At 42.4% G+C, this 288,358-nt stretch overlaps 3 protein-coding genes and 1 non-coding gene across 11 annotated transcripts; 1 reads left to right on the forward strand and 3 right to left on the reverse strand.

Moving 5' to 3' along the window:
* Positions 1-206: 206 nt before the first annotated feature.
* On the reverse strand, positions 207-3,904 carry LOC125391523 (protein SPMIP1). The gene is made up of 2 exons (XM_048420840.3): positions 3,019-3,904; positions 207-898 (listed from the first exon to the last, which is right to left on the reverse strand). The coding sequence occupies exons 1-2, from the start codon at positions 3,485-3,487 to the stop codon at positions 780-782; spliced, it is 588 nt and encodes a 195-aa protein (XP_048276797.2). The 5' UTR covers positions 3,488-3,904; the 3' UTR covers positions 207-779.
* Positions 3,905-8,614: 4,710 nt separating this feature from the next.
* On the reverse strand, positions 8,615-148,671 carry Flnb (filamin B). 4 transcript variants are annotated; one of them, XM_048421315.3, is made up of 46 exons: positions 148,210-148,671; positions 100,470-100,718; positions 98,820-98,917; positions 96,343-96,490; positions 83,492-83,610; positions 82,753-82,830; positions 81,108-81,270; positions 80,331-80,528; positions 76,667-76,804; positions 75,080-75,206; positions 73,319-73,455; positions 71,873-72,066; positions 71,124-71,237; positions 70,281-70,424; positions 69,902-70,025; positions 69,445-69,605; positions 68,444-68,534; positions 68,069-68,238; positions 60,737-60,854; positions 57,754-58,016; positions 56,291-56,888; positions 55,403-55,576; positions 53,599-53,761; positions 52,700-52,860; positions 48,870-49,037; positions 46,764-46,887; positions 46,184-46,340; positions 45,101-45,290; positions 43,092-43,339; positions 39,458-39,496; positions 38,590-38,692; positions 37,811-37,951; positions 34,485-34,613; positions 33,535-33,708; positions 30,889-31,047; positions 29,733-29,936; positions 28,720-28,872; positions 28,495-28,617; positions 25,828-26,094; positions 25,116-25,253; positions 23,854-23,969; positions 21,058-21,190; positions 17,595-17,771; positions 13,379-13,597; positions 11,089-11,292; positions 8,615-9,837 (listed from the first exon to the last, which is right to left on the reverse strand). In XM_048421315.3, exons 1-46 carry the CDS (start codon positions 148,499-148,501, stop codon positions 9,650-9,652), a joined length of 7,776 nt encoding a protein of 2,591 aa, XP_048277272.3. In that variant the 5' UTR covers positions 148,502-148,671; the 3' UTR covers positions 8,615-9,649. The 4 variants fall into 4 exon arrangements, with proteins under 4 accessions (XP_048277272.3, XP_048277271.3, XP_048277273.3 ...); XM_048421314.3 differs by having other exon boundaries at positions 39,425-39,496; XM_048421316.3 differs by lacking the exon at positions 39,458-39,496.
* A 21,418-nt stretch (positions 148,672-170,089) lies between these two features.
* On the reverse strand, positions 170,090-170,196 carry LOC125391977 (U6 spliceosomal RNA). The gene has a single exon (XR_007229339.2). It is a non-coding gene; the product is annotated as a U6 spliceosomal RNA (small nuclear RNA).
* Positions 170,197-185,301: 15,105 nt separating this feature from the next.
* Positions 185,302-272,081, forward strand: LOC125391845 (ankyrin repeat domain-containing protein 26-like). 5 transcript variants are annotated; one of them, XM_087906314.1, is made up of 18 exons: positions 185,302-185,959; positions 187,458-187,572; positions 188,900-189,028; positions 191,589-191,694; positions 203,025-203,086; positions 210,934-211,206; positions 214,802-215,154; positions 229,499-229,558; positions 234,908-235,130; positions 240,705-240,778; positions 241,049-241,142; positions 247,056-247,168; positions 251,235-251,346; positions 254,741-254,932; positions 255,740-255,954; positions 263,015-263,243; positions 270,331-270,376; positions 271,870-272,081. In XM_087906314.1, exons 1-18 carry the CDS (start codon positions 185,715-185,717, stop codon positions 271,956-271,958), a joined length of 2,730 nt encoding a protein of 909 aa, XP_087762440.1. In that variant the 5' UTR covers positions 185,302-185,714; the 3' UTR covers positions 271,959-272,081. The 5 variants fall into 5 exon arrangements, with proteins under 5 accessions (XP_087762440.1, XP_087762438.1, XP_087762439.1 ...); XM_087906312.1 differs by having other exon boundaries at positions 185,303-185,959; positions 188,855-189,028; XM_087906313.1 differs by having other exon boundaries at positions 185,303-185,959; positions 188,855-189,028; positions 203,028-203,086.
* Positions 272,082-288,358: the final 16,277 nt, after the last annotated feature.

A 288,358-nucleotide genomic window follows, 5' to 3' on the forward strand; every position in this document is an offset into this window, starting at 1 on the left:
TCTTTCTTCCCTTTCCCCTGGACACAGAGCACTCGAAAATGATTCTGATGTGTTTCATTGCCAGAGCCACCAGATGAGGGCAGTGTCTCCTCTAGATGAGTACCTAGGAAACTGTTCACTTAACATTTGTCCCAACTGGACTTTGGTGGGACAAATACATCTTCAATGAGTCTTTGAAAAAGCTCATTGAAGTATTTTCAATGAAGGAAAAAGAAACGTATCTTTATTTGTTTAAATAGTTGGCACATAGGGGCTGCTTGTTGCAGCATGCAGGGCAGAGAGGCAGGGCATCTCTGACTGAGGCAGGGGCGAGGGAAGTCGCCAGAGAAGATGGCAAGTTCTTTCCTGAACTGTAGAATACACTGGGACAGAGCGACTCAGCTATAGATCCCATCAGTTCAATTTAGAGAAATAAACACTAGGAGATCGTTGCTTTCCTCAGCACCTTGTGGGCTAAGCAAATTTCTCCACTGTCCAGGCCTGCTGGTGCAACTTGGCATCTCATTGTCTTCCCCAGGAAAAGGAGCAGCATTGCTGGTGATGGCAGGATGGGGGCAGCTTTGTGAGGAGTGGAGTTCTCTGTGTGTAGATGGGAGCCACAACATAGGCCAACGGTACACGCCAGAGGTGTACGTCTGTGGTCACTTCTTCACGTCACTCTCAGCCAAGGAAGCAAGGCTCAGCAGAACACGGAGTGAGGTAGGGCTGGCCTGCAGCATCACCCACCTGGCTGGTCCAGATAGGAAAAAGAAGCCACTGAGGCCCTTTCCAGGCCAAGTTCACATGAGGTCATCTGTTCGCCGCGAAATAGGGAAAATGCTACTTTTGATGTAAAATGACTTTGCGATGGGTTGAGTTTTGCCGTGAGTTGGAGTGCTATAATCCTTCATGACATCCCCTGGAACACAGCAGAGGCCTGGATGAAAAGGGGTCATCACCATCCTCCTGCTAGACTTCCCCACCTTCAGGAGGTCACTCTTCTGTCACTCAGGAGTAGCCACTGCCTCTCCACTGGCCCCTGCCTCTCCACTGGCCAGTAGTCCCTGGCCCCTTCCTGAGGATGCTCGGAACTTGTGACCCAACAGCTAAAGGCTAGTGCGTGCACAACGTGGAACGTCAAGACCTTACACTTAAGTCATTCCGGCCGTTAACCAGCTGGGCCCCTCACCCAACTCCAAGCTCACCTGCCATGTTTTACCTTCCTGCTACTCTCAGATTGTCCCACTATCCCACTGAACAGCAAGCTCTCTAGGGGCTGCCTAAGGCCAAACTAGCTCCTCAGATGCCCACCACTGCAAATCCTGCCTGTTGAACCAGTAGTAACAGTCATAATTTAATAATAATAATAACACTAATAAACATAATGCTTGTTACTGCTTTATTGTGCACTTAGTATGTGTGAGGTATTAGTCAGTTGTTTTATATATACATAAGGAAATTTCTGACCGACCCAGCTGGGACCCAGATAATGTTCCGACTCTCTTTCCTGTGCCTTCTTTGTACCCTCTTGGATGAGCTGCATCTCTGTTTATAATTAGGGTAGGGGACAGTATGAGTCAGCAGAGGGTCGTTTATCTGTTCCCCAAGTGACTCCTAAATTGGGTTTGTGTTCAGGGTGTGAGGTCAGAGGTTTATGAAATGTTCTAGAGAGTCTGGGAGGAGCTTTGGGCTTAAGCAGACAATGGTCTGCCTTCTGGCTACAATCCAACATGACCGTCACAGTCAGCGAACATTCAGAATCAGGCTTCCAGCAAGGCTACTGACATTTTCGAGTCTGGGTTGCTAGATAAAGCCTAGACTACCCAGTCACATTTGGATTGCAGATAGCTACAAATAATCTTTAGAGTATGGTCAGACCATATTTACTGTACGCTCATGCAAAAAGTTATTTGTTACCTAGAATTCAAATGAGCCTTTGTATCCTGTATGCGTATTTGCAAAATCTACCAACACAGCGGGTTTGCAGGCAGCGAGCGTGGGCCTGTGAGGCGGAGCAGGAGAGGAGGTGCTGGCCACTTTGAGATGCTCTCAGTGAGTTCAGGCCATCAGGTCCTTTTTGGAAGAGCACTATGCAAAGTCACTACCCAGGACAAGACTTAGTAGGGGACCTTCCTGTTTTCTGTCTGCCAGAGTCGTCTCCCAGTCCTGCTCTCCATATCCTGAGTTATCGCTTACTCTCCCAGCTCTGAGGGTCAGTGTGGTTCACAGACAGGCAGCATCGGCAGCATCTGGGAGTTAGTTAGATGTGCAGAAACAGGCCGAGGTTCAGTGTGGAGCACTTGCCTAGGATGCGGACAATGGCCTGTATCCCATCCCCAACTTTCGACAACTGACTCCTATGCCCCGTAAGGACCAAACAAAACCAAACCAATACCTCACAACAAGGCCTACAGTCTATATCTACTTCTCATCTGCCTTCCATGGAGTCAGAGACCATGTCTGTTTTGCTCTCTGGTTCATGCCTAGGGACTGCTGCCTTAGCAGCTTCTGTAGACTCACCAAGCTGCAGAAGCACCAAGTGGGTTCAGTGAGTCTGCCTAGAAGGCCCTGGGAAGGCTTCCTAGCAGAGATACTATGTAGTGAGGCCTGGGAAAGGAAGGGGAGGCCGTGGCGCATGCCTTTAATTCCAGTATTTGGGAGGCCTCTGTGAGTTCGAGGCCAGCCTGGTCTACAAGAGCTAGTTCCAGGACAGGCTCCAAAGCCACAGAGAAACCCTGTCTTGAAAAACAAAACAAAAGAAGAGGAAGAAGAAGAAGAAGAAGAAGAAGAAGAAGAAGAAGAAGAAGAAGAAGAAGAAGAAGAAGAAGAAGAAGAAGAAGAAGAAAGAAGGGGAGGCAGGGTGTGTTCCAGGGAACAAGCCAGAAACCATGTGCAGATAGGAGGTCTCCTGGTCCACTTGTAGGGTGGTGATCTCGTTTGGTTCTTTGTGTCAGGAGCGAGATGAAGAGAGTGAGGTTGGGGAGGAAGCTCAGTCCTGCCTGCCCAAAGCCTAGAGTGGCAAGAGTACAATGGTCTTACCCACATGCCAGCCATACTCCCAGGAAGACACCATCGGGTACTTGTACTTCTTCTCTGGTATCAGGCGATTCCGCTCCTTGAGGTACTGGGTCCGGCCCTGGCCATCACGGGAGATGCCTTGGAAGAGCAGCTTCAGGGTGGCTGGGGTGGGGGGCCTCATTTCTAAGTCCTCTGGCCTGCCTTGGGCTGCTGAGTACCGAGGGGATCTCCTGGCCTGCCTCACTCTGTCTCCCTGGACCCCCTCGGTCTCTGGCCATCCCGCCTTTACCTCTTTTCTCACAGGGGAACCAGTGGCAGGCACTGGGCCGGCTTTCACGACTGACCCACAGGGTGCCTGCCGGAACTGCTTCCTGGTCCTGGACCCCTCTGTCAGGTACTTGTGACCATAGCGGAGATTCCAGGTGGCCCGAGCAACCATCTCCTTCTTTATCCGCTCCCCCCAAAAGGCTTCGCTTTGGGGGTTAAACATTTCCCTAGTGCTAGGGAGCCTAGAGGTGGGAAGGAAGAGTCTTCTTCCTGAAGCTCAAGTCTGTGTTTGGATGGATGGTGTCTGTCTCCAAGGAAACGTGTAGCCAATGAGAGTTAAGCTGCCAGGGCTGCTAGACAGCCCTGCTAGACAGGACAGGGTAGGATCCTGAGGGGACTGGTGTCACCTATTGCCAAGCCAGGCCAGGTCAAGTTGAAACAGAAAGCAGAACCACGGTGCAGTATGATGGCTCCGTGGGTAAGGGTTCTGTCGTGTAAGCCCAATCAATGGCCTGGGTTCCATCCTGGAACTCAGAGTAGAGGAAGAGAACTAGCCCCCAAAAGCTGTCCTCTGATTTCTTCTGGCGTCTCCTCACACACATCACAGGACACATGCACACACAAACACATGCACACACGCACAAACACGCAGGCGTACACACACACGCATACACACACACTCATACACACACACACACACACACACACACTTAGTTTTTAATAATAAATTAAAAAAAGAGAGCAGAGCCTGGACCCATGACTCTCCCAGGGTGACAAGTGACAGGTGGGGGTGTCTCATTCTTTACCAGGGAATCATATGCCAAGTATTCCCAGAGGACACACAGGCGTCATGCCTTCTTCCACACAGTGGACCCTGAAGTGGCTTGCTATATACCAGGCACCCAGATGAACTAACAGCAGCTTGGGTCTGAGGCTAAGGGGTTTGTCGTGACAGTTCTGTAGTCTCACTCATCAGAGGCTCAGCCTTGCCACCTGCTAGCCAGTAGCCTGCCTGTCTGTGCACAAGATGATGGTGGGAGTAGACTTTAGTATGAGAAGAGTGTCTCGCGGTGTATAAAGCACTCAGGCAGATTCTGGTTTGCAGGGCAATCTCCATTAATGCCAGCTGGGATGTACTATGTCCCTGCCTGACTGGGCACTATGCTGTGCTCTGAGGCCTTAAGCCATCTCCTTGTTAATGACCAGACCACTGCTGTTTCACAAAGGCCCCAGACTGGGCCCTTTGCTTCTTTAGCATACTCTTTACAGGTGTTCAACCAGAGTTCCTTCAGATGGGGAAAATGGGGGGGGGGTCCAGTGACATTAAATGCTTGCGCTGGGACAGGATCCTGTATCTGTCAGACTTTCAGGGCTGTGATCAGAATATATAAGAAAATCTTAAAAAAGAAAAGAAAAGAAAAAAACTTAGAAGGCAAAAACCAATTTGTTGTGCCTCAGCTTGGCCTGGTCTACAGGAATTTAGCCCATGTGCTTGGGCAGATACTCTACCTCTTTCTGAGGGCTTTGGGTGACTTCTTGGCTCTTAGGTCAGGCTGCAAATTCTGGTTGTTCTACTAGCCACCCGGGATTGCATCTGAAGTCCCATGCCTTCCTGGCTGTGCCTGACAGAGAACTGATGTCCATCTCCAAGGTATTTTCCCATTTTACAGATGTGGGCACTGAGGTTCCGAGGCCATTCCCTGGGGTGTCTTGGCTGGTTGGCTGCAGGGCTGGGACTGTTTAACTTGAACCCTTTGCCGAGGACTTCACAAGTTCTCACTGATGATGTCCAGATCCAGCCCTCAGCAGGCTCTGGTTCCACGGCCCCATGGCTTCTCCTAAGCCCCACAAGAGCCAAGTGTTATGTTAGGGCGAGTGGCTTGCGGAAAATCAGGACAGAGCAGGATGTGAATCTCCTAGCCTGGGCTTAGAACCATCACATTACTATCTTTTCCCACAGACCAGCTTTCTCTCAAAGGGACACCCATTCCTCTCCACTTTGGGGAGCCAAGTTACCTCAGCATCCTTCCAGGCGCCCTGGAAGCCCTGGCAGCCCTGGCTTTCCCAGGTCTGCTGGAGGGGGATGGTAAATGGGCCGAGAGGAGAGGTGTCTGTTTTAGCTTAGAATATAAGGTCCCACTCTCTCCCCATTTTACAGATGAGAACACAGAGGCCATTGCCCGAGATGACTCAGCTGGCCAGCCACAGGGCTGGGACTGAAATCCAGACTTGAAATTGTTACATGGGACACACTGCTTGCAAATCCTCACACACCGGGTCATTCTGTTGCCCGGAGCCTCTGTCACGCTGTTCTCTCTGAGCACACCCTGCCCGGGTTTAGCTGGACCCAAAGAATGTGCCCCGCCTCAGTAGTGACAGGGCGAGGCAAGGCATCCTGGTGCTGTAGAAGGGCGGGTGGTCAGACAGGGGAAACGCGGGCAATAAAGGACCAGAAGATTCTTTGTCCTGGGGAGATAAACAAGTCCAAAGCTCAGAGCACCCTGGGATACGTGCCACAAGTCAGACTTGTAAATTCCAGGCTCCTGGCTGCCTTTGAGAATGCTGAGGAAGAGAAAAAGGGTGTGAGGGGTGGGTCCCCTAAATTCCATGTACATGAGCTGGTCCCCATGGGCTTGGGGGCCCAGACAAAGCAGAGAAGGAGCTTTTGTTTGTCCTTAGGATCCCTCCCACCATGCATTTGGCCAGAGATTTAGAGAAAGGCCAAAGAGAAAAACTGAATCCAGCTTGCTTAGAGCCTTCCCTGCCTCTACTTTTAACATTTGTAAGATAAAAATTATTCCATTTTATTAGGCGATGCCCACCTTGTTTTTTGAGGTGGTTTGGAACTAGCCAAATTAGGTTAGGCCAGCAGGCCAGGGAGCCTGGGGACCCAGCTGTCACACCTTCCGGAACAGCATGGGGGACTCTGGTGGATGCCATCAATCCCAGCCTCCTCATGTGGGTGCTGTGATGGAACTCACGTGTTCTACCACTGAGCTGTGGTATATTCCCAACTCTCTGATTCTCCCACTTAAATACAGATTTCAGGGACTGAGCTGGGGGCATGGCTCAGAGGTAGCGCACTTGTATTAGATCTGCTCACAAATTAACAACATCAACAAAAATAACCTAAAACAAAACCCAGAAAAATCCACCTCCCCAGTGCTGGCTTTGCAAGGTGTAATAAAACAACCCGAGGCACAGGGCTAGAACACCCATGGTTTGGATCCTGTTGATTCTTAAGGCTGAGCAGTTTTCAAAGGAAATCAAATCCCCATGTACTGAACTGAATAACAAATAAATCAAAATGTGGCTCTCAAGGCCTCTTCTGAAGTCCAAAAAAACAAGGGGCCAAGGACTAATATGTGTAAGTGCACTATTAATGAACATTTACTCCCTGAAGTCACCTAGGTAAGCACTTCCCTGAGCTGCAGAGGACAATCTGGGCTCCCAGGACGGGTAGGGCAGGGCGGGTACTGGCTGCAGTTTCATTGGCCACTGGAGTAACTTCCTAGACTCATCAGCTTCAGCTGGGGAACAGGCAAACATCAAGTCAGGAAGGACCTGGCACCAGGCCCACCAAGTTTCAAAGTTTTCAGGGTATTGACACAAACAATAGCCTGTTTCCATAGCAACCACGCCCAGGTGCAGATAAGAGCTGCCCTCTGGTTCTAGGCACTGAGCAACAGGTCTCCACCCTGTCACAGGCAGCAATGGCAGGGCTGTACCCCTAAGGTAAAACTATCATCACCCACCAGGTGCCTACAACCAGCAAACTCTCACACACCCGTGTATGAGGCATACCACTGCCAGCAGGGGTTGTCCACACAAAGTAACAAGCAAAAGAGTGTTCCCACAGATCCCGGTGGAATCCACAGACCATGGGAACCAGTCAAAGGAGGTGTGCTCAAATGGCCAGTTACAAGGCAGTGTTTAGATTCTGGGACACCTTACACCAACGTCAAAGCTGTTATTGTACAAATTCTGCTTCTCCCAGCAAACCTAGTCAGGCCAGAGGGGAGTAAATGAATGGTGGCATCCTTGTGCTTCTCTGGCAAAGCCAGCATCACACTAGACAGGTATCTGCGTGGATTCTTCATGGCCCACAGCCTTACAGAGGCTAGGAGTCTAGGATAGACTTTCAAGGCACAGAGGAGAAAGCATACCTCTGCCTCCCCTCCCCTCCCATCTCAGAGGAAAACATCATTCCACTATGTAGCCAGGTGTAAGCAGGAAAAACAACCACCCACAACAAAAATACAACACAGAAAGCAGAGTAGGGGATGTAGTTTAGTTGGCAGAGTGCTCGTCCGGCACATACAAAGTTCAGTGTTTGCTCCCGACACAGCATACATACAGAAAAAAAAAAAAAAAAAGGAAAGGTTTGAATTCTTTGTTGGGTTACATAGGGAGTTCCAGGCTAGCCTGGAACACACAAGACCCTGTCATGTACATATACGTACCACCAGTAAAAAGGATCCAGATGCCCTGCCTGAACCTCCAATCCCCTTATTCCCAGACTGACGGCTTTGGGGTCACCATGGGTACTGCCAAGGGCTTTTGTAGGGCTCCTGCAACTCTTTCTCTTTGAGATGCTTCCCGGCAGTGCCTTGAGGGTAGCGCTCCCATTCTGGAGTCAAAAGGAATAGGCCCAAATCTGTTTCCATATGAGTTCTGGGTTTGTAACTGTGAGGTGTAAATTGAACCCTTGTTAGTTTTGTCATCTGTAAAATGTCAGCTGACCACTGTGACGAGCAGTAGACGGAAGGCTAAGCACATGGTGAGTCATCAGCAATCATTTTCCCTGGCACCGACAGGGGCGAGGGAGGGGCAGATGGTTGCACTCAGTACTGTGTCTAAGGCAGTGGAAGTGTGATGGGTTGAAAACCATTTCTGAGATCGCAGATTCATGGGTATTAGGCAAGAAGATTTCTTAAAAATCCATAGTTTCTACTTGGCTTTTTTTCTTTTTCTTTTTTTTTGGCTTTTCGAGACAGGGTTTCTCTAGCTTCGGAGCCCGTCCTAGAACTAGCTCTTGTAGACCAGGTTGGCTTTACACTCAGAGAGATCAGCCTGCCTCTGCCTCCTGAGTACTGGGATTAACGGTGTGCGCCACCACTACCTGGCTCTACCTGGGTTTTATATCTAGGACTCCAAAGAAGTCATGTTGGTAACATGGCCCATGTACCCTCTTGAGTCCCCTTGATTCTCACACCGGCCCTGGCTTCTTAGGAAAAGACAGCCCTTTGCCTGCAAGAAAAGTCATGCCCATTGTCAAATCACATTGCCCGCACGGACAGGAGATGGGAGAGGCTGACTGTAAAGAGTCTAAGAACGACAGGCAGCTATATACGGAGCAAACATTTTATTTAATAAGTTATAAGATACAGTTTCCAGTTGGCATTTGATTCCAGTTTGGTCTCCCTGTCTATTATGCCTGTGTCCTTTCACATCCGGCTCCAGCTGCTCCAGTTCCTGACAGGTGGCTCTTACCACCCACACCTCTCCAGCTGCTGTGTCTTGGTGCAGGATACTCACTTCACCCCGGCCACGTCCATGACAACATCCACAACACCCCGTTTTTGTTAACATTGGCTCCCGCTATTTGACAGCCTGGTGATCCTTCCCACAGCCTTTAACGAGACCTCAGGTGAGGCCACATGTTAGTGTCTTGGTCCTTACGGCCTCTCATGGGTCCTAACAGTGGTACCCACCCCTTCCAGCTTTTGCAGAGGGGCCTGGCAGTAGCTTATCAGTGGCCTCTGCCATTTAGCAGAAGCCATGAACTGAGGGTAGCTGGCAGTGGCTCTGCCTTTGGCTACGACTACGTGTCATCAAGGCTGTTTATAAAGCAGTAGGCAGGGGCAGAATTCCAAAAATGGGGTACAGGGTTGTTCTGCATGCCTCTTGCACCTGAGTTGGCATTGGGATGAAGTCAAAGTGACCAGGGCCCGTGAGGGAGCGCAGAGATGCAATGTGACCTGGGTTGGATGGTCTTATTGTCATCTAGTCTTGAGGGAACTGGGTTGTAAGGGTCTTTGGCAAGGGTCCTCTTCTGCAATGACATTCTTGTTTGGCAAATGCTTGAGTAGACCAGGAGCTTAGGGGAGCCAGTCAGTCTTGCCCTGTTCTTAGACCTTTGAACTCAAGAGTCTTGATCTGGAGTACTCTGCACTTTCTTGTACCCAGTTTGGTTTCTTATGATGTCCCACATGTCCTCAAGAGTCAAGTCTAGGGCACTGAAGGCACTTGGAATGAATGGGAAGGTTTGGGGATGGGGTGTCAGGCCCACCAGCAGGCTGAGGACATTGTAAAAAAAAAATGAATTGCAAACTAGCGACAAAAGCAACTGGAAGGATTCCTCCAGGATTGGATGCAAGCTGTTTTAGGGTACAGTGACGTGAAAGGGGCTACCAGGGATGTGTTCTTCCCCCCACTTCACAGCCAGGACGTAGTCTCCTCTCTCCTTGACAACGTATGTGACATTGTATTGTTGGTTGCCCACATGTTTCATAGAGACCTCTTCACAGGGGGTGGTGGGCCCATGGACCCCGATCAACAGCATGTTGGACCCTAGGGGAAGAGAAAGTTGTTACTGACCAATGAGTCAGGCAAATCAGAGAGAGTACAGGAGGGCTGTGACTAACAAAGGTAGGGAGGCTAGGATTACTGACTGAGCCGGGGTGATGACACCGTAGTCCTCTGACAGGTGGCAAAGCATCACCATTGCCAGTAGACACAGTCTGATTTGGATTCCAACACCAGCTCTGACACCCTCTACCCTGCCCCTGGTTTTGGTGACCTTAGACATGAAACATCTCTCTACCTAAGCTACAAATCAGGAAGGCCACTAACTGCCTCTTTGTGTGTGTGTGTGTGTGTGTGTGTGTGTAGGGGGGTTGAGACAGGATTTCTCTCTGTTGCCCTGACTGTCCTGGAATTCACTCTGTAGACCAGGCTGGCCTCAAAGTCAGAGGTCCACCTGTGTGTGTCACCATGCCCAGCTTCACTAGCCGCCTCTTAAAGCTTCTGGACGTCACAGAAGTGACTGAGTCGAACCCTTAGCACATAGGGCTACAGCGCTGCCAGCTGTTGGGTTCTTTTGCTTTTGAAAGACCCTTAAAGAAAGAATTATGATTCTCACTTGAGAAAAGAAACTGACTTCTAGGGGATTCCGTTAGCCTACCCAAGAAAAGTCGCTACAGAGCTTTATGAATGAACGAAGAGACAGCTGGACTTCCAGCCCAGGTATGCTGGGTGCCAGAGTCAGGCCTACCAAAACCTAAGGAAATGCTCAGTTTTAAAGATTCACTAATATTATGTGCATTGGTATTTTGCCTGCCTGTATGTCTGTGTGAGGGCATGAGATCCCCTGGAACTGGAGCTACAGTCATGAGCTGCCATGTGGATGCCGGGAATTGAACCTCAAATTCAATTTGGGTCCTCTGGAAGAGCAGCCAGTGCTCTTAACCACTGAGTCATCTCTCCAGTCCAAATCAATTTTAAGCCATGATTAAAGCAACTGGTGTCAGAGAAAGGGGCTAGGTGGCCAGTTTAGTTTGCTCATCTGAAAAGGGGACACTACCATCTTCCATCTGTCTGAAATGGGGACACTACTGTCTTCTATTATGTCTTGGTGAAAGAATCAAGAAGTGAAAACAAGGAAAATCAGCTAAGAATATTAAGTACAGAAGGGCAGAGGAAGAAACATGGTTATTTGTAAGTACGGGAGAGATCACGGAAGATGCTGGTGGAAACCCTGAAGTAGGTGAGGAGTCTATACTCCCCCAGGGGAGCCCTTCCCAGCAGCCCCGCAATGCCTACCAGCTTTGCTGCAGTCCACCAGGAAAGAACTCTTCTGGCCCACGAAGGCCTTTGAGAGCCCCGCCCCTTTGGAGGTCACCTTGCTGGCATCTGAGGATGACTTAGGGGTGGCACTATAGCAGGTTTCCGTCGAGGACCTGGTCACTGATTCCACCAAGATGGATGAGGTCTCGTTGGCGGAGCCTGGGCCGACAAGACGCTGGCCTAGAGCATGGGAAAGAGGAAGGCATGAATGGTCAGATCAATGTGTGTCTGTGTGGGGTGTGGTCCTGTCAGCCAGCCGCCAAGTATCTCTCTTGCAAAAGCCCTAAAAAGCTCCCGTACCTCGATACAAAACGACTCCATCAGCATCTCAAATCCGTACATCTTATGGTGCAAGGGTTCAAATCTTAAGCAATCTATCACCATCCATACCCCTAATAATTTTTGGATTTTTTTTTCTTTTTGACAGACTCTCACTTAGCCAAGGCTATTCTTGAATGCCTGATCTTCCAGTGGTCTGAGATTCCAGGAGTATACTACTATGCCTGGCTCCCAGCCCTTGCATCATCACTTTTTAAAAGACAGGGTCTTACTAGGTAGCACAGGCTAGCCTCAAACTTACAATCTGCCTGCCTCAGCTTTCCGTGGTGGATCACAGGTATATATCACCAAGCTATGTCCTCTAGATCCTTGGGGTCTTACCCAGACAACTAGAATCTGGTTTGCTGGGCAAATGGGCCAGGTTCAACAAAGGCTGACATGGTTGAGTAATTTCTCCAAAGGCTAAAGACCCAGTAGCACTCACATCTTGTTGTTTCTGTGGAATACTTATATAATGCAGCATAAATGGCGGGGAGAACAGAAGTTGATTCCGAGCATGAGAGAGGATGGCTTTCCTTTCTGAGTTTTTTAATTCTTCTACAATGAGCTCACGCCACTTGTATAACAGGGAATCATGCTGCACATGGTGGGCACCCTGAGTTTTACTGTTTGGTATTTATTTTAGTGTTTTTGAAGAAGGTAGGCGTTATAGAATTCTTTTATTGTTATTATGTGGAAGGTGAAGATTAGAAATAAGGCTCCAATTAAGCAAGTGCATGTCATTCAAATGTGTAAATATGCCTTCTTTTCTGCCAGAGACAGAAAACCACCTAGCACTGTTTCTTTACTTCTTCTCTCCCGCACTCAAAGGGCATTTTCCCAAGTTGGAACATACCGGATTCAGACATAATATTTTTTTTAGTTTTAAAAAAGGTTTATTGATTTAATGCGTATGAGACTGCGTGAGCTTATGTGCACCCACGCGTGTGCAAGTCCCTCTGCAGGTCAGAGGACAGCGTTGAATTTTCTGAACTAGAGACACAAGTGTTGTCAGCTGCTGTGGATGATGGGATTCCAGCCTAGGCCCTCGACAGGGGCAATTTATGCTTGTAAACAGTGAGTCACCTCTCTAGCCCCACACGCCATTTCTTTTTTTCTTTTTTTTTTCTTGAGTTTTAAAACAAGCTCACTGAAGAGCGTTCTTAGGAAGGCTCTCGCTTTCGATTTATCACAGAAAAAATAAACCATTTTTCCATGCTACGTACTAAGGAACAGAGTCCTTGTTGTTCTCTGCAGAACCCCCGGGTAATAGAGCACAGGACTGTCACTTCTGCACGGTGAGAACAAACTTTAAAAAATTCTCCAAAAAGCAACAAAAAATAACAGAAGATGACATGCTCCCCTACCGCGGCCCTACCTGCTGCACAGTGCTGGGGCCGGTATTCTCGCGCTCTCTTATTTTACCATGACAAGCTACTAGTTTCAATTTATCTGCTTTATAAGTTCTGTCCCCTCTCTAAATTCAACAGTATCCAATACAATAGTCCACACATTATCACAGAATTCATATGTATTTAGAGAGCCCTCGAAACCAGCTCTGTTCCTGACGCTCTGAGACAATGCTGAATTTATAGCTCGATCAAATGGAAGAAGGACTTGAAGGGCAGAGTCTGCTGAGATTCTGAGACCCTCGCAGCTCTCGTGACTACTGCCCCCCAAAGTCGTAGTTCTCTATAACTTACCATGTCATGGCTTCAGAGGAAGCAATTCCTTTTTCTTCAAGGATCATACTGATACCTGGAAGCAAGGTGCTTCTGCCCCAGGGCTCACAGAGCTGGGCAGTGTATCCACTGCCCATATACCATTTCTTTACATTCAGGATTAGATGTCGACTCAACGTAAACCACCTGCAGTTGTTACTACTGGTAATTTCACAAGACCTGCTCCGCAGGACAGAAGAACAAAACCCAAAGTGGCTCATCATTACCTGTCACCTTGGCCTTGAATGGACTGCGCAGGATGTGATTGGGCCCACCATATTTGACACTAATCAGGTAGTTTCCAGGGGCCATGGGAGTGTACATGACTTTGTACCCTTCTGGGGTTTCCTGGCAATCCATTTTGACCTTGGATGGTCCTTCGATGGTGACGGAGAGTGTCCCTGGGCCTGCCTGAGTGGTGTTGATGAAGAATTCTGATTGGATACCTGGGAGAGAGGAAGTGGGACATCGGACGGTTTGTAGGGATAAGGGATATTTCTTGGGGGGAATGACACAATGGTGACACACACATGCCCACATTAATTGTTTGCTGTGGCAGCATGGGAAACAGGTAGCCCCGGAGCTCTGAGTTCCTGGCACAAAGAAGCACAGGCTGTGGAGGTGCAGCCCCCTCGCCCAGGCTAGCTCAAAAGTGTGGCTGACATTTTGCCCACTAGCACCGATTGCTTGGACAACACTATTGTGTCTGGGAATGTGGCTGAGAGTGAAACCCGAGTTGTCACTGTGAGGCTGAAGTGCTGTCCCAGGCAACAGAGCCTAGCTTTGCTTCTAGGGGAAACCATTTTCCTCGATGGGGCCGAGGAAGCCCAGTCTCTCCTCCCTTTCTGTTCATCCTAGACACTGTGCCGAGTCCTGGGGCTGGTGCCTAGAGCTGTCAGCTCACTTACTTTGCCATGAATACCAGCAGGAAGAGAAGGAACTAAACATAAACAGCAACTCTACTGACTGAGCACCACACCAAACCCTAGGCCAAATGTCACTCTGCAAGCATAACATTCCATCACAGTGTTTCTTATTCCACATGGTGTTCAAGGCCATGTGTAACACAAGGTGCGTCACCAGCAAGTGATGTGCTGTATCCAAGCCACCTGTGTGGAGCTATGTGTCTAGGTCCAAGAAGTCACTATACGGTTGGGGGGGAGAGGCAGATGGGAGGATGGACGGGAGACTGACACACAGAACAACTGCCACATCTACCCTATTTGCAGCCTTGAGACACCTGACCTCTCAGATATCCTGCGACAAAAGAGAAGGTCAACTAATGACCCAGCCTGGGTCCCCGCCTTATCCCCTGTACCTGTAGCCTCCTTCCAGTCCAGAGGAGGAACTAGGGGGTCAGTGGAAGCAGCAGGGGTGCCAGACACCAGTCCCTGTGCACTAGAAGCCCTTTAGGGGGCGCTCTAGTGCAACATCCTCTGGCAGCATTTGTACCTCTGCCAGGGACTCAGACGCCAACCCAGCTGGGAAATATTTTGGTTTAACTACAGTTCCTGGGCCAGAGAAAGAATTATTGTTCTGGCTATCAATAAGACAAAGGAGCTGCTATGGTGTGACCCCCAAACATGAGCCAGCTGTTTCTGGAACTTTCCTGAAGCTGCTGTCCCCAAAGTCTCCTACTGTCCCACCTTGACTCTGCCTCGGGGTTAATAAGTGCATTGGAGAAGCCCCTCCCCCAGTCTCCAGCAAATGCTGTGGAGGCTGGGGGTGGTGTGGAGAAGCGGGCCATGAGCCACAAAGGGGCATGTGTCCAGGAAGTGGCTGTAAGATGGTGAGAACAAAGCATTGAAGTTGAAAAGACTCGACTGTCCTGGAGAGAAGCACTGCCCTTTTAGTCAGTCAAGAGCCCAAAAAGGCAGTGATGAAGTGGAGAAGGGGGAAATTAGGAGTTAAAAGTCAAGAACTAAGCTGGGCAGTCGTGGTGCACTTAGGAGGCAGAGGCAGGCGGGCCAGCCTGGTCTGCAGAGCAATTTCCAGGACAGGCTCCAAAGTTATACAGAGAAACCTGGTCTGGAAAAACCAAAAAGAAAAAGTCAAGAACTACCTGGTGTTTACTTCCTCCAACAACAGACGGGACAAGCCTATGAGGCAGGTTTGTGACCCACCTGCCACCATTTTGCTCATCCACTGCTGGGGCTTTGCAGAACGACTTAGATATGCTATCTAACCATTTTATTGCTAAGGGACCGGGCCAAGAGAAGACACGAGTGAAAATCTCACATGCAGACATATGTCAACATCAACTCCAGCTATGACCAATATTGATGTGATACCCAAACCATCTGTACATGGTGGTGGGTCTACCCATCCCCATGCTGACCTTCAGTGGCTGCTCCAAAGAGCCCCAATCGCTGTGGACCAACTCCAGGCCTCTGTCTGAAGCCTGGCCACAAACATAGGACTTCTTGCTTTTCTCCAGTCTGGACATGAGGCCCTTTGCTGACCATACAGATCCTACTTTTTTTCTTTTTTTTTTTTTTTGGATAAGGTTTCTCTCTGTAGCCCAGGCTGGGCTCAAACTCAGATAGCAACCTGCCTCTCCTTCCTAAGTGTTGGGATTAAACGCATGCACCACCACTGCCTGGCCTTGTAGATCCTTTTTTAAAAGTTCTCTTCATGCTGCATCATCTCTGGATGAATATTTGGGGAAAGCCTGGGGGCAGGCAGGCCAGGAAAACAATTGCCCACTCTGCGAACAGAGCCAATATTGACGAAGGGTGGAAGCAGATAACCTCTGGGCCTTTACTCTGGCTGGGAGCTTCTCTGTAAGACCAGCTCTTTGGCAGTCACACTGCTACAGCACAGCCTGACATCTGAGCTCCAGAAGGGTGAGAAATACCAAGAGGAAGTAGTGGAACGTTGTGGCAGCAGCAGCCAACAAGGGATTGGATGGCCCTCGGCTGGAATGGCAGGCTCCGAGGCTGCTGTGGGCAAGGCCAAGGCTTCCTGTCTGCTCTACTGCCAGGAGGGGCCCACAGGTAGTTTTTGCCTGGAAACCATTCCGAGCATCTATCTAGAGGGTAGGAGTTCTGGTTTAGGACACCCCACAAAGTTGACTGGAGCACAGTATGTGCCTCTACAGTCAGGAGTTCAGGGCTCAGACTTTAAGATCACAGACTTGGGGCTGACCCCCTGGTGCTATGAGCTTCCCAGCTGAGTGGCTCCGGAGAGTGCTGGATCACTTCCCCTCTTCCTCCCAATCTGCAATGTAGATCTCACCCAAGGGCAAGGTACTGCTCAGAGTGAAGTTGGGAGTCAGGCTGGGAGTGCCAAGGGCATCTGGCAGGAGTTGCGCCACTGAGGGGGTGGCTTTATGGAGGACACTGCTTTGGCCAGACTTCCTGGCAGCACACCAGTCTATCGGCCACTCCTAACCTGGGCAGGGCTCCTCTACCGCTTACGAAGGCACTCACTCCAGCACTGGGTTTGCTGTAACTATAGCAAACCATCCCAGTGCAAGGGGAAGACACTCTGTTCTGTCCCAACTCACAGCATGGCAGGGGGTGGGTAGACCAACGGGGCATTGGAAAACCAGGATCTTCCCAAGAAGCCCCAAGTAACAGCAAAAAGAAGTGGTGTGCTACTGAATCCACACGGTGAACCTCCTTCTCAGATGCTTACAAGGACAGAGTCCTTATTATCCCTCACGCTGATGTGATGGACAGAGCTGAGGTCTATTTCAAGCTGACCACGTAAGTGGCTTTTGGGTCCAGCTATGAAAGCCAATTGGCACGTAGAAAAGATCACACAGAAAGATCTTTCAGAGGCTTAGTGAAGAAGTGAGCTATCCTTTCAGTGAGGTACCTTAATTAAAGCTGAAGTGGGAATGAGTCTGTCAAGGAATCAACCAATCTGCTCGAACTGGCCACTCAGCCCCATGCTAGTTCAGGGACAGGCAGCAAGTGAGAGAGCCTCTGTGACCTGGTGACTAGCGAGCAATGTTCACACCTGCAGGAGGAGGGAGGACAGGTCCAGGGAGTGGCGGCGAGAGGTCCATAAAGCGAGGACTGCTGCGTCCTGTCAGCCCTTTTGCCTCATCTGCAGTGAGCAGATACAAGGACATAGGCTACGGGAGAGCTTAGGCTGCTTCAGTGTATTTCTGTCTGTAGGCCCAGGAGCTGCACCAAGAACTCTGGACAAAAAATCTTTCACATTAATGATACTGGGCTGTCACCATCCTGCCCCTAAGGCCGAGGAACTTGTGGAAGAAAGACATCTGGTCTACAACAAACAGCAATGAAGTGTGATGATACAGGTTTTGCTCTGGGTTTATCCTGGCTCAAACAATGGTCTCCAAAGTCCACCAAAACGTGTGCACCGGCATTTTCTCAAGGACTGAACCCAGAAGTGATCCAGGGGCTGAAGATGTGTACCCCAGCTTTGCCCTAGGGCTTCTCAAGTAACAAGGAAAGCAGGGTTTCTTACCTGTGGTGCCCCCCTCGAGTCCAGCACCATAGGCTGACACCAGAGCAGGATTCCCTGCTTGGCCAGGCTCTCCAACACGCACTTTGAAAGGGCTCCCAACCACGTGGCTCCCATTGAACTTGACATCGATTGTGTGGATGCCATTCTCATGGGGGATGAAGCGAACGGCATACTTATCTAGGAGGAGACGAGACACGAGGTAAATGTGGGCGGTAAGCAGCCTGGAGTTAAGCGAGGACACAGCGCTGCAAGTCAACCTGAGCCGGCCAGTGTTGAATCATTTAAAGACACTGTTCTTCTGGCAGCTAACTCACAGGTTAAGGTCAGCTAGACTTATTTGTGTCTCCCTAGTCAGTCCTTTGGGAAATGTTCTGAATCTCCAATTCAACTTTCACCAGAACACTCAGGCCCCTGCTTCACAATTTGCTCTTTATGAAAAGAATCTGCTCACTTCTCAATACAGTTCCAATTGGTAGTAAGGCTCTCTAATAAGTTCAAGGTAAGCAACTGTCAGCAATAGAAACAGCCAGGCTTTTCTGTTTTGGGTCACATGTGTCAAGGTCATCTGCCAACAGTGAGCACCTAGGCTGGCCTTGCATGGTAGACCCTGTGGCTTCTCTGCTCATTAGTCCCTGCTTCCTTGAATACTTTATCTCCTTTAGGACCTGTGGCCATTAAAGCCCTATCCAAACCCTCTTTTGTTTCTCTAGCACTCTCCACAAAGGAATGTTCTAGACTGAGCAACCCACCCCTATCTCTCAGTATTGCACTTCCCCAAGCATTTCCCAGTTGGGTGCCCACGTCCTCCCCTAAAGCCAAAGTGTTTCAGGGGAAGTGAACCCCACCCCGATGTCCAGATGTGGTCTTTAACAGGATGGGGAAAAATCCTTTCCCCAAAGTAAATCAATTCATTTCTTGACCCATAGGAAGTGACTCAGGAATGGGCGTGTGTCCCAGCTCACTGAGAGAGCAGGAGAGGCCTGCTAGAGACTTATAGATTTCTTGCATCTTGAGACTTCTGAAAATGAGTCCTGAGATGTCTCTTGGCTGATATGGTGTAAAATGAAACAGCACACAAAAGGCAAAAAGCCTTGAAGTCAAGGAAGAGTAAGGGCACACTGGACCTGATGTCACACAATAAGATACACTGGCGAGCCCGAGGCAGGAAAGTATTGGGGACAAAGTTCCTCTGGGATATTTGAGCTCCAGGCCAGTCTTGGGTACACAGAGAGGCTGACTCAAAAAATAAAGCAAAGCAAAGCAACAAAAAGTCTTTGAGGCCTTGGAGAGAGCACCCATTAATGATTGTTAAAACCTACCACAGACTCCAAACTTGGCAGTTATAGGAATAACTGGGCTTCATTATTACATGTGTTCACTTGAGCTGGGTATTCTTTAATTGTAATTGGTAACACCTCAACTGTGTTATGCCCAAAATGCCCTTAGACACCACTGGATCTCAGAGGCTGCCTGGGCCAAGGACAAACTTCACTCGCTGCTGAGCTCACTCCAAGTAAGAAAGAGACCCCGATTAACCCTTGCGCACCCTCTAGCCAGGTATCCTCAGTTCTACTAACTACACGGGCACCTTTGTACCCACGCATCCAGAACACGTCATCTGTGCGTGGGCCCTGGAGGCTACAGGTTGACACTGGGTGTCTTCTTCAGTGACTCTCCGCCTCATGTTTTTGAGATAGGTTCTCTTACTGAACCTGGAGCTCACTAATGTAGAACGCCTGGCTAGCAAGCCTCCTGTACCAAACCCCCATCACAGCTGTGTGCCTGGCTGGATCAGCCTCCTCCACACCCCATCACAGCTGTATGTTTTGGCTGGATCAAATTCTGGTCCTTATGCTTGTACTTTACTGACTAAACCATCTCCCTAGTCCTTATAGGTTGCCTTTCAGAGTTCACTCTCAAAGCCAAGCAGTCTTCTGCTGCTTCACTCTGCTTTCTCAAGGGCAGCAGCTCACTACCTTGCCAGTTACACATCCTAACAGATTCTCTATGATGTAGCCGACCGTTAGCCACGATATGGGCAAGGCATCCCTCTCTCCATATTTGATTCAGGAGAGAAACAAAGCTGTTGAAGGGCCCTAGCAAGCCTGGCAAACATGGCGCTGGTAGGCCTTCCCCTTCCCCCTTCTCTTTCCTTGTAAACCACAGATGACATCCCTAAAACTAGCCACCAAGGTCTATTACCTTATTTGGAAATATGTCTATTACCTATTTGGTAATCATTTCTTACGTCAGACTCATTTCCTGAGGATAAGTGTCAAAGTCCAGCAATCAAAAGCCTGCTTTGGTTCACCTATTTAACATGCCCAATCAAAATATACCACCACATCTTAGTCCATTCTAACACGGTTCTTCCCTTTTTTTCTTTTCTTAAAAATTACACCAGCAAGGTCATTTGCTGCTGTTTTTCTGCCTGAGTCAGAAAGCAGCCACTTTATCTTTTCTTCCCTGCTTAATAAAGGATCTCTCTGCGGAAAAAAGGTATTTGGGTGTGGCTTGTGCACAATCCGAGGTCCAGGAGGAAGCCCCTGCTGTGCAGGGCTGGGGGTGAGGGGCGGCTCCTTCAGCTGGTCACTCAGGCTCTGAATTTCCACCCTCATTGGATGCAGGTGAGCACACAGCAAATGCCCAACAGCAGAGTGTGCCATCAAAGACCATGTTGAATGGAGCCCTCCTGACCCTGCCAAAGCAAAGTGTCCCATTCGTGCTCAGCCCTACCATCTGCTTCTGGGTTCTTCTATGGTATCACTTAGGGATGTCTCCAATCTGCAGGTTTTTGCATCATTCTGACTAATTCTGGCCAGAACTAGTTGCTTTTTGACTGTTATATTTTAGTTTTATTATTAAGTTTTATTTATTTTGAGATGGAGCTTTACTGTGTAGGCCAGGCTGGCCTTGAACTCAAAATCCTCCTGCTTCCGTTTCTCAGTTATTATGATTATAGGTACGTATTAACATGAGCAGCGTTTTGAGAACAGAGTGTGTATTTGCTAGCTCTACCTTTCTGCCAAATCTCTAACGTATGATAAACGCTCATTGACAAAATGGCCTCTTTAAAGTTGACTGACGTCAGAGAGACCTATAAATCTGAGGTATCAGGCTCTGGAGACCTAGATTCTCTTGAAGTAAGGTAAAATATCCTTACCCATGTTATAAAGTCAACAATATAATAAAACGGTATGGGTTTGTTAAACTACAATCGAAAAAACTGTGATTGTCATGGAAAAGGAAACTGGTAAAGGTAACAAAATAAAGGAGACTTTGTTTAATGTCACATGAAAAGTCTCTGTGCTCCTGGCAATGTGTCTACCCCATGTTATATAGGATGTCTAGTGGCAGCAGAAAGAACTTGAAGACTCTCCAGCAGTATGGTAGCTGGAGGGTCCTGCCCCAGGAGGCCCAGAAACACTGCTGCGGAGACCCCCGTGCCAGCCCTGATACTTACCGGGCTCCAGTTCAGACACGTGGCATTCCTCCACCGCTCCTGAGGGGCTATGCACCTTTGCATCGATCTTTCCTTTTGCACCATTCAACCTTATAGCAAAGGATGCTGGCTGGTTAACTTTTAATCCTGATTCCTGAGAATTTAATAAATTGGACAGGTTATGGTAGCTGGTGCTCCCGCTCAGAAGCACACACTGACCCACGATAGGGTTCCAGGTGGGAATACTCTTCTGTGCAACCCTTGGCAAGGAAACTGGGCTGCTTATCCGTCCACATTTATAATAGTAAACAGAAACACACACTGCACTCTCACACAAAAACATTCGGGGTGGGGAGAGGTTCTGAGATTGGAGACTTGAGAGATTCCAGTCCAAACCCACCAAGTCTGTCCAGCTAAATCATCATCACCAGATGTTTCCCTTTTAGGAATAGGTTTCATGACATGAGCCAGATTCTATGTCTGCCTTTTTTTGTTATTATTTTTGTGTCAAGCGCAGGAATGGGCAGCACTTTTGAAAAAATTATAAAGGGCTGCGCATGTAAAGTAGGCTGCACTTTGCTTAACTGCTTTTTCCTAGTAATAAAACAAAGTTGTTAACTCTGAGTCTCAATTTCCTTGCTTGTAAAACGGACAAACTAACTGGCTCTATTTCAGGGAACTGTTATGAGGAGCACATGAAATTATGATAAAGACTCAGCCAAAGGCCTGGCCCATACATGAGAAGGCTCCAAAAACGTCAACACAAAAAAAGCAATTCCAAAACATGTGGTATGGTCTTTGTTCTTTTCTGGGTCAGCTTCACTTTCTTCCTGTCTTAGAAAGGTATACATTCTTAGAGGAGTGGCTTAGGTACTAGGTACTTAAAATAAAGCAACCTTCTTTATTATGATTGCCCATGCTTTCCAGGAAAGGGTTGTATGTTCCAGTTTTGACTTGGACTTGCTGGGACAGTCATTCCTCAGATGCAGCAGGACTCACACTTAGTATGCAAAAGAGCATCCAGGAACACAAAGTGCAGATTCTAGATGTACCATGGGAAGGCTGAGTAATGGTCCAAAGACAATTATACAGTAGGTCCTAACAACACGGTGCCCCCTGGGTTAGTCCCTAGCTTCAGGCTGAAACATTATCACTTAAAGTACTTCAAATTGTATGACAAAAATGCAGTTTCTCTAGCTGCATCTTAATTGGGTACCCACGTGTGGCTAGTGACTATTAAACTATACTGTGGAGGTGTAGAATGTTCTATGCACTCTGACGCCTGGAGGTTCCAGCCTGGAGGGTGGGCATAATACAACGCAAGGATTCTTTAGTTTTCAGATCACCCCCACTCTCTCTCCTCCCCCACAAAGTGCCAGCCAATTCCACTCTTCTATGAAGTCAAAAAAAGCCAGATAAAACAAAACATGCTTCTCACATATAACCAGCACCAGATGTTGTTCAGGCCTCCGCTACGGCCCTGATAAATAATTTACATATCCCTCGGCATGGAGCGACTACATACTTACTGAAATACTTATGAGTAAGCTGTGGTAGGAGGCGGGCTCAGCAGAAGTCTGCTGGAGAGGATGGCTCAGAACCAGCTTTTGAGAACAGGCTGTTACCTGAGTCTGTGGCTGCTACTTAATCCTCAAGAGGGAGATAAATGTCTCTGAAGATCTGAAAAGAGATCTTCGAGATGCAGGAAGGCAGCTCTCTGCCCTCAACAAATGCTGTGTTTATCTCCCTCTATAGGTTTTAGGTAAGTCGGCCACAAAAGAAACTCCTGTTAAGAAGCCTTTAAATGAAACACAAGAAAAACATCTACACCACAGCGACCAGTTAGGACCTCTGGGACTCTCCAGTTGAGACCTCGTCAATCTGTAGACTGGGATTCTAGGGTGACTCTAACTAGCCCCAGTCCCAGTTTCTCAGCATAAGACTAGAATCTCGAATGTTAATGAAAAGTACAACTAAGTTGCTCTATCACCCATTCCAAATGTCAGATTGGATTTTAACCAGTTCAGAAAATACTTGTTTTTAAGAACTGGGACAACTAAAGGCTATTTAGAAACCCCATTAACCAGAAATGAATTAACTAGAAACTAAATTTGGGTATTCTGATATTTCTCTACAATCTACTTGCTTCTCTTAATTCAAGTAAGTTCAGTGTCTTGGGTTTCAGTGACTCTCAATTTGGCTCTGGTTCTAATACAACTCTGTGTGTGTATGTGCGTATGTGCGTGTGTGTGTGTGTGTGTTGCCTCATACAAGGTGGCTCTTCACCAGAACCACTCTGTACCATCTTTAAAATTAGGTCAAGAGAAGCTGCCTATCAGGGTGTTGCAAGGCTTTACAGAGGTAACACCAAGAAAGTTCTCGGCATAGTTCCTCACACAATCCCATAAAGAAATCACCCTAATGTAAAAGAAGTGCAGCTAACTCTGGGGAACGGAAGCCAACAATCATTACAGCTTACAGACTAAGCTCCGTCTGTCTGTTCTGAAAGCCCCCCGCCCCCGCTCCCTTAACCAACAGTTAACAGGCTTCCTTCGCTTCTCTTGAATAGATATTTATAAGCAAACTTGTCCCTCAATGGTAAGGTGTATCGTTTACCAAGTCTGCCTGTGCTTGCTCAAAGTGTCTTTTGTCCTGAGGCTACACAGGAGGGGACCCTGTCACAGGATGGCTACCCCATGACTGGCAACATCTGTCCAGAAGGGCTTAGTACTTGAGAGAGTCAAAGTGGCCTCTGGAGTCCAGGAGCCTCACTGGTCAGCCTGTGGCCCAGGAGATGGATGCTTCCTTGCGTCTCACCTGAAGGCTCATAACAGTGAGGCAGCGAGCATCGTCTGACGGCGCGATGACCGGCACCAGGTAGGGGCTGTCGGGGATGTGCTCATCGTTGAACTTGATAGACACCTCGTAGTTACCTGTTGGGATAGGAAAGCCCCACCATGTCAGAAATCTCAGAAAGGTATATCCGTAGTGGTCGCTGGCGTAAGCTGGGCTCAGATGTCTTCAGAGACTAGCACTCCTTAAGGCCACAGTTGATTAGCTGATAGAGGGTCACCTGGCTAACACTGGCGCAGCAGGATTTTATTAACTGGGTAAGGTCAGAGATTCTTGACCTGGATCTATAGGGTCGTCTATGTACAGGATCCTAGAGACCCAGGGGCTTGAGTAAGAAAAGCAGTTGTGTCCATATACGTTTACTAATCTCCAACTGCAAGAATTTGTCATTAGAAAACACAGTACATGAGAAGTACCGGTGCCTTTTATTGCCAATATTTACATTCTATATCAAGGTATTTTCATCCTAGTTGAAGAATTACGGCGATCTTGACATCACTTATACCCATCACTACTCTGGCATTAAGATCAATGGACCTTCACTACATTTTATTATAGTTTAATATATTAAGTCATGTATCTTTCACTACTATGTATTTGATAAATAAATAAAACTATCTGAAAGTATAGTTGAGACAAGGTTCACTCTGCAGCCCAGGCCAGCCTGGAGCTCACTGTATAAAATAATGGCTGGCTTCGCAATCATGGCAATCGCTTTGCCTCAGCCTCCCAGGTGGCACTGGCCACCACATCTGGCTCTCACACAGTTACTTTAATAGAACTTATTTATGGTTTGATGTACTCTATGTTGGGTACAGCAAAAAACTATCCTGAGGACAGATTTTTATCAGATGTCCAAAAGGGCTCAGGCGTATAAAAGGTGACAAAATCCTGTTCTAGGTTCTCAGAGGTTGAGGTCGCTCTCTTAAAGCAGCCAAACCGGCTACACATCACGTGTAGGCAGAACATCTGGCTGATTGGTGGACAGAATGAAGCATTTGAAAGCAAGCAAGTAGAGACCACCAGTAAAAGACAAGAGATGATGAGAACAAGGTTCCTTATCTCTTGGAGGCCTGTTTTCTGCATCTGAGATTCTAGAAGGCTCTCCCATGTATGCCCACATGCAAATGCCTGTTTGTTTGGCCTAACTTGGTAAGTTTCTGATCCTGGCAACTAAACCATCTCCGAACAAGGAAAGCATTCTAAGTCAACCCTTGAGTACATACCAGGCTCTTGGGCAATATAAGACACACCACATGACCCATTTTTATGGTCATCAAATGTAATCTCGGCCTTGCTAGGGCCCTCAACAGCAATGGAGAGGCCTCCAGCACCTGCTTCCCGGGTCCAAATGCTGAACTCAGCTGAGAGCAAAGAAACACCTGGTTAGTAAGAGAGCCCGAGAGCCCCTGCCCCTCTTTTAGCTCAAGCCAGCAGTATAAGTCCAGATTCTTGCCAGCCCTTTCCTTTTGCCCTAGCTCCAAGCAGGTCCCAGGCAAAGGCTATCACTGCAGTTTCTGAAGCACCCACAATGCTCATGAAGTTCATGTAGAATACACCCAAACCAAACCAGAAGAGGATGAGAGTGTTCAGATTCCCCCACACCTCTTCCCACAGCAGCCATGGCAAGAAGGGACCCCCTCCAATCAGCTTTGCCACCACGTTCTACTGTGTTGCACAGAACACCAGTTCTTAAGAATGTACTGAAATAGTTTCTGTTTTCCTCTTAAGAGACTTAATACACACTGATGTTAGACTTCAGCAAAATCTGTCTAAGCCTGCTTATCTTTGTGAAGGTGAGTAATTTCCAATCTCAGCTTTAAAAGCTTCGAATAAGGAATGTCCCTTGTAGCCATCCACTGGAAACTGTTCCTTTTGAGCAATGGGTACAGTGTAAACTTACTTGTCTCTAAGTTAAGACTTGCCCCAAATTCTTACCTGGGATGCCTGCTTCTCCCCTCTCCAGGCCAGGGCCTCCTGCCCGGACCTTGTGGGCACCACCTTCACCAAGGGGCCCCACGGTGAACTGGAAGGGGCTTCCTGTTACATGCTGTCCATGGTACTTTACACTGACTGTGTGAACGCCCATCTCCTGGGGCACAAATCGGACACAGTGAGAGTTCTTTCCAACAGGCACAATCTCTGCCTCGGTGACATGGCCAGAGGGGCTGGTGACATGGGCAGACAGGTCACTGCTGTTGATTTCTGAGAGTAGAAAGGTTGGGAGAAGAAAGTTAGGGCAACAGCCTAGGGCCAGGCAGGACACAGAGGGCAAGCAGAGAAGGGTGAGGCAGGTACAGCCCAGAGGTGTGAGGTGCTTGGGCTCTCCTTCTGGCTAGAGGCCTGCCCTCCTGTGGCCAGCGTGAAGGGGGCAGGCCCTGCCAGCACTGATGGCCTTCTAGGGGCACTAAAGCTTCCTGTCCCATTTAGATATGTCTACACCTTTCCTGGCTGGAGCCCAGTTAGCTCTACATGGCAGTTTCAAACTAGGACCTGAGCTGGAAGCCACGGCAGGTAATAAAACCCACGTGTTTCTATGAAAAAGTGATGTGACCATCTGCCATACATAGTTAAGTTCTTCTCTATAGAAAGCAGAAAACACAACAGCCTTTCTGTATCTCTCCCTTACATTTTAATTAATGTATGTACTGTGTGTATACATGCATATATGAGCACATGTGCCACAATATGTTTCTAGAGGTCAGAGGACAACCTACAGTTGTTTCTCTCCTTCCAATATGTGGGCCCGGAGAATCAAACTTAGGTCATCAGACTTAGCAGCAGGAATCCTTGGCCATTGAGCCATCTCACTGGCCCACAGAGCCTTCACCTCTTATTGTCAAGCTTTGGTGCTTCTTTCAGGCAATAAGGTCAAATGCACTCAGAGACCAAAGTGAATGCATGCCAGTCTCAACAGCAAAGGAGAAACCATGCATGAGCAAAGCTGTCAGCAAAGAGGTCAAGGGGCCCCACTCTCAGAAAGGCAATGCCTTGGATTACAAGCGCTAGGAAGCAAATCATGTCTGTTACAAGCTGCTCACATCACACACACACAATTGTGCCTGTACTGGCATGGAGGAGACAAGCGGGTGGCACTGGATGTTGCCATCACCTAGAGCCCAAATAAAACTGCACCGTGCAGCAGTTCATGATTCTGTATCCTACGAACAGAGAAAGGAAGAGAGGTTGAGGAGTGGCCATACCATGGTATAGACCCAATGTCTGTGCCTCTGCCACATTCCTCTGGCAAACACTACCCCCCAGAATAATAGCTCTAGGGAAGTGCAGGGGAGAAAACCCAGATTCAGTGGGCTAAGTGGAGTCCTCATGATGACTTAGTGCCATCAGAAGGGGTCCCCAGCAACCTCTTCTCTCTCCTTTCATCACATGAGCATATGAGTTGGGTATCTGCAACCCAGAAGAAGGGATCGACTAATGCTAGTCCGATCTGATGCACACCCTCTAGAGCTGGGAGAAGTGAATGTCTATTTGTTGTCAAGATATGCTACTTTGTGACTAAGCCAATGTGGCCTGGGTCCCCAGGAGCTACTGGGCTCCCCCCACTCTACCAGAGGAGAGGGGGCCGAGTGGATAATGAGGGACAGAGAGTGTCTCCTATAGACTCCTCTGCTATCAAGTAACTGAAAACAATGACTAAGGGCCAGAAGAGGCTTAAGACAGATGTTGACACTGCACAGACCCCATATTCAAGTGAGAGTCCACAAAAGGAGGAAACCAGGTAATTTGCAAAATGAAAGTGGAAATCAAAGCAAAGTTCACGTCCCAAGTAATCTTAGAAACAAGACTAAAATGGAGATACCACAGTTTCCCAGCAAAATGAAGGACAGGGAGAAACAGGATCTGATACAGTCCTGGAGGACAGTTTACCAAAGCATGGCCATGTCCAAATGCACTGGCCAGCAACCCCTGTCCTGGTCACCCATCTTCCACCACCTTGAAACATATGAACTGTGTGCCACCATGTTCAGTTGGCAGTTTTAAAAAAGTGGTCTTGCCTATAGTAATAAGATGCTAATCACATTCACACTTGACTGTGAAGCTGTACATGTGTAAGAAACCACTAACTACAGCTAAGAAGGGCGGGTAAAGGAATGTGAAGTCTTGGGAAAGAGTCTCCTTCCTCCTAAGGTCAGATATGTGTATTTTTTGCATGAGCATGTATGTCTTCAGCTGCATATGAATGTATGCACACATTTATGTTTGAGTATGTATATGATGTGTGCGTGTATGCTGAGGCAGGAGAATCATACAGAGACAGGGTTTCTCTGTAGCTTTGGAGCCTGTCCTGGAACTTGCTCTGTAGACCAGGCTGGCCTTGAACTCATAGTGATCCACCTGTCTCTGCCTCCAGAGTGCTGGGAGATAAAGGCATGTGCCACCACCACCTAGCTGAGATCCTATATAAAAAAAACCAAAACCAAAACCAGACAAACAAAATAACAACAAAAAACCTAAGAAAATTGTGAAATGACAATGTCTCCAGTGTGTCTCCAGTGCCAAGGAGGACAGTGTGCTCTAGGTCACGCCTGCATTTGGTCCCAAGGTGCTGGCTGCTGCTCTGTCCCCCTAGTTCCCCATACTCACCTGGGATCTTCAGGTTCAGGTCGCAGATACTGCCAACTGTGGCCACAGATGGAGCCCGGCTGGTCCGGGTGATGCTCTCTTTGACTCTTCCCTCACCACTGATCTTCACAGTGAATGGACTGCCTGCAAGACCGAGACGGCCCCTGTGAGCAGCCCTGACAGACGCATGGGTGTCATTTACTAAAAACTTAAGCATCACAGAGGGAAGGCAGAGGGGCCTCATACCAGGCACATGTTCATCAGCAAATTTGGTGGAGACGATATAGACCCCAGGCACTGTGGGGAAGTAGGACACCTTGCAGGTACCATCCTCCAGGTCCTCTGTCTGGATGTCCACTTTGCTGGGTCCTTCTACCGCCAAGGATATGCCGCCATATCCTGCAACACAGCAGCCTGTTCTAGCACAAGTCCTGAGAGAAGACTGTGATGAATGGGGAAGGGAAACCCAGCCACTGATATCGAAATAATTTCCACAGAGCAGAAAGTATCCAGCTTGGGGAGCCTATGGCAAAGGAACACGCTAAAGGCTTTAGCAGGTTAACCCTGCTGACCATGGCTTTAAGACAACTCCTTCCTTGAAGGTTTATCTATCAATGTCCCATCTGAACACGTGTCTTGAGCAACCATATGTCCCTCAATAAATGCCTGGACTGTCTTAAGGGGCTATCAGAATTTTCAAAGAGCAAACAGTTCCACTGACCATATCAACAGATCCAAAAGTTCAACGGCACAAAATCTCAACAGTGAACACTGAGTGGCGCAGAATTTTTTTTCAATCTTTGTTTTGGGATTCTAATTTTGTCCAGAGCTCACTAATGTGGTTGCCACTGCTACCGTCACTCAAGAAGACAGAAGAGGAAGGCACTGGGATGTGGAAGGGCTTGAGAGGCAAATCTAACTCAAAGTGTCTCAAAGAGAGATGAGGGAGTGGTATGTCTTATTTTGTCCAAAACACTGCTCAACTAACCCAATATGCTCTGCTTAGGTGGTGACCAGGAGGCCCTGGGAGCAGAGCACAATGATGTAGTACATATAATATAACAGGGATCTGTGACCTTCTGAACCTTAGAAACAGATGGGGTTATAATAGTCCCTCTGTATCTTCAGTTTTTTCTCTATAAACCAAATTTCTACTCTTGTGATTCATGTAGAATCTCCCATCTCAGAGGCTGAAGGTTGAGAGACAAAAAACTGGCAGTCTCAAACTCCAGCCATTCCCACAAAACCACCCCACAGACCTGCATCTCTCGTGTCCACGATGAAGTCAGACATCTCAAACGTTCGGCCTTCTGACAGGCCTCGGCCATAGACTTTGGCACGGCGCGCATCGCCAATCTCAGACTGGACCACCATGATGGATACGGGGCTGTTGGCCACATGGTTGCCATTCTTCTTGATGCTGACTAGATGTTCACCCACCTCTCGAGGGATGAAAGAAATGCCTGGACCGGAACACAGGTGGGGAAAGGATAAAGGAGAAGTCAGGGAGGAGAATGGCTACGATACAACAGAATGTGTTCATAGTTAACTCGTCCGGATCTAAAATAATCTAGGAGAAAGACCCTATGTGTGTCTGTTGAGGACATTTATAGATTAGGTTAACTGGGGTGGGAAGAGCCAACCTCAGTGTTGGCAGCAGCACTCTGTGGGGTGGGGCTCTGGACTGTGCAAAGGTAAGTTAAGATGAGCACCAGCTTCTGACTGTAGATGCCAAGTGTGGTGCTTTGAAAGAAAAGGGAGAGGCACCATTCAGAGGTGTGGTCTTGTTGGAGGAAGTGTGTCACTGTGGAGGTGGGCTTTGAGGTCTCCTATGTGCTCAAGCCACACCCTAGCCCTCACCTTAACCACTTCTTAATGGCAGCGAATCAAGATGTAAGAACTCTCAGCTCCTTCTCCAGCACCATGTCTGCCTGCATGCCATCTTGCTTTCTGCCATAATGATCATGGACTAAACCTCTGACTGTAGGCGAGCTACCACAATTAAATGTTTTCTTTTTATAAGAGTTGTGGTCATGGTGTCTCTTCACAGTTATAGAAACCCTAACAGACATCATGTGACAAGCTGTTTTGCTCTGTCACCTTTTATAACCCACCACAGTGGACTGTACTACAAAATGGAGTCAAAACAAACCTCTCCTTTCTTAAGCTGCCTTTGCTGGGTATTTTGCCAGAGCAGAGAGAAAACTAGCTAATAAGATGGTTCCTCTCAAAATTAGAAACAGGACCCCCTTATGCTGCAACAGTCCAGTATCCAGGGATGCTAACACAAAGGCAGAAGCATACATGCGTGACACAGGTTTAATGTAGCAGACTGCAATGCCCCACCCACTTCCTAAGGGAGGAGGGAGGAGTCCCTGGCCTCACCCCACCATGCAATCCAAATGCAAAGCTCACCAATGTGGTTGTTGGGCAGCCTCTTCAGTAGACAGGGCTCATCACGTCCAGATGGGGCCTTGATATTGGCTGTCAGTGTGCTGAGGTCAGTCTCACTGATGTCCAGAAGGAAGTCGGCAGCTGATCCCAGCTTCACTTGTGAGCAGCGTCTGCTATCGTCTGGGAAAAAGACAAGAGAGTTTCACATGAGCTAGCCTAGTTCGAGCTGTCCAGGGCACACAGTCTGCGTGATACTTAGAGATGAGCAGTCAAGGATCTATTATCCACAGGTATATGATAAGCATTTCTGACAATGTGTATTAATATTTAATAATCAATGTTGGAGGATGATGGGTGGTTATGACTGGTTCAAAGGAAGACAAGAAGCTGGAAGGAACCTGAGCTGCAAATATTCATGAACTGACTTTTAAAGGAATCTCTAACATGCAGAAGAACGAAACTAAGTATCTATCTCTCTGTTCAATCTCTCCTTCTGCTCAAAACTCAATTCAAAATGGATCAAAGTCCTCAAGGTGAGACTAGAAACTTGGAAACTGCAGTGTTTAAAAACTTTAAAAGTGTTTAACACTTTTTAAAAAGGGTTCCATAGTAATAGGAAATAATCTCCAAATTGACCAATGGGATTATATGAAGTTAAACAGCTTCTTCACAGCAAACAAAATGAAGAGAATCTATAGAATTGGGAATAAAAACTACTTTGTCTAAATACGTATCAGGTAGGAAATTAATATGCATAATATAAACATCAATTTATATATATTTTATATAAATATATAATATAAGAAATTAAACAGTAAAAATCAAAAATAAAATATATTGGTTAATAACAATTCTCAAAAGAAATCTAAGTGGTTATTAAATATTTTTAAAAGGTGCTCAATATCTTTAGACAGTAGGAGAATGCAAATTAAACCTGTTTTGAGGTTTTGAGATCGACCCCCACTGCTTATTCTGTTTTTCTTTTCTCTCTCTCTCTCTTTCTCTCTCTCTCTCACTCATTCTTCTTCTTCTTCTTCTTCTTCTTCTTCTTCTTCTTCTCCTCCTTCTCCTTCCTCTTCCTCCTCTTCTTTTTTTTTTTTTTTTTGAGACAGAGTTTTTCTGTATTGCCCTGCCTATCCTGGAACTTACTTTGTAAAGACCAGGCTGGCCTCAAACTCAGCGATCCACCTGCCTCTGCCTCCTGAGCGCTGGGATTAAAGGTGCTCGCCATCACCACCTGGTCTGTTTTGAGATTCTACCCTACACCAGCCAGAAGGGCGATCAGTAACTCAAGGGACAGGTGACGCTGGCAGGTGGAACTCACATTCACTGCTGGTGAGACTGTAAACTGACACAGACATCTATAGAAATCAGTGTGGGAGGTTCTCGAGGACTGAAGCAGATTCACGAACTGACCCATTCACAGCACTCCTGCGAGACTCTAAGCTAACCCACCACAGAGATAACCTGTACATCCAAGCTCACTGCTGTGCTATTCACAATAGTTAGGAAACAGAACCAGCCTAGATGCCCATCCACAGATGAAAGGATAAAGAAAACGTGCTGCATAGACTGAATGAACAATATTAAAAAAAAATGAGACCAGGATATCTGCAGAAAAACAGATGACTATAAGTCATCTTGATAAATAAAGTCAGGCCGACTCAGAAAGATCACGCCACATATGCGTACACATGCTGTGTGTGCATGTGTGTGTGCGTGTATGTGCGTGTGTGTGTGTGTGTGTGTGTATGTATATATGAGAGAGAGAGGGAGGGGGGAGAGAGAGAGGGAGGAGGAGAGAGGGAGGGGGAGAGAGAGAGAGAGGGAGAAGGAGAGAGGGAGGGGGAGAGAGGGAGGGGGAGAGAGAGAGAGAGAGAGAGAGATAGATCAGGGACCATGAGACTGAAGGAAGCTATCTTCAGAGAGGGTAGGTAGGGGGCATGGAAGCAATAGAACACAGCAAAACAAAACCAGAGTGGCAGCTGAGAGACAGGCAGTGGGAGAGAACAATGGGGGAAGAGGAGGAATTAGAACAAAGCGTAATGACATAAGCATGAAAATTCCACAATAAAAGTCATTGCTTTGTGTTGTGAATTAAAAGAAAAAATTAAAGGAATCTTTGTCAAGAGAAAGTTCCCACCTGCTGCCGTGCCCTTGGGAATTTCCCAGTACGCATGAACCCTACTCCCCACAGTGTTGCTATTCACTTCAAACAGGTCTAAGGACCTTGATTCGTACCTCTCCCGAGAAATCACTCTATGTTCCCAAACCAGCAGGCTGGACAGAGGGCATGGAAGGGGATACTTGCCTCTGAATACCAGTGAGCTTGGCTAACTGGCTACACCTCCAAACTTCAGCTTTCTGGTCAGCAGAAAGCAGGAGCTATCTTATGTAGTACAACGCTAACCGGCCTCAGCACTTAGTTCCTGCACTCGGCTGTCAATATTATCTTGACGCCTGTGGCTAAGGGCTTGTTTTTCAGATGGGAACTCGTGTTTTCGCTTCATTATGAGAAAAGGAGGAATTGAGGCAGCCTGAGCCCTGGACTTGGTTTCTCCTGAAACCAAGGGACTACCTTGCCATCCCAGGCGGATGAGATGGGGATAGGTCAGGCACAGCTCGACCTTCCATGAGAAGTTTTAGCAACTAGACAATCGCCCCTACCTGTGATCTTGGCAGTGAAGGGGCTGCCAGGGATGTGCTTGTCATTGTACTTGACCAGAATGCTGTAGTCGCCTGGCAGGGTGGGCAGGTAGGTCACTGTACATGTCCCGTCTTTGTTGTCAATGCAGCTGATCTCTGCTTTTGAGGGGCCTTCGATAGCCAAATCCAGACCGCCTGTGAGCATGATCATGGAAGGAGAGCAGTTAGGGAGAGTCTCTTTGTTCCCATAGGGACAATTCATCTATGGGGACCCTGACACCAGGGACAGAAGACTGACACATTGCACATGAGCATCAGAGCAGAACAATCTACAGGAGAAAGCCTGCTGGGAAAACATGGCACTGTGAACGGGACCTGCAACCCTGCTTAGAGAATTCCAGCTCTCCAGGACCCGAGAAAGATGAGACGGAGAGCTACACACCAAACTTGCGCAGACTGTCCCAGTGGTCAGGGTGGGTGCCACCATCAGGACCACAGGCTTAGGAATCTGTGACTATTGTGGTTGGCGAGAGCACTTTAGCAAGAATGTACAGCTAAAGAACTTGTGGGAGGTCCAGAGGACTAATGAGTAAAATGAACAAAAATAAAACCATTTTCAACCAAAAGCCCACTTGAATTCTCAGCAAGTCACATGAAATAGTTCATAATACAAGACTGATTTCACTCAGATCATAAGAATTTAAACATTTCTATTTTGGATAGACGATGGATTTTCATATGAGAGAAAATGAGACAAGTACTACTATATCATAGTGAATTTCTTCTTTTGAGATGAGGTCTCACTATGTATGGTTCATGCCAATTTTGTGCTCCTTGGTTTGAGCTCCCACGTCAGCCTACTGAGTATCTGGGACTCCATGTGTGCCACCATGCCCAGCACGTGTCAGTCATGGCCATTACCTCTCCAAACAGAAGGCTCCAAATGCACAAACATGTAAACCACACAGTACCTTCTCCCGCATCCTCCGTGACGATGGTGAACGTGGCAGTTTTGTTGGCTACTCCATACACAAGACCAGGACCGTATGCAGAAACACTCCCACTGTTGGGGTAGTTCACATAGAACTGCAGCGGGCTCTCTGCATTTGCCAAAGACAAAAACAAAGCAGGAAACATTAATGGTAAATGGACACCTCAGATAATAGGCAGTACCTCAATGTTCACCTCTTAGCAGGCAGGTTTGTCACCCTTTGAGGCTGTTCCAGACCAGAGGGGTATGTGGGAGCTGACATAGGAGATTTTACCTCAGCTTGGCAAATAAAGAGGCAGCTGTATCATGTGAAGGTAGGAGCTGCTTACCTGAGCAAAGGCTATTTGCCATGCCATTCAAGACGTAAGACCCCCTGATCTAGGAAGATCATCTTCAAAAATGACCCTACAGCAATCCTCTCTGCCCACTGCACTCTCATCCCTATTAAAGCTCTTTCATTCCTAGGATTCATGTGCAAATCAGGAAGGACCTTTGCATCTAACAACGGGGAGTTGACCCACCCACAGAACGTTACAGAATCCATGTGTATTTATTTGAGAGATTAACCATGGTGTGTCACATTACAAAGAGACAAGGCAAACAATGTCTTTATATACCACACTGCTATTAATCCAGAGGGGCTGCTGCTGTGAGGGCTCAGCAGGTTCATGCAAACCTAGTGACCTGCACATGATCCCTAGAACTAAAGTAAAGGTATGGAGAATCAACTACAGTTTTCCTGACTTCCATATGCAAACTTTGGCACAGATGCCCATACATATACACACCGTGCACACACGCAGTAACAGAAAAGAATCATTAAGCCACTCTTTTAACAGAACAAATGTAAATATGCTAGTAGGCACACAGGAAGTCTCTGAAAAGGTCGTCACAGTGGCAATGGAGGAAAGGTGAGAGCCAAGAAAAGTGTGCAGCTGTTTTATATAGTCTTATTGCTTAGCCCATGGGCCTCAGCCTCCTGAGTGAGTTTACAGACACCTAACGCCTGCCTGAAGCTTGAGAGATGACTGTCTCTAAGCTCTGTATCTATGCCATTAGTATATTTAAACAGAAAAACATTTCTGCTTTAACCAAGTATTGTGCAGACTTATGAACATAAAGCGAATGGCAAACTCAAGAGAAGTATTTTTAACTCCTACCTCAAAAGCATAACTTCTCCATTGGGAAAACAAAGAATACGAAGATTCAGTTGACAGAGAACTGAAGACACTCCACTTGGAGCTTATTGTCTTCTTGGCAAAACTGGCCTTTGGGCAAGGAACTGCCCATGCCTCGACCACTGGCAAAATGTACGGTGTCCAGATGGACAAGTAGGATACAAAAAAAAAAAAAAAAAAAAAAAAGACTGCCAAATCTTGCCAAGACAGGGTAAGATGGTTTTGAAAATCTTCCTGCCTCTGAAAATGGTCTATCAGTTACTCTAGGCCTTAGCCAAAGTTGGTTGCTACAACACTGCAAATGAGACTTTGGGTGATTGCCCAAGTAGCTAGTTGTCTCCGTCATCTACTTTTTGGAAGCTGCTTGATTGTACTTCCTGCCTGTTCAAGTAATATTATCTCCCTTCTCAGGCCTTCGATGGGGTTGAAGATTAGACAGTCATAGTTATTTTCTTCTTATGATTTATCCAAGCCATTTGTAATACAAGACTTAGACTCTTTAGGATAAAATAATTATTAAAACATTTAGCATATGTTTCTTGTTTAATATTGTTTATGCTGGTTGTAATTCTAATTGTTATACTTGATATCTGTTCTTATTGTATATAGTTTTTTTTATTGGGTTTGGAACTTTTGTTATTTAGACAAAAAGGGGAGTGATGGGGAACCTCCTCCTCCAGTCAATGGCCTTTGAGAGGCTGGACCAGGTGGGGCGTGGCCTTTGAGTACCAAAAAGCCCATGGGGGTGCCCACTCGGCCTCGCCCCACTCACCACACCTGAATGTTGGACCCCGTTCCTGTTTCCTCGTTGTGATCTGTGAGTTTCACTTTTAACAAAGAAAAACTTTAGTATACCCTATTCGGAGCTAGTGTGAGATTATTTGATTCTTGTTCCACCGATCTGAGGTGTTCCACTTCATCCACTTAATATCTGGGAAGTTGTACCAATGTCATTCACAGAAAAAAGGTACCAAGATACCATGCACTTTGAAATCATCAGACTGGCAAAGAAATAACTGCACAGTAGACTCCTATTGGGCAAACTTGTGGAGTGACAAGCGCTTTGCTTAACTACTGGGGTTCCAATGTAACAGCTCCAGGAAAGAAAATAGGGTGCAATCTATGTAAATTACAAAGGCCTGTGTCTGGCCCCACAGCACTTCTGCTCAGGGGGCTAAATCCCACAGGTACACCAAGTGCGTCAACAAGAGTGGTGACAAGGCTGAAATGCTCCCCAGTGGGGACCTGGAGGCACACACAGTGACTCATCCTGGTGAGGGAAAACCATAAGGTGTGAAGATATACCACTCCACAGACCTGCACATGCTAGACACGCTGTCAGAGGTAAAAGGCAAGGACAGCTGACGGGAAGATAACTACCTTTCAGTAAAAGAGGGTTGGATTTTAAAACCTGTATTCTTTTTTTCAAGATAGGGCTCATCTGTGTACCGCTGGCTTTCCTGGAACTCAAACTGTAAAGCAGAGTGGCCTCGACCTCAAGAGATTCATCTGCCCCTGCCTTCCGAGGGCTGGGATTAAAGGCATGCACCACCACCACCTGGCTAGAATCTGTATTCTTACTTGGATGTGGTCTTAAAATTTTTCTAAACTTGATCATAAAATTTACCAACAATCAGTTGTAAGGAGAAGGCAGATGGAGGTTACAGGTCCAATCATGTTACTTACTCAAAATAGTAAATTAGAAGATATTTAAGCAATTACAAAGAGCCAGTGAAAATGACAACAGTGTGCTGGGTGACGGCCAGAAAACACAAGCTAGGAGTTCCTGGGGGCTATCTGTCTTCTTCGAACTCCTGAGTTTTAGGGTGTGACCCTGTCCTAAGTCCCACACCCCACAGGGTTTGCAGGCCAGGTCAGAAAGCCTCACTTCCTCTGCCTGCCTTGTATTTGATCTTTGGCCACACTTAACACAGTTACGAGGACAAACAATCAGAGCCGCACGGCCCTGCCCTCTGACCCAGGATGATGAGATGTATTCTCTCTTCAGGAAGCAGACTCTCAGGCTGTTTGCACAGGGAAGCCAACATGACATTCCCGGGCCCGCCCTGGAGAGCACCTTAGCTTCCCAGATGTCCAGGAGGCTAGCGAGCTGCTGTACCTCACTTACCAGGGATGTGGCTCCCCATGTATTTAATGTGCATTTCATGGAGCCCGACTTCAGTGGGGGCGTATCTGACAGTGACCGTGCCATCTTTGTTGTCCACGATCTCAGGTGTAGCTTTCTTCCCAGAAGGCATATGCACCTCTCCTGGAGAACACAGGGACACAGGGCATTGGGGTCACTTGTGACCTCTCCCCACAAAGCAGATGTAACATAGAAATGTCTCCGCTACACAGGTTCTCAGACCCCCAGAACACTCACACTGCTGAAACATCCAAGTACCACAGTGGGAAAACTGAGACGTGCTTTCTATGGCTTCCCTTTGGTTTCCACGAGAAGCAATAGGCAACTATTGTGTAAAGAAATGAAGGGTATCTCCAACAGGCAAATTCAAAGTGCAAAGAGGATCTGAGAAGATCACAAACTAGTAAGGGGAGCAGGAATGAAAGAGGCTGGGCTTCCAGAAAGGGACTTAGATAAGATAGACCTCAGTGTTTCAGGCTGTATTTGGAAAAGTGAGTGGATAAGAGAAAGCAGGGAAAAGGGGGAAGAGAAACCTGGCAGTGATGTGATCTAAACAAGGTTCCTACCCTGAGGAGAAACACAAGTCTCAAGAATGTAATGCAAGTTATAAACGAACCACCTCTTCAGAGAAACGGGTTGTCCAGTCTCAGGGGCACTGGGGAAGGAGCCAGGACGGAAGTATGGCAGAGCCACCTCCCCAGCACTGTTCTGAGCTGCAGGTACGGCAGACAAAGGGGAAGGCAACTCTTGCAAGGGTTTACCTGTGATTTCTCCTTTCCTGACAGCAAATGGAATCACCAGGTCAAAGGGCTTAAAACCTAGGCCGTTCATGTCACTCACTGGGACATAGGCCTCTTCAGTCACCTAAAAACAGGAGAGACTGGTCACTTCGTAAAACAGACAGCAGTGTGGACTCGTGGAGCTACAGAGGGCAGAACCATGGGAATTCTACAAGGCAATAAGGCCTAAATTTGGGGGTGTGGCCATGGACTTATGAGCTCTGTCTGACTAGGTCAGGGTCAAGTTGGAAAGATCGGAAAAGTTCTACTGATTGATGACTTGCTAGAAATGGCTTGCTCTAAGAGTGTGCTTGTAGAATTCCCAGTATTGGCCAAAAGGAAAATGGAAAAAGGAGAGAGCAATGTCTGCTTCCCAAGAGGCTCCACCTGGAAAGGTTTAGTTGCTTGTGGCCTGGAAAAGAAGGTGTGTTTTAAGTGGCATAAAGTGGCAGCAGGTGACTTTGCCCCTAGACAGAAACCAGATGCACAGGTGGTAGCTTGGAGTCAGTAGGAGCTCTGCCAACAGCCATCCATCTTGTTATTTAAACATGGGGGGAAAAAAACGGCACCCAGCGTGATCACAGACAGGATGGCTGGTAGACAGGACGGTTGGTGATTCGCGAGGAGCAGGTGGTGACATGGAGGTAGATCGTAGAGAGAGCGGGATTGTGGCGATGGGATGGATGATCAGTGAGGACACCAACGGCCAGGACACCAGGGGACTTAAGCGATTCCCACAAGCAGGCAGCAGCTTTTCTAAAACGAAGGTTGAGTGAACCCAGAAATGCAAAAAGGGAAGACGAAAACCAAAGTGTACCCAGGGCCTGAATCCAGGGGGACATGCATTTACCGGTGCCTTCTCCATGGCTGTGACTTCCCCATCGGTGGCCTAGTCAGTGGCAAATGAAGATTAATTGGGAATCACACCAGAGGGATATTGTTACCCAAGATCCTTACAGTTTGTACGCTACCCCCCCCAATTCCCAGCAAGTGTCTGTTATTATGGAGTGAGGTTTTTTTTTTTTTTGGCCTCCACCTCCCACGTGCTGGGTTATAGGCATGTGCCATCATACTCAGGATGAATGATAAATTCTCTCTGCCCTTTTAGAGGGAAAGCTGTCCTCTTTGTGACTGCCACAGGCACTTCTCCTTTGGACCCACAATTCATGAGTAAGTGATGTGGACAGAAGCCACAGTGGTGTCACAAGAGACTGAAGTAAACCCTGCAGCTATTGGTCAGAACAGCAAGTGGATTGGTGAGTGAAGTCTGACAAAATTCTATGGAAGGGAATCCATGTCAGCTTGAGGGAAGCAAGCAAGCATCAAAGCTATACATCATGATCCCTTGCAGGAAACTCAAGCGTCCATTGTGCAAGGAGAGAAAGCTGACAGCCACCATCCTGGCATGAAGTCAGGAAAGAAGTGGACTTTGTTTTTCTTTTACTTGACATCTGGTTTTGCTTTACTTTGTGTATGTGTGGTATATGTATGTGCTCGTGTGAACACATAAGTGCAAGGTGTCTCTTATTGCTTTCCACCTTGTTTGCTAGTTTAAGATTTATTTAATGTGCATGAATGTTTTGTCTGCATCTATCTATGTATTCCATATGTATGCCTGGTGCCAGCAGAGGTGAGGAGGTTATAGTTGGTTCCAGGAATTCAGAACCTCCACAAGAGCAGCCATTCCTCTAGTCCCTAGTTTTTGTGATTGGGCACTGGGTTTGAACAAAAATTCAAGATCACTGATTGACTAGACTAGCTGTTTATCAAGCACCCAGGATTTTCCTGTTTCTGCCTTCTGGTTACAGGCATGTGCTGTCATGCCCAGATGTAACATGAGGGGGCCGGCTTGTTGGGGTTTCCGTCCCGCCCAGTACCCCACAGCCGGAAAATCCCAAAGAGAAATCACACACAGGACTCCATAAGGTTACAAACTGATTGGCCCATTAGGTCAGGCTTCTTGTTAACTCTTATAACTTATGTTACCCCATTATCCTTATCTACATTAGCCACATGGCTCCGTACCTTTCTCAGCTGGGCAAGTTACATGCTGCCTCTTCGGTGGTCTGCGCAGGAGTGGAGAGAGAGCTTACTGTGTCCCAGAATACTCCCAGTCTCTTTACTCCACCCCTACTTCCTGTCTGGCTTTCCCGCCTATACTGCCTGCCTGGTCAATCAGCGTTTTATTAAAATATGATTGACAGAATACAGACAATTCTCCCACACCACCCAGATTTTTATGAGTGCTGGGAATCTGATATCAGGCTATGCTTGCACAACACCTGCTTTACCCAGTGTCATTTCCTTAACCCGAGAAATGTCTTTAGTCATTAATACGTGGGTTTTCTTCTTCTTTTTTTTTCTTTTGACGTGGAGGGTTTAACTTGTTGGGTAGATTTTTTTTTTTAAATGATTCATGTATTTTCTGTGCATTGGTGTTTCGTTTGCATGTTTCTCTGTGCGAGGGTGTCAAATCTCCCAGGGCTGGAGTTACAGAAAATTGTGAGCTGCCATGTGGATGCTGAGAATTGAAACTAGGTCCTTCAGAAGAGCAGTCAGTGCTCTTAACCACTGAGCCATCTCTCCAGTCCCAATAATTAATGTTTTAGATTTTAGTGTATATTCATTTTTAGAAATGGTCAGTGCCCCTGATCCAACTGACCCAACAGGGAAGGGTCCCTCACCACCATCCTCCTAGGAACAAAGGATGACAAGGAACAAAGTGCCACCTGCAGAAAGGTCGTTACTGACACCCAGCTTTAGGGCCAGTTTAGGGCCAGTTCTGATGGCGGCCACCTCAAAACCATGTCACCAACAGAAAGGCCTTTCAAGGCTATAGATGTAGCCTTGCGATTTAAAACTTCTCAGTGGGGACAAACACGCTGCTCATCCATGAACTTAGCTGACCACGCCTGTGGTCACACTAGGACATTTGCTCTTAATGTGGTGTCAGGTGTCCATGTTCTTCTGGTCCTGAGCCTATAAAGGGAGGAAGAGAATCTACCCAGGGAAGGGGGTGCAGCAAGTGACCACTGGACATCCTCAAGCTGTGAGCACTTAGGGCTTAAGGCTGTTCAGTTCTAATTCTTCTGGAATGTTCCACCTGTTAATGTGGTCTCTGAATTTTGACCTTGATTTTTCTCAGTTAGACCCCAGCATCTGGGGACTCTCATCCCTAGATCATTGCTGCAGCATCATGACGTCTGCCCAGCGATTTCTGCTTGTCTACCTCATTCAGTTCTAACTAACAAGATCATATCTACCATGGGATAAACACAATGTCTTAAAACTACAACTGGGACACTTTTCAAAATAACGCCAACATTCTCGCTGCAATGTTTTCTCCCCTAGAGAAGAAAAACACTCCCAAATGGACAGTGTCCAAAGTTGACAAGTGTTTACATATTTGAGATATGAAAGAGCTTTCAGACCTCTGGCAGGATGTTTATAGCTAAACAAACATGGAGGGAAAAGAGAAAAGCTATAACAGATTATGGATGGGAACGGAGTCCCTGGGCTTCTGTTTGAAACACTCTTTGAACCATTCTCCATTGCTGTACAATGTGAAGGAATTAGAAAGCACTTCATAGGCAATGGTTGGAGTCATGTCACCGGCTGGCAGCATAGGACCTGTGGTTGGGTGGCTGTTCTTTTGCATCAAAGGATACAACGAGGGAGCCCACATGGTACCTGGTATCTGTTCAGACTGGGCAATCCTTATTTTAACAGGGCAAACAGAGCTTGCTTCTGAGGCTTATGTGGAAATTCTGCCATAGTTCTACCAGGCTCTTGTGGAAGAACCTTAATAATCAGAGAAGATCTAAAAGGCACCCAGAGCTGAAAGCCTTTAGTTTTTTAGTTTTCTGTTAACCTGAATATTTGGACAATGGTGCCCTTCTATTCCCAATCTTCCTTGCTTTAAAAGGGAAGACACACTGGGCAATGGTGGCGCACGCCTTTAATCCCAGCACCCAGGAGGCAGAGGCTGGCGGATCTCTGTGAGTTCGAGGCCAACCTACAAGTCTAGCTCCGTGACACCAAAGCTACAGAGAAACCTTGTCTCAAAAAACCAAAAAAGAGGGGGAAGACTTCCCTTTTCGAACCTAGCAACTGGAGGTTACTATGCACTCTGAGATATCAGAGGCAAGTGTGTAGACAAGAGAAAATGAGAACCCTTCTCCTCCACTGTGGAGATGGGAGAGGAGGCACATGCACTTTCTTCTTTGTTTTTTCCTATAAAGCTAAGCTAGCTCTCCCTCTGAGATAGTTTAGACAAAGTCTTTGCCTAACTCCCTTGGCATGACAGATGCCTCCATGACTGAAGATATCACCCTCCCTCAATTAGTGTTTCTAGAGATTACACCTAGAGTCAAAGCCATGAGGAAAGACTCAACTTTCTCTAATTGTAATTGTAATTGTAATAACTGATGGCTATTACAGTATCTGTTAGCAACCGTGGGCTCGGGAGAAGGAACCTTGCTTACCATGACTGTGAAGGGACTATTGGGAATATCAACGCCACCGAAGCGCACATAGATCACATAGGTGCCTGGCTTGGCAGCAGTGTAGAAAATGTCATAGGTCCCATCTTCATTTTCTATGACATCAGCCTCAGCCTCGGTGCCATCTGGGGTCAGAATCGTGCAGGTCACTTTCCCCTTCCCAGCAGTCTTGGCATCCACTACAAAGCCCACTTCCTCGCCAGTTTTCACCATGGGGGCAATCCCAGGACCTATAGGAAAGGTCAGAAGAAAATCAAATCATAGGCTGTGGATACTTGCATCAGATACTTGCATAAGTATAGGCTGTGGATACTTGCATAAGACCTCAGAACAGGTAAAACTATGCTGTGCTATCTATGTCGTGAAGGTCAAACCTTTACCTGCTGCCAGGCAGAGGGGCATTCCATAGATCAGTGAGAAGAGTACTGCTCAAAGGAATCTCTGATTGTGCCTGTCCTTAGCTTTGCAACCTCTCCCCAAACAACAGACAGCTGGTCACCCGTCTTTCCGTCTCCAATTTGCAAAAAAAAAAAAAAAAAACCAAAGTATGAACAAAAACCACACTGGTCAAAATGTGCAAAATGATGGAGGGCGATGGGGCGTGCTAATAAAATTGTTTACACAGTAGGACGTAGGAGTTGAGATGGTGACGCAAGACTCGGCAGAACAAGAGGTGAGACCAACAGGTACCACCAGGCCAAGAAAAAGATCCTTGGCTGAGCTGGGGGAAACAGGTCTGCAAAGCCAGGAGCTCCCCATCTCTCACTAAACACGCCCTCACCAGTTGTTGCCATAGACCAGAGTGGTATATGTTTTTCAGTCTTTTTGCCATGGGTGGGACAAAAAGGGCCAAAGTGAGCCATCTGAGATCAGAGAACAGACCACATCTAGGGTACACCTTCATTCAGTTTCTTTTCATTACGAGGAGTAAATGATTTCATTCAGTCAGTGATTCATAGAGTTTTGATTTTTCTCTACCAATCAACCAATTGATAGTGTGCATGTGTGTTTGCATATGCAAGCACATGGGCAGGTGTGTACTTGTGTGTGCATGTGCATGGAGACAATTTCTGAGACAATTCTTTCCTCTCGCTATCTGGGTTTTGGGAACTGAACTTAGGTTGTCAGGTTTCTTGGAAAGCACCCTTACTCACTGAGCCATCTCACCAGCCCAGGCTTCATGTTCTAAAATCTGCTAAAGCAGCAGCATCAAGCTGTAGGAGTTGCTTTTAGAAACAGAAAGGTACAAAACCAGGCTTGCTGACATATGCATAGAAGCCCAGCTCTTCGGAGGCAGAAGTGGGAGGATTAGCATTTGGCAGCATCCTCAGCTACACAGCAAGTCTGAGTGAGGCTAGCCAGGAAACACGAGACCTTTTTGTTTTGTTAAATGGACAATACCCTATTGGACTGGTATGATGGTTCAGCGGGTAAGAGTGCCCGCAGCTCCTTGATGAAAGCCTGGCCACCTGAGTTCAAGGCTTAGAGTCCCCCCTCCATATGGTCAAGCAGGCATGTCTAAGAAGCTGAAGCAAGGGACGGTAAAATGTTCATGAATTCTCAAGAGAAAAATCCCAAATCCTTTCATATTTTTTTCCCTATTGCCGATCTAAGTAAAATGCTCTTGAATGAATTCTGAACAAGTGAGCCCACCACTCACACAGGCGGAAATAGGCTGCTTCTCATGACAGTCCCCATAAGAGATATCAGCTAGTCCCCTCACTTCAAAAGCATGTAAGAGCTCCCCTGCCCCGATATCACGCTCAGCATCTTTCCCACCCACCCTTATCTCATCTTTGTAATAACTGTGATGTCATCTTGGACACCTGGAAACGCTTCTGGAGTCTTAATGTTCTCACCTCAAAAGATCTTCACTCAATGAGCGTATGGCGGGTGCTCCAGAGAGCCTAAGCAACTTTCCTAATCACACATCTATCAAGTGGCACAAGGCCAGAACACGCACACCTAACCTGATGCTCTCCTGCACTCACCTGTGGCCAGACACTTGCTGGCATCGCCTGTTTGCGTGGCCCGGATGCGGTAAGGAGAAAGTGGAATGTTGTCTCCACCGTAGGTGACCCCAATCATATAGCGTCCAGTCTTATCAGGGATATAGGTTACGGCGTATGTGCCATCTTTACTGTCGTGGACAGTGGCTCTTTGAGGCTTTCCCTCTTGGTCCTGTGAATCACAGAGCAATGCTATCTGGGATGCTGCTACCAACATGTAGAAACCAATCGTAGCAAACCATGCTCTTTAATCAGCACCTCTACAGGTGGGAGCAGACAGAAGCTTAATGTGATCTTGTTCTGTTGTATTTGGGTAGGGAAAGGAAAGGGTCGCAGATCACAGCATGATGGCCTGTCAATTAGTATTTGAGCATCACATAAACTATAGAGATAATACGGCAAAAGCTTGGCTCATAGTCTGCCTTTCCTTTCCCTTCCTTTTCTGTTAAAAACGGGACATTCCTTAGTTAGGTGCACCACTGAATATAAGTCTCCACGTTTTCAGCTTTGCCACCCTACACCCATGTGACTATGAGCCAGGGTAGGGGAGGTCTTCTCACCTACAAGAGCCATTTTCCTTGTTTCCGTCTACCTTCTGGTTCACCTTCTAACCCTGACATCCAGAGCACTGGTAGGCTCATGGTCCATTGAGTAAACATTAGGGACAGACCCACATTAGGTTACAGATGCAGCTTCCTTGGTGAGCCATGGAACACCTAGGTAGCCTACCTCTGGCATTGTTCCCAAGAAAGAACAATTCTTTGTTAGAGGCTCTGTGGTATGTAGAATTATAGCCCCCACCACACCAAGGGGCAATTAAAAGCAATTAAAATCAGCATAAGGAGCAATGTAGTAACAAAGAAGACAGTGTCTGGTGCGACCCCGCCATCACCTCAGATGCTCACCCAGGTGAGATACTGGCTGTAAAATTCCCAAAACATGTGGCCTGGGGCAGAAATTAGTCATTAAACTCCCGTTTTTAGTCCATTTCCAGGATATTAAGTTTTACTAATAAGGTTTGGCTCTCCTCTCCTCCATCATGAACAGCCAAACAACCATAGTTACCGTGATCTGGACTGCAAGGAGGCCTTCACCAGCGTCTCTGGCATCAATTGCAAACTCCACAGGTAGGCTGGCAGGCACTCCATAGGAACTGAGTCCAGGCCCAGAGGCAGTCACTTTGCTGGCATCATACGTGGGAAGGACCTTGACCTTAAAGGGACTTGGTAAACACAGAAGGCCTGGTCAGTAAGGATACAGGTCAGTCCTGCCCTACCTGATCTCTCTTCTACAAAGAGTTGGGACTGAGAGGAGGATTTCTGCAAGACATACAAGAGCAGGCTTAATCAAAGGACCAGAAGGTCATTGAAAATATAGAGCTATGAGGTACAAGCCACCATACAACAGCCCATCTTGGCTTCCCTTTGAGCTGAAGACAGACGGATGGACAGACCCCGGAACAGGAACTAGTGTCTACTGGACGGTGCCACACTACATGAACTTATACAGGTTCTATAACATGTGCTAAAGGAGAAGTGAGTGAACGGCTGGGGGACAGGGTGGCACCAGAGCAGGGGTTACCAATCCTGCGGGTGGACAGTTCTGAGGGTGGATTGTACCCAAGCCTGAAGACTGAGATAGTCACCTTCGAGGGATCTCTTCATCAGCATATTTGACAGAAACAATGTAGGGCCCCTCCTGAGATGGGGTGTAGGTCACTGTGTGCGTGCCATCCCCATTATCCACCACATTCACTGGCTCCACGAGGCCTGAGGACAGAAATGAGAGGGCTGATAACAACCTGGCCTCCTTCACTGCACCCCAGCTGCATTTAGGACAGGATCACAGTCATCCCCCAAAACTTTTGGTTTCCACTGAAGGGTAACATAAAAAGGCAAGCAGGACATAATTACAGGATCTATAAGTCAAAGTAGCAGAGTTAACATCAAGAGACACCTCTAGCTTTTTGTGGGTTAAAGTATACTCAGCCTGCTATACTGCCCTAGAGTACAATTTAGGAGACCATCCATGCTTGTTGTTGGAGATATGCATTGCAGACATGCTACACATTCTTTCAAGCTGGTTAGGCATGCTTGGGTGTGGTAATTTTAATTCTATAGCCGAGAAAGTACCAAAATGTCAAAAACCTCAACAGCAAAAAGTAACCAATGAGCTGGCCAATCAAGACACCTTGCCTCCTTTCAGCAAAGAACACAATGGCACCAACAAGCTAGGGTACAAAGTTACAGAGTAGGTAGGGGTGCCAATCTCAAAGAACCAGAGGGACATCAAAAGGATGCTACAGGTGATAGAGTATATTAATGCCTGATTAAAACATGCACTACGTTGATAAGATTCTAGACCCCCAGCCTTGAACACATGGCCAAGGAGGTGTCAGTAGAAGGGGAGGTTAAAGCAGGGTGTGCTCATTAAGAAAAGTCAGGTGAAGTAAGGACAAGTCAGTTTTAGAGGTGGGGCCAGCTAGAGGCTCCCAGGTTACATAATTGGAAGCAGCTGCTGATGGGAAAACACAAACCTCAAACCCGTCTCTATAAAGGCAACCTTTGGGTCAGCTTTAAAGAGCGCTGAAATGGCTTCCAAGGGGCTGTACCTTGACTGGGAATCCACTGCAGCAGCTAAAATTACAAGGCTGTGACCTGAGAAATCCTCCGTATTCGAGGCTACTCTGGAAATATAGCCCCCCCCCCCCTTGGTTCAGCAGCTTCACTAAAGGAGAATCCACCCCATGACCTCATTTTCCCAGACCACTTCTGCTCTGAGCTTCAAAGGGCAGAACCTCCCGATGAACTCCACGAAGGAGGTTTCCCTTCAAAGGAAGAAACCTCAGCTCACTACTTCTGGAAGCCACAAACACATCACAGAAGAGAAAGCTACGTTAATTAAGAAACCAGGCATACTAATTCATATGGAAAACAAGGCATGTGTTAAATATCAGATGAAATACAGCAACAGACTTCAGTAGTTCAGGGTTGGCCCCAGAAACCTTAATGACAGATTTTCAGCAGTGCGGGCCAACTACCAACAAACCCCATTCCCCAAGACACCCCCTCTCCAGGAAGTTGAGAAAATGACAAAGTTATATCCCGCACCAAGATTCTGGTATATTCCACAGCAACAATGAGCACCTCACAGGGATGGATCATCTCCAAACCCTACCTCCTGTCCACACCCAGACGAACCCCTGAACACCCCATACATGCTGAGCATACATACTTTTCACATGGTGCAGCCATGTGAAAAGTACATGTTAAAGTCCACACAGCTCTTCCTTCGATAAGCTACCTGGGAAAGTGAAGTTATGCACATGCCCCAGGTTCCAGTACTCAGCAGGCAGAGGTAGGACGATAGCAAAGGTCAAAGCCTGTCTGGGTTACTTAGTTAGACCACAATGTTGGAAAACCAAAGCCTAGGATGTAGCTCATTGATAGGACACTTGTGTGGCATGGGTAAGGAAGGCCCAGGGTTTTGCTTTCAGCATCGGAAATGAAGAAGTTAAATTATAAAAAGAAACATAGGACTACATTATTAACAGGAGAAATGGACTTAGGACAATACACCAACTTTTAAGCAGACTCGTCTGCAGGCTAGCTAGAATGTAGAATGATGAATTAACTGAGAGACTTTAACTATAAAATTCATGAGCAATCTCCTAAGAAAGCACCTCCTCTGGGTCATGGTTGTCTCTACCCATGGTGGGTGAATGTGGGTGGCAGACAGGATGCAGACTCACCTCTTGGGCCCAGGACCCTCACTTCCAGTGGAGCTAGACCAGCCTTGCTGCTGTCCACCGTGAAGGACTGCTGGATGCGAGCTCGTACACCAGAGCCCAGACCTGGGCCGACAACTTTGACCTTGCTGGGATCCACAACATCTTTGGCAGGAACTTTGAAGGGGCTGCCTGTAAGAGTCACAGGATTCTGAGCATGAAGCAATCAAAATAGCATCCTGTTGTTGCTCTACCTGGACAGCGACTGTAAGTACCTCACTCAGTTCAGCCTGCCTTACAGTGGGTGCAGCTATGCGACCACAGCTATTCCCATATCTGCCATGCAGCACTAAGCCACATGGAGACACGGGATGGGGGGAGTGAACTATTCAGGAAGCCAAAGTAGGGCGTCAAGAGCACATTCTTCTAATATCCTGCGTGGCATCAGTTGGGAGGCATATAAGGCAGAACATGTAGGAGACAATGAATTTGATCTGCAGGAGATACAAAAAGCTTTCCAGTAAAATCAGTGCTATATGATATAAGAGGGAGCAGCTACCACACAGGGGAAGCTGCCCTTGGTGGAATTCCCAGGAAAGCAAACATGATGCTCCCAGCTCCTGGATGTTTCAACTCTCAAGAGTTACTTTGACTAAGCAGCCTGACACTAAGTACTGCTGGCTGGGGGCAGTTCTGGGGTTCAGGGGAGATTGAAAATCAGCTCTGGGAGGAGGCAGAAGCCGAAACACAGGAGTAAGGCAGAGGCATAGAGGAGGAGAAGCAAGGCTCTTGGAGGATGGAGGCAAGCAGCTTAGCGACAGGAGTATATGCAGAAAAGCATATATGTTGGCCTCACAACCCACACCCAACCTCTTTCCCTCCTATATAAGCCAGTGCCTTCTGAGCATGCATCGTTGCTCGGTTCCACGCTCCCTTGGTAAAGCCTATTTCTTTAAGGTTAATCTATGGTATGCTGCAGGAATGACTCTTGGGAAAACCTGAGGATCTTCCACTTTTTAATAACGTCCGTTGTAAAGACTGGTAAAACACGCTGAATCCAGGGAAATAAAGATTTGTAAGTGAAGCATATACAAGAAACAAGTTCAGAAGAGCCAGTATTGCCAACAGGACTTCTCATATAGCAGGAGTGCCACTGTCCCCAGCAACTTCAGGTTGTCAAGGCCATGGTTAAAGAGCTCCAAGTATCATTTGCCACATGCAAAACATGTGCCCTTCACATTTCAAAAGGTAGGTCAACTGCCAGATGCCTGCCACGGAAATAAATGTTTCTGCTATGGACCTCAGAAAGCTTCCACTCTGCAAAATTAGGGTTTGTAAATACACTTACATGAAGAACTGAGACCCTAGCAAAGGCGAGCAATGCCTTCCATGCTGGGGTTAGGCAACAAGAGTGTTGTACTGGGAGTGATAACTGGGAACTCTAGTGTTAACAAGCAACAAGAGACTATCTCTGAGGCCAATCAGTAAGTCAGAACCTCAGCTGGAAATTGTGTGAACTCAGCTTGAGAGTAGCTTTGTAGCAGTACGCAATGGTCTAACATGTTCAGATTTACTATCTTTGCCAACATCCTACTCTCTGTTCCAGGTGAACATCACCAATTGACCACAACCCTTCAAGAATCCCAATTAATCAAGTGGTCTGGGCAGCTTCCACCAGAAGACCATAGTTGGCTCATCACAAGAAACCAGTAAGTTATTATAGGTAAGATGGAATAGTCTATTTAAAACAGTATCACCACCAACATGTAAGAGGCAGAAAGATTCCAAGTCTGAGGTTCTGTCTCAAAACAAAAAAATAAAAATCCGCCAGAGGTTTGTATGAGTCCAGAAAAAACAACCCGTATTTAATCATCCAAATACCCAGGAAAGCAAACAAGAAGTTGGTAGGTCATTGGATATTTCAGGTCTCAGGAGTTATCTTGGCGACACTAAGACAAGCAATGTCTTACACTAAGTGCCTCTGTCTGGGACAGTTTTAGAGTTCAGGGGAAACTGATTTGCCTCTGGGAAGAGACAGAACCTGAAGCACAAGGAGCCACCATTTCCCCTGATGGGAGAGGCCCAGGTGCATCTTTTTTGTGGTTATTATCATTTGCTTAGGGCTCACAGATGGACTCAAACTCTTACTCCTTATGCAGGGGAATTTCAAAGCTCATGCCATCCAGTACTTTCCCAAAGTCAAGGCAGCACCACTGCCTCTATAGCAGAAGCAAACAGAAGTCAGCAGAATCAGCTGCCTGGTGAAAGACACTGTCACTTCCCCTGGAGACCACCTTCTGTTCATTCTCAGGCTCTCTTTCACAAGCACTGCCCTGAGTGCTTACAGCCCTACTCTGTCCCTTCTCCCCATTCACCTTCCTATTAGCACAGAATTTAGCTGCATAAATGCTAGATAGTAGTTGCCCTAGGAGTGGGAGCTTTGTCTGTCTTGTTTCTAGCTGAAATTCTCTAGATGAAGTACTAAAATTAAAATAAACAAGCAAAAAACCCTATAAAATGCAATCTTTATTTTTGTTTTCTTAAGACAGGGTTTCTCTGTGTAAACAGTCCTGGCTGTCCCAGAACTTGCTCTGTAGACCAGGCTGGCCTTGAACTCAGAGTTCTACCTGCCTTTGCCTCCTAAGTGCTGGGATTATGTGTGCATAGATGGCAAGGGGAAAGAAAAGAGGAGACAGAATCAGAAAAGCACAGTCCAGCAGACAGCCAAGACCCCTGAAAGTCAGCAGTTTTAGGACCCCTCAATCCCTTTGACACAATAGCATCCCACTGGGGAGGAAACCCATATGAGCCAGAAAGGCTCTCGCAGTTTCTGGGTTCCCGGGCTAGGGCTCGGGCCTCTTTCCATCCCCCTGGAGAGAAGACACATCCTGGCTCAGGAACAGCCCTGGAGTTCTCAGACTTGCGTCCCAACACAGTCTACATTCTCCAACATTCTTAGGCATGGCTGTGCACATGCAATGGGATTTTTAATCATTCTGTTATGCAACCAGAACTAGAACTTGCTGCAGATGCCACTCCATAAAAATAAAATGGAGGCCCTTCATCCTTAATCACATCGTTATGGTTTCGATTTTTACTACAGGAGCTCTCATCAGGGTGATTTTGTCTACAAAGACAAAGAACAATTTCCAGACATTTTTGGTTGTCACAGATGAAGGCTGCTTGCTGCAGGTATGCATCGCGTAGGCAGAGGCCAGAGATGCTGACATTACAATGCCCAGAAAGCTCTTCTTAACCAATTTCTACACAGAATGCCAGCACAGTCGGAGATGAGAAACCCTGTTTTACACTAAAAGCATTGATCATTAAACAGCAAACAAATTAATAAATAAGAGTTTGTATTCACATGTCTTTATCAGCTGCCAGGATTGACAATGCAAAGGAAAATTAAGACACATAAACAAGTTGAGTAAAAGCCAAGCTCCAGAGGTCTCGGGGCTGAAGAAATGGCTCAGTGACGAAGAGCATTTATTGCTCTTACAGAGAACCTGGGCTCAATTCCTGCACCCACATCGGGTGGCTCACACCTGTTTCCTGAGGACTGAAAATCCTCTGCCTTCTTTGGGCAGCTGTACACATGTGGCAAAGATAAGCTCCTAAAAGCACATGCATACAGTAACAATAACTTTAAAAAATAAAGACTTTTCAAATTTTGTAAAGAATGAACTTTCTTCTTGGTTCAGTGGTTCAATGTCTTGGTGCTGTGGTCATTGGAAAGATTCCCTCTGAAAAGTCTTCCCAAAAGCTTTCTACCTAAGAGAGATGAGCAAAACCAAATCTGTTTTCATCCGACATCATTTATTCTTTGAACCATTGCTCAAGGAATGGCTTACCGGGGATGTGGACTCCTCCATATGTGATATTAACGTCATAGTCCCCCGGAGCGAAGGGAACGTACTCAGCGCTGCAGCTGCCGTCCTTGTTGTCCTTGCAGTTTATCTTCGACTCTGATGGCCCCTCGACAGTTATGCCTAGCCCACCAATTCCCGCCCCCCTGGAAAGAGAAGAGGCGGACAGTGAAGTGTGATCAGTCCATGCCAGAATTCACTCCAAAAAACCTTTATCAATGATTCTATTTCGTTAACCTGATGCAAGCAATGTGGCAATACCTCTCAGGCAGGGGGAATTTCTCGGAAGTTTCATACAGAGTCTATACATAGTCTTGATTCCTGCTTTCCATGCTTAGCCTTCAGTAGTATTTACAGTTTATTTCATAGGGTACAAGAACCAGTACAACACAGGGATGCACTTTAGAGTACTGAGCCTGTGTTTTATCACTGATCCACAATCATATCCCTTTGGAGTTAATATAATGGAATGTCTTGAATATTTCATTTACATATAGGGTTAGCTATATACTTCTGTATTAAGCTAAGGGACTACTGTCTAGTCTTAGTGTGCTTGGCATCTTGATGATTATTATCACTTCTGGTATACTTTTAGGTATACTTGGTCATTCTCTGTAACATCAATCTTGACACAAGAAAACGTTTAATACGTCTTTAAAAATGCATCTTACCAGAAGTTGAAAGACCATGACACATAAGTAGGGCAAAGTCTCAACTTTTTTCTCCCCTGAGACAGACAGGGTCTCTCTCATTCTGTAGCTCAGACTGGTCTCAAACTTAGAGCAATTCTCTTGTCTCAGACTTACGAACCTCTTTTTTGTTGTTGTTTCCTTTCTGGGCTAACTACAAAGGGATCAACACTCTGATCCCAGATCACTGCCTACCTGGTTACCACTGTGAAGACATTAGATTTGTTGGTAAAGGCTTCTTTCAATCCAGGACCTTGGGCGTGGACCCGGGATGGCTGGCAGCCTTCGGTTACAGCCACTTTGAAGGGACTGTTGGGGATCGGCACATCATCATATGTCACCTCCACTACATGGGAACCTGTCCACACAAACAAACAGCAAATGGTACATGTATACAATGTCACTACTTTGCGCTCTTATCTAATATTTTATAGATAGCACACCAACTACTATTTGAAAAGAGTAGATTTAGAACACAGCAACATAGGGCCAGAGACCAGTGGCTCAGTGGTTAAGAGCACATATTGCACCGGGCAGTGGTGGTGCATGCCTTTAACCCCAGCACTTGGTAGGCAGAGGATATCAGGGAATTCGAGGCGAGCCTGGCCTACAGAGAGAGTTCCAAGATAGCCAGGACTGTGACACAGAGAAACTCTGTCCCAAAAACCCAAACCAAACCAACCAAACAAAAAAAGCATGTATTATTGCTCCTGCTGTGGACCTGAGTTTCCCAGCTCCTACATTAGTTGGCTCACAATCAGCAATCAGTTCTAATCCCAGCTCAAGGGATTCTAATGCCCTCCACGGGCATGTGCATACACGTACTCGCACGCGTGCATGCACTCACACACACACTCTCTCTCTCTCTCTCTCTCTCTCTCTCTCTCTCTCTCTCTCTCTCTCTCTCACACACACACACACACACACACACACACACACACACTTAAAAAAGAAAATGGTAATATTAGTATAATTTCTCTCTCCCCCCCCCTTTTTTTAGACAGGGTTTCTCTGTGTAACAGCCCTGGCTGTCCTGGAACTCACTCTGTAGACCAGCCTGGCCTTAAACGCACAGAACTCCATCTGCCTCTATCTTCCCACAGATTAAAGGCGTGCACCACCAAACTACCTATGCATACCTTGAAAAGAGTACTACTAAATTTGTATTTAAGACAGTTAACCTGGACAGATTATCCTGATTTGAGAAAACACTACCCAGACATTAAAAGACCACAGGAAATTCAGAAACTAGAAAAGCCAGGCATCTACAAATATCTGAAGAAAGCTGTACGGAATATTTATGGGATCATATATCCAAGAAAGGGGAGAGAAGTGCTTTCCTTTTCTCTTTATGATTTCCTGATTCAAAAAAAATTGCAAAAAAATGTACACGAATCATATCCATTGTTAAATGACAACAATCTGCTCAGGGGAAGCTGAGGCTTAGCAACATATAACATAAGGCTAGGGTTTAATTAGGGCTTCTATTGCTGCAAAGAGACACCATGACCACAACTCTTATAAAGAAAAACACTTAATTGTGGTAGCTCACATACAGTTCATGGTTTAGTCCATTATCTTTCGTCACAGCAGGAAGCAAGGCAGCAGGTAGAGAAGGAGCTAAGAGTTCTTATGTCTTGACTCACAGGCAACAGGAAGTGGTTTGAGACACTGGGTATGGCTTGAGCATATATGAGACCTCAAAGCCTGTCTCCACAGTGACACACTTCCTCTAACAAGGACACACCTCCTAATAGTGCCACTCCCTTTGGGGGCCATTTTTTTTCAAACCACCATAGCCAATAAAGCAGGCATTGACTGACCACTGGCCCCTCTGGGGAGGGTACCTTTTCCATTTCTGAGTAATGTGCATTGTTCTCTGCTGAGGCAGGTTGAATAAAATGGGTCAGGTACATGAGTATGTGGTAGACTTGGCCAAACAAATGGCCAACATAGCTCTGACCGAACAACAGTCCCTGCCACAGAGAGGAGGTCTCACCTTTCTCAAACGGTGTGTATTCTACCTGGTAGGTCCCATCAGCATTGTCCTTGACAAAGCACTCAGTGGAAGCCCCTGAGGGGTTGGCAATGCGAGCTTTGATGTGGTCACCTCCAACCTGGGTCAAGGACCTTGAGTCAATCATGAAGTCGGTTGTGGCCTCCCGAAACACATCTGTTGAACAATCACATAGTAAGAACGTTGCTGGGCAGTGGTGGCACATGCAAGGCAGAGGCAGAAGGATCTCTGAGTTGGGGGCCAGCCTGGCCTACAGAGCTAGTTTCAAGACAACAAGAGCTACACAGAGAAACCCTGTCTTGAAAAACAGAAACAAAAGTGTAACCTTGGGCCCAAACAGGACTCCCCTACCCCCACCCCATGAGGATTCACACTCTGGAGTGCATTAGGTATAATTTTGGTGTCCTAAGAGTGTCCTTTCCGCTGACTGTGAAAGTCAAGGTAGACTTGGCCAAGCGAAACAAAACTGCTCACACAAAGGTCAGGATTAGGCCAGGTGCAGTGGTGCATGCCTGGAATTTTAGCCACTCAAAAAAATGAAACAAGGGAGTTGTGAGTTCAAGACCAGCCTAGGCTACATAATGAGACCCTGTCTCAAAACAAAAACAAAGGTAGCGACTCCCAATGATACGACAAAAATATTAACAAAGATTTTTGGCTCTTCCACAAAAACTGGCAATCAGCTGAGAATGCTAGCCCCAGGGAGAAACAAAAAAATGGGGACTTGGTGAAGTGCACCCTCTAGAAACAATGTGAGCCCCATTTTCCTTTACTGCTCCCTCCCCCCTCCATTGGTCAACCACATGAGACAGAGGCTATAGGTGAGAACCTGGTCCCTGGCAGGTACTTGAGTTTGTTCTGGAGACTTACCTTTTCCTTCTATTCCTGGTCCAAAGGCTTTGATTCCACTGGTGTCTATGGCAGGCTCCACCTTGACCCGGGTGGGAAAATGTGGTACGAGCTCACCACCATACTTCATGGTCAGAGTGTACATGCCAGCTGACAGGGGTACATAGGTCACTGCGTAGGTACCATCTTTGTTGTTCTGGATAGAAACTTCAGCTTTCGCCCCTGAGTCTGAGACAGCTTCAAGGCCCAGAGTCCCGGGCCCTGCTTCTGAACAGTCAACAGTAAGGAGTCCGGCTTCACCTGCCTTCCCATGTTCTAGACCTGGTCCTGATGCCACAACCTTAGAGGGGTCAAATGGCATTTCAATGTCAGCTTTGAAGGGAGAGCCAGGAATGTGGACTTCCTCAAAGAGAATGTTGACAAAATATTCTCCAGGTTTTGTGGGAAGGTAAGAGACGGAGCAGGTACCATCACCATTGTCAGAGCATTCGATTTTGGCCTCACATGGACCTTCCACAGTTAGACCCAAACCTCCAGTTCCGGCTCCTTTGGTGTCAATGGTGAACTCAGCAGGCTTGCCTACAAGACCTCCTTCCAGGCCAGGACCATGGGCCTTTACCTGTTTGAACAAAGAATAAAAGTCAAATCCTATCTATAGCTGCTATCGCTACCTAGTCAGCCATGCTTCTAACACTTGTGACTACAAATCGCACACCAGTTAAATATCCCATAGCCCTGGGGCTGGTGGTCAGGCACATGCACACGTTAATACATGCATCAGTCAGGGTCCAAGAATGCAATCCAGCTGCTCAAAAGAACAGGTAGGACAGAAATAGCCCTTAGCACAGGACTAGTGGTAAGGTGGTAGGTCTGCCCTAATGCTTCATTCTATGCCCTGCCTCTTCTGAACCAGACACACACACACACACACACACACACACACACACACACACACACAAAATACACACACGTTTGCTTGGTTGGGGTTTCAAGAAGGTACAGCAGTTTGGGTTGTTACAAATTCATCAATAAGTCTTACATAGTAAAACTGTGTTTAGGATGAGATAACTATAGAATTCATGCCATTTGGACCACTGGAAATATCCCCAAATCATTTGAATGGAGGTGACTAGGACTAAGGATAATATACTTTTATGTCTGCTAGGATAGGTTCTGTAGAATGAACTCCATCTGTGTAACAGACACTGGGCTGAGGCCATTACATTCTTGCCTATTCCTATGGGCCGACTGTTCTGGTTATGTACATTGTTACGCTAACCATACATAAAGGACTCTCTCACCAGAGTTTTGCAAACAGAGGAAACATGAGAAGATGGTTCAGCTGTTAAAGGAACCAGGCACACCGAATTGCAGAACATCTGTCAGTCACTGAGAGTTCACATACATCAGAGAGACCTTCCCATATCTTTCCCAGGTAGTACTCCAAATCATATCTGGCAACAATAGGGCAACCCCGAACTGACCTTAGTAGGATCTGGTGGTAGTGAGGCCTCCACAGTATAGGGGCTTCCAGGCACTGGGTGTCCATCATAGGTGACGTCTACAGCAAACAGCCCCTCTTCCCGAGGGATGAATTTGGCTGTACTGCTCTCCTTGCCGGCCACTGGTGCTACCAGGCATGGCACAACCTTCCGAGAAGGGCTCAGGATTGTCACATCCAGCTTGCCCTGGCCTCCTGCCCCCTTAGTGTCAATGGCAAATTCCTGATCCTTCCCAACCTCAACTCCTGTGAAAAGGGAGACAAGGTAAAGTGATGAGCTGCTCCCTGTCAGCAGCAAAGGAAGAGAGAGCAAGGTAAAGGTAACATACTAGACATGGGCTTCTACCTCAGTTGCTACAGTACATAATGGCTGATGTAAGGACAAGAAGCAAGAGTAATACAACAACATTTAAGCCTCAACAACTGGCATTCACACAACACAGTGAGTCATTAACACTGACAATAACAGGCATTTATTAAACACAATTTCTATGCCAGTCACAAATATTGTACATGGTCTCCTTCAATTTACATACTAGTTCTATGGGCTGTTTATTAAGAACAAGTGACCTTTACAGATGGGGAAACTGAGGCGCTGAGGTTAATTAACTTTTCAAGGATAACATATCTAGCAGATCACAACACTAGGAATCAAACAAATTTATCTAACCCCATGGTCTGCTTTGATGATAGATTATAATTACAGTACAATCCAGCACTGTCCGCTTCTTCACTTCCTTACGGTAATAATCTTACATGGAAACTCACCCTTAATAAGTCAATGTTTTATTATACTAACTCCTGACAGAAAATTCAACCCTATTACCATCCCCACCCACAAGAAGGCAGAAGTCACAAAGCTGGTAAATTCTGAGAACTGACTTTGAGGCTTTTTAAAAGGTCTTTGGGTCACATAACAAAATCTTGCATATTAAGGAGGGTAACCTCAATGGTTAGGAGAACAGATTGCTCTTGCAGAAACTGGCGTTTAGTTCCCAGCCCCCCATAAGGCAGTCCACCGCCGCCTGTCATTACAGCTGCAGGAGATGGACAACGTCTTCCAGACTCCACGGGCACCTGCACTCAAGTGCACATAACGCCCCCATACACATAATTAAATTTTAAAATAATAAAAATAAATCTTGAAACAGTCTTTGCAAGGCAAGGCTGTAGGAACCCCAGGTGTTGTTTTGACAGAAACAAGGAAAGGGTTTCAACCAAAACCAAAGCACTGGCAAAATAGGGCCCTGCCACAATCAGGCCAATTGTGGCCTTAACTCTGGGGACATGGAGGCGCCTGCCAAGGCCAGCACAGCAGCCCACGAGTTCTATGTCCCAACAGGGCAGAGACTTTCCATGTTTTTCCTTTTCTGCAGTCAAAACTTGATGTCCCAGGAAAAGAAGAACCAAGGGAACACATGAAGTATCTGAGTAGTGGCTGTCACATGCTCACAACCTTTTGTCCCCAGCCACAAAAGCCAGCAGAGACTCACTTAACAGCTTCCAGAATGTGAGCTAGCCTAGTACAAAAGTGTGTACAGGATACAACCAATGAAGGTTCTCACTGAAGGCCAGTTGAGACTTTACGGGACTCTCGGAAGAGGTTAGTCTGGGGTACACACCCCAGGTATGCAGACTTGTCCCACTGACTAGGTGTCCTGAAATCGATGAGCATACGACACTGAGGGGCATCCAGTTTGGGACTCTCCAAGCAGTTAATACTAATGAAGAAGACTGAATTGCATCATGACTTCCAAAATGTATCACTGACCTCAACGGGTAGCACAGGACAAAGACTACAAGCAGGACAGGCTAACTTCAATGCAAAAGAGATACTACTAAGTGTTTTCTCTGGATACATCTATATGGATAGATGCAGGAGGGTGTGAAAGTAATATGCAAGACCTTATTTAAAACCCAAAGACGTTTTTTTAAATGCATCAGTTAACTCTCAGAACTTTGATTAACTGTAGCAAGTAGGATCAGGCATATCCAGTCATCAACTTGCAGGTTATATGCAGCCACATTCTGCCTAGGACAGACACCAAAATCATTACCTCACTTAAAAAACATTAAGAGACTAAAAATAATAACAACAACAACAAAACCTCAACTGTATGGGTCATGAAAGTGAATTTTGTAAATGGTAACATCATTTTGCAATGTCAAATGATTGGACACTTATATATGTAAGAGCTGTCTGATAAAAAATGGGCTTATATATTCCTCGAATTATAATTACTTTTAAGAGTGTGTGTGGAAGCTAAGTGAGCATAAGTAAGCATGTTGGTACTCACACTGTACTATTCTCTTTATGTTTGAAGTTTTCCATAATACTAACAACAATAATGATAAAAAACATTAAAGGGCTGGAAATCCAGCTCAATGACAGGGTGCTTGCCTAGCGTGTACAAGGCTCTGCCTGGGCTCTCTATAGCTTCAGTTCCACAAAAACAAACAAAAACCAACTTTTAAATTTTAACAAAAATAAAATGTTATAATGTTTTTATAACAATATAAAATGAGGTAGGATACATACTAAGCTAAAGGGGGAAAACAGAAGGGGAAGGTTATGGTTTCTAAGTGCCAAGAAGTTGATTTCTATGTGTGACCATTGACCTTACTGTAATTCAGATGCCCAAGATGGTTGGCACAGTGTGACTCTCATCCAAAAATAACATTCTTTATGAAAACTTCCTGTGGTAACATCAGCAGTTACAGAGAGCTGACTACATTTTCTGCATTATTACCTCACTTAATTTTTTTTTTTTTACAATACTTCCATGAGTCTAAGCCTGGCACACATAAGTGGCATACATGTCACAGAACTAGTTCACAGCACAGCTCTCATTCAAACCTAAGTTTGTCCACTGCAACATCTCTTTAAGACAGAATTAATTTTTCTGAAAATTCCATATAACAGCAGTCACAGTTGCTGGTTGTCAGTGGTCTTATTAGACACGTACTGTTTTCTAATCCATTGATTTTTATCTTGCTCAGATCCAGGGGAGCAGCAACACCCACGGTGAAAGGACTTTTAGGAATGGGATCACCACCGTACGTCACCAAAACCTGCATGTTACCCTGGGATGAAAGAAAGAAAAGGATTACACTTCAGTTCACTTCGCACTAAACTGCCCTTCAGAACCTTCATTCCTCCCAGGGCCATAGTGAGCTTGAATTCATTAACCAAGTTTAATTAATTTTTCTTGTTTCTCATATATGCCAGGCTGGCTCTGAACTTGCTATATAGCAGAGGATCCTCTAACTTTTGATCCTCCAAGATTGTAAGTGTATGCTACGACACCTAGCTAATGCAATGTTGGGGAATCAAACCTATGACTTCATGTATGCCAGGCAAGTATTCTACCAACTGAGCTATAGTTACAGTTTGACTCTTAGTGACTTCAGAAAACATCTTGAATACTTCTCTAAGCTTTGGAACACATAGCAAGAACAATAAAAAAATAAATAAAAGCAGCTAGTAACAGAGACCATAAGCTGGGACTTAAAGCCAGGCCTGTACTAAGAACTTTCACGTTTTTCCTCAATTCAAAAAAAAAATCACAAAACAGAGTCAGGTGGTGGTGGCGGCACACGTCTTTAACTCCTGCTTGAACTCCTGGATTCGGGAGGAAAGGCAGGTGGATCTCTGTGAGTTTGAGGCCAGCCTGGTCTATGAAGAGAGTTCCAGGATAGCCAAAACTGTTACATGGAGAAACCCTGTCTCAAAAAAAAAAAACAAAAGCAAAGAAGGAAAGAAGGGAGGGAGGGAGGAAGGAAGGAAGGAACAAAGAAATCACAAAACAGTCCTAAGGAGTAGCTCTTACTACCGTCTTCTTTTCAAGACCTTCGTTGTTCAGAGAGGTGATGGAACATGCTCCCATCACACACACTTGGTAAAGTGCATGCTGGATTCCATGGAACCCAAACCTTTACTTCTTGGCTTTGCCATAGCACCTCGCACCATGACACAAGCCAACCTCAGCCAGGTACAGCATTGGACCTGGAGCCTCTAAACCAAGAGAACCAGTTCCTTCAATACTTGGCAATCAGTTTTGGGACACTGGGCCACACATAGGAGCACTCGTAGACCAGCACATAGACACTAATGACTAATTCACTAGAATTAGAGTGGAGGAAAGAAAAGCTGCGTGAAGGCATACTGTACTGGAAGATTGGCAGGTTCCCTTGCTGAAAGCCCTGGTGGCTGCAGAGGCACACATAGCACAATCATGCAGCTTTTGTTCTCGGTTCACAGGTCCTGAGCCAACTCACTGCTGGCTTCCTCTCACCACATTCGCCTTGACATCCAGGAATAACCAAGTATGTAGGAGAGTGAGAAGAGTCCCCAGACAATCCAGGCTCTCTGGCACACAGGCCCTACTAAAGCTGTCACCAGTCAAGTGTTAAAAAGGGTGTAGCTTTTGGCTTGATGTATATTTTCTCACATTCTTTCTGTAACTAAAGAAGGGAAAGAGAGCCAAGGGGAGCAGGGATGGCTGCATCAATGAAGGGGGAAGAACTGATTTTCCAGGAGTCTTAATTCGGTGCACAGAACCAACTGGCCTACCTTAAGGGTCTAACATTTCATGCTAAAATGTGCATAGGTCAAATTCAACAGAGCTGGGAGCCAGCCAAGGGAGAAGAAAGATCTCCTCTAACGCTTAAAGAAACACGGATTTGTTATTGCAGTCACTGCAATATTCCCAACAATGTCAGTTCTCCTGAGCCTCCATTTCCCATTAGCCTCGAACTCCTTTGGGGGTGAGGCCTCAAGGCTAACTACGGACCTTAGTAATAGAGCTCTTGACAGCCCAGTATGTTTTCTGGCCACATCCTTGAAGTGCTAGAGTAAGAGAAAAGTCCCCTTCCTGTTAAGCCCGCCCGGCTCATAAAAGAAAGTATGCTTCATTTCCACTTGCAAAAGCAAAGCACAATTCAGATAGGAAATGAACTTTGCCTTAAACAATCTTAAGGGGTGGGTGTGGGTAGTCTTAGAGACTTACACTTCCAACTCCTAAGCATTTTTCACAGTTTCTTCGGAGGCCAAGCTAAGAACAAACAGTACCTTCCCGGCCCCCCAGGACTGTCTAAGGCAGTGACCACCTGTGTGCTATACCAGGGTATAGCTGCCTGCAAAACAGTTTTATGTTCCTCCCTACATGCTTCTGAGACCTGACGTTTATTCTACAAAAACAAACAAAATATCCCACAGTAGTAAGACACAGACGTGACAGCTTACAAGAAAGAGCAGCAGAGCCTTCTATAGGCTCCTCCACTTCAGAGTCTCCTGCAAGAAACCATCACCACTGCTTAAACCTAACACAACACAGCAGGAGGTCTGGCGTGAGAAGTCTAAGCCACTTGAGAATATGAGACTACAGACAAACAATGCCACTGGGCAAGACTGGGGCTCTTTGTGAAATGCAGCCTTTTTCCGACCTCTGGGAGAATCCTGAAGTCCCACCTATCATGCCCACTCCTTGAAGACAAAAACTGCTTTGACCACTGTATCATAATGGGCATATCCAAGCATTCGTGTTAATTGTCCACTGCAGGCAAGTCCCTGCACACTGTCATTCAGAGACTAACACGCAACAGAAGATAGCAGTCAAGGCATACAGGACTTTAGCTCCTCAGAAGTATGACCTGCATTCTGAGGAGGAATTACAAAATCTAGTCCTGGATGTACCCATCAACATACATCAACAGCTGCCTGGGAGCTCCAAAAATTCATCGTAAGAAGGCATGCCTGGGGACTGGAGAGATGGCTCAGTGGTTAAGAGCACTGGCTGCTCTTCCACAGGTCCTGAGTTCAATCCCCAGGAAACACACGGTGGCTCACAACCATCTGTAATGAGATCTGGTGCCCTCCTCTGGTGTGCGGGCATACATGGAGGCAGAATGTTGTATACATAATAGATAAATAAATCTAAAAAAAAAAAAAAAAAAAAAGAAGGCATGCCTGAGGCCATTAGCTCCCAAAGCATGCCCCTTTCTCCACACAGGGAATAGCACTCTGAATGGCCTGGGAATTGTAACTTTAGCCCACAGCGAAGCCTACAGGTATGCCTTCCTTCACCCACTCTGGGGTGCTTTGGGTTCCTCCCAGAAATGAGCATCTCAACTCCTCTGCTAGATTATAATATTCCTAGGCCAGTTATGCTTGTGAATACAGGCACACTATCATTTGCCCCTTCATTTAGCTCCTAGTCAACAAATGGTGTCCAACGTGTAGACAATTGCATCCACAGAAAACCTGAGAGAGCCTGGGAAGTAATTCTAGACACAAAATAAGAGTGTTAAGCATGGCTTCTTGGTAGCAGCAATTTCTCAGGTTTGCTCTCATTGCAAAAGGCAAGTGCATCTCATTTAAGAGAGACTTCCTGACTCAGCTTTAGTTGCAAAAATTTGCAGCTTTTTAAAAGAGGCCCTGCCACCAAACACTTAAATGGTGTTTATGAATTGTCAACAGCATGCTTCTTGGTGGTGTCAGGGACATTGAAACTCCACAGAGTTGTGGCAATAAACATGACTCTAGCTAGTACCTCCGCCATGAGGCTAGACTCTCAGAAAGCTAAAGAATGGGATGTATTTAGCCATCAAAGCACTGCTTTAATCCTAGCCATATCGCTTAGCAAATTAAAGACTCATGTGGTCAGAAAAAGAGAGATGTACAATAAAAACTCAGATAAAGAAAACCTCTAAACGGTTTACAGTGTGTTTAAAAATATATGTAGGCTTGGGAGAGAAAAGAAAAAGGATTAAGTCCTTAAAATAAAAAAAGAAAGAGTAGCTGGGTGTGGTGGCACACACCTTTAATCCCAACACTTAGGAGGCAGAGACAGGCAGATCTCTGTGAAATCAAGGACAACCTGGTCTACAGAGTGAGTTCCAGGACAGCAAAGATACACAGAGAAATTCCTGTCTCAAAAAGCAAAAATTAAAAATAAAAACAAAAAAAAATAGAGTTTAAAATAAAGCCACTTAAAGATGAAAAATACACAGAGGGTCTGGATACTGTATGTTATGTTGTCTTTAAATTCTTTGATGGCTGAGGAAGGAGCAAAAGCTGCTAAAAGATATTTGATTATAAATGCTGCTGGATTAATCCAACATATGTATATTTTAAAAACGCTTTAACTTCAAAATTTAAGTCAACAGGTATGTTACTTTGGAGAAGAGGTTTTTGTCTTTGTTTCCAAAGGAAATAAGGCTGTGGATTCATTCTGGGCTAAGAAAAATCAGGTTTGATCAAGGAAGACCCCCTGAAGAATCTCCACTAGGAGCAGAGTGCAGATGTTCCAACATTTCAGAGGGCCTCTGTTGGAATTTCCTCTGAGTTCTGCATCCAGAACAGTTTCAAAACTGCTGGTTGAGATGATCAGGCCTCACAGAATATTCCATTCAGGACTTGACCATAATTCAAGGTTTTCTTTAGGTCCCCATAAGATTATCAGCACCCCCAATCAGCAGGAAGTATCCTGGAAAACTATGCCCACACTCCCAAAAAATGGATTAAGGATGTTTTTCTTTGTTTAGAGGGTTGGTTACAAGTTGTATGGATAATGGTCAGGAAGAAAGCTAAATATGCGAGATTCAATTCAGAGTTCTTATTTTGAAAAAAAAAAGGGGGGGTGCTTTTGGACAGTGGTTTTACCCTGTAAAGATTTGTTTCTTGTATTTGTTTAATAAAATGCTGACTGGCCAGTAGCCAGGCAGGAAGTAGAGGCAGGGCAACAAGAACAGAAGAATTCTGAGAAGAGGAAAGATTCAGTCTGCAGTCATCACCCAGACACAGAGGAAGCCAGACATGATCAAGCAAGATGTGACTGTCTTGCTGAAAAAGATACCAAGCCACATGGCTAACACAGATAAGTACTATGGGTTAATATAAGTTATAAGAGTTAATAAGAAGCACTAGGTATAGTCCTTGGGCCTGGGGATGGGAAGATGTATGCAGGACATGCTATCCTACCTTGGTGTGGAGGTATGCATGAGAATAGTTTTCATGGGTTCATGTATTGAAATGCTTGATCCCTAGTTGGTGGATTATTTAGGAAGAATTAGGAGATATGACCTTGTTGGAGGAGGTATGTGGGCCTGGAAGTTCCAAAAGTCCATGCCAGGCCAGTCTCACCCTCTCTATGCCTGTTGCCTGTGAATCAGAATGTAAGCTCTCAGCTACGACTCCAATGCCATGTTTGCCTGCCTGCCTGCCTGAGCCATGTTCCCAACCATGACATCATGGATTGACACTCTGAAACTGTAAGCAAGCCTCCAATTAAAAGACTTCTTCTGTGGGTTGCATGGGTGGTAGTTTCTTTCCACAACAAAAGAACAATAAGGCACTTGGGTAGCTCACAGTTCTGGAGGAGACATACTACATGTTTTCTTTGCCATAGGAGAAATAATGAACTATGAGGATTGCTCTACACAGCCTACGAGAAGGACTCCACAAAATGTCTACAACAGTAATATTAAAACTTAGACTCCACTAGGTTCCTTGGACATAGCACAGCCCTGAGAGGCCTCTTAGCATACTAACAGCTCTCAAAGCTGCTGCTGCTACCAGAGAACTATATGAACTTGACCTCAGAAGCATGCTGAAGTAAAGTGCTTCCTACTCTAGCATCACTTCAAATTTGATAAGACTTGACTTGGGCTCTTGACATGTATCTTGATTGGCAGCTGGGTACACATAGGGAAAGGGATCTACTTTGTTTTTAGTAGATTCAAGTCAAACCCTGACTTTCATCCTGGTATCTGCAATTTAAAAGACTCATCCAAAAGACAAAGACTATGATAGATAAATGGAAAATGAAGCTAAGTCATAAAGTGTTCAGAAAAGAATCTATGATCACCTTAGGATCATGACCATGCTTTGTGGTACTTTCTCCCAAGGAACACAGAGAACTTGCAGCAAAGATCTTGCCAAGCTCCCAGCCTAAGGTCCCACCAGTTCTCAGAACCATCAGTGAGAATAAACAGAGGGCTAATAATTACCGAGTCTTCCAACAAGGGAAAAGAACACATTATCTATAAATGTGTTCGATTTACTATTAATAAAAAGGAACCTTTCAGTGGGACTTCTTCAAAGTACTTAGGAAGAAGAAAATCTGGAGGTAAGAGGCCACATTCCTATAATGTTGTACTCAGATCTTACCCCAGAGAATTTTCCCCATTGTCAGGCAAGTTCCAAAGAAAAGATATTATCTCTAAGGATGTGTAACCCCAAAGCAAGAAGGCTAGCCACACACATCCCATTCTTACTGTACCCCTACATTTCCCCACTTGACCCTTGGCAGCCCCATGCTGAGAGGGCCCTGGCAGAGAAAGTCTTGAGCAGTGTTTCTGAAGACTGTACAGTCTTGTCCTGCAAATGGCTTATTAACAAAGGGGGCTCCCTCCTCCTCAGATTGATGGCATCTCAGAGCCTAGAATGACTATATTAACACTAAGCATGAGTATTAAAATTAAGACTTTCCTGCCAAAATATCTGCTATCCAGACTCTGGAGGTGTGAATGTGACGCAAAAGCTTAATTCTAAGCAAAAGCAAGGGATTCAGAATTCCAGTTTTGCAAGAAAGGAGCGTGGGGAAGATGGATGGGGGTGAAGCCTGCACAGCACCATAAATGCGACATATGCTTCTCAAGTGTAGCAGGCAATTTTGTTATGAAAAGAATGAATTTAAAAAATAACAGACGTAAACTTGTATGGAAGGGTAGCTTTTAGACCCTTATGTATAAAATAACAAATCTGCCTAGACAGCAAGATTCCTCAGAACTCCTGTACTTTGAAATAGGGAGCAATTTGTTGCCCGAAATAGTGGGTTTTGGGCCTTAGGGGTTAAAAGCTGAATGGGCTCATTGAGAAAAGATCCCTCTAAAACACCTCATTAAAAAACTAAACTATGTGAAACAGCCCACAAGGGAAACTGCAGGTGACGGACCATTTTTTATAATTAATCAGACCGGGAAGCAGTGGAATAGGGTGGGGGTGGGGTTGAGCATAAGAAGGTAGACTGGGTAGGTTCTTTATGTAAGAACTCAGTGCTTCTCTGATCAAACCCCACACTGAGGTAGAGATGTGGGGCTGCCTTCCTACTTCTCTGGGAAACCCATAGCAGCCTCGGGGTTTCTTTCCTCCCGAGAGCACACACTGTGTGGCATCACCGCATGCACTGATCATTCCCATGCTGTGCACAGCACAGCACAGCACAGCACAGCACAGCACAGCACCCCGTGAGGGAAAAGGCCTGGCCAGAAAAGCATGGGGCAAGAAGGAAGCTTACCTGCTGGGTTGGGGTGTATTTAACAGTGTGTGAATAGTCGTAGTTATCGATGATGTCCAAGTCCTTCACGGCATCACCAGGAAGGAGGCTGCTGAACTGCACATTGAGTGGTGCTTTCCCGGCCCCCTTGGTATACACAGTGAAGTGGGTTGGCTTCCCATTTTCCACACCTGGAAGGACACAGGGAAAGGGGAGAGTCAGAGGCCGGAGAGGTTTCACTTTTAGAACCAGTCTGACAGGCTCAACAGCACCGCTCCACAGCAGCTGCCAGGGACACATTGTTCCTGCCACATCAGAGCCCTTCACTGAAGAGAAGTCCCTCGAGGTCTAGACAGCGCAGAAAGATCAAGGCAGCCTTACCCATCACCGTCTTACCTGCTTTACTCAGCCCCGGACCTTCTGCCTTCACTTTGCTGGCGTCGTGGGAAGGGTCAACTTTGACTCTGAAAGGGCTGGCAGGGATTTCCTGAAGCAAAGACATGTCTGAGAAGGGAGGCCCCTAGGGAATCTTCAGAGCTTAACCTTCTGCCCAAACACAATGGACAAAGGCTGCCTTAATGGCCACTTTAACAAGTGATGAGAAACTTCCATTATTGTAGGTGAAGTCTGCACACACAGGTGCACATCTGGAACCCTAATAGCAAAAACACCCTTGGGTCTTTAACACCAGATGTTGGGGGCTAAGGATAAAAAAGAATACTACTCAGAATAAAGTAAAAGCCAACATAATACAGGGTTAGGAGGCAGAAAATGTCCTCCAGGGAGAGCTGTGGGTGGGGGTGTGAGGGCTTCAAGGAAGTAATCAGAAATGGAGTGAGTACAAGTCTTCAAAAAGAATTTGCAGGCTGTCAGAATGAAAGAATAAATTAATTAGACCATGTCAACTTAAGATCATTAACTTGAGGCACAGGCTATTCGCCCGAGCTTCCTAATTTCTATACAGTTAAGCTTGATCAGTAGAGTTTCAAAATGCCTAGTTTCAGAGTGTTCCTTACAGGACTACCATTATCATTTCAAAAAGCTTTTGCTATAAAAGCTTAAGGGCAGAGACCAGAGTTATTACTGCAAAAGGGTCAAAGGGAGGCACATCTAGAAGTTGCCTAACTCTTCAATTAAAAGGTTAGTGAATGTTTTTAACAAGTCAGTTTCTGCGTAGAGTCCTACTTTTAACCACTGAGAGAGAAAAAAGTGACAATTTAGCTTAGCCTCCTCCCACCCCCTTTCTGGTTTTAAGAGAATAGAGAAACTGAACATAGCTCTCAACGCATCTCTCTCAGCTGGTACGCAAAACAAAGGCCAAAAAGGAGATACGTACACAGGTGGCCTAAAAGCACAGGGTTCACCCTTCTCTGTGCCTCTTAGGCCCTAACCCATACCTGAGATGCAAAGAGAACCTTGATGGTGTATCGTCCAGCAGCAGGAGGCACATATTTGACGGTAAATGTGTCATTGACGTTGTGAATAATGTCGAAATCCACATCTTCCTCATCCTCACTTAGCACGCGGGCATCACACTTAATGCCAACACTGACATCACCTAAGACCGACACGCTCAGTGAGTACCAGCTTACAGGCAGCAGCATGTCTTAGACAATCACTTTCAGCCTGGGTTAATACCCCACAAGAGCCAACTCAAGAAAGGGAAGGTGGTAAATCAGCGTTTTGGAAAAGAATGCGCTAAAATATTACCAAGGAACGAACAAAGCTCATGGGTAAACAACCGTATACTAAAATGGGCTACTTCCTAGTTCAAGGTTCACTGCCCTCCAAATGTTGTAAGGATGTTCTTCTCAAGGAGTGATAATGACGGGGGTGGACGAAGTCTAATCTCACCTTCTCCAGCCTCTGTACAATCCACGGTGAAGTGAGTAGGCTCATTCGCCTTCAGACCACTTCTCTCCACACCTGGTCCAAACACTTTGACCTTCTGGGGATGGCTCCCTTGCCCAATATTGACCTGGAAAAGATGTGAACCTAGGAAATAAATCTATACAAAAAGTATTGCTTCCCTTAGGTTCAAGCATAAGACTAGAAATGGCCATTTTGTCAATCTAGAGTATTTTGCCCCATCAGCCCAAGTCTCTTTTCAAGGCCTATCCAGAATGGGCTCTTTCTATACATCTGCCTTAGCCATCTACTACACAAGGCCCAGACTCAATATATAGCCAGATTTTTTTTTCCCCATACAATTAGAATAAACTTCGCAACCTACCCTGTAGGGGCTGTGTGGTATGTTCACACCTCCCCAGATCACAGCTATGGTGTGCTTGATGGGTTTAACTGGGGTATATGAGCAGGCAAATGTGCCGTCCATCTGACTCTTCATCTGGATGTCAATGGGCTGGCCTTCCCCGTCCTGCAAAAGAGCCAGTCAAAACCTGAACAAAGGGGGTCCCCACAATGCCTCCACCAAAAAGTGACCACTGTGGCTTCTAGGGATGGCCAAAAAATCCTCAACTTATTATCATACAGCAGCCACAACATGCTATACACTCCCTATACACAGGCTATAGGTAACAACAAACAAAACCAAATAGTCCCACAAATAAAACAGGTCTCACTAGCTTACTCAGGATGATTTTAATGTACTACCATGGACCTCCTAATTACTAGGAGTCACGTACATGTTGCTGTGCCTAACTCTATTTATTTACTTGTAATTACTAAGAGTAAATGCTATAATCTCCCCTGCCTAAAGCCAGTACCATTTAGGATATAATTTCAATTCTTGAGTTTAAGTCCTTTGGCTAATTTTAAATAAATCAGACAAGCATAATCTGAATTTTGTTCACAGCCCCATTAGAAATTAAGTAGACTAAGACAAACTGAAAGACATAACAGAGAAATCTTAAACAAACAATCCTTCTTTCTATAGAGCGTGAATCACAAGTATTAAAAATGCCCTGCATTATGTCAGTCCTACGAAGCCCTCACATCGCCCTGTAGGACACTATTATTACTCTCAGTGGGTGGATAAGAAAGCCTAGGACCAGACGCACTGAGCACTTGACATTACACCTTCCACCTGACAGTGCAAGTGGCCCCAGAAACTTACCTGAGCCATTATCTTTAAGGGAGCTTTTCCAGCATCCTTGGGATCCACGATGAACTCAGCTGGGTTGTTGACAATGCAACCAGATTTCTCTAAACCAGGCCCATATGCTTGGACCTGAGGCAAAAAACCAAATAATGTTTCTTCCCTCGTGTCAAAGAATGGGATGGAGAGGGGAGTACACAAAATGTCTGGTGCTTAATTGAGCACTGCTATAGGAAGTCAAATGCCAAAGAAAGCTGTAACTTAAAAATAAATGCCACTAGTAGATGTTCATGAAGGAGAAAATACTCTAAAACAAAATCTGAACTAACCCAGACTCTCTGCCTTTACCCTGAAATGAGAGGAAGAACTTTTGTATCTGGGGCAGATCTTTAGCTGTGGCTGGCTTCAAGTTTCCCACTTTGAGGAAACACTGAAGGTTGCAGTCACCACAGAGCAAAGAACTAACCATGGGCTCAAGAGTGCCACAAATTAGCTCATTGACGATACTCTATGCATAGCTGGCCAATCGCCTAAGACGTGGCAAGAGGAGCCTCTTCCACTTGACAGGCATATCCTTGAATTTCCCCAGAAGCTCTGGGAGTAGACACTACCATTCCTAGTTTATGAAGAACAATGGCAAAAGGCAGAGAGGTCCATTACATTCCCAACATCCTGGAAGTTCTAAGAGGACCACTTCTGCCCCAAGATCCAACCCATTCCTCTCTGCCATAGGGGAGAAGGGGTAAAAGAAGGGTGAGGGTGTTTACTAGATCCGGGTTGTAGTCTCCGGTAGCAGGGTGGATGAAAGCCATGTATGGGCTGTCTTTGATGTCTTCATCATCACACATGATGTGAACAGCATATTCACCAGGCTCCTTGGGCCAGTATTTGACATCACACGATCCATCATTCTGATCATCATATTCTATCTTTGCCTGGGAGGGGCCTTCAATTGCAAACCCTGAGGGATGGAATAAAAGGGCTTTCCTGGTTACACACGGTGAGAATTATCTACTCTATGTGCTACTACCATCTCCTTCTCTCTGCCTCCCGGAAACCAAGCAATGAGCAGAAAATGGAAATCAAGTATGTCTCTTTTCCACAAAACCAAGGTCACTGGGTCTTGACTAGGGGTGGAAGGGTTAGACTGGATATTTCTGGTTTTCAGGTAACATGAGGAAGGGTAGGAAGGAGACACACCTAGGGCAAGGGTACATACCAGAAAAACCCTTTTTAGAACATAGAGCAACATGTGCCAAAAGTCTTAAACCAATACTTGCTTGTCTAAACCCATTACTGAGTTTTCACATGAATGAATTAAGTGAGGTTATGCATTCAACATTGTTTTGATATAATAGTATCTTGGAAGTAACTTGAGAGCCCAAGATGAGACTGAAATACAACAAAATTGCATAGAAGCCATGAGACATGAAGGAATTACATCCACTCATGTGGGGCATAAGGATGTAAAGATACAACTGTGTGTTCAGGAAAAAAGTACAAGAAGAGATTAAAAGTTTAACTACTACCTTAGACTAGAAGTATATACCAAAATGATTATTCTTTCTACTAGTGGAAATTATATGTAATTTCTTATTTTTCCCTCTTTTGCTTATTGTTATAGTGAAAACAGGGGCCAGTAAACTACAGCTCACTGGTCAATATTTCTATAGAAAGAGTTTTACAGGAGTACAGGCATACTTACTCACGTATGTATTTTCTTGATGACTGCTTTACAACCACAATGGCAAAGTCACATAATTGTGATAGAGATCATATAGCATATAAGGTAAAAATACTGGGCATGTGGCCCTTTCTAGAAAAAGTTTGTTGGCTTCTAATCCATAATGATCCTGTGTTTTGTCAGACAAGCACTTAAAATATATTCAGTTATGCTCCAAACAATATATTTACTTTTTGAAATTTCAGCAAAATTTGTCAAGTCATTTATTTAAGGGTCAATCACCAATTCTTACCTACGATGTTTTATGTACTGTTTAGCATACCACCCACCCCTACTTAGGGACCTGATCAGTAAGGCAATCACTATTGTCACAGGCATTGGGCAACTGAAAGCAAAGAGGAAAATAAGAACTAGAATTTTACAGCATTCAGAAGGCTTTGTGTAGTCAGGAGATCACATGAAGCTCCAACACTAGGTACTGTGTGATCCTTAGCCTTACAGAAGCGGTTGGGCAATTGCCTCCACTTACCCAGAGTCCCGACCTCAGAGCCAATGGACTCCACCACGAAGTCTGCTGATCGGCCAACAATGCCACCATGAAGACCAGGGCCCCAGGCACGGACTTTCTGCATGCCTGCTTCAGGGCCAACTTGGACTTCAAAGGGGCTAGAAGGGAGGAGCAGAAGAAGCATTGAGAAAGAGCATAAAAGGGGATTACTTAATGCAGTTCTTTTCACTTGCCTTATCTTTTGCACGGAGGCTGAAACTCTAGGCAAAGTCCTCCCTCCACACTGGTTGCCCCACAGCCATTGTTATGTCAACAATATAATGTAATGTGGGTGCTTCAGGAGCTGGGGGGCACTGGGCTGCCACTCAAGCAACACATTTCTTCTAGTTTGCTCATCAGCGCATGACCTTAGGTATGCAGGGCCCTCTAGAGTGTAAGCCTGAAAGACTATTCACATTTCTCTTTTCCCACCTATGCTATAACAGAAACAAAACAAAAACAAAAACAACAACAACAAAAAACCCCAAACTAGTATGAATAGGCTTTAACTCATTCATACATGACCAAATCTGCTTTAATTTTGGCAAGGGAAGTTTGCAGGGAAGTTTTTGCAATAAGGGTGTCCAGACACTGAAAACCCTATATAAGAGTTCCCCTTATCCTTAGTTTTATTTTCTTAAGTTTCAAATGTGGTTTGCAATATGTATCATTTTGAGATTAACAGTGTGCCATGATGCCTACATTATTTTTTTTAACTTTGTCTCATCATATAGGCATTATGTCATCTAACAACACAAGAAGGGTAAGTCCAGTACAATATGGCAGTTTTTATTTTTATTTATTTATTTATTTGACAACAGGGTTTCTTTATGTAGTTCTGGCTGTCCTGGAACTTGCTCTGTAGACCACAGTGGCCTCGAACTCACAGAGCTCCACTTGCCTCTGTCTCCTGATTGCTAGGATTAAAGGCGTGCACCTCCACTGCTTGGCAATGGCATACTTACGCTGACAATATTCATGTGCCTTTCCTTTTGCTGCTTCATCATCACTATTATCAGTCTCGCATTATGTCTATTTTATAAATTAAACCTTTTCGTGGGTGTGCATGCGTAAAGGCAAAACAAACAAAACAAAACAAAAACCACCAGCACATGACCCTGTCTGGGGTGGGTTTCAGGCATATATTCATGGTTTTAGAAGGCAACCTTTGTAGATAACAGAGAACCACTATAATGTTCAAGTATTTCTCAAGACAAAATGTATTCAGAGTTTAAATTGCCCTCAGGAGAGCAGCAAAGCCCAAGGGCCCAGAAAGGAAACTGCTATAGCCCCAGGCAAAACTGTGGCCAGGGTCCCTTGCCTCTGATGGCATTCATGTAGATGGTTTTAATGTAAACCATAGCAGACTGTGCCCCTGCGGCATTCGTGAACAGAGGCATTCATTGAAAAGGAGAGCCTGGGTTTATACAAGGCTGTATAGACACACAGGCCATTTGCTCTCTATCACAGCCCTTTCTGGTTTCCCTGCCTCCCACCAGGCGCAAACCACCAGCATTTGATTTAAAGCAGGCAGCTGAAACCACAGTGACTTTGTGCTGCTTTTGAGAATAAGCCAAGTGTCTGTGCTGCTCCGAAAAGGGGGGGGGGGCGGGCTGGGGGTGGAAAGCTTTGAACAAAGCAGATCTCTCTTCCCTCTGGCAGCCTGGGAAGCGGCGGGCTCCTGTGAGCCTGTCACAGGCCGATTATACCTCTAAACAAGGCACATCTCCAACCTAGACTCACCTCTTCGGAATGTGGTGTCCCCCCCAAGTAATTGCAATGCTGTATTTCCCTGGTGTGCTAGGGTAGTACTCGAATGAGTAGACCCCATCCAGGAAGCCCTTCTGCTTCACGAGCTCCTCCAGACCCTCTGCAGAAAGAAAGCACACAGCCTTTGCAGTATAACCTCTAGGCTTCAAGGAAACCATCCACAAAGCATAGGTGACCTACAAAAATTCAACTCTGAATGTGAGGTTCCCCCTCCCCCACCAAGCCTGGGAGAGGGTTCCAAAACTAAAAGCAGACTCATCTCAGCTTCCAAGGAGGGAGAAATGGGATGACTTCCCAGCTAACTTGCTTCAAAAGCTCTCAGCAGAGGCTGAGGTTTTAAACCAGCTGCAATGTTTGCTGGGTCTCGGCATTTCTCAACAGTTCTAGCTGCTTTCCGGCCACCATTCCACCCCTCCAACACTGGAAACGGAGGTCATTTTTATCATGACTTGCCGCCTTGGACTAAGCACCTGTGTATTGTTTCCTGGACAACAAAGGAAGAGAGTCCTTACAAGGGATCTATGAGAAGATGGGTTTTAGGTTCTATACATCATTTCAGATCCAGCCATCAGGTAGAAACTTGTTTTATGTTGAGGTTTGGCCGGAAAAGCCAAGGAGTCAAGAAAGTCTCCAAGGTCAGAAAAAAGACACCTCACCTCTTTGGTTCCTGTTGCAACAAGCTGAGTGGGTGTGGGGGGCTGGGAATGGGAGGATGGACAGCCCCAGAGCTACTTGGCTCTAGGTCAAGGCAATCAAGAACCCTGGCTGCCCTTGGGGCGTATCTTTCCCCAAAGCTTTGAGCTGAGACCACATACAAACTTTTTGGACTCAGGATGAAAACAGAGGACAAGAGGAACCGGGATGCAGGGCTTGCAGGACTCTACAAGCCTTAGAAGGAAAACCATGAAGTGCCGCTTCACCTGTTACGAGGACTTCTGAGCTGTCCCTCTGTCCTAGAGAATACATGAAACCCCATGTCTATTCTCTCTGCCACTAAAGGAGAAAGAATAGGGCACCAGGGAAACATGCCCTCTGCCAAAGGCTTTTAACTTACAAAGAAAACCATCCTAGGGTGTTTTATTCTTCTATAAACACCGATCATTCTAACATAGTAACTGATATAGTTTCATAGTCTATAAAACATAACCTGGGCTGGAGAAATCAATGGCTTTGAACACTGTGATTGGATTCCAGAATGTCACTCTGTGCAAGGACTTTACACCTAGATCTCCCGGGGGGGGGGGGGGGTAGGGAGGGAAGGAGCGCTAGACTGTCCCCAAAGCAACATTTCTCCAATTCCCTTACAGCATTACTTTCTATCCCAGAGGTTTTTTAGAATGTAAGGCTGTCAAACCACCTACTGGTTGCATCTACCCATATCCAGGACAGATGTTACTAATCAATCACTGCTCCCTTCTCCAAAGAGTACAGACAGGACTCATTTCTTTGTCATAGCTCTCTAGGAGATCAATCAGGACCTCCGTGGGATGTAATTCATACACCGTGGCTGAAAAATTAGCTAAGATTTTATCTGACATGGGGAAAGAAAGGAGTACTTACTGGGGCCCTTCACAGTTACACCCAGCTCCCCGCTTCCAGCAGCTTTGGTGTCCACCTTAAAGTCTGCAGTCTCCCGGATCCGGACACCTTTGGGCTGCAGGCCTCGGCCACTGGCCCGGCAAGCATTTGGATTGCAGGCTGCAAGTAGAGTTTTAACATCAGTTCAACCTTTTAATATTTGGTAAAAGACAAGAAAAGTAAGGTTACTTGGGGCCACCTGCCAAGAAAATGTTTGCTTTGTACAAAGAGCATCCGGTAGTTGCCCAAGATCAGGGGTCCCACGCAGGAAGTGCACCCGCTAGCAAAGAAGGACACAGCATGACTTTGTACAGTCTCACCAAACAAGGGCTGGGCAAAAGTTATTTTGGCAACATTCAACAGGAAAGTACCGTGCTCCTGGTACTGGCTTTTGGCCTTTTATGAGCAGGAAGGTATTAAGACTGAGTGCTGAGCATTGTCCAAACCCCACTGCCACACTCAAGGGCTCACTAAATGCAATGTTTGAAATATGTCTGGGTTCTAAAGCCTGGGTCAGCCATCTCTGAAGATCTGGACATGACTGTTGTCTTGCATGTGAACAGTCAGGCATAAAGCTGAAATCGTGCTCCCAAAGACGGCTGTGACAAAACTCTGGGTATCTGCAAAGGGCAAGCCTCAGCAGAAATGCCATTTTTGACTTGATTTCTGATCTCCTTTAAAAACCACACACTTGAGAACTAAACTTAAGAACTATAGTAATGACTAACATTCTTCACTTGGGAGAGCCATGAAATTACTCTTCTGTGTGGGGTTATCAGGGAGGATGTTTATAAAGACACATATACTTCCTAAGGATCCTCTGCCCAGCATACGCAACTTCTTCCTTCAGTGGAAATGGAAAATTGATGGGCACAATGTCCTGTTGTCCATGAATTGGCTTTTCCTCCCCAAATCTCACACTGCACATCTGACAGCCCATTATACATAGGCACCAAGAGTGGAAGGAAGGTAGTTCTTTATTGGACACATCCTTCCTCTTGGTTATATGGCAAACCATTGCTTGCCAGAGTGGCACACAGACATTCTTGCAGTTAGAGATCATGTTAGATTGTTATGGATGAACATAGTTTATGGTGGTGGTACTTAATGGCCAGTAACATTGGTTTTTCCACTGTTAAAGACATGTAAAGTGTGTATGTGTGCACTGAAGGGCCCCGCACATGCTCTACCACTGAGTCCTCTTTTACTTTTTATTTCAAGACAGGGTCTCACTAAGTTGTTTTCCTATGACCAAGTTGGCTTTGAACTTGTGCTTCTTCTGTCTCAGCCTCCCAACTGACTAAGATTATAGGCCTATACCACCAGGCCTGGCTAAAGCATCTTTTAATACCAAATCATTACAGCGGAAGGCAGTAAATGAGAAGAGAAAAACAATAACAAAAAACTTACTGTCCCAGAAATGAATGATGCAGCCCATGAATGAGAGATTAGGAAACACCAGAATGAGGAAACCTGTCTTAAACCATCGCTTTCCTGATATCAAAGGAATTTTGATTATAAATATCTAGGGAAAGGGTTGCTTTTTTTTTGTCAAACAGACAAAAGTTGGTCACATGAGGAATCAGTCACAAGATGTCAGGAATTCTGGGGTGGGGGGATTAAATGTGTTTTCTCTCTCTCTCTCTCTCTCTCTCTCTCTCTCTCTCTTGGAAATATTAAACATATACAGCATGGTCAACACCAAAATGCTAACAGCTCAGCTCCCATAAACACTCAGCTGAAGGATTTGAGGGAACACGCCAGATCTGCTGCTACCCTCAGCACCTCGCTCAGGCTGGGATCTGGTTAGACGAGCTATCATCACCAACACCTGTACAGGAATTTCCTGAAGTCACACACAGCACAGGCTCCCCTGACCCGTGCAATCCAGCACGAAGGACTGGTAAAGATGCCCCACTCAACCGGCCCTTACCAAAGCAAGAGCCTCTGGCCCAGAGCTTGCAAATAGGAAGCCAGCAGTTTCAGGGTCCAGGCTGGCCCAGAGGCAGGAGTCAGAAGAAGCAGCCAGGTCTGCAGGTGCAGAGGTGGAGGACAGAACAGGGAGAGGCAAGTACTGGTTAGAAAAGGCAGCATAGTTGGGAAACAACAACAACAACAACAAAAAGTCAAAGAAACAGAGAGAGAAACGCTAACATCAGGGGATGAGAAACGCTGCTGGCTGCAGAGGAATTTAGCGGAGTGGTTACAGGCCTGGTCAATGAACACTATGGTCCTACATATGCTTTAAGATCCGCACTGTCAAAGCCTTAGTCACCCCACCTACAATCTGGAGGTGGTAATCACACCTGAAATGCATAGACATACATGTGGGCTAATGCAGTTGAGCTGAGTGCCCAACAGCCAGAGAAATGCTTGGACTCTAGGGACCAGCTGTTGTCAAGCTTGGTCTTAGATACCAGATCCAACAGACTTAGGTCTCTGCACACAGATTTGGTATCCCTCACCAAAAATGACTGGAACAAAAAGATTTTGCTATAGTGAGATTTTAAAGGTGTTTTTGATGTTTATGTGTGTCTAGGTAAGCGCCTGCCACACATGTGCAGGTGCCCATGGAGGCGAGAAGGGTGAACCAGAACCTCTAGAGCTGGGGTTACAGGTAGGTAAGAGTCGACTGGGATAGGTGCTGGGAAGTGAACAAACCCTCTGAAAGTCCAGGAAGAGCTCTTCACCCCTGAGCCTTACATCCAGTACCCATTTCAGACACACTTGTAAAAAATATTTGCATGGGTCAGGCGGTGGTGGTGCACGCCTTTGATCCCAGAACTTGGGAGACAGAGGCAAGTGGATCTACTTACAGAGGGAGTTCCAGGATTGTCCATGCTATGCAGAGGAACCCCATTTTGAAAAAAACAAAACAACAAATTACACAGATTTTGTTGACTGAGCTTCCCTTACCTGAAAACCTAAAATCTAAAATTATTTGAGAATCATGTCAGTGTACACACACACACACCCCATGGATCTTGAAGCAATCCAGTTTTCAGATAGGGCTACTCAATCTGCAGTACAGAGTAGACTTAACATGTTCCTTAGTGGTGTAAGCGTTGAGTAGGTGGGACCTAGCGGGGAAAAAAGGCGGGTCACTGGAAATTTACTCTGTAAAGCAATGGTTCTCAACCTGTGGGTCGCGATCCCTTGGGGTTTGCATATTAGATATTTACATTACGATTTATGAACAGTAGCAAAACTAAAGTTTTAAAGTAGCAATGACATAATTTCATGGTTGGGTGTCCCACATGAGTAAGGGTCGCAGCGTTAAGAAGTTCGAGAACCACTGCTGTAAAGGATCGGTGAGGGTCTAGCCCCTTCCTTTCTCTTTCTTGGCTTCCTGGCTACCATGCGGTAACAGCTCCTTTGCCACATGTGTCTATCATAGACATACAGCAAAATCATAGGCCTAAGAGAAACTGGGCCAAGAGATCGTGGCCATAAACCAAATAGCTTTATCATCTATTAATGTGATCATCTTAGATATTTTGGCACAGGGAGGAAAGTTGAGGAACACAACTCATATCAGCACCAACCCTGAACTACCACTTCCTGTTGAAGGGATTCTGGCAGAAAGAGGAGTGAGTAAGTCCCAGTTTATTAGTTTCTATGCCAGGTATATTTGGCCAGTACTTACCTTCCCCAACCTGCACACCAAAGGGACTCTTGGGAATGGCATCTCCAGCAAAGGAGACCTTGATCACATGGGGGCCGGGTTGCACTGGCTTGTACACACATCTATACACCTGATTTCCTCTGTCTTCCACCAGCAGCTCCACAGTGTTCTTGCCCTGAGGATCCTCCACCTCAACATCAATGTCGCCCACGCCAGCTCCTGGGGAAGAACCGCCATTCCATGAGCACATCTTCCCCCTTCAAAAGCTTGCTGCCAACCAGGGCAAACTGCAAGGCTGTACCAACTATCTTCTTTTTCACATTGTCTATTTCCTTTTCTTAATTGAGAGAAAGCTGCCAGGTGATAGTGACACAAACCTTTAATCCCAGCACTCAGGAGGCAGAGGCAGGGGGATCTCTGTGAGTTCTAGGCCAGCCTGGTCTGCAGAGCGAGTTACAGGATAGCCAGGGCTACACAAGAGAAACCCTGTCTAGAAAAACTAAAAGAAAATAAAGCTAACAAATCAATAACCATTTTACTCATTTGTGCTGCCCATTCCCCTAGTCTTTCATAAAACTTGTTCTAGCGCATGTCTGGTAAAATCTAGTGCAGACAGAAATTTGAACAGAAATTGAGAAGTAATCAATCAGGGTCAGTAGTGAAGAGACGGATAAATATAACTAACTCAAGAGAAAAAGTTGTTTGCTCAATTTGAAAGACCAAAGTTTGGGTGCCCCAAGCCTTCCTGAGGATTCTGTTTGAGATCATAGAGAAGATGCAAAGGTCAAAGCACGTTACCAGCTGTGTAGATGTCAAAGTAGGTGGGCTTATTGGCAATGTTCCCTGTAGTTTCCAGCCCTGGGCCTTTTGCAATGACTTTGCTGGCGTCTCCTTGGGCTTTGTCAACGTTGACTTCAAATGGGCTCTTAGAGATGTGCTGTCCTGCAAAGAGGACTGTGACCTACAAGTAACAAGAGAGACAGACGTGACAGCTGCTCCCTGGCCATCAAGAGCACCACCCAACCTCGTGTTTCCATCCAATCTTCTTTCAGCTTTCTCAGGAATGGACACCCAAAGATGGCTGGAAGCAGGAATCCTAAAATCAGGGATTTTTACCTCCTGGACCTATCAGGCATATGGCTATGCCCATGCTATCAGATACACTTGGTCTTTTATTTTATTTTTTTCTGATTGTGTTTGGTAATCTCCTGGATCTCTGTGCTGTCCAGCCTCTGGTTCCTGGCTATCTGGGCAGAGTCAGCATGGGTTTCCTCTAGTGGTGTGGGCCTCAAGTTAGAGCAGTCGTTGGTTGGTTGTTCCCACAAGTTATGCTCCATCATGACCTTGGCACATCTTACAGGGCACTCAGCCTTTTTAACAGGAAATGCACAACCATTTATACTTAAATATCTAGGCATGGGGTTCCTTTAGTAGTGCAGACAGAGCTACTACATTCTGAGAATGAAGTATACCATCCCAAGATTTCAGATATAGAGTCACATTTTTCACAGACTAAGATCATTCTCAGATAAATGTGTTGGAGGCAAAGTGAAATGACTTCTGTCTAAAACCTTAGCAAAAAATGTCACATCCTGGGATATTTCAAGGGAACTAGACTGAGTTTCCTATGAACCTATACTTGGTTGGAATAAACCAATTAGATCATAAATGTTTCCTTTTACGATTTAATTTTCCTAGATTCACGATGTTCTGGAGTAAGAAGAGTCCTGGTGAATTCACAAAAGCTCAAGGCAGAAAGCAGAACCTGTCTTGAAGTCTGGGCATGATATAGGAGGATTGGATTTGTGTACAGAAGGCTTTCTTTCAGTGGAAGACACATTCCTAGGTTACCCACTTGTTGTAGCCCAGACTCTCTTAGCTCTTGCCCTATGGGATCATTCCCAGAATTGGTCTCAACATCCGGGAGCTGGATCTCAGGTATTCGCAGCTGCTGAGTGAATTCTTTGCTGCTGCTAGTGAGCTGAGCTGTGTGTCGTCAGGAATTAAGACCAGGATATTCTCTAGCCAATCTCAAAGTGGGGCGAGTAAGGAAGCACTCAGAACAGAAGCCCCAGGTAATCACTAAAGTATCTATAGTCCAGACATACAGCTTCAATTTTTAGGTACCCATGTGGAATTAGGGAGAGAAAAGTCAGGATATTACAAATAACTTCTGGGGAATTTAAATAGAGATGTACTTGTTAATACCAAGTCTGATTCATAGAGACTCTACCGCTTTTCCCAAATGAGTATGAACAATCTAGTAACTAGTAGTTAATCTAAGTCACTCTTACAGCGTTTGCCTAGAATGTGAGAGATCCTGCATTTCACACCCAGAATTGTTAAAAGCAGCTGCCAACAAGACCATTCCTCTTCCTACGATCTCTGTCTTTAACATATAAGCCCAATGACCAGACCATGCTATGGCCATGCCTTATCTTACTTTGTGCAGCCCAGTGACCTTGGGTAGATACTCCACAGAGTATGTCTTGTTCTTGTCACTGTCAGGGGTCACACGTGCCTAGAAGAGAAGATGATTATCAGTTAGAGAAGAAGCGAGGTATGAGTAAGTCATGTCTTGTGAGGCCATTTCTGTCCCCCAAGAGGTATCAGCAAAGAGGTAACAACAAAAGGGGGTGGGTGGGAGGAAACTATCTAGAAAAAGCTAGGACTCTCTCTAGGGACTGGCCATCAAGGGCCGAGAAAACACAAAATAGATTTCCTTGATCACCTATTAGTTTGGTGATTATTATTAGCTTAGGAGATACAAGAACCAGTTTTATGAGCCGAAAATAAAACAGTAAGTTGGGCAGAGACCCTGCCCCACAGGGGAAGCCAGACAATATGTTGGCATATTTATAAGTTCAGATTGTGTTGTGACAGGAGTGAGAACTAGACCTAAGAAAATATACACTCAAGCCCTGGCTAACAACTTAAAGATGGTTAGTAGAGGAAAATCAGGACACCTCAATTAACAAGCCTTGTGACTCATCCAAAGTATCTTTTACTTTATTAAACACTGTGTTCTTGTAAGTCAACGTATATTGCAAGAGTTGTCGGGCAAGTTACTTTATCTATGGCAAGCCTCAGGATCTGTCTGGTAACATTTTGGCTGAGAGCTATGAGGACATGAAGATATAGTCTCTGGTCTTGATAAGGTCCAGTATCCTTCAGCATCATACCTCTTCTTTGTTTCCTTCTGGGTCCTCAACAAACACCATCACATCTCCCTGTCCAGCACTGATGGTATCGACAGTGAACTTGGCTGGCTGCTTCACCATGTTTCCAGTGGGTTCGATTCCTGCCATGAGTTTAGACAGTAGTTACTGAGTTGACCCATTCTCTCACACAAATCATCACCCATTATGTCTCTTGTCTTTTCTTCGTGTTACCTAACCAATATCCAATTCTAAAATATTCAGGAGTTTCAGGTAGCGGCACATGCAACAGTGTAAACATACATAGGTGGTAGCTGGCAGCAGGGCCTGCCTTTGAGAGGTCATACAGGTGAAGGAAAGGTGCACATTTTTTTTTTATTAAACAACACTGTATATGCTTTTTAAAAATTGATTCTGGTTATTATTTGTAATTAGACTTTTAAATTTAAAGAAAGTTAAGCAAAATTAGCTTGATTCAAAGACAAATATCACATATCTTCTGTCATATGCGGATTTCAGGCATAGATATAAATGGTATGAAAGTAGACATAAGACCTTGTGGGAGAAAAAGTCTTCAGAAGGAAAGAAAAGGGTAATGCGGGGTAAAGAAAGGCAAATACTGTATATTTTCTTTAATATGCAGAACCTAGTTATTAAAAAGTTACTTGAGGGGCTGGAGAGATGGCTTAGCTGTTATGAGTACTTGCTACTGTTGCAAAGGACTTGGGTTCCATTCCCAGCACCCGCACAGTGGTTAACAACCACTTATAACTCCAGTTCCAAGGGATCTGAAGATCACTTCTGACTCTCTTGGGCACCAGGATCTGGGGGAAGAGGATCAGTGGGGAGAGGAGAAAAAGGGAAGGGCAATGCAGGGGAGAATATGAGCAAAGAATGATGATTTACATGTATGCAAACGACACAATGAGAGGCTGGAGCTGAAGCTTGGTTGGTACACTGCTTGTACAAAGTCCTGGGCTCCATTCCCAGTACCACCAGGCAACACAGCGAGTCTAACCCCCAGCCTGGGCTACAAGAGACACTATCGCAAGGAAGAAAACAGGAAGGAAAGAAGGAAAAAAAGCTAATACTCTGTAACTTGCTGAAGAAATTAATTTAAAAAAAACAGATAATTGAGCAATAAAGAGAGCACAAATTGAGGAAATTCAGGAAATGGAAAATCTGGGTAAGCGAATAGGAACTACAGATGCAAATATCACCAACAGAGTTCAAAAGGTGGAAGAGAGAATCCCAGGCATTGAAGATACAATAGAAGAAAGTCAAAGAAAATGTCAGAGCTAAAAAAATAACACAAAACATCCAGAAAATCTGGGACACCATGAAAAGACCAGACTTAAGAATAATAGGAAGAAGAATCCAAGCTCAAAACCGAGAAAATATGTTAACAAAATCATAGAAGAAAATTTCCCTAACCTAAAGAAGGACATGCCTATAAAAGTACAAGACGCTTACAGAATACCAAATAGACTGGATCAGAAAAGAAAGCCCCCATATCATATAAGAATCAAAACACTAAATAAATAGAACAAAAAAGGATTATTAAAAGCTGCAAGGGGAAAAAGGTCAAGTAACATATAAAGGCAGACTTATAAGAAGTACACTTGATTTCTCAATGGAGACTCTAAAAGCCAGAAGGGTCTGGAGAGACGTCTTGCAGACTCTAAGAGACCAGCCCAGACAAATATACCCAGCAAAACTTTTAATCACCATGGAGAAAATAATGTACTTCATAACAAAGTCAAATTTAAACAATATCCACCCACAAACCCAGCCCTACAGAAGAAACTAGAGTGAAAATCCCAACCCAAGGAAGTTAACTACACCCATGTAGGGGCTGGAGAGAGAGCCCAGTGGTTAAGAACACTGGTTGTTCTTCTAGAGGACCTGGGTTAAGTTCCCAGCACTCACATGGCAGCTCACAACTGTCTGTAACTCAAGTTCCGGGGGATCCAACACACTCGCACAGACATACATGTAAGCAAAAACACCAACCAATGTACATCGAATAAAAATAAATAGACCATTAAAAAAAACTACACCCATATAAACATAGGCAATAGATAATTTCACGCCTGCAAAATCCAAAGAAGGGAAACACACACACACACACACACACCACTACCACCACCACCATAACAGGAATAGACAGACAATCAGTGGTCATTAACATCTCCTAATATCAATGAGCTCAATTTGCCAATAAAAAGACACGGGTTAACAGAATGGATCCGAAACAGGATTCATTCTTCTGTTGCATACAAGAAACATACCTCAACACAAAAGATTGTCATTACCTCAGAGCAAAGTGTTCAAAAAAGATTTTCTTTTCTTTTTTCTTTTGGTTTTTGAGACAGGGTTTCTCTGTAGCTTCGGAGCCTGTCCTGGAACTAGTTCTTATAGACCAGGTTGGCCTTGAATCGAAAAAGATTTTCTAAGCAAATGGACTTAACAAGCAAGTGGGTGTAGCTATCCTAAAGAGACTTCAAACCAAAATTAATCAAACAAGATGGAGAAGGACATTTCATACTCGCTAAAGGAAAAATCCACCATGATGACATCTCAATTCTGTACATCTATGCCATAAGTGGAAGGGCACCCACATTTGTAAAAGAAACATTACTAAAGCGTAAGTCACACATCGAACTCCACACATTAATAGTGGGAGACTTTAACATCCCACTCTCACCAATGGACAGGTCATCCAGACAGAAACTAAACCCAGAAATAGAACTAACAGACATTATGACACAAATGGACCTATCAGACATCTATAGAACATTTCACCCAAACACAAAAGAATATACCTTCTTTTCAGCATCTCATGGAACCTTCTCCAAAACTGACCACATACTCAATAACAAGTCTTAAAAGATATAAGACAATTGAAATAACCCCCTGTATTCTATCAAACTGCCATGGATTAGCATGGAGTTTTAGTGCAGAACTCTACCAGATCATCAAAGAAGAGCTAATACTAATACTCCTCAGAATAGTCTACAAAATATAAATAGAAGAAACACTGACAAATTCATTTTATGAGTCCACAGTCACCCTGATACTCAAACTACATAAAGACTCAACAACAACAACAAAAAGACAGAGAGGATTGCGCACCAATCTCCCTCATGAACATTGATGCAAAAATACTCAATAAAATACTCAGAAACTGAATCCAAGAACACATCAAAAAGATCATCCGCCATGATCAAGACGACTTCATCCCAGATGCAGGGATGGTTCTACGAAAAAAATCTGTCAATGTAATCCACCATATAAACAAATTGAAAGACAAAACCACATGATGCTGAAAAAACCTTTGACAAAATCCAACACCCATTCATGGTAAAAGTTTTGGAGAGATCATGAATACAAGGGACATACCTAAACAAAAGCAATATACAGCAAGTCTCTATATATAGCCAACATCAAATTAAATGGGGGAGAAATTCCACTAAAATCAGTAACAAGACAAGCTGTGCACTCTCTCCATATCCATTCCATATAGTACTTGAAAATCTAGCTAATGCAATAAGAAAACTAATGGAAAACAAGGGGATACAAATCAGAAAGGAAGAAGTCAAAGTATCATTGTTTGCAGATGATATAATAGTATACAGAAGTGATCCCAAAAATTCTACCAAGGAATTCCTACAGCTGATAAACACCTTTAGTGAAGTGGCTGGATACAAGGTTAACTTTTAAAAAAAGGAAAAAAATAAAAAGAAAGAAAAATCAGTAGCCCTCCTATATACAAACAAAAAGTGGGCTGAGAAAGAAATCAGGGAAACAACACCCTTCACAATAGTCACAAATAACACAAAAATATCTTAGTGTAACTCTAACCATGCAAGTGAAAGACCTATTTGATAAGAATTTCAGATCTTTGAAGAAAGAAATTAAAGATATCAGAAGATGGAAACATTGCCCATGCTCATGGATCAATAGGAATTAACATAGCAAATATGGCCATCCTACCAAAATACTCTACAGATTCAATGCAAGCTCCATTAAATTCCCAATGCAATTCTCTACATATCCTGAAAGAACAATACTCAACTTTGTATGGAAAAACAAACAAACAAACAAAAATCCAGGATAGCTAAAACAATCCCATACAATAAAAGAACTTCCAGAGGTATCACCATCCCAGATTTCAAGTTCTATTACAGGGCATTAATAATAAAAAACTACATAAAAACAGACAGGTGGACCAATGGAATTGAACTGAAGACCCAGATGCAAATCCACACACTTATGGACACCTGATTTTTGACATAGAAGCCCAAAATTATACAATGGAAAAAAGAAAGCATCTTCAACAAATAGTGCTGGTCTAACTGGAGGCTGGCATCTAGAAGAAAGCAAATAGACCCACACCTATCACTCTGCGCAAAACTGAAGTCCAAGTAGATCAAAGACCTCAACATAACTCCAGATAAACTGAACCTGACAGAAGAGAAAGTGGGCCCTCAGTGGTAACACTGGTGCAAGGTGATCATACAATATCACAACCAGAGTACTGAAAATGATATGAACAAGAAAGATACAGAGCATTCTATAACCAGAAGGATCCCTCGTGCTGCCCTTTGAGGAGTCCCACCCAATTCCCTTCCACTCCACCCTCTTCTTATCCTCGACAACCACTAATCTGTTCTCCGTCTCTGTAATTTTACCATTTCAAAAATGTTGCATAAATGGAATCATATATTACGCAACCTTATGGTCCTTCTCGCTGGAAATCCTCTGTCGATTCACCCAGGCTGCTGCTGCTACTTTTTCACTGATGAGTAACGTTCTGTGCTATGTGACTATTTACTCATCCTCCCACTGAAGGAGATCTGGGTTATCTCCAGTTGTCTGTCATTTTCAAAGCGGCTATAAACATCCAGATAAAAGTTTTGTAAGAGTGTAAGAGTAAAGCAAGTATAAGGTTTTATATCTGGACCTGTCTCCTTCCTCTAAACCTGGTTCCTCGCACAGAGCCCACAAACTCCCTGTAATGTCCAAGTGACCCTGAAATGGGAATAACCAGTTCCTGACACAGGACTCCTAAGCTCCCTGGAATTTCCTGGGTTCATAGCTTTTGGTGGGAATCTCAGTTAGGACTGGTCACCAGAAGAAAGCCAGGCTTGAGAATCTAGAAGCATCTGGGTTGGGAAAAACATTCACTTGCCAGGAGTGTGGCCCATCCCAACTCTGAGATCCTGTGAACTTCCTGATACAGACCTCTTTTCATTCTAGGATATACCAGGATACACAGGTATTCCCTGAGCTCTGTTTGACCGGTCACACAGGTCACAGGAACCTTTGATTTGGAGTCAAGTAAGATAGAAATTGTAAATAACTCCAGGATGCACTACTTGTAACCAGAGTCTAAGACTGGTTAGAGATTGAGGCTTCAACCTGAAGCTCCTCTGCCAATATCAGGCAGAAGGTTCTAAGAAGACAGCTGCTTGTGAGCCATTCAGTTGCTATTCACAGAGAACTAGAAAAGCAGTCAGCAGGAAAATCCACTCAGGTTGCTGGGCAGAAACTAAGGACAGGAAGTGGAGGCAGAAAACCACTTTGTGACTGGGACAGACAAGTGCCAATGGGTGCAACTGCTGGCTTGTACAGGCTTCGCCTGTCTAGTGCTAGGTTTTCTTCTTGTGGTTTTCAGTTGAGAACATAGGCTTCTTGCCTACAAAAAGAGAAAATTTCGTTGTGTGTGTGTGTGTGTTTTGTTTTATGGTACTAGGAATTGACCATACAGGTGCTAGGCAAGTTGCCATTGCTGAATTCATTGCTAAAATTTCAATTGCAATTGTGTCAATATGACCATTTCGGAAGAACCCACATCTCCGTTTCAGTCTCTGCATACTCGGGTCTCTTCACTATGGTTTCTAGGTCATAAATCCCGTGTTTTATTGCACACACACCTATTTTCTTTTCTACGTGACTGTAAAGCGATGTGCTATTTCCAACTCCAGGATCCACATGTGTATTGTACAATGCAAAATTTGCACACAACCTGGCATGTCACTTTGCGCCCTGCCATCTTGCTGAACTTAACTTAATTCTGTTTTGGGGACTTTTGAGAGGGTTTGGTCTTGAAAGCACAGAAATCTGTCTGCCTTTGCCTGGGATTAAAGGAGTACGTCATTCACACCCGGCTTTTCTCTTTCATTTCTTGAGATGGTTGGTACAGACCAGCACATCGTTTGCAACTGGGCATTTTGTTTCTGACTTTGCTATTGTCCACAATTTAAAGCCTACTTCCTACCTAACCTTACCATTCAAAGCCCACCCCCAGCCCCATAGTATGTTGCAAAGAAATGGTAAGAGCAGCCGCCCTCTCCGGTGTTCCAGATCTTAAAACACTCAGCGTTTCACCCCCAATTAGATGTCGGCCCAGAGCTTCTGTGGCAGTGACTCTACATGAAATCGAGGAAGTTTGTCTGTCTTATTATGGATGATTGATGAATTTTGCCAGTTGCTTTTTTAACATCAATATGACCATGCATTTTTCCCCCACCAACTCGTTGCTTTAATCTGGCTGATTGTGTTGACAAGCTTTCTCACAGTGACCAGCCTTATATTGCTACCCAGTCACCATGTGTGACCCATTTTATATTATTACCCAAAGGTATATGATAGCATTTTGTGAAGGGCTTTTTACATCCATATTCCATTGGTCTCTGTGTTTTTGTTTTGTTTTGGTATTGGCTTCAGTTTTCCTATTAGTCTCATAAAGTGGGTCAAATCTGTTGCCTAGTTTTGTGAACTGACATGAGGTAGAGTCACCTGGGAAGAGAGAACCTCAATTGAAGAATTGCCTCCTTCAGACTGGCCTCTCTCTGGCCTGTCTGTGGGAAATGTTGATTAATGATTTATGTGGGAAGACCCAGCCTACCATGGTGGTGCTAACGCTGGGCACGTGATCCTGGGTTGTATTAAGAAAGCAGGCTGAACAAGCCATGGAAAGCAAGCCAGTAAGCAGCACCCTGCCGTGGTCTACTTCAGCTCCTGCCTTCAGGTTCCAGCTTGAGCTTCAGGCTTTCCTCAAAGACTGCAAGGTCTAAGCTGAAATAAATCCGTTCTTCCCCCACATTGCTTCTGGGTCAGTATTTTATCACAGCAGCAGGGACCAAACTGGAACATAAGTGTTCTCATCCCTTATTTATTTTTAAGACCATAAAATCTGTTTTAATTCTTCCCTAAATGTTTGGTAGAATTCTCTAGTGGAATCATCCATAGCATTTGGGGGTTTTCAGGAGACTTTCAATTTTATAAATTAAATTTTCTGAATGTTTCTAGACTCATCCAGGCTATCTGGTTGGATTGTGGTGGTCCGTTATAGTTAACACAGAATTTTGCTTCCATATTTTTTCTTCCTGTTATTTCAAGATTTCTTCTTTCACATGGTCCCTTGAAAAGGCCATCCTTTCAGGACAGACTTTCGGTGACAAATTCTTTTGCTTTTCCTTTGTCTGAAATAAAGGGATTTCCCTTGGATAAAAAGGATTCTAGTTGATGTCTTTTTTAAAAAATAAACAAAACACTTGCAAAATGCAGTGCTACTTCCTTCTGACCTCCACAGTTTTGATGAAAAATCTGCCATTCTGGTATTTCCTTTGGGCAAGCTTTCAAGGTCTCACACCAAGCATAAACTTCCGTGGTCCCAGGCAGGTGTAGTGGCAGAGGCTGTAATTCCAGCATTTGGAGGCGAAAGCAAAAGGTTCAAGACAGTTGTGGACTTTCACAAGTCCCTGGCACAAATCAAAACACCTATCATGGTCGTTAGTTTTCTGAAGTGTTTCCAGATAGCCCTTTGCCCCAGGAGTGCTAGTACGCATATTCCTTCTGGTGGGTGTCTTTTTTTTTTTTTTAAATCATGTTTTAGTTTCTATAGCCAAATATTTCTCTAAGTTTTTAGCCCTGTCTTCTTTTCACCCCTCCCATGTCTCCTCTCATGCAATCATTCACACTTTTGTTTTAGTTCCCACTGGTCTCGGGGGCTCTGTTCATTTTCCCCTTTTCCTGTCTTTCATTTAGACTACTGGGTCATTTCTCCTGTTCCATGTTCAGTTCACGGATTCTCTGTCTTTCCTCTCTGCTACTGAACACATCCAAGAAATCATTTCAGTTATTATCCTTTCTTTCTTTCTTTTCTTTTCCTTTCTTTTCTTTTCTTCCTTTTCTTCCTTTCCTTCTTTCTTTCCTTCTTTCTTTTTTCCCCCCCTAATTCTAAGATCTTCAGTTTGGCTTGAGGTCTTCTGGGCGTTTTAGTTTCTATCTGGGCATTCTATTTATTTCCTAAGACTTCTTCCCCCCCCCCCCATTTATTTTAAGAGTATTTTTAATTGTAGTTGAAGTCTTAGTCTTTTTAAAAAATGGCCACTGTGTTAGTTATTTTTCTCATTACTGGGACCAAATACCTGACAAGAAGGAAGCATGAACTGGTTTTTAGTTCAAGAGTTCACTGCGGAAGGAACTTAAGGTGGCAGGAGCTGAAGCGGCCTGGACAGTGGGTGATATCATATCCACAGTTAAGAAACATAGTGGTACAGGTTTCGTCTCAGTTTCTTTTTATTTAATTCACCAGCGATCCCAGATAATGGAATAGTTTAGGATAGTTTTCATACCTCGACTAACCTAATCTAGAAAATCCTACACAGACTTGCTCAAAAGTTGATCTGCTAGGTGATTCTAAATCCTGTCAAGTAAAAAATATTAACACCATAGACACTTTAAAATTCTTGGCAGGTAATTCTTACATCTCTGTCACCCCACTCTTGACGTCTATGATCCTTTTCATTTGATTTGAGATCTTGGTTCATGGTGCAACAAGTGATTTTTCAGGGTGAAACTTGGACAGTCAGGTTCTATGTTACGGGACTCTGGGTCTTAGGTCAACTCTCTGCTGGCTTGTTTTTATTACACCACTCCGGCAGGGGAGGAAGCCCAGGATGCCCATTCAACTTCCACTGCACTTGATGTTTTAATTGAGTGGGGCTCCCCATTTCCAATGAGTTAGGGTTGAGTTTTAGCTCCCCCTCTACCAGTCAGAAGAGAAATACTTTACACAGCCTCTGCTGACATCATCACTACCTTAAAACTAGACTCTAGTCAGAGTCTTGGCTCCACCTTAACTTCGCTTATAAATGAACAGGGCAGGTATTTTTTTCCCTAAGGTGTTTGGCTGAACATAGAGCACGTACTGTGCTGAAAGAGAATTCTGCCTTTGGGCGGCAGGGATATGGCTCAATGATAGAATATTTGTTTTAGTTTTCATAAGGATATCTCGGTATGACATCCCCCCATGACCCACACCCCATTTAAAATAAATGCCTCAGACTTGAAAGGAAAGAAAGGGATTAGAAATTGGAAAGTGGACTTTTGGATTTTATTTTCTATTTTCCTTTTGCTTATAAAATGACCAGATCACTAACAATAAGATTTGAACACACACCCACGACATTTATAAGCACTTACTCTATCTGACTCTAGCACTCTGAGAAATAACTTATTCTGCATCTTATCTTGTCATTGACTCAGTTTAATTAGTGTAATGTCCCCTAGCTAACCAGGTTTGATTGGGAAACTGAACCACATCCCCATACTCCATAAAATTCCAGCAGAGTCATGCTCACTATGTGGAATCCTCTAGTTATTCAGACAGAGGGTATACAAGTATTCCATACAGAATAAGAGTTGGAAAAGGGTTTGCTCAGCTAAGGAACAGATGTGTTCAATAATGCTAACCCTGCAAGGGAGCCTTACAAAAGATCCTAAGCCCCAGAGTTCAACAGATGAATTTGCAATTGTTAACTGGAGTCAATGCGAATCTACTCAATATTCACAGTAGAAAACAAACCTCTGAACCCTCTTAGAAACTAAACTCCATGGAGTAGTCTCTATTCCTAGTCTGACTAGCAAACTAGGTAACACATAAAACATAGTAACGAAGCAAAAGAGGCCTGACTTGCATCTCACCAAGGAAGAAGGACGGGTCTCACAGACCTTTTGTGTGGTGCCCCCCACGAAAAGCTCCTGGTACCAATGTTCTTGGTAGCATTGTTCACAATGGCTAGAAAGGCGGAGCAACACAAACGCCTCTAAGTAAAGGAATGAATAAACCAAATACAGGACACACAACAGAGTATCGTCACCCATAAAAAAGGAAAAACATTGTGATATACACAATAATGTAAAAAAAAAGTCCTGAAAAAAGTGAGGTAAGCTGGAGACAAGAGTCACAAACAGTATTGCTCCATTTCTAGACACCTATACAAAAGCACCAACAGAAAACAGAATGGAGGGTGCCAAGAGAAGGGGGCGGGTGAGAATGGAGAACTTGTTTAATGAGCAGTGTTTTGTTCTGGAAAGTTAAAATTGCTCTGCAGATGAACAGTAATGGTGATAGCCCTCATGACGGGTGGGGGTGTTTAATGTCCCAGAACATTATATTTCAAGCAATAAATTTATCATGATGAAAAGAAAATGTAAAAACAGACCTACATACAGATAAACATGAGATGAAAACAGCTCGTTTCTTTCCTAGCATTCACAACACCTACAAAGAAGGAAATGGGCAATGACCAGCCACATTCCTGAACGAGTGAGCAGTCATTTTCTGGAAGACAGCACCATGAAAGGAAACCGGCTTACACTCACAACGAGGAAACTGGACAGCCAGTGATAAGGTTATTACAAACAAGCATTTTATGCCTTGATTAAAGTAAGCCCCTTTGGTCAGTATGTTGACAGGAGAGTCATCTCTAGCTTTTTTGCATTAAGGAAACATTATCTGTTACGATTCCTCATAGCACTTATCACCTTGGTTATGGCTCAGAGCTGCTTGAAGATGATGGGCAGCGGGAAGAGGCCTCCAAAGTTGTCCAGTCCTTATTAACCAACAAGAGGGTAAGCACCAAATTGTGCAAATAAGCACCTAAGTGTTGGAGTCCAAGAATAAGAATATAGACATGTAGGTTCTAGAAACAGGAATGTGCAAATAAAGAGATATAAAGCGGTAAACCTAGGAGAATGGGAGCAGACTGTCAGCAGCTTAGATTAACTGTTAACAGTGGCTAACTTTGCTTCACAACCCATAGCTCTGTCTGCAAGGCTGAAGCATGAACTGCAAACTGAGAGTCCTTCTGCAAACTGAGGGTCAGCTTTTAGGTAACCCCCTAGCCACTCATGACCAACAACTGATGTGAGCTGAGGTAACTTTTAACCTGACATTTTGTTTGTGCATTTTCCCATATCCTTCCCTGCTATGCAAAACTGGCAATATCAGTGGAGTATGGAGCTTTGGTAAACACCGTCAGGAAGTGCCAGAGAGAAACAATGGGCTAAACACAAACACTAGTTCAACAACAACAACAACAACAAAACCCTGTTAATGGAAATTGTAAAAGAAAAGGCAATTTGTATCTAAGTTGCATCTTGAGATTGTAAAAATTCTTTTGTTCATGCCTAATGCTTGCTTCTTGCTATAAAAAGTGGAGTTCGGAAACAGCCTGTCTCTGGTTAAGGTCACAGCTACTGTTGATAAGCTTTTCATGCCCCTGTGGAGATTTTTTTCTTTTTCCTGGAATAAAGTTTGCTCCTGGTTTAAGAGACTTTGGTGGTCTGTCCCCATCTTTGCACGACCCCGGTGAAACCAAGAGTATTAGTTAATTTTAGTTACAAAAATTAAGAAATAAAATGTACTTCTTTATAAGGAAGGGGAATTGCTGCACCAATCTTACCAGAAATCAAACTCATAGCCATGTAGTTGTCGTTTTATTATTTCTTGTTTGTTCATTTAGTTTTTGTGGGTTTTTCTTTTTCTTTCTTTCTTTCTTTCTTTCTTTTTTTTTTTTTTTTGAGACAGGGTTTCTCTGTGTGTAGCCCTGGCTGTCCTCAAACTCACAGAGATCCTCCTGCCTCTGTTCCTGAGTACTGGGACTAAAGGTGTGCCCCACCACAACAGGCTTGTTCCTTTGTTTTAAAACAGGGTCATACTGTTATTCTGGTCAACCTTAAACTTGACATTCCCCAGCTTCAGCCTTCCAAAGCACTGAGATGTAAAGGCAACACATACCACCATATCCAACTGTTAATTAACCTACTTTAAAAACTAGTATGCTTCAAATCAGCTGCTGACCACAACTGACCAGATGCCTGAAATTGCTCTGACCAGCCACAAGAAGCTGGGCATCTTACAGTGAGAGTCATAAACAGGATGTCTCAGCAAGGAAGTACCCACCAGGGATTAACAAGAGTTCCCACCTCATTTGGAAACCTGAAGCGGATTCTGCCTGACAAGAGAAATCAATCAGCATCCAGAAGACAGAGGCTCTTACCCCACCCCCATATCCCTGACCTGGGGCAAGACCTATCCCAGCCACTGTGGACCAGGCTCTGGATCTTAAATGAGAGCATCAGCCTGCCCAGGGCTACTGCATGAAGCACACAAAGCAGCAAATTCAGTATACACTACTTCCGGAAACACGGATTTTCAAGAAAGAATAAGGTAATCATAAACAAACAGAATTTTAGGTCTAAACACATTCTCTCTCTCAACAAAGGCTCAGGGTATCTTTAGAGATTAAACCCTTACATCCTTGTGTTTTGAGACACACTGAAACTGGAGCTAGATTGGCTAGATTGGAAGTTCAGAAAGACCTAGACATCCTATCTTTGCCTCCCTAGTCCTGGAAATACGGAAGTGTGCCGCCATCCCTGGTTTTTAGGTGAGTGTTGGGATCCACACTCAGGTCCCCGTGCTTGCACGAGAAGCCCTTACTGACTATACCATCATCTCCTTAGCGTCCTGCTATTGCCGGAGAAGAGGCCTCAGATCCAACAAGACCAGCACTTACCTCTCCCATAGGCCCTGGCTTTCTTTGGGTTGAGTTTGGGTTTAAGAGGAGCTCCTGGCTTGAGCTTGGCCTTGGGGAACTGAGATAGGTAGGTCATCACGGAGTGCTCATCTACATTCGGGTGAATAATCTCCTCAGGAGTGATAACCTAGAATGACAACATGACGAGTGAGTGCTCCGCCAATGCCACTTTGTAGCCACTGAAATCTCCCTTAAACCACACGCGACAAATAAGAAACTCAATTTCTCATTCTAGTGAACTCACATTAAATCCATACCAAGATCAGTGTTTGAATACGCACGTGTGGCTGGTTCCTTTGTAAGGTAGGAGATATTCTCCCAAAATTCTACACGTAATTTCCAGAGATTCTTGACATGCCCCTCCCCCACATCTCCTTCAAAAGACTTCCTATTCACTCCCCTGGTCCAATATTGTAGAAAGCGGATAAGGTACAGGAGGGAAAGGAACATACCCATAAAGCAATGGCAATGTTTTTAAAGCACATCAGCAGGCCTTTCCTTCTGCTCATCTACTGTGTACATATCCCTGCACTAATAAGAATAAAGAAAACCAGTGAGAAAGTCAGCACATACCTATAACCTCGGCACTCGGGAGGCTGAGCAGGAAGATGGCAAGTTTGAGGTTAGCCTGTGATTTATAGTGAAGTTTTGGCTCAAAACACAAACAAGTAGCATGGCGGTAGTGGCGCATGCCTTTAATCCCAGCATTCAGGAGGCAAAGGCAGGCAGATCTCTAGGCTAGCCTGGTCTACAGCAGGAGTTCCAGGACAGCTAGAGCTATACAGAGAAACTCTGGCTCCCAAAACAACAACAACAACAAAATCTAAGCAGGACAGTAGGGGACAACATAGGAGCCATGTGGTCTTAATATATTAGGAGCCTTTAAAAATGAGGAGGGAACTAGAGAGACGGCTCGATTTCTAAGAAGTGGATAGCACTCTTACAGAGGACCTAATTTCAGTTCCCAGCAGCTTGCAACGGTCTGTAATTCCAGCTCTAGGAATCCAAGCCTCTGGCCTCTGAAAGATCCCCTTTACACACACACAATAAAAAATAAAATAAAATAAAATATTGGGGGGCGGGGAAGGTTCTCTGGACATTCAGTTTAGGGCCAATAGTAGATCCAGGTTGGACAGGGAACCTTTCTAAAGTTATCAGCATTCCTGATTCACTACCTGGCCCAGCCCTAACTTGCAAGATCCTCCCTGTCCCCAGTGAGGATGCACAGTGGTGAGCCACGCCTCCTAAGAGCAGCAGAAGGCTCTACACCTCATGAGCCATATCAACCAAATACAATTAGAAATGAGAAAACGCACTGTGGACAGGAGCTACGAACAAAATAGCTCGAGGTTTTAAATAGTCATCTACAAAACAATCCATTAAAAGCAAAATACGCATTGATTTGGTATTTCTCTCCAAAAACTCCTATAGTAATCTTATAGTATCCAGCATCACAGAGCACCACAAAGAGGTGGTGTCAGATTAAAAGAGACATGAGAAATGCAATACAGCACTTCCTGGGGGTGACAGATCTGAGAACCATCATGTATCAGATACATGACTCCAAAACCAAAGCTAAGAAACAGGCCAGCTTTCCTACCTCCCGGGGAAACCATGGAATATACTAAACTCAACTCTGAACACCAACTCAGACTTCAGCAGAGTCTACAATGAAGGATCTTCTGTCCCATAGGACTGGTTTTTCTACATCTTCTCTTTGATCATGGCTTTGATGCTGGGAGCCATGGTTCTTCCAGGGGGAATTTTACAAGGAAAAGATTGGTTTCAAGTAAGATATGCAGCAATTTAGACATTACCTTTGACTTACCAAGAGCTTGAGTTCCCTTGTGATAAATTATGGGCAATACAAATTCTGCTGCAATTTCCACTAATGGGTATTATCTTGATTTACAATAAAAGAAAGTTCTAAATACAAATTAAAATCACATCTCTTTCATACAGGTTTAAAAAATAGTCAAATACTGGTAGCTCCTTATGATTCTTTCTAATAGTTAAGGACCATGCTTGCTGGCTGGTTTTAAAGATAACCTTCAAAATATCTGGAACCAAGAGAACAGAAAATTTGCAGTGACACACACCTGAAATCCCAGCACTCCAGAGGCTGAGACAAGATCAGGAGTTCAAAGTCAGCCTGGATTATATAGTAAGACATCAGGCAGGAGGTGAGAGGAAGAGTAGTAAAGAGGGAAGTAGGGGGAGGAATTACCAGCTTGTGACGTGAAGATTTCTGAATGATCTCTAAGCTACTAAATCCACACGAACCTATCATTACGAATGTACTGAGATGGTGGGAGAGTGCTGGAGGCGAGGTTCTTTAAAGGCTGAACGCCAAGAAGGTCAGACTGTGGTCTGACCCAGAAAGGCATCCAGACTACCAGCAACAACTTAGTGGGTGGGAGTTGTCTCCTGGGACACGGCAGCATGCATGTAGGTACCTGTGGGACGCCCAGCCAGTCGTCAGCCTGCTGCATGGCTTCTCGCGCATTATCCACTGGCCTCTGTGGGTCCCAGGATTCCCAGTCTGGGCACAGACCTGTTTGTGACACGGGAAGGGTGCTTTTAGCATTAGTTGACAAAAAGATTAAAAGAAGTCATGTGCTGATAACAAAACCATGTAGTCTTTTTACTCAGCAATTTCCACCAACAACTTAACTGTACATCTGAGGTGCAAAAGGTGCGACAGTTAAGAGCATGCCAGTATGGAAACTATTCAGCATGAGCAAAGACATGCTTCCAGGACACTGTTCTGGCAGTGAAGAATGGGGTTACCCGTTGCTTCAAGATCACTAAAACAAAGAAGGTCTATAAAATTGCTTGGGCTTGGTGCCTTTTTACAGGAAAGGTATTCTTTTAATACTATGCCTAGATAGATCTAACAAAGATTAAACCAGCATCCTATGTGATTCAAAACTTCAGTTGCCCAAATGCACAATCCTAGAGCCATCTAAAAGACCCTAATAAGTACAAGAAGTGTAGAATTGAAGTAAAGCTCTGATTTAAACTCAGAAGAGCTAGCATAAATTGTGTCTTTGGGTAGAAGTAAGGAAGGGGGCACTAGGAAATGAGCCAATACTATACTTTTACAAAAATGGCATTTATTTATTTATTATGTACATGTGAGTGTATAGACACATGCACATACCATGGTGCCCAGAAATAAGCTTTCTTTTGCCACCACGTGGGTATCAGGGATTGAACATGGGTCATTGAGACTTGATGGCAAGGGCATTTACCCATTGAGCCAGCTTGACTTTGAACTAGTCCTGGAAGACTGAAGCTTGTAGGCGGTCAAGGAGGAATGAGGCTTTGATGCAGCCTTTTCTCCCTGACACCAGTGAGCTCTGCTTTGAGCGCACTGAGATTTGTCGCTTTGCTCAGTATTAATGTGCCCAGCTCACGTAGAACACTCAGTAAATGGAAGATATAATTATTAAAGTATGGTTTTTTAATAAAAAATAATTTGGGGGTGGCATATAAACACTGGTTCTAGTTTTTCTACTGTGTGCGAGCCAGTAAACTCTACCCATCAATCTAAGTCTCTAGTGAGGATAATTACATCTTGGTGTCCACTCAACCACTCAGGAAAGAGCCTATCCAGGTTGGAAAAGGCTCTAACTGGATCCACACCAAGTAGTATTCTGCAGCAATACAGAGAGAAAGGGGCAAAGAAAGCCATATATAGTCAAACTAGTAGTTAATAAAAACAGTCACTTTCCACTCAGCAGAAGACCTTAGATTCCCATGCCAAGCCACTGAAGTGAGCCACATGTTTTCTTTAAGCCAACAGGAAACGAGGCACCAATGTGGGAAGACACAGGACTGGAATCTGGATTATAACCCCAAAGCCTGTTCAAAATTCAGGCTCTTGGGCTTCTTTGGTGATTTGAATAGCTGACTGGCAAATGTGTGTGGACAGACCTTTGAAAGAGCACACAGAACATTTGTGGCTCATCCTCTGTCTTACAATGGACCAAGACCAGGAGACCCACACCAGCTACCACAAACAACCTTCCTCATAGAAATCCAGGTTTGGGACCTACACGCTCCACCCTAGAGAGATGGTTTAGGCAATTATGGGCACTTACCTGGAGCACAGCTGTCTACCAGGGCTCCCAGAGCTTTGCCATCTTGCCAGTTCTGGTTAAAGTTGGTGATGGGCAAGTATGGGATCTTGTTCTGAATCCATCCCAGCAGCCTCTGCTTTGGGGTCTGCTTCTTGGCATCATCATCCCCTTCATCTTCCCACACAGGCATGGAGATGGAGTAATGAAGGATCAGAGTCCATACCAGGCCCAAGATGAGCTTCAGGTTCCCATCGACAATGGCTTTGCTATCTGGGAAGACAAGACAACAGCTTGGTCACTCTGAGTTACACAGAAGTGTGTCCAGCTCTTTGGACAAAGTTAATGGAACCGTCGTCCACAGGGAACCGCACTGAGATCCTTCAGTGTGAAAGGACGCAGTGCTAGGATCTGCTTCAAAACATCACCACATGGCATGACTCCAACAATGGTCCAGCGTGTTTGTTAACCACTGCCCTGGGTCATTATAGTATTGTCTCTACTTTTCTGCAGGCTTAAAATTCTCCATAGAATGAAATATTAAATTTTAAAGACGTCAATGTTTGAAGTGCGGTGGATGAGATAGATCAACAAGCTACCAGCGCCACAGGTGAGCCCCTGACTCAGCATCCATAAACTGATGTCAAGATGGCAAATGATAAAAGCTTTGAGGCAGACGACATACTTGGGACTGGCATTTAAATATGATGGGAGACGTAGAAGAAGCTTTTGACCACTAGAGAAATTGATGAAGAGACATAAATGAACAAAATGGAATTCCCCAGTGCTCTTCGTCCAGGAGTTGGTGATCTGGTTGCCTCGCCACTGAAAGACGGCTGAAACGAAGGACTGATCCTGTGCAAGAGACTCAAGACTGTGATACAATTCCCTCCTCAAATGTAGAAGACATCCAAAGAGAGGGCTGCACACATGTGGACACCAAGAAATGACCCGAGGGCTTAATGGGTAAAGGTGCTCGCTGCCAAGCCTAGGATTTCAGTGATGAAAATGATTTTCCTCTCTTCTCTAGGCACATAAACACACACACACACACACACACACACACACACACACACACACATTCTCTGTCTCTCATACAAAAATAAATGTTATAATAAAAAAAGAAGAAATGACCTGGGGAGTCTTCCACATTGAAGCAAATTAATTCACAAGTAACCTAACACTTCCAAGCCTGCAGTAAATGTAATTACTATGGTGCCGTTTCTCACCAGTTGGCCTACCCCACTGTTTTGTACCTAAGTTTCTGGCTGTTTTTCTTTCAATTAAAGTTGATGTTTCCAAGGCTGCGGAAATGTTCAGCAGTTAAGAGCACACACTGCTTTTCCAACAACCTGACTTTGGCTCCTAGCATCCATGTGTGGCTCACGACAACCCACAGCTCCAGCTTTAAGACCTGATGCCTCAGCTAAAAGCGTGTCTTCACTCATATGCACACACAGGTACATAATTTTAAAGCAATAAAAACGAATCCCAAATTGATGTTTCCTTTATAGCTTAAAATTTAAATAAATCACTTCAGAAATACAGACAATAAAAGGTGTGTGTGTGTGTGTGTCCTAGAAATAATAATGGTGTACAGTCTGTACTACTGCCCCTTGTTTGCTGTTCTGATTTTATATTTTTCTGCAAATTTTTAAATGTTTCCTTTTACTAGCAATTATATCAGAGTCCTCTTTTCCCTATAAAAACTTGTTTTTGTTTATATTCCTATATATAGATTTAAGAGGCTGGCTTCCCCTTTAATCTTACCAATGTTGACTTATCAATCACATTCATCTCTGCTGCTCAGACACGTCACTCATTCAGAAGATAGTTCAGCTAATGCAACCAGAAAAGTCTCTGTAGACAAGCCTAAATTGGGCTCTTTTCTCATCTCATCTTTCTCAGAGGGTCTGTCAATACCCTGGCCAGTTGTGTCCTCATTTTTATTTGTTTTTTGAGGCAGACTCTTGTACTGTAGTCTAAGCTGGCTTCAAATTTGTGGCTATCCTGTTGCTTCCCAGGTGCTGGATTATGGGTATATAAATACCATGCCTGGCTCTCTGTTCACCCACCTTCCACCTGCACCCATGAAAATTTAAACACTATCTTTAGAATTGATCTTCTTCCCTCCTTCCACATCATCAAGAATCACCCCTTATCTTACTGAGATCCAAGCTGAAAACATCGTAACTGTTTTGGGATCCCCTTCAAGCCTCTGGTACAGTTTCTACAGCGTGTCATCTCTCTTGGCAAATATTTGAACATCCCGATAGATGTGAAGCTTCTCCCTCTCCTGGTATCCCTGAGAGTCGTGAAGGTGAACTGCTATTTAAACAGTCTCTACATCTAGTTGGGTACCTCTGTTTGTCTCAACTAACTGATGGTGCCAGCTGTCCAATCAAACTCCTTAAGCACATAGAACCTAAAAAGGTACCAGTCAGTTGGCCTGAGGCTTGTCACATTCACCCAACCACACATGACATACTCAGGTTCAAAGTTGGCCTCTTCCAAGATGACAGCTGACTTGCATTATAGGATTGCTTTACATTCTTGATTTCTTTGCCTCCAAGAACGTTAACCCTGTCTTCCTGTGGAATACACTCTCACATAGGCCAAGGCTGGTGGTGCAACATGCACAACCGCATGTGTGCCAGGATCCTTTCCTTCAACACCAGGACTGAACATTAAAGATAAACCAAACCGCACATAATGTGGAAGCAGCTCAGCACATTGGAGACACCAATAACCTCTTGCACTGTGAGGGTTAAGAAGCCTCATTCTGCCACAGGCATAAGTTTGTAAAACTCAAACTTCCCTGAGGTATGTGTAAAACGAATGCTTTTCAGGAGACTTGCATGCCTGCCTCGTAAGTGCAAGGCTCTCCTGGTTCAATCTTTAGCACAAGAAAAAGGACAGATCTCATCTGGGTGTGGGAGTACACATTTGTAATCTCAGCACTAGTGAGGCCAAGGCAGGAGGATCCTCAGGAATTCAAAGTCAGTGAGTTCATGCTCAGCCTGGGCTACATAGCAAGCAAGACACTGTCTCAAAACACATGTATGCCTAACTGCACGGGCACACTCATAACTTGAAGTCAGATAGCTCTATTTCTATACAGGTTGCATACATTGCTTTAAAGGAGAAAGCAAAGTCTTTTTCAAGCAGATTTTGGGGAAGCACGACCCAGTCAAAGGCTGAGCCAAACTTATAAAATATACAATGCCCAGGACTTCTGTTTCCAATGAGTTCAAGGTGGGTGTCCTAACAGGAAAGCCCCCTTTATGGCCTTCCTGGGATACATGATATCTTCATTTTGCTAGTCTAAGAAGCTGGAGGGAGGACAGGCTTCATTCCAAAAGTGAGTTTTGACAGGTAAAGGCTCAAATGTTTAGCCCAGCTCTTAGAACAATAAAAAGATGGAGATTTGCCCAAAAGACCTCCCCAGTTCCCATCCACAGGAAACAGGAGACTTCCGAGGCCTTGAAAAGGAAATGTTACAGGACATCCCAGTGTGGGTGTCTGGCTATTGCTATGGACCTGGTGTGCTGTGTAGTGCTCATTCTGACACACAAGAGGAGGAAAAGACCAGAGTGGACCAAAGCATCCCCAGAGTAAGAGGCTGGAGGGCCACTAGCTTTCACCAACGAAACAAGCCAACACCCAGCATGCCTGCTCAATCTCCCAGACTCTGCTTGGACTGGAAGCTGGCCATAGATTTCTCCTCCCCAAATCTGACCAATCATAGTTCCCACATAACTACCCTGGCAACTGACAACACTGCCCCCAAGCCACACACATTTTCTCAAACTACCTACAATTATCTAGTTACTTTTAAATGACAGCATTGGCTCTTATTTTTTTCAATAGCTAGAAAGTCGATTTAAACTACTATAAATTCGAAGATGAATTATTTTTATATCAGTTCTCTGGTCCTCGTTAAGAAGCATTTGTATGTGGAATGGGGTCAATTATGAGGTGAGTACCAGATATTCTAAGCATTCTGCAGAAGCAACTTTGAAAACCTCCTTGAAGGGCTAGTTCTCCAAACGTCAATGATGTGGTAGCTTTCTTTCACCTCTCTCAAGTCTCATCAGCGAGGCCCAGACCCGTACAACTATGTTTCGCATTTTGTACATCTAGTGCTGTCCTGGCACATTATGGGAGTTCCTGGCTGCTAATGATTAACCAAGGTAGCAGGAGTAGTTAGTGAGCCTGGAGAACAGACGTGGGTGGAGAACATGCCACTCTCCTGAATGAGAACAATAGGCCATCCTTTGGCCACAAAAATGGCTGGCTACAGGGTCATAAACAGGCAACAAGTGACACCAGAGATTAAGAAGGGAAGAGTGTCACCAGGGTCACAGGAACAGAAAGTTCCACATTCTCTGCTCTCTGTCCACTGAGCAACTGTTACCTGCTAAGAGCCAGTGCGGCTTAGAGCCTGAAGTACAAACAGTTAATACATGACAGTCTGCTCTCCGTGCTTAGCCACCAGGAAAATGCAAGACAGAAAGAACAGAGCTGAAATTCGCTGCTTCTGTCAGAATGGCTAACATTAAAAACAAAATGAAACAAAAACCAAACAAGGGTCTGAGAGACGGCTCAACGGTTAAGGTGGTTAAGGCACTTGTTGCTCTTGCAGAGGACAGGGGCTTGGATATCAGCATCCACATGGCTGTCTCCAGCTGGGATCTGGTGCCCTCTTCTAACCTCCAAGGGTATTGTATGCACAAGGTACACTTGCATACAAGCAGGCAAACACACCCACATAAGAACAACAAACGCTGGCAAGGTGGGAGAGGGGAGGAAGGCACCTTACAAAATGTTGGTGGGAAAATACACTACAGCGGTCACTATAGAAGGTGCCTTCCTTGTGCCAGGCTGCTGGCGGTGGCACGTGACTTTAATCCTAACACTTGGGAGGCAGAGGCAGGTGGATCTCTGTGAGTTTGAGGCCAGTCTGGTCTATAGAGCTAGTTCCAGGACAGGGAAGGCTGTTACATAATGAAACCCTGTCCCCAAAAACTAAAACCTTAGAGTCAACTTACCATATGATTAAGCTGTACCATTCATTCCTGGATTCACAGCCATACCAGAGATACCTGCCAATCCACGTGTGCTGCTGTATGGCGAAGTTACAAAACCATCTTAAATCTCCACTGATGGAAAAAAAGAGTGGTGTGTGCATGCTTGTGTGTGTGTGTGAGAGAGTGTGTGTGTGCATGCTTGTGTGTGTGTGTGTATGTGCACGCACATATGTATATAAATGTAGAATATATATGCAGCTCTAAAGAATAAAAAACAAATTGTGCCATTTGTAGAAAAATAGATAAAACTCAACAAATATATTAAGTAAAAAGAAAAATATTGCATTTTCTTTCCTATATGGAAACTAGGGAGTATGTCCAACCACGCATGTACACACACACACACACACACACACACAGCAGAGGAGGAGAACTCGCAGAGAAGAGGGTAAGAAAAGGTAACCAGGAGTGAATACGGTCAGAGCACCTGATACATGTGAACAAAAATGCCAAAATCTACTGCTTACTACAACAAATATATATGGGCTAAAAAGTGAACGGCAGTGAAATCAGCTGTGGAACCATCAGTTCAACTAGATTTTTCTCTTTGGATCAGGCAGCACTTCTCTGAGCTTTGTTTTCCTCATCTGACAAACAGGAATCGTTATATTCTACAACTCCATAGGGTATGGAGTGAGATGTAAGACCACAGAATGCCAAGAGCTGAGTGTGCTGCCTGGAACACAGCAGGTACTTAGTAAGTTTACCTCCTTCCCCTCCTGCATTCATTTACCTACATGTTCCCTACCATGGCAAACATTCTTTCTCAGAGACAGAAGCATATTTCAATTGTCACTTCTAAGCAGAGCAAAAAAGAAAAGGGCTTCGCGGATTTAAATGCAGTTAAAATGTCCAACTATCACCTCTCTGAGCCAAGCCATTCATTAGGAGGGCCAGAACCTCCAAGGCTTCTCCTCCTGACCACCACATTACTGTCAATCTGGGGAAAACAGAGTTGAGATCTCCATTAAGCAAGACATCAGTGGGCTGAGCAGTGAAAGACCCACATGGCCTGAGGACCTCCTTTCCCAACAGAGGTCCTAGAGACTAGCACGGAACTGAATCTTGCAAAAGGAACTTGGTACTCGGGGCAGACCATCTGGGCTAGGTGTTCACCCCTTTTTGGCTGTCCTGATTTCAAGGTGCCTTGTCGGTGGCAATCTGAACTGTATGTGGGAGAAGAGGTGGGGCTTTACTGGAATAGAATCAAGTAAAACATTTTCAAATGTTCTAGATTTCTACTGACATAGTGACACATGCATTTAATCCTAGCACTTGGAGGGCAGAGGCAGGTGGATTTCTGAGTTCAGTGCTAGCTTGGTCTACATACTGAGTTCTAGCCGGCAAAGGTTGCATAGTGACACCATCTCTCAGAACTACCACACACACACACACACACACACACACACACACGCACGCACACACACACGCACGCACACACACACGCACGCACGCGCGTACACATACACGCACGCACACACACGCGCGCGCGTGCACAGAGAGAGAAGAGATTGCTACTAAAAGCCATGACACATTCCTCATATTTTTCTACTTGGCAAACTATTCTTTCTGTTCCTTGCTCACTCGCTGAGCTTTGGCCTCAAATAAATATACATGGAGAAAATGATTACAGAAATACCTGGCTTTTATTTTGGTATTGTGCTATAAGTTACATTTGCAATACTTGGTAACCTTTCCCCCTCCCTAACAATACTTTTGAAAGCTTTTTAGAAATGTACTTCAGAATTAGTTTATATCCAACAATGAGGCTGATATTAGATCAACTGATTAAATATTAAACAGCATAGAAGAGTGTATAAGTTATGGGGTCTAACCCTGGTTCATATTAGCATACAGAGCACATGTTGGTCTCCATCAGTGCCTGTGGCTCTCAGTTCTTTTCCCCCTCCACCTCACTTTTCCAGTTCATGGTATCTCTTCTTCCAGCTTACTTTTCCCATAGAACCTGGTCATTTCAGCCATGCACCCTTTTGGTCTCCTCTCTTTTGTCCCTCTCTCTTCGCCCCCTCTTTTGTCCTCTCCTTTCTTCTGCTCTTCTTCCCACTCCTCTCTTGGTCATGCCCACTCTGCTGGTCAAGCTCAATGTACTAATTCCTCTCCCTGCTCTGAACTCTGCCGGATGCCTCTGGCTGTACTCCCTCTTATCCGTAATAAAACCACCTCCTTAACCACACCTTGAAGCGGGCATTCACTCACTTTATACATTTTCTATTACTGGGAAATCTTTAAGTTAGACTTAAGGACCAAGTTTAGCAACCGAGGAGGTTGAAGCAGAAGGATCTAGAATTACAAACCAGTCTGGGACACACATTCAGATCCATGCTAGGGGGCTATGTAATAAAGCCACGTCTCAAAAATAAACAAACAAACAAAAAACTATGATATGTTAGGATGAAGATTATAACCTTGTTAGGAAGGTTAAAGAAAAAAGGGAACAAAGACCAAAATGATCTACATGATACTTTTCTCTGAACTCCAAACTATTTGTCCCTGCGTAAGCTCACACTGTTGACACCACACTCTTTCAGGTAAAGAGTCTCCCGAGCATGCTCTGAGTCACAGAGCAGAATACAACCACTGGAAGCTTCAGGTTAAATCCCAGCGTGAGCACATGAGGCATCCGTAGCCATCAGTTCCGGGCTCCCTGCCTCCAGCTACCACCACTCTAAGGATGCATCCAGCTGAAATAACAAATGCTGGTTGTGAATGGAGGTCCCTGAGACCCTCTGACTCCATCTCAGCTTGTCAGGCAGAGAGGCCACCTCCCCTGAAATGCAGCTCACCAGTTGGGAGCTGGATCCAACCTGAGTTGAAGGTTGCCTAAATGTGCAGCCCATAGAGAAGCCCTGAGAAAAAGGAGGGCATGAGAAACAGGTCTGAGAAGACCCATAGGCACCCTCATGGTCAACAACCACATGACAGCAGTTCCTTTCCATCCAAAATCTTCCCAGGGCCAAGCCCTGTCCAACTTGAAGCCTTCCCTTGTAACAAAGAACCTAGGAGGGTAGCTTTGATGGTGAAGTCCCATTTTACAGATGAGATAATAGATATAAAGCCATTACTCCATTTTTTCTGAATCTGTATTATACCATACCAGGCAGGTAAGTCATTACTTTCATTCTGCAGATGGGGAGACAGAGGGTCCTATGGCTGGTAAGTCTATGTGCGTAGGAACCAGGCTGCTGACCTACAAGCAGAGCAAATCAACTTCCGCTTGTTCCATTTCTTTTCACTGTCCAGATCTGCAAGGCTCTAAGAGAAAACACAGTGCACAGACTGCATGCAGAGAGGCAACAGAAGGCACAGGAGGTGCAATAATGAGTCAGAACTGTTTGTTGGACCCCTTTGCTCAGCCAGGACCTTCTGGGGGTGGGGATTCTAACTAATTAGGGACCTGTCTCTCTCTGTCTCTGTCTCTCTCTCTCTCTCTCTAGGAAGTTCCTGCATATTGCTTCTTTGATTGGCAGGGAAACCATCTATAGACAACCCCTTGGAGGGTGTGATTCTACTCAGAGCAATCCAAACCTGTTACCCTGCCTTTTTCTCCGGAAAATATAAATTAGGCTTGCCCATATTCTTGAAAACCCTGTTTGCTCTTTCTCTTCTGTTTTCATGTCCAACAAAAATTTCCTAACTGCCTTCTCAACATTAGGCCTTGGGTTGGGTACAAATTCAATTTTAAACAAGAAAGTAGATTAAGCTTGCCCTAAAATAGTCCATGAAGAGAATGGTGTATACTGGATAATACAGTGAAGAACTAGTCAAGGTAGAAAAATGATAATTTTTGGCTTTTGAGTCCCCATACTATACTATGATTAATACACATACATGCATATCACATACACACACATGTGCACATAAATCAGAATAGAAACTAGAAAAAATAATGGTGAACAGGACAGGTATTCAATTACAAACTTGTAAACGTTGAACCTAGTTACAAAATCAGATCAAGGTGGCTTCCTTGGTTTGCATTTCCTTCAAATACCCCAGCTCATGTTACGAGTCATAGAAGCCTATTAGAGATGGCAGGCTGCCCAAAGATTATGAAATAATAAATGGAACAAAACTTCCAATTTAAAGTGGAGAATAGGAATAAAGCTGAGGGAAATGCAAAAGAATTTCTACCAGCTGGCTCCCAACATCCCCATCAGAGCGAGGATGAAGTCGGAGGAAAGAAACTCACAGGAGAGATGACAACATGTTTTTCCTGTTTCCCAACATGGACACATTTGGGATGGCACTGGATACCAAGTCATGATACAGCTTCATTGACAGCTGGTACTTGTAGTTTAAGACTTTGTGATCCCTGGTGATACAAGAAGGTCTCTGAACACATCCCACAAAGAGATTGGCTGCCTCATTGCAGGTAGAAAGCCTTGTTTCCAACATTTTTTGGGAAAAAAGCATGGTGGTAGTGGTGGTGGTGGTGGTGGTGGTGTGTGTGTGTGTGTGTGTGTGTGTGTGTGTCTGTCAGTCTGTCCGTGTCTACTCAAAGAAAGAAGAATGGATCATTTAATGAAATCAGTAACCTAGCGATGAAAAAGGATTGGTTAGAGACTGGACAGCTGGAAGCTGACAAGCCCTGCCTTGGGGGTCAGGAAAGCCCGAGTCATCCCTAAGTGCAGAAACCTGCTAGCTGTGGGGCTAAGAGTGGGCCACTTCCTCACACTTGGACTCACCCTATCAAGTTGGTGTGACACCCAATAAAGCAGGCAGCAAACTCTCAATGACAGTTTCATCACATCCACAGACTACAGTGAATACTATCATTACCAGTGTAAAAATGTCAACACACACAAGTGTAGGAACTGATAGTGTGCCACTAGCACCGTGAGAAAGGCTTAGTGTGTAAAGACTGCTCACCACTGACGGCTCCAGAACTTCGCCTTCCACACAGAAAAGCATTCCATCTGCTAACAACCACAGGAGTGGGACCCATCAGGACCTTGGATTAAAGCTGATAGAATCAAGATGTTCTTTGCTCGGTGAGCTGCTGAATGAACTGCTGGTTTGTTAAATTCTGCAGGCCATCCTGACCCTACCAGCAGACTTCAGAATGGTCCCATGGATGAGAGAAAATTAAATTCAGGTTCCCTACATTCAATTTGAAGCACAAAGTGTTGAAGAAAGTTCCTGAGCAAGATTTTTGATTTGGTTTGGTTTCTGGTCTATTTTGAGGGGGATGAGGAGGTATTAAAAAGATCATTAATCATTAAATCAGCCTAATATATCGGTACAACTTAAACCCCACAGTCAACAAGCAGTTAAAGAAATTGTACAAACAGGAGAGTAGCAGGCAGCTGTAAAAAGAATACAGAAGATTTGCTTGTTCCTCCTACAGGGCAAGCACTGCTCGTGTATTAAGAGAAGGAAACAAGAACCTGCACTCAACTGTCCTCTCTGACTCTAGCAAGAAGACTAAAAAGACGACGGCAAAGAAGGACTTTTATGTGTTATTGCTGATACATGCTTTCATATTGTTGGGACTCAGGCATTATGATGGTCCCTGTCATCTGGCAGAATGCACTCAGGCAGTAGCCTGGCCAGCCCAGGGTCCTATGACTGCTATGTCACTACAAGTCTGTAGGCTGGTGCAAAAGCAAAAGATCCCTTTAAGAGACAAGCTCCGCCCATTCCCGCTCCCCCTCCTTCTTCTGAAGAGGCAAGCAGGTCTCTTTTCTCTGTCTCTGTCTCTCTCTCCCTTTCTCTTTCCTCCCCCATTTCCTTGGTCTCAAAAAATCTCATTCAAGCTCCGCCTGCATGGCGTATTTGGCTCCCTCCCACCAAGGTCCCTCTCCCGCAGAATCATAACACACATACACATTGCTTGTATTTTTAATTTTTATTTTCATTTATTTATTTGTTTGTTTTGTTTCGGGACAGGGTTTCTTTGTATAACTCTGGCTGTCCTGGAACTCACTCTGTAAACCAGGTTGCTCTTGAATTTAGAGATCTACCAGCCTCTGCTGGGATTAAAGGTGTGTGAGCTGCCGTCATCACCTGGCTAGTTTTTCTTTTTAATTTTAAAATTATAGTCATTCCTTTTAGAGTAAATTTTTACACATATCACCAAAACAAAGAAATGCAATAATGTATATATTAAGAAACTTTTTACCAGGTGGTGGTGGCACACACTCTCTACTTAGGAGGTAGAGAGAAGCAGGCGGATCTATGTGAGTTCCAGGCAAGACTGATCTAAAAAGCGAGTTCCAGGACAGACAGAGCTGTTACAGAGAAACCCTGTCTTGAAAAATGAAAGGAAACTTTTCAATAAAATTTCTAGCAGGTTCTGTAGGATTCCCGGAATGCGGGGAAATTAACAGGCAACAGGCTTTATCCAGTGATAAAAGCAGTGGGTTTGGTAGGCTTGTACGCTAGTGAAAAGGAGATCTGGGGTGAGCAACAGCTGAGGTCATTTGCTTGCAGGCTCAGTCCTGAAGAGACAGAGCTGCTTATGAACTGAGTAGTCTGGGTGGAGAGGCAGAGAGAGAGGCCCTGTGCCATAGGTTTCTCCTAGAATTTTCACTACCTGAGTGCTGTTCAGCACGGAAGATCAAAAAGAAAACTTTGCAGGTTTGCTTAATAGTTTTTCTGAGATGTTCCCTCCCTCACCTTTCTCACAGTGAAAAGGCAGATGTCTCATGCCTTAGCAGACACTCATCACCCCTCCTGGACCCGCAGGCACCCAAGCCTCTGAGGTAGCCTCTGTCCTTTCCAAACAGCTTGAGGGTGTAGGGACTCTGACTGAGATTACACAGCAGGAAGAGAGTCATCTGGCTGCCTCTGGGTGTATTTTTCAAGACAACAGCAACAAAATTTAATTTCGTGACTCTTTCCCTGATACCACAAGCAATCTTCCAAGATTCAGAAACCAACCTGACTTAGTGCAATTACCTCCTTGAATCCTCACAACTGCTGCGAGAGAGATACCACTGTAAGCGCCATTTAAAGATTAATAGGAGTAAATTCAGTCCAAAGTATAGCTCCCAGAGGTGAAGCAGGGGTTTGAATTTAGGTCACTGACTCCAAAGTCTGCTGTTGACCATCCTTCCCTGGAGAATCGAACACAGGAAGAGACTAATGTATGACAAAGTTGTCACAAATGCCTCAAAGACTAAAAAAGGATTTAAAAAAATATTAAGGGTTACATCACCCTCTTAAAAGAGATTTATTATTGTGCCCTTGAATTCCGTCTCCTGACAAACGATCTTGGCAACTAGATAAACAGACCAAACACAGCAGATCAGACTCACTGCTAAATGGGGGAACTCCATCTAACATTCCTTAGGCACGGTGTCCAAAGTTCAGAGCAAGCGAGTGACACACAATTAATCTCCACAGCGTTAGCCCAGCCACCAGCTGCTGCTGGACTGCAGGAAGAGCCGGTCTGAGCCAAATCTTTTCATTGCCAGTTCTTCATCTATGGCCGGTGTGGATCAGAAGCTGCCCCTAGCCCGGCAAGCAGGGTTGGAACTGTCCAGCCTACACTTGGCTCCAGGAGCACTGCCCAGTGTTTCCAGATCACAGTCAAACCTGGTCCCATCCTTCCACCACCTGGACCACTGATCAGCATTTTCTTTAATTCAGGCCATCTCTGCTTCACATTCCTTAAGTGATAATGCCCGTGAAATTAGATTGAAAATGCTAGTTACATTTTTAAAACACTCATGAAAATACTAGCTCTAGCTGTCAAAAGTTAGTCGTTTAGCCGTACCATCTTGAGTACCATGTCTTAGAAGAGATCACATCAGGCATCCATCCACCAGTTTGTCGAGACCAAAAGAAGGGTCTGGGTGGGGGTGGTGGGGAGATGGAGTATTTTTGGCTAAAGTAGCACTGGTAACACACTAAACAACTTTCTTTGTTTTCCGATAGACTCCCCTATGTTAGTGGTTTTTCAACCTTCCTAATGCTGGATCCTTTAATAGAATTTATGTTGTAGTGTCCCTCAACCAAAAATTATTTTTGTTGCTACTTCATAACTGTAATTTTGCTACTGTTATAAACTGTAATATAAGCATCTGACATGTGACCCCCATGGGGACTGTGAACCAGGGGTTGATAACCATCACCCTCTGTAGTTCAAGCGAGTCTTAAGACTCATGACCGCTTGCCTTAGGTCCCCTGGTGCTGGAATTACAAGCATGCATAACCATATTTGGTTAATTGTTTTGTTTTTTTTGAGTCTTGTTACATTGCATGCTTCTAAACTCAAACAAACCCTGAGGCAGGTACTAAAATATCCAGCTCCAAATAATTCCTTTGCTACTGGGCTCCTCGGAACCTCAACACACAAATTTATACTGACAATCTCCAAGAGATGGCTAGGATGTCATACTCAATTCCTAGATGTTATTGGACTAGGGCGTATTTAGGGTGTGTGTGCTTGTGTGTGTGCATACGTGTGTGTGTGTGTGTGTGTGTGTGCACGTGCACGTATGTGTATATTAGGTCCTAAACCCCAAAAGACAGTGCCACTGACTATGTCTCAAGATGACAGTCTGGGTTCAGTCCAGACCAGACTATATAGAAGGACTCTGATAATTCACGCTAACTTTGAAGCCAGTGGTACAATCGTCTATCCTGTCCCTTTAAGAGGCAAGCCCTGCCCACTCCCACCCCTGTCCACTGAGACAAGCAGATCTTCCTTCAGCTTCTGGCCTGAGCTCCTTCCTTCTTCCTCTCTCCCTGCTCCCCACTTCTCCCTTTCCTCCCTTCTCTCCCTCCCCCTACTCTCTTTCTCTCTCTCTCTATTCTTCTCCCTTCTTCCCTTTCCCTCTCCCCTCCATAACCCACTAAATAAATATCCAATCTTACTCTGCTTGGCATGCCTCTTAGGCCTCTGTCTCTCACCAGCTCCTCATAGGACTGGCTGACCTGCTGAGGTCTCTCACCTACGGCGGGGCTCCCTGACTGGGATCCGCTGCTCCTCATGGCCTGTGGGCCACTTGGGGCACCGTTTTATTTTTACCATGACAAATGGGGCACCTAACCGTTTGTGTGTGTGTCACACGTATATGTGGAGGGCACCTAACCAATTGTGTGTGTGTTGCATGTATATATGGAGGGCACTTAACAGTTTGTGTGTGTGTGTATTGCACGTATTGTGGAGGGCACCTAACCATTTGTATGTGTGTCGCATGTATATAGGGAGGGCACAAGACATTGGGTGTGTCTCCCTCATTTGTTCTCCATCTATAATCTTAGGCTTTGAGATGGAGTTTATCACTGAACCTGGCATTCATTGATTTAACTAAACCAACTGCACCACAAAGTCACCTGTCTCTGTCTACCCCAGACCCCCACTGCCCTGGTTTTGGAGTTACAGAGGCACTTAGCTCTTTAAATGTGGGTGCTGGGCTTTGAGCTCAGAGCTGCACGATTATTCACCAAGCATTTTACCAACTGGGAACTTTATAACAGTTTGTCTTGAGGGGACTAATGCTCGGCATTTGGGGGAATTCTACTTTAAACTCTCTTCCTGTCCTTCAAGCACGTCTTCCAGACACCCTCAGATTCTGGGAAGTGGACATTTTATACACAGTTGGGGCGGGGGCAGAAAAAACATTAAAGGGGGAACTGGGCAACAAGGAACAGCACCTTTCTCAAATCTATGATAACAATTATCTGTGATAATAATTAAGACATCATAACCCTGCCACTTGGAATCGAGACGTCTTAGAGGGAAACACATCCTTCGCACACCCTCACCAGTGTGTATAGGTTCTGGTGTTACCAACTCCTGAAGCAACTTACTGTTCAATGCACACTGTTGTGTGCCCCCCACCCCCAGCCCCAGGTTCTCACTATGCCACTCTTGGCTGTTCTGGTTGCTATGCTTATTGCCTTCATCTCCTGAGAGCTGTGATTAAAGGTACGTACCATAATGCTGAGCATACTGTCATTCTTAAGAAACAAGCAATGATTGAAATTCAGGCCCAAACCAGCCTCCTCCTTCCTGGACTTGCTTTAGAGCTTCTGATGTCAAAATAAGTAAGTAACATATTGGCATGAAGGAGGAAGCAGGGAGGGTCCCCATGGATCCAGGCCAAGAAGGTGGAAGCAGGGAGGGTCCCCGTGGATCTGCCAAGGAGAAGGAGGAAGCAGGGAAGGTCCCCGTGGATCCAGGCCATGAAGGTGGAAGCAGGGAGGGTCCCCGTGGATCTGCCAAGGAGAAGGTGGAAGCAGGGAGGGTCCCCGTGGATCCAGGCCATGAAGGAGGAAGAAGGGAGGGTCCCCGTGGATCCAGGCCATGAAGGTGGAAGCAGGGAGGGGCCACATGGATCTAGGCCACTGCTGAAATCAGTACAAAGAGGAATCCCTCAGATGGGGACTAGATTATCAAATCATGTGGAAAGGGAAAAGTTCAAACCCTCCACCTGGAACCACCCAGGCAGGAACGAAGGCATTCTACAGGGTTATTTGTGCTCCTCCCTTTGGCCATCAGTCTTTGGAAAGAAAGGTTCCCAAGGAGTTGGAATTTCCCCAGGAGTCTCACGCTGGGAGAAGGAAAAGGCTAAAGCCTGGTGTCAACCAGAAAAGGAACTTGTCTGACCACCTGAGAGCAGAGACTGGGGTTGAAACCATGATAGGGCAATGCTAGTAGTGGGGGTTGGGGAGAGAACGCCAGACCCTGGCCAGGACCTCTGCCTATGGGGGTGGGGTGGAGGCTTTCTGGGTTTCTCTTCCTGGAGTTACCACATTAAATAACTGCCCAGTGGGGGAGTTTGAATGAGAAGGTTCCCTACAGGCTCAGACACTCGCACCCTCGGTTCCCCTGTGACAGAGGTTGTACAACCTTTGGGAGGAGGAGCTTGTGAATGAGAATTCCTGAAAGAAGCCAGATCCTCAAAGACTGGCTGGCTGATCGCGCTGCAGCGATGTGGAGAGGCTGGGATACCGTAGGTATAGTCCCCCACCCGCCCTGCCCATCTTGCCGTGACCACCTTTCTGATGTATTTACCAACAAATTTTAAACTTGCCTTGATTTATGACTGTCTTCGTTCTGGTACTATAAAACTCCATCAAGAAGGTGCTTCCATGTAGGGGAATTAATTAAGCAAAAATTCCCTCACTGGTATGTTCTCCATGTCCGAATTTCAGCTAATTCCAGGTGTAGTCAAGTTGACCACCAGGAGTAGCCAACACATTTTGTAATATTTTAGGAGAATTTTCAAATAAAATTAATTGGCTGTGGTCATCGCAGGCAGCATTTGATATCCGTAAGATTCCCTTTCTTGACAGTTCACTCCTGAACGGCAAATCCTCTAAGAAGCAGGGAAGGGGGCCAACAGGATGACTCGGTAGGTAAACATACTTGTTGCAGAAGTCTGGTGACTTGAGTTCAAGCCCTGGGACCCATGTAAAAGCAGGAGAGAACTGAGTCTACAAATCATCCTTTGATCTGTGGCTATGACACACATGTGTCTCCACATATATGTGAATGTATGTGTGAGTGCATGTGGGTGCCTGCATTCAGGCACAGGAAAACAAAACCAACCAACCAGACAGACAAAACCCCAAACAGAGGAAGAGATAGGGTACATCTGCAATCTTAGCACTCCAGAGGAGGATCGCTGCAAGTTAAAGACTAACCTGGTACACACACTGAGTTACTCACCAGCCAGAGTTACAAAGCACACACCTTTAATCCTAGCATTTGAGAGGCAGGGGCAAGTGCATCTGAGTTTGAGAGCAGCTTGGTCTAAATAGCAAATCCTAAGACAGCCAGGGCTACACAGAGACCCTGTCTCAAAACAAGAACAAACAAAGGAAAAGAGTGTAATTTCCCACGTGACTTGTTTTCCAAAGTACTGAGATCAAAACTTGCTTCCCTGGGAGAGCAAGGCTTGTGAATAGAAATGAAGTCTGCTTTAAAAGGTAAATAGAGCTGAGTTAGAGGGGAGAAGGTGGGACGGGGTGGGTGATTTAAACACTGTTCTAGTTTATCTACCTCCCAAGGTAAAGAGCGTGCTGTAAGCATCTAAATTCAGAGGACTCACCCCTGCCCCCCACTACGAGCTGAATGAAATGGCAAGGACCCAGGCATTCCACACATCTACCTTAAAACAGCCTTTCTGCCTTCCCAGCTTAAGGGCCCCACTCAGAGCTGCAGAAACAGTCCTGACACTATTTGTAGCTCCTGGAGCGCTCACACAATGAGCCAATGTTTCCAGGGATTCAGGCCAATGGTGTAAAAGCTTCTGGTTGTTCATCAGAATCGAGAAATCTGTCTGAGGCTGCATGCAAGCAGAAGGCTCTGTCAGGCTTCATATCCTAATAAATTCCTCCACATCCCACCTGTGAAACTCCATGCCCATTTATTACCAAAACCGGTGTCCTAGCTTCAGGGCTTCTCCTGAGGCCTGAAGCTGGCTCCTTCAGCTAATGACATCACTGACAAACTCCTGACAATGGCTCCCTAGTGCTTAAACCTTTGCTAATACCTAGCAAGAGCACATTCCTCCAGAGTGAGGTCATGCTAGCTAATTGTTAATCTGGCCTCCACCCCAGAGCCTAACACCACTGCTAGAAGATGCCTATACAGTTAGCCCCTGCCCCAGGGACCCTCCGAAGCTGCAAATAGCAACCCCTAAGCAGACAAAAGGAACATCTGAGCCTGCCATGGGGCCCAGGGTTGCCAGCGTTTGAAACAACAACAACAACAACTCTCTCTCTCTCTCTCTCTCTCTCTCTCTCTCTCTCTCTCTCACACACACACACACACACACACACACACACACACACACACACAACCTGTAAAGTTAAACATGAATTTAAGAAAAAAACTTACTCTTTAGTATGTCCAATGCAACAGCTTCTAACACACAAGAACTGCCTGCCACATTAGAAAGATCTGTCCTGTTTATCTGAAATGCAAATGTGAGTTTTTATTCCTTCATTTGGCTTACATGATTTCCTAAAGTGCCAGTTATACATTACAACAGACACTCTGGGGTGGGAGGAGAGAGGATGCCAGACAGCTGGGGCTGGCGCTCAGCTGGTGGTGTGCCTGAGATGAATCCCCAGCACTATGTAATCAGGTAGAAGAAGCACTATCTGTAATCCTTGCCTGTGGGATGTAGAGGTAGGAACCACAAAAGAAAAGGAAAGAGGAAGATCAAGGAAGAAGGGGAGAAGGGGCTGAGGGACAGCAGAAGCTGGAAAGGTAAGAATACCTGCTTAGTGTGCATGAGGTCTTGAGTCTGATTTCCAATACCTCTCTCTTCCTCTCACACGCACGCACGGGTGCACGCACGCACTCACACACACTAAATCTCCTTTAGAAAGCAAATTGGGGGCCAAGCATGGTGGCTACACCTGCAGTTTCATTACTTGGGAGGCAGAGGCCTGATTGTGGCCAGGTGCAGACCAGCCAGAGCCTCATACAGAGACCTTGTTTAGAGGCAGGGAGTATGGCACAAAAACCCAGGATTCTGCACTCTCCTCACTCTTCCACAAGTGCCCTTACTCCACTCTGACTTGTGAAACAAAAAGGTTTTATGTTGCCAGGAAATCAATATGATTTATTCAAAGAAAACCACCCAACCTCTAGCCAATGCACTGGTGGTTAGAGAAAACATCTTGACCCCACATGGAAATGACCAGGAATATAAATCCTGCACAGCAAGGATATCCACTCCAGACTGGAATGGCTAGGGTACAGAATAGAAACTGAGTTGATACTCGGGGAATGAATCTTGGCAATTAAGTTTATATCCAGAATAATACTGTTGCTGAAGTGGTTAATGTTGATTTTTAAAATTTACTACTCCTTGACTAAAGGATACCAAGGACATAATCATTTGCATGCAAAGGATTTGAAATTGAATTCTTAATTTAGCTCAACAAACCAAAGTTTATTATGCAGAATCAATGATGATATGGGCAAGCATTTACTTGGTGAATAAACCAGGACAGATTAAGTCAGCGGCATGGGTGGGTCAAGAACACTGGCAAATGATATACTTTATAATGATAATGATAAGTTTTCAAGTCCGAATAGGTTCAAAATCCATCTGAAAACTAGAAATGGGAGTTGAATATAGTGGGACACACCCGTAACCCAGCCCTAGAGGCAAAACAGGAAGATCAGGATTTGAAAGCCAGACATGGCTACAGAGGGAGTTTCAGGCCACACACGCACGTGCACACACACACACATACACACACACACACACACACACACACACACACGTTCCAGCCACCCCCACAATAAGTGCTATAATAATAATAACTAATAACAATAACAATTACTGTGTTACAGCTAACCTACTGGGTATGGAGGGACACTGTGAAATCTCCTTGAATGCCCACTGAAAGAGTAATGGATGCTTGGTACTTTCACGTAGCTCAGAGAAGTATGTAGGAGTGCAGGAATGGAACACATGCTAGGCTTTTGGGTATGATTCCTAATACCACCACACCAAAAAGTGGGGGAACATGAGACAAACAAGCAAGCATGGTGGTACATTAATGACTAAAGGTCACAGACAGGCTTTTCCTTGAAAAATAAATAAATAAATAAAACCCACAACAACAAAAAACCCTTTCAAAATAAGCCAAGAATGTGGAAAATAAATACAAGGGAAAAATGATCATAATTGACTGTTGATTACTGTGTTAACTAACGTGTATTAATTTTCTTTGCAAAAATTACAAGGAAGAACCAATTTTTTCTTCTCCCAGGTGTCAAAACACTTAAGCAACAACTCCTTAGGTACAAAGAAGCTATACCCATTTCATCTCCACACAGAGGCACTTGGCATTCAAAGAAAATATTCACCAGGAAGAAGAACAATAAATCCAAAAACTCTATAGACTTGCTTTTGCAGTGTGAAGGAGTAAACCAGGTAAATATGCGGTTTATGTCACCGCGGAGTGACAGCCCCTGCACTGTAGTTTTATTTCAAATTCAAATCCTACGCATTCCATCACTTGGTCATCAAAAAGGAACGAAATACAGATATAACACGGGTGAGTCTTGAAAACCTTCTGCTGCGGGAAAGAAAGACACCAGCTACACGGGAATACGTGTTGTGTGGCTCGACCTGAAGGAATGCCAGAACAGGCAAATTCGCAGAAACAGAAGTACATTAGGGCTGCCAGGGCGTGAGTCCAGGGAGGACTGGAGAGTGGATGCTGATGGCTGGGTGGAGGTGAGCTAAAAGTGTTTAAAAAAATTATACAGTGGTGGAAGTTACACAGTTCTGCAAATACACTATAAGTCACATATTTAAAGGGTATACAATCTATGAACTGGATTTCAATAAAGCGCTTGGTTTGAAAAGCCTATGTATTCCTCTGCCTTATTTTTCCTAGTAGGAGGCTGTACTATATTATAAGTAGAACCCGGCTGAAAGCTGAATTCCTGTGACTAAGAGGATCTGGAGTCTAGATCCTCATAACGCACACAGAGCTGTCCTGCTGAGCAAATCTGTAAAGTTGAGGCAGCATCAGAGGGCATCTTAAGGTTCTCAAAGACATTCTATTAAAACTAAGTCTAATGCGTTTACTTCTATTTTTAAACAGCACAGTTTCCAAACTTCCGTGAACCTGAAGGAATAACAAAGCTTCATTAGGTTTACTGAAGCCTAGGCTTTTCCCTTTGGTCTTGGGACTTGGTAGTAGAGTCTCCACTTCCACTCAGCCTTGCTGTCCAGTTCAAAGGATGCCACGGACGGCCACTTTCAACACTAACTGTGGTAATTTTTAGGGACACTTTCCCGACCACATTTGATGCTCTGACGATTCCACCCCCACACGCGAACACTGGAACTGGAAATCAGGCCAGCCACTGACCTGTGAGTTTGTTAACCAGAGGCTGTCGGCCCAGCAGAGGCCAGGACGGTCAAGGGACACAACCCTTCTCCTGGGCTCCACACAAACTTTTTCCTCTCTTCTGCAGCAGATGAAGCCAGACACTGCAGCCACATTGGACAAAACCAGAAGCCAAAGGCAACACACTGGAAGTAATCAACGCTGATTAGCATTTGGGGAGATCCTTGGCTTTAAACACATGCATTGATTCAGTTTTTCCAAAAGAAGCCACCCTGTCTCTCAGACGATGCTGCAGACAGTGAAGGAAGGAAGAGTCCCCACACTGGAGCAGAGGCCAGCTCCACGAGTTCCCCAGGTGCTAATTTGGGCCTTGCTTTGAGGCAGGAAGAAGCAAGTCACATGGGCAAGTTGGAACTGTGGGTAACATGTTCCTAGCTTGGAGACTGGCTCGGGACATGGGGTTTTCCTCCTCTTCTTCTCCTCCCCCCCCCCCCCCGCCAAGATAGAGTTTCTTTGTGTAACTGCCTAGATGTCCTGCTACTCACTCTGTAGACAAGACTGGTCTTGAACTCAGAGATCCGCCTGCCTCTGTCTCCAAGTGTTGGGATTAAAGCTGTGTCCCCCCCCCACCAGCTGGCAGGTATTGTTTTTCTTAAAATTGTCAAACAGTGCATTAAAAAAGTCCATGAAATTCTTCAACTGCTTCCCAGTCTATCAGAAGAACTGAAATCTAGAAAGGCGAATGGCTACTGCTGACCCAGTCCTAGGCCTCGCAGCGACCTGTTAAGTGTCAGGTTTCCAAGAATAAAAATCATTAACAGGGAGGGGCCAGGCCTGTCGGTGCAGGCCTGAATTCCAAGCGGTTTGGGAGGCTGAGGCAACAGGGTTACATACTGTAGGCTTGGTATGGAGCAATAAATTAGCTCAAGATCAGCCTGGACAACTTTGAGACCTCATCAAAATACAAAAACGAAGCTGGGCATGGTGATGCATGCCCAGCACTTGGGAGGCAGAGGCAGGTGGACCTCTGTGAGTTTGAAGCCAGTCTGGTCTACTGATAGCCAAGAATACCCAGGATGATACAGAAACTGTCCGAGAAGGAGGAGCAGGAGGAGGAGCAGGAGGAGGAGGAGAAAAAGTAAGCTGAGAGTTGGGATGTAGTTCAGTGGCAGAGTGCTTGCAGAGCATGCACGAGGCCCCTCAATCCTCAATTACATGCACACACAAACAAAGACAGTGTATGAACTTACAAACACTAAGCCCCCTAAAAGTAAATAAGTAACAATATCCACCAGTAAGAACTGTAATCAGCCAGAGCTGACGCTGATCTGAAGTCTGAAGGCCAAACCCACTGAAGTGTTTCCAAGGTAGTTTGGGAACCCAGGCTGGGATGGACTAGATGGGTTTAGGTTTCTAGAAAACTTTTCCAGCCTTTAGCACAGGAAATAAATTCACACACACCAAGCACAGACAGTGTAGCCGAGTGAGACAGAAAAAGTGTCAGCCATCCAAGGCAGTCCTGTGAGGAGCATGGGGCAGAGTAAGGTCACCAGAAAAACTGAAGAAATGAAATGGTTTAACAAACCATCCACAGAAAGAAAATTTCAGAATGCTAAAATCTCTCTACCCAGAACTCTTTAAAAAAAAAAAAAAAAAAACAAAGATGGAAACATTTAAGTAAGTCAGCTGGCTGGCAACCTTCACGGGCTATTTGACATGATGTGCGGGGCCACCCAGATGGTGACAGTGAGGACGGGAGGAGGGAAGTCCACGAAGGAAAACCGGGAAGGATCTCAGGGAAGAAACCTGAAGCATAACCAGGATGACCCTGAGCCATCTGTGTAATTGTTTTAGCCTGTTTACTACAGATCCCAGGACAATTTGGTTCAAGATAAGTATGTGAACTGCCCCGCCCTGGTAAGTGCCCAGGATACCAATGCAAGAGGAGCAGATACGTTACCTATTATTTGGAAACTGATTTTTGAATGAAAAACTGGGTTTGGACCTCATGGCTGGTGGTGGCTGTGAAGTCAGATCTTTCAGGAAAATCAAGGCCTTCAAGAGATCAAGAGCCACCCGGGTCCGGCTACCACCCCAGAAGGCCAGCAGGTGTCAGACAGCTGAATGCCCCTGTCTTAACAGCCTTTGGATACAGACTAATAGCCACCTGGGACCAGCTACCTCCCCAGAAGACCAGCAGGTATCAGACAGCCCAAGGGCCCTGCCTCAATAACCTTTAGATACAGACTAATCTGTTACTAGATGCTTGATGGGCGCCAACAGATGCTTTTACCTGGTGACTGACTGCAGCAAATCCCAGTTCACATGTTTTCTCTTACACATGAAAACATGGAGCTGATTATAATCACATAAAATGATACTGAAAGCATAAAAAAAAATTGAAGTCTTCTTCTGTCCATCAAGACAGTGAAGCTCTGGGTTCAGGCCTTTGGCATTTTCCTACTTCCGCTGCTGTAGCAGGCTTAGCCACACGCTTACCAGCCATGTAAACTGAGGACCCTCATTTGTAAAGTTAGCATTAATGCCATTCCTCAGATTGGTTTTGCCTCAGCCTCCTAAGGGGTGGGGTTATAGCCGTGCCCCATCCACAAAGGTACTATTCGATAAAGAACTCACTAGTTCCTACCAATCAGGTACCTACAAGGTACTGGCTCCTATTAGAACTTACAGGCATTGTCAAGATGACTCCCACTTAATAAGAAGGGCCAGAGTTTCTACAAGAGTAAAACGTAAATATCTACCCTTTGCCAGACAGCGGCAGGCTCCATGGGAGTGAAAGACAACAGTTTATGCAAACTCCCCCTGCGGTACCAGTTTCTGTCTGCTTGCCTTTACTCCTTGAACCAGTGTGCACTAATGTTCCACAAAATGCTAACCTTACAAAGGAGCCTAAAAGCAACAGGGGTGCTGGACAGGGGCACAACTGCCACCGCAGCACTGAAAGGATGGACTTGCTTCTGTGCACCTCTTCGGGGTTCGAGAACACAGCTCCTTACTGGAAGCAGCTACTAGTCTTTAACAGTTGAGACTAAAATCTGCAACTGCCCACCCACCGATAAATCATGGTACCACCCTTGGCAAATACAAAGGAGAGTAGGCAACAAAGCAACAAGTATCCTTCCCAGGGCACCTCTAGATTCACCAGGAAGAGAAGAACCAGCAGACACTGCATTTGTAGTTCCCCCAGAAGGCTACATTCTTTTCTGTCTAGTCACTGTTCCTGTTGAAAATAAGTTGAAATTTCAGTAAGTTGAAATAAAGTAGAGTGAAATCTGGTAGGCAGTGCACTAGCTGAGAACCAGGTGAAGAGGGAGTGAGAGCCTCGGTTCACCCCAGAATACATAAGGCCCCAGACTTAATCTCCAGCACTGGAGGGCAAAACCAATAACTCTGCCAAGAAAGTCAACCTTAATTGGGTGCTAAAAAGCTAGCGGCAGACAAGTGAAATGCTCAGTGGGAGAGGCAGGTGGCGCCAAGGCTGATGATGAGTTTCATCCGCCAGGATCCACATATTAGAAATAACGCACCAACTCCCCCCATGTTGTCCTCTGACCTCCACATATATGTCCTGACTGGCTCCTACATGTCCCTTCCCCAATAAAAGGCATTAAAATAAAAATGCAAAGATTAGGGTTAAAATACATTAAAATAAGAATTGAAAGACTAGTAGCTCACACGCTCATCTCTCTTAGTAACAGTAAGAACAAGCTTCAGGCTCAGGGTCTTCAACAAGCTCTTTCATTGGAGGAGGAAGTGTGGAGACAAAGTAGCTCTCAGGGAGGTGGCCCTGTGTAGAGCAGACTGGCAACGAACTCAGTCACACTTTAGCCTCTGGAGCGCTAAGAATTGCAGTTTTCTCTCACTAACATTCAGGTGGCTCACGACTGCCTAGAACCCCAATTCCAGGGGGATCTGATGATTCTAACTTCCTCAGGTACCTGTGTACAGCCCCCCCCACATATCACACCCACCCACTCACATTTGCAGACCCACCCACACTCCCACACACATCACAACACATACACCCACACCCTTAAAAATAATAAAAGGAAATCTAAAAAAAAAAAATCAAAAAGCAATACAAGTATTTCTGAGACTACAGTATCAGTATAAAAAAAAGTCAGGATTGAGCCAAATTTATGATTATAATTGGAATTTACAATATTGTGGGAACATGAGGAAGAGAGGATTAGCTCTACCTGGGGGCTGGGAGAAGGATTCACAAGAAGGGGAGACACCTGCATTGTTTCTTGAACTACAAGGAAATGTAAGTGCTTAAAGAGAGGCAAAAGCAACTTGTATGGATATGGAGGGGAGCTACCCCACTCACCAAAACTAAGGGGTGCACCTATTACTGATATATAGACCACTGCAAGGGACAGCAGCCATGGAACACAACTTGCCTTGCAGGTACTTCATGAGGGACAATTCAAGTACCCAGAGGTTAGAGCTGGGGACACAGTTCAGTGGCAGAACACTTGCCCTGGGTTTGAGCTCAGTACAGCAAAAGCAAACACATCAGCAGTTACCAAAAAACGAACGTGCATGAGCCTCAGCTTCCATTAGGATGGTAGAGGGTTTATTTCATCACTAGCATCAAACCACTTCAAAAAGCAGCCAACTGAAAAGAACTCTTGAGGGGCTAGGGACGTGGCTCAGTTGGTGGAATGCTTTCCTCGAATACATGGAGTCCTGGTTCAATCCCCACCTCTGCATAAACTAGGCAAGGTGGTGTACATGGCTATGTGGTGGAAAGGACTTTAATGCCAAGCCTGGGCTTAGTAAGAACACCATGCTTGGTCAGCAATGCCTGTCCGTTGCGGGCTAAGTACTGTGTGGGTGCTAGGGGCTAGCTGGCCAGATTCTGGTCTAGTTCTCCCGGTTTACAAAAGAGAAAACAGAAGTTATAATCATCAGTGAGCCAAGGACCAGAGATTCTGGCTCCCCTGTCCATATTCTGTGCTCTGGCAATTTCTTTCATCCGAGTCAGAAGCATTTAAGAGCGTGGATTTATTTAGAAAGAAAAGCAAATCTATCCTATTAATTAAGAAGTTTTGACATGCATGGTCTGAAACAATTAAGCTTTGTGGATTTTGGCCCTGGTGAGCTCACCAGTGAGCGCGGGATGATTTCATGTGAAGCTGCCTCCCTGCAGAAACCTGGTCCTAATAAAAGTCATGCCCAACTGCAACCCCAGATGAGTATGCCTTATCAACAAGGGGCATCCTTTAGCTCAGGGGTGTATGTGTGTCATGAAGAGCCATAATAACGGCTCAAAGCTCCCACACCATCCTAATACTCTTCCACCCTGGAATCACATTCAAAATGATAGGCTGCTGGTCTGAGCTATGTCTTTTGCTTCCTTTAACAAATTCTGGACATCAACCAAACCCCCTATTCTTCACACATTCATTTGTTCTTTGAACTCTTCCTTCTCAATAAATGGGGGGTGGGTGTCTGATACTTCTCACCAACCCCAAACTTGGTACTCTCTTCCGGTGGAATAAAATTCTGTGTGTCGGCAGGTCTATGAAGTTACTTGGTATTTCAGAAGGCCTAGACAATATGACACCTTGAGTTAAGTTGGATTTTATTTCCTATTCATAGCTAAGTATCATATTCTAAGAAACATAATTTGGCTGTGCAGTTGATGGCAAAGCCTTTAATCCTAGCACCTGGGAGGCAGAGGCAGGCAGATCTCTGAGTTAGAGGCCAGCCTGGTCTACAGAAATAACATCAGCTGGAGACCAGAATGATGGTTCAGGGGTTAGGAGCACTGGCTGCTCTTGTAGAGGACCTGGGTTCAATTCCTAACACCGACATGGTGGCTCACAACCACCTGAAACTTCAGTTTGAGGATCTAATACCTCTCTTCTGAACTCCTTGATACTAGAAACATACATGGTATACAGACCTACATGAAAAAAAATGCTCATAACATGAAATTTTTAAAAATTACTTTATTTTGTTTTATATGTATCGGTGTTTTGGCTGCATGTATGTCTGTGCACCATATGTATACCTGGTACCCACAGAGGCTGTAAAAGGCTCCCCTGGAACTGGAGTTACAGATGGTTGTGAGCCACTATGTGGGTGCTGAGAATTGAACCCAGGACCTCTAGAAGAGTAGCCAGTGCTCTTCACTGCTGAACCATCACTCCAGCCCCCATATATATAAAATTTTAAAAAACAAAATCTTTAGAAAAAAGAAATGTAAATAGTATGTGTGCTTGGGTGCTTGGGTGTGTATTCCTTTTTCATATGTCTGTGACATGAACAGGCAATCTCACCTCACAGGCGGGGACAAGATGCTGACCCCAGGTCATCAGGTAAGAAACACATAGTGATACCGTGTTTTCATAAAATGAAGAGGATTCTAAAGAAAAACTGGCAAACTCGTGCCACGGTGCCCTAACGGGAAAAGTCAGGCATTTTATCATGTCTTCAATATTCCTAATTTCTAACTGGGGGAATATAACATGTGACCTAAATTCACTTAACAGTGATGTGGCCAATGAGTGCTTGAGCAGGGCAGGTAATACAGGCTGGTTAAATCACACTGAATCCTGAGGCTTCTTTCGCACTGGAATATGAAGTATGGCTGTAGAGTCTAACGCTGTTAGAGCAACAAAAATAACGCAAGTACCATGGAGACATCGTCCAGGGCTCTCTGGTGAACCTGCAACTTCTGGTCGAACTGTCTGCCATACTTCATGTTTCAGGGGCTATAATCAATGAGCTACCTACCTTTTTGGGTGATCAAGGATTGTTTGAATTCCTTATAGCTTGGAACCATATGCACCCTACCAGATTACATTCAAAGTCTGCCTCTATTGCTTCTTGACTATGTGGCCGGCCACTAAAGCCACTTGGTGTCTCAGTTTCCCTACCTGTAAAATGGAAGTGAGTAAGGATATGTGGCTGGTAGTAACTTGGCACACAGTGGGTGGAGCTTACTGGCTAGTCCTTAAGTGATGGCTGGAATAGCCACCACGCCACCAATCAGCCCACGTGGTGAGACTATGGGAACTTTAGTCTATACTTAGTTTCGAGAATCTATTTACAATAAAAATTTAAAACTTTTGTGATGGAGGACAGATAAAAGTTAACTAAAGTGACAATCACTTTCACCAAACATTTTTAAAAAATACTATCTATCTTTAAAAACAAAACAAGAACCAAACTGGGCGTGATGGCACCCCCCGTAATCCCAGCACTCAAAAGCCTGTGATGGGGAGATGTCAAGATCCAGGTCAGAGTTCAAAGAAACTTTGAAGGCGCAGGTACAGAAGTACATTCTGTCTTCATAATGATAACGATACCCTTCTATGTGAAGGTGTGTGTATCTGAGGGTGGGAGGGTATATGCCTACAAAAGTACCCTTAATATATCTGAATTATACTCAATAACACTGGGCTTTTTTGTTCGTTTTAACTTTTTAACTTAGAAAGACCAGTACGCAGTCCCATAGTTGGGGACTAACAAAATGAGTTTGGCCAGTACAAAGGTTTCCCCCAGTGCAACTCTCCGTAACATTCATTCCACCAACAAATCATCCCCTACTCTGGACTTTTTCCTACTTTTAGACACAGTGCAAATATTTCAGCAACTCTTTGGAATTACCTTGAGAAACATCTTCTCTCAGACAAAAGAGCTATTGACTGGAAGCTCCTGGAGGCAAACTTCTAGAGTTCTGTGTCTTTGGGAATCTCAAGCTTCTGTTGTTCACAAGCAATAGGAGGGCCTTATACTCTACATTAATTAGCTCAGGTCTTTCAACACATCTGTGAGGAAGGATCCTACTAAGCATGAATGTCTTTTGTCTTAACATCATATCTGAACATCTTGAGGATGATCTATTTTCCTTATTACAAGCTGGGCTCAACCTTGTATGCAAGACAACCAAACAGAATAATAAACACAAGGTATTTTTCTCCTTTCCATGGTTAAATAGAGAAATGCACTATAGCAATCCTTTTGAAGAGTCTTGTTATGTTGCCTAGTCTGGATCAAACTTCGGGGGCTCAAGTGATTTCCCCAAACCTCAGAGCTGGAACTGCTGCTTTGTGCCACTATTCCCAGCCAGTTATGCTTTTACCTTTTTTAGCGTTGGAGCTCAAATCTAGGACTTCAAACACGCTAGGCTACTACTCTACCACTGAGCTACACTCCCACCCAGTCTTTTTAAAAGAAATAGTCCAGACAAACACACGGACATAAGGAACAGGAAAGGAACAACGCAATTACCACTCAACTGAAGAATATATGAGAATCCGAAATCTCTGCACATTCCTTTTTGGTTTGTTTTTGAGACAGGATCTGACTATGTGGCCTTGGCTAGTCTAGACTAGCTATGTAGACCAGGCTGCCCTCAAACTCTCAGAGATCCACCGGCTTCTGTCTCTCCAGTACTGGGATTTAACACATGCACTACCACATCCAGGCATAAACCCAGGACTATGTGCCCCAGTTAAAGCACACATACACCCCTGGCAACCACAAGTTTTGGTGGTGGTCATTCCCATGAACATATATGTATTGTATTACACACGAGTGGTAGTATGAATGTAACTGGCCCTCATAATCCCATAGGAGTGGCACTATTAGGAGGTGTGGCTTTTTTGGAGTGGGTGTGGCCTTGTTGGAGGAAGTGCGTCACTGTGGGGGGTAGGCTTTGAGGTTTCCTATGCTCAGGATACCACCCAGTGTCTCAGTTGACTTCCTGTTGTCTTCAAGATGTAGGACTCTCAGCTATTCCTCCGGCACCATGTCTGCTTATATGTCGCCATGTCTCACCATGACAATAATGGACTGAACCTCTGAAATTGTGAGCCACCTCAATTAAATGTTTTCCTTTATAAGAGTTGCCATGATCCATGCCATATAAGAGTTGGGCGGTGGTGGCACACACCTTTAATCCCGGTGCTTGGGAGGCAGAGGCAGATGGATCTCTGTGAGTTCAAGGCCAGCCTGGTCTACAGAGCTAATTCCAAGACAGCAAAAGCTGCTGCACAGAGAAATCTTGTGTTGAAAAACCAGAAGAAAGAAGAAGAAGGAGAAGGAGAAGGAGAAGGAGAAGGAGAAGGAGAAGAAGAGGAGGAGGAGGAGGAGGAGGAAGAGAAGGAGAAAGAGAAGGAGAAAGAGAAGGAGAAGAAGGAGAAGAAGAAGAAAGAAAGAGAGTTGCCATGGTCATCTTCATAACAATAAAAACCCAAACTAAGACAACATGTAAGTAAAAGTTAATAAACTATCACAGTAAAAATATCCCTCAATTTGCTTTCTTGGGTCCACATTACATTTGTAAAACTGACTTAGGGTAAACACATGGGACGTAGACCCTCCGGACAGCTGAAGGAGGTCTGTGGAGGGAGGAAAGAGTGGGGTGGTGTGAGAATCTACCACTGTACTCAGAACAGGGTATAATTTAAAACTTACTCATTGTTTATTTCTGTGGGTCACAAATCACAGAAAGGCAAACCACAGATAAGGAGGGAACCACTGGACATTACTAATCAGAGCCCGTGACTACCAGTCACTATGCATCACAGAGATGTGGTTCTCTCCCCAGCTCCTGCCCTCCATCAGCTGGTCGGGAGAAAGGCTTAGCCTGAGTGTGGTGCTGGTTACTTTCCACCCTGCTCATCTCCTGCTCATTTCCCCTCATGCTGAGCACGGGCGAGCTGCCTGCCGGCAGGGACTTTATAGCCCTGTTTTGGATTTATTTATGGTTACCTTCCGTTTACTTAGTGATGCTGCTTTTCCATTATGATAGTGACACAAAGTCTCCTTTTCAATTACATCTGTTGTAAAAGTGAGTCAACTGATGGGGGCGGGGGGGGGGAGAAATAAAATTGAGTGAAAAATGAAATAGAGACAGCCATCGGATGTAAAACCAGGAGATGCAGGCCTCATTTGGTTCTTCCATTTTTACAGATGGAGAAGCTGAGTTTAGGGAAGGAGGTCCTAATGGCCAGAGAGACGGACCAGGAAATAAGAGCTAGAGCTAGACTAAGTCTGGACTAGACACCTGCAGATCATACTGATAACACTGAACTGCCGGAGCTGGAGAAACAAGAGCCATTGTGTTGAATTTTTGCCCCATCCCATGGAAAAAGCACCTGGGTTGACTCATGCTTTCCTGTGGTTAAAACTGGAGTTCTGCCTTCACCAGCTCTACCTTTGGGAGAGGGGCCGGATGTTCCCTGGCCACGGGAAAGAAAATGGCAGTTATTAATGCTGTCCTATCAGACAGAAGTCTAACCTGATCATGAGATCAGCAAACAAATGGAGGAAGCAGGTAGGCCATGCAGGATCCACACATAGCCCTTTAGCCTGGGAGTGCGGAGGCTGGTGCAGCTGCTGAGAACGGAGAACTCTGCTATCATTTCCCAGATCCACTCTTGCATTAGAAAGCACAGAATTCACAGTGGCAGCTTCCTAAAACCCATCCTGCCTCAGCAACTTTGATGTCCAGTGTGGCTCCCAAGAAACTACTGTAAAAATACTATCACAAGCCTCATTACACAGGGTTGGATCATGCTGGGATTAAGGCCATACCCAGGACAGTGAAAGGATTGCAGGTGTTGCAGCCCCACAGTGCTCCAGATGTCAAGGGCCTGGATTAGAGGGGAGAGAAAGAGATACCCAGGGCCAAGGCAGGGACAGCTAGTTCAGGGGATGGGTGGAAGCAGCCGGCACGCTTTGCTCTTTTGCTCCAGATTTCTGAAGGCATGCAGGGTAGTCAGTGTCAGCAAGGATAAACCCTGAAAACGCCTTGCCTTCCCAGTTTCCTACACGTCATCATTTGTTGGGAGCCACCTGGAGGCACAGGTGGTCCTGCAGTTTGGAGGTAGCCACGTGGGGCTGAGCACCCCTGCCTGCACCCTTGCCTGCACATGCTCAGACCAGCAGAATGGCATTAACCAATCGGGACAGCGTTCAGGCTGCTCCGCCGTTTAAAAGCAGATGCCTCGGGACCCTACTTCCTCTCTCTAAGCTTTCTCTCGTCCCTGCTCTATCGTCCCTTCCCCCAATTTTCCTCAAGGAAATGCTCCAAATAAAGATGTGACCAGAGAAGGAATTCTCGTTTTTGGTGGCGTTCATTCCTGCGGGACAGGATGGCCCCCCGCAACTGGTGCTCGAAACCCCGGACGCTGAGGGACCCTGACAACTACGCCGGGGGACCCTGAGAAAGCCCGGGAGAAAAAGCCAAGATCAGACACCAGCACAGAGAGCCTTGAATTTCAGAACTCTGAGAACATGGAGCGGTAAGTGACGTCGGTTGAAATCCCCAGAAAGGGGAGGAAAAGAAATGTAAAAAGGAATTTCAAAGGATAGGCCTAAATAGAAAAGAAAATACAAAAAAAAAAAAAATCAAAGTTAAGGTATCTGAAAGAAGGTACAGAAAGCAACGGGGAAGAAAAATCCCTTAAGTTCAGTGCAGGAGGAATGTAAACAGCAGCAAAAAAGGCGAGGTAACTAAGGCGGGACTTTGAGGACGATGGGGTACGGGAGACCGCGGCTTCCGCTCCCCCTCCGTCCACCTGCGTACTCGCTGTTAGAGACTGGAGGCAACAGTCTCGTAGGGAGGCGAGTTTGATCGTGTTCTAAGACTGCCTTCCCTGTTCTTAAAGAGCCACAGAGCTTTTGGAGGTGATTTTCGCCTAATTTTGATAAGAGAGCTCAGTCTCTGGCTCTCACGTACAAAAAACTTTAATTTTTGACTGAGAAAGACAAGCTGCTTGATCGTGCTGAGAGTGCTGGCGGCAGCCGGCCCGCCTTTGAGCGGTAATGCCTGATTAGAAACACGGAAGTGGGCCAGGCACGGTGGTGCACACCTGTGATCCCAGCTACTCAGGAGGGAGACGCAACCAGTTGCTGGCGGGGAGTTTGCTGGAGGCCTGCGAATAGCCAGGTCGCGGGCGGGCTAAAGTCCGTGTGACATCAGAGGCCTTCTGGCGGGGCTATGGTTTTTGGAGGACTTTTTCAGCACCTGAGCGGACTCGCCTGACTGAGGCGGAAGCTGCGTGGTGAGCAGCGGCGCCATAGAAGGCAAAGAGGAGCTGAATCGGCTCTGCAGAAAAACTGTGTTTCCATAGCAACATGGGCGAGCGGGGAGGTGAGTTCCCAGAGAACGGGGCTCTGCGCGCAGGCGGACCGGGCAGGAGAAGCCCCCCCACGGGTGGGCGGATGCCCCCCCTCGCCGGAGCTTGGCGGTGCGAATTCAATGCCTGAGGTGAGGCTGAGGTACAGTTCGCAGTTACGGGATAACCGGCGAGCCCGCCCACGGCCCGGGGCGGAGCCATGCCTTCGGGCCATGCGGAGCGCGCCATTATGGGCTTCAGAGGCGGAGCTGTGGCAGCCGCCGCTGTCCGCTGCTGCCGCCGCCCTCAGTCAAGGTCGCCAAGAATTTAGTCAGATAAAAACATTTGTCGCCAAAAATTCAGTCAGATAAAAACATTTATCCCCTAAACAACGTCCCTTCGTCAGCAGGAAGTAGCCAGATCGATGCTACGCCCATTCTCCCTTAAAAAACTGGTCGTGATTATCATAATAAAGGCATGTTTACCTGGTTACCGTATCCTAGGTAACAAAGAAAGGCGGACCTTTTGCCTGAGGCACCTGGTGAGATAAACAATGCTACCTAGAGGTTTTTTCCATCTGAATAGGGGAGCTGGAGAGATGGCTCAGAGGTTAAGAGCACTGACTTTGCTCTTCCAAAGGTCCTGAGTTCAATTCCCAATGACAACTGCTTTGGTTTTTAAAAAACAATAGAGGGGGACTACACTACCAGTGACAGCTTCCCCCAGAGAAAGGATTTCTCTTGCATTCTATACACTTAATTTTTAATTCAAAATTTTGCTGGTACAGGCAAACAAGATTTGCTTTGTGATACAGAGACCTGCAGATCTCTAAGTTCAAAACCAGCCTACTTCCAGTACTGATTGTGCTGAATTTTTACACTGAGAGTTTTTAGTACTCTTAAATGTTAATTTGGGAGGAGAGTTTTGTTTATGTTTTTCTAGGAATGCTGACATACATCTGGATGCCAGCGAGACCGACCAGAGAGATAAAGAAGATGACCCAGTGGATGCTGAGTGTCCTGCTGTGGAAGATTCGTGCGGAGACAGCAGAGATGACCTTCTGGGCGGTGTCAAGAGCAGCTGTTTCACAACATCGACTTGAGCAACACCCTGTGCAACCTCTTATCTCTTACTCTATTCTGCCTTTCTCCCTCCTTGGAGATGGGTGGGGGCAGAGATATCCTTGGCATGCTGCGTCTAGGTGGGGACCAGATTGGAAAATAGTTTTGCCTTATTGCTCTTAAAGACAATAATTAGGGGGAGATGTTGGGAGCCACCTGGAGGCACAGGTGGTCCTGCAGTTTGGAGGTAGCCACGTGGGGCTGAGCACCCCTGCCTGCACCCTTGCCTGCACATGCTCAGACCAGCAGAATGGCATTAACCAATCGGGACAGCGTTCAGGCTGCTCCGCCGTTTAAAAGCAGATGCCTCGGGACCCTACTTCCTCTCTCTAAGCTTTCTCTCGTCCCTGCTCTATCGTCCCTTCCCCCAATTTTCCTCAAGGAAATGCTCCAAATAAAGATGTGACCAGAGAAGGAATTCTCGTTTTTGGTGGCGTTCATTCCTGCGGGACAGGATGGCCCCCCGCAATCATTCCCACTAAATACTGAAAAGATAAGCAGAAGCTGTACCTGTGACATTAGCAGAAAGACTTATTTTTCCGGGGTTGAGTGGGGCCAGGGCTGAGGACTCAACGGCACCAGCTGTCATTTCCTGAGCATGTGCTAGGAGCCAGACACAGCAAGAAGACTGTGAGGGAGAATATTTGTAGGTTTTGTTCTTCCCTTGGTAGCTCAAGCGGGCTGTGAATTCACCTACTTCAGACTCTCAAATGCAACCCCTGCCCCTTTTTGGGTAGAGTCTCTCTATTTTGCCCAGGCTGGTTTCAAACTCCTGTGTTCCAACAACCCTGAGCCTCAGCAGCATCTGGGATTACAAATCACCATGCCTGTCTGGAGAGCAGAGAGAAACCGCTTCCTGTGGCCAGAGTAAACAAAAAGTGTCAGGCTAGCACAATTCTTTCACAGGTCATCTCCTATACAGAGAAGGCAAAGCCAAAAATGAAAGAAATGAGCTGGGGAAATGGCTCAGTAAACTGCTTGCCACTCAGGTATGAAGATCAGAGTTCAATCCCCAGCACCCATGAGAAAAACTGCCCTACCCACCCCAACATGACAAGCTAGCACACCCACACACGAACATGAACACATACACACAGAATAAAGGTGAATAAAGTGAGAGAGAGAGAGAGAGAAAGAGAGAGAGGGAGGGAGGGAGGGAGGGAAGGAGGGAGAGAGGGAGAGAGAGAGAGAGAGAGAGAGAGAGAGAGAGAGAGAGAATCAGGTGTGGTGGCTCAGGCCTTTAATCCCAGCACTTGTGAGACAGAGGCAGGCAGATTTCCTGAGTTGGAGGCCAGGCTGGTCTACAGAGCAAGTTCCAGGACAGCCAAAGCTACACAGAGAAATCCTGTCTAGAAAAACCAAAAAGCATCCTCATGCTTGCTGTCTTTCTAACAAGGTGGTCTAGAAGGCCAGAAAATACCATTAGCCTAAATGGTACCCACCCAATGGCAGATCAAAAACTTAGTGACCTCTTCTCTTGCAAGAAGTCCCAGTCTTAGATTTGACCAATTCCTGGCCAAGGTTCTAACCACCTCTACCCATTCTTGATAAAGAGATCACTTCTTCCTCTAGCCTGAGGTGACTCTCACCAGCGGGGGAGGGGGGGGGAGGGGTCCAAGAAGACATGACTCCAGGACAGAGTACTGGGACAGGTCAAAGTACCTCCTCCTGTCAGAACACTCCAGAAACAACTCCCAAGGAATGAACAGAGTCTTTCTGACCCACAGCTCTAAGCACGTGGAAAGTGACTGTATTAGAAGTGGCTTTCATTCCATCTCCTTTGCCTCGCAGGAAATGGAAACGGGATATTCTGTTGGTCTGGTGTCCTTGTGAAGTATCGGGAAGACAGTTCCTCCCTAAGAGCACGAAGTGATTTTTCAAACCTCTACAAGACCCTAGAAAGGCAAGAAGAAACCAGGCTGTCCAACTCCCCTCTCAGGGGACTTCTGAAACACATTTTAAACTGTGGATGTAGCTGAGCAACTAAAAACTAAACTGAGTTTCTCTACTAGGCAGCCAAACATGAGCCAAAAAATCGCAACAGTTACCAAACATAATAACTGTTATTAGCAGGCCTTGGCATTCTCCATACAAGTTGGTCCTAAAGCTTTTAAGCCACAGGAAGTAGCTGGAACACCCCTGACCAAAACATATTTCTGAACCAATGAAGACTTCCAAACCATAATAAGAGGCAAATAAGACTTTCAATTTTAATGCTGCTCCAAGCACAGTTAAAACTCAAAGGTGAATCTTGGTACAAACACCAGTGTGACCAAATGACTGCATGAGAAGTTCCAGTCTACAGTCTTTCTTTTCTGAAAAAAAAAAAATGCATCTCTCTTTCCCCTATTACAACCAAAAGGAAACAGTAAGTCAAATTCCCTGAAAGGAAATAAAAAAATTCACTGAAGTTCTTCTTTAAAGATGAGATCCATGCTTTTCAATGTCCTTGTTTTTTTTATTTTTTTTGGCAAAGTAAATAATTACAAATATAAATTTTAAAATGACATTTATTTATATATCTATTGGTTTGTGTGTGTGTGTGTGTGTGTGTGTGTGTGTGTGTGTGTGCGCGCGCACATGCACCATATATGTGAAAGAAGTTAGAGGGCAATTTTCAGGGACTCCCTGTTCTTACAACACGTGGGTCCCAGGAACTGAATTCAGGTATTTATACACGGTGGCAAACACTTTAACCTAAGCCATCTCACCAGCCTACAAATAAATTTTTAATAAGTGGAAAAAAATGCATTAAAAGTAGATTTCAAAAACATAGTTTACAAGGTTAAAACCTTGAGGTTGGATCCGTGGCTCAGTGGTCAATAGCACTGACTACTCTTCCAGAGTACCCGGGTTTAATTCCCAGCATCCATATAGCAGTTAGCAATTGTACAACGGCTCTGACACCCTCACACAGACACAGATGCAGGCAAAACACCAATGCACATAAAATGAAAATAAATAATTAAAAAAAAGATTAAAAACCTTAAACAGCCACACCCTCACTAGACAAGCTGGGTTTGCCTCAGATCCCTTTTCTGCATTATAACAATAACTACCTCTTAAAGTTGCAATTTAGTTTCTTTAGCTATGGTTGAGAAGCCTTTATAACAAGTTTTGGTACTTAACACTCAATATGCATTCTTTTACTTCTCATGGATCTGATCCTTGGTGGCTTACTATTAAATTTATTGTCTGAGCTTTACAGAGCAACTCGGGAAACCTTGCTTTCTAGTAGCTGATGAGCAACTGTCAGTGTTGAAAGGCTGAGTACGAAGAGCTGAATTGAGTTCTGCATTGCAGATCCAAAAATGAGTTGTTTTGCAGGGACGCCCATCATTCCCACTTTAACAAGATGCAAAAAACAAATATCCTGAAATCTGCCCAAAACAAGCACATTGCAAACAATGCACTGGGCTCATTATTCAATCCACTGTGCTAGAGACTATTTATTCAGTAAGTTACCTCTTAAATCCCTACTAAGTGCCGAGCTCAGGGACACAGAGGTAAACAAGACACAGCCCCTGCTTTTAGAACAATTATGATCCACAGCAGAGGAGACCAAGTCAAATGTGAGGGTGGGATATGGGTCCTAAGGCCAGGGCAAGGACCTCCAGATAAGCGACTGCCCTTGGATATCAATAAAAGAGAACACACCAAAGAGACACAGAAAGGACTGTGCTGAGAGAGGCAACTGCAGGAAACGGAAGGCTAACACCTAGATCCTTCCAGAACAGTCCTCTGTCCCAGGGGTCAGCTAGTCATCTTCAGCTGCTGAGGAATATGAGGAGCCACCTACAATTGCTTCTAAACCAGGATCCACCTCGCCCCTCTATTCAGGACACTTTCTGGGTTCTGCCTCTAGATAACCTGAACAGCACAGATCTTTCACTATGTTTCACCTCTTTCTAAAGGAGTTGTGTGAACAGAACCCAGAGACAGCTCTGCTCAGTTAAGGGGCCTGCTAAGTCTAGGAATTCAGTTCAGTTGGTAGAGTGCTTAGCAAGCAAGAAGTCTTGTGTTCGATCCCTGGCATGGAATAAAACAGGTGTGATGGCACATCAGAAGTTCAAGGTCAGCCTTGGTAACATAGCAACTTTAAGGCCAGCCTGGGATAAGTGTAACCCTGTCTCAAAATAGATAGATAGATAGATAGATAGATAGATAGATAGATAGATAGATAGATAGATAGACAGACAGACAGGTAAGTAAGGTTTTAGAGTTTTGGTCCCTAAGGTACCCAGAGGAACAACATCTGTCCCCATTTCTAGCCACCTTATAACCAATGAGTCTGTCACTTAAGACTCCAGAGAGTGCTTGACAGACTGTGGAATGCTGAATCACTCTTGTTTTCTTTGAATCTGCGAAGTCCCTTCAGGAACATGCAAGGAAGTGAGAATGAGTCACAGAAGAATTATGGTACCAACATGATAAAAGGCAAACTGTTTCCTCGAGGGACGGCTTCGAGAGGGCAGAAAGGAACCTGATTTTAGCCACTAGAAACCTTTCCTACCCCTGCTTGCAAGAGAGGCCTGCCGGTCCTTCAGTCACATTCAGCACAAGGTGGATACAAGTACCAGTTCTTTGGGGGAAGGAAAGCCAACCACTTTTTTTTTTCATCTTAAAATCTCAATTTACATGTCACAGCAAATTTACGTTGTCCCTGCCACAAATCCCCTCCCGTTTCCCCTATATTGTGAGGTTGCCAACATTCCAAGTTAAGTTCCAAATAATCGCAGCCTCATGGGTTGTCTTTCTATGGGAGAGGAAATTCCAGAAAAGTTGTCTGGCATGGCGAAATCCTTATGAAAATACCCAGTAAGGTGACCGAGCCAGTTAGTCAAAAGAGCTTCAAATCTTCATGAGGAAAGGAATTCATGTCAGCATAAAGGGCCTTAGATACAGAGAACAGGAGTGCTGTGTTAAACACCCAGGGCTTTCAACAAGCCAGGCCTGAAGTGCTCAGGAGGCTGAGCCCTGAATGGGCCCTCAGACCAGCCTCTCTGAGGAGCGAAGGCCGTGGGCAACACAAGCTCAGCTTCAAGCACACAGTTTCCTTCCTGCTGGTGGCCAGCCCGAGGCCAGCTGAAAAATGAACAGAAAGTTACTTGGTGGAACTGCAGGCAAGATATGCCAGAGCCAAACAAACGATCACTGCCAGACCTGAGCAGAAAGGAACCCTGCACTCCTCAGAGAACAGCCTGGTTAATGTTTAAAGGTAGCAGAAGGGATGTAGGTGAGGTCGCTTCTGACAGAGCACAGCTGGGCCAATGTCCACTGTCACCAATGCTCTCAATGATAGGCCAGCTCTCACAGCCCAACCCCACGCCCCACCCCACCCCACACACACCCCAGTCCACACCTGCTTTATGGTGGATGGAAGCCACGAGGAATTCCTAGGATATTTCCTTCCCCTCTGGCTTCCAGGCCTCACAGCGCAAGGCCCCAAGCAGACCCCGCAAAGCAAATAAGCTTTTGTTGTTCCCCACTGGGAACTGAAGGCAAAGAAATCACGAAAAAGTCTAAAGATACTGCAGAAAGCCCCCTCCACACACAATCGATGCTCCTGGTGTTGAAACAGGTAAGGTAAATGGGCCTAACACTTCTGCAGCGCGTTAGGAAATTTATTTCTCTCTCCCCCTCCTTCCAATAGTAGGACTGAACCCAGGCCTCACACACTCTAGATAAACATTCTATCACTGAGCTATACCCCCATGGACACCACCCCTCCTTTGATTTTTACCATTTTCACTTTGAGACAGAAACCCACTAAGTCGCCAAAGCTGGCCTTACATTTGTGAACCTCTTTTGTCAGCTCCCGAACAGGTGAGGGTTGTGTCATCAGACCCAGCTTGTAGTAAGAAATTTTAATGTTACAAATGAGTAAAATCTGAAGCAGAACAAAACAAGAAATAAACCAAACACTGCCGCCACCCAATCAAGAAGAAAAGTCTCTTCCGCAACCTCTTTCTACAATAGACCTATTTTACTTGACCAAATGCATGGCCTGGTTGACAAGAGAACACTTCACTCTCACAGGTCAGTCCAACCTTCTGAGATAAGAACAGGACACGGTCATCTACGTACTCCAGAACCATAGAACTGAGTTACATACATACTCCAGAACCATAGAACTGAGTTACATACATACTCCAGAACCATAGAACTGAGTTACATACGTACTCCAGAGCCATAGAATTGAATTATATATATATATATTCCAGAACCATAGAATTGAATTATATATATATTTCAGAACCATAGAATTGAATTATATATATATTCCAGAACCATAGAACTGAGTTACATACGTACTCCAGAACCATAGAACTGAGTTACATACATACTTCAGAACCATAGAATTGAATTATATATATATATTCCAGAACCATAGAACTGAGTTACATACATACTCCAGAACCATAGAACTGAGTTACATACATACTCCAGAACCATAGAACTGAGTTACATACATACTCCAGAACCATAGAACTGAGTTACATACATACTCCAGAACCATAGAACTGAGTTACATACATACTCCAGAACCATAAAATTGAATTACATATATATTCCAGAACCAAAGGATTGAGTTACAAAAGAAAAGGAAAATCTGCACCTAATACTTTAAGTTTTGCATTGGGCCACATTCATAGCTATGCTGAGGAACAAGTGGCCCTCCGGAATCCAGTCAGACTTAAATGACAGGCAGGCACAGCCTGTATCATACCTGACTAATAAAGGGCTGTGGATCTCAGCCTTAGTTTTTATACCTATAAAATACAAAGATAAAACCTCAGAAGGTGGAGGCAAGATGATCACAGATTTGAGGATGGTCTGCACTATAAAGTGAGACCCTCTCTCCAAAATAAAGCATTTCAGAGCTTGCGATGGTAATTAGAATAAGAACTGGACAGACCAATGCATAGCAGACAGAAGGCATGAAAACACGTGATGTTAGAGTGGGACACACCTCAACATTGAGCACACAGACAGCAACATCGGGAGGCAGAGCTGGTACCAAGAACAGACAAGGAAACAGTACGCTATTGATGTCCCGCCAACCTGAGCTACTCAGAAAACCCAGGTTCTGATGGGAGGGGAGCAGCAGTCAGCAGCTCTCAGCACAGTTCTGTGTCACCACCAGTACTGATGAGGTCAAGAGCCGATCTATGTGTTTGCTTACAGAACAAATGCATTCGGCCATGGAAAGTCTACAGTACGGGGACTGGCTGAAAGAGGATGAATGGTGGCAACTGTTCTGGGGTAAATTTTGCCACAAGACAATAGGTGAAGTAAAAATCCCATCCAATTACTTCACGACAAGTTTGCAAAAGAGAGGATATAGTAACTATCATTGATCAAAGAAACACACCGAAGGCAAATGAAAGAAGGCTCCTAGGACAAGGCTTCTGATGGCTGTGCGTCTGTAATTCCAGCACTTTGGAAGGCTGAGGCCAACCTGGGCCATCTATCTCAAACAAAAACAATCAAACAAAACATATTGAATAGGTGGGAGGGGCTTTTTTTTACCCCCCCCCCCCAGTTTCAGTTGTTACACCAAGGAATATAATTAAAACAGTCAGCAGGCCCCTTCTTTATCACCTCCAGTATAGTAATGCTCACCGTTTGGGCATTATAGCCTACGGAGAACAACCTGGTTTTCTAATCATCTTTCCCAGGAAAAGCTCTCCCTAGGACGTGGGCTGAGTTTCCCATGAAAAGCAAGGCAGCCACCTCAAAGCCTCTGAAGAAATGTTATTGTTCATTGCATGATAAACCTGAGTGTACTCAGGGCTCGTTGCCGCGTTCATTAAGTAACCAGCCGCAGCAACAATGTAAAGGCTGGCACGGCTGACAGCTGCAATCAGCATTAATGCAGGACCTGTAACCATTTAGGCTGAAATGGCTCATTCCATCTGGCTTAATCGGTTAAACTTATGGTAGGTGGGGTTTAACACAGACCCAATTCCTTAGAACTAAGAGTAAAGTTAAACATAGACTAATAAAACAGGGACTTGGGTAGATGAAGAAAAAGAAAAAAAAACCCTAAGGCTAGAGCTTGATGGTAGAGCACTTGTCTATAGCATGCAAAAGGCCTTGTACGGATTCCAATACTGGAAAGGAGAGGCAAGACTATGTGGAATTCTGAGACCACATTAAGACTCTGCTTTAAACAAACAAAAAAATATTAATAATGAACATGTCAACATCATTGTGCTACAACTTATGTGTATGTGTGGCAGGGCCTTATGTAGCCCAGAGTAAACTCAAATTTGCTACACAGCTGAAGATGACCTCAAATGTCTGATCTTCTTGCCTTTACTTCCCACAGATGTGTGCCAACATTACAGGTTCATTCAGTTCTAGGGTCCAAACTCGGGGCATGGCACATCCTAGGCAAGAATTCTGTCAATTGAGTTCCAGCCCCAGCCTAATCAAAAATATTGTTCTCTGCCACCCTATCTTTATTTTGCAGATGGAGAAGCCAAGGCTTAGAAAAATTAAAGCAACACACATCAGGGTATTGTGGGGCAGAGTGAGCATCATAATCCAAGTTTTAGGTTCATGCCCGGATTAGCAGGCCTAGGACATGCCGATCCTATGTAGCCAGAAAGCAAGATGAAAAGTCAGGCATGGTGGTGCATGCTTTAATCCCAGCACTCAGGAGGCAGAAGTAGGTGGATCTCTGAATTTAAAGCTGCCCTGGTTTACAAGAGAGAGTTCCAGGAGAGATGAGGCTACACAGAGAAAGCAACCCTGAGATAGTTTGAAATAAACAAACAAACAGGATGTCTAAAATCCCTGACCATTGCCTAAAAGTTTGGGGGTTCTGAACATCTACTGTCCCAAATGCAAGGTAATCACCCTCAACCAAAGAGCAGCCTATTTGGTGATGCCTACTTACAGGGCAGAACCTGGACTTGTGGGTGGGAATGCCGAAAGACATACTTGGCTCCAAATAAAAGCCCTCCTTTCCACAGACTCTCCAAGAACCAAGAATGAAGGCTGGCTGGCATGCTGGCTCCACTATTGCTAGCGCTCAGCAGAGACCCAGCCACCATCTGGAAGTGATTTGGCCCAGAGATTCCTGAACTGGGTGGGAGGTTGGAATGACAGGCGCCGGGAGCTCCTGTCCAGCTCAGAAACAAAGCAAGTGTGAATGGACTCCAGGGGCAGCCAGAACACACCAGGGTCATCCCCTTCCAAGGAGCAGACACCCTCTAGGCAGCTCCTCACTATTTTAGCAAGTAGGATCAACTCTGGCCAATCGAGCTGGCCTCCCAGAGTGGTGCTGACTTTGAGTTTCTTTTCAGTGTGCAAACCTTCCAGCCTGACTTGAGATCATCCAACGGTACCTTGTTTAGTTAACAGGCACTAACAGCACTTACTATGCACCCTGAACTGCTCCAGCCACCTAAGATGTTTTATCTGTTTTATGTGTATGAGTATTTTGTCTGCATGAATGTGCACGCCTGGTGCCTACGGTGTTCAGTTCAGGAGAGGGCATAATCTCCCCTGGAACTGGATTTACAGAAGGTTATGCACCACCATGTGGGTGCTGGGAATTGAACTCAGGTCTTTTGCAAAAGCATTAAGTGCTCTGATTACTGAGCCAACTCTGCAGCCCCTGTTTCAGGTACTTTTAAAAATATTAACTTGTTTAACCTTTGTAACAACATTTTAGGTGGTATTTATTATTTCTATTTCAGCAATTAGACAAAAGAGGCATAGAAATTCTTAATAGCTACTTTGTGGCAAGTAAGAATTAAACCAAGACTTCTTGGGCTTAACTCTGTCTCACAGTAATGTGTGGCTGTCTTGTTCCAAATGGCCCCGAATGTCAATCCTAAAAAAACATTAAATTTTAATACATATGTATTCTCTGGGTTCTTACACTGCATGGTCCAAAAGAACGCACTGGCTTTTGCTAGGTAGTTCAGGAAGAACTACAAAATGGGAACTATCTGTAGAACATCAGATTAATGATGGCAGAACAAAGGGGAAGAAGGAAAAGATGCTGGGTGGCAAGGTGACCAACCATCCAGGGACTCAAAGTCTCGGGAACTCACTAATAATACTTGGGCTGATCCTGTGCAGGTAAGTTAAATAATCATCAGGGTCAGCTGCATCTTGTAAAAAGGCAAGGAAGAATTCCTTTTCTAAAGAATCAAGCCACAGTATATTACCCAAATTTCTAGCAGCCTCAATTGTCATTCTTGGGCTTTGAGACTTCTTTTCTTTCCAAAGTTAGCTGGGCCGTCCAAAAGTCCGAAAGATTTATGGAGAAAACACGTAAATAAAACCGCCAACTCCTTACAAAAACTATAACCAAGCATGCTGTGCTTTGCTGTGCACTGCTCAGACGTAAGAAAGAAACTAAACAAAACCTTCAGTTTTGGGATAGAGCCTAGGGTGGGACCAACTTCTGATGAACCACAAATGCGAGTAAATGGATAGACGGGGTTGTCTTTCAGAAGTCGTTGGCAGGTATGCCTCTGTCCTCTGGCAGTTGCTGAGCATTTTAAGTCTCCAGCTGGGCTGACAGGCATGATTCTAAAGGTTCCCACAATGTAAATAAACTGTTGGGAATTAGCCAAGGCATACAGTGATGCCCTGAATTCATCCAATAATCTTTCCTGGTTATGGAGTAAAACATGAGCCCCTGGAGCACAGGAAAATGCAATAAAAGCCACCAGTGGAGAAAGCAGATATTCGTCAACAGATTCAACCGCTAAGACAAAACACAAGTTGACTCCACTCACCTCCTGACAGTCACAACATTTAATTCCTGAGCCCTCATCATAGCCCAGAGGATTAATCCTGTCACTTATAAAGGGCCCCATGATCCCTATTGCATCTGAGGCTACGGTTCAAATTTTGGGTATTCAGTTGTCGCTACCACACTCTGAACCTGAAAAGTGCAGGCTACAACAGCCCTTAGTCCAGGTAGGGGAGGCTGTGTTGTCTTTTTATTTTGTTTTATTTAAAAAAAAATACGTATGTATGTATGTATATGAGTGCTCTACTTGCAAGTATGCCTGCATGACAGAAGAGGGCATCACATATCATTATAGATGGTTGTGAGCCACCATGTGGTTGCTGGGAATTGAACTCAGGACCTCTGGAAGAGCAACCAGTACTCTTAATTGCTGAGCTATCTCTCCAGCCCTAAGCTTACTGTTTTCATCTCTGACACTAGAAAGAAATTCACTCAAAGTTCAAATTCAACAGCTTGGCAAAGCTGCACTCTGGGCCCAGCGCACTGTTTCTGATCTTTAATTAGGGACACTAACAACAACGAAAATAACAACAGCAACCATGTAGCATCCTAGGACTGACCCTCCTGGGACTCCTTGGGAAGATCACTATCAGAAGGAATTAATTACTCTCAATTGGTTACCCTGGATATTCAATGGCAGTGGTCATCAGAACATAATACCTAGTGGGTGGCCCTATTAAAAAGTGCTCTGGTGAGCATAAGACTACATCAAGGGAACAGTGAATAAGAAAACGGAAGTTCAAGCTAGATGATTTTTTTTATGGTCGATTCATTACCTACAACATCCCTGGGGCGGCCAAAACATGCCTGCAACTCCATCTCATCCCTCAGCCATCTAGGCCTCTAGCAAGGTGGGAAGGCCTTCAGAGAAAACCTGTTTGCTAAGAGATCTTTCTGGAAAGCAACTAGAGAGGAGTGTATGTGGTCACACCCTCTAACTGAGGAATACCACTTTAGGGAATATGATCTAAGAAATATTTTAGCAGGACCAAAAAAAAAAAAAAAAAAAAAAAGAGCACAACTTTTGATGGTCTACCGAAACAAGCTGGCCATGGGTAACAGACCTATATCAGATGAATCAGATGAATGGGAGATAACTGTGGGATGTTGTGGGGGGGGGGGAGCTCAAGCCTCAACAGGCTCATGACTGGAAATCATGAGGACCAACTAGAAAACTGTAAGGGACCACCAACCAAGTTCAGAATGAGACCCACAATCTCGGAGCACAGCTGAGAAGCCATTCTGGAAGCAGCTGCCCAAGAGTAAACAGCTGGTGAATTAGGCCGTCCTTGATTGTTTTCTGGTGCTACGGTTTCTCCGTAAGCGATTCTATGTCATGTTTAACTCCTGGTTTAAGTTAAGTTTCTTTGTTGAGTTAATTAAATAAGCACGAACTTTAAAACAGAATGGCTGCAAGTTGAGCTCAGGCAGGCAGGCCGGCCTGGAGAGTTATTCCTTACAGGAATGAGAACTTCCTGGGCAATTCTGAGGTCCTCCCTCCTCAGTATGGGAGGTGGGCCCCCAGAAGACAAGTACCCCAAGGCAGCTCCCTCCACGGGGGAGCCACGCCTGGGAGGCAGATCCTGCTAGGTGTTGTAGCTTCTTGGACCCAGGAAGTAGGAGGCTGAGCTACCTGCCAGCACAGGTGTGGGGAAAGTCGAACATGAGGCTGGGCGGAGGCTCAATCTAGAGGGAACCCCTTTCCCCTGGAGAAAGTCCCACATGCCACACCCACCTCCCTTTCTGTCACTGGAGCCACTCTAATGGCCGTGTTTCCTGAGGAAACAAGCCCAGCCTAAGTAATCCCCTCCATGGACGCAGTGTGAAGTGCACACATCCTCTGCACACGTAATGCTCTTCACACCCACTGTGTACACAAAAATCTTACACACACACACACACACACACACACACACACGAATGCTCTAGCCGGCAAGGAACAAGTCCTCACGTACACAACCCCTTTGTTCCCACAGTCACAAACCTCTTTAGAAACCTCCAACTAGTACAGACCTTAATTCTCACCCTGAGACAGTAGGAAAGAAGCCAGACTCAAAGGCCTTCTCAGGAAGACCCAGGGAACAGGGTGGGACAGGGGAGAGAAAACCTTAGCTCTCACCTGTTTTAGTTTTTAGTTGGACCATACTTGCGGGGGACCTTGGGGAACCCAACTAGCCCTCTAAACTTCTCCTCTTCTGTAAAATGGGCCTAATGACACCTCAGTCCACAGGACATTAAGTACTGAGATAACTTAGAAGGCTGTGGCCACACAGTCAGCTTTAGTTAAACCTCTACAGTCACTAATTACTATTACCACTAAATGATCTCAACCTGAGGCGACCCACCACGCTGACACAGAGCTGAGAAGTGAGGACATTCCCTCATGATTCCCCCTTCCACCCTCGGAGCCCACACCCATTCCGGGGTTGGACGGGGAGGGTCCCAGGTTCGGTCTCCACCTAGGAGAAGCGATCCCAAGCCAGAAAACTGTTGCGTCCTAGGTTTCCCAGACTCCAAGCCAACGCCCTTTCGACCGCGGCGGATCACACTGGGCGCACCTGGCTAGCGTGAAGTTGGGGTTTGGTATTTGACTCTAGGGCTCAGCCATCAGGGTGATTTCCCCAGCAATCCCAAGGTGTCCCACAATCAAATCTGCAGCTGTGACGGGAAGTTCTTAGCTATCACCCCAGGTCCCAGCCCACAGATGGCACTGTGGAAAAGGCCTAGGTTCCTAGATTCTCATCCCAGGGCCACCTCCCCCTCGTCTCAGCGCCCACACCTGGCCCAGTGAAGCGATGCGCGGTGGGGCGCTCTGCCGATATCCGGATTTCTGCAAACGCAGGGCCGGGCCGCAACACTCACCGATGGACACGAGTTTGATGCTTTCGTGGTCCAGAAACTCCAGCGCCACCGACACGTTCTCCAGCTTCATCTGTCGGAAGGTGGGCCGCTGGTGGTACTTGTGGTGCATGCGCTTCTGGCTGAGCACCTCCAGCAGCGCGATAAGCCGTAACCCGTCGCTAAGGTCGGTCTGCAGGTTCCCGATGCGTTTATTCACGCACTTGAGGTGCTCGTTGCACCAGCGCGTGAACGTGTTCTGCTGAATCTTCTTCCATGGCGCGTCCTCCGCCAGGTCCTTCTCAGTCACCGGCATCCTGGAAGCGGAGAGAGTGCACAGAGGCAACGAACTGCAGGAGCTGATCTAAAAATCCCCAAGGACCGGGAGAGGGGGAACCGAGGTAAGTGGGAAGGCGGCTCGAACTCGCTGCTACCCAAGCCGCAACAAGAGCTGCTCTGCCCTCGTCCGCCCCCGAGAGCCCAAGTAGCCTGGCCTGGCGCCTGCGCGCTAGGCAGCCCAGCCCCCGAGGCTCCGCCCTGTTCAGACCCTAAAGAAGCGAACTCCTTAGCTGCGCTCGCTCTCTACTGCCCAAAGCCTGCACTACACCGGGTTCAGGTTGCCGCCTCAGTTTCACGAACCTGATGTGACGGCCAGCTAGAAGAAAGAAACTTGAGAAACGCCCAGAATAAGGGCACTTGCAGAATCAGGGGACTCGATGAAATGGTCACGTGGAAAGGGAATGTGCCACCCATCTGTAGGTTTAGTGAGAGGCCCGTGCTTTTCTCCGAGTCTGCAAGGCAACGGTAAATTAGACACATTGATTTCCTTATGTCAAGGAACTTTAAGTCTAATGCCACACATACACCATAATAGCAGTGGTGAAAATGAACACTGTTTTCTATGGATATTAGTTGTCTTTTACTAAGACAACTGTTTTTTTAAACAATTGTTAACAAATTAACAACAATTTGTTACTGGTGTAACAAATTACCAAAACCTGACCTCAAGAATTCCACAATTTCTTATTTTGCCTCTCTGTAAGTTAGATGTCCCGTCTGAGTTTTAGTGGGCCAAAACTGAGGTCACTATCCCAATCAATGTATTTCTTGCTGAAATTTCTGGAAAAAAAATGTTCGTTTGTTTTTCCAGGTTATAGAAGTTGTGTGCACACGTCGGCTTATGATACCTTCCTTATTCTCAAAACCTGTAAACTGAGGCACAAAATCTTTCTCGTCCTCTCGTCTCCTTAGTTCCCCATAGTCACATCTTCCTAGAACTCTCTTAAGATCACTTTGATTGTATTGGGCCAGCTGATTAGTCCAGAATGTTCTTGTTACGTTTCATTTTACACCTGTGATGACCAAAAGGCTCCAGGAAAACACAGCCTGGGGAAAGGGCTTGATTAATGGGTGTGGGCCCCTACTGACCTGTGTCCCTTTTCTCTTCCCTTTGCCTAAGACTTCCTTTCCCTCCACACCCCACAAACAGCACCAGGTCCATCTCAGTCACTGCTGTATTTGTGTATTGAGTGTAGAGTTGTCATATGAAAAATCCAGGAACAAATAGGCGGGTGGGTAGATGGCTGGTTGCGTTAATGGAAGGATGAATGGATGAGCAGTTGCAGGCTGGGGTGGGCAGCTTTCATCCTGTAGGCTTTATCACTAGGGTACGGGGCACCCTCTCTGTGTGACCTAAGGTCTGACATTTCAGCCTTGAAGAATCTACATCCGGTCCCTACCCTGGGTGGGGTATTTACTCATTTCCACAAAGCAATTAACTGCAAACATGTCAATCCAAGGAGATTGATACTAGAAGGCTAAACAGCCCTTCCCCGCCTTACACGGAAAAGCGTAACGCGCTCTTGTTATTCATATGTTCTGGCTCCTAGGGGATGCTCATAGTTCCAGCTTTTATTTTCCGTTGTATGGAAGAAATAATGATACTATCAGGAGAAAACCTTCCACTTTATCTTACTGACTTTGTTTCCTGTAAGTTCTTCAACACCCTGGAGGTCAAACTGTACCCTTAATTTCACTTTCACTTCTCAGCTGACTTTTCCAAAACACCAGATCTAATTATTTCTCAATATTGAATTCCTGATAGTGGGTGTGGCTAGGCCATGGCTATACAAAACTTAACTCACGCAACCCATTCCTCCTTGTGGGAAAATTTGACTGTCTACAGGGTGTCACCATACCAAGCAATCATACAGTTGGGTGCAGAACAGTATGGCAAGGCTGCTGGTCCTTTAAAAAGAAAGGCTATATATGTGTATATCTTACCTGTCAGTGTGTAAAATACGTCTTGGATGATTCATAAGCAAATAGAAATGTTGGAGACTGAGTGGGAGAGGCATTTCCTTTCTGTGTTTTAAGCTATAGTGAACTCACTCATGTGTGTTCCTCTTTTGTCTCCAACAGGGTCTCATGTAGTTCAAGTTAGCCTGAAACTCTTCATGTAAGTGAAGGAACACTGATCCTCCTGCCTTCACCTCCTAAGTGCTGAGATTACAAACATGTACCTCCACACTGGCCTTAGGAGTTTTAAAGGGCAATTAAATGAATATTTGTAAAATTCAGATTTCAGGTTGGAGGTTGAACTCAGTAACAAACACAGTGTTGCTTATCAGTGGAAAAAGCTGACAAGCATCCCCCTGACTCTGTGGTCAAAGTAAGCCTCACCTGTGATGAGGAGGCTGTGCTACAGACCTCCCTTTCCACAGGACATGATGAGAGGGACACTTCATCTCTGGGTTGTTTTTTAAAAACACATAGCTCTTACTGTAGGCCTCTGCCTATAATTTCAGAGGAGGCAGAGGCAAGGGATTGAGAGGTTGAGGTCATCCCTTGGCCACATAGTGAACTCCAGGCTAGCCTTAGCTACACAAGAAGACTGTGTCTCAAAAACAGTAACAACCAACACACCTCTCTCTCTCTCTCTCTCTCTCTCTCTCTCTCTCTCACACACACACACACACACACACACACACGTTGAGTGAGAAGAAATTCAAAGAAATAGCTTGCTATAATTTGGGGGAAGTGTTGTATCTTTTAAATTTGTGTGTGGGTCTATATATGAATAATGTTTACATGTGTATAAATGTATATACATATGATCAAATACATGAATACAACTTGTTGAGTCTGTTTAATGTTGATTGATTATATGTATATGTTTTTAGAGTTGATCATTTAGTATTGCATAGCTAATTAGGAGTCTCATTTTTCTAGAAGATGAATTCTCCCTCTCTCAACAGTCATTAATTGCCTATAGCACTTCAGAATAGGAACTTAAAACAGGGAGGAACCCAAAGGCAGGACCTGATAGAGAGACTGCTTACCGGCTTATTCTTCATGGCTTGCTCAACTTGCTTTCTTATAGAACCCAGGACTTAGCAGGACATCATGGAAAATAACTTTAATCTCAGCCCTCAGGAGGCAGAGGCAGGCAGATCTCTGTGAGTTCGAGGCCAGTCTGATCTACATAGAGAGTTCCAGGACAGATAGAACTATGTAGAAAAACCCTGTCTCAAAAAACAAATAAACAAGCAAACAAAAAACAAAACAAAACCAAAAGAAACAGGACCTCCAGCCCAAGCATGGCTACACCCACAATGGACTGGACCCTCCCCCATTAGTCACTAATTAAGAAGATGCCCTATAGCCAGATCTCATGGGGGCATGTGGAGGGTTTCCTTCCTTCCTTCCTTCCTTCCTTCCTTCCTTCCTTCCTTCCTTCCTTCCTTCCTACCTACCTTCCTTCCTTTTTTCCTTTCTTCCTTTCTTTTTGTTTATCTTTATGCTTGTTTTTCAAGACAAGGTTTCACTATGTGACATCTCTGGTTGTCTGAAACTCTGTAGACCAGGCTGGCCTCTAACTCAGACATCTGTCTGCCTCCGCCTCCCAAGTGCTGGAATTAAAGGTGGGTACCACCACTAGCCAGTCATTGGTTTTGGTTTTTGGTTTTCATTGCCTTTCTACTCTCCTCCCTCCAGCTCCTCCAGTGTTTCCCCCACTCCTTCTCAAATTCATGTTTTCTAATTGGCCCAGCCAGTCTTTGTACCAATCCTTGTACTGGATGTATTGTGAGGTAAAGATAGCTGCGAAAATACTTGTACTAAGTGGAAGGTGTAAGAGGAAAAGCAAGAAGAAACCTGCTCTCTTGGAACCTACCCCGTGTCCATTCTATTTTTTTCACAGACAGGCTTTGCTGGGACATCCTATTGAAAGACATTTACAACCAGCGAGAACTCACTTTGTGTCCTAACTTAGGGCCTGATTTTTAATAGTGCTGAGGCATTATTGGCACCAGGAGCTAGATAGTTCTAGTCCTGAGGGAACTGTTTCATTCATTGTATGTTTGGCAACATCCTTGATCAGTAATAGGGAGAAACATCTTATCTGTTTCATGGTGACAATGTCTCTGGAGACAAAACTACCCCTATTTGGTGTGGTTTAGGCTGTCCCAGAAACAGATTTTGAGGTGGAGATTGCAGAAGGCATGAGTAATGGAAGAGGAAGGTAAAAGGTAGCCAGTGTTGTTAGGTGGCTCCTCAGACACTAGCAGGCTGGGGGTGTGGTTACTTGGGATACACTCCCCCTCCTTTATAATCAGCTTTGGACCTTGTATAAAAATGCCCCTCCTTAAGATTTAAATAAACAAAGCTTGGTAGTGGTGATGCGTACCTTTAATCCCAGTATTTGGAAGACAGAGGTAGGCAGATCTTCAAATTTAAGGCCAGCCTCGTCTTCAGAGTGAGTTCCAGAACAGCTAGGACTACACAGAGAAACCCTGTCCAAAACATCAGCAACAAAATTTAAAAGAATATATGAGGAGCTGCAGCTTAGTTTGTAGAGCACTTGTCTAGCATGCATGAGCCATGGTTTTGATATCCAGCACTACACAAACTGAGTATGCCTGCAATCTATGCCCTCTGGGGATAAAGGCTGGGAGATCAGAAGTTCGAAGTCATGTTGGAGGGTGCTGCTCAGTCGTCAAAAGTACCAGCCTAGCATATCAAAAGACCTGGATTGACCTCCCCAGCACCTCCTAAAATCAGGACAAAGAGGTTCAAGATCTTCAGAGGATTGAACTCAGGCTTCATATATACTAAGCAAGAACTCCACCAACCGGTCTACATCCCCAGCCCTTGCTTTTGAATATTCTTTATGAAGGAGACCTTATCCTATTTTACAGGTGGGAAAATTGAGATTTAGAAACTCCGCACCTGAACTGGCTGGCCAGACCACAGTAGCGCCCAAACTCTGGTCTCCAGACCTCCTGACCTGCCTAAAGAAAGAATCCTGCAGACAACTCTAGTGATGGGACTCTGAGCGTCAGAAAGGTTATCCTGGGGTCTGATGAGTCAGAGAAGGACTCATCAGATACGGATATTTCCACAGCAATTCTGCTGACACAGGTCTGATGTTAGCCTGGCCTTCATCTGGGTTTGGGTGGAGCTGTTTCAACATGAGAAATAAAATATGAGTTGGCCCTGTCAGTTTAGCAGGAGGCAAATAGAGAAAGAAAATAATATTGGGTGGCGGGGGGGGGGGGGGTTAGAAAGAAGATTGGGCTGTGTGGTGAATCAAAACACATCTCGGTCTGGAAGGATTTAGTAGGAGGCCAGAAGAAATCAAGGAGGACAGAATTTTGTCAACCACCACACATATTGGTGGGACATGTGGGCAGATTGCAAGCTTATCAAGGGCCTATAAAAAGAAGTCTGTTAAATTTCTTGGTTTTCTTGAATGAGGTCACATTGTTATGAAATAAAATATTCACCCACAAATCAAGCACGTGCCTTAGTAACTGGGATGTTAGTAATCTTGCTGATAGTAATAGATCAATCCCTCTGTACCAGCACAAAGACGGATACAGAGGTTAAGAGAGGTCCCTTGCAAGTGACACGCACTGCCACTACAGCCATGGGCCAGTGGAGAGAAAGGGAGCCAGAGTTTCTGTTCAAGAAGGTTCCAGCTGGGTGGCATGGTGGCACATGCATATAATCGCAAGACTTGAGAGGGCAGAGGTAGGAGAACCAGGAATCCACGCTAATACCAGCAAGGTCTACATAAGACCCTGCTTCAAAGAAACTGAAAGAGAGCTGGAGGATTTAGTTTACATGAAGTCCTGGGTTCAGATCCCAGCACTGCATGGTACATGATGGTATATGACTATAGTCCTAGCACTCGGGAGGTAGGGGCAGGGAGATCAGACGTTCAGCTTTAGCTCTATCGATAGTTCAGCCTGGAATACATAGGACCTTCTCTCAAAATGAAAATAAAAAAGGGGCTATGGGTAGCTCAGCAGTCTAAGGCACTTGCCACAAAGCTTGACAATCTGAGTTTGATGGTCAGAACTCAGATGATGGAAGAAAATTAACTCCTACAACATGTACTCTAATGTCTACACGCCCATTGTGGCACCTGCACGCACACACACACACTAATGATTAAAAAGAGACTAAGAATTTGAGGGAGGACAACATGGAGGTTGTAGGGAAGAGACGTAGGGGATTATGTAAATACGGTTACACATATATGAAATTAATTTTTTTTCTTTAACTTTTAAAAAATGGTGTAAAGAAGGAAGCCCCTTTTCTGTAATCCATGGTGGTTGGTTTGGGGTTGGAATGTGATTCAAGGTGATCAGAATGTTTTCTGTTTTTTTTTTGTTTTTTTTTTGTTTTTTTGTTTTTTTTTTTTTTTTTTCAGAGAATTCTCAGCCAGACTCCCTTTATTCTAGGGCCTGGGGCATCCAAATGGACAGTTTGACTGCCATATAGGGAACAGGGCAGAGTCCTGGTGACAGTACTCAGTGGGATGAGTCAGAACCTTCCCTTTTTTGGAAATATTTCTCAGTCTTGACTAATAGGGCCTGGTCTCTCCCACAGGACTGAGAATTTCCTGGTCTTTTATCTCATCTTTAAGCACCACGCCCTCTTCCCCTTCCAGATCCTGGGTGGGAGCTGGCAGGCAGATGTAACTGCCCAGTTATGGACTCCTGTTACTCCTGGGTACCTGGCTGGTAGAGAACACCTTGTCCAGTCTCCTCACTCATCACTCAGATGAAAACCTGAAGCTCGGAGGAACGCTTGGGACTGGACCGTAGTTTTTCTCTTGATGGCTCCAGAGCAGTTTACAGGATTCCAGAAGCCCAGCTCACCCTGCCCTGGTCCTAGACTAGTTTGGATACTCCAGGGAGCTGCCTATGCATTTTCAATTGTGCTTGAGGTCCTGAATCTGAGCCATTTCCTTCTTCTAAGCCTCAGGTTCCTCATGAGTTATCTCTGAACAATAGTGACACCAGACCCCCCCAAGGGAGGTTGTCACTGAGGTCACTAAAGGAAATAGCAAGGATGAAGAACTTGGCAAACAGCCAATACAGTTAGGAAATAGCACTATACTAAAAATATTTCCGGTTTAATTTTTAAAATTATACTGTGTGTGTGTGTGTGTGTGTGTGTGTGTGTGAGAGAGAGAGAGAGAGAGAGAGAGAGAGAGAGAGAGAGAGAGAGAGAGAGAGAGAACTCATCAGGCTTGGCAGCAAGTGCTTATACTCACTGAATCATTTTATAACCCCTGAAAACATTAGTTTGAAATGCAAAGAACTCTTCAGGCCTTCCTTTTGCTTGCATTTAAACTAGGAGGTAGCATTCTGTGACCAACAGGCCTTGGGTGTTGAAGTCGGACACAGTCCCAGGGGCTGTTGGAGTTGGACGATCACTCCCCACCCCCCCCCACCCCCCAAACGCGCGGTGGCGCCCCAGCCCCTCGTTCCTGTGAGTCAGCTCTATTCTTTAAAGTCAAGTAAAACAAAGCCCGCAGTTCACTTCCTGGCATCTCCAAAGAAAGGCCTAGAATCTCCAGATCAGAACCGGCTCTCCCTCGCTGCCCAGACCTGATAACAAGAGTGGTTAGGGTCTGAGTCAGCCGGGAGTAGCTGCTTAAGGATTCTCCCCTGCGCACGGGCTGGGGCCTAGACTCAACCCTTCCGCAGCTATCCTGGAGTCAAGCGGCCTGATTCTCACCGCTCAGTCCTTCAGCGCCACCTAATGAAGAAATCAGTTCAAACTCCTTGGGAGTTGCCCAGGCCAGAGTTAGGGACAAAGGGTTAACTGACTCTGACCTCCAGTTTCTCTCCGGATCCCTCAGTCCCTACCCGTTTTAGGGTGTGGCTGGCGTACTCCACCCCCTGCCCTAAACTCCAGTCCAAGGGCTGGGCTGCTCTTCCCCGAGCTGTCCTTCCCTATATAATCCAACCATTGTGGTTATTCCTCCCCCCGCCCCTTTTTTGATCTTCCCTTTACTCTCTTGACCAGTCTCCTGATCTGGCTCTCCCTTCTCCCCTCCTCCTTCTCCTTATGTGGGCCTGCTCAGGGTTATGTTCACTCAGGACTCTCAGATATCTGTCTCTAACTATGCGCTCTCTTGTATCTATAATAAACTTTCTCCTCCACCATCTCTAAGAGCAGGCCCCTCCTTTTTTCTTTCTTTCTTTTCTTTCTCTCTCTCTCTCTCTTTCTTTCTTTCTTTCTTTCTTTTTAATTCAGCCAGGAAGTGAAATGGCCTCTCCCAAGACTTTATCAGCCAAGCTGGCCTAGGGAGTGGAGCAACCCTGAGTACTGTGAGGAGACAGGCAGGGGAAAGGTGAAAGGTAGTTGGCACCCCACCTCCTGCTGGAGAACTGCTCTGGGAGAAACTTGACCTACACCCTCCTCAAGGTCCACCAGTCTACCAGCACAGTCTAACCTGCCCCAACTCTCCTGTCCACATGCCACCTAGCAACTGGAGCCACCCTTTTCCCTCCCTCCCTCCCCCTCCCTGTTTTAAAGGTACCATCTTACTACTGTGTAGATCAGATGGCTTCAAAGTCAGAGATCTTTCTGTCCCTGTTTCCAGAGTGCTGAGATTAAGGTAGGTACCACCATACCAGATTTTTTTATTTCTGGGCTGGTACAAGGGTGGGCAGGTGCCAGAGGGGGTGTGTTCAGGTCAGAGGAAAACAGTCTTTCAGAGTTGGTTCTCCTTTTCACCATGTAAGTCCCTGGGATCGAAAGGCAGTGAGGTTTGTTGGTTGACGCCTTCACTCACTGAACCATCTTGCTGGGTTTTTTTTAATCTTTTATTTTCTTCCTTTCTCTCCTTTCCTCCTTTCTCTCCTTTCCTCCTTTCCTCCTTTCTTTCTTTCTTTCTTTCTTTCTTTCTTTCTTTCTTTCTTTCTTACCTTTCTTCTGCTACAGTGTCTCCATGAACTCTGTGTTATAGGTAATGATTGTGAAGCCTTGATCTTCCCGCCTTTACCGTCCCATGTGCTGTGATTACAGCCATGTCCTATCATGCCTAGTTTTGTAGTACTGGGAACTGAATCCAGACTGTCACACATGCCAGGCAAGACTCTACCAACTGAGCCACATCCCCAGCCTTATATGCTTACTTTAAAAAAGAAGAAGGGGAAGGAGACACAGCTAGGTCTTTGGGGTCCGCTGTGATGGTACACACCCATGTGCTCGGCATTGGAGAGACAGAGGCAGGAGGGTAGAGAGTTCTGGCTACCCTGGGACACAGAGAGAGACCGTGTCTTAAAGAAACAAAATCAACGACACAGGCAGAAACCTCACTCAGGTGACCACGGCCTGATCACTTCCAGAGTGCTCTCTGTCCTGTCATCTTGGGGATGAGGGTTTCCACTCATGCATCTGACGGGGACAGGAAGATTCAGACTTGTAGCACAAGTGTTTCTTCTGACTCCCAAGTCCTAAGTCCTTTCTCCTGAACTCCAAATGCTGCCACCGTAGCTCCTGGAAAGGACCAGAGCTTCTTATGCCCCAGGGACTCTTTCTCTGGGCTTCCTTGTTTTATTTGAGTCAGGGTCTTATGTAAACCAGGCTGTTTTCAAACGTACCATGTAGTCAAGACCTTGAGCTATAATCTCTTTTCTTTACCTCCCAAGAGCTAGGAGGACTGATGCAGATCACTGGGCTTTGGAGACTTCCTAGAGCAGGGAGCATTTCAGTTGTCTGTGTGTTCTGACAAGTTCCCAGCAAAGCAAGGAGCCAGGTATTTCCTGTTAAGTCACCTAGGAGGCTTGCCAGGTGCTGGCTGTGCTGCCGTGGACAGGTTCCCTTTCTCTTTGTGTGTGTATCTCTACTTCGCCCTCTATAAAATGGGCTGAGTGTGCCTGTCAGTCTGCAGGGGAGAGCAGGTAGTTCATTGGTATACAAATGCCTTGAGGTACAGGATCCACCTCTTCTCCAGTGGGGATTATCTCCAGCCAGCCTCCTAGTTAGCCACTTCCCTGGTGTGGATTAAAGGAAGGGGCCGGGGCTGGGAAAGAACGAAGCCAACCTGGCCCAGATTCTCTAGATTATCCCTGGCTGTGTAAAATTCTTGGAGTGGGCAGGAGGGTGAAAATTCCTTGCACTAAGCTGAAAAAGAAGAACTTCCATGGTGCTGCGGTCCCACCAGAACCTGGGTTCAGATCCTGAAACAGGGCAGGGGCATTGACGAAGAAATGAATTGTCTGACCACCTGAGGAGCTTTACACAAATGGCTGACCCTGAATAGCTCCAGCTGTCTTATTTAAACATTGAAAACAAGAATGTCTTTCCATACTAATGAACAAGTTTTTCCTATTCTCAGATGTTAACCTCCAGCAAAAACAAATATGCCCAATATGTTTTTCTCAACTTTTACATCAAGATATCTTTAAACCAAAGACAACACTTATCATTTTGTTAGCTTGGCCAGATATCAAGCCAGGTACATCCTCTTTTTCAAAACTAAAGGGTGGCACACATTTTGAGAAAAAATAAAACAATCTTATTTAAAACATATTTACAGAAATAGGGGTGATCTGCTTCTGATCCTGTCAGCACTGAATCTGAACAGCTCCCTGGTCTGAAGTGACAGCTGGCATCCCCACTCAAGAATTCTGAGAAGTGTCAACTTCCAAAGAATACAAATTCAGGCTTAAGCTGGTACAGGAGCAACTAGATGCTTACCACACTGAAGGATGAACCAGCCCTTGGAATTCTCCTGTATTTGTTGTAAAAAAGAAATCTGGTAAATGGAGAATGGTGGCAGATCTAAGAGCTGTCAACAGGGTAATTCAACCTATGGGCCCTCTACAATCTGGAGTTTCTCTGCCTTCTTTATTACCAAAAGGATGACCTCTTATAGTTATTGTTTTAAAAGATTGTTTCTTCACTATACCTTTACAAGAAAAGGACAAAGAAAAATTTGCCTTCACAGTGCCTACTTCTAACAATTCTCAACCTACTAGGAGATACCAGTGAACCGTCCTTCCGTAGGGAATGCTCAATAGCCTCACCCATGCCAATACTTTTTCAGTCAGCCATTGGAAATAATACATAAATTTCTTAAATCTATAATTTACCATTACATGGATAACATTTTGCTATCTGATTCAAACATAGATACTTTAGAAAGAACGTTTGAAGAAGTAAAGAAAGTTTTGCCAAAATGGGGATTGTAAATTGTTCCTGAAAAAATACAGAGAGGAGATTCTGTCAATCACCTAGGTTATAGAATAGGTTTACAGAAAATTAAAAGACAAACGGCACAAATTAGGAGAGGTGGTTGCAGACTCTTAATGCCTTTCAAAGATTGTTAGACTTTTCCAGTCTACGACCGACTGTTGGGATAGCACCTGATCTAATAATTCATTTAAACAAAACCTTAGATGGTGATAAAGACTTGAATAGTCCCAGAGAATTAACATTCTCTGTAGAAAGGAATTGACCATTGTTGAGGAGAAATTACAGGAGGCACATGTGAATAGGGTGAAACCAAATCTTAATTGTATTCTAGTCTTATTGCCTTCCAGAATTTCTCTTACAGGAATTTTAATGCAGAGGGAGAATATTATCTTAGAATGGATCTTTTTACCACATAAACCAAGTTAAAAAAAAAACTTATGTGGAAAAAGTCTCTGAATTAATTATAAAAGGTAAATTGAGACTTTGTCAATTAGCAGGTATAGACCCAGTAGAGATTATAGTGTCTTTTACTACTGATGAAATAAAAAAGTTATGGGAAGATGATGAATCATGGCAAAGAGGTTGTGCTAATTTTTTTTGAGAAATTAATAGCAATTATCCCAAAAGCAATAGACTAAACCTTATAAAGAGAACTTCTTGGATTCTTCCCTGAATTGTATGTGATGCTCTAAAAAACTGGAGCCCATACATTTTATACTGATGCAAATAAATCAGAGACGTCTGGTTACAAATCAGAAGAATTAAATAAGGTGGAACAAAGTCCTTATAATTCTGTTCAAAAGGCAGAATTATATGCTATTCTCATTGTGTTAAGGGATTTTAAAGAACCTCTTAATATAATTACTGATTCACAATATGTAGAAAGAGTTGTTTTGCATATTTAAACAGCTGAATTTATACCAGATGATGCAGAATTGACTTCATTATTCATACAGGTTCAAGATATAATCAGGAATAGGTTTTGTCCCATATACATAACACACATCCAATCTGCCAGATCCGCTAGCACAAGGTAATGCAGAAATTGATTAATTACTGATTGAAAGTTGTTGAAGGCCTCAGAATTCCATAAGAAACATCATGTAAATAGCAATGGTTTAAAGAAAAAGTTTTCTGTTACATGGCAGCAAGCTAAGGAGATTTTAAAGAGATACCCGACTTACTTTCTTTAATCAAACACCGTTGCCTGTAGGGAGTAACTCAAAGGGTACTCAAAGGAATGGAATCTGGCAGATGGATGTGTTCCACTTTACAGAATTTGGAAAATTAAAATATGACCCCACACCATAGAAACTTATTCACGTTTTCAGTGGGCAACTGCTTTAAGCTCAGAAAAGGCTGACTAAGTAATCACACATTTATTAGAAGTTATTTTCATCATGGGTATACCTGCACAAATAAAGACAGGTAATGGTCCAGCATATGTCTCTAAAAAAATTAAAGCATATTACAGGTATACCACACAATCCTACAGGTCAGGCAGTTTTAGACAAATCAAATTGAACTATACGAACAGAAAGGGCTGGAAAATACCCCCAGAAATAGATCACATAATGCTTTATTAACCTTGAATTTTCTTAATGCTAATGAGAAAGGGACAACAGCAGCAGAGAGACATTGGATAATAGAAAAGTCTTCTGAACTAAATCAACCAGTTTATTTCAAGGATGTGCTGACCTCACAATGGAAGCCAGGAGATGTGCTACGTTGGGAAAGGGGTTTTTCTTTGGTTTCCACAGGAGAAGAAAAACTATAGATACCATCAAAATTAATAAAGATTCTCTTTGAAAAAGAGAAATCTCTTGAGAAAGAGAAATGACAGCTCATCCACAACGATGACAACCATATAGGTGCTAAGGAAATCATATAGGGTTGGGGCAGGGTTCTGCTCTTTTTTTTTTTTTTTTACAGGAAAATACACATCTTCAAAAATTCAAGAGACCCTGGATGTTTGGATGCTGACAGAAGGAAAAATAACTATCTAAGAAGGATCATCAAGAAAAAGGAATATGACTTGTAAGGACAGGTGATAACACACACACACACACGGATATATATGAATATATAGAGCTGTCTTTGGAGTTGGACAACAGCTCTGTCCTGTAAATTCAAACATGTTGTTAAAAAATATTCAGAGTTTCTGTCTCATGTAAAGAGCTGTCTGGTATGAGACAGAAAGAAGAAAGAATTTAGAAAAAAATTTACTTTTCTTCATACCTATCTTTGCCTCTGTCATACATTTCATTGAATATATGTCTGTATAAATAGTGTTTAAGTTTTCCACAATGAACAATGAATTTTCCTGCAGTAATCTTTGAATTTTCCAGGAAGAACATGGGGCACCACAATGACTCCACCTGGTTGATATGATGCCATGATACTGATAGTGCTACTGTAAGACCTGTTTTGGGTACCAGCTGCTCAAGATGGCTCCAACTTGGTTAGTTAAAATGGTGCACTTTTTTTTTTTTTACAATGTTCTGGCCAGAACTCCAAATAGAAACCTCAGAAAAACCCTACTGAATACTCAGAGACTATTTGCAATTATACCAGACAGTAATCTTGAAACTTAAACATCATTTTACTTTCACAGGATCCCATAGAAAGAACATTGCCCACATGACAGCTGGAAGTAATTCTAGAAATGATGTCCCTGCTTCCAACAAAGTTCATCCTCAGGGTTAGGGACATCATTTAGAAATTGGTTATAATTGGTATAGGGCTGAGGGTTGGGGGGAAATTACATAAAATCAGGGATCTCTTTGAAAAAAGAGGGGAGAATTGGATGGGATAATAGTTTAGTGTGAGCTTACTCACACTAATAATAATAGTGTGTAATAAAGTGAATACTTGTTGAGCTATTATTTATAGGCAATTTACATTGGTATAGATTCTTGTATATTGATACAAGCTTAAATTATATTGAATATGTTCTTATTTTCATTTAGAATATTTGTGTACCTAGGCAAAGTTATTGTCATATTGTATGCATGCATGCTTCTACCTCTGCTTAAGATATTTTGCATATTGATACAATTTTAGGATATATTTATCATATTGCAATATAAATTTCTACCTCTGATCAAGATACTTATACATTGTTTATATTTTGAGGTCATTGTCCTCATTTATTGAACAGTTGTTTAATGATTGTTTAATATTCTAATATGAAGTCTTAGTCTTAAATTATATAGGTATTAAGAATTATAGGTCAATAGTCATCCATGTTTGTCATACTTATAGTTAGACTAGTCAGGTTCTTTAGATACATAGAGATTGTATTCTGCATAGATAGGTAATCTTCAACCACTTTAAAGAGGTGTAGAATATGGCATTTAAATAACTTAGGATTCTGTTGAAGTGAGACACGATTGCTCCTGGCAGCACCTCATCTATTCCCGAGAGAATGTTGAGCACCCAAGACACTCCACTTGGAGCTTGTTTCTTCTTGGCAAAACTGGACTTTGGGCGAGGAACTGCCCATGAATTGACCACTGACAAAATGCGCCAAGTCCTGACAGTACAAGCAGGATACAAGAAAAAGGACTGTCAAATCTTGCCAAGACAGGGTAAGAGGGTTTTGGAAAATTTCCTGCCTCTGAAAATGGTCTGTCAGTTACTCTAGGCCTTAGACAAAGTTGGTTGTTCCAACATTACAAATGAGACTTTGGGTGATTGCCCAGGTAGCCAGCTGTCTCTGTCATTTGTTGCACATTTTGGAAGTTGCTTGATTGCACTTCCTGCCTGTTTACTCAAGTACTTTCTTGGGTCTTTGTTGGGGTAGTTACTTTCCTCTCTTGACTTGACCAAGTTATTTATTATATAAGACTTAAGCTCGTTAGGATAGGACAATTATTGAAACATTTATTACATGTTTCTTGCTTATATTGTTTATGCTGGTTGTAATTGTAATTTTTATACCTGATATTTGTTCTTATTCTATATAACTTTGTATTAGGCTTAGAACTTCTTACTTATACAAAAGGAGGAGGTTCTGTAGGAATTTCTATTACCAGTAGCCTTTAAGTTATTCGCCCACTTGGACGTGGCCTCTTACAATATATCTGATGTAAAGTGTGTGTCCTGCCTTTTTCTGGGTGTTGGATTTGGTTGCTGTTCCCCATTCCAGCAGAGGATTGTGATCTGTGAGTCTACCCCGAAATAAATAACCTTTTGTTATACTCAATTCTGAGCTAGTGTGGGATTTCTTTTTCAGCATCCTTCTTCAAGGTTCGAACCTTTGAAAAAGTGTTCTGAAGGCTGTGAGGTGTTTCCTCCTTGGGTTCATTGAGAGAACTAAGTTTGTGATGACTCTCACATCTACCTCGACTCTTTCTGGTGTGTGTGTGTGTGTGTGTACACATGCATGTACTCACGTGCATACAGGCATATATGCATGCTCCTGGTTCAAAAGTCTACACGTAAGTATTCACAATGTGAGAATATGCCTGTTTTAGATCTTAAAAAAATCAATACTCTCAGAAGTTTAGGACTGTGTTTTCAGCTTGCACTCAATGAGAGAAGTTTGGTAGTAATCATATTTCCGGCATGAAGACATCAGTTTCCAAGCATTCATTCCTTTATAAACTTTATGGTCTCTTCTTTACTACTTTAAACAATTACTATGGGAAAAGATATGCAAGCCTAAGATCATAGCTCATTCTTTAGTTCAATGATTAAAATAAGCACACATTCATTAGTGTTTTGTATTCACTATTTATTGTGTGAAAAGAGACTTGCTTTAGGTTTTGACTAAGAAAGACTATCAGAAGTCCATGTTTGTTTATTCTTCTTCCATTCAGTGAGGGAAACTGTTGTTTGGTGAATTTTTCTTCCAAGCTCAATTCATTTATTTTATAAGTACATACTTCCTAGTGCTTACAAGTGCCCTGTTCATTATGAAAAAAAGCCTTTGGAAGCATGAGGTATTCAGAAACTTGAGTGTCTTTTTTTCTTGCACTCTTTTGGAGACTTTGTGGTGAATCTTACAGTCAGTATGGATATTTCTGACTTAGTAAGTACACAAACCTTGGTGTTTCTTTTATTTAAAAAATTAAGATTTTATTTTTTATTGTTCAGTCATTACACATGGTACTGTGCTTCATGAGGAGACAGTCATAGAAGTTTATATTTTATGTGGAGCATTTTCTTCTCTTTACTTCTTCTCCCTCCCCTTTCTCAATCTTCCCTTCTCCCGTAGTTCCCATCATTCCCCTAGACACTTTATCTTCTACTTTCTTGCCATATACACGTATGTGATTTTATGTACCTTATAAAATCTAGAACCATGGGCTGGAGAGATGGCTCAGAAGTTAAGAGCACTGGCTGCTCTACCAGAGAATGTAGGTTTGATTACCAGCACTCACAATGTGCCTCTCCATTATCTGTAACTCCAGGTCAAGGGGATCTGAAGCCCTCTTCTGACCTTTCCAGGTATTGCAGGCACATGATGTATAGACACATACTAGGCAAAACATGCATTTACATACAATTAAAAATAGATTTTAAAAAAATCCAACAACTTTAAATAAAAGAAAGCACAAGCATTTTTTTTTACCCTGAGAATGACTTACTCTGAGTATCTGCAGTTGTATCAGTTTTTCTTGCAAATAAGAATACCGACCTTTACGACTGAAAAGAAAAACCACTGTGTATACATCATCTTCCCTTCTCTTCCCTTTCTGTATTTACTTTTAGAAGTTCAAGATGGCATGCATGTTAATGAAAAGAATCGGAAGAAACCAGTACATTAATTAAACCTTCAAATTCACTTTTTACAAAACTTTTAGATGCCTTTAGTTGAAGAAAAATAATAGAGTGGATTTTGATCATAACATCAAGCTATTGAAGAAGAGACACATAGAAACTGAAGCTTGTAAGTTCATATGGGCAGGGAGAAAGTCACAATTTTAATCATGAATAAACTAGTGACTTTGTTTGTTCTATTTTAGTGTACTTTAGTTTTTTAAAACAACTCATAAAGGCATATATCATATTTAGAGCTTATTATCCCCACACTTTCTTTGTAATTTTAAAAAAGCAGCACGTGAGGGAAGGACACCATGTGACAGAGCTCAGGTGAAGGGTTTTTTATTGGGGGAAAGTGAATGGAAAAGGCGGGGAGGGAAGAGTGGAGACCAGCCTCTGGGGACAGGAGTAGCAGAAGAGGAGAAGAGCAGAGAGAAAGAGAGAGAGTAATGGAGAGAGAGAGAGGGGGGGAGGGAGGAAGGGAAGGAGAGAGAGAGTTGTGCAGAGCCCTTTTAAAAGGGAACAAAGTGTATGTGCACAGGCTGTGCTCTTAGTGGCTACAGCTGAGGACGTGGCCCCAAGGTCAGGCCAGTAAAGATGCTTGAATGCTAACAACCCTACCTACTCCCTATGGTTTTCTGAAGCCTTAGGATGTGTTTTCTTTGTATACTCCTTGAATGAAGTTAATCAACATTTTCTATTTTATACACAAACATTCCTCTCGGTGCTTCAGTTTGCACAGTGCAGACAGAGGCTTTAGCCTTGCAACAAGAGACACTCACAGAAAAGTGAGACTTTGATTTCTTCTTGTACTTAACCAGAGTTACTCAAGTGTAGCGAATCTTACTTTCAGCACCAACAACTTCTGTTTTAAAAGCATATATGGTACTTATGAAGACACAATGAATTATGAAAAGAAATATGTAGAGTTATTTTTTGTTTTTGTTTTTTGAAACAGAGTTTCTCTGTTTGGCCCTGGCTATCCTGGAGCTCATTCTATAGACAAGATCTGCCTGCCTTTGCCTCCCAGGTACTAGAATTAAAGGTGTGCACCACCGCTGCCTGGATTATGTTGTAGAGTTTTAATACATTTGAGAGAATTTAATTTTGATGAATATTACAAGTAGAATGAATTTTTTTGCATCTATTTATGAATTCATTTAGACAGAAGCTCACAGTACAGGCCAGGTTGTCTTAGAACTCTACGTAGACCAGGTTGGACTTGTACTCACAGAGATTCTTCTGCCTCTGCCTCCTGCGTGCTGGGATTAAAAGCATGTGCTACCATGGCTGACCTAATTTTTGTTTCATAATAGCACTTTGTGTAGGACCCCTCTAGTATTCCCTTTGATAGTTTCATCCAATGACTTCTCAGGGACTCCGTCCTTATTATGGTCTTCACATAAGGACTCCCTTTGCCGCACACTATCCAGCCTTTAGAGCTTTCTATAACTTTGAAGGAAGAATCCATGACTCTCATGCTCTTGCATTCTGCATGCCTCTAAAGCCACTTCCACGTGGGTGACACTACCAGGTTGGAATGGACCCTGGCCAACTGAGTCATATTAGCAGAAAGCTTTTACTTAGTCACTTTATAGGAGCAGTCAGTACCTTAGTTTCTCTTTTACAAGTTGGAAGTTCAGCTTGGTGGAGGTTAATGGCACTAATCTCCTTCACAATTTATAACCTCTCTTCCATAAAGTGAACTGGTTGTGTTAAGCTTCTGGTGGCCTTTGTCTCTCCATTTTGTGTGTCTCTCTGTCTCACTTGTTATTCTCACTGGAGACCTGCGTATGCATTGTCAGTAACCACCGCTTCACTGATTCAATGTTATGCTGTCATGAAATTTCTTCTGTCAAAACTTTAGTTTATTATTTTCAAATTTAGCCTCAGGCAATGTTCTAATTAGGGCTTTATTGCTGTGAAAAGATACCATGACCCCAGCAAACCCTATAAAGGAAAACGTTTAATTGGGGGCTTGCTTCCTTTTCAGAGGTTTACTTCATTATTGTCATGGTGGGGAGCGTGGTGTCATGCAGGTAGACATGGTGCTGTAGAGATAACTGAGAGTTCTATATCTGGATCAACAGGGAACAGGAAGAGACAGTGATTCCCCAGTGAGCCTACCTTGAGCATCTGAGACCTCAAAGTCTACCCCCCAGTGACACACCTCCAAGAAGGCCACACCTCCTAATAGTGCCACTCCCTGTGAGCTATGGGGGCCATTTTCTTTCAAATGACCACAGGCAATTTGTCAGATTCTTTGCATAAATATCATAGGATTAGCTTCTAGCTCAGTTGTTTACATTGCTCCCGTCTGAAACCTCTTTATCTGTGCCTCTACAGTCTACATGTGTTAATCTCACCAATCAAGAATAAGACCACTACCATAGTTTAAAGATACATTTGAAAGCAAGTTTTAATTAAATACTGGCCAGTTGGATGGGTTCTGACCAGGTCCATACCCAGGTTCCTTGGAAATGACCCTGAATCAAGTTTTACAGCAGCTTAAGTATTTCCCATCAGGTCCAATCAGGGGCAAGCATGATTCCTGATGTTTCTGAAGCCTATATCCAATCAGAGGCAAACCTACATCCTACCATATTTCCTGCCCATGAACCTCCCACCCACATATGATCGAGCGCATCTGGTGCAGATGTGTCAAACAAACTTGTGTAGGGGAGTGAAAACTTGTGGCTTGTTATCTCTTACAAATAATTGTAAATATCTCCCATAAATAATAGCATTTCAGGGACTCTCTGTCCTTGGGCAAGGGGCTTGAAGATCAGAGGCATTTTTGTTTCGTGAATCTAAAATATAGCAATTAAATCTTAAAATGTAACTTTGACTCTCACATTCCCCCTTGAGCAGTCTTCTGAATCAAATCCTTGACTCTATGATGGGTATCTGTTTATACTGGGATCTAAACCATCAGCTTAATGGTACCCAGACAGGAATTATCACTTAGTTAAGGCATCAACTCTGTAAGAGCCAAAGCAATTTCAGAAGCAGAAGGACATAAGGCTCTGCGATGAATGACATCAGAATTACTATCTAGAAGGAACCTGGGAATGAGAATGGGGGCCAGTTATTTGTTTAATCTCAGGTCCCTTTTTGTGCATTTTTTGAGTATAGCCTGATTATTTCTAATGATTCCTGAATGGTTTTTATAGGGACAATTTTTTTAAAGCTATATAAACTATATATAATAACCTTTCTGTTTCACACAGAGATGTTGAGTGCCCTATCATACACTAGAACTATTTCAGGTAATGACTCTTCCTGTTGATAGATCTGGGTCTATTTGGTTTTAACAGGTACCTTTCCTGGTATGTAAAAAGGGATTAAATGTAGCTATGTTGCCCCCTATGCCAGGGAGTTTCCTTTTGATCTAACATTCCAACCTGCTGAGGGGATAGGGGGTGATATATGCCCTTTTGTAACTACTTCCTACTGAAGCTGAGGTTATGTCAGGGCCCAGGAAGGCTGGAACGCTGGATAAAGGTAAGGAGAGAATTCAGACAAGGTGACATTCGTCAGAAGGCGTCTGGTTCACTGACCCAGCTGAAGAGACAGGGAACATTCAAATCAGCTAAACTGATAGACATCAGTTTTCAGCAAGTCCAGGGTTCTCAGTCATTTGGAGCAGGTTATATCAGTAGCTGATGCTTGATATTTCTGTCAGCCAGGTGGAAATTGGTGAGACATATAAGGATATAAGGCTGAAGGAGGTTCCCTATTAAGACTAGGGACAGAAGTTAAAATTGAGCAACTTAAAGGAAAATATTACATTTAGAACTTTCAGGCCCAGAGTCCAAATATTTGTGGAAAGGAAGGAGCCCCAAGATAGATAGATAGATGATTGATAGATAGATAGATAGATAGATAGATAGATAGATAGATAGATAGATAGATAGACAGATAGAATCCTCGGAATAAATAGGTGGGAAAACTTTGGTTGTACTTATCTGGAGTCCTTTTGACCTGTGAGAAGTGGATCCAAGTCTTATGAGTCCCTCAATTATCTGATGTTTACATGAATTTTTAGTTTACAAAAAAGACATAAAAATGTTATTTATTAGCTTTACCAATATGTACTGAAATCCACATTGTAGAAAAAGTAGGTAACATCTGTCTATAAAACAGCAGGAGCAGACTCATGCCTTTGAGCCCTAGTGAATACTACAGATTTGTGTTAAAAAGCATGAACATTTTTTTTCTCTGTCCAGAGAGCCAAATCTAGATTAGACAGCGATGTCTTTAGCCCAATGAGAAACACCTTAAGTCTATACTTAGGAGACAACCAAAGGAAATTAAAAATCTTGAGCTTGTGGCTAAGCACTAAGTAGTTCCTACTCTACCAGCTTATCAGAACTCCATTGATCAAAGTTAAAACTCTGAACTTTTGAAATCTTAGTGTAACCATAGTATAGAAACAGGAAAGAAAGTTGAAACATTTCCCATTTCACATACCTTAAGCCATTTACTTATACCTTTACAGCTTGCATTTACATCTTAAATCACTTTCTGAGACCCTCAGAACTTACTCAAGCTTTCTGCTCCTCAGACCTTTATATATATTAGACTCTCAGAACTTACATAGACTCTCATAACCTCAGTTTTTTTTTTTTTAAATATGGAACGCTTCACGAATTTGCGTGTCATCCTTGCGCAGGGGCCATGCTAATCTTCTCTGTATCGTTCCAATTTTAGTATATGTGCTGCTGAAGCGAGCACGTAACCTCAGATTTTTATACCTTAAAACATTTTATTTGACCCTCAATGCTTACATAGACTTTAACACTTTTCTCTCCATCTAATCATTTATCAGAGACACAAGCAATCATTACTGAGAACAGTCATTGGAAATCATGTTCCTTAAGTGGAAAGTTACACCTGAAACCTCTGTCTCTGTCTCTGTCTCTGTCTCTGTCTCTCTCTCTCTCTATCTCTCTCTCTCTCTGTGTGTGTGTGTGTGTGTGTGTATGTGTTTGTTTGTTTTTTTTGAGATAGGGTTTCTCTGTGTAGCTTTGAAGCCTGTCCTGGAACTCGCTCTGTAGACTAGGCTGGCCTCAAACTCACAGAGATCCACTTGCCTCTGCCTACTGCTGGGACTAAAAGTGTGTGCCACCACTGCTCAGCTTAAAGATTTTTTTTATTTATTATGTATAGTGTTCTATCTTCACATATGCCTGCAGACCAGAAGAGGGCACCAGATCTCATTACAGATGGTTATGTGACACCATGTGGTTGCTGGGAATTGAACTCAGTACCTCTGGATGAGCAGCCAGTGCTCCCAACCTCTGAGACATCTCTCTAACCTCTGTTTATCTTTTAATATGAAGTCTGTAAGTAAGGCAAACCTGTGTGCCTTTTCTCTACAGGAGACCTAGTAGCTCTAGAAAAATCAAGCCTTGAGTTTTTTCCATATGAAATGAACTAACAGGTGACTCCAGTCTTGGGGAAGAACTTGGTTGCTTGCTGCTACTGCTAAGCTGGCAAAGCTATAGTCAGCCTAGTTGTCGATACAGTCAAGATTTCTGAGAAGGATAAATTATAGCAAGAAATATAATTCAAATGTTCTGTATATCAGTTAAAATGGCAGAGACTAGGCCGTTACCTAGACAGTCATCCCAGGTTCCTGTTGTCTCCATGGTATTGGAGGCAGAGGTACCGAGACAGCATCAGTCTTCGGCCACCAGGCTCAGGAGGTGAGAGGTTTTCCTGTGGAGGAACATGGGAGAGACCGACCTTGCTTTGCCTAGGCAATAAATTCTCCAGTGTCCTTCCTGTCCACAGTTTGGACAGGTCGTGGCAGCAAGCGCAGCATTGGGATGATCTCAGCACGTGGTTAACATTGCCACAATCCAGGTGGAGTGGTCACGGTGCTCTGCCATCTTCTTTGGAGTCCTCAGCGTCACCGCTAGGATTTAGGGGCTCCATCTGTCTTACTAAGCTTTTTCCATTAAACACTTTAAATGCCATTTTCATCAGTTCTATGACAAGTTTGAAAGACGTTATCTATTAGGTATATTCATGATAAACAAACCTAGGCTTAACCTTATCCTGTTACAATACTGAGGTGTTTATGAATTGGAGAAGTTCCTTGGTAGAATTTTTGGGGTCACTTAAGTAAACTATTATATCATCAGCAAATAGTGAGAGTTTGACTTCTTTTCTGATTTGCATCCCCTTGATCTCTTTTTGTTGTCTTATTGCGCTAGCTAGAACCTCAAAAACTACATTGAATAGATATGGAGAGAGTAGTCAACATTGTCTTATTCCTGATTTCAGTGGGATCACTTTGAGTTTCTCTCCATTTAGTTTGATGTTGGCTGTTGGCTTGCTGTATATTGCCTTTATTATGTTTAGATACATTCCTTGTATCCCTGCTCTCTCCATGACCCTAATCATAAAGGGATGTTGTATTTTGTTGAAAACTTTTTCAGCATCTAATGAGGTGATTATGTGTTTTTTTTTCAGTTTGTTTATATAGTGGATTACATAGTGGAAATCTCTGGATTTCCTTCATGTCTGTTGTTATGTCCACCTTTTCATTTCTGATTTTGTTAATTTGGTTAATCTCTCTGTTCCTTTTGGTTAGTTTGGATAAAGGTTTGTCTATTTTGTTGATTTTCTCGAAGAGCCAATTCCTTGTTTCAGTGATTCTTTGTATTGTTTTCTTTGTTTCTATTTTGTTGATTTCAGCTCTCAATTTGATTATTTCCTGCCATCTAATCCTCCTGAGAGAGTTTGCTTCTTTTTGTTCTAGAGTTTTCAGGTGTTCTGTTAATTCATTAGTGTGGGATTTTCCAACTTCTTTATGTAGACATTTAGTGCTATGTACTTTCCTCTTAACACTGCTTTCAGTGTCCCATAAATTTTGGCATGTTGTGTGGTCATTTTCATTGAATTTCAGGAAGTCTTTAATTTCCTCCTTTATTTCTTCCTTGACCCACTGGTGATTCATCTGAGCATTGTTTAATTTCCATGTGTTGGTGAGCTTTATGGAATTAGTGTTGCTGTTGAATTCTAATTTTAAGCCATGATGAGTCGATAAGATACATGGGGTTATTCCAATTTTTTGTTTCTGTTGAGGTTTGCTTTGTTACCTAGTATGTCATCAATTTTTGAGAAGGTTCCATGAGGTGCTGAGAAGAAGGTATATTCTTTTATGTTTGGATAGAATGCTCTATAGTTGTCTGTTAAGACAATTTGAGTCATAACATCTGTTAGTTCCCTTATTTCTCTGTTAATTTTCTGTTTGACAGACTGTCCAGTGATGAGAATGGGGTGCTGAAGTCTTCCACTATTAGTGTGTGGGGTCTAATGTGTGACTTAAGCTTTAGAAGTGTTTTTTTTTTGTTTTTTGTTTTTGTTTGTTCGTTTTTTACATATGAGGGTACCCTTGTATTTGGGGCATAGGCGTTCAGTATTGAGATTTCCTCTTGATAGATTTTTCCTGTGACTAATATGAAATGCCCTTCTTTGTTGTTTATGATTGGTTTTAGTTTGAAATCTATTTTGTTAGATATTAGGACAGCTACACCAGCTTGTTTCTTAGATTCATTTGACTGGAAAACTTTTTCCAAATCCTTTACTCTGAAGCAATGTCTGTCTTTGAGGTTGAGGTGTATGCAGCAGAAGAATAGATTCTGTTTTCATACTCAATCTGTTAGCCTATGTCTTTTTATAGGTGATTTGAGTCCATTTATATTAAGGGATATTAATGACCAGTGATTTCTATCTCCTGTTATTTTAGGTTTTTATTTTATTTTATTTTTTTTGTTGGTGATGCTATTGTGTGTGTGTGTTTTCCTTTCTTTAGGACTTGCTGGTGTGAGATCATCTATTGCCTGTTTTTGTGCATGTAGCCAATTTCCTTGGTTTGGAGTTTTCCTTCTAGTAGTTTGTGTAGGGTTGGGTTTGTGGCTAGGTATTGGTGAAATCTGCTTCTGTCATGGAATATCTTGTTTTGTCCTTCTATGGTGATTGAAAGTTTTGCTGGATATAGAGGTCAGGGCATCCATGGTCTCTTAATGTCTGCATAAAGAACCTTCTGGCTTGTAACATGACGGGCCGGCTTGTTGGGGTATCTGTTCCCGCCCAGTACCCCACAACCGGCAAGCCCAAAGAAAATAACACAGAGTCTACATTAGGTTATAAACTGATTGGCCCATTAGGTCAGGCTTCTTGTTAACTCTTATAACATATATTACCCCATTATCCTTATCTATGTTAGCCACATGGGCTCAGTACCTTTCTCAGTGTGACAGCTTACATGTTGCCTCTTCGGTGGTCTGCGCAGGAATGGCAGAGGAACCTCCCTGCTTCCCAGAATTCTCCTGTTCTCATTGCATCACCTCTACTTCCTGTCTGGTTTTCCCGCCTATACTGCCTGCCTGGCCAATCAGCATTTTATTAAAATATGATTGACAGAATACAGACAATTCTCCCACATCACTGGCTTTCATTGTTTCCATTGAGAAGTTAGGTGTAATTCTGATAGGTCTGCCTTTATATGTTACTCAGCCTTTTTCCTTTGCAGCTCTTAATATTCTTTCTTTATTTTGTATGTTTAATGTTTTGATTATTATGTGGTGAGGGGACTTTTTTTGATCCAGTCTATTTGGTGTTTTGTAAGCTTCTTGTAACTTCATATGTATGTCTTTCTTTAGGTTGGGAAAGTTTTCTTCTATGATTTTGTTGAATATATTTTCTGTGCTTTTGAGTTGAACTTCTTTTCCTTCTTCTATACCTAATATTCTTAAGTTTGGTCTTTTCATGGTGTCCCATATTTCCTGAATATTTTGTGTTAAGCTTTTGTTAGTTTTAATGTTTTCTTTGACCAATGAGTCTATTTTCTCTATTGTGTCTTCAGTGCTTGAAATTTCTCTCTTCTATCTCTGTATTTTGCTGTTTATGCTTACATTTGTGGTTCCTGATCGTTTTCTCATAACTTCCATTTCTATAATTCCCTTGGTTTGTGTTTTCTTTATTGTTTCTATTTTGGTTTTCAAGTCTTGAATTGTTTCTTTTATCTGTTTGATTGCTTTTTCTTGTTTTTTTTTTTAAGGGATTTGTTTATTTCTTCAAATTTTTTGTTTGTTTTTTCCTTAATTTCTTTGAGGAAAATTTTCATTTCCTCTTTAAGGGCCTCAAACATTCTTCAAAAGTAATTTTGTAGGTCATTTTCTTCTGCTTCATCTATATTTAGTTGCTCATGTCTTGCTGTTGTAGGACCACTAGTTTTTATTGATGTCTCATTGCTCTTTGTGGTGTTGAGTGTGTTCTTACCTTATTTACGTTTCCTCTGATTGGTGTAGGTTGGGCTGTGTCTCTGGTGATCAATCTTCCAGGTGCCAGTGGATCTAAGGCTCAGATGGTTGCTCCTCATGGTACAGTCAGGGCCACAGTTTCAGTTACTCTGGAGGTCACTCAGTGTTCCCAAAGGTTGCTTTGTAATCTCAATATTGTTCGGGCCTGCTCCTTCGTAGGTTGCTTGCTTGAAGCTGCTCCTGCTGAGGTCACTGCCTTGGGCCTGCTCCAGCAGAGGTTGCTGGCTCAGGCCTGCTTTGGCGGAGGTTGCTGATTCATGCCTGGTCCTGCAGAGGTCTCTGGCTCAGGCCTGATCCCTTGGTGGTCACTCCATTGTACCTGCTCATGTGAAGGTCACTGCTTTGGGCCTGCTCTGGCAGAGGTCACTGGCTCAGGCCTGTTCCCATAGATGTCCCTGGCTTGGTCCTACTCCCGCACATGTCCCTGGCTTGGGCCTGGTCCCACAGAGGTCTCTAACACGGGCCTGCTCCCTCAGCGGTTGTTCCCTTGTACCTGCTCCTGTGAAAGTCACTGCCTTGGGCCTGCTCCAGAAGACGTCTCTGGGCTCAGACCTGATCCTGTGGGGGTTGCTGCCTTGGGTCTTCAGTGGAGGTTGCTGGCTCAGGCCTGCTCTGGCAGAGATCACTGGCTCAGGTCTGTTCTTGAAGATGTCCCAGGCTTGGGCCCCCTCCCACAGAGATCTCTGGCTCAGACCTGCTCCCTCAGCAGTCACTCCCTTGTACCTGATCCTGTGGAGCGTCATTTTTTTTTAACCACTGAATAGTACTCCATTGTGTAAATGTACCACATTTTCTTTTCTATTCTTTTGTTGAGGGGCATCTAGATTGTTTCTAGGTTCTGGCTATTATGAGTAATGCTGCTGTGAACATAGTCAAGCAAATGTCCTTATAGTATGACTGAGCATCCATTTTTTTTAAAGGGAATTTTCAATTTCTCTTTAAGGGTCTATCGTCTTCATGAAGTTTATATTTAAGGTCATCTTTTTCTGTTTCTTCTGGGCTAGGATGTTCAGGTCTTCCTGTTGTAGGACCACTAGGTTCTGGTATTGCCATTATTGCTTCTTAGGTGGTTGAATGTATTCTTGTATTGACTCCTAACCATCTCTTCCTCCAATCGATTGTAGGCTGTCTCTTTGCCCCTTGGTCCAATTCTTGTTGTAGGTGGTCTGTGTCTCAAAGAGTCACTCTTGTTCTGCTCTGTGTAGTCACTGTCTGTGTCTCAGGGAGCTTCTTAGGTCTCAAGGCATGAGTGGGTTTGGGGATGGAGTGGGACTTGTAGATTACAGGGGCTAGTGGGGGTGTTGGAGCGGCCTGTCTGCAGGAGGTTTGCCCGATAGCCGGCTAGTGGTGGCAGAGGGGCCTGGAGTTTTATCTGCGACATAGGGCTTAGAGACTGGGTGGTCCAGCTGGGCACTGGTCACTCACCTCTTGGTTTGCTCTGTGTACTTGCAGTCTGTGTTTCAGGGAGCTGCTGAGGTCATGGGGGAATGGGTCTTATCTCACCATTTTTATACAGTATCCCCCCTTTTCTCCTCAGAAAGAGATCCTTGATATAATCTCCTTTGTTCAGTCCTTTTCTTACCATGATCAATAACAATTTATAAGCAACCCCTCTAAACAACAATAAGCATCTATATCCCACCGAATGACCAAAAGATCACCCACCCCACCTCTTGGGAATGTGGGTATTGTGCTCTCTTGACTGTTTCCTGTCATCTGGGAGTGTTGGAATTTTTGGGAAACCCTGAGAAAATTAGGATAATGGTCAAGTCCTACCTAAAATAGTCTTTGAGTCTAGACCATCTCAGCCAACAGCTTTGAAACTGTTCTGGATTCACAATTCTGAGGAAACTGTAACAGAGGTACTCTGAGAGGCTAGATTACCTGGGCCACCTGTTTTCATTGGTGTCTTGTTTTCTTGCTCTGAAAACACATAAACTTTCAAAGATAACATATGTATTTGCATTAACACCAGTATGGACTGTGTGTTATACATAAACCAGTCAAAGAAGATTTTTTGTTTTATGTTTGAGCAGGTAAAATATATGTCACCTGTCTTGTAGTTTTTTAAGGTTTATTTCTTTATGTCTCTAGCCAGGATTTTTGGGCAGTCTCCATAATGAAATCAGATCTCTATCAACCTTGAATGATTCCATAGTCTTCTGTTTTCTGTGGAAACAAAAGCATAACTTCTCCCCCAATGTAACGTATTTTTTGACTTCCATTTTTGACATTAAGACATTTTAACATATAAGTTTAATTTATTAAACTTATTTTATTGGTTTCTATAATCAAATGCCTTTCAACAGTTGTTGTTTGCTTATCAGCAATCAAAAAATTCAAAGACAACACAATAATAAGCAGGATCCAGACTCTTTGTGTATTTCCTTTCTCTATGTGACTTATTTTTTTTACTTTACTCTTTTAAAAGACTTTATATTTTAAACTATTATTTATTTATATTACTATTTATGCCTATAAACATTGTTAAATACATTGTAACCTCTTTTGATTTGTAACCTGTTTTACTGTTTATCTCTAGTCTTTTTTGTTTGCATAAGCAAACACTTAAACTGCTAAATGGCTTTGTGCTAGCAACTCCTCCTTCTTCTTTTTCCTCCTCCTCCTCCTCCTCCTCCTCCTCCTCCTCCTCCTCTTCTTCTTCTTCTTCTTCTTTTTGAGACAGGGTTTCTCTGTGTAGTTCTAGCTATTCTGGAACTCAGTTTTAAACTAGGCTGGTCTCAGACTCAGAGATCTGCCTTCCTGCCTCCTGATTGCTTGGATTAAAGGCATGTACCACGACCACAACTTGGCAATTTCTAATGACTGATTGTTATACCCAAAGACCAGTGCATCATCAACCACATGAGAGAAGCTTCATTTTGCAGGAGGTGGCAATTAACATAAAAACACATCTAGCCAATGTGCAGAAAATAAGAGACATCAGAATGCTCCAACCCGAATGGAATTTCTATATCATATCTCTCCCCTCAAGGCTCAGGAATTCATGTGAATAGGGGGTTAGAGGGGTTGTAAGAGCCACAGGTAGCAGATGACTTCAAGGAAACAATGTTTTTCAGAAACAATAGGGCAGATACACATATGAACTCACAGAGATTGTGGCAGCATTTCCAAGACTTATACTAGTTTGACCCAGACAAAATTCCAGGATAGAGGACAGAAAACTGAAAAACTAACTGAAAAACTCTTGGCATTTGGTTGCTTAGGGTATATTGACCATACACTAGGAAGGGCCCTACACCCAGGAGCAATTGGACAATACAAAATGAACTTGATGGAGATAGAGGCAGTCATAGAGACACATAGAAAGGGACACACACAGAGAGAGAATATGAAGCTGGGTGGGTAAGCGGTGGAGGATCTGGGAAGAACTGGGAAGTGGGGATGGATATGGTCAATAAATATTATATTAACATAGCCATCAATATAATCATTAATTTGATTCATCAATATACATTATATAAAATTTTCAAAGAATAAATGAAAGTTAGAATTATCATGAGCCTTGCAGCCTGAGAAGCTACTTTCTCTGTGGAACGTTCCTCAGGGGCTGCAGGTGACCTCTGTGACTCATAGGGCCTACCTCGATCTTGTCCCTCCCTTGCCTCTCAATCTATAGTCAGACAAGCGTCTTCACTGGTCCATTGCTCTGTATTCATTCCTGGTACAGTCACACCTAAGAAACTTGATGGAATGTTACTTCTCCCTTCTACATGGAATCTTCTTGTCTTGCTGACTTCTAGTGACACTTGAGCAAGAGGATCATTCCGGTCTCCGGAAGAGTCACGCTTTACACAGTTTTAACACCATGACTGTGAATAGTAGCATGAAATTCCCTTTCATTGTGTGTTTGTGCTCTGAGCTCTGCATATTTTAGTGTGCCTTAAATACATAATACCATTTCTTGTTATATGTGGCACTTGCCATGTAATTACTGTTGCCATATGAATAGTGACAGTGTGAGATGTGTCACAGACGTCAAATAACTGTTGGATATATATCAGAGTTATGGGAATATCTTATAGATTTTCCTCCAGCTCTGTAATCTAGCACCACATTTCTTCCTGGCTTCTATACTCTAGCCACTGTGGTTCTCATACCCAATTTCTTAAAAAACAAAATCAGGTTTGTAGAGGTACGTGGATCAGGAGTTCCAGGTCATCCTGGAATACATGTGTAGGGAGCCGCCAGGATGTCGCCTTGGCAAGATAGTGCCAGCAGTCCTACAGCCTGGAGGTATACAAATCCTTTGATGTTGCCACTCAAGCCAGTGTGCTTGGAGCCTTGTTTTGCATTTCAGAGACTTGGTTCCCTGACCTGTCCTGTGGCCTTGGGCCCTAGCAGAATGGCATCAACCAATCAGCATTCGAGCCTTTCACCCTAGAAAAGCAGCTGCCTCTGGGCTCTGCTTCCTCTCTGGCTAGCGCTCTCTCCTCTTTCTCTCTCTAAGCTTTCTCTCGTCCCTACACTCTCTCTTCCCTTCCCCCAATTTTCCTCAATCGAGTGCTCCGAATAAAGACGTGATCAGGGAAGGAATTCTCGTTTTCGTGGTGTTCATTCCTGCTGGTCAGGAAGCGTGCCGCATACATGAGCCCCTGTCTTAGAAAAATTATAATAGCAGTGTGGTGGTTTGAAAGAAAGTGACCCCCAAAGTGAGTGGCACTACTAGGAGCTGTGGCCTTGTTGGAGGAAGTATGTCACTGAGAGGGCGGGTCTTTGAGGCCTTTTTTTCAAGCTTCATTCAGTGTGACAGTCAGTCGACTTCCTGTTTCCTGTCTATCAACATGTAAGGACTCTCAGCTCCAGCACCACATCTGCCTGCCAGCCACCATGCTCCCTACCATGATGATAATGGACTGAAACTCTGAAACTGTGAGCCCCCCCATTAAATGTTTCTTTATAAGAGTTGCTGTGGTCGTGGTGTCTCTTCATAGCAATAAAAACACTAACTAAGACAAACAGCAACCAAATTAAAACAAACAAATACAAAATAAATCCCCAACATACCATAAGCATCAGATTCAGTTTCTTCTCAGGACATTTCTACTGTTTGTTTGGAAAGCATTTCCTTGCTCGTAGAGCTGGTTCTTGCTTTTCAATGCATGTCACTTCCCAGAAGTCATCCTGGACCATTCTGTTTAAAACTGTCCATACTAGATTTTCTTCATGTGAGCACTCATGTATATTGTTCATTGCACTTACATTTTCTGGTATTTTTTCTCATCACCTTCTTATGTACTTGTTAAACTAAATCATGCCACCACAATAGAAGCTTCCTGTAAGCAGTGACCCTCTCTGCCACTGCAAAACCATCTGTCAGCTAGTGGTTACTCAGAAAATGCTTGAACAAATGGAGTATTTGAGCATTTATTCTTTTAGCATCAATTTTGTGTGACCTCCTAGATTACAGTTTGTAGCAATTACAGTTTATACCATATAACTTACTGTTGTGTGTTTATGGTCTTATGCCTTATATTGTTTAATCACTGATTCATATGAAGTGGTTGTAGCTTTCTGGCTGGAACTTGAGGCCAGTGGTTGTTTTTCTGCTGGCACAGAGGCTGAACCTGAATCTACTGCTGTTTCACTCAGTAACTGCAGCTACACAGTTACTTCTACATCCTGCTGGATTCACCTCCTGCTGCTGTCACCAAATATATTTTTTTTTTAAAAAAGGATTTATTGATTTGTTATGTATACAGAGTTCTGCCTGTATGTGTCTCTGCGGGCCAGAAGAGGGCACCAGATCTCATTAGGGTGTTTGTGAGCCACCATGTGGATTCTAGGAATTGAACTCAGGACCTTTGGAAGAGCAGGCAGTGCTCTTAATCTTCGAGCCATCTCTCCAGCCTCCCAAATATATATATATATATATATATATATTCTGAGACTTGGTTCCTCTGTGTAACAGTTCTGGCTGTCCTGGAACTTGCTTGGTAGACCAGGCTGGCCTCGAACTCACTGAGACACTCTTGCATCTGCCTCCCAAGTGCTGATATTAAAGGTGTGCACCACAAGTGCCTAGCGCCCAGCACCAAATGTAGTTTTTAACTAAATCTCTACTGTCCTATTTACCAATAAAGACTTGGGAGTCAGAGGCAGGGGTGAAAACTGGCTAGCTCAGAGAGGTTGAGGAGCAGCTAGCTGACCTTCCCTCTTGCCCAGTGTTTCAGAAAGAGTGCTTCTCTTCCATCACTTCAAACCAAAAAGGACCACCATACTCAAAATCCCTCCCCACTACTTCCTGTGTGTCTCTCTACCAGTTTCCCAGATTCCCTCTGACTCTGTGATTGCTTTCTCTCAACTAGTTGCTGGTTTGGCATCCTGACCCAAGGTTGATTTTATTTAATTAATACAAACAAAAACTTGGGGTTCACAATCTGATCATATATCTCAAATCAAATGGATGCTTGCATTTTCTACTTTTATTCTGTAGAGGGTAGACAATAGAGAAACTCTCACACAGCAGTTGGGTGGATAGAGATTCAAAGACAGAAATGGGTGCCCCGTGTACATCTTCTCTGCTTTCTTGGGTCTTACTCATCCTGAATCTAGAGTAAGTTTTGATATGTGTCTTAATGGGTGCTTGAGTTTACTCAGCCTCGCTCTGGAGGGTTTTGTTCAGATTTTCTGGGCGTTCTAGGCTTATAGTCTAGCTGGACTGGAAATTACTAGAGGTCACAAGGTTTTAAGAAGAAAGTAACTCCTTCTTGAGATTATTTGCTACCTGGTTGCACTGAAGAAGTGAAAAACCACTTGACTGAGAGAGTTCTGAAAAGAATGTTTGATGGTTGACCAACATGTTTTGTGTTTCTTATATTTTTTTAATATTTAAGTACTTATTTAGAAATTATCCCCAGAAATGGGAAGAATTAGTCTGGTAACGTATCAGACCATAGATAATGTAGACAAATTAGGATAACACAAAACAGAAAGGCTGATGCAGAAAGATACACACACACACACACACACACACACACTACACACACACACACACACACACACACACACACACACACATGAGCTGATGATTCTAAACACAACCACTTACATTGCAGAAGAGGATTTAAACTGTTGACAAATACCCAGTAGTCAATACTCTTAACTCAAAACATAGAAGTAGGGATGGAGGGGGTGACTCAGTCAATATTTAGCAAACAGAGGACATAAATGCAACCCCTAGAATCCATATAAAAATGCCAGATACAATGAAAGCTGACTGAGAAGCCAAGGACAATGGCACTGGATTTTTATTCTACTGCATGGACTGACTTTGTGGGAGCCTGGTTTGTTTGGATGCTCACCTTTATAGACCTGGATGGAAGGGGGAGGACCTTGGACTTCCCACGGGGCAGGGAACCCTGACTGCTCTTAAGGCTAGAGAGGGAGGGGGAGGTGGGGAGGGGAGGGAAAGGGAGGTGGGGAGGAGGTGGAAATTTTTAATAAATTAAAAAAAATTAAAAAATATATAAAGAAAAAAAAATGCCAGATATGCTGATGCGCATTTATAATCCCAGAACTGGGGAAGGAGGAAACAGGATACCTAAGGTTCACTGGCAAGCCAGTCTAGCCTAATTGAGGCGTCCCAGACCAGTGAGAGATCCTTTCTCAAAGAAGGTGACATTCCTGAGGATGACACATAAATTTGCTGATTGGATGATTTTGGGTCAACTTGACACAGCTAAAGTCACAAGAGAGGAAGAAGCCTTAGCTGAGGAAATGTCTCCTTGAGATTGAACTGTAAGGCATTTTCTCAATTGGTGATCAGTGGGGGAGGGCCCAGTCCATGGTGAGTGGTGCCATCCCAGGACTGCAGGTCTTGGGTTCTATAAGAAGGTAAGAAGAACAAGCTATGAGAAGCAGGTCAGTAAGCAGTTCCCCTCCATGGCCTCTGCATCAGTTTTTGTCTCTAGGATCCTGCCCTGTTTGAGTTTCTTTCCTGACTTCCTTCAGTGATGAGCAGCAATGCTGAAGTATAAGCCAAATAAACCCTTTTCCTCCTAGCTTGCCTTTTGGTCACGGTGTTTCATCACTGCATTAGAAAACCTAACTAAGACAGATGTCCTCTGTTCTTCACCCACATATATACACACTTGTACATGTTGTACCCACAACACCATCAGGCACACATACATCAAAAGGGTGGAAGTAAAAATTGAAGAAAATAAAAATTTAAGGGCAATATGAAATGGGTTTAGATCATAGTCAAAAAGTTCATTTCATATCAAACTATAAATATTTTTAAGTGGCTACAAATTTACCTTTCCAACACTCAACCCCAAAACATTTATTGAGATTTGAGATGAAAATAACTAACTAACTACTGTTTCTGTCACTGACATATTCAAATACAGGCAAAGAGAGACTACAGTTAGAAATAACAGGCTCATTAATACAAGTTGCTACTTGGGAGACAGAGGCTGGTGCATTTCTGAGTTTGAGGCCAGCTTGGTCTACAGAGCGAGTTCTAGACAGCTAAGGTTACACAGAGAAACACTGTCTTGAAACAAAGCAAGCAAGTAAACAAAAATTCCTAAGCACAATGGTATTTTGAATTCTTTCTCTGTCTTCAGTACTGTGAGACACTGGGAACATGCTATGGAGACCAGGCTGACTTTAGATTTGCATTGATCTCACCTTTGCCTCTTCAGAGCTAAGACTACAGATTTTAATGTAATTTACTCAAAGTTATCTGAGAAAGTAAATTTCTTTGTCAGCCCAATCCCCAACACTAAGCAGGGTTTCTATGTGTTACCCTGACTGGCCTGGAATTCACTCTATAGACCAGACAGGATTTGAACTCAAAGATTTGCCTGTTTCTGCCTCCTAAGTGCATGATTACAAAATTTTCATAAGGGTACTTACTAAAAGTGTGGTTTAGTAGCTTAGTACTTGTCCACCAAGTATAAGGCACAGCCCTAGTTCCAGAGGGTAAAAAGGCATGCATAGTGGTGTATGTTTATAAACATAGCATATGGGAGGCTGAGGCCAGAGGACTGCCAAAAGTTTCAGACCAGCCTGGGCTACGCATTGAATTCAAGAATTTGTCTCAAAAAAACAAAATAAAAACAAAAACAAACGAAACAAAACATAATCAAAACCTCCAACAAAACAGCAAAAAATTGTTGTGGAATAATCTTTTTGTATATAAAGTTTTGTCATTAGGATTAGTTTAATAAAAAACTGAAAGGCCAATAGTTAGAATTTTCAGGGCAGAGAGAGTGCCGTGAAGAAAAAGGGCAGAGTTGAGAGGAGATGGCAGGATTCAGAGGAAGCAGCATGGACAGTGCAGAGTAAAAGCAGTAAAGCCATTCGACAGAAAGTAAATTCATAGAAATGGGTCGATTGAAGTTATAAGAGCTAGTTAGAAACAAGTCTAAGCTATTGGCTGAGTTTTCCAGTCTCCATGTTTCAAGTCTCCAAGATGACAGGAGAGACAGAAAAAACCCTCCTACAGATAAAAACCAATAACAAAAGGCAGAAAAAGGTCATCCATTTTTAAAAATGTCTACATTATAGAGGGAAATAAATAAGTATGTTGGCTTAAATCATTTTACTTCTGAAAACATCCCATGTAAACCATACAGAAAAATGAAATGCTAAAAAGAAAAAAATCAGTTTGAATTTATTATATGATAATATTATGTCATAATGATATAATAATTCATAAAATGTCAATTACACAACATGGAAATTTATTGTCTTAACAAACACCTCTTTTGCTTCTCCAACTTTTGGGTGGGGCGGGGGGCAGAATTCACTCCAGCCAACCAATATTTCCTTTCCCAACATAATTTTTGTAAGCATTGAAGCTCAAATGGAAAAATGTCCTGGAAGTTGGTAGCCAAGGAATACAACCAGGCCATTGTAAGCATATCAGTTTACAATTCTGCTCCAGGAAAACAACTCTGCTCTGTCAGGGAAGGTTTCCCCTGAGAAAAATGTTACAGTTCTGATCTGCTCCACTCAACTCAGGAGAAAGTTGTTATAGCTGGACTCTGCTCTAGAGAAAATGTCAAACAGCATAACAAACCTCAGCCAAGAAAGAAGAATCCTCCAGTGAGAAACAGCAGCAAACTAAATAGGGTACGGACTTTATATAGGATTTCTTGGGATGGGGGAACAGAGTTTTCTAGGGTGGTTTGGGATTGGTGGAGTTTGGTGGTCTGATTCTGTGGCAAGCTCAGGGATTGGTGGCATTTCCTTTGTTCAAGGATTGGTGGCATTTCGAGCACAGGGACCTCAGGGATTGGTAGGATTCTGTGCTGAGGGATTGTGGGACCTGACTTTGTAGCAAACTCAGGAATTGGTGCGATTTTAAGCCCTGGACCTGGGGTAAAGTCAGGGTCAGGGTGTTTTTCATGTGTCCCAGGCTGGCCTTGAACTCGTATGTAGTGAAGGACAACTCCTGATCTTCCTGTTTCCATCTCCCAAGAGTTGGTTTATTCTGGAGTAGTAAATAACAAATGTCATTTTGAAGCACTGTTAACTTGGAATCGCTTGTTTGGGGCAGGCGAGAGAACTGTCGTGTTGTGAAGGACCCCAGTCATTACCAAAGGCCACACAGGTCGGCTGGTGGATGCGATAGACAAGGCAGGGTGCAAGGTTGGCTAGGCTCCTGTCTGAGGCAGGTCCTCTATAAGTTGCCTTTAGGGGCATTGCAGAAACTGAACCCTTTCTTGCTGGAACAGTCGTTGAGGTGTGCACGCGCACACTTAAGAGTGAACTTGAGTTCAGCGGCTAGGTACGCAGTTGGCAGAAGCAGAACTGCAAGCGTTCTTGGTTGGAAACCTGGCTGAGATGTGCACCCGTGAACACACACTTGACTTAGCCGTGTTGCCTAGCCACAGAATGGGTGGCTGACCTACACTGACCCACCAACCTAGTGGCCTCGCTATGAGGAGGAACATTTGGTCTAGGAAGACGGGCCGGGCGCCTGGCCGTTCCTCTACCCGCCTGTGGACTGCCTGCCTGGGCTTTGGATGTGCTGGTGGTGATAGCCCGCCAGTGCCCAGATACCTCAGCGGGTACTGCGCGGTAGGGCAGATCCATCAGGCTGCGAGTGTCGGCGCTGTAGATACTGTGGAGCGTTTCCTCACAAACGGGGTAAACGGTGTGAATGACACAGACAAGAAGAACAGGTAATCAAACTTGGGAGTGAATAATAGCAGAAGATGAAGGGACTGTTGGTGACAGGCGGGGCCGACTTGGGAGAGTTTTGCTGTACAATGGAGGGATTAGTGTTCAAGTGATCAACTCCCAGCGTGTAGTGGTGAGAGGGAGGCGGGAAGTAGTATAGATCTACTGTCCAACGTGCTCACCAAGGAAAGGCTAGTGAGGTTCTGCTTTTTCACTTCAACTGTAGAGAGCAGATCAACTAAAAGCCCTCAACTCCTAGGCCTGAAATTTCTCCCAAACCTAAACAGTTAGGTCAAATCGTATCCACCAGTTCCAGGAGGAGAATTTTGGGGAAGACTTGAGAATTTGGATACTCCTTAAGGTTGTCTTATGTATTAAGTGTAGTTTAAAGTTGAGGTATCTGGGCACTCTTGGTATGGGCATGGTATAGAAAATAGCCCAGGTTACATCATGTCTACCATTCATGAGTAGAACTGGGAGAAGACCTGGGAATATTTATTTTCTTTTGTGTCAGCATACAATCCATGATGCCTGATACCAATGAATAAGGTTTTGTGAGGGAGGGTGTGTTCAATTTTTGTTTTGTATGCTAAGAAAAATTGAAAAATGCTGTTAGTTATAAATATCACACATTGTAAATGGAATTCCGATGTCATAGATACTAAACTGTGAATTAAAGACCACACTAAGGGAGCCTTCAAGATCATTCCCATCTGAACAACATACCGGAGTCTTCTGCTGTTAAAAATACACTTATCTAAATATGTAATCTTTGAGCACAAGAGATTGATTCAGCAACTAGAGGTGCTTGCTGCCAACCCTGACAAGTTGAGCCCCTTTCCTGGGAGCTACATAGTGCACAAGAATTGACTTCCACGAGTTGTCCTCTGACCTTTACACACTAAGTAAAATAAACATACACACACACACACACACACACACACAATCTTTATATGTCTGCATGTCTGCATAGTAGGTACAATTTATTATTTCACTTTATTGAAATGCAGTATTTGCTAGCAGTAGGAATACTAATCTCTATTGTATCCACCAAATACTGAGCTGTCAGGTGCTGGAAACACTTGTTCATGCTTTGTACAGAACTAAAACTGAAGCAGTGTAGCAGTGCCAGGGAAGGTAGATGCTATGTTTAGTACCCATCATGTAGATGAGGAAATTGAGTTATGGCACTCACAGAAAGCCGTAACAGGCAACAGATTAGAGTAAGACACAAATCCAAGCTGAATTAAATCTACTGGGCTTTCTTCTTTTATTCAAACAGGCTACTCCATGCATGAATGTTGTCATGATAGAGCACTTGCCCTGAATGGGGCGGGCCTTGTCTTATGTCCCCAGAACTGAAAGAAATGAAGAAAGAAATCACTGTCCTTCAGGAAAAAAAAATCAATTAGGCATTATTTAATTTAAAAAAATTATATGGATAAATGAGCTCTGACTTAGGTCTCCACTATTTTCTGAAAAGTTCTCTTATTTTCACAGAACTGCACTGCACTATGCGTGTGCACATGGCCAGCTGGGGGTGGTAACTCTTCTAATAGAATGGAACTGTGACATTAATGCCTGCGATGATGACAACTGCACACCTCTAATTAAGGTAGGTATACAGATCATTTTAGTATGAGAGGGATTACACTTGAATTCTTGGACTTGTACGCTGGGTAATGGTTAACACAGGAGCTCACGGCTTGTCTAAACACAGAAGCGTCTGTGGAGTGCTCAGTCACAAACAGAACTTCTGTATTGTATCATTTCCCAGAAGGCTCAGGGACCATTACAAGACAGAAGGCTGGAACGAGGCAAACCAGTGGGGATAAGGGTCCCAAATGGAGAGGTATTGAGTAGGAGGAGTGGGGATGAGAAATATGGCAAAAGCAGTAACTGAGACCAGGAGGTCTTGCATAAGCTGATGACTTATGCCAGGCAAGTTTATTAAGTACAGCCTCATACATGCCATTCTTCAAGGGGAAAACAGCCAAGGTCATCAAGAAGTAAGTCAGTGTTAGCAAAGAGAACAGGGGCTATCTCAGACACAGATAATCACAACCCAGGGGTAAGAGTCAGGTCCCCAAAGCTGAGATTTTGATTCTTTTGAAGCGCTGACTCTATCCCTTGATTGCCTTGTCAAGTCTGCTTCGGAACAAGAGTACAGAACTAAAGTTCCCTTTGTCTTTCCATCAGGGTCTCCGAGGAGGTCTTGGGTAGGTCTGACTCCCCACACCGAAAGACTGTGAGAGCCAGAGGTCAGAGAGGACCAGGGGGAACCCACAGCAGCTGGGATTCCCTGCGCAAGACCCGAACAAAAAGATCAAACCTCTCTAGCACCGAGAAGGAAAGGGGTTCATGAGCTCCATCTCTAACTTAGGGAGCTTACAGTAGTTGGTGGCTTCTGGGGGAGGGAGAGTCAGCTTTCTCTAAGGGTATCGGCTACTAGTAGGTCGACCACATCCCAGTAGATGATCCCACATCAGGAATATATGGGCAGAACAAATTAGAATCGGTGAATTATTTATTATTGTCTTTTAAAGAAGACATTAAGTTGGGAAATATAGGAAGGTGGGACTGGATCTGGGAGGAGCTGGGGTGAATATGATCAATATATATATGGTATGAAATTCTTGAAGAATTAAAAAATATTTCAAAAGTGCTTGTATTATCTGGTGTGTTGACACACACCTGTAATCCTAAAAGTTGGGAGACTCAGGCAGGAGGATTTTGAATTCAGGCAAGGCTGAGCTGCATAAGTGACCTAGTCTCAAAACGTAAGATCTTTTTTTCTGAGAAAAAAAGTGAATGCATCTCATTTTATGGCAAGTAAGTGATAAAAGTTGCGGTGTGCTTAGCTTTAGTTGGCTTATTTATTGATGGAACCTCCACAGGCCTCACAGCACCAGCATGAAGAATGTGTGGTTCTCTTACTGCAGCAGGGTGCGGAAGCGAACGCTGTGGATGCTCGTGGGAACACTGCCCTCCACTATGCAGTGCACAATGAAAACACAGCCATAGCCTCCCAGCTCCTTGAACATGGTGCAAACATCGAAGCTAAAACAAAGGTAAAACGTTCACTTTTATTTCCCATCCACCTCTAATACAGTGTTTTATAAAATGTCGACAGGAATGACTCTGTGTTTCAGCACAGAAGTGCGGGCATTTACTGAATGGATGCTCTGTCAGGAGTTAATCATCAAAGGCATTAAAGGTATGGATGTTTTCAAAGGCTTTTTAGAGGCCACAGAGTTTTTTCTATGCATGGCAAAGAGTTGAAGGAACACCGAATTCGTTAAAGGTAAAAAATATTTTTCTTATCTCTTTTCACCAAAGACTTCTTTTGAATTAATGTAAAACGACAGGAGAAAGCAAAGCATTTGTTAATAATTGGGTTTTACAACTGAAAAAGAGGATTTTATAACTGGAAATTGTGTTGCTGTTAATATATTATACAAACATGTTTGTCTCTCAGAAATGAGGCTGAAACAGAGAAAATGGGAATAGAGTTGTAATTGGAGGCATGCAGGGAAATATGGGAGGGAAGTACAAAGAGACATTGTGTTTAATTATCCCAGGTTTATATGAGCAGATGAAAATGATCTTTAGTATGGGAGACAGAACTCTTAATTATTGACTTACAAAGGAGCCTAGAGATAACCTCGTATATTAATCCAAACAGAGAGCCACCCACTCTTGCAGCCCTAGAAACTCAGCTCCTTCCTCCATGGACTCAAGGGGAACTGGGGCTTTAGTAACTTCTCATGTGGCCTCCTACTCTCTTCCAGCTAATCTGACCACTCACAGATCACTATTAGAATTCTTATTGATTAACTGGTATATATTGATTTCTGGTTTATATTTTCCCTAAAATAAAAAAAATAACTTTTGTTACTAAATTGTAGATTTTCATGTTGGTATTGTATTATTGTTATATGTAAGAATAAAAATTTGTAGTAAGTTTTTGTTAACTGCTAATATACAAATCTTTCAATAAACCATGAAACTTAATTGAATTGTCTTTTTTTAAAAAAATATTTATTTATTTATTTATTATGTATACAATATTCTGTCTGTGTGTATGCTGCAGGCCAGAAGAGGGCACCAAATCTCATTACAGATGGTTGTGAGCCACCATGTGGTTGCTGGAAATTGAACTCAGGACCTTTGCAAGAGCAGGCAATGCTCTTAACCTCTGAGCCATCTCTCCAACCCTTGAATTGTCTTTTAATCCAGAGCAATTTCTTTCTTTCTTTCTTTTTTTTTTTAAATGTATGCTTGCATGCCTGAAAGATGATATCAGACCTCATTATAGATGGATGTGAGCTGCAATGTGGCTGCTGGGAATTGAACTCAGGACCTCTGGAAGAGCAGCCAATGCTCTTAACCACTGAGCCATCTGTCCAGCCCCAGAGCATTTTTCTGAAGGGTCCGTTTGGAGCAGGAACACCTGACAACTGCACCTTGTTTCCGCTACCTTAAATAGAAGAGACTCCGTGACCTTCATCTGTAACCTGGTTCAAACATTCACATTTCCGGAAAACCGTGACCACTATATCCCTGAGGCCCTTCCTCGAGTGTGAATGTTCTTCACAAAAGTGCTATCAAGCATGAGTTTAAGTCAAGGAGACTTAATACTGAACCTACAATCATAGTAATAATGCAATATTTAAGTCTCTGTGGTGCGTCTGGAAAAGTTAAATATTTTATGAAATGCCAATTGAGAATCCCTGCTCTGGAAATGCCAATTTAGCTCATTCATCCAAAAGAAGTAAAATTTTTACTACCATGTGTAGTTGTGTTTTTTAATCTTTGGGGGCCTGCCACCCAGCTCCTAAATAAGTACACGAGACTTATTCTTACTTATGAATGCCCAGCCTTGGCTTGTTTCTAGCCAGCTTCTCTAATGTAAATTATCCCATTTCTCTTTAACTATGTTTTGCCTCTGGGCTTTACCTTTCTTTATTCAATATATCTTTTTTTTCTTCTTACTCTGTGGCTGACTGGGTGGCTGGCCCCTGCATCCTTTTCTTCTTTTTTCCTCCTTGTTCAGTTCCCTAGATTTCTCCACTTATTCTCTCTGCCTGGCAGCCCCACCTATTTCTCTCTCCTGCCTAGCTATTGGCTGTTCAGCTCTTTATTAGACCAATCAGTTATTTTAGGCAGACAATCTGTTTTACAGAGTTAAACAAATGCAACATAAAAGAATTCAACACACCTTTGCATCATTAAACAAATATCCCACAGCATAAATGAATGTCACGCATCTTAATCTAATAGTCCACAGCAACCATATTTTAGAATAGGAACTATGGAGATAAAAGATAATGTCCCTGCCCACAAGAAGCTCTTGTTTTAATTGAGAAAAACCATACAACCACACTAAAGTGAAGATTCTTGGCACCAGTGGCTGGAACAAATTTTAGAGATATTTCAAAGGGGAGGAACAACCTATGGCGTGCAGCTGGGAGCCGAGGAAGAGTCACCAGTTTATCTCCTCACTGTGCTATTTATGTTTGTAACATTCAAAAAAAATTTGTACTTTTTATGTTTGTAACATTCTTAAATGATTCAGTTGAGAAATACATCATTTAACATGCTGTAAATTGTTTGTTTTTTCCCCATCAGGATGGCTTCACACCACTTTTACTTGCTCTACAGCAAAACAAAGACCAGATTGTAGAACTCTTAATAGAGAAGGGTGCAAATATACACACGATGTTTCACCGGACAGGTATGGTTTAGTGTTACTCTTAAATCTACTTATAATCGTACTACTCAAACTTATAATCATAGTACTATTTTCAGTATTAGTACTATTTTTTTTTAAAAATCTGTTTCTTTTATGTGCATGAGTGCTTTCCCTGCATGCATGTATGTATGTATGGACATCATGTGCATGTATGGGGCCTGTGGCAGTAAGAAATCATTGGGTCACTTGGAACCAAAGGAACCCATGGTTGTGAGGCACCATGTGGATGCTGGGAACTGAATCAGGGTTCTCTGCAAGAGCAACAAGTGCTCTTAACCACTGAGCCATCTCTGTACTCCCAATGCTATTCCTTTTTTTATTTTTTTGGAGACAGGGTCTCTCTATGTAGTTCTTGCTGTGCAGAAACTCACTATGTAGACCAGTCTGACCTCAAACTCACAGAGATACACCTGCCTCTGCCTCCTGACATGCCCAGACTTTTTTTTTGCCCTAGTGATATTTTTATATTCTCTAATATATTACATCCTGAATGCAGCTTCCCCTACTTCCTCTCCTCCCAATCCCTCTCTTTCACCTCCCCTTTACCCTCGATCCACTCTTATTCCTCTATTATCCTTCAGAAAGGAGCAGGCTTCAGAGAGCTATAAACTAAACATGGTATATCAAGTTTCAATAAGACTAAACACATACCTTCATATTAAGGCTGGATAAAGGAAACCAGTGGGAGGAAAGGGGTACCGAAAGCAGGCAAAAGACTCAGAGACAGACTCTGATCCTACTGTTAGGAATCCTTTAAGAACACCAAGTATATATGCAGAGGACCTAGGTCAGACCCGTACAAGTCTGATTGTCCCTTCAGCCCCTGTGAGCCCCTATGAGCCTAGGCGAGTTGATTCTGTGGGTTTTCTTGTGGTATTCTTGACCCCTCTGACTTCTACAATTCTTTCTGTCCCCTCTTCCATGGGATTCCTTGAGCTTCACCTAATGTTTGGCTATGGGTCTTTGCATCTGCTCCCATCAGTTGCTAAAGGAAGCCTTTCTGATGACTATTATGCTAGGCTCCAGTCTATGAGTCCAGCAGGGTATCATTAGGAATCATTTCATTAACATTTTTTTTCTCTTTTGCCAGTTGTGTTTGGTTCTATTCCAGGTCTCTGGGCAGTTCAGCCTCTGGGTGCTGGCTTTCCAGGCTGTGTCAGGCAGACAGGACAAACTGTAGGTCAAAGGTTTTGTGGCCGAGTTGGTGTTCCAGTTCCAGCATTTGAAGACTTGTCTGGTTACAAAAGATGGCTGGTTCAGGCTCCATATCCCCCATTACTTAGAGTCTTTGATTGCACTAGGTTCCTACCTTGCCCCTGAAATGTCCCCAAGTCCAGTCATCTCTCCCAGTACTCCCTTACTTCACCCCCCCATCCCTCCTGTTCCCATCCCCACTCACCCCAAGTCCACCCTTAAGAGCTATTCTGTTTTCTCTTACCAGGAAAACTCATGCTTCTCTTCTTCAGCCCCCCTTGTTACTTAACTTCTCTGGGTCTATTGATTGTAGCATTATTATCTTTTCTTTACAGCTAATATCAACTTATAAGCGAGTACATAACATGTTTGTCTCTCTGGGTGTGGGTCACCTCATTCAGAATGATCTTTTCTAGCTACATTCATTTGCCTGCAAATTTCATGGTTTTATTTTTTTTAACAGCTGAGTAATGCTTCATTGTGTAAATGTACTACTATGTAGACCAGGCTGGGGTTTTATTTTTGATGTTGATGTGTGTTTCTTGTATGGAACAGAAGAACAGATCCTGTGTTTGCATCCATTTTGTTAGTTTGTGTCTTTTTATTGGGGAATTGAGTCCATTGATATTGATAGATATTAATGACCAATGATTGCTATATCCTGTTATTTTTTTGTTCTGTGTGTGTGTGTGTGTGTGTGTGTGTGCATGTGCGTGCTCACGCTTGCATGCTTTTTTTGGTTTTGCTAGTGTAAGATTATTTATTTCCTTTGTTTCTTGGATCTAGTTTACTCCTTGGGTTGAGGTTTTCTTCTATTACTTCTGTAGGGTTGGGTTTATTTAGATTTGACTTTGTCATGGGATATCTTGCTTGTTTTCTCCATCTATGATGATTGAAAAATTTGCTGGGTATAGTAGTCTGGAGTGGCATCTGTGGTCTCTTAGAGTCTGCAAGACATCTGTCCAGGCTCGTCTGGCTTTTAGAGTCGCCACTGAGAAGTTGGGTGTAATTATAGTAGGTCTGCCTTTATATTTTATTTGGCCCTTTCCCCTTGCAGCCTTTTCTTTGTTTTGTATGTTTAGTGTTTTTATTATTATGTCACAAGGGGGCTTTCCTTTTTGGTCCAATGTATTTGATGTTCTGTAAGTTTCCTGTACTGTTATAGGCATGTCCTTCTTTCTGTTAGGAAAATTTTCTTCTATGATTTTTAAAAAATATTTTCTGAGCCTCTAAGCTGGGGCTCTTCTATTTCTCCTCTTCCTGTTATTATTAGGTTTAGTCTTTCCCTAGTGTTCTAGATTTCCTGGATATTTTATGTCAGAAATATTTTAGATTTACCATATTCCTTGACTGATTTATCTATTTTTTCTATGATATCTTTAATGCCTGAGATTCTCTCTTCCATAATATGTATTCTGCTGGTTATGCTTGCATCTGTAGTTCCTGTTCACTTACCTAGATTTTGAATTTCCAAATTTCCCTCAGTTTGTGTTTTTTATTTTAAAAAAGATCTACTTATTTTATGTATATGGGTGTTTTATCTGCATGTAAGACTTTATACCACAATGGGCATCAGATTCCACTAGAGGTGGTTGTGAGCCATCATGTGGTTGCTGGGAATTGAACTCAGGACTTCTGGAAGAGCAGCCAGTGGTCTTAACTGCTGAACCATCTCTCCAGCCCCAGTTTGTGTTTTCTTTATTTCCATTTTCAGGGCTGGAATGGTTTAATTCATTTTAATTCATTTTCTTCATTTGTTTGTTTGATTTTGCTTGGCTTTCTTTAAGGGGTTTATTCATTTTCTCTAATTGTTTGTGTTTTCTTGGCTTTCCTTGAGTGATATATTCATTTCCTCCAATTATTTGTTTCTGTTTTTCTGGAATTTTAAAGGATTTATTCATTTTCATAAAGTTGGTTTTAAGGTCGTTTTCTTGCGCTTCAGTTGTGCTGGGATATTCAGGACTTGCTGCAGTAGGATAGCTGGGTTCTGGTGGTGACGTATTTCCCTGGCTGTTGTGTTCTTACACTGGCGTCTAGGCATCTGGGTTTTTGGAGTGATTATAGGACTAGGTGACACTTTCAGGGTTTGTCTTTGCTGAATGGGTGTTTTGCTCCTTGGTTTCTGTTTCCTCTTTGGTCTTTTGGTCTTTGTGGCCCGGATTTCTGGCAGGTAGTATGGCAGTAGGAAGTCTCTGTCTGAGTGGGAGGCTGGACTTCTGGTGGCTAGTATGACCTTTGTTATAGTAAGGGCTCTCTGTTGAAGAGGCCGCTTGTTGGTTCCTGGCTTCACAGCCCTGAAATAATCAACATATCCTTAGACCCAAATTCTGAAGTCAAGATACCTTTAAGAGATATATATATATATATATATATATATATATATATATATATATATATATATATATATGTTGGTTTAGCTTAACAGCCTTTACAAAGAAATGTCTCTCTGTACTTAGCTCATTCACAGTCAAAAAATTCAAAGAAAACACAATAATATAGATAATCCAGACTCTCTGAATTTTCCATTTTTATGTGGCGTATTTTTCTTTGCTCCTTTTAATCTGTGACTGTCTGTATTCTGTGTCTTTAAAGACTTTGTTTTATTTTTTTCTAAACCATTTAATTCTTTTTATAATTTTCTATACTCTTTTTCTTCTCTCTTCCAAGACTATGTACATTTATCCAACACTGTGACTCATTTAGAGGTCTTTTATGTCTGAATCTGTCCTATTGTGTATCTGTAATTATTTACTGTCCAGGAGTGCTTCTTAAAATGCTAAGTCCTTCTTATGAACTTAATCGACACTGTTGCTAGGGGAAATATGGCACTGCCTGCTTGCCCCACCCAGTCTAGCATGGTGGAACTGTTTGCTGACTCTGAGAGCCATGCTGATAGCCCCATCTTTAGGCACACAGCCAGTCTATGTTGCCATTAAGCAACTTGTAGTGCTCTGTTCACAAACCCCATTTAAATGCTCAGCCTCCTGAAAGAGACACTGACATCACAGCCCAGAAAACTAGCATTTCAAAATGGTTTTTGAATCAGGAAAACCTCTCTTAAAGGAGCTGCATCATGCCACCAGCAAGCAGAGCCCATTTGGAAAAAATGTGGCTAAAGTTTGTTTTTTAGTGTCTAGAATTCCTTTCCAAGCCCTCTCAGGTTTTATGTGGATTTTTAGTTGGCTATGTTGGTGTGTCAATTTTTTGAAAGAGGCCGTTTGTTGGTTCCTGGCTGCTCAGTCCAAAACTAATTACACAGAAACTATATTATTTAAAACACTGCTTGGCCCATTAGCTCTACCTTCTTATTGGCTAACACTTATATCTTAATTTATCCCATCTTTATTAATCTGTGCATCATTATGAGGTTGTGGCCTACCAGCAAAGTTTCAGCACATTTGTCTCTGGCAGTGGCTCCATGGATTCTCCCTGCCTCCACCTCCTTTCTCCCAGCATTCAGTTTAGTTTTTCGGGCCTACCTAAGTTCTGCCCTGCTATAGGTCCAAAGCAGTTTCTTTATTCATTAATGGTAATCAGAGCATACAGAGGGGAATTCCATATCAGCTCTCTGCCTGAGTTGGGGAGTGGGACATGTTGATGAGGAAGGTAGTGGTTTTGGGGATAGTGGGCACTGAGAGAGTGTAGGAGGTCAACAAATGAGCAGTCTATTTTGAATTCAGGTGACCACTGTAGTCTCTGGTCCAGCAGGGAGTCTCTACCTGGATTCATCTTTCTGTTCTTCTGGCTGCTGTGGTCTGATTTTTGGGCTGGCATGGCTGAAGCTGTTATTCAGACTGGTGTGATCTGCACCTGATCAGAGGGTATCTCCACAAGGTTGGGGTAGAGGCACAACAGCAAGGTAGATGGTTGGGTGGGAAGGGCTAGGAGTGGATTAGGTCTTTAGGAACATAGGCAGGTACACAGCCTATTTGTTTTGCCTAGCGTGGCCCCATATTCTTTTTAATATTTGCTATTTTTTTATTTGTAGTCTGATTTTTATCAATCATGTGATCTTCCATTAGCTAAGGCAGTTTTAAGATTTCTTTGTGTAGCCTTGACTGTCTTGGAGCTAGCTCTGTAGACCAGGCTGGCCTTGAACCCAGAGATCTTCCTACCTTTGTCTCATAAGTGCTGAGATTAAAGGCATGTATCACTACTGCTCAGTTTACTAAGGTGTAACATGAGGACCTGCTTGTTGGGGTTTCTGTCCTGCCCAGTTCTCACAACTGGCAAGTCCCCCAAAAATTCACACAAAGGTCTCAATAACTTATAAACTGATTGACCCATTAGCACAGATTTTTATTAGCTCTTGTAGCTTATATTAACCCATTATTCTTATCCATGTTAGCCACATGGCTCAGTACCTTTTTCAGCAGGGCAGGTCACATCCTGCTTCTTTGGTGATCTGGGAAGGACAGGGAAAGAGCTTCCTTCTTTCCAGAATGCTCCTGTTTTCATTACCCCACCTCTCCTTCCTGTCTGGTTATCTTGCCTATACTCCTTGCCTGGCGACTGGCCAATCAGCATTTATTTAAAACATGATTGATAGAATACAGATGATTATCCCACATCACTTCCCCCTCTTTTTTATTTTTAAACAAAGGAAAATATCCATAGTCCATTTTTTGGGAATGTGGGCATAGTATTCCAGGCCACTCCCGGCTGGTTGGGGGCACTGATAAGCTTATGGGGACCTAAAGAAAATTTAGAGCTATGATCAAATCCTGACTGGAGTATCCTGTGAGTCTTGATCATCTCAGGCAGCATCTTGAATCTGTTCTGGATGTAGAACTCAGACATCTGGGCCATCTGTTTTTACCAGAGATTTTTTGGGTGCTTTTCCTTGATCAAACTTAATTTTTCTTAACTCAGAAATGAATTCATTCTAACTCAGAATGAATTCATAGCCTGTCATTTCCTGTGGAAACAAAAACAAAATCTCTTCTCCAAAGTAACATACCTTTTGACTTCAATTTTGAAGTCAAGGTATTTTCAAAATACCTATCTTGGATTAATTCAGCAGTGTAAGACTTTAGACAATTCTGAAGCCATTTCTGACAATTCCAAACCCTCTCAGCCTGTGTGCCTCAGTGCTTCCCCTCCTCCCCTGGGAATTAAGGACCTAACAGGTACACATGCACATACTCAGTTCCTGAACAATTACCCATATACGTATGTTTTGACTCAGTCCCCTGGGAAACAGGGTCAAAGTGACCTCTTACCTCATCTGATCTGACAATAGCTCTCCAGCCAATTATTGATATTAGCCCTTTTCGAATAAGCCAATCATAATGGTCAAAGAACAACCCCCTTGTTTCTATGACCTTCTCCTTTAAAAGTAGACTGTACCAGCTATTCGAGGTCTCTCGGCTTCCCGAATGCTGAGGGACCCTGTCATGACAGAATTAATAAAATCTTCATGCTTTTGCATCGGCTGTGGTGTATGAGATGGTCTCTGGGGGCGACTCCTTCTTGGTGTTTGGACACTAGAGTCCAACAACAGTATTTTTAAGCAAGTATCTTTTGGTAGTTGTTGCTCCTTCCTCAGCATTCAAACAATTCAGAGAGCATAATAACATATAGTATCAAGATTCTCTGTGTGTTTTTCATCTTTTCATGGCTTTATTTTAACCTCTGTGTCTTTTATTTTTACTTTTAACTTTTGACTTTTTGAGACAGGTTCTCTGTGTATCTTTGTCCTGGAACTCCCTCTATAGACCAGGCTGTCCTTGAACTCACAGAGATCCACTTGCCTCTGGCTCCCAAGTGCTAGGATTAAAGGTGTCTACCACCACACCTTGAATTCACAGAGGTCTGTCTGCCTCTGCTTCCCAAGCTTTGGGATTAAAGGTTTGTGCTACCACACCTTGACGTCACAGAGGTCAGTCTACCTCTGTCTCCCAAGTGTTGGCATTAAAGATGTGTACCACCACACTCAACTACTCTCCCTCTTTCTTTTTTTCATTTTAAAGACTTTAACCTTTTTCTTTTCTCTTCTAAACCTGCACGTATTTTTAAACACACAATAAACCATTTAGAGGGTTTTTTTTCCTTGAATCTCTTTACTGTACATCTCTCTTTTTCTGATTACATGAGTCTTTAATTTACCAAGCAATATGGGTAGGAGTAAAGCCGTGGCTTTCATGGCTGGATCCAGTCCATTTCTTAGCTTTTTGTGATTCGAGCCTCATGGTGGAGTCATGTTTATTGCCACAACTCTATGGTGTTTTAAGGTCCCTGCCAGCAAGCAAGCTGCAACAGTGTGCTCCAAACCACACTCAAAGGCTTCGCAGTCAGACTGTCTGCCTGCAAGAGGCAGAGTTTGCCCTGGCAGGATGGCCCAAAAAGCTGGCATTTTAAAACAACACAGCTTTTTTCCTGCTACGGCTGAAAACCAAAAAGCATGTGGTCATCTTTTCATCAACACAGTTGAAGTGTTCTGTGGCAGGATCTCTTAAAAGAGCTGCAGGGTTTTGCAGCTAAAGCTGAGTCAGGAAGCCTCTCTTAGATGAGCACTTACTTGCCTCTAGCAAGCAGAGCAGACCTGAGAAATTGCTGCTACCAAGAAACCATGTTTTACTCTATTCTTTTCTGTCTAGAATTACTTCCCAAGCTGTCTCGGGCTTTATGTGGATGCAGTTGTCCACATGTTGGCACCATTCTGTAATATGTAGGGACCTGCTTGTTGGGGTTTCTGTGAGGAAGAAGACAGAGTGAGAGAGCCACCATGGAGACACCAGGTCAGACATGTTCAATCTTTCCCAGTAAGTCACAACCTCGTGGTGACATACAGATTATTAGAAATGGGTTGAATCAAGATGTGAGAGTTAGCCAATAAGAGGCTAGAACTAATGGGCCAAGTAGTGTTTAAATGCATACAGTTTCTGTGTGATTATTTCGGGTGTAAGCTAGCAGGGCGGCCAGGACCAAAAGCAGGCCTTTCACACAACACTAAGGTAGTTTTATATTAATGAAAATACTTAAATACTGCTTGTTACATAGTGTCTTAGTCAGGGTTTTATTCCATGACTGTAGCAAGTGTTTTTAAATTTTTTTTGTTTAGTTTTTGTTACTTTCATACCATGCATTTCCATCCCATTAATTTCCCTGTCCCTTTGTATCTGCTTTCTGTTCTTGCAACCTCCCTCCAAAATACAATAAAATAAAATTTAAAAGATAAAAAGGAAAAAAAATAGAAAAATCAGTCTCGTTACCTAAGTTATAGTACACAGTGAGTCACACAGTAAACTCTTTTTTTTTTATAAATTTATTATGTATACCATATTCTTTCTGCGTATATTCCTGAAGGCCGGAAGAGGGCACCAGGCCTCATTACAGATGGTTGTGAGCCACCATGTGGTTGCTGGGAATTGAACTCAGGACCCTTGGAAGAGCAGGCAATGCTCTTAACCACTGAGCCATCTCTCCAGCCCCACAGTAAACTCTTTTATCCATTTATCTTTATTTACAAGTGGTTCATTGCAAAGAGTTATTGATCTTGTCCTAGGCCTCTGGTTTCTGCTACACTATCAATGCTGGGCCCTCACAGAACTCCTCTTGGTTATCTTGTTGTTGCCTTGTGTCGTGGAGGATCCTGCAGCTTCAGATTTGCAGGCACAGTCCTTTCACATGCTCCCACAGATCACAGATGGGGTGGATGTTGGGGTGGGTCAACACATAACCCTGGTTCTAGGCCTGGGTAGTTGCAGGGGTGGTCATCCCACAAGCTCTCCCTTGTCCTCACCACCAGGTTGAGCTCTCTTGCAATGCCCTGACTAGTTCACCTCTGGCAGTGACATACAAGGGGCAGGGCCAGTTCTACTTTCATGACCACAGCAACTCTTACAAAGGAAAACATTTAATTGGGGTTGGATTACAGTTTCAGAGGTTTAGTCCATTGTCATCATGGTTGGACTTGACAGACATGTGCTGGACAATGAACTGTGAATTTTGCATCTTGATCCACAGACAGCAGGAGACTGTGTGTCACACTGGGTGTAGCTTGGTCATATAAAAGACCTCAAAGCCTGCCTTCACAGTGACACACTTCCTCCAACAAGGCCACACCTACTCCAACCAGGCCACACCTCCTAATAGTGTTATTCCCTATGTGCCAAGCATTAAAGCACATAAGTCTATGGGAACCTTCTTATTCAAACCAGCACACATAATGACATTTCATTTTTGGTTTTTGGTGTTTATTGCATCAGAATATTACTATGTAGCTCTGGTTGTTCTGGAGCTTACTTTGTACACTAGGTTGGCCTCAAATTCGCAGAGATTCTCCTGCCTCTGCCTCCCAAGTGCTCGTATTAAAAGTATGTACCACTGCACCCAGAAATATTGTATATTTTTAAAAGTATATTTTCTAGTTTAATTTTGATTGACAATGAAATTCAAAGAATTTTCTAAGTATTTTCATTCTGCTGCATATATACTTTCCTTTAAAATGTTACAGTCAACATAGAGTTTGAGAACAAGGTAGTCTCTTGTATCACTCAATGCTTTTAATTCATATTTATTAATTTATTTTATTTTATGTCCACATATGTGCACCTGTGTGTATGTATATGAGCTATATACCTGCAGTGCTCTTGCAGGCCAGAAGAGGGTGTTGGGTCTTCTGGAACTGGAGATTCAGACAGTTGTGAGCTGCCACATGGTTGCTGGGAATCAAACCTGGGTCCTCTGCAAGAACAGCCAGTGCTCTTAACCATGGGACCATATCTCTTAACCTGTAAATTTTGCTATTTGAATGATCAAATATGTCAGGTTGCCATAATGGTTATTATACGATGTTACCAGGTGCTATTTTTTTTTCTGTCCTCTTTGAGTTGTTTTGGTGCTGACCTCGTCAGTTGTGCATCTGTTCACCTAAATGCCTGGAGCAGCCGAAAGGAGGCAGGTTTATCTTGACACGAAGTTTTGAAGGTTTCTGTCCAAGACAGTCTGGACTACTTGCTTGTTAGTGAGACTGTGTGGTAGAGGAGAGTGTTCTGCTCATGGAAGCAAGAAACAGAAAAAGACAGAGGATGGTTAAAAGACAGCACATACCTTTTATAGGTGCATGCACAGTAGACTGCTTCCAGCAGCTAGACCTCACCTCTTTAATAGACAGTCCAGCGGTATACACACATTAACTTTTTTTAAAAAAGGGTTTAGGACTAATATATTTTGGGTGATCTAATTTCCAAGAAAACTTTAAGAAAAAAGATGCAACAATCAAGGATTTTTCGTGCTTTCCTGAGGTCCCTTCAGTAGTGGCCTTTGGACCCAGTTCTGTAGAGCATGGCCACATTCTCAAACAGTTCCACGACAGTGGTGAAGCCCAATGTGGAATCTAGGAAAATAAGACTCTTATGTCAGCATTTACCACAGCAACCCCTCAATCTTGAGCTCTCAACTGTTGTCAGGAACAAAGAAAGCTAAGAACTGCCTTGCTCTCCTGTGAGCTTTGTTACATGTTGTGAATTCTAAGGACTCAGCATTATACAGAAATACTTGTTGAGCATAGAAACAGCCAGGTCGTGGTTTCAGAATTCACTTATGAACTATTAAGAAACAGTTTGAAGGTACCAAACTGTGGTAGCTTCTGAGAGCGCTGGATGCCTAGAAGCAGGAGTCAAGTTCATGATCTATAGATCCACCTTCTTTGTAGAGAGCATCACACGCAATGTAATTCCTCCAAGGTGTCATGACAGGAATAGGGTTGTGATGTTCTAGGGACGTGGCAGATGAACAAAATAGGAGCACTAACTCCATGGGCACATAAATACGAAGTTATTGGAAGCCTCAGAACAAAATGTGTGGAGAAACCACTGCCCTCCTATGTGTGTGTGTGTGTGTGTGTGTGTGTGTCTGTCTGTCTGTCTGTCTGTCTGATTTATGCATGTGTAGTTTTCTCATCTTAACAAATGGCCAGATTCTTCCCATTTCTTGTACATGAGAAAATGTAAGGGCAGTAACAGTTGCTTGTTGTTGGAGAACAAATGAAAAGTTGTTCATATGTTTCTAATGTTAATTACATTGTGAACTAAAAATATAAAGAATCTAATACTTGGTAAATGTTTTTCATATGACTATTAAAATAAATGTCACTTCTTTTGTGTGTGTCACAGCAGATCAATACCCAAGAGACAGAAAAACTCAATGTGTAAAAAGTCCACACGGAACCCTGCAGGTGAGATATTCACAAGGTGGTCTTACCCTACATAAAAAAGTGAATGAAAATTTTAGTCCTAAAAGGAATTAAGATATAAATTACAGTTATATTGTTTATTAATTTGTTTTCTAATATAAATTCAGAACTACTTGAGGAACTATTTCTAAATATTTGAAATATGAAATTAATATTGTCTGAAAATGTTGGTTTATTTAGTTTTGGTGCCTGATTTTTTTTATAAACAAGAAAAAGATTTTTAACCTAATATATTGTATACAACCTTTATAGTCAGTCATATCATCACAAATTGGACTTCAGTGGGATTAGAGGTGGCAGGCCATTAAGCTTTTTAAGTGGGTTCTGAGGGTCCAAACTCAGGTCCTCATCATTGTGTGACAAACATTTTATTCCTTAAGTCATCTCCTCAACCAACTCTTGGCTTTTTATTTCCCAGTTATATTTTTTGTCTGAAACAGTTTAATATAGCAATATTAAAAATATAAACTATTCGTAGATTATCTTTGTAACGGAGGTAACTTTTTCTGTGTACCTTTAAAAAAAGACTTATTTTTATTTGCTTGTACAGATCTTTCTTCTGCATGCATAGCTGAGCATCATGTGTGTTGTGTGCCATTGGAGACCAGGAGAGGGCATTAGATTGTGCTGGAACTGGAGTGACAGGTGGCTGCGAGATGCTGTTTGGGTGATAGACACCAAACTCAGGTCCTTTTGAAGAGCAGCCAGTGCCCTTAACCTCTGAGCCATTTCATGTTCTAATTTATGTGATAAAGGCATGACCTAACTTGAGTTCTATTACTTAGTGGTTGGAGTTCTGAACATTGTAATAGTGATGGCCACTGAGTTAGAGTCAAGTCTAAGGGGTTCATTCCCAGTGACTTTTTTGCAGTTTCCTATGACCTGCAGATGACCCACAGATGTTTCTCCTTGCTCAACCAACCCAGCAACCGCCATGGCAATGGCCAATCATAGTTAGCTGATCATTAAATGAGCTAATCACAATAGTTGACAATGACTTCTGCACTCCCCTTTGATTCTGTGGTTTTTCTCTTTAAAACTAGCCTGTAACAGCTATTTGGGGTCCTTGGCTTGAATGCTGAGTGACCCTGTCGTGACAGAATTAAATCCTCTTGCTTTTACATCAACTGTGGCGTGAGAGTACTCTCTTGAGGTGACTCCTCCTCGGTGATTGGACTTCATGATCAAACAGCATCAGCATAGAATGTAAGGACTACAGATATTGGTGTTCCCTGTACAATGAGAGGAAGAATCTAGTTAGTTCTTATAAGTTGAATTCTATTGCTTTGGCGATATTTATTATTATTCGCTCCCCAAAAAATCACCGCAAGCTCTTGTCAAGGTTCACTTTCTGCCCATAATTTGTCAATTTTATCATTAGTGAAAAGTACTAAAATTTCTGCTGAGTCTGTTACTGCTAATTGATGAAGTCTCAATTTTCTTTTTAGAATCAATTCAGAGACCTTTTCCATATAAGTTTTTAATATTTTATTCTGTTTATGTGGTAAAAGATCCATTCTAAGATAATATCTTCCCTCTCCATTCATATTCCTATAGGAAAGTGTTTAAAAGGTCAAATAACCATCATGCAATCAAACTCTGGATCCAAACAACCCACATGTGCATCTTGTAATTTATTTTCCACCAAAGCCAATTCTCTCTCAGATTTAGTTGATAGTTCTCTTGGACTATTTGGATCTAAGGTTTTGAAAAAATTATCCAGTTCATGATTTTTTTATTCCAATAGTGGGCCATAGATTAAAAGTATCTTCTAGCAATCTTTGAAAGTCATTAAGAGTCTGCAATCCATCTTTTCTAGTTTGTACCTTTTGGAGGTCTAATTTTTTTGTAAACATATTTTATAGCCTAAATAATTATTAGAATTTGCTCTGTATTTTTTCAGGAGCAATTTGTAATCCCCAGCAAGTTAGATTTTTCTTTACCCCTTCAAACATTCTTTCTAAAGTATCTATATTTGAATCATCTAATTAGATGTTGTTCATGTAATAGTAAACTAGAGAGCCAGAAAATTGCTTACTTATCATTTCCAATGGCTGTTGTACAAAATAATGACATAAGGTGGGGCTATTTAATATTCCCTTTGGTAGAATCTTTCATTAATAATTTTTAGCAGACTGGGAATTATTATAAGTAGGCATGTGAAGGCAAATTTTTCTCTATCTTTTTCTTGTAAAGGCATAATGAAGAAACAATCTTTTAAATCAATAGCTATAAGATGCCATCTTTTAGGTAGTAGAGAAGTCAAAGAAATTCCACACTTCAGAGAGCACATTGGTTGAATCACCTTATTAGTAGTTCTTATATCAGTTATCATTTCTCTATTTTCCAAATTTCTTACAAATAACAAATAGAGGAGAATTCCAAGGGCTGGTTGATTTGTCAATATTCTAAGCATTTAGCTGCTCTTGTACCTGCTGCTCTAAGGTCTATAGTTTCTCTGTTGTAAAAGGCCAGTGCTTAACCCATACAGGTTTTTCCATCAACCATTTTAAAGGTAGGGCTGTTGGTACTTGTGAAAGATCAGGAGCTGTGGTGCCCTGTTTGTATACAACTTTCGTTGTCAGTGACTATTCTTTATAATTCCTTCTAATATTTACCCAGAAGCATATGCTAATTTATGGTTTGTTTCTGAGACTGGAGGATTGTTAATCTGAGTATTCCATTGCTGTAACAAATCACATCCCTATAATTTCATTGCTTTGTTAACCACATATAACTTTAATTTTCTTCTCTGTCCTTCTGGTCCTATACATCCTGCACTCTGTCTTACCCGAGATAAAGTTCCAATCCCTAAAAGCTGAACATTTACCTCCTGAAGAATTCAACTTGGATGCCAAGATTCTAGTGCAATTACCATTACATCCACACCTGTGTCTAACAGTCCTTCAATAACAACGTCATTTATTCATTTTTTAATTTTTGTCTTTGTTTATTTATAAAAGTTTGCCAAAATATCTCTGCCTTATTGTTTCTCCTGAATTTTTTTGTTCTCTATTCTATACCTGTTCTATCATCCAGAGCAGTATGGTTTCTTAAAGCAGGCATTAGGTTCTTTAATTGTTCTGGGAAGGAATTTCCTCCATGATGATAGGAAATAACTGAACAGAGTTTGACATGGGGGTCTGCAAGAGGCTCCTCAAGAAGTTTTCCAATGGCAAAGAGTTACCTTGACTGTCCATCATTGATCTACATTTGTTAGTCCAATGACCGCCTTTGCCATACCTTCTGCATAATCCAGAAGGGAGGGGTGTTCTGTTTGGGTCATGCTTAGGAAAAACATTATTTCTAGGAACACCCATTTTTACAATTCCTTTTTAGGTGACCTTGTTGACTGCAACTGAACATGTGACATTTTGATTTTTTCTTCAAACCTCTGTAGATCACCTCTCCTATCCAAGTATTATCATGGTCATAAGATTCAATATTGATTGTCCCTTGGAGCCATTCCTCCAAGTGTGCTGAGCGTGCCTCTACAGGTCCTTTTGCACTGAAAATTAGCATTTTCAAAAGCTAGAGACTCAATTATTATTTGTCTAGTCTCTGTATGTGGTGTCATTCTATTGACTGCTGTAGTCAATCTTTGTCAGAGATCAGTGAAGGTTTCTTTTGGACTCTGTATAACTTTAGTAAATGACCCAATTTTCTTTCCTACTTCTTCAATTCTTTTCCAAATATTCAAAGCTGCTGCAAGGCATGAAGTCAGGGTGTGGCCATCATGTAGAGATTACTTTTGTACATTAGCATAATCTCCTCGGAGACTTCTATTCCTCTAGCCCTACTTTGTTGTTCAGTGGTCTTAGCTTCATTTTTCCACCAACTCCTGTATTGTAATTGGGGATCAGGCTCTAAGACTGCTACAACCAAGTATCTCTAGTCTTGAGGGATTGCCTTTTTATAGTAACATAATTTCCTTCTCCAAGAATTTGATCATGGGAGATTTCCATACCACTAGCTTTACTCTGTTGTTCAATAGTCTTAGTCTCTTCTCTGAACCAGGTATTACATTGTAATTGTGGATCAGACTCTAAAACATCTTTAACCAACTCTATCCAGTGTTTAGGGATAATTCTATTACAAACTGACCATGAGTTTCCCTTTTAGACTGATTCAATCTTATGCAGCCCAGGGTAGCCTTGAACTCACAGAGATCCATCTGCCTCTGTCTCCCAAGTGCTCAGATTAAAGGTGTGTGCCACCACTGCCTGGCCTCTATGGCTAGCTAGTGTGGCTAGTTCCACACTCTAATCTTCAGGCAAGCTTTATTTGTTAAAGCACAAACAAAATATCACCACACTAACCTGTTTCAGAGGGGGAGGAGTTGGCATTTCAAAACCGCATTTATCAATGCTAAAACTCTGTACCTCCAAAGTTACATCTGAAAGCTGGTTATTCTGTACTGTGAAACCTGTGAATGATACAAACCTGTCTGTATTTATAACAGGAAACTTAACTAATGAACTAATGAGCTACCAAAGTGATTGTAACTTTGGAGTCAGGGGGAGAGCAGTTAAACTGGTAAATTTGTCAGTACCCTAGTCATCAAACACTATGAGATTTAAGAAAGATAAATTTTACATGAGTAAGCAGAAGTGAGACAGCTTTCCAGCTACTTAGACAGCAATCCCAGGTCTCCCATGGTTGTTGGGAACAGAGGTCCCAGGGTATTAACGGTCCTCAGGTGCCAGGCCCAGAAAATTTGACAGACTTCATTTTGGAGTAAGAACTTGTGGGGGACCAGCATACATTGTATAGGAAAAGCAGTGTACTATTGTCTACAGTCTGGACAGAGTCTTGGCAGCAGTTAAAGAGCAAAGTGGTTCTCTGTTCTGTGACTGGCCTTGCTACATTTAAAGCTCCAAGTGGAAGTTCTTCTGTGTCTATTCGTCTTCCTTAGAGGAGATACAGGATGCTTCTAGGAGCTCTCATATCTCTATTTTGAGAATTTTTTTTTATTAAAATGCCATATTCTCAGGTCTCTGAAGTATTTGAGGGCCAGGGGATCATTATCTGTTAGGTATGTCTAAGTTAGACAAATGTTGTTTAGGCTTACATTAAGATAAATGTGAATATATCAAAGAAATTGGTCCTTTATGAGGTAACTGATGGTTAACTTGTATGTCTCTGTACAATATTATAGAGCATAACAATTTTCTATATAGCTAGTTTACCAAATTAGTGTTATCTTACCAATGTTAGTAAAAGCAAGAAGGTTAGACATACGCTTTTGAGCTGATTTTTGTTAGCCTGAATCATCTTGCTACATCATAAGATAGGGATACCTCAGTCTCTGCTGTTCAGTTGTGGTCCTAAGACATGGAGCATAATCATAATCTATAGAAGGCAAACCAAGTTTTAACATTGCAAACAACTTAGTGTTTTAAAAATCAGTAATATGTTATAAAATCTGGCTGTCAGCAAGATACATTCCTAGACATGGATGTATACCCCAGTAAACCAGCATTGTTTTAAAGCCTATCTTTTATAAACCTTGTTTTTAGGATAGAGCAGGAATTAACATACAGAAATCTATTCTCACCTAAAATATTGGAGACCTAATGTTTTCTTATTGGGGCCACTCCATGTGGTCACCTTTATTTAAGACAGCAGTGAAGTCATTTGCCCTTCCTCTGTTTAACCTTAGTCAAAATGCCAGCAGACCATGTGTTATTTGCCAGAGCAATTTCAACTCGGAATTACAGGTTTTAAACTAACTTTTTGTTAATAGCAGTGGCTGACAGATGAAACACATACATTCAGGCACTCAAAACCAATCAGAAACAAGCATTCAGTGACCACACATTTACACACACAACTGAGCCTGAAGTGAACACAGAGGCACAGATTTGCTCACACACGCAGGACAGAAGGGACTTTTTAAACAGAAAGTCAACACTTTCTGTGGGAAACCATGTCGGGTGACCGACTTAAAAATCCATGTCAGTGGCAGCGGCAGCAGTGGTGGTGGGAAGAAGGGAAGGAGGGCGGAGGTGTGGGTGTGAGGTGTGGGGAGTGGGGGAGTACAGGGATGTGGGGGTGGGGGAGGGACAAGAGCCCTGTGGAGGATACAGGCACCTGGAGCTTAAGGTGTTGGGGAAAGGAAGTGAATACTCATGCGCTGGGCATGAAGCAGCTGGCGCCGCTGGCTTTCATTTACACGCTGCGACAGATGGAAGAACAAGACTTTTACAAAAGAGCAAGAGCAGGCAGAAACAAAGAGTGTATCTGCCGGCAGGTAGAATTACAGCATGGTCCTGGGGGAGTGGGGGAGTAGGCAGAAGCAGAGAGAACAGATCATGGGAGTGATCGGCTCTTAACCCTGGATGAGGGAGCTCAAACCAACCTATGGTGTGAGACAGGCCTGATTTGGATAAATTTTGTAGGCGACAACGCAAGGGTGTGTGGGGTTCGAACTTGGACCTGCAAGTACCCATTCACAAGTCTTTTGTTGAAGACCGGAAACCAGAGGATATGGCGGGGCGTCCAAGATAACATGGGGCCAAATGGAAGGGGTGGGTGGGATATTCCTGTGGAAGGCATCTCCCACACAACCCAAGGGGCAGGGGCTGTCCATGCTCTGGAACAGGCTGGAGTTACCTGGCGCTGCAGTGTCCTATGGTAGACAATCTGCAAGCCTTTCACCCAGAAGGGGTGAAGACTCAGAAGGGATCCTGTATCTCTTATAGGCTCTTGGTTTGCAAATGGGTGACTTACCAAGCAAAAGTTGGTCTGGTGTGTTGGAAGCAGGGTAGAAGGGAGAGTGATTTTTCAGGTGTTCATGGGAAAGACAACTCTACCTGGGTCCGGCACCAAGTTGATAGGTATTTTGTAAATCCTCGGTTGTGGGTTTCTCTTCTGACGCAATAAGCCAAATCTAGCTGAATTAATAAGATTAATTAATTAATAAACAGAGCAAAGCAACTCCTGGGTGATTCTTGGGGGGAAGAAAGCAGGAGAGAAATCGTGTGGCAACTCTAGGGATTAGAGCTTAAATAGTAAAAATAAATAGATAAATAAATAAATAAATAAAATAATAAAAAAAAGTGCAGGCATGGTCTTGAGCAGTTCAGGGGGACAAGCCGTTGATGACTGGTTTTCTGAAGGTAAGGGTCTGGAAAGAGAGAGGTGGGGTTGAAGCGGAGTTCCAGCTAAATGTCTGGGTGGGGTTTGGAGAGAGAGAAGGGGGTGGAGGTGAAACTTCTACCTAAACATTTTTTTTTATTTTTTTAAAGACAAGGACTATGTAGTTCTGACTGTCCTGGAACTCACTGTGGAGACTAGGCTGGCCTTTAAATCATAGAGCTCTGTCTCTGCCTCTTAGTGCTAGGATTAAAGGCATGTGCCACACTATACCTGACTTCTTTTGTAATATTAAAAGATGATATAATTTAGTTGAGTGTAGTGGATCACAGCTTTAGCAGAGAGATGTCTGTGAGTTGTAGGCTAGCCAAAGCTGCAGGTGAGATTCTGTCTGAAAAGGAAAATCATTTACTTCTTAAGTTCAGCAGAAAATGTTATATTTAATTAAAATAACATCAGTGAAGTTAAGCTTGTTACCTCATGATTTTCTTCAAGTCTAGGTTGGGGTAAGTTATTTTCACTTTTTTGTTATTGTTATTTTCTGGTGCTAGGCTTTGAACTTAGGGCCTCACACATTTGAAGCAAGGGCTGCACCAATGAATTATATCTGCAGCCCTGTTCAGTTCTTAATGATAGGGCAATGGATTGTGAGTGGCTAAGCAGATAAGAAGAAAATAACTGTGATATTCATTTCTCTTTGTTTTGTGTTCCCAACCCCAATGACTTATTAGGATGAAGTTGCTTTAAGAACCATTACTCTATGGCAAAAAACATTTCAAACCAGGAAAACAAACCTTCCACATGGTCATCAGCAAAAGACATCTCATAAACAAAAGGGGAAGAAAAAATGTGACACTGGACACACACATGCACATTCAGAATGTCTTACTATGGAAACAGATAAGGAAGCCCAGCAAAGAGAGCAACTTAACAAAGTCCTGAAAACCAAATTCCAGACATCTTCTGAATCTTTTGAGAAAACACCACCACTTGGCATTTTTAAGGTAAAAGCACACTTAAAGGTAATTCCCTCTAATGTGAAAAAGAATAGTTCTGTCTGTGAGGGAAAAGATGCTTCCTCAGAGACTGTCCATGTACAATTGCAAATATTTAAAAACAAACAAACAAACACAAAATCAACTGATCCCATCTTGAAAATGTTCTTGCATCTCATTCTTGACCCCAGGCCATGGCTATACTTGTCACTTACTTTCTAAGGTTTGAGTAAAAATAAATTAGACTGAGAACAACAAACTAGAATGAGAAATAATTTAAACAATTATTTTTTTTATAATTTAGATGTATGAGTGTTTTTCCTTGCTTCTAATTCTGTGTACCATGTGCATGCAGTACCCATGGAGGTCAGAAGATGGTGCTGGATTCCTTGCAACTAGAGTTACAGGTTGTTGTGAACTGCTATGTGGGTGCTGGGTCTCAGACAAGGAGCCTCTGGAAGAGCAACCAGTGCTCTTAACTGCAGAGTCCTGTCTTTAGTCACTTGAACATAGTTTTAACACAAATGAGGGCAATTTTTATAACAATACAGAAAATGATAATGATTTCTAGAGCACTTACAATTGAAATGAAAGGAATCAACATGTTTGAAATATAAATTATAAATCTACAAACCAAAATATAATAATTGAAAATTAGATATTAGACATATGTGCAGTTCTAGTAAACCAAAAGGGCAGTGTTTTACACACCTCACAATGTATCATGAGACTGATGTAAAAGATGCTGTATTTCTTCAATTAAATGTATTTATTTATTTATTTATTTATTTATTTATATTTATTATGTGTATGGTGTTCTGCCTGCATGCATACCTGCAGGCCAGAAGAGGGCACCAGATCTCATTCTAGATGGTTGTGAGCCACCATGTGATTGCTGGGAATTGAACTCGGGACTGCTGGAAATTGAACTCAGGACTTCTGGAAGGACAGTCAGTGCTCTTAACCAGTGAGCCATCTCTCCAGCCCCTCTTTAATTAAATTAATCTAAAGCAAAATCAGTACAAGACTTGGAGTAGAAGCTAATACCTGATAAAGGCTGAGTGCTAAGTGTAAAAGCTTGGACCTAGACAATCAGTTCTTCTCCACTACGGTAACAAACCATCAAATGTGTCTTCCTGAAGGCTCATAGCCAGACAGGTGAAGCTGACAATATCACAGGAATATTACAAGGTTGATTCCTAGCTTCGATAAAAAGAAAGTTCACTTTTATCACCGCGTGGATATTCTCTGTCAATTTTATTCTGCTTGCTAAAATCTACATATACCACTGAGTTATTTGTTAATGAAATTGTATCTATATATACATTACTTTTTTTGAGATAACATTTTGTTGTATAGCCCTAGCTAATCTGGAACTTTCTATATAGATCAGGCTAGCCTTGAACTCTCAGATTGCCTCTTGCTTCTGCCTCCTCAGTGCTGGGATTAAAGGCCTGCACTACCATAGCTCTGATATGGATTCTTTTTGATGTCTAAATAGGAGTTGAACATTTTCAGGTCTTTCTTCCTCAATCATCTTCATTGTTTCTATTTTCCACATGGTGTATGTATAAAATTAACTTGGACTTATACCATGTGACCTCCTGGCTTAAAAATAGAGGAGGATGATAAAAGTGTTATAAACATAGGGGTTTCTTTTTATTGTCTTAAGATAAACTGCATAATGGGAGGAAAAAATAAATGAGAAGAACTGTGAAAATGTGTCTAAGCTGACAAATACTCTCATTAAACTCATGTGTGCGGGCTGGAGAGATGGCTCAGTGGTTAAGAGCATTGCCTGCTCTTCCAAAGGTCCTGAGTTCAATTCCCGGCAACCACATGGTGGCTCACAACCACCTGTAATGAGGTCTGGTGCCCTCTTCTGGCCTGCAGACATACACACAGACAGAATATTGTATACATAATAAATAAAAAAAAAACAAACTCATGTGTGCATTGTGGCTCGGATTTATCTCCTTTATTAGAACAATCGAGATCATCCACACTACCACTTTAAGTACTCTTGACAAATATATACACTATCACATCTTTTTTTCACCTTTTTTGTGTCTCCTGATTTTTTTTTATTATTTTTATTAGATTTTTTTTTTTAAAAAAATACTAATCCAAATTCCCACTCCCCCCCATTCCTTCCACACACCCTCCCATCCCACTCCTCTATTAAGACAGATTATCTGTCTTAATAGTTTTGTTTTGCCATCTATTTATATTATACTGTTGGGATGAGTCTTGGATGATTTTTAAAAAATTAGCATATAAAATCAGCAGATTTGGTTGATGGCAAAGTAGGATGCTGAATTCTAAGATACACTGAGTTGTCAAGACTGACAACAATCTAGAGATATGTTTAAAAGTAAAGCAGATAAGGCTTCTCATGTGCCAGTTAGCATTAAGTTCGCTTGTAAAACCCCCTTTTATTTTACTTTTTTAAATGTATGTTTGTGTATGAATGTTTTGCCTGCTTGTATGCCTGTGCACTGTATGCATGCTTGTTGCCCACTGAGGTCACAAGAAGGCCTTGGATCCTGTATGACTGGAGTTCCAGACGAATGTGAGCCCCTGTGTGGATTCTTGAACCAAACTCAAATGCTCTTAACTACCGAGTCATCTAAGTCCCAAACTCACACTTCTTAAATTTACCTGGTTCAGTGGGTGTTCTGGATAACCTACCTGAGTCAACTTTATGGAATTTTGTTTTGTTTTGTTTGAGACAGGGTTTCTCTGTGTAGCCCTGGCTGTCCTGGAATTCACCCTGTAGACCAGGCTGGCCTTAAGAGATCCATCTGCCTCTTCCTCCCAAGCGCTGGGATTACAGGTACGTGCCACCACTGCCCAGAAGCCTTATGGAATTTCATCAACTGCTTCGTGACATAAACCAGTGAATGGGTAGCACCCTTTCAGAGCTTTTGATGACTCCTCCAGGTTTTTCTCTGTAGCTTCTACTACAAGTAGATGCTACTACTGAAACGGACCATTACCTGACAGCCCTCAGGTGTAACAATGGCTAAGGAGCCAGAGGGCATCTCCAGAAACCTAACTTGCAGCTCAGCAACTCCCCTCTGCTGTGAGTAATGGCACACTTTGTCCATGCACTTCAAAGGTGAGCTTCACTGTTTTCCTAGGATCCCAGTGGGCAATTATCAAAGGCCACGGGGAAAGTATTAATGGGGTGCAGAAGGGAGAGAGGGGGGGGTTCCTTTTCTTCCGGAAGTCCTTCACTGTCACACTCTGTCCACCTGCTGCTACATAAAAACCAGGTCACACAGACTGGATAGGACACATTTTGTCCCTTTCTTGATATTTCTTCTTATCACGCAGGAGGTGAATGTGTTATGTAACGAAGAGTAGATTTTAAAAAGTCAGATGGATAATGTCTCCTTTTGAAATTTCTGAAAACTTTGGGCCTTTTACTCAAGCATCAATGAAGCACAGGTTACAAAATGCCAGTGTTCTGTATGGGTAAAATACAAACACATCTATTTGTGGACTAAAATCAAGATATGGCACTGACAAACAATAGAATGAATGAAACTATAAAACTCCCTCTTAGTGACAGATAACATAACTTGAACTTTCCTTAAAGGCCGAAGAGGAGAGGAATTACGGACTCCAGGAACCTGAAGTCACACTTGAGAGCTCTAATGACAGAACGGCTTGTGCTGTTGCTTCGGCTGGTGGTGACGCCGCTTCAGGTTCCACTTCCACTTCGAATGCCGTTTCTGCTTCCACTTCCAATGCTTCAGCGGCTGCTGCACCTGCTTCTGCTGCTCTGGCTGCTGCAGCTGTTGTGGACTTCTCCAACGCTACTGTTAATGCTGCGGTCGCTGCTGTTACTGCTACTACTGACCACAAAGGCATTGAACCAATTCTGCAAAGGCACAGTGGTACTGTTAGCAAAAAGGGTTTTGCTCTTGCAGGAAAAGAAGAACACAATAAGTAAGACCATGATTCTAGTTTAAAATAATCATTTTGACTTACAAAACAAATTCTCATTTTGACTAAGGTTCATGGTGGACACACACACATACGCTTGGTCTACCAATAGTGAAACATCACCCACTATCAGAACCATGTGAATAGCTTGATTTCATTTTCCAGTTATATTGAAAACAATGCTATATAAACATAATCATCCTAGCTAGCAAACATGAGGGAAGTCCATTGCCTTTTCCCACGGTTAAATGAATTCATTGACACAGAAATCAGAGTGCTATTCCTTTCTTAGAACCCACTTGCCTCCGGTTCCATTCAGAGTGCCTGCCACGAGTCAAGTAGGTCAGGTTTTTATCTAATCTCTGACTTGAACTTGAGTTTTTTTGTCCTTGCCACTGCACCCCAGTCACAGTGAACACTCAAGCATCTTTCTGCACTTGCAGGCTTCCTGACAGCTGCCTGTCATGTTTTCTATTCACTTATCGCTTGCTTACAAGCCACATACTCAGCTGGTGGTCCTACTTGTTATTGTTCCTTCTACCTAACCCATACAGTGCAGACAAGTTTATTTTCCTCCTCTAACATTTGTTGTCTCTCTGTGTGTCTGTCTTACTGTTCATTTATGAACTTGAGAGTCAGTAGGCTTTTGTCCGCTTACCCCTGTAGCCTCACTGATTAGGCAATGGACTGGCAGATGACCACTCAAAGTCTCTTTTTGGAATGAGCAAATGAAATTTACCACGAGTGTTGCTTTAAACCTTAGACTATTTGTCACTTATGTTGTGGATCAATTCTCAGAATTTTTATTTACTAATTACAATCATTAAAAAATTCTGGTGATCTTTTATAGTCACCACATGAGCAATGTTAACATATGCGGAAAGTTCACACATTGTAGTTACCGTTACTTACTCTTCTGCCTGCATTTATGATAGTCTTTTCTATGGCAAATAGATCAGAGGAATAGAAAAAGTCATTTTTTTTTCTGATCAAGCTGCAACTTTTATTATTCCTCAGAAGCTGTTATATAGCAAATGGGCAGGGGGAGGGGAGGGTGTCAGGAAAGTCCCCGTCTGGGTCTCCTGGAATTCAGGTCTGGAAGGTCTCTGGCTGAGAGAAAGATTTTAGCTAACAAAGGAGGTGCTAATTGCTTCTAAGGCCTGGAGCTGTTGTCTCACTAGGAGATAAGATACCAGATTAATCTCCTAGGCCAGAATTTACCCTGCAGAGGGGATAGAGGTAAATATTTCATTTAACTTGTGAGCTTAAGATGGCTGTAAACAAAATACAAATCTCAAAATACAGGTCTTTGCTTCCGGCATGTCAGCTCTTTTTAAGTATTAGAATGAAGGGAGTTAAAGGTCATCTGGTAGATGAGCGGGCATTAACCAGAGTGTGTGTGTGTGTGTGTGTGTGTGTGTGAACAGAGGCTCTATCCTCCGATGTTTAATTGGTGGGGGAAATTTCTTTCCAACTTGGTGGAAGAAATTTCTTTTCAAAGTTACAGATGTCTGTTTGGGGAGGAGAGGGTCTAGGTTTTTATATCAGTACCACTGGACATCAACCTCTACGCAATCAGGCATGTTCCTCAGGAGACCCAGAGACGGAATGCATGGTCCTCTCCCTGTGGTGCTCTTTGTCTTGCACCCCTTGCTGGCGCCCATGACTGTTGTGGACAGACACACTTATCTCTGGGTTTTATGTGGCTCCAATAGGAGACTCACTCTCAAGGGGCTTCTTCTAGCCCTCAATCAGTCAGATCAAGCCAGTGATAATGGATCTGAATGGGCTTGGATGACTATTAAGGACCCATGGTCTAAAAGCCATCAATAATAAAAATCCTAAAAGGGGTGCTAAAAGGGAGGGTAAAAGGGTGGTGATCCTGGGGAAACCATCCTTCCTCTTGCTCTCTCTGCTTTTTTCTACACTCTAATCCTTTTCTGACCTTAGCCAGGCTATTTTTTGACTATGCCGGTATGATCAGTATAAAAACAACATTTCTCTTTTAAGGCAGCACAAAGGGATCAAAATCTAAAATTCTTAGCATATGCATTAAACCCAAACATTTTACAGGGTGTGTTAAACTTTTCTTAACATCTATAAACAGTTACAAATAGCATTAGGTCAATTTCAGTAAGAGTACAACGACATTGTTGTTATTAACTACCAGTTTCAATCTCTGAAGAACAGTTAAGCCCTTAGTCTGCCCACTTCTTAAGTGATGAGGGCTTAATATTTTAATCAAAATGAGTTCTGTGTCCCAGAGATTAAAACAGTCGGATGTTTAGTCTGCATCTCAGCTCCAAAGCAAACAGGATTCAAACTGCAGAAAATTGTAGTCACAGTGGGGCCTCTGGGTCTGTGTCCCAGGTCTGAAAGCAGCTCAGCATCCGTTTTTTTTAGGGCAGGTGACACTCCTGGGTGAGGTGAGCTGGATTCAGCTACCTGAAGCACATGCACATCTTGGCAATCATCTCAGCGAGGTCTCTGTGTGGAATCTCTGGAGGCAGAATGACACCCTGCAGTGTAGAGTGGAGTAGCAGGTCCTGTGATCAGGCACTCCTCTCTGTGGGTGCAGGGAAGACGGGATCAAGGATTCCTCTCGAACTCCTCTATGGAGTGTTTGCAACTACGATGTCATCGGGTCTGCCATTCCTTTACTGTTATGCAGTCATCTCATCCAGCTTTGTTTTATTTCTGTGAAAAAAGCAGAAACACAATCCTCAACTCCAAATATATAGGTCAGGTTCTTTAAAAAAAATTAATTAATTAATTATTTACATATTTATTTATTATGTATACAATATTCTGTCTGTGTGTATGCCTGCAGGCCTGAAGAGGGCACCAGACCCCATTACAGATGGTTGTCAGCCACTATGTGGTTGCTGGGAATTGAACTCAGCACCTTTGGAAGAGGAGGCAATGCTCTTAACCTCTGAGCCATCTCTCCAGCCCCGGATGGGTTTTCTTTATAATTTATTATAAGGGCTTTTTTTTTTTTTAACCTTGCTTTCGCAAAGGTCACCTTGGTGTCATTATGTCAGCTCTGTCTACAACTTTTATCCTCTTAAGTTGTTTTTAAGGGGTTATATCACGCTCCACATTTTTTTTATTATTAACCATATATGCAGTTCTTCCATTGGAAGAGCCATGTCTAAAATTCAGCATAATGTCCTTCAAGGGATCCTTAGCTATAACATTAGCAAATATAGTTGTGCGAATTGTAGCAACAATCATCTGGAGAAAGATTATTATTCTGACCTTTGAATTGAGCAAACATAATTGTCCAAGAATTACTATATTAAAATTATTATTTGATCTATTGCTTAGTATAAGAAGCATTGATCATAGCCAATACTCTGTTAACTATCTCTTAGATTTCACTTTGCTCTTTTGTATTAGACAAGCTAGTGCTTTAAATTAAGAGTTTAATATCTTAACTGGCAAAAACAGGAAAATGCAGCCATAAAAATGATTTTTAAATAAAACTGCTGTAGAATAAGTTTTTGCACTTACTACACACACACTTGCCATAGCTGAATCACAATTAATATACTGTACTTGTTGATTATTATATACTTTACCTGTTGATCTATATTTTACCTGCTTGAGTACATGTCTGGCAGCTTCTGTAAGCTCTCTATTGGAAATTGCTCATTGCTCTCTTTAAGAATTTTACCTAGTGGTTCAATATCTCCCATAAGAATATTACAACTAGGGCTTTTGCTATTGAATATTTAGTTAAAAGTTTGTAAGCTATCTTCCTCTTAAGATTCAAGTCTGCCTAACTGATAGGAGAATGAAAAAGGAAGCATATTTAACTAATGATGCTGGCCTCATAGACATCAACATGTAGAAGAATTAAAATAGATTCATATCTATCTCCATGCACAAAAACTCAAGTTTAAATGAATCAAAGGCCTCAACATAAAAAAACCACATTGAACCTCACAGAAGAAAAATTAGAAGTACACTTTGGTACATCTCAAACACATCCTCAGTGGCACAAACATTGAGAGAAACAAAAAATCAGATCTCCTGAACTGAGAAGCTTCTGTATAACAAGGCATAATATCAGCCTATAGAATGGGGAAAGATCTTTACTTATCATAAACCCATTCCAAAAGCATATGAAGAACTCAGGAAATTAGTCATCAAAAGATCAAATAATCCAATAGAATTAGGTTACAGACATAAACTTAAAACTCTCAATTAGATGAACTTAAAATGACTGAAAGACACTAAAAAAATGCTTAAACATAACATCCTTAAACCTTTAGAGAAATGTGAATCAAAACTCTGAGATTTCATCTTATTCCTGTAAAAATGACCAAGATTAAAAATACTGCTAACAACTTATGCTTAAGAGAATGTGGGTAAAGAGAAAATTCCACTGCTGGAAGTGTAAACTGGCAGAGCTGCTTTTGGATTATAGTATGGCAATTTCTCAAAATTAGGCAAATATCTACCTTAAAACTCAGCAGTACCCCTTTTGGGCCTCAATACAAAAGATATTCAACCACATCATAAGGACACGTGCTCAGCTGTGTTTACAGCAGAATTACTTTATCATAGCCAGAATCTGAAAACAAACCAAATGTATCTCTTTTACACATAGAATAAATGAGGCATCATCCTTTTAAATAGCCATAAACACCATAAAATACCTTGGAGTAACTCTAAGCAAGCAGGACCCAAGATTTGTGAAGGGGGAAAATGTGGGGACCAGTCATGATAAGCTAAGTATAGGCAGGCCACCTAAAGGATGTTCCCCACTTCCAACCATTATCACCTGCCAGAGTAGATCACTGGCCCTTGATAAATTTAATAAGAGGCCTGAGTCTCAGTAGTTTACCCTGAAGCAATACCTGATAGCAGGAAAAAACCACTAGCTGAGATAACTGGACCCCCACCCAAGAGTAGACCACACAAATGGAAAAACCTGTATGATAAGAACTTTAAATCTTTTAAGAAAGAAATTTAAGACATTAGAAAATGGAAAGATCTACTATTTTCTTGGGAAAGTAGAAGAAACACAGCAACAATGACAATCTCACTGAACGCAATCTACAGATTCAGTGTAAATGTCCATTAAAATTATAGCAACATTCCTCACAGAACTCACCTACAGATTTAATGTAAATGCTCATTAGAATTATAGCAAAATTTGACTCAGGGTTGGGTTTCCCATGGAAATTGTTTTGCTCTGCTGGCCGCGGTGGTTCAGGTGAGTGGTCAAGCCTGTCCTCATGTACAGTGACGTTTCTCAAGCCTCCACGTTGTCCTCAGGTCCCTTGTTCAGGTGCCATCTATCCCGGCCAGTGGCACACGAATCAGGGATCCCTGATAAACCTGGAGGAGAGGAATGGAAGGTCAAGAGACACGAGAAATGACAGCAAGACAGGCTTTCTGATCAATTTGCCAAAAAAGTCATTTATATAATATTTTATATATTATTATCAAAATAAAATATAAAGAGTAAACAGAGTAAAAGCCATTGTGGAAGTGAGAAAACTGTTGCGAACAGGTCCCTATTGACATGCTAAGCAGCAGCTCAAGACAATTCATTGATGAGACTTCAGTTTCCCCCACAAATACATATTTAAAGTTATTGCTGTGTGTGGTAAGAGAGAGGTCTGACACTGAATTCTGCCTAATTTGTACACCATTTTGAGAATAGTGATACTAAGAGATGTGCCACCTTGAAGCAGGTTAAGTAGGTTAATATTTGGAAGGCATGGAGTTTGCCTTAGTTAGGGTTTCTATTGCTGTGAAGAGACACCATGACCATGGCCACTCTTATGAAGGAAAGCATTTAATGGGGTGGCTTGCAGTTCAGAGGTTCAGTACATTATCATCATGGTGGGAAGCAAGGCAACATGCAGGCAGACATGGTGCCGGAGAGGTAGTTGAGAGTTCTACATCTTGTGCAGGCAACAGGAAGTGAACCGAGACACTGGGCAGTATCTTGATCATAGGAGACTTCAAAGCCCACCTCACAGTGACATACCTACTTCAACAAGGCCGTACTTCCTAATAGTGCCATTCCCTATGAGATTATGGGGACCAATTGCATTCAAATTACCATATTTTACTACCTGACTCCCATAAGCTCGTCACCATTTCATAATGCAAAAATGTGTTTAGTCCAATTTCAAAGTCCCCATAGTCTTTCACAGTCACAACAATATTTAAAAATCCAAAGTTCGAAGTCTCTTCTGAGAGTCATACAATCTTTTAACTGCAATCCCCTGTAAAATAAAAGTAAAAAGGCAGATCACATACTTCCAACATATAATGGCACAGGATATACATGACTATTTCAAATTATAGGGAAGGGAGCATAGTGAGGAAATACTGGACCAAAAGTCATCTGGGCAAGCTCCAAACTCTGCCTCTCCATTCTGATGTCAAAGTGTTCTTCAGATCTCCAATTCTTTCAGCTTTTTTGACGGAAACATACTTCTTTTTGTTAAGCTTTTAAGACAGGGTTTCTCTGTGTAGTTTTGACTGTCCTGAAACTTGCTTTGTAGACCAGGCTGGTCTTGAACTCACAGAGATCCTCCTGTCTTTGCCTCCTGAGCACTGGAATTCAATGCATGCTCCACCACTGCCTGGCACATCCTACTGCTTTCTCTCAGGCTGGTTCCACTCCCTCTTAGCAGCTTGTTTCAGCAGGTATCCCTCAGCTCTGGCATCTTTAACACCTTGGGGTCTCCTTCACAGCTTCACATAATGGTCTCTTTGGGCCTCCATTTAGGAACATCCCTAAATGCCTGACTACAGTGGTTTCTTTAGACACGGAGGAAGAAGGTTCTATAATGCCCTCCTTCTATCCTTGACTCTAAAGCCAGAACCATGTGGCTGAAGCTGCCAAGGTCTGCTGCTTGCTGGAGCTGGAACATGGACCCCTCGTTCAATTGCACCTTCACCAGTGTTCTGTTTTCCATGGTTCCTTCACTGCCTAATCTTGGCTGTCTTTGAACTTGTTCAGTAGACCAGACTTGCCTCAAACTCAAGAGATTCACCAGCCCTTGCTTTCTGAGTGATGGGCTTAAAACTTACACCACCATACCCAGCTTTATGCTTTTCTTTAATTCCTTTTCTTTCTTTTTTTTTTTATAAATTTTTTATTACTTAAAAAAATACCAATCCAAATTTCCACTCCCTCCCCTCCTCCCATTCCCTCCACACAGCCTCCTACTCCACCTCCCTCTAATCCTAAGAGAGGGTAAGACACTTTGCCTTGTGGAAAGTCCAAGACACCCCCCCACCACCACCGCCACACACACACTACATCTAGGCTGAGCAAGGTATACATCCAAAGAGAACAATAACCCAAAAAGCCAGTAGATGCAGTAGAGACAAATTCCAGTACCACTGTCAGTGGCCCCTCAGTCTGCCCCAACTGCCAACCACATTCAGAGGGACTAGTTTGATCCTATGCTTGTTCACTCTCAGTCTAGTTGGAATAGGTGAACTCCCATTAGCTCAGGCAATGTGTCTCAGTAGTTGAACCCCTCACAGTCTTGACCTCTTTGTTCATATTCTCACTCCTTCTCCTCTTCAACTGAACCTTGGGAGCTCAGTCCAGTGCTCCTATGTGGGTCTCTGCCTCTGTTTCCATCTGTTGTTGGATGAAGGTTCTATGGTGGTATTTAAGATAATCATAGTTCCTTTTCACAAACTGGAAACTTAACTAGGTTGGATCTTGCCCTGAGGTTAATCATCATCCGCTGCTGAAAAAGCCAGCAGCTTGACCCCTGCAGTTTATAGTCAAACAAAATCATACTAATCAATATTTTACTATTGTTGCCCTATATTATAAAAATACCATGTATTTAAAAGTAAAGTTTTGCTCTGAAGGCATTTTTTTCCCACTTTCTGTCACATTATATAGTTGGTACTATTTAAAACTGGCAGTTAATGTTATATTTAAAGCAAAACAAGACAAAAATGTAGCACAAATCTAATATTAGTCCTTTCTTTGGCTGGAAAGACAGCTCAGTGGCTGGAAAGACGACTCAATCAGTAAAATACTTGCTATGCAAGCAAGAGGACCTGAATTCGGATTCCAAGTACCCAAGGAAAGCCAGGCATGACAGCATGTTTCTGCACTTCTAGCCCCGGAATGAGAGAGATGGAAAATAGTGGCTAGTCAGTATGGCCAATCAGTGAACTTTGAATTCAGTAAGCATTGTCTCAAAAAATAAGATGGAGGAAGACACCCTATGTTGGTTCTGTGTTCCTACCCCTTTTACTGCTTGTAAGCAGTGGGTTCCTACCATATGCATAGCATTTACAAGCAGTATGACATTTGTCACTGAATCCTTGTCCATTTCCATTTTTCCTCTTAAGATATGTAGGCGCCATGCTAGTAGTCTTTAGTCTCATTCTGTTCTCCTTTAGTCTCAATCTGTTCTCTAAGTAGAACACTTTCCTCTCAGGTTTGTCTCCATGAGCTCCTTTTTTCCCTTTTCTTAAATTTCACTTTACATTCCAACCACAGTTCTTCCTCCTACCCCTTCTCCTGCTCCCATCCACTCCTTCTGAAGGGTAAGCTCTCCCATGGGCAGTCAATAAAGCCTTGCTCATTAAGTTGAGGCAGGACCAAGCCTCCCCCATGCTCCATTAATGGTAAGCATGGCAGCCTACCATAGAGAATGGGCTCCAACAAGCTAAGTCAAGTACCAGGGAAAGATCCTGGTCCCACTGTCAGGGGCCCCTCAGATAGACCAAGCTAAACAATTGTCTCCCACATGAAGAGGGTCTAGTTTGGTCAGTTGGCGGCTCCATAGCTGTTGGTCTAGAGTTCATGAGTTTCCCATGAGCTTGGTTCAGCTGTCTCTGTAGATTTACTCTTCATGATATAATCTTACCTCCTTTGCTCATATATTCCCTTCTTCCTCTCTTTGACTGAGTTCCTGGAGAGCTCTTATTTTTAATTTTACTTTTATTTAAAGCCTTCCTTATGAGGAACTCACACTGTTCATCCATCAACTCTTATATATTATATTACTGGTATTCAAATATTTCATAGTTATCTGGAAGAATTTTGTGTTTTTTTGTACTTTTTAAGACCTGCCAAGAGCATCCGAAGAAAAGCATGAGGTGCTGTAAAGGAATAATGAAAAACACAGTTTGGTGGCAGGGGCAGAGCAAACCATAGAGACCCCTGAGCAGCTATGTGACCAGTACATGGGGGTCAACTTGCATTTCTATAGCCTTGAGTGGTGGTGCAGTGACATAGCCAACACCTCACACTCTCAATGCTGCTCACCCTAAGCCTGCCACTGTGTGCATCCTGGAGTGAGTGGAGGCTTGGATGGTCTCCTATAGCTACTGCCTGCCAGCAGGACAAGGAGGTCATAGTAGGGAGTTTTGCAGTCAGATGTTTCAGTGTAAGGAAAGGATAAAGTTTCATCAAGAGAAATGGTACCTTTGATAATACACTACTGTGCCAGACTGCCAGTAAGAGGAACCAGGAACTTTCTTTGCCCTTCAGAAGATGTAGAGACCATGGAACTTAATATTGTTGAAGGAGAAAGGGGTTTGGAGGCTATTCCAGTCCAAGATAGTAACATACAGGAACTATTGTTATGCTGGCTAGTTTTATATCAACTTCACACGGCTAGGGTCATTTGAGATATGGGATGCTCAACTGAGAAAATGCCTGTAGGTGGGGCTACCTCTAAACTGCTGGTAGTTCTGGATTTTATAAGAAAACAGGCTGAGGAAGCCAGGAAATAGACATAGCAAGCGGAAGCCCTTTGTGGCCTCTGCATCAGCTCCTTCTTACATGTTCCTGTCCTGTTTGACTTTCTGTCCTGAATTACTTCAATGATGAACAGTGTGGAGGTCTGAAAGAAAATGGCCCCCAAAGGCTGTGGCACTATTAGGAAGTATGGCCTTGTTGGAGTAGGTGTGATCTTGTTGGAGGAAGTGTGTCACTGTGGAGGCGGGCTTTGAGGTCTTATATAGGCTCAAGATACCACTCAGTGTCACAGATGACGTCCTATTGCATGCATCTCAAGATGTAAGGCTCTCAGCCCTTAATTTTTATGCCATTTATATGTATTTTTAGCTTTGGTCTCTGATCTTTTATAGAAGTTTTCCAAAATACTTGTTTTCTGGTCTCACCTGAACTTTATGTTGTATCTATAGAAGTTGTTCTGTCTTTAGTCACATTCAGAGCAAAGTAGTTTATAGTAACAGGTATTAATTAAGTCTTTTAATTGTTCTGTGGTTGAGTTTCTCCAATAGTGACAGGAATAATTGAGCCAGATTTAATATTGACGCCTACAAGAAGTCCATCAGGGCGTATCCCGATGACAAAGGGTTACCTTGCCTGTCCCTTGTTGATCTGCATTCATTAGTCCAATGCTGGCCTTTGTCACACCTGCACACTCCAGAAGATTGGGGCCTTCTGTTTGGATTATTTCTAGAAAAACTCTTGTTTCTAGGAATGACTTCCTACAATCCCTTTTCAAATGACCTTGTTTGCCACAATTAAAACATCTGATATTTTAATTTTTCTTAAAATGTGTAGAAATTACTTCTCCTATCACAGCAGCATTATAAGCATGAGGTCTAATATCAGCCATATTTCTAATCCATTTATTTGTGGCAGTCTTGCCTGAAAGGACCTAATCACCCCTTTTCATTCTGAATTAGCACTTTCAAAAGCCAAAGAATCAATTAATATTTGTCTAACTTCTGGATCTGATATTCCATTTACAGCTGAAATCAATTTTTGTAAAAAAAAAAAAAGTAAGACTTCTTTTGGACCTTGTGTAATATTAGTAAATAATCCAGCCCTCTTTCCTGATTCTTCAACACTGTTCCAAGCATTCAAAGCTGCTATATGACAGACCACCAAAGTGTGATCATCGAATCTAGACTGTCTTTGCAAATCAGCATTCTAGCCTCCACTAAAAAGCTGGTTTTGGGAAATTTCTGTATGTCTAGCTCTACCTCATCGTTACATGACCTTAACTCCCTCTTTCTACCATGTTTTACATTGTAACTGAGGATCAGTTTCAAATGTTACAGTTTTGTGGAATAATTCTGTTTCATGCTGCCCATGAATTTAACATCTGTGTTACATATGGTGAATGTATATGGAAATATGAAATGACTGCTTCTTTAATTCTCTTCAAATTTGAAACTTCTACAGGATTCCAGTCAATTTCTGCATAGCTTTGGGGATTCCTATCATCTGAGTGGTCATTCTCATATGGTTTCCTAATAACCTTAGGCTTCTCCTCTTCCATTTCATAATGCAATGGCTAGGTAGGTTTTGCTCTAAATTTCTCTGTCTGTGTCTGAATATTTTTCTTATTTTCATTACTATGTCTTTCTAATATTTGTATCTTATCAGTCAAATTTTTTCTTTATTTTCTTTAGTAAATCTTTCTAAGGCTTGTTATCTTGTTAGGAGTTTTTCTAAAGCTTGCATCTTATCAATATTGTCATTCTAAGGTTCGTTATGAGTCAAATTTTCATTAGTCTTTCTAAGGCTTGTATATAATCAGTAGTAAGTCTTTTAAAACATGCATCTTATCAGTAGTTAAGTCTTTCTAAGGTTTGTATTTTATCAGTCAAGTTTTCATATTTGGCATAATTATCAAACCATTTTTGAGGATAAAATATAAATTACCAAACTGATAACAATGAAAATCAGCATTGTGTTAATTCCAACTAAGTGATTATCCTCATTTATTTTTTTCCCTTTTGCAAGCCATAAATAGTACCACTAAACATGGTTCTAACTCCCTGCATGTGATATTTCCAAATTTTTTTTTGTTTTTTTTGAGACAAGGTTTCTCTGTAATTTTGGAGTCTATCCTGGAACTAGCTCTTGTAGACCATGCTGGCCTTGCATTCACAGAGATCCACCTGCCTCTGCCTCCCAAGTGCTGGGATTAAAGGCGTGTGCCACCACAGTCCGGGCAATATTTCCAGTTCTTAACATTGGAAAGATCTACCCTTTTTAAAAATCCTAATTCCTCTTTTAAGAATTCTCAGGAATCTCACCAGATCTGATGATTTTTCAGTTTGTTCACAGCAGTGACTATGGTGATGGCAGAGCCGTGCAAGTGGTGGGTGGCCAGATGTAGTGGCAGCGCAGTGGGAGGGAGTAGTAGGGTGCCCTGGCAGCCAGACTAGTGTGGTTCACATTGGGGTCACAGTGGGTTGCCACTGTGCTACATGGGCCAGGCTGAGGGCACCTGCAGCTGCTTGTGTATAGCCAGGGGCTGAGGGTGTGTGGTGGTGGCAGCAGCAACAGAAGACTGAGGAGGTCAAGTGGTAACAAAGCAGACAAACTGATCTGGGTTGGTGGCCTGGGGAGGGGTTCAGGAAAAGCCGAAAACCTGCATGGTAGAAAGTGAGGGCATGGACTGGTGGTGGGTGGCTAATCCAAGAAGCATTTGGGGCCGAGGGCAGGAAGCAACTGAAGGCTGTTGTTGAATGATTGCATTGGAAAAATCCTGGACTCACACAGAGGGCCTTAGGGAAGGGAGACAAAGCTGTTTGTGGTAGTGGCAGCAGCAGGGAGGTGGCATGGTTTAACAACGTCATGTGTTGGACGCCAAATGTAATGTTTACTTAAATTGTGTGAATATTAATAAAAACTCAGGAGTCAGAAATTGAGATACAAATCTGATAAACCAAGGAACAACAGAAGGATCATCAGTTGACCCTGCTCTCCATGTCTTCCTAATCCAAAAGCCCTGGATATCACCCTTAGTGCCCCCTCCTCTCTTCCTGTCCCCTTTGGTTCAACTTTATCAGTCATTCAATATTTCCATGGATAATCCTGGTCAGCCAATTTCTGACTCTGCCCTTGATTCAAGATGGCTTTATTGGCACCGCAGAGTGGCAGTGTGAACAACTCTCCTGCAGCAAGGTCCCCTGAAACTGGAGTTATGGATAGTTGTGAACTAGCTTGTGGGAACATGGAAATCAAACTTGGGTCTTCTGCAAGAGCAACCAGTGCCCTTAACCTCTGAGCCATCTCTCCAGCCCAACATACTTTAAGTAACCACAGAGCTGTTCCCTGTTATCCCTACCTCCTAGAACCACATTCTACTTTGCAAGTATGTTTTTTTTTAAATTCACTTTCTATAGAGAGACTGTGTTTCAACAAATAAAAGGAAAGAATGCAACCATTCTACCATGTCCTTTGTACAGTCATACTGATTTTTAAACTTACAATATTAAATGTGATTTTTCCATTAGTGGGTTTTTTTTTCTTCCCTGAGACAGTATTTCTCTGTGTAATAGTCTTGGATGTCCTGGAACTTGTTTTGTAGACCAGGCTGGCCTTGAACTCACAGAGATCTGTGTGCCTGCCTCCTGAGAGCTGGGATTAAAGTCGTGCACCATCACTGCCCTGCTATCTTTTCTGTAATAAATAGTCTTTTACAGATCCTTTTATCTTTAAAGAAGTTAAGTTGTAGCTGAATGTTTTTCTCTGTCTCAAGTGGTCCCACTGGACTGGTTTCTCTCATGCCTATTGGTCCCACAGCTGCATATGAAGTAATCATTCAGAGGCTAATATTAAATGCAATGGCTTGATCAATGACTCAGGCTTATTACTGGCTGGCTCTCTCTTATAAATCAACTCATTTCTATTAATCTGTGTATCGCCAAGTGGCCATTGTGTTACCTCTGTTCCGGCATCTTTCTCCTTAGCCTGCTGCCGGCATCTCTCTTCTTGGGTGGCTGACTTGAATTTCACTCGACCCCATCCGTCTCCTGTATGTCTGTTTGTATTTCCCACCTAACTGTATTCTGCCTTGCCACAGGCCAAAGAAGCTCTAATTATTAACCAATTAGAACAACATATATCCCACCTCATCTCCCCCTTTTCTGTCTAATTAAAAAAGAAGGTTTTACTTTAACATTGTAAATTTACGTATAACCAAACAGTTATAAAGCAAGAATTGCAGTTACAATATTTAGTCTATTTGCATTAGGTAAAATTAGAAAAAAATATTCTATCTTATCTTTGTGAGCCTAGAGTTTTATATAAAATTTATCTTTTATTATGACTAAGGAAACTATAACTGTCTAGTCTTCAATTCCATCAAAGACCCTCAGAAGGATATAAAAATACCTAAGTAAATAGGGAGTGCATTACAAGCAACTTCTAAAACTCTAGAAATGACAGACACATGGCTGCCTGTACAGTCACCCGAAGTTCTTCTGTAATGGTGGGGCATTCATATTCAGTCTACAGACCTAGAGTACCTGGCAGACTTTTAGTGAAGCAGGAAATTTGAAGGTCTGTTTTGTCTTGTACTGGCAAAGTTCATCATTTGTTTTCTTCCGTGCGTTGTAGAACCTTTGACAGTTTCTTCTGTGAAGCAGGAACCCTGAAAGACCATCCCATCATGTTTTGGTGAGTTCAGCAGTCATTTTTCCTGTATTTCCAGTTTATACAGCATATAATCCAGCAGTTCAGGAAAGAGCAGTTTCTTGCCCAAATGGCTAGTCTTGCCACATTGAAAGTAAACTCCATAAGGAGCTTCTTCAAAGCCCATCTTCCTCTTGAAGTAATTGGTGCTTCCAAGAGCAGTCATGCTTCACTGTCAAAAAAAGTATTAAGTTTTAAAAAACATTTTAAATGCCATATTCTGTAGTTCATTGAAGTGTTTGATGATTACCTATACATCTGAGATATGCTCTGAAATATATCACTGCATATCTAGAAAACCTAGAGAACACAACTATAAGTTTGACTACTGTAGATGACTATTAATCTGTATTTCTTAGCTATTAAAAACCTTTAAGGGCCTACCTGGAAGACTTTCACTCAGGGTTCAAAAAGAGAAGCCACAATAAGTGTAGGAACTAAAGTCTGATGACTATAGGAAAAGAATCTTCTCTCACATGTTCTTTCTGTTTATATGCTTTTTATTTCTCCTCTCTTTATTCTACTGCCTTTACTCTAATTCTTCTGTCTATAATTGTCTATAATTTCTTAGCTCTAATTCTGTCTCAATTTTAATTTCAGTTCTCTGTTACAAATTTCTGTTCCAAATCGTTCTTGTTCTAATTACTCCATGCTGTTTTATCTTCTTCTCGAAATTATTTCTTCTCATTTTATATTTCCCAATACTATAAATTCCCAAGCATACATATGTCCATTCATTAACAACTTTTTAGTAATAAAAAAAGACCTACAAGGAAAATTCCCAGGGACACAGACATTCTTTGAAGAGATGTAGCAAAACTTAACAGCTAGTTTGTAGCTAACCACAACTGCAGCTGTGAGGAGGTTCTGGCCATCTTTTCAAGGGGCCACTAAGTTACAAAGGGAGAAAAACTAAACCATTGAGAGAGCTAAGGAAAAGTCAGAAAATAAATGTATTATTTTACATTTCTTAAGTGTGATAAATAATACCTGGATATGCTTAGTCAGTTAGGTGCTATTGGTCTCTTTAAGGACTAAGATAGAACAAAAACAGACACCTGCAATACTGCACTAATTTATCATACATCCTCTGAAGGCTTAGGTTTTACAAGGACAGACACCTACAATTTCATAAATAAAATCTGTAAAAGTTCCGTTTGTGGTCTGTCCAGAAGGATGCATGTCTGGCCAACTTTCTCTGTCAGTAAGGCTAATGATAGACAGCAGGCTTCTAAGATTCTCCCCATAATGTGGAGAACATAGTGTAGAGATAACTCCTTTTAACCATCTACAAATGTGTGTGCCTGTAAGAGTGAGATATAATCATTAGATTACATGTATGCATTACTTGAAAATGCATGGTAATGTGGAGATATCATAGCTGTTATTGCACAAGAGAAATTGCAGATAAAAGCAATAGTTTTCACAGTCAGTGGCCCTGCTGACTTTGCCAGGTAGGCTTCCTCCATATGAGAATAATTTCTTGACATCTGAATTATGAATTGCTATAAGCTGTAATTGCATTTTGGCCTACAATAGCTTATGATAAATGCTCCCAACACTTAACTATACATTACATTTTTAAATGAGTTGCATAACCATGAAACCTTAAACAAGAGTAGAAATATACATGTAGTATAATGAAATTGACCTTAATAAACCAAAATCCATACTAACGTAAAGTATTCATTTCTATATCTTTAAGTTGTTTTTTATTTCATTTCAAAAATTCAGTGTATATTCAGAATATATTCCTTATCATTTATATATTTTTATGATGACTTTTTGTTGTCATTTCCTTCATGTCCGGGGTCCCACAGCCATCAATGTTCAGGCAGAAGGCTTAGTGACCCCAGGTGTTAGCATTTCTGAGTCCCACGGCAATACATGCACGGTCAGCATTCAGAAAAATTACCTTGTCACCATAGAGCCTTAGTCTATGTGATGAACAGTGTGGTCACCAAATCTATACGTATGCATGGCATGGCTATGTGTGCCCCTAGATCCATGCGCTGAACTGCCTTTAAAAAGCAGACACACCCACCCCATACTCTTTCAACTCATTTCTTTCAGAAGGCCTTTGCACCTCCTTCTTTCCTTTCTCTTTATTAATAAAAACTCTTAAAGTGGCTTTTGTTATATTTCTTATGGTCTGTTCTTGTGCACAGTAATATCACTTTCCCTTTGTTTTGGGCTTAAATTTTAATCCTTTCTTTTTGACTGATAGTGATCCATCCTAAGGTGTTGTGCCTGCTTGATAGCACTGTTTTAATCCCATACATCTACACCTCAGTCCACGACATGTCAGTTTTATTAGTGTGTATTACTTACATCATCAGAAATGATTGATTTCCTTCTGACATTTTCCTGAATGTGTTTAAGGTGCTATAATCTCCTGTTGTACTTTGATTGGATTTTAATAAAAAAGAAACATTGTTATTTTTGTTAGCCTAGTTTTTTTTTATTGTAGTTAATTTTTTTGTGACTTTATACTAGCATCATTCTCTGCCTCCATGAGAAAAGTGAAGACACTTTTGCAATTTTGGAGAGCTCTATGTGTATTCCACTAGTCTTAGTTTCTCAATTTCTCTTGTAAGTATATCACCATAACTATCTTTAATTTCTAAGAGTCTTTTATATAAATGTAATTCATCCCATAATCCCAATCGGCAACCAGAATCTAGCTGTATCTAGGAAAAAATATAGAAATAAAATATCTGAGCATTTTTTTTATACATTGCAAAAGTGTCTTCACACCTAGAGCAAAGAGAAGAGCTCTGTAATTTGAGGTACAACAGCTAAGTTGAAGAAGTTTTAAACTTTAACATGATGTTGCAGAGTGGTAGGGGATATTTTGTAATTATTGACCCAGCTTCTAGAGTCTTACATGGAAGAAAGCTTTTTAGCCTTGTGGAGTTTAAATATGTTGGACATAGCTTAGCATTGTGGTACATATCTTAAATTCTAGACTTTGGGACACAGGCACCAAAGTTTCAGGCCGGTCTAGTCTACACAGTCAGTTCTAGGATATCCAGAACTACACAGTGAGACCCTGATTCAAAAATTGTATTGTAAATAGAGGCTGGAGAGATGGCTCAACAGTTAAGAGTACTGGCTTCTTTTCCAGGTTTGACTGCCACCATCTACATGACTGCTTACCATTTATATATCCAGTTCCTGGGGATCAGATCCTCTCTTCTGCCTCCATGGGCACCAGGCATGCATGTGATAAACAAATATGCATGGAGGCAAAACACCATACTCATAAAATGAAGTTTTAGAGTAATAGAAAAACAAAAATATTTTGGTAACACTGTTTTTAGCTACAATAATTCTAATAATTAAAATACTATTCTATTCTTCTAAAATAAGAATAGCAATATAATTTTATGATGATTTTCATGTTTCTGTTGCTATTAATACTTCAAAAACATAATTTGTATATTTTATATTTCTGTATTATTTATTTTGACTGAATACTTCAATGTAATTATTGACTAGAAATGTATGAACTTTTAAGAAGGGATTAAATTTTACCCAGGTTAGTTCACATTAATTTAAGGTATACTACAAGGATATAAAATGATCATTTTCCTGAACCCAGGTTTTTTCCTAGAATGTAAACAGTTGTAGTTTTTGACTAATTTTCATTGCTTTGGATCAATTAGACAGCCCAGACCTCACCAACTCTTTTGTTCTTGAGAGGAATGAAATAAAAATTTCTATAAGATTACGTGGATAGTTTAATTAGAAAAGTGCTTATCATGAGAGTGTGAGGGCTCAAGTTTGTTACCCAGAACTCTTCTGAAATATTCACTGTTGTGCTGTACATCTGTAATGCCAGTACTAGGGATATAGAGAAGGGAGAATACCTAGAGATCATTGGCCACTCAGTCTAGGCGAATTAGTGAGCCCTAGGAGCAGAGAGACCCTGACTCAAAAACTAATATGAAGAATGATTGAGAAAGATATCTGACACTAACTTCTGACCTACACGTACGTGTGTACACATATGCACAAGCACACATATACATGAATGTATACATATACCAAGCAATGCATAATAGTAAAAGTCAGTATAAATAAATTAGTGGTTAGCTTATTCAACATGTTTCTCTCACACATTGATGATTCACATTTTTGTGATGCATGAATATATTACTTTTTATTGTTGGATTAATTAGATGCTATACTGTTCTAATGTTTTTTTTTAAATTGATGATGTAATATACTTAACAGGATAGGTTGAAGTACTAATAATCCACAAAAACAGAGATAACAGGCTTTAGACCTCTTGCTTAGTCAGATTCTGGTATTGTGCAAACTGCTGCTGTATGATAGCGTCTCAAGGAGCTAGCAATACTGTGAAATTATTTGAGACATGGTTTCTTTGTGTAGCCCTGGCAGTCCTGGAGCTTGCTCTTTAGATCAGGTTTGCCCCAAACTCAGAGATTTGCCTGCTTCTGCCTCTGAAGTGCTGGGGTAAATGCATGCACCACCATGCTTAGGTACTTTCAATATTTAAGGGAGACAAGATTTAATTTCTAGTTATTTTATAAACTTGTTCATAAGTAGTAACTTCTAAAAGTGGTTAAATTCAAATAGTTTGATTTAACTGAGGAATAACTATGATAGTATAGAAAAGATGATTTTCAATTTGCACGATGGCTGAATTATTTCAAAATGGCTTTTAAAATATTCTTCACCAGAGTTACTTTTAAACAAACTTACCAATCAATAAAATGTTCTTTGTTTATTACCTTTTGAGTGTACATTAAGTGTATACTTGTGAAAGACTAAAGTGAGAAATAAAGGCACAAGAACTAAATGGGCAAATAACGGGGGTATGACAACTTTATTAAGTCAATATGGGTATTGATATATTAGTGTGATGAAAATCTCAATTACAAAAATTAACATTTCACTTTCTAAAGAATAAATGCCTTAGTTGTTTTTCTACTGGCAAAATACTATGCCTAACTCAAAATATAGAAGAAAATGTTAAATTTGAGGCTCCTAGTTCCAGAAGGTTAGAAGTCCATGAAAAGAGCATGACATCAGGGATGGAGGCATGGTGACAGAGCTGTAGCTGAGAGCTTAACTCTTGAGCCACAAGCATGAGGCAGAATAAGAGAACTGGGATTGATGCAAAATTCTGAAGTTTCAAAGTCCACCCCGAGGGACACACTTCTTCTAACAAGGTCATACTTCTTAATCCTTCCCAAATAGTTCCACTAACTGAAGACCAAGCAAAAATCCAGATATCTGAACCTATGGGGTCCATGTTCATTCAAACACCACAATGAATATTAATACAGGCGTATTTAATTTCAGGTCTCCCTTAAAACAAAACAAGAAGAGAGTAAATGATGGTTGTTTTTATGGAAAATTGAAAACTGAGTTCAGAGGTGGGGAAAGGCAGTATCATGAAGAATTTGGAAGGCAGCTATGGTCATCACTATACCATCGATGTTATAATGAAGAAGTCGGTCAACATGAAATGTTCCTAGAGAATCTAAATATGAACTCAAAGGCTTTAAAAAACAGCGTGACACAGGTAAATTAGTCATTGCTGCAATTTTTATCTCATCAATATTGCTTGTATAAATTTGTATTTTGTGTATCTATATAATATCTATTTATATTCATCTATCATCTATCTATCTATCTATCTATCTATCTATCTATCTATCTATCTATCTACCATCTGTCTGTCTGTCTATCTATCTATTTACCTATCATCTATCTATATATTTTAATGTCACTAAAAGTATTCTACTTCAGAAAAGTATTCATTGACAGTTTTAGCATTCTGCAAACACCAAAGGTTGTACTTATACAACTTTAGCAATCTACTGAAACACTGGACACTATTATATGTGGGACCACATATAATCTACACATATGCAGTAGTTGTTGACCATAATGTTTTTATGCAGTATATTGTTATATTAGGTGTTAAACAGATTGTTATCTCATCTTAAAATGAAATTATGACACAGTTAAAATTATTGACCTTTGTCTTGTCAATTATTGTTTGTTCATAACAGTTTAGCCTGTAATTTTACGTTACTTTTTCAGATTTTGTATTGTTGTTTGTTTAAGAGATAATCTTGGATAAGTATAAATTTAATGAGGAGAAATTAAATTTATTTATGATAAGCATGTAATTTATTTATTTATTAAAATTTATTTATGATAAGCATGTTTTTTATTAAAAATTAAGCATGTAATTTATTTATTAAAATTTATTTATGATAAGCATGTAATTTTTTCTTTAAACTGAGCACATTTTTGCTTAATAGTTCGCTAGAATAAAATTAAGTACTTAATATATGCTAATACTTGTGAGGTAAAATTGGGTAAGCAATTAAGTATGAGAATGAAAGTACTTAGTTTAATTGAAGATGATTATTTCATTTAAGGTTATGTTCTAACTATGGAGACAAATAAGATTTTCTTTCCTTTGTCATATAGCTAATTGGTAACATAGATTTGTAGTATTTTACTCACAGAAAAGCTCTGGCTACTGCTTTTCTGATATTCATTCCACATACCCTTCATATACTATTCAGAGTTCTAGCTAAGGCAGCTGTATTAGTCAGGGTTCTCTAGGGTCACAGATCTTATGAAATTATCTATCTATCTATCTATCTATCTATCTATCTATCTATCAATCATCTATCTATATCTGTACATATGTATATATACACTTATACTTGTTGGAGGAAGGGGGCTGCTTGTTCTTCCCGGCTGCCCGGCTAGGTTACACCCGAAATAATCACACAGAAACTGTATTAATTAAATCACTGGTTGGCCCATTAGCTCTAACTTCTTATTGGCTAACTCTTACAGATTAATTTAACCCATCTCCATTAATCTGTGTATTACCATGAGGTCGTGGCCTACCAGCAAAGTTTCAACATGTCTATCTCTGGCGGCAGGTCCATGGCATCTCTGACTTCGTCCTTCTTTCTCCCAGCATTCAGTTCTGTCTTCCCCACCTACCTAAGTTCTGCCCTATCAACAGGCCAAGGCAGTTTCTTTATTCATTAATGGTAATCACAGCACACAGAGGGGACTCCCACATCATATACTCATACATACACATATTAGTTTCTTAGTCACATAAGACTGGTTGTCTCAGATGGGTCTTCTGTATAAGCTAGAAACTCAAAAAAGTAGACTCTAATGACAATGATGGAGTGGATGTGCTGGCAAGGTGAGGGCAAGTAGGCAAAGAAGGAACTTTCTTTCTTCCATTGTCCTTATATAGGCCTCCAGTAGAAGGTGTGGCCCAGGCTAAGGTGTGTCTTCCCACTTCAAAATCTAGATTAACAGTGTGTCTTCCCACCTCAAGATCTGGATTAAAGGTTAGTGTCATCCCACCTCAAGATATGGACCAAAAGCCCATGTCTTCCAGCCTCAAGATCTGGATCACAGGCATGTTATCTTCCGGCCTCAAAATCCAGATCATGTGTTTGTTCTCCATCTTTGGATTGTAGTTCATTCCGTATATCGTTAAGTTGGCAACAAAGAATAGCCTTTACAGTAGTCAAGCATAGATAATTACTAGGAATGCATTGATCCTTGATCTCAAAAGAAAGTCCAATATTGTGGTTGTCTTTATCAGGTAACACATCAGTTACATGATCATAGCACTGAAAGTTATGTGCTGAGAAAAAGTTACTTATGAATTATTAATGGAAGAAATATTGTTTATTAGTGCAGTTGTAGAAGTTTCGTGAATTACTGGGGACAAATTATAAACGTCACGTTCTCTATTGACTGTTACTTTCAGCAGTATGATCAACGACACTGTGGCCTTTGCACAGAAGACCTCTGCTGATCTGTCAAGTACCTATGATTCCAGCTCTTATCGTGGATTAAACTACAAAATACTAATAATGAAAGCACATATTATATACAGCTCCCTATGTGCCAATTACTCTTCTGAGTTCACTGTTGTAAATAAATGAATCTCTTCATTTTAGAATCAGAGTCACCGAGGTATAGAAAGCTAATTTATTCCAGCTCACACAGGTCTTATATTTGTGGAGCTGGGATACAGACCCATCTACTTGTCACCCAGAGTGTCTTAGGGCTTTTTTCACAGTAAGGAGACACCATGACCATGGCAACTCTTATAAAGGAAAAACATATAATTGAGGTGGTTTACATTTTCAGAGGTTTAGTCCATTATCATCATGGTGGAACATGGTAACATGTAGGCAAACATGGTGATGGAGAGGTAGTTGAGATTGCTACATTTTATGCAGGCAAGAAGATGTGAACTGAGACACTGGGAGTTGCTTGAGCATATATGAGACTTCAAAGTCCACCTCCACAGTGACCCATCAAGACCACACACCGACTCCAACAATGCCACACCTCCTAATAGTGCCACACCCTCTGGAGCCAGTTTCATTCAAACCACCACATTCCACTCCCTGGTCCCCAAAGGCTTGTAGCCATATCATCATGCAAAAATGCATTCTGTCCAAGTTCAAATGTCCCCATAGTTTATTACAGCCTTAAATTAACTTAAAAGTTCAAAGTCTCTTCTGAGATTCACACCATCTTTTAACTGTAATCACCTGTAAAATAAATATAAAAAAGCTGGTCACATACTTTTAACATATAATGGCATAGGATATACACTGCCATTCCAAAACATAGGGAAGGGAACATAGTGAGGAAATAATGGGCCAAAGGAGGACTAATAATCAGCTGGGCAAACTCTAAACTCTGCATAATCTTGCTTGATGTCTAAATACTCATCAGATCTCCAATTCCTTTAATCTCTGTGGTCTGCAGCACGCTTCTTCCTCCTGGCCTTGTTTCACTCCCTGTCAGCAGCTGTCCTTGACAGGTGTCCCATTGCTCTGGTATTTTGTGGTCTCCAAGGCCATTCTGGCTTCATCTTCACAGCTTCATGCAATGGCCTCTCTAGGCCTCCATTCAGAGACACCCCTGATACATGATTGGCCTCAGTAGCTTTTCTTAGTTGCAGAGGGAGATTCCATAATTCCTTCTATCCTTGAAGCCAAAACGACATGGTTGAATGTGTCAAGTTCACTGCTTCCTGGGGCTGGAACATGGCTCGCTCTTTAAATGATATCTTCAGTAACTTTCTGTTTCTGACTGTTACCTTTACTGCTTATGCTTGGCTGTTCTAAAACTTTCTCTGTAGACCAGGCTGGCCTTGAGCTCAGAGATCTTTCAATTACATCTTTAACAGCTTTCTGCTTTTGGTATTTCCCTTCACTGCCTTAGTTTGACTATTTTGGAACTTGCTCTGTAGACCAGACTGGCTTCAAAGTCACAGAGCTCCACCAGCCTCTGCCTCTGAGTGCTGGGATTAAAGACATGCACCACCACTGCTTTGATATAAGCTCTTCTTTAATTCCTTTTCACAGGTTGGAAATTTAGCTGGGTGGGATCTTGCCCTGAAGTCACCACTCCCTTTATTTCATTTCTTAATCTGTTTATTTCCTTGGACACAAGATTTACCTCTATTTCTTTTTACGATGTTCTTTTCTCTTAAAATATTTTTTTCTTGCTCAACTCACTCCTTTTCATTATATATCTTCATAAGAGTTAACACTAGTAACCATACAACAGAGTCTATACTTGGCTGTTTGAGATTTCTTTTGCCAAGGGAATTAATTCAAAACTCACCACTTTAACCTCTGGCAAACTTTTCAGTCAAAAGCAAAAGCAGCCACATTCTTCACCAAAATATCACAAAAATATTTTCTAGGCGATATACTAAAATTCTTCCCCTGTGAAACCTCTTTAGACAGCCTCCCACAGTTCAAACCGCTCCATGCTGTGTGGAAGAATCCTTCTGTACACTGAAGATGTTGCTCTCATTGTTAATAAAAAGCTAATTTGCTAATAGCTAGGCAGGATTTTCAGGGCAGAGAGAATGCTGGGAAGAAGAAGGGCAAAGTCAGAGACTTCACTAGTGAGATACAGAGAGGAGAACAGAGTTGCAAGATGAAAGAGGGGTAATGCCACTTGGCATAATGTAGACTAATATAAATGGGTTAATTTAAGTTGTAAGAGCTAATTTATAATAAGCCTCAGCTACAGGCTGAGCATTTATAATTAATATTAAATCTCTGAGTGGTTATTCAGGAGCGGCTGCTGGGACACAGAAAAACTCTGCTTACACTATGCTCCTACTGATATTATCCATTAAGCACCACTTAAAGCATCCCTAACACAAAATCCTAAAGTCCAAACTTCTCTGAAATTCCTCTAAACAAAAGCATGGTCAGATCTTTCAGAGAAACACTCTAGTCCCTTGTACCAACTTCTGTTTTAGTTAGGGGTTCTATTGCTGTGAAGAAGCGCCATGACCACAGCAACTCTTATAAAGGAAAAACATTCAGTTAGGGTGGCTTATATTTTTAGAGGTCTTGTCCATTATCATCGTGGTGGGATATGGCGGCTTGCAGGAAGTCATGGTCTTGGAGAGGGAGCTGAGTGTGCTACATCTTATGCAGGCAGCAGGATTTGAACTAAGACACTTGAACACAGATGAGACCTCAAAGCCTGCCTCCAAAGTGACCCAGTTCCTCCAACAGGACCACACCTATTCCAACAAGGCCACATCTCCTAATAGTACCGCTCCCTTTGGGGGCCATGTTCTTTCAAATCACCACACAGAATATCATGTCAATTTTTATCATCATTGGTTTACTTTGATTACTCTCTTCATGAATTTTTCAAATGATTATTTTTGAGGTAGTTTTGAAATATAAACAAATTCCTCACAGAGGAAATTTCTGGGTTTCCTTCCATTTTATTATTTTTCTCCATTTGAATATCTGACAAAACATAATTTAAAAAACAAGGGTCCTGTGGTTCTATTGTAGAGCAGAGGTCATTAACTTTTCATTAGGAAAGTGGGTTGTATCATTGTAGGTTTCACAGACACAAGGTTTTCGTTCCAACAATTCTGTTCTCAGTCTGTACAGCATGGACACTCCCACTAACAAGAGATGAATGAGGACTGGTTGCAGCTGCTTTGGCTAGAATTTTAGATGAAAATAGGTGGTGAGCAGATGGTTCTGAATGACGATTATAGGCTTCTTTGTTTTCTTTTTCTTTTTTGTTTCAGGAAGCACAGTTGCAGGAAGAGCGACAGCGAGAAGGCATCCTGAATTCTTCAAGAGTGGAACATCAGCTGTGGAAGTATGACTTAAAACCACAAGCACAATACCTCAAGCGTTTATAAATCTGATCAGCAGTATAGTAAGGAGATTATGTCTGGATTACCAGCTGTGGTAAAAAAGACAGACGTGTTAAGCCAGAGAGACTTTTCACTTTAGCTTAAATGCGATGCCTAATTTAAGGCTGGGATAGAAGTCAGTGTTATGGTGCATAATTTGCATGGGCAAGAACCTGGATGCTATCATCTTTCTGCTTTTCAGTTTTTTAAAATTTTATGTAAAATGTCTTTAGGCTAGAAGTTGAATGTTTCAAGTTAGAAGACTCAGTAAAGAACCAAGCAGAAGAAATTGAAGAGATTGAGAATCAACTATTAAGAGAAGATTTGGTAAGTTAGTGTACTTTTCATTTCTGCCACCATGAAGAAAAAATTACCTTACCCTGGTGCTACTTGATAACATTTATTTATGTGTTTGTGGTGATAATACGTGTAATGATGCAAGCCATCTTTACTTAACAGAAAAACTTGATTGAATTCATAAATTAATTATTTGTACAGTACAGTCTGACTAGAGAAGATTCTGACAGCTGAAACCCAACAGTTTGCACACATCTCTCTGTGTTTATCTATCCATCCTTCTACCAAGGGACATCGGAGCTGTTTCTACCTTTTGCCTGTTGTATCACTACTCTACAGGAACATGGGTATGCTGTTCTTTGCTTGAGGCTCTGTTACTATTTTACAAAATACAACTCTGTTAGTATTTTATTTTTCTTAGAATATTAAGTAGTCATTTGACATAGTGTTAAGAATCTTCCTTGTAGTCTAGCCTTTCAGGAATGTTTTAAAAACAAATAGCTTCTAATTTGTATTTCATTAAGAACCAGTACTTGTTCATTAAGCAAGCACTTTCCCCAATAAAGTTAATTTTCTCTAGAAATAAAAGAAAGGAAATGCAAAATATTTGCAGAAATGGCTGCTTGGTGCAATTGGGCCTTACAGAGAAACGTGGTACCACTCACACTGAAGGTGCAGAATCTAATCTTTTCATTCATTTATGCTCTTTATCCTTACAATGCATGACACTGCAATATCAGAAAAGAGAGAGATAGTTCAGGATGCCATTTAATGGTATATAATAAAAATAATATTTATGCTTATTAATCAGAATAGAATTCTCATATATTCATTTATAAAAATTCTTATAACAATGGGCTGGAAAGATAATTCAGACACTTGTGGAGGATTTAAATTTAGTTCTCAGTACCCGCGTTCTGTTGCTCTCCTCTGGATTCAGGGGGCACCTGCCCTTACATGAGCACATTACCAAAGAAAGACATACATATAGTCATGCTTAAAGACAAAATAAATCTTTTAAACAAAAATTGAGATCATAAAATTGCACTGTAAATAATAAGCTGGAGAAATGATACATTTGTTTCTATTGACTTGTCTAGTCTTGTAGTGCGTTATACATATATACTTCTCAGGGCAAAGTGGAACAGTTATACACATACACTGTGTGTTCCTCATGACTGAAGAGGCATTGAGAAAGGTTTTTACTTTTCTTATTAATTAATCAGTCTACCTATTACCATGCTTTTCCTGCATTATATGTGACAATATATCAATAAGGAGCATTCTGTCAATAAGACTTCTAATAAACATCTTTTACATAATTACTATACAGAAATATATTAGAATATCTAAAATTGAAAAATTTATTGTAGTACCCTGAGCCTATTCAAGTTATTCAAATGTAGTGAGAGATTTTCTATAGCTTCCCAAAGCAATGAATTAGAAATATGCCGTTAAATTAATTATTAGCCATGTTCCATTCCAGTCTACTCTGGGAATCAGATGTTTAAGAGGCATCTTTCTTCCTGAGAACTTGATAATTATGCCTAACTCTTCCAGAGTGTTTTCAGATCATAGTTACTTTACACAAGATATCACATGTATTAAGATGTTTGATATAGTTTGAAGGTGAAGTGTCTAGACTGGGAATATGGGATCTCTGACACTGGTTTCCACACAGTATGGTTGAATGTCATATAAAGGTAAGACTTTCCTAACATCATGTCTGTTTTGGTAAAATAGACTATTTAAAAGTAAAAAACGAAACAACTGATTGATGCTCAAATAAAAGTCTAAATTAAAAACCACAGCTGGGGATATATCACAGTGGTAGAGCATGTACCTCCCATGCTAAGGCCTTGGGTCCAATGCCCAGCACCACATAAAGGGTACAGATAATATCTTAGTGTTTCTATTACTGTGAAGAGACGTTATCACCAAGCCAACCCTTATAAAGGAGAACATTTAATTAGGGCTGACTTATAGTTTCAGAGGTTTAGTCCATTGTCATCATGATAGGAAGCAGGGCGGCATGCAGGCAGACATGGTGCTGAGAGTTCAACATCTTGATCTGCAGGCAACAGGACGTGAACTGTGTGCCACACTGGACATAGTTTGAGCATATGAGAAGTCAAAGCCCGCCTCACAGTGATGCACTTCCTCTAACAAGGTCACACCTCCTAATAGTACCACTCCATACATTCTGCAGTGCTGGCTTGGTGGTCATGAATTGCCTTAGCTTGTGCTGCTGTTGAAATGTCCTTATTTTTCACTAATTTAAAAAGATAACTTCCAGTCTCAAAATGCACCATCCCATGCTTTTCATGATTTGAAAGTCCCCAGGGAGAGGTCTGATGTTATTCTGCTATGTCTGCCTTTCTAGGGAAGTTGACATTTCTTCTTGTACATTTGATAATTATCAATTTGCCAGGCAGTGGTGGTGCATGCCTTTAATCCCAGCATTTGGGAGGCAGAGGTTGGCAGATCTCTGTATGTTCGAGGTCAGCCTGTTCTACAAGAACTAGTTACAGTACAGGCCCCAAAGCAACAGAGAAACCCTGTCTCACCACCCCAACCCCAATAAATAAATAAATAAATAATTAACTTAGTTGAATATTGTTTCTCTGTTTGCGTTTTTGCATCTTAGCTATAACTTTGTTGTGGGAAGTTTCTTGTCATATTATATCCACTTGGATTTCTATATTCTTCTAGTATTTTAATCTCTATATCTCTAGATTGGGGGAGTTTCCCATAGTTTCACTTAATAGATTCACTATGCCTTCTGCATGTTTATCTTAGATCTGCTTCTGTCTGTGAATTCATAGCTTTGGCCTCTTGATTATATTCCAGAGTTGTTGAACATGTTATGCTCATTCATTTATTGTTTACATTTTTTGTTTACATTTATTTATGCATGTGTGTTTGTGTGTGTGTGTGTGTGTGCGTGTGTGTGTGCATGTACCACAGAGTGTGTGTAAAGGTCAGAGGACAATTTGCTTGAGTCAGCTCTCTTACTAAGACTGTCTTACCTGTTGATGTTTGTTGATCTAAAGCCCCTAGGGTAGGTCAGTTTTTAAATATCAATTTCACTTTCAAGATAGCACCTGACATCTGTCCTCCAGTTCACATAGTGTGATAAAATAGCATTTCTGTTCATCGCTGGTCCACCCATGGAGGAATCACTGGCTGGATTTGAAGCTTGTGAAGGCTGTGGGCTTGTCTTGAAGGCAGGAATGGCCAGGTTTCTCTGACTTACCCTGGTGTAAGCTTCACAGAGGAGAGTGAAGCCAAGGCTATATTGGGATATCTTCCCTGCAGTGCTGAGCTTTCCCTTCTGCTCATTTCCACGGTCCTTATTTCTCCAAGGGATTCTAATGCTAGGTTTTTATTTCTCTCTTTGAAATAAACTCTCCTCTTTTCTTATTTTGTATCTTTCCTCTGCTAGCTTTTACAAAATCAACCTCAAATCCATCATCTTACCCGGAAATAAAGATTAATAACATTTAAGTGTGTGTGTATGCGTGTGTGTGTGTGTTTGTGTGTACCACATATTTGCTGTGTTGCCAGAGGTTAGAGGAGAGCACTGTGTCCCCTGATGCTAAGTTATAGGAGGTGGTGACTGACCTGATGGAGGTGGTTGGAAATTAACCTAGGTTTTCAGCAAGAGCATCAAGGGTGCTTAACCACTGAGCCATCTCTTCAGCCCCAGGACAAAGACCTTTAAAAGGTCTTGATGACCTTCATTTTTTTTTTATTGGAGTTATAGGATTGGAAATCAGATTTTAGTGTAAAAGTGGTGGTGCGTGATTAAAAATAGATTTGTAGATGAGAGCCTGATTTGAACAGGTTGATAAAAACTAGAATATGATGAGGTTAATTCAGCTATTGCGTGACTTCTGATAAGTCCTCAATAGCAGACAAATGATTTTAAGTGTAGCTTGGTAAAACAATGAACTTATTGAAGTTACTTACAGGAATTTTGGTGACTCAAAGTTAGAGGCATCATTGAGAAGTCAACGCCGGCACAGGAATAACTTATAAACTTCATTCCTGGAGCTCACTGCATAAATTAGAATCAGATCCGCTGCAGAATCTCCTCTCCCCAACAATTGTCTACACCTTGATAACACTGTGGAGAGGCCTTGTGACTTTCATAAATATTGGAGCTTTATGAGTCTTGTTGGTTTTGCTAACTTCCTGAATCTTATCAATTTCTTACTCCCTCTTTGAAGGAATGTTTCAATCATAAGGAAACAGGCACAGAACAAGTGTCTAAGTTACTTTGCAATTGTTTGAAAATGTACCATGACTAAGGGCAATTATAAAAAGATAAAATTTGAGGGGGTTGCTTAGAGTTTCAGAGGGTTACTCAGTAACTATTCAGGCAGGGATGAAGGTAACAGGCAGGAAGGCATGGTGCTGAGGCATTTAACCAAAAGCGACAGGCAGAGAACAGAAAGACTGGGCTTGAAACCTCAAAGCCCACCACCAGTGACACCGCTCCTTCAATAAGGCCGCACCTCCTAATTCTTCCTAAACAGTCCCACCAACAGGGGACCAAACATTCAAATATATTAGCCTACAGAGGTCATTCTCATTCAAACCACCACAACAGATAAGACAGAGCAGACTTAGAGAAAAATAGAAAAACTAGGAACTCCTGGGCTAGTGCATACAAGAATGAGAATTTTATTCATCCCAAAGTCAAGTGATAATGAAAAATGTAATAGAAATAAAATAAGTACATTCTAAAGTTATCCTCATAAGGTATGATTTTAAGCACCTTAGAATATCTAGAACCATTAATGAACATTCTACAGCATCTTTCAAAAATTTTATTTATTTTGTGTGTATGTGTGTTTAGCATACATATACATATACATACATACACACACACACACACACACACACACACACACATATATATATGTTGGAACATCACATGCATAGTTAACAGAAGCTTGTGAGTCACCATGTGGGTGCTGGAAATCAAGCCTGGGTCTTCTGAAAGAGTACTCAGTGTTCTTAACCTCCCAAGTATCTCTCCTGCCCCAGACAACATCTTAATCACTCAACCATCTAAACACTCTTTATAGAATTTTATTGGCATTTATTCATTTTTCTTATTAAAGAAAGCATTTAACTCGGGACTTGTTTACAATTTCTGAGGGTTAGTCCACTATCATCATGGCAGAGAGCATGGTGGCACCCTGGCAGACATGGTATTGGAGAAGTAGCTGAGAGTTGTACGTCTTGATCCCCAGGCAGCAGCAGGAAGAGACAGTGACACACTGGCCAGGCTTGAGCACCTAGAATCTCAAAGGCCACCTCTAGTGACACACTGCCATTAAGGCCACACCTCCTAATCTGTCCCAGATAGCTCACCAGCTGGGGACTAAGCGTACCTTTATGAGCTTATAAGGGCTAATACCATTCAAACCACCGAATGACACACCCTTGATTATACTGAGCCTGTCTAAAACCAACCCCCAAAACTAGAAACCTACAGTCTCTTTAGTAGCTTGAAGCTCTGCATCAGTTGTTGCCCCATCTAATGCCTAGCAAGGATGGTAAGAGAAAATTTAGGACTAGCACAGGAGTTTATGACTGTCAGGTCAGGTATCTGTGAATGCTTCTTACGGGTTTACTGGTGTTCATGTGTAAAGAATTCTACTTCCTTGTCCTGCCTTTTTGCCTGTCAGCTTCCACATACTCAAAACCTCTGTTTTAGCAAATATGTCTATTAGTTTAACTTCCATGACAAAGGTGTAAATCAATGTATTCTGTTTTAACAGACATCACTGTTTGAAATCTGTACTAGATGGCATTTTATAAATTGTTTCTAATGTATATTGCTCATAAACTCATGAGAAGTACTATTTTAAGAAACAAGAATGAGTTCTTAGGTATTTAAAAAATCTACTTATAAATATTTTGTCAAAGATTGGAAACAAAAAGAAACAACAAAATAAACTTATCCAGTCGACGCAATCTCTGGCATGTGCTTTGGACCAAGAGAAGGAGAAAACGGAAGAATTAGAAAAGGAATTACAAGGGTAAGAGTTTAATGTTTCAGATCATTTTAGTCATTCTGCAGTTGATTTAACTTTAGCTTACTGACTAAATAAAAATTAATAGTGTATCTACCATTTCGTAATAAAATTATTATGTTTTAAATGTACTTCAGAAACTCAGGGCAATGTGAAATATTTTTTGAGTGCCAAAATATCATTATCATTCTTTAATAGCTTTAACATTAGTAATAACAATACTTTTGGTGTAACTGTCATTGTACCATTTCTTTTCTACCTTGAATTTATGTATCTGAAGCATTTTTCTTTTTTTTGGGGAATATCCTGACCTGAATTTTCAAATCTGCTCACATCTAAAATTCCGTCTTGCCTGTTCTTTCCCAGCACAATTACATTGATTGTATTTATTTTTTCTACCTCTTTCTCGTTTTCAGTTATAAAATATATAGGATGGGTAAACTCATTTGAAGTAGTGTTTTCCATGTTCATTATATATGTATACACACACACACATATCCTTAAACCTTAGCTTGTTACCTATATGCATGCCAATGAATATAGATATTTTCCCGCACTGTTTCATTTCTTAAAACATAATCCCAAATTGCTTCTTGAAATCATTCTTTTTTATCAGGTACTTGATCACAGCAATAAGAAAAGTAATACAGAAAAATGGAATCAAGGAAGAGGGCTGTTGTGATAAACTTATGTTGTTTTCAAGCCCTTGGAACCAATTTGTTTGGATAATGTAGAAGAATTTGGAGCTGCAGGCTAGCATGCTTGTTATCAGAATGTGGCAGGCCATTCTGGGGGCAGTTGGATAACAAAAATTCTAAAAGAAATGTAGTCACAAAGTTTAGAAAGAGAAAAAAAGGACTTTATTGGGAATTGGACTAGAAACCATTCATTTTGTGTTCTGGCAAATTCTTTGCCTACATTCTCCCTGTTTCCCAAAAACTTGAGTGAGGCATAGTTCGAAAGTAATGGACTCATTTGTTTGGCATTAAAAATTTAAAGACACTGTAGCATCCTCAGGCTGTGCCATGGTTCCTGCTTGCCACTCTTATCTAGGTTCACAATGATAGATAGATAGATAGATAGATAGATAGATAGATAGATAGATAGATAGATAGATAGAAGTGAGATGGCCAGTAGAACAGAATGTTGTGAGAAAGGAGTACATTTCAGTGAGGAATGCAGTGTAAGTTTAACTTGAAGATGAGGCCAGTATGGAGAAAGCATCTGTCACTGTAAAGCAGTTTAGCAGAATTAATGAGGAACCTCACACTTTGTATTGGCATAATAGGAAAGGAACCTTGAGGATGAGACTCTGGTCATCAAAAGCCCAAGCTCATAAAATTACAAATTCCTTTGAAATGAGAGAGACTGAAACCGATAATGCCTCTGAAGGGCTTCCCTGCCTAAAAACAGTTACCAAGGGAATTTTCTCAGTTTAGATTCCACGGCATGCAGCAGCCACTACAGCTGTGGCAGAAGGGGTCAGAATACATCTCAGATGGACAACACCATACCCATGGTGCTGGTTTTTCATGCATGCAAAACTTAAGAATTACAGGGTCATGAAGGTTCTCACTAGGGGCCTTGAAAGCTTCTGAAGTCAGGCAATGAGGCAGGGGCAAATTCCATACAGGATATTTTGAGAAGTAGCTGCATGAAGCTATGATGGTGAAGTCTAAGCTGTAGTGGAGATCATAGGATGCTGCATATATCAGAACCATGGGACATTCTCCAATAAAAACTAAAGGGACATAGTGGAGCACATTTAAGAGGGAGGTTACATGTCCTATAGGTAGTAGAGAATGAGGAGTATGGGTGTCTATCCAAGGCTCTTGGAACTCAGGCAATTATGTCACGAGCCCCAGAAGCCAGGCAGGTGGCTGAAGTGTTGGTTTTTGCCTGTTCTGTTCAAGCCTGACATAGCTCTGACCTTTCCTTGCTATACCTTCATCCCTTCCTTTTGGAATAGGAATGTTTATTTACTACAATTGTATATTGGAATTATGTAGCTTAGGTTTTGATTTTACAGAGGCTACAGTTAAGAGATTGCCTTGAGACTCAAAAGAGACTTTGAATGTTTGACTTTTGAACAGTGTTAGAACTGTTAAGATCTTGGAGAATTGTTCCAGATGAAATACCTTCATTTTGCATTAAGAGATGCCCATGAGCAAGATACAGAGTGCTGTGATTTAAGAGTGGTGTGAAGCCAGGTGTGATGGCACATGCCTTTAATCCCAGCCCTTGAGAAACAGAGGCAGGCAGACCTGTTGTAAAGGAGCGGTGGGCCGCTTCCTGCTGCCTGGCTCCGGGCCGCCTGGCTAACTTATACCCTGAAATAACAACACACAAATTGTATTCATTTAAACACTTCCTGGCCCATTAGTTCTAGCCTCTTATTGGCTAACTCTCACATCTTGATTTAACCCATTTCTAATACTCTGTATGGCACCATGAGGCCATGGCTTACCGGGAAAGATTCAACATGTTTGACCTGGCAGCTTCATGGCAGGCAGCTCTCTCTCTCTGCCTTCTTTCTCCAAGCATTCTATTCTGTCTACTCTACCTATCTAAGCTGCTGCCCTATCAAAAGGCCAAGGCAGTCTCTTTATTTAACCAGTGAAAGCAACACATAGAAAGAAGACCCTCCTACACCAAAGACCTCTGCGAGTTTGAGGCCAGCCTGGTCTCCAAAGAGAGTTCCAGGACAACTAGGGCTGTTACACAGAGAAACCCTGTCTTGAGAAACCCAAAAAAGTTGTATTTGGGTGTCAAGTTGATAAGGGATGGACATATAATAATCTTCATTTTCAATTTGACTGGATTTAAAATCAACTAAGAGACACATTTCTGGGTTCATCTGTGAAAGTGTTCCAGAAATGTCTAACTGAGGAGGAAAGATCTACCCTGAATATAGATGACATTGTCTCATGGGCTAGAATTATGGACTAAATAAAAAGTGAAAAAGAGATTCAGTTGAATACCAGCATTTATCTCTTCCCCAACTACTGACTCAACACAAAATGACCTGCCGATCACCATGGTGAAAGCAGCTTTGATCACTGTGACTTCCCCATTAGGAAGGGTGCTACCTTAAAACTGCAAGCCAGAATGACCCTTCACACATTGCTTTTGTCAGATATTTTGTCATGGTGTGAGAAAAGTAATCAGTATAGTACTAAAAATAAACTTGTGTTTCCCAAAACAATTCTGTGTGTGGTTACACGTTCATCTGTCAAACTAATCATAATTTTTTTTTGCTCATAAGCCATCACTGATCAAAAGCAGAGATAAGAAATCTTGGGGGTGCCTGCCCCCAATTAATGCATTTACAACACGACCCCTGCACTTTAGACTCAGGGAACATTGTGGAAAAAAGGTCAAAATATTGTAAGAGACAAAGGACAAGGAAATCTGCTGCAAAATAGTTCCTTCTAAAGTAAATACATAAAATGAATATAACATGGGGGAGAGAGATGGCTCTGGGAGGAGTTGTGGGGTAGAGTATGGGGGGGACATGATTAAGGTACATTATATGTGGGCTAGAGAGATGCCTGAGTGTTAAGAGCACTTGTTACTTTTCCAGAGGACCAGAGTTTGATTCCTAGCAGCCACATGGCAGCTCACAAATACCTGTAATTCCAGTCCCTGGAGTTCTAACACCCTCTTATGGCCTCTGTATGCACCAGGTACATACATGTGGTACATATACATACATGCAAGCGAAAACACCCATAGACATACCATAAAAGTAAAAAATAAAATGCAGTGTATGAAATTCTCCAAGAATATATATGAAGTGGTTTGAAAGAAAATGGCCCACAAAGGGAGTGGCACTTTTAGGAAGTATGGCTTTGTTGGAGTGGGTGTGGTTTTGTTGGAGGAAGTGTGTCACTGTTGGGGCAGGTTTTGAGGTTTCCTGTATATATGAATTTTCTTCAGAATACTTTCCAGTTGTTATAGATTGTACAAATAAGACAAGCAGATACTTTATAAACTGCTTCTTTACTATCTGCTTAAATATTATTTAAGTGCTTACAGTTAAAATTTTACATGCTAATCTTTGTTCTTACAGATTTATGGAGGTCTTAAAAGTAATAAGAAAAAAGTTAAATGAGTGTGAAAATAGAGAATTACATTTCTATGAAAATATGAAAAGCAGAACATTTGAAATGCTAAGACATGAGGTAATTTTAAATCAGTTTCAAGACCTGAAAGCTTTCAATTTGGGGAAACATAAGACTCCAAGTTCTTTGTCCATTAAGTATGTGAAAATAAAATATTGTTTATTATTATTAATGTGTATGTAGATGGTGTGTGCTTGTGTGTATATGCATGCATTCTCCGTGGAGGTTGGAAGACACCTTTGTGGAGCCAGTTCTCCCTTTCCACATTTATATGGGTTTTGAGATTGCACTGAGGTTGTTAAACTTGCATGTAAGTGCCCTTATAGGTTACATCAGCTATTGTGTACTGTATTGGGTGAGTGATAAGATGTCAGTGCACACCTCTGGGTCTACCTTGACAAGAGGCCCTCAAATAGCTAATCCAGGTTTGTATCTTATCTAGACTGTGAAAAGTCAGATCATGCATTGCTTAGATTAAAGGCAGTTAGACAGAGTTCATTACTACTACCACTACCACTACCACTACTACCACTCCTACCACTCCTACCACTCCTACTACTACTACCACTCCTACCACTACTACCACTACTACCATTCCTACCACTACTACCACTACTACCACTCCTACCACTACTACCACTACTACCACTCCTACCACTACTACCACTACTACTACTACTACTACTACTACTGTTTCTGCCCAGTGAGTTCACCTGTAGTCTAGGGTACCAGAACCAATCTAATCTCAAAGTAGCCAAGTCAACAAGGGTGATGCTTAACCACATCTGTTTCATCTCTCTGGCAGATATTCTTTCTTGTATATGGCCTATTTGCCTAGCCTACTATTCTGGACCTTGATGAGGCTGTTGTTTGACGAACTTGGTGTTCATGGGAAAGTAGGGCTCATGAAAACTTTCTCCACACGCTGCCCTCTTTCTGACATCATCCGCAAGCCCCTCGATGAGCCATGCTTGTAAACTTGTGGTTCTTTTCTTTTCTCTTTCCGCTCATTCCATCCATGTTTCCTACACTGTTTTTACTTCTCATGATCCCTGTCCTCTATGTTTTTGTCTTAGGTACAATTCATTTCCCCCACCTTCCCAACATGACTGTTTTTCACCACTCAGGAACTGGGAAATGGGGTCCTGGGAATCTGCCTTCCTAACAAGTTCTCCAAGTAATTCAGATGCCAGTAACATGGGAGAACTTGTCTTTGAGGCCCATTTTGGAAAAGTTGCCTTGCCTTTCATGGCTTTTCCAAGTTGGTCACATGCCCCACTGGTTTGCACTGTCTGAATAGGAGACCTGGGAGGAAGAGGCTGAATGAAATAACTGTAACCTTTGACTTCTACCTGCAGACACAGGGAATTATCAAAGGGAATTTGACACTGACTCCAATTATGGCTTAACCATCTTGGCCAGGTAACTTGGGAAAGCTAACAACAGAAAAAAAGAAATATGAATGGAATGAAGGGAAGAAGGAAGGGAGAAGAGAAAGGAGTTCCAGGAAGGTATCGATGAGCTAGTTAAGTGAGCCCTTCTTCTCCCAGTGATTTATTACTCCCTAGAGTATCTAACACATGTGATATGTACACTTGTAATCCAAACACCCAGAAGACCAAGGCAATAGGATTGCCACCAATTAGAACAAGACCTTGTTTCATTATCAACAAAATAAATGTAAAATCCAGGTCCTCTGGATAAAGATCCTAGGAATAGTGTTTTCCTGACAGGTAACACGTTTTCCAGTGTAGGTCTAAACTAAGGTCTGAAGTCTTCAGACATCCTGTGGAATGGAATCCAAGGTACCCATATTCCAGGAAATGAGCCAACCTTTAGCAACTTGAAATGTCATCTATAAGAGAGCCTATGAGTACTGAGCCTGCCTGTGACCAAAGCACCTGCCCTGGGGGTTCATCCATACAAGATTCTCAGGATTAGTCTAGCTATTTCATCGAACAGTTTTACTTTCAGGGATACTTGAGGGCTGTGTTAAGTATTGTCCAGTACCCCTGAAAATAGTAAAGGGGCAAGGCAGTTACTTTGTGTCATTAAAATGTTAAATTAAACACAGTGAGTTAGAACATACCGTGTCAGAGGAAGACAGGGGCAGATAGTGAGGTGGGAAGACAGGAGGTTGGATGTAGGGTAGCTGGGGACCAGAATGCTCCAGACCACAGAACTGATCCAGGATTAGGTGACTTAAATTGTCAGTCCTGGGCACACCTCTATTGTCACAGGAGAAAGCCTTTGCACTCTACCTGCGCAGGTGTGTTATAAGTGCCTCCAGACTTACATAGCTACCTTCAAAGCCTTCATGGTCAAGGAGGTTTCGTCAAATTCTACCCTCTTCTTCCTGCAGGTTTGCTGAATCTTCCAGTTCTTCATTTGAATGTGTGCCCTGGAACATAGGCCCTCTTTGGCTGCTTTTGGAGTCTGTTCTTTTAGAGCTGTGCTTCCCGTGTGCTGGTTCTAGTAATAGAATTCAGAGAAGAGAACAGAAGTGGAACTGGAGAATCTAGTACCTTAAAATTAGCCTCTGCTGCCACTTCTTGAGAAGGGAAGAAGCGAAAGGAAGCAGCATTTAGTGTGTGTCTATTCTATGTTTGCTTTGGGGGACTCAGAAAGATCGTCTCAGAGAGGATACTGATGAGAAATCTTACTTAAGTTTGTTTTCAGATGCACTTTGCCTTAACTAAATGTGTTATTTTCTACCCACAAAACCACTCTTGATTCTTTTTCTCCCTTCCTTCCTCTCTTCCTTCCTCCCTTTCTTTCTCCTCTCTCTTTCTTTCCTCTTTTTCTCCCTTTTTTCCTTCTTTCCTTCCTTTCTTTCTTTTTCTTTCTTTTCTTCTTCTTGTTGTTTGTTGTTGTTCTTCTTCTTCCTCCTCTTCTGCCTCCTCCTCCTCCTTCTCCTCCTCCTCTTCCTCCTCCTCCTCCTCCTTCTCCTCCTCCTCCTCTTCTTCTGTTTTTTTTTTTCCAAGATACAGTTTCTCTGTGTAGACCTGGCTGTTGTGGAACTCACTCTGTAGACCAGGTTGGTCTCAAACTCAGAGATGTGCCTGCCTCTGCCTCCCAAGTGCTGGGATTAAAGGTGGCTTGTGCCATCATTACCCATCTTGGCTTTCTCCCTTAATTCTTATATAATATGTTTAGTGTGACTAAATAAGGCACTAAACTCTGTGCTTTTTATAAAAGAAAGAAAACATGAAACAATTACAGAGCAATGAAAGCCTAAGAGTGAGTGTGCATTTTTGTGATGTAAACGCTTAGTTCAAACAGTATAGTTCTGTGATTTCTGGTGACTTCTGAGAAATTTAGGAGGCTACTCCCTAATATTCTGCTATAGATTTTAATAAGTTACAACTGTGTTTATGTCAAAATTACACACTGATTCTGTATTAGACTATCTTCAACCTAAATCCTTTATTACAAACTAACTTTCTTCATTTAGATCAATTATCTTAAAGAAACATGGGGCCCAATACATTGCAGATATCTACAACAAGATATAAACATTCAATTGACTGAGCAAGAATTGTTGAAAATAAAAACAGACCAGGATAATTATGAACACACACACAAGACTCAACAAAATGTGGAAAAAGAAGTACTAACCCTCAAAAGTCTGATTAAAGAGACCATGGTAAGTCAGGATTCGTTCAATAGTGTGAAAAGAGATCTAGGAAGGAACAAGGCAACACATAATGGAAACATTACAAGATAGTCTGATTTTACATGATAATTTCTTGTAGCATGCTTAGATTCATTTCACCAAGAATTACATTTTTGAATAATTCTATTGTGCATTCCCCTCACCCTTCCTTCCTTCCTTCCTTCCTTCCTTCCTTTTTTTCTTTTAAGCAGAAATTTGATTTCTAAAATTCTGGAAGACAGATGACCCAAGTTCCTTTCTGTAAAATTCTAGTTTCCATTATGCATTATAATTATTTTTGCTTTGAATTATTTGATTTTTAAAGATAGTTTGTATGTAAAAGGACTATTGGGGCAAAATTGCATCATTTCATAGATTTGTTCTTAAGTTACAATGTTGAAGTTTTATATTTTTGCTTGATACTATCACTTAAGTCATCTGGTAGTAGAGCACTGAAATGAATGGCTCTCAGCTGATGACATAGCAGAGTGGCAGACAATGTAAATAGTATGCATGAGGCTCCAGATTAGATTTTCTCCAGCAAAAAAGAAGAGTAAGTTATATTTTATGACTCAGATTTAATGCATTTCTATAGAACTAGAATTGAAGATAAGTATTTTAAAGTCTAGCATTTTGTATCATATATATATGATTGAATCAAATATATTGTATCACATATATATATAAACTATATAGATATATGAGTATATATATATATTTATGAACTCTAGAAATGCATATATAGTATTCACTTTTGATATAGTTATTTAAAATCATTTACTTTTAATTTGTTTTTAGACACAAACAGAAGAGGAAAAAAAATTAGAGAAATTAAGAGAGAACAACAATGGTTCAAGAATGAGTCAAATGGTACTCAGAATAAAAAACTTGGAATCAAAGATCCCTGAGATAAAAAATCAAGTAGATTCTACTAGAAGAGAAATGGAAAAATGTAAACAACTTTATGCAGAAGAAATTAAAACTAGAAAATCACTTTCTAATACGCTAAGAAAGTAAGCCAAAACAGTAATAGAAAATAATTCAATTCACTCATTGGTCTTTAAAGCACAGTTTCTAGTAAAACACGCTTATTTGTTTGTTTGTTTTTATTTAAATAACACTTTCCCATTATTTTACATGCCAACCAGTTCCCCCACTCCTCCTATTCCCCCTACTTTCTCATCTATCAGGTTCAGTGTAACTGGATTTACATTGAAGTCTTTGATCCACTTAGACTTAAATTTTATGCAGGGTGATAGATACGGATCTACTAGAATTCTTCTACAATCCTCCATCCAGTTAAGCCAGCACTGTTTGTTAAAGTTTTTTTCTTCTAATTTTAACTACTGTGTCAAAAATCAGGTGTTCATAGGTGGATGTACTTATGTCATGGTCCTTGATTTGATTCCATTGATTTATGTGTCTGTTTTAAAGCCAATACCAAGCTTGTTACTATAGTTCTATGATAGACCTTGAAGTCAGAGATGGTGATGCTTCCAGAAGTTCCTGTATAGTACAGAATTGCTTTAACTATCCTGGATTTTTTGTTTTTCCATATGAAGCTGAGTATTGGCCTTTCAAGGTCTGTAAAGAATAGTGGTGGGATTTTGATGGCGATTGTATTGAATCTGTAGATTGCTTTTGGTAAGATTGTTATATTTGTTATGTTGATCCTACCTATTCATGAGTGTGGGAGATCTTTCCATTTTCTGATATCTTCCTCAATTTCTTTCTTCAAAGACTTAAAGCTCTTCTCAAAAGAGCTTGTTTGGTTAGTGTTACCCCAAGATATTTTATATTACCTGTGACTATTATAAAGGGTGATGTATTTCTTTCTAAACCCCTTTATCATTTGTTTATAGGAGAGTCACTGATTTTTTTCAAGTTGGTCTTGTATTCCAGCATATTACTGAAGGTATTTTTCAGCTGTAGGAGTTCCTTGGTAGAATTTTTGGGGCCACTTATGTATACTATCATATCATCTTCAAACAGGAGAAGCTTGACTTCTTCCTTTCCAATTTGTATCCCCTTGGTCCCCTTTTGTTGTCTTATCTCTCTTGCTAGAACTTCAAGTACTATATGAATATATGGAGTGAGTTGACAGCTTGTCTTGTTCCTGATTTTAGTGGAATCACTTTGAGTTTCTGTCCATTTAATTTGCTGTTGACTGTCAGCTTGCTGTAAATTGCCTTTATTATGTTTAGATATGTTCCTTGTATCTTTAATTTTTTCAAGACCTTTATCAAAATCCAAGGGGTGTTGGTTTTTGTCAAAGACTTTTTCAGCATCTAATGAGATGATTATGTTTTATTCTTTCAGTTTGTTTGAATGGTGGATTACACTGACAGATTTTTGTATGTTGAACCAACCCTGCATCTCTTCAGTGAAGCCTACTTGGTTGTGGTGGATAATTATTTTGATGTGTTCTTGGATTTGGTTTGCCAGTATTTTATTAAGTATTTTTGTATCAATGTTCATGAAGGAAATTGGACTGTAATTATCTTTTTGTTGTTGTTACAACTTTGTATGGCTTGGGTATCAGGGAGACTAGCTTCACAAATTTTGTTTCTCTTTTGTGGAGCAATTTGAAGAGTAATAGTATTACCTCTTGTTTAAAATTCTGCTAGAATTCTGTTGCGAAACCCTTTGGCCCTGGGATATTTTGACTGAAAAACTTTTAATGACTGCTTCTATTTCCTTAGGGAAAATAAGTCTATTTAAGTTGTTTATCTGGTCTCAATTTAATTTGGAAATGTGGTACCTATCCAGAAAATTGTCCATTTCTTTTAGATTTTTTCAATTTTGTGGACTATAGTGTTTTTAGATTTTCTAAATTTGATTCCCTGGATTTGATTTTCTGGTGTTGATTACATGGATTTCCTCAGTGTCTGTTGTTATGCCCCCTTTACATTTCTGATTTTGATAATTTGGATAGTCTCTCTCTCTATCTTTTGGTTACTTTGGATGAGGATTTGCCTATTTTATTGATTTTCTTAAAGAACAAACTCTTTGTTTCACTGATTCTCTGTACTGCTCTCTTTGCTCCTATTTTATTGATATCAGTCCTGAGTTTGATTGTTTCCTACCATCTAACTCCTCCTGGGTGAATTTGTTTCTTTTTTTTCTAGAGGTTTCTGGTGTGTTGGTAAGTTACTAGTGTGAGATTTCTCCAAATTCTTTACATGGGCACTTAGTACTATGAACTCTCCACTTAGCATTGCTTTCTTTGTATTCATAAATTTGGGTATGCTGTGGTTTAATTTTTATTGAAATCTAGGAAGTCTTCAATTTCTTTCTTTATTTCTTTCTTGACCCAGTAGTAATTCAGATGAGAACTGTTCAGTTTCCATTAATTTGTAGGCTTTCTGTAGTTTGTGTTGTTTAATTTTAACTTTAACCCTTGGTGATCTCATAATATACAGGGGATTATTCCATTTTTTTTTATATCTGTTGAGATTTGCTATGTGACCAAGTATGTGATCAGTTTTAGAAGAGACGGTTCCATGAGATGTTGAGAAGAAGGCATATTCCTTCCTTCCTTCCTTCCTTCCTTCCTTCCTTCCTTCCTTCCTTCCTTCCTTCCTTCTTTCCTTCCTTCCTTCCTTTCTTTTTCTTTCAATTTATTGAGCTATACATTTTTCTCCGCTCCCCTCCCTGCCTCTCACCTCCCCTTCAACCCTCTCCTATGGTCCCCACGCTTCCAATTTACTCAGGAGATCTTGTCTTTTTCTACTTCCAATGTAGATTAGATCCATGTATCTCCCTCTTAGGGTCCTCATTGTTGTCTATGTTCTTTGGGATTGTGATTTCTAGGCTGGTTATCTTTGCTTCATGTCTAAAAGCCACTTATGAGTGAGTACATATGATGTTTGTCTTTCTGGGTCTGGGTTACCTTACTCAATATGATGTTTTCTAGATACATCCATTTGCCTGCAAATTTCGAGATGTCATTATTTTTTTCTGCTGTGTAGTACTCCATTGTGTAAATGTACCACATTTTTCTTCATTTTCCATTCTTCAGTCAAGGGGCATTTAGGTTGTTTCCAGGTTCCGGCTATGACAAACAATGCTGCTGTGAACATAGTTGAGCAAGTGTCCTTGTGGTATGATTGAGCATCCTTTGAGTATATACCCCAAAGTGGTATTGCTGAGTTTTGAGAAAGGTTATTTCCTATTTTTCTGAGAAATCGCCACACTGACATCCAAAGGGATTGTACCAGCTTGCATTCCCACCAGCAATGGAGGAGTGTTCCTTTTTCCTTACAACCTCTCCAGCACAAGTTGTCATCAGTGTTTTTGATCTTGGCCATTCTTACAGGTGTAAGATGAAATCTCAGAGTTGTTTTGATTTGCATTTCTCTGATGGCTGTTAAGCATTTTCTTAAGTGTCTTTCAGTCGTTTAATATTCCTCTGTTGAGAGTTTTCTGTTTAGGTCTGAACCCCATTTTTTAAAATTGGATTGTTTGTTCTTTAGAAGACCAGTATCTTGAGTTCTTTATATATTTTGGGGATCAACTCTCTGTCTGATGTGGGGTTGGTGAAGATCTTTTCCCATTTTGTAGGCTACCATTTTGTCCTTTATTTTACAGAAACTTTTCAGTTTCAGGAGGTCCCATTTATTTATTGTTTCACTTAGTGTTTGTGCTACTGGGTCATATTTAGGAAGTGGTCTCCTGTGCCAATGCGTTCAAGTGTACTTCCCACTTTCTCTTCTATGAGGTTCAGTGTGGCTGGCTTTATGTTGAGGTCTTTGATCCATTTGGACTTGAGTTTTGTGCATGGTGATAGATATGGATCTATTTTCATTATTTTTCCGCGTTTATATCCAGTTATGCCAGAACCATTTGCTGAATATGCTTTCTTTTATTCATTTTATACTTTTTGCTTCTTTGTCAAAAAATCAGGTGTTCGTAGGTATGTCAAGAGGAAAGTGCATAGCACTAAATGCCTACATAAAGAAGCTGGAAAAAAATCTCACACTAGAGAATTAACAGAATATTTGAAAACTCTAGAATGAAAATAAGCAAACTCACTCAGGAGAACAAGACAGCAGGAAATAATCAAACTGAGAGCTGATATCAACAAAATAGAAACTAAGAAAACAATACAAAGAATCAATGAGAAAAAGAGTCGGTCCTTGAGAAAATCAACAAGATAGAGAAATCTTTATCTGAACTAACCAAAAGGCAGAGAGAGAATATCAAAATTAACAAATTAACAAAATTAACAAAATCAGAGATGAAAAGGGGAACATAACAACAGACACAGAGGAAATACAGAGAATCATTTAGGCCATATTTCAAAAGCCTGTATTCCACAAAATCGAAAAACTTCAAGGAAATGGACAACTTTCTGGATAAATATCACTTACCAAAGTTAAATCAGATAGTAATGTTTCTTTTATTAATGTGGGTGGCTTTGTATTTCGGGCATGAATGTTCAGGATTGAGACTTCATATTGATGGATTTTTTTTTCTGTGATGAATATGAAATTTCCTTTTCCATCTCTTTTGATTAATTTTAGTTTGAAGTCTATTTTGTTAGATATTAGGATAGCTAAACCAGTTTGCTTCCTGGTTCATTTGATTGTAAAATCTTTTCTAACCTTTTACTCTGAGGTAATGTCTGTGTTTGAAGTTGAGGTGTGTTTCTTGTATGCAGCAGAAAGATGTATTTTGTTTTCATATTCATTCTGTTAGCCTGTGTCATTTCATAGGTGAATTGAATCCATTGATATTAAGGGATATTAATGACCAGTGGTTGCTAATTCCTGTTATTTTTTTGTTTTTGTTGTTGTTGGTGATAGTGTGCTTGTGTTTCTCTTCTTTGGGATTTGCTAGTGTGGGAATATCTATTGCCTATTGCTGTTTTTTGTGGGTGTGGCTTACTTCCTTGGGTTGGAAGTTTCCTTCTAGTATTTTGTGCAGGGCTGGATTTATGGATAACTTAAATCAGGTTTTGCCATAGAATAACTTGTTTACTCCATCTGTGGTAATGGAAAATTTTGCTGACTATAGTAGTCTGAGTTGGCATCCATGGTCTCTTAGTGTCTGCATAACATTGGCTAGGACTTTTTGACTTTCAGAGTCTCCACTGAGAAGTTGGGTGCTATTCGGATAGGTCTGCCTTTATATGTTACTTGGTCTCTTTCCTTTGCAACTCTTAATATTCTTTCTTTATTCCGTATGTTTAATGTTTTGATTATTCTGTGGCAAGGGGACATTTTTTTTGGTCCAGTCTATTTATTATTCTGTAAGTTTCTTGTATCTTCATAGGCATTTCCTTCTTTGGTTTGGAAAAGTTTTCTTCCATGGTTGTGTTGAATATATTATCTGTGCTTTTGAGCTGGTATTCTTCTCCTTCTTCTTTTTCTATTATTCTTAGGTTTGGTCTTTTCATGGTGTTCCAGATTTCCTGAGCCTTTTTTTTTATGACTTTGTTAACTTTAATATTTTCTTTGAGTGATGAATCTATTTCCTCTCTCGTATCTTCAAGGCCGGATATTCTCTCTTCCATCTCCTGCACTCTGTTGGTTGTGCTAAAATATGTAGTTTCCATTTACCCAGATTTTTCATTTCCAGAATTCCCTCAGTTTGTGTTTTCTTTATTGCCTCTATTTCAATTTTCAAGTTTTGAACTCTTTTCTTCACCTGTTTGATTTTGTTTTCTTGGCTTTCTTCAATTTTATTGGTTTCTTCTAACTTTTTTGTTTATATTTTCCTTCATTAGAGTTACCACTAATAACCACAGGAGAAAGTCTATACTAGGCTCTTTTGAGATTTCCTTTGTCAGTGGAATTAATCCAAAACTTTTCACTTTAGCCTTAAACAGACTCTTCGTACAAGAGGAAAATACAGTCACTTTCTTTACCCAAATACCACAAGATCAGTCTCTAGGCCATGTTATAAAATTCTTCTCCCCTGAACCCTCTTGATCCCTACAGTTCTTCAAATCACATTCAGTACCACTGACTTCCATACTCCTCCTAGTATGGCATATTAAGCAGTGATTAAAGAATTCCACTGCTTCCCTAACTCAAACTCCCAAAGTTCATATTACTGCAAACAAAAACATGGTCAGGTCTATCATAAAAATACCCAACCCCTGGTCCCAGCTTCTTTCTTAGTTAGGGTTTTTATTGCTATGAAGAGCCATCATGACCAAAGCAACCCTTTTAAATGAAAACCTTTATGAGCGTGGCTCACTTATACTTGCAGAGGTTCACTCCATTTTCTTCATGGCAGGATATGGTGGCATGCCGTCAGTCATAGTGCTGGAGAAGTTGCTGAGATTCCTACATCTTGCAGGCAACAGGACGGCAACTGAGACACTGGGCAGTGTTCTGAGCATTTGGAACCTCAAACCCCACCCACACAATGACACATTTCTTCCAACAAGGCCATACCCACTCCTTGTAATAGTGCCACTCCCTGTGAGAATATGGGGGCCAATTACATTCAAACGACCACAATAGGTTGTGGACAGAGTGCATAGATGGTGAGTGCAAATAAGTGGCAAATGATTTTAAGGAATAATTTTTTTGAAACCCAAGTTGGTTTTGTAACCCAAACTGAAAACCAAAACCACAAGGTTTTCTGGCTCTTTTTAGTTGTATTCATTTCAGGAGCACAACACCATAATTCACATATACGTAACTCACTGTTTTAAAACATACTCACAATTGCACGTATTTTACTCTTCTGCTGTCATCTTTAGGAATCTTGTTAGTAGAACTTTCTAGAAGGCATCAGTGCTGCCTGTGAATTATGACTCACTGATAATCAGCTCTCCTTCTCAGACGCCTTTTGTATCGTGAGTGAGGAATCCATCTGGGAGTAGAAGTACTTCTTTTATGACAATTTTAAGTCCGTAATTGTCTATACTCGGTACAATCCGATATGTTTTCAGCTTGAAGATCATTTAATGAGACATCATGCTTATTCCTACAGCATTTCCAAAGCAAAATAAGTCATAATTAATTATGTAAACTATATAATTAACATGCATAATTTACAAGAGTAATTTGGAAGAAAAATGAGACACTAAATATGGCCTTGCTGCAATCTTCTCAGGACAATGGGAAGGCTAGAGGTTTCTACAGCAAAGCTGATGTGGGCGAATCAGCGGAAGATAACTGTGGGAACGGTTCTGAGTTCCCTGCCTGTTCAAAAGTTCCCTCATGTTGCCAAAGCTAATCCTGCTGTGGGCCACAGCCCCAGTTTTCCTCTAAGAGATGCCTCATTTCTTCTTACCTTCGAGCCTCAGCCTGTTTGTGCGAGTGTAAGGAAGGACCTGTTCAAGGTTAGTGAAATTGTCTTTAGTTCCTTCGAGAAAACTCCAATTTCTGATAAGATATTTGTTTTAAATCTGATGAAATACTGAATTGTTTAGCTGAATGAGACAGGTTAAGTAAAAATCACAATAATCTTATTTTCACGAACAAACATATATTTTTTGTTTTGTTTTGTTTTGTAATGAGTTACTAGAGCTTGTCTTTTCAAGAATACTCAGTTGTTAGGTTTCCCAGATGGTTTTTATAGGGTGGTTCCCAGGAGTGATCTGTAAGATAATTGCAGAGCAAGTTACAGATCAGGTGTAGAGAGACAGCATTTTCCTTATCTGTCCCTTATCTGGCTCAGCAGACTGATATCATAGTATGGACACAGTACTTCTCTCCTATTCTGGGATTCAAAGAAAGACATGGTCTTTTTGAGTTAACAGTCATTTTAAGTTTGATTTTTTTCTTTTTGTACTTTTCATTTTTAAAAACGAGATAAGCTCCTTTAATAGAGAAAATATATAGTTTTAAAGTGATATTGGCCACAAATGAACAGTAAAAATGACCTCACATACAAGATGTGTATTACAAATTTCGTTTTCTGAAGCATTATCCACAACACAGTAGCATACTTGAATATTCAGACCCTTTCCACACAATCTGCTCTGTGCTTTCCTAACATAGTTCTTATTAAGGTCACATAAAGTTTTGTCTTTTAAACACCTCCTCCTGACTTTTGAAAATTCATTTTAATTGGAAAATAAAGGAAAACAGAAACAAAACCAAAACCAAACTCTCTAGGTTTCTCCCAAGGACAAGGGACACAAAAATGTCCCTGCCTGTCTGGGTAAAGGATTGTTTTGAAGAAGAGTGTTGTACCTTCTTCAAATAGGCTGGAATTTGACTGTCTATTGCTAAGGACTCATACATGATTTTGAATATTTTTGACTTAACAAGGATAAAAGGTAGTTGAGGAGGAAGGGCTGAGAGGCAGGATAAGGAACAAAGCAGTGATAAGGACTTTGGAAGAAATTGTCCAAGAAAAACAAGATCAAGTATTTGAGTTCTGTTTGGACAAATCTGAGGACCAGGTGTGAGGAATCAGGCATTATCCTGGCCTGCCCTGTCATCTGGCAGAATGCATTCAGGCAGTACCCTGGCCAGCCCAGAGTCCTAGTCTGTATGTAGGTGCAAAATGTTCCTTTAAGAGAAAAGGCCCACCTACTCTCTCTCTCTTCTTCTGCCATTTTCTCTGAGAAGGCAGCTTTATGTCTTTCTCTCTCCCCCTCCACTCTCTCTTTGTCTCTGTCTCTCTGTCTCTGTCTCTCTCTTTCTCTCCCCCTCTCTCTGTCTATCTCTGTCTCTCTCTCTTTCTTTCTCTCTCTCCCCCTTCCCTCTTCTCTATCCTCCTCTCAATAAACTCCACATTCAAGCTCTGTCTGTATGGCATATTTGTCTCCTGCCTGCAGTCCTCACCTGCCATGGAACCCACTAGGGTCCCAACTTGTACCGTAATCATAACACCAGATTTTGTAGTTTTATAGATTGCTTTAGCCTTATGTTTCTACTAAGGCTTTTGGCACCTTTCCAATTTGGTTCAGTGCTATATAAAATATTCTTCTTATAGCATTGCATAGATACTGCCTTTGAAGTACCATTGCCACCAGACCATTTAGTTTTGTATGCAGAAAGTGAAGTCTCTGGTCCTTTTGGATTACAAATAAAGGGAATTCTCTCGTCTGGATATGTGGACCATACATTCAGAGAGCTGAATACCACCTGAGACGAGGTTAAAGATTCATTTTCTTGGGGCTGGAGAGATGGCTCAGAGGTTCAGAGTACAGGCTGCTCTTCCAGAGGTCCCGAGTTCAATTCCCAGCAATCACATGGTGGATCACAACCATTTAGAATGAGATCTGATGCCCTCTTCTGGCCTGCAGCATACATGCAGGCAAAACACTGTATACATAATAAATAAATAAACCTTAGAAAAAGATTAGTTTTGTTAAGTTTCTGTCTGGTTGACCTATTCATTGGGGAGAGTGTGGTATTGAAGCCTCGTACTATTATTGTGTGAGATTTAATGTGTGGTTTAATCTTTAGTACTGTTTCTTTTACATATGTGACTGTTCTTGTATTTGGGGCATAGACATTCAGGATTGAGACTTCATGTCGATGGATTGTTCCTGTGATGAGTATAAAGTGTTCTTTTCCATCACTTCTTATTGATTTTAATTTGAAGTCTATTTTGTTAGATATTAGGATAGCTACACCTGCTTTTTTTCTTGGGTCCATTTGATTGGAAAGTATTTTCCAAACCCTTTACTGTGAGGTGATATCTGTCTCTGAGGTGAAGGTGTGTTTCTTATATACAGCAGAAAGATGGGGTCTGTTTTCATACCCATTCTTTTAGCCTGTGTCTTTTTATAGGTGAATCGAGTCCATTGATATTAAGAGATATTAATGACCAGTGATTGTTAATTCCTGTTATTTTTCAGTGGTAGTGTCTGTGTGTTTCCATTCTTTGGGGTTTTCTGATGTGAGGTTATCTGTTGCCTGTGTTTTTGTGGGTGCAGTTAGCTTCCTTGGGTTGGAGTTTTCCTTCTAGTACTTTCTGTTAGGCTGGATTTGTGGATTGGTATTGTTTAAATTTGGTTTTGGCATGGAATATCTTGTTTTCTCCATCAATGGTGATTAAAAGCTTTTCCAGGTATAATAACCTGGGCTTGCATATGTGGTCTTTTAGTGTCTGCAGCACATTTGTCCAGGATCTTCTGGCTTTCATGGTTTCCATTGAGAAGTTGGCTGTAATTCTGAAAGGTCTGCTTTTATATGTTACTTGACCTTTTTCTTTTGCAGCTCTTAATATTCTTTCTTTATTCTGTATGTTTTGAATTTTGATTGTTACACAGTGAGGGAACTTTTTTTTTTAAATTTCCAGTCTATTTGGTGTTCTGTAAACTTCTTGTACCTTCATAGGGATATTCTTCTTTAGACTGGGAAAGTTTTATTCTATGGTTTTGTTGAATATATTTTTTGTGTCTTTGAGTCAGAGTTCTTGTCCTTCTTCTATCCCTATTATTCTTAGGTTTTGTCTTTTCATGGTGTTCCAGATTTCCTTGATATTTTGTTTTAAGAGTTTGTTGGATTTAATATTTTCTTTGACCAATGAATCTATTTCCTCTGTAGTATCTTCAACAACTGAGATTATCTCTTCTATCTCTTGTATTCTGTTGTTTATGCTTGCCTTTGTGGTTTCCATTCATTTACTCACATTTTCCATAGCTGGAATTCTGTAGGTTTGTGTTTTCTTTATTGGCTCTATTTTAGTCTTCAAGTCTTGAACTGTTTGAACTGTTTGCTTTACCTGATTGTTTTTTTTCTTGTGTTTCATTGAGAGATGTATTGTATTCTTCCAATTTTTTTTATCTTTTCCTCCATTTCTTTAAGAGACTTTTTCATTTCCTCTTTAAAGGACTCCATCATCCTCATAAAGTTATGCTTAAAATCATTTTCTTCTGCTTCTTCTGTGTGAGGATGATCCAATTTTCCTGTTATATGACCACAGCATTCTGGTGTTACCATGTTGCTTTTTAGGTTATTGAATGAATTCTTGCATTGGCACCTATCCATCTCTTCTCCAATTGATGCTGGCAGTGTATTTGCTCTCTTGCTCCAATTCTTGAAGTGATTGTCTGCCGCTTTGTTCTTGGTCTGCTCTGTACTGTCACTGTCTGTGTCTCAGGGAGCCACTGAGGTCTCTCTTGGCCTGCTCTGTTAGTCTGATGTCTTGGTTCACCCTCTTGACTCTCTCTCTTGGTCCTCTCTGTGTAGTTGCAGCTTGTATTTTAGCATTCCTCTGAGGTTGCGGGCAGGGGGGAGAAGAGTGTTTGGAGGCAGAGTGAAACTTGTAGTTTTCAGGGTCCAATGGATGGGATCCAGTCTCAGTGAGTTCAGTCACAGTTGTTCCTGCACCTCTTATCTTTCTTATTCTGTTTAGAATTAAATGGCTCCCATCTAGCAATCATCTTATTCTGGATTTGGAAGTGGGGAGTCTATGAAGTTAATACACACTGACTGAGTATCATAAAACCTTGGAACACAATTACGTCATGGGTTCTGTTGTCAGGATGTGAGCTGTGGAGTTCAGTGAATTTGCTTTGTGGATGGAAATGTTTGAATTTCCTAAGATGATCTGGTTCCAGGTGAGGTTGAAGCTAGTAAGGTATTAGCGGAATTATTATTGAGACATTTATAACTTGGTAGAATGAAAAGCTTCTGCTTGCCCATATGTCAGCTTGCTATCTTCTTGGGACAGTAAGGTAGTGCTGTCATTCATTACTCTAGGGCAGTATTTAGCAGTGTTATCAGCAAATTTTAAAAAGTTCACATAGACATGGAAATAGTGAATGTTAATAGGAACAAAAGCCAAAGCTTCAAGTCACACCTTTCTTATATCTAGATCTGCTGTTGCTCTTTGCACTGCTGAAGATAATCTTCGCCAAAAGTCAGTATAAAGCTCACCAGGACTTTGGGATATTTTAGTTAAAGATACAGTCTTTTTTCTTGGTTCCTCCATTCTGTCTCAGACCTTCAAGCCACTAACGGACATTGTGCAACAGTAGCATCATCAAGTTGTTATTGCCTATGCCAGTCTGTAAATTGATCCTCAACTAACAAATGATCCCTTGGTATGTTTATTTCTCTAGCCTGATTATGCTGTTCCATGGCCACTGATTCCTCTCTCCATCATGTAAGTCATTGTGATTGAGGACCAGCTTCTAATACAGCTGTCTTTAAGTCCTTCTAGTCTGTGATTTAACTCTATTCTGTGTAGTTCAGTTGTTTATTATCTGACTCACAAATGCATTCCAAATGCCACCATTGCTTCCTTTAATCATCTCATATCTGTTATATCTAGAGGTTTTCAATCAATCTGTACATAACCTTGAGGAATTTGAATATCTGCTGGTATTTGCTGCAGTTACTAGATACACCTGAGGAGGTGTTTTTTTTTTTTTTTAAGACCCAGTAATCATTCCTGTATGCTGTCACAAGGTGGTGGTAAAGATCTATGATCAAACTTAGCTCTCTTTATCGAGGCCTCTGTTTGGTTTAATTCTTGTTGAAACACCTTTTTATTGTTTGCTTTGTGTTTCATTCTTTTCCTCTTATTTCTGGAAGTAAACTTTTATTTTCATAAACTTCCTCTTGTTTTGGGAATTAGCTTTTTTATGTCTCAAGGCCTTTTCTATAGTTTGAAGATTTGAAGTTGGGCAGAAAGCTCAAGGTCGAAGTTTTCTATCACAACTCAAGGAGGGGGAGGAAATCCCTCTTTATTCTCCTCTCTTGTCTCACGTCCAGTTTCTTCCAAGTAGTTAACTTCCTCATTTATTGACAGATTATCCTATTGTACATTAGATCTTCATGTTTCTGACTGTTCACACTAAAATGTTTCTAAGGCATTTGAAATTAAAATAAATAAAGATGAAATCTTTATATGTATTTCTTTTCCTTTCTGATGGGCCTGTCTTAAAGCTCTTGTCGCATGTGTCAATACTGACCATTTTAATTGAGCATTTGTGTTTGTAGACTCACTGAAGGGAAGGAAAAAAAATGTGTAGGGTGAAGCCACAGCATATCTAGGGTACAGGAAACTACTCTGTCAGGTGTTCTTTAAGAACTAGGAAAAAAATGATATCGACTTATATTTGTTAAACCCAATATAGGACTTATTCACAGATAAGATCTGTTCATACAAGGTTATGGTATGCTCAGAGGAAAAAGAACATGTTTAGCTCACACAAGCTCTTGGACTCAGTCAATATCAAAACACACAAGCAAGCAATCAAATGAATGGAGCTGAGAGAATGAGGAAGAGAAAAAAAAGGAAAGGAAAAGAAACGAAAGGATGCTTTTTGTTAGGCAAAAGTCAGGACAAAATAAAAAACTTTGGGCAATGCTATTTCTTTTTTTCATTTTCTGCATTGTGTGTGTGTGTGTGCGTGTGTGTGTTTCTGCTGAGGTTCCAAGGAGGGTCTAAATAGAGCTAGAGTTACAGTTGGGTTATGAGTTGCCTGACATGGGTGCTAGGAACTGAACTGAGGTCCTCTGGAAGAACAGCATATGCTCTTAATGACTAAGCCATTTTTCTAGCCACCAAGAGGAAATTATGCCATGAAAATACTTATGGAAAAAGTATATGTAAATAATAAAACCTATTACATATAAGAGTTAAATAATTCAGAAAAGAACTTGTATGGGAAATAATGCCACACTGATAGTTTTAAACATAGAGCCTTTTAAAAATCGGACACTTTATACAGTGTTTATTAATGGCAATCTCTTCTGGTGCTGAACTGTTACATTTGCCAGACCTTTCTATAATGCTATTGTCACAGAAATGTCATGGAACTTGCTGTCTGCAAGCCCTAACGCTGTCAGTCAAAGAAATGCATCTTTACAACTAAAAGGAATCAGGGCACTGAATGTCATATTTTCATTATCATCAAAATATAATTAACTAGGTGACTATAACTAGAAAGCCTTTTATAAAAGATTTTTAATTTTTATTTTGTGCATATGAGTATTTTGCCTATATATAGTTATGTATACTGTGTCCATGTCTGGTATAGAAGTTTACTACAATTCATAAAATATTGCATTCAGTATAAATATATATTAATTTAATATTTGCATCAATAAAACAATCTATTAATGCATATTTAGTAAAATATATTCATTGTATTCTTGTTCAGATCTCAGTAGCACAGATATGTTTTCTGATCTAATCTTTAAATAAGTATAAGTGAGAGTTTTATTTATATAGTTTTGTTTTCTTAAATCAATCCTCATTAAGTTTAAAAGATCTCCTGAGTAAATTGGGATCATGGGGACCTTGGGAGAGGGTTGAAGGGGAGGGGAGAGGCAGGGAGTGGAGCAGAGAGAAATGTAGATCTCAATAAAAATCAATAATAAATAAATAGATAAATAAAGATACTTCACAACTGAATAAAATAAAATCTCACTTAAAATCATGTTTTCAAATATCTATCGTGTTTATCATAATAACTTTTAAACATTCTATAAGTAACATTTGACTTATTTCAGAGGCGGATGAGGTTGGTAAAGCACATAGCCAGAGAAGCAGAAGAAGGTATGCTTTCTAATTGAGAGTTAAATTTAGATTAAGTAATTGATTTCTAAAGTAAATTATAAGAAGCAAATATAACATTTTCCCTCTTGTTTGAAAACTTCTACGTTAGGTTTTTTCCTACCTAAGTAGATCAAACAAAAGATGTGAACATACGCATTCCTGCTGTGGGACAATGGTCTTTTATCGGTCACTTGTATTATTTTAATAAAATGCTGATTGGCCAGTAGCCAGGCAGGAAGTATAGGTGGGGTGACAAGAACAGAAGGATTCTGGGAAGAGGAAGAGCCAGACTTCAGTCATCACAAGGAAGCCAGACACAGAGCAAGCAAGATGAGACATCTCACTGATATAAGGTACCAAGCCACATGGCTAACATAGACAAGAATAATGGGTTAATTTAAGATGTAAGAATTAGTTAATAAGAAAAGCCTGAGCTACTAGGCCAACTAGTTTATAATTAATGTAAGTCTCTGTGTGTTTCTTTGGAACTAAACATCTGTGGGACCGGGTGGGAGAGAAACCTCTGTCAATAAATGGTACCCAATATGGGGCTCAAACCCACAACCCTGAGATGAAGAGTCTCATGCTTTACTGACTGAGCTAGCCGGGCACCAACAAGTGGCCTTCTTACAACAGATTCCTAATGAGATATGAATTTATTCCTCATTTTTCATTATCCGTGGCTTTTATATCTCACAGACTCTCTGTCCTTCCATGCTTTCTAGCCCAGCACTTTCCTCACTTCTGCCATCATCACTGTCTCAGGCTGAGGGTAGAACAAACAGACTCATCCAGTAACACTTAGAAAGCCATCCCTGTTCAAGATGTCCCCTGCAAGTACCATTGTTACTGTTTTCTTACCCCACTGCTTTTCCCTCAGGATAAATGTAATTTCCTTCGCTTGCACTAACACATCCTTATGAGCTAGACAGTTCTCCAGTTATTCATGCCCATCTTTGGCCACTCCTTTCTCTGCAACTTGCCATCACCCTTGTGCTTTTCCACCCCTAGTTGTCTTCAGATACTACTTCTGTTTTTCTGGTTGACTATCTATGAACCATTCCCCTCCATCACAGATCCTATATTACTGACCCAAGACTGACTTCTAAGTTTCTTCTGTGTGTTCCAGTAGCTTCCTATATTATACCTGCATAGAATCTGTGACTCGAGTGGGCACTATCCACTCATCTGATTTGGGAGACTATCATATGGTGGTTGAGTAATGGATCCTGTCCTATCGACTCTACTGCTTGATCTTAGTGACTTAACACATGGTTGTTCATTAGATAGGATTGAAAAATGTAGCCATGATGATGTCAAAGTCTGGGTGCAACAATGAGCACATCATAATTCTTTTCATTTTGTATTATAGTGGTTCATACATAAGTTTATTCTTAAACACTGGTGGTTCTCTCAATGTTCCTTACTGACTTCTGCTAAGCTAATTCTAAAACCTTTAAGATTAAGCATATAATTCTCACTTTTCTTTCTAGTTTCTGCTCCACTTGATTCTTGGTCCTTTGAAGCTTCTCCATTGAGACCCACCGATACATCAAGTTACAACCTATCTCAAGAAGAATAAAAAAATTAAAGAAAAATATCTTTCTGAATGATAGCATTTTATTTATTGAACTGTTTGTGTATTATTTTAATAGTTTCCCATCGTAATGTACTAAGTGAAAGTCATAAATTTTAAGCAGTTGAATTTATTTATCTGATATTTTTCCTTTTAAAAAATTTTATGCCACTCTGTCTTACATTAGTTGCCCATAGTTTGCCATTGAGGGGTGGGGCCTTATGATCTCCCCTTTCATGCACAATGAATGGAATGAAGATGCACTCTATGGGAAGCTTTTGACAAATTGTCACCCACTGCCAATCCTGTAATATCTTGGATACTATATGATTCTTTCAGCCAACATACCCCTGTGGGCTTACTAGAGACCCAACAAATCCGTGAGCAGCATCTGAGTGCCCAGAAACATCAAAATTGACTCATATGTCTTCATGTCTTCTATAAATCCTTTTTCAGGGCCAGTCACTTCAGTCTAGGCTGTGAAACAGAAGAATATCCATTCATTTTACATACAGAGACAAAATGACTGTGCCAAGGATTAAGGGACTGCCGATATCTCTGTATTGCATTGTTTTCAGCAACACTTAGGAATGACATGGAGTCAGCTTCAACACTGGACAAGAGGATGACATATTATGCTTTTGGTTGTGGTCTTTCTGGAACAGCTTGGCATCAACTCTGTTTTCCATGACAGATTTCCCACCACATAGGCAAGGCAAAGAACTCAGTCAACTTGCCAAAGCTGTCAGCATTAAACTGTCAGGAAATGTCTTGGTCACCAATAATCTCTACCTGCCGTATTGTTGTCTCCATCACAGGGACCACTAGGTGTTGAATGTCAGTGTTCTCAGTAATTCTCTTCTTAGGTTTTCTGTGTCTCAAGCTCATTTTTGATGCTTTCTCTGCTTCAGGAGTAATGATATCAAAAGACCTATGGTGATTGAGACTGGATCACCTGGAGGTCAGCTGCTATTTGAATCATTGGTGAGTTTACAGCTATAAGTGGGTGTTTTCTGAGGAGGAGGCCTTCATTTCAAGCTGTAGAATGCCAAGGGTTCAAGGAATATATAACTTATTTGGCCTCCTCAGTTCTCTCAAGAACTGCTATGTGAGAAGGAAAGGAAGTCAGATCAAGAAGCACTGGGCCTATTCACACTGAAAGCCAAGGTCAAGAGTCCCGAGCTCCCCAACCAATGCCACATTTTCTGGGGATGGGATGAAATGGCGACTCACTTTCCTGCAAGACTTAGTTTTCCTGCTGCAGCAGCTCTGTCTGTGGGAGGCTCTCATCCTGGGACGTGGCTTGTTCCACCTCAGAATGGAGATTTTTCTGAAGGCAGTTATGGAACAGGCGTGGTGGGGGCCCTGCTATATCACTATTGAGCCTCAACCAGCTTTACTCTACTGGACAAACCAGCATGACTTTCCAGCTGAGATCGTTCAAGGGAGAAGGGTCAGAGTGCACCTGGTCCTGGATGTTTTTCTTAGATTTTAAAATCTACTAGAAGATCAACTGAGAAATACACTGTGCTGAGGAAGAAAATGCAGCACGTTTCTCTAGTTGTCTAGATACAGTATTTTGGAAATAATAGCAGCGTATCAATGTCTGAGTAACAGTTCAGTTCAGGACAGATATTCATGGCCTTGATTAGATACCAGGTGAGTGTGAGCCACCTGGTAAATCGAATGTAGATCCTCTAGTGAAGCCAATAAAATAATAGCATTGAAGGGTCTAATTATTCCTACAGCACAGAAATGTGCCTGGGTTTAACTCCTCAATCCCTACATCTTCTTTATAACCAGAAAAATCTTTTCACAGGAAACAGATGCACTCTGCCGAGAGCCTATAATCAGCAGGAGTGTGCATGCAGATCTGCCCAAAGTGGAAACTTCTCTCTAAAGGTGACATTTTGGAAGGAATACGTGGTGGCAGGAGCATACACTGTTGTCCACATCTAACCCCCCTCCTCCTAGGTTTAGGACTACCATCTGGAGATTTGGGGGAGACACAGGTAGTGAGAAGATACCAGAGAACTCAGAAGGAAATAAGGTGTAAACAATCCCTAGAAACACTAAGGATCAAACAGTATTTCCTGGTGAAGTTCTTGTTGATAGGACCAGCACAATACCCTGTGGAGTTCTTTTCCTGACTGTGGCTGAGAGATATCTACATTGCAAGAGGCCCAAAAGAGACAGAGATCTAGGTACCGGTGGCATACATGGTTCTAACTACTTCTCTCAACCTTGGTTCCTACGTCATCTCAGGGACACTGATGTGATACTGCAGCTTTTCTGCCAAGTCCCTTTGCTGGGTGACCAGCTCCTTCTGTTTTTGCAGGTTCTTCAGCCTTTCATATAGGCTTTCTTGCTCCTGTTCATTAGAAGATTGTGTTCTCAGTGAAGGGTTGCTCACTCACATGCACACATATAAACTCATGAACACACACAAGTACATGTATGCCCACATACAAGCATACTGTAATGCAGTAACATGTTTATCAGTTAATGCTAATATAAAGAGCAATCACCACGTATACTACTGAGAAGAAGGTTAACTTTTGTTGAAAGTAGGCATGAGAGATAGGCAGCTCAGTCATTGAAATATCTATCCTATAAACCTCATGCACAGACAGGTTGAACTCTGGGATCCTGACTCATTAGGCAACCCTGCTTAGGGAATTTCCCGGGCTGTGCAGTATAGGAATGTTTCCCAGAAAAGGACCACAGGATGGTGGTGAACCAGCCCCTTGGTCTTGTCCAATGCTCCATAACCAGGAGTCAAAATCAGCAATTCCTACCAGTAAGGTGTTAATGTCAGGGATTTGTTTGAGTAACAAAAGGCTGAGTCAGGGTCAAATTCTTGAATGTATCATTTCATGCAAAACAATTTTCGATGGAAGTTCTCAACTACATTGTATGCTTTCACTCATCAAATGATAGACATTCGGATGGTTTCTACTTCAAGGCCACTCTGAGGAATGCTGCTATAATCCTGATGTCTCATCGCTTCTCTGTGGAAACCAACTGCTGTGGGACAATGCTCCTATATCCTGTAAAGATTTGTGCCTTGTACTTGTTTAATAAAATGTTGATTGGAAAGTAGCCAGGCAGGAAGTATAGGTGGGACCACCAGACTAGAAGAATTATGGGATAAAAAAAGGTTCAGTCTGTAGTCACCAGACTGATGCAGAGGAAGCAAGATGAGAATGCCTCGCTGAGGTATCAAGCCATGTGGCTAAACATAGAAAAGAATTATGGGTTAATTTAAGTTGTAAGAGCTAGCTAATAATAAGTCTGAGCTAATAGGCTAACTGGTTTATCATTAATATAAGTTTTTGTGGGTTTTGTTGGGACTGAATGACTGTTGGATCAGGTGGGACAGAAACTTCAGTGTACAAATAGTGCCAACATGGGGCAACTACTCAACATAAAACCTGAGAGAGCTTGAGAAGGGATTCTGGACATAAAAGAACAGAGTTAAACATGACTTCTTGGTAGAAGCATGTTCTCAGCTGGGCTCTGTTTGCTAGAGGTGAGCAGAGGCATCACTCCTTTAAGAGAGGTTTCTTGACTCAGCATTAGCAGCAAAAATCATGTAGTTCTTTTAAGAGGCTCTGGCACTAAAATGATATTTATGAGCAGCCTGGCAGCATACTTATTGGTGGTAGCATGGACCTATAAACCCCACAATGTTTTGGTAAAAAACATGGCTCTCACCAGTACCTCCACTATAAGCTAGACTCTCATGAGGTGGATCCAGCCACCAAAGCTGCAGCTTTAATTCTAGCCATATTGCTTAGCAAATTAAAGGCTCATGGGGTCAGAAAAGAAGAGAGATATACAGTGAAGATGGATTCAGATGAAAAAAAAAAGCTAAATGGATTACAGTGTGTTAAAAAATATATGTAGAATTGGGAAAGAACAGAAAAAGGATAGAGAAAGTCCTTAAAAAAAGAAAAGAAAGAGAGTAGTTGGTTGTGGTGGTACATGCCTTTAATTCCAGCACTTGGGAGGAAGAGGCAGGCATATCTCTATGAGTTCTGGTCTATAGGACATTCCAGAAGAGCCAGATATACACAGAATAAACCTGTCATGAAAAACCAAAAATTCAACTTAAAAATAAAGGAAATATAACAAAAAATAGCCATGTAAAGATGGAAAATATATACAGAGAATTTGGATACTGTATGTTATTGCATAACTAGAGAGAATTATTTAATATATCCCCACATACACGATTATTTAAGTTTCTCCCAATTTTATTAAAAGCATCAAATCAAAGATAAGGATTCATTTAAGAAAATCTAAGTCTTTCTATGAACCAAAAGAGTCTATAGCATCTGTGATATAACCCAAGATATTTCTTATAGAAACTACTAAGAGAACTCAATTCCTATTGGAAATGAGCAAGAAAATGGGTCATCCCCTTTCCTCAAGTTCAAATGTGGGGTACACAGTAACCTGGGAAGAACAGGTAATTAAGATTTTTTATTTACCCAAGTTAAAGACGCAATATTCTGGACAAGCACAACAAAGAGAAATGTGCATTCTTCCCTTCCATGGCTTTGCCTCAATGGAAAAAATACCTGTGGACTTTTCAACAATTTATTCCAAAGTTAATTCAGGGATGTGGAGCTGGCTAATGACAGTGAAGAATATAATCTCCCTAAAGTGAGAAAGATATTTGCATATAACAGCAACACAATAAAAACAATACCTTACTAAGAAGGCTTAATCACAAAATTTAACAACAAGAATAAAAATTTTATTTATGGTAATCCAGGTTCTACCTTGGCATCTGGGTTAAAAGATAAAAGGGGAAAAGTCTGAATAGAGATACTAGAGGTCACACAATATGTCTGAGGTGTATTTCAGCACCAATTCAACCAATTCATTAAAATGAATAAATAAATGACCAAGTAAAATGATACCATCAACCATGGGTCAAGTGAGAGAATCAGGATCTTGACATATTATAGTAAATTATCTGAATTTCAGGATATTAAGCAAAACTTACTAGAAACAATCAAACCAGAAAATATAACCAACATTTAAAGTATATTCAAAGAAATACAGTGGACCATGTGTAGATAAAGTTGATATACTGACAATGTTTCCCCAGATAAAGAATCAGTAAAGAAACATAAAAAAAAAAAGAACCACATAGCAACTCTGGAACTGAAAAGCAAACTAACCGACATGGGGCTTCAGAAAGAGAGAGTAGAAAGAAGGAGGAAGCATAAACAAGAGAAGAAATAATAAGGGGAAAGTCTGGCCAAAGAAAGAGTAAGTGAACTTGCCGAACTTGATGAAAAACATTCATCCATACATACAAAACTTTAAAAACTCCAAATAAGACAAGTGTATTTGAATCTATAGCAGATAAATTATAATAAAAACAATGATAGCAAAAGACAAAGAAAAAATCCAGAAGACAGCAAGATAAAAGTGACAAGGACAAGGGACCCCAATGAGACTATGTTAACGGCAGATGTCGCATCAGAAACAATGGGAGTTGGAGGCAGTAGGATGACATCTTCAGAAGGGTAGAAGTGAAAATTGTCAACCAAAACTTTTTCCAGAAAAAATTCTCCTGTCAAAAATGAGGGCAGAATAAAGAAATTCCAAGATACATAAAAACTGAGAGAAATTGTTCTTTATAGACCTGTCTTAAAAGAAGGGGGCTCTTCAGGTTGAGTGTCAATGATATCAGACAGTACTTTCAATCCATCCCCTGACAAACTCTATCATTAAAATAAGTATGTAGGCAATTATAGAAGATAATGTAATTGATCAATTATCTAGTCAGAAAATCTATAGAGAAACCAAGAACTTGTATTACACTATAGACTAAATGGACCTGACAGACATACGTAGAACACACCACCAGCACTAACAGAAAACACATTTCTCTGAACACTGATGTTGTCAGGATTGCTCACATGGTAGGTTACCAATCAAATCTTTTTAACTTATAAAGACTAAAATCATATCAAATATTTTAATGGCAATGGTATGAAACTAGAAGCCAGTAAGAGGGAAGTTTGAAAGACCCACAAGGATGGAGAATAAATGATACCCCTAAGTAACTTGTGCATTGGAAAATTGAATAGGGAAACCATTGTATCTACAGGCAATCATAAAACATAAAGAACACAGAGGAAAGTTTATAACAATAAATAATAATATTAAAAAAGAGAAAAGGGGACTGGGGCTGGGGCTGGGACTTGGTCAATAATACATTTGATTTTAAGTCAAAAGGATCTAAGTTTGATCCCTGGAACCCATGTTATAAATAAAAAAGTCAGGAAGAATTTCAGCAATCCCAGGACTGTGAGCTCTGAGATGTGTGGGTTCCAGGGGCTCACTGAGCAGCTAGCATAGCCTAATAATTAAGAGCCGGGTCTCTGAGAAGTTCTGCCTTTAAAAAGAGGTGAACAGAGCCTGTGGAATGTCATCCAAGGTTAACTTCTGACCTCCTCATCCAGATATATAAATGTGAATGCGTACCATCACATTCACATGAACACATACAGACAGACAGACAGACACACACACACACACAAACACACACACAAACACACACACAAACTCAGCAAAAGACAAAAAGAAAACTCCACACAAGCTAACGTTACAACTCAAGAAACTAAGAAAATAAGAAAAGTCTAGGTACAAATTTGACAGAATAGAGGAGAGATAAATGAAATACAGAGTAAAGAAACAAGAGGAAAATCTCAACAAATGAGGTGTTATTTATACATACTTTAAAAAATTGACAACTTTTAGACACAGTAAGAAAAAATAGACAACGCTTAAGCAAGTATTAGCAGAAATGAAAGAACATTACATCTGAAGGCATTTAAATTCAAAGGATGCTGGGTATAACTGTGAGCAACTTCACTATAATGAATTGTTATATGCTATTACAAGACATATCTAGAAGAAATGGATACATTCTTAACCACAAACAAGCTGCAAAGACTGAATGACTAACAATAAGTCAGAAGACTGAGCAATAAAAAGTCTCCTATCAAAGAAAAGCTCTAAACCAGATGGCCTGGAGGATGAATTCTACCAAGCATTTAGAGAATAATTAATGACATTCTTAAAATCTTACACAGAAATGAGAAAAAGGAACCTTTCCAGTCTTAAGGGGCCAGTATCATCTTCATACTAGGGCCAGATAAAGACACTGGAAGAATTGAAAATTACCATTCAATGTCCCTAATGAACATGGCTGTAAAAATCCTAAGCAAAACTAGAAAGTTAAATGCAATATCATATTATGAAGATTGCATTCCATAATTAGGACTGTCTTATCCTTTACAGAAAAAAATGGTTTAATATAACCTAATTAATCACTGTATGACATCCTGTTACTGAATAGAGAATAAAAATAAAATGATAATCTCAATGGATATATGAAAAGTGTGTGATAAAAGTTATTCATATATATATATACATATATACATATATATGTGTATATATATATTACAAGTTAACTATTGAAGAACTTTACTTCAACATACTAAATGCCATATATGGCAAGTTCAATTTTTAAGATGCAAACTGCAAAAAGATACAAGATTAGGAATTTTTAATATAATATTTTATTATTTTTGAGAATTTAATGTAGTATATTTTTATCATAGTCACTGCACACTCCTCCAAAAAGCTTCCCTGAAGCACCCCCACCTTCCTTCCCCTCTCAATTCATGTTCTTTTCTTTTTTTAATAATTCACCAAATTGAGTTTATGCTGACCATATACTATTAGGTGGGGGTACCATTTCACGGGAAGATGTTTGACCTACCAGGGTCACATCTTTTTTCCCTTTTATAGCAAAAATCTTTTTTTTCCCTTTTATAGCTCTTTTACTCCCACAATATATTCGTATTACAGTTTCCCTCCCCTTACTCCTCCTGGTTTCTCCATACCTCTCTCACATTCAGATCCATCTCCTTTTGGACTCTGATAAGAAAATGAACAGGCTTCTAAGGGATAGTAATAAAATAAAATAAAAACTAGTACATTGGAATAGGACAAAACAAACAAAAGGAAGAGAGAGCATGAGAGAAAGCACAAGAAACAGATACAGATGCAGAAATGAACTCGTTTGCACTCAGGAATTCTTTAAAACACCAATCTGGGAGCCACAGGATGTTTGCAAAGGATGCTCTTTCTGTCTCCTCTTCTGCAAGTTTTCTTAAGCCCTGATGGGAGAGATTGATGAATAATGTTCTTTAGGGCTAAGTGTCCCAAGGTCTCTCCCTCTGCATGATGTCTGTGTGTGCTATCTTGTTCCCATCTGCTTCTTTGACGATGGCCAAGTAAGGGACTGATCTATGAGTATAGCAGAATATTATTAGACGTCGTTTTACTGTTATTTTTTTACAACAGTAGTATTTGATTTAAACAACTGTTTCTTTCTTGCCTAGAAGCCAATAAATGTCAATAACTTGGGGTGTGGCCTTATATCATGTTAAAGTGCTGATTGGACAAACCATCACTGTCCTTCACTGCCAAGTCTCCTCCTCTTTCTTTTCCATATCTATTCAAATACCTCTTGCTGTTACACCTGTCAAAGCCCAGAAACTGACCCGATCTATTCTGAGTAAAAAGTTATACTATCTCCTTTTAGTACAATGTTTAGAATTAAAACTGCTTCTAAATTCTATTTTACCCCAGCCAAGATGGCTGATCAATTAAAAAATAAAAAAAATAAATATAAGACAACACATGCTGGCTGAGGCTGTACCGTTAGTGGGAGAGATAATTGCTGCAGCCACTCTGGAAATTAGTATAGAAATTCATCAAAACACTGGAAATAGGTCTAATATATGATACAGCTAACCCCTCCCAGTCCTAAGAGTAAACAGTTCAGGACTGGGAACAGATTTGTGTAGGAGGAAATAAATCTCACTTAATAAGGATAAAAGATGAAATAAGGATTATCACACATAGTAAAACATATTAATACACAAACCCAACAACTGTTGACTTGCTTTATGTTATCAGTAGATAAGACATAAGATGGCATGATAGCACAGGTACTTCTACATATCATTAAGTTGTAGCACAGGTAGAGACAATATAGCATAATAGCAATAACCTAATCATGACAGCTGACAAAAGTAGGAGGTGTGAGGCCTGTATACAAGAGCTTTTCGTTCTTTCATTATAAAGTGAGGAAATTAGAGGTAGAGTTGGATTATTTAAGATGTATTCTATAAACATTTTAACTCAAACAAGGCACTAAAGGTAACTTAATAAGCAACTGGATCATAGCCTCAAAAGTCAGTGTTAAATCTACAGAACTCTTAGAAGAAACCACACACACACACACACACACACACACACACACAATCCCCCACGTGCATGTGTGTGAACATGCCATAGTATACTGGTGGGGAACAAAGGATAACATGAAGCAGTCTCTCATCTCCTTAAATCATGTAGGTTCTGGAGACTGGACTCAGGCTGTCAGGTTTGGCATCAAGTACCTGCACTCACCGAGTGATTCCAACAGCCAGAGTATATCTTTATGGCTTTCAATTAGGCCGTTATTTCTTAGACCAAAGGAAGAAATGTCAAAAGAAAACCTGCATACACTGGACTGTATTGAAACTGTGCTACACAGGGGCACTCTTGATAAAGTGAAAACACAACACCAAGACCAGGAAGAGACGTTTGCAAATTTTATCCTGATAAGTTCCTGGCAGATACATGAAATAGACAGAGAATTCACAGAACTTAATAATATCAAACAATCAGATTAAAAATGTACAAAAGATTTGAGCACAAACTTTTACAGTATTACAAAAATGACTAGCACTATATAAGCAGATGCACAAGTTTCTTATGCACTTAAGAATATTCTCAGTAAGTCAGAGAAAGGCAAATTGCAATGAAGCATCACTTCATATATACTGTGATGGTTATTATCAATAAGCAAATATACAACAAATAGTACAATCTTACTAATGCTATTAAAGGTGGCTAGAAATTGATACTGTCATAGGCTGTAAATGACAATGTCTTAGCTATTGGGGAATTGTTTGGCAGCTTGTCAAAATTTCAAAATAGTTTCCACATGGATTGTTTAATTTTGTGTGTCAATCTGACTGAGCCAGGGCTGTAAGACTATCTGGCAAACATTATTTCTAGGTGTGTCTGCAAAGGTGTTTCCAGAAGGCAATTAGTGTTTGAATTGGTGGACAGAGTGAAGCAGAGTTCCTTTCCATTGTAGGTGTGCAGAGTCTACCCCACAGAGTCTGAGCATTCCAGGATGGGTGTGTAGCATCTACCATTAAGCACCTGAGAAGAATAGAGAGTCAAAGGACACTTGAATTACGTCTGCTTTGCTACATAACAGGTCGGCCAATCATTCTTTTTCTTTCCTTCATTGGTCCTGACTTTTACCATTAGTGATCTGGTTGTTAGGACTTTGGATTTATTTTGAAATTAGTACTTTATTTCATAAGACTTCTTGATTCTTCAGATTGAAAATAGTAGATTATAGGCTTTCTCAGCCTCTATAATAACGAGTCAATTGCTTATCAGAAGTCTCAACTCTCTCTCTCTCTCTTCTCTCTCAATTACTGAATTGGATCAGATAAAAAATCAATCCTGTATAAAAAGCAAGTCAAAAAAATAGTAGGTCTTTTTGGCATTTTTAGAAAAAATGTATAATAACAACACCAGTGTTGTTCCAAACATAGAAAACTATAAAAACTGATAATAATAAGGATGAACTCAGAAATAAAAATTCACAGATTGAGAGCCATGTGTGGAACCTGAATGCATTAGCTGTGTCTCGAGCAGAGCCTTATGCCCCGAAGTTGCAGGAATGAGTCTAATGGTAATGAAATACAAACTTTCACTTTGCAATTAGATAAATTACAATACAAATCCTCCATTATTGTCAGGAGTCTGTTCTTATGGGGGAAACCGATTGGAGGAAGAACAGATGCTAACGTTGGCATGGAAATGTGGGGGAGCCCTGGAGAAGCTGGAGTTACCCAGGCCTCAATTTTTTATGTCTTTTTTCCTCAGGGGAAAGTTCTCTGCACCAACAGTAGTTGCAAGTTCTCCACCACCTGAAACTACAAGAGGAAATTAATGCAGTCTCTTAATTGAGGCTGTGGGGAACAAGGTGCCCCCATGCACTGTTGACGGGAGAGTAAATTGTTGCAAACACTCTGGAAATTAGTATGATAGTTCATCAAAACACTAGAAATAGATCTAATATACGACAAAGCTAAACCAGCCCTGATCCCAAGAGTAAACAATTAAGAACTGGGAACAGATTTGTATTAAAGTAAAGAAATAAATCTTAATAAGGATAAAAGAAGAAATAAACTTTATCATACTTAGTGAAATAGATTAATAAGCAAACCCAACAAAGGTTTATTAACTTTGTTTCATCAATAGACAAGACATAAATGGCATAATATCATAGTTACTCCTATGATATGAAGTAACCCTCCAAATGCTATAATCTAAAACTTTTCTCTTAGGTTCTAACTCCAACCTCCCCCAACTTTAGTCAAAGACTCAAGTCTCTTCTGCCACTAGTAGTGAAAGACTATGTATGCTTAATGAGAAAATGTGCTGAGGGCCAAAGGAGAAAGACCAAAATATTCTAATTTGTGCAGAAGGATGACTGCAGAAGAATAAATCATATTGAAGTGGGAGGCAGGAAGCTGAGCGTCAGCTCAGGAGGAGGGCCGGCCATAACCCTGGAAGGCCCCACCCTCCTTGACTGACCTCTGCCAGTCATGCTTTCCTCTCTAAAGCCTCCCAACCTCCCTAGACAATGCCGTCATCTGAGCACTAAGTGTTCAAACACATGGTTCTGTGAGGGAAATACCATGTTTCAACCTTAATCCCCTTGAATGAAAAGGGTGACCATTGCAGAGCAAGGATGATGAGTAAATAGCAAAAGATGTTTTATTATTGAGTTCTTGCCCTAAAACATCTCAAGGGGACCCTAGATTTTTCCAGAGTAACTGTGTGTTAAGCAAACAGAGGTAATTATACCCTTCAAAGACTACTCTATTGTTGCAAGGAGGGCCCACTTGTCTGTCCTGACAACCCAGAATTGAAATAACCACTCAGATACTTTATTAATTAAATCTCTTCTTGGCCTACTTGCTCTAACTTCTTATTGGCTAACTCTTAAATCCTAATTTAACCCATTTCTATTAATCTGTGTATTGCTATGTTGCAGTGGCTTACTGGCAAAGTTCACAGTGTCCTATCTTTGGCAGTGGAGGCTCCATGGGGTCCCCTGACTCCACCTTTCTTCCTCCCAGCACTCAGTTCCACCTTCCCACTTACCTAAGTTCTGTCCTATCAACACCTAAGGCAGTTTCTTTATTCATTAATGGTAATCACAGCACACAGAGGAGAATCCCACATCACCTCCCCTTTTCTGTTTAAATAAAAAGGAAGGTTTTAACTTTAGCATAGTAAAATTACATATAACAAAACATATATCAAACAAGAATTATAGTTACAAAATTTATATCTACTTTATCTTTTATCATAAGAAAACCTAGAAAAACTATAACTATCTATTCTTCAACTTTATCAAAGACCTCAGAAGGATATAATATTTCCTAAGTAAGCAGGAAGTACATTATAAGCAACTTCCAAAACTCTAGAATTGGCAGAGACATCTCGCTGCCTGGACAATCACCCAAAGTTTCCTCTGTATTGTTGAGGCATCTATCTTCAGCCTACTGGCCCATAGTATCCAACAAACTCTTTCATGAAGCAGGAAATTTCAAAGACAGGTCAGTCACTTTCTTCTACATCACTCTATATGATTTGGAATTGATAGTAATTTTAGGAGACAGAAAATCCTAAGGGCCATTTAGGTAAAGAAAGAAATTATGAAGTTCAGGTGGTCAATAATTTGTTTTAAATCTCAAATCCATCTCAAGAGGTACTATTGTGTGACCTGTTCCATCTCAGGTTACTTCCTCTGTATATTGAATAACAGAGAAACTGGCAGGATTTCCACAATGTTTCTTTGAGCATTGGAGAAATGGCCATTATAGAAACGGAAGCTAGTGGAATTACCTAGCCCCATGGAACAACACACCAACACCAATGTCCCATCCCTCCAGGGTTGCAGTCATTCTTGCCACCACTAAGAATTTGAAGGATGTAGACAGAAACTTTAGCATATCCGTATTCAACTCCCTGACTTGACTTGTGCGGGAGACGGCTGATCTTGAAGAATGACAGTGAGTTTTCAGAAACTTAAAGAAGTAGGGAATGACTCTAGACCACAGTTTTCTGTGCAAGACATGGCTTCCTCTTTTGAGCAGTTTAATGCATACTATTGTGCCTGGCAGGAAATTTTGAAGCTGGCAGATGAGCTTTGTGTTTTTCAGCTACCCGCTTGTGAACATGACCTGAAGCGATTTGCTCTCAGGTGGCGAAGCCAGCAATTTACCTCCACTCTTCTGCCGCAGTGGGATATCAGCTCTCTGGACCAATGTCATCAAGTACTTTGCAGGAACTCTGACTATCTCTCCTGTCTACAACAGATCACACAGCTTTGTTAGATTTATGGTATTATTCTCATTAGACATAGTGAACACAAGGTAAGTACTGTTTTGAACTTATTTCTCAGACAATTGTGTCCAAGACAGTAGAGAAATAAATTTAAAATGTACACACATTCTCACTGACATTTCTAGGGGACCCCTTGTGTAGGGTCTATCATTTTTAAGGCAAGAGGAAAGTTGGGTTTTTTTCAACTCCTCTACCAGAAACCTCTTACAATGCTTGATGCTTGATAAAATACCTGTGGATTTATAGGAATGTATTTGCCATTTGGGCTTGAAGTTCACTTTTGAGTGAGATCCAGAACAAGGGAAAACTGAGACCCGAGCTATGGTGGAAGCTTTTCTGATGCTGGAGTTGCTAGAGCTAACAAATTCAGGCCTGCTGGGTCAGGGTTAGGTGGAGATGCTGTGCAGATTCTGTGGGACCCCTGTAGAAGAGTCAGTGTGTGCCAAAGAACCAGGCACTGTCTGACCCAAACCATACAGTAACACTACAACACAAAATGGAAATGGGATATGTGGGATTGTCTACACGCAAACTGTGGGAGAAAACGAAGTTACATATCCTTTCTAATACTGTTTCTCTCCTCGCAGGTTCCCTTGTTCTCATGATCAGTAGGGCATAGGAAAAGTAGGCTCAGAACTGACTGGCAGACAGTCCAAACTGTTTTTACAATATTTCTCAGTGAGCATCTACAAGATGCTTGCTGGACCATCCCAGGTGAGCCGTGCAACATAAATGCCTTGCATTTGGGCAGCATGTTTGGCAATGCATAAATTTGTTCACTTTCTTGATACATCATGGTCAGATGTGTAATTATATTTGACCTGACAAGAGCATCAGGAGGTTTGAAAACAAAACAAACTTGGAAAATTACCAATGAGGTTATTTACATGAAAGTATCCAGAGAGACTTTGCCTGCACAACACACATGAAACTATGTAGAAGGCCTTAACAATCAATTAAAGAGAATGATTCATTCTGCAGATATCATTTATTTGCTCTGCCTAGTCACCTATCTCACTGATCAATGAGCTCATGAGAGCACTGATCATGACAAAAGTAATGTAAATCATACACTATGAATTTCCATTCATGGCTAGATTATAGGCAACAGCAGCAAGCTTGATGTCTTGTATCCATGTAATGTAGAAACATTATTAAGGGTGGGGTAGCAGTTCATTTTTCTACAATAGGAAAAAATAACAAATGTAAAATATGCCACATAGCATGATCATACATAACTGCACATCTGGCTATATCTTATCACAACAAGAAAACAGACTTACGCATTCCTAAACATTTTGCCCAATGTTGGTGAAGATCTTCTCCCAATCAGTAGGTTGCCTTTTTGTCTTAATGACAGTGTCCTTTGCTTTACAGAAGCTTCTCAGTTTCAGGAGGACCAATTTATTCATTGTTGCTCTTATTGTCTGTGCTACTGGGGTTCTACCTAGGAAGTGGCCTCCTGTGTCCATGTCTTGTAGACTACTTCCCACTTTCTCTTCTATCAGGTTCAATGTGGTCAGACTAATATTGAGGTCTTTAATCCATTTGGACTTGAGTTTTGTGCATGGTGATAGATATGGATCTATTTTCATTCCTCTACAGGATGACATCCAGTTATGCCAGCACCATTTGTTAAAGATGCTTTCTTTCTTCCATTGTATACTTTTAGTTCCATTGTCGAAAATCAGGTGTTCATAGGTTTGTGAATTAACATCTGGGTTTTCGATTAGATTCCATTGGTCAACATCTCTGTTTTTGTGCCAATATCAAGCTGTTTTCAATACTGTTGCTCTGTAATAGAGTTTGAAGTCAGGGATGGTAATGCCTCCGGAAGTACTTTTATTGTATAGGATTGTTTTGGCGATCCTGGATTTTTTGTTTTGCCATATAAACTTGATTATTGTTCTCTCAAGGTCTGTGAAGAATTTTGTTGGGATTTTGATGGGTATTGCATTGAATCTATAGATTGCTTTTGGTAGAATTGCCATTTTTACTATGCTGATCCTCCCAATCCAAGAGCATGGGAGATTCTTCCATTTTCTGATATCCTCTTCAATTTCTTTCTTCAAAACATTAAAGTTCGTGTCAAAGAGATCTTTCACTTCCTTGGTTAGAGTTACCCCAAGATACTTTATGCTATTTGTGGCTATCGTGAAAGGTGATGTCTCTCTGATTTCCCTCTCTGTATCTTTGTTCTTTGTGTATAGGAAGACAACTGAGTTTTTTAAAAGTTGATCTTGTATCCTGCCACAGTACTAAAGGTGTTGATCAGCTGTAGGAGTTCTCTGGTAGAGTTTTTGGGGTCGCTTATGTACACTATCATATCATCTGCAAATAATGAAAGTTTGACTTCTTCCTTTCGAATTCGAATCCCCTTAATCTCTTTATCCAGCATACAAAATTACCGAACATTTTTATTTTATTGTTTTTATTTTTATTGAGGTCTACATTTTTCTCTGTTTTCCTTCCTCCCTCTCCCTTCCCCTTCAACCCTCTCCCAAAGTCACCATGCTCCCAATTTATTCAGGAGATCTTGTCTTTTTCTACTTTCCATGTAGATTAGATCCATGTATGTCTCTCTTAGGGTCCTCATTGCTGTCTAGGTTCTCTGGGATTGTGATTTGTGGGCTGGTTTGCTTTGCTTTATGTTTAAAAACCACCTATGATAATTGTCTTTCTGGGTCTGGGTTACCTCACTTAAAATGATGTTGTCTAGCTCCATCCATTTGCCTGCAAAATTCAAGATGTCGTTATTTTTTCCTGCTGTCTAGTACTCCATTGTGTAAATGTACCACATTTTCCTTACCGAACAT

The sequence above is a fragment of the Myodes glareolus genome, chromosome 5 (assembly GCF_982192425.1).
Source record: "Myodes glareolus chromosome 5, mMyoGla1.1, whole genome shotgun sequence".
Classification (NCBI taxonomy): domain Eukaryota; kingdom Metazoa; phylum Chordata; class Mammalia; order Rodentia; family Cricetidae; genus Myodes; species Myodes glareolus.

Coding starts and splice junctions, on each gene's coding strand:
- LOC125391845 (XM_087906312.1), top strand. CDS start 185,715: ATGAGGAGGAACATTTGGTCTAGGAAGACGGGCCGGGCGCCTGGCCGT. Junction 255,955..263,014: donor CTTTCTAATACGCTAAGAAA/GTAAGCCAAAAC, acceptor CAATCTTCTCAG/GACAATGGGAAGGCTAGAGG. Junction 263,244..270,330: donor TAAGGAAGGACCTGTTCAAG/GTTAGTGAAATT, acceptor GACTTATTTCAG/AGGCGGATGAGGTTGGTAAA.
- LOC125391523 (XM_048420840.3), bottom strand. CDS start 3,487: ATGTTTAACCCCCAAAGCGAAGCCTTTTGGGGGGAGCGGATAAAGAAG. Junction 899..3,018: donor GGAGTATGGCTGGCATGTGG/GTAAGACCATTG, acceptor GCTGTGTTCCAG/GGGATGTCATGAAGGATTAT.
- Flnb (XM_048421314.3), bottom strand. CDS start 148,501: ATGCCGGTGACTGAGAAGGACCTGGCGGAGGACGCGCCATGGAAGAAG. Junction 73,456..75,079: donor GGACACCACATTCCGAAGAG/GTGAGTCTAGGT, acceptor CCTCCCTTCTAG/CCCCTTTGAAGTCCAAGTTG. Junction 70,026..70,280: donor TACCACACAGCCCCTACAGG/GTAGGTTGCGAA, acceptor CATCTTTTCCAG/GTCAATATTGGGCAAGGGAG.